Below are 277,261 nucleotides of genomic sequence, written 5' to 3'. Positions count from 1 at the left end.
CACCCATTCATAATTAGTCACACCCATATCCATGTCCCAACCACACCCATTTAGCACTGCTGATCACTCTGTTTTATATACAATAATTATAAACCAAAAAAAATATGGCCACACAGTGCCCCATACTGTATAATGGCCACACATGATGCTTCATACTGTATAATGACCCCACATGATGCTCCATACTGTAAAATGGCCACACACACAGTGCTCCATACTGTATAATGGCCACACATGATGCTCAATACTGTATAATGGCCACACAGTGCTCCATACTGTATAATGGCCACACAGTGCTCCATACTGTATAATGGCCACACATGATGCTCAATACTGTATAATGGCCACACATGATGCTCAATACTGTATAATGGCTACACATGATGCTCAATACTGTATAATGGCCACACATGATGCTCCATAGTGTATAATGGCCACACATGATGCTCCATACTGTATAATGGCCCCACATGATGCTCCATACTGTAAAATGGCCACACACAGTGCTCCATACTGTATAATGGCCACACACAGTGCTCTATACTGTATAATGGACACACAGTGCTCCATACTGTATAATGGCCACACATGATGCTCAATACTGTATAATGGCCACACATGATGCTCCATACTGTATAATGGCCACACATGATGCTCAATACTGTATAATGGCCACACATGATGCTCCATACTGTATAATGACCACACATGATGCTCCATACTGTATAATGGCCATTGGCCACACATGAGGCTCCATACTGTATAACGGCTGTTATGATCCTTAGTGGCTGAGGATCACAGAATGAACTAGCTAAGTTACTGAACATAGAACGAGCTCTAGGGAGGTGGTAACTGGTCTGACCGTAAAACCTGATCCTAACAAACACACTAAAGGTAGCCGGTGAACATGCCTAAATTCCTGGACGTCTCGACGCAGCCTGAGAAACTTGCTACCCCTATAGAGAAAGTAAGACCTCACTTGCCTCAGAGAAATGACCCCAAAGATATAGGAAGCCCCCAACAAATAATAACGGTGAGGTAAGGGGAAAATACAAAACGTAGAAATGAAAACAGATTCAGCAAATGAGGCCCACTAATACTAGATAGCAGAAGACAGGCAGGGAACTGTGCGGTCAGTAAAAAACCCTATACAAAATATCCACGCTGAGAATACAAGAACCCCCACACCAACTAACGGTGTGAGGGGAGAAACTCAGCCCCCTAGAGCTACCAGCAAGCAAGGAAATCACATATTAGCAAGCTGGACAAGGACAAATAAATAACCAAGAAACATATTGAACACTGATGAGCAAAAAATAACCAAACAGAAACTTAGCTTCTCTTGGCGAGACTGATAACGAAGGGATTCAGGAGAGATCAAAATAGCACTGAATACATCGCCAGCAGGCAACCACTGAAAGTCCAGGTGAGCTAAATAGGAAACAGCTAACAGATAACGAGACAGCTGAACCAGCCTCAGACCTGCAGAATGACATAAAGAGCCACCAGAGGGAGCCCAAAGACAGCACTCACACAGTACCACTTGTGACCACAAGAGGGAGCCCAAAAACAGAGTTCACAACAGTACCCCCCCCTTGAGGAGGGGTCACCGAACCCTCATCAAAACCCCCAGGGCGATCAGGATGAGCCACATGGAAGGCACAAACCAAATCGGCCGCATGAACATCAGAGGCGACAACCCAGGAATTATCCTCCTGACCATAGCCCTTCCACTTAACCAAATACTGAAGCCTCCGTCTAGAAACACGAGAATCCAAGATCTTCTCCACCACGTACTCCAATTCGCCCTCAACCAGCACCGGGGCAGGAGGCTCAACAGAAGGAACCACAGGCACCACATACCTCCGCAACAAAGACCTATGGAACACGTTATGAATGGCAAACGACGCTGGGAGGTCCAAACGAAATGACACCGGGTTAAGGATTTCCAAAATCTTATAAGGACCGATGAAGCGAGGCTTGAATTTAGGAGAGGAGACCTTCATAGGAACATACCGAGAAGACAGCCATACCAAATCCCCAACACGAAGTCGGGGACCCACACCGCGACGGCGGTTGGCAAAGCGCTGAGCCTTCTCCTGTGACAACTTCAAATTGTCCACCACATGGTTCCAAATCTGCTGCAACCTATCCACCACAGAATCCACTCCAGGACAGTCAGAAGGCTCGACCTGACCCGAGGAGAAACGAGGATGAAAACCAGAATTGCAGAAAAAAGGTGAAACCAAAGTAGCAGAACTAGCCCGATTATTAAGGGCAAACTCGGCCAATGGCAAAAAAGTCACCCAATCATCCTGATCAGCAGAAACAAAACATCTTAAATAAGTTTCCAAGGTCTGATTAGTTCGCTCGGTTTGGCCATTCGTCTGAGGATGGAAGGCCGACGAAAAAGACAAATCAATGCCCATCTTAGCACAAAAAATCCGCCAAAATCTGGACACAAACTGGGATCCTCTGTCAGACACAATATTTTCAGGGATGCCATGCAAGCGAACCACATTCTGAAAAAATAGAGGAACCAAATCGGAGGAGGAAGGCAACTTAGGCAAGGGCACCAAATGGACCATTTTGGAAAAACGATCACACACCACCCAGATGACAGACATTCTCTGAGAGACTGGAAGATCCGAAATAAAATCCATGGAAATGTGCGTCCAAGGCCTCTTCGGGACAGGCAAAGGCAAAAGCAAACCGCTGCCATGAGAACAGCAAGGCTTAGCCCGAGCACAAATCCCACAGGACTGCACAAAGGAACGCACATCCCGCGACAAGGAAGGCCACCAGAAGGACCTAGCCACCAAATCTCTGGTACCAAAAATCCCAGGATGGCCTGCCAACACCGAAGAATGAACCTCGGAAATAACTCTGCTGGTCCATCTATCTGGGACAAACAGTCTCTCTGGTGGGCAACGGTCAGGTCTATCCGCCTGAAATTTCTGCAGCACTCGTCGCAAATCTGGGGAAATGGCAGACAAAATCACTCCCTCTCTGAGGATACCAGCCGGCTCTGAAACTCCCGGAGAGTCAGGCACAAAACTCCTAGAAAGAGCATCAGCCTTCACGTTCTTCGAACCAGACAGGTACGAGACCACGAAATCGAAACGGGAGAAAAACAACGACCAACGAGCCTGTCTAGGATTCAGCCGCTTGGCAGACTCGAGATAAATCAGATTCTTGTGATCAGTCAAGACCACCACACGATGCTTAGCTCCCTCGAGCCAATGTCGCCACTCCTCAAATGCCCACTTCATAGCCAACAACTCCCGATTACCAACATCATAATTCCGCTCGGCAGGCGAAAACTTTCTTGAAAAGAAAGCACAAGGTTTCATCACAGAGCAATCAGAGCTTCTCTGCGACAAAACAGCCCCTGCTCCAATCTCAGAAGCATCAACCTCGACCTGAAAAGGAAGAGAGACATCAGGCTGACACAAAACTGGAGCCGAAGAAAACCGGCGCTTCAGCTCCCGAAAGGCTTCCACGGCCACAGGAGACCAATTAGTCACATCAGAACCCTTCTTGGTCAAATCCGTCAAGGGTTTAACCACGCCAGAAAAATTAGCAATAAAGCGACGGTAAAAATTAGCAAAACCCAAGAACTTCTGAAGACTCTTAACAGATGTAGGCTGAGTCCAGTCATGAATAGCCTGGACCTTGACTGGGTCCATCTCAATAGTAGAAGGAGAAAAAATAAAACCCAAAAAGGAAACCTTCTGTACTCCGAAGAGACATTTTGAGCCCTTCACAAATAAGGCATTAGCACGCAGGACCTGAAATACCATCCTGACCTGCTTCACATGGGACTCCCAGTCCTCAGAAAAGACCAAAATGTCATCCAGATACACAATCATAAATTTATCCAGATATTCTCGGAAGATGTCATGCATGAAGGACTGGAACACAGAAGGAGCATTAGAGAGTCCAAAAGGCATCATCAAGTACTCAAAATGGCCTTCGGGCGTATTAAATGCTGTTTTCCATTCATCCCCCTGCTTAATACGCACAAGGTTATATGCACCACGAAGATCTATCTTGGTGAACCAACTGGACCCCTTAATCTGAGCAAACAGATCAGATAATAATGGCAAAGGATACTGAAATTTGACCGTGATTTTATTTAGAAGACGATAATCTATACAAGGTCTCAGAGAACCATCCTTCTTGGCCACAAAAAAGAATCCTGCACCAGGGGAGGAGGACGGGCGAATATGTCCCTTCTCTAAAGACTCCTTTATATAACTCCGCATCGCGGCATGTTCTGGTACAGACAAATTAAAAAGTCGTCCCTTAGGGAACTTACTACCAGGAATCAAATTTATAGCACAATCACAATCCCTGTGAGGAGGCAGGGCACCGGATCTGGGCTCATCAAATACATCCTGGTAGTCCGACAAAAACTCAGGGACCTCAGAAGGAGTGGAAGAAGCAATTGACACCAAAGGAGCATCGCCATGAATCCCCTGGCAACCCCAACTTGAAACAGACATAGCTTTCCAATCCAAAACTGGATTATGAGCCTGCAGCCATGGCAGACCCAAAACCACAACATCATGCAAATTATGCAGCACAAGAAAGCGAATCACCTCCTGATGTACAGGAGTCATGCACATGGTCACTTGAGTCCAATACTGAGGTACTGAGGCTTATTCTCAGCCAATGGTGTAGCATCAATTCCCCTCAGTGGAATAGGGAATTCCAAAGGCTCCAGGACCAAACCACAGCGCCTGGCAAATGACAAATCCATCAGGTTCAGGGCAGCACCTGAATCCACAAAAGCCATAACCGAATAGGAAGACAAAGAACAAATTAAAGTAACAGACAAAATGAATTTAGGCTGTATAGTACCAACGGTGACAGATTTAGCAATTTTTTTTACGCGCTTAGAGCATGCTGAGATAACATGAGTTGAATCACCACAGTAAAAGCACAACCCATTTTGACGTCTATGATCTTGCCGCTCAATTCTGGTCAGAATTCGGTCACATTGCATAGACTCAGGTCTCTGTTCAGAAAACACCGCCAGATGGTGCGCAGATTTGCGCTCCCGCAAACGCCGATCAATCTGAATGGCCAAAGCCATTGAGTCATTCAGACTTGCAGGCGTGGGGAACCCCACCATAACATTCTTAATGGCTTCAGAAAGACCTTCTCTGAAATTTGCAGCCAGGGCACACTCATTCCATTGAGTAAGCACCGACCATTTCCCAAATTTTTGACAATACACCTCAGCTTCATCCTGGCCCTGAGAGAGAGCCAGCAAGGCCTTTTCTGCCTGGTTCTCAAGATTAGGTTCCTCATAAAGCAATCCAAGCGCCAGAAAAAACGCATCCACATTCAGCAATGCAGGATCTCCTGGCGCCAGGGAGAAAGCCCAATCCTGAGGGTCGCCACGTAACAGGGAGATAACAATTCTAACTTGCTGAGCGGAATCACCAGAGGAACGAGGTCTCAAAGAAAGAAATAATTTACAATTATTCTTAAAATTCAGAAACCTTGATCTATCTCCAGAAAACAACTCAGGAATAGGTACTTTCGGCTCAGACATAGGACTGTGAACAACAAAATCCTGAATGCTTTGCACCCTTGCAGCAAGATGATCCACACTAGAAGTCAGACTCTGAATATCCATGTCTGCAGCTGAACTCAAAGCCACCCAGAGATTAAGGGGATGAGAGAAGCTGGACAGACTGCAGCAAAGGGAGAGGAAAAAAAAAAAAATTGTACTCAGGACTTCTCTTATCCCCCTTCTGCGATGCATTAAACACTTTTTTTTTTTAGGCCTGCTGTACTGTTATGATCCTTAGTGGCTGAGGATCACAGAATGAACTAGCTAAGTTACTGAACATAGAACGAGCTCTAGGGAGGTTGTAACTGGTCTGACCGCAAAACCTGATCCTAACAAACACACTAAAGGTAGCCGGTGAACGTGCCTAAATTCCTGGACGTCTCGACGCAGCCTGAGAAACTTGCTACCTCTATAGAGAAAGTAAGACCTCACTTGCCTCAGAGAAATGACCCCAAAGATATAGGAAGCCCCCAACAAATAATAACAGTGAGGTAAGGGGAAAATATAAAACGTAGAAATGAAAACAGATTCAGCAAATGAGGCCCACTAATACTAGATAGCAGAAGACAGGCAGGGAACTGTGCGGTCAGTAAAAAACCCTATACAAAATATCCACGCTGAGAATACAAGAACCCCCACACCAACTAACGGTGTGAGGGGAGAAACTCAGCCCCCTAGAGCTACCAGCAAGCAAGGAAATCACATATTAGCAAGCTGGACAAGGACAAATAAATAACCAAGAAACATATTGAACACTGATGAGCAAAAAATAACCAAACAGAAACTTAGCTTCTCTTGGCGAGACTGATAACGAAGGGATTCAGGAGAGATCAAAATAGCACTGAATACATCGACAGCAGGCAACCACTGAAAGTCCAGGTGAGCTAAATAGGAAACAGCTAACAGATAACGAGACAGCTGAACCAGCCTCAGACCTGCAGAATGACACAAAGAGCCACCAGAGGGAGCCCAAAGACAGCACTCACACAGTACCACTTGTGACCACAAGAGGGAGCCCAAAAACAGAGTTCACAACAAACGGCCACACATGATGCTCCATACTGTATAACGACCACACATGATGCTCAATACTGTATAATGGCCACACAGTTCTCTATACTGTATAATGATCCCACATGATGCTCAATACTGTATAATGACCCCCCTCACTCCTGTATGCATGGCTCATATTCCCCCCCTGTATGCATGGCTCATCTCCCTCCCATCCCATATACATGGCTCATATCCCCCCCTCCTGTATGCATGGCTCATATTCCCCCTCCTGTATGCATGGCTCATATCCCCCCCTGTATGCATGGCACATATTCCCCCTCCTGTATGCATGGCTCATATTCCCCCCCGTATGCATGGCTCATATTCCCCCTCCTGTATGCATGGCTCATATTCCCCCCCTCCTGAATGCATGGCTCATATTCCCCCCCTGAATGCATGGCTCATATTCCCCCCCCCTGAATGCATGGCTCATATTCCCCCCCCCCCCGAATGCATGGCTCATATTCCCCCCCAAATGCATGGCTCATATTCTCCCCCCGAATGCATGGCTCATATTCCCCCCTGTTGTGGATTCTGTTTGTGGGCTCCCTCTGGTGGTTACTGCTGGTACTGGGTGACTTTGGTGGGTTGCGGCCTTTGGTTTCCACCTGTCCATCAGTGGCTGGGTGTTTCCTATTTTACCTGGCCTTTCTGTCATTTCCCTTGCCGGCTATCAATGTATTCAGATGTGCTCTGTTTGGTTCCTGCCTACCTGCTCCCAGATCTTTCAGGATAAGCTAAGTGCTGATTTTCAGTTGTTTGGTTTTTTTGTCCAGCTTGCTTATTATGTCTCTATGCTAGCTGGTAGCTCTAGTGGACTGAGGTTCTCCCCATGTGCCATGAGTTGGCACATGGGTTCTTGTAATCTCAGGATGGTTTTTTTGATTAGGGTTTTTTGCTGACCGCTCAGTCCCCTTTTGTATCGTTCTGCTTTCTAGTTTACAGCGGGCCTCAATTTGCTAAAACTATATATATCATCTCTATGTGTGTGCCTTCCTCTCATTTCACCGTCAATACATGTGGGGGGCAACTATATCTTTTGGGGTTCATTCCGCTGGAGGCAAGTGAGGTCTTTATTTTCTCTGCAGTGCTAGTTAGCTCTTAGGCTGGTGCGTGGCGTCTAGAACCAACGTAGGCACGCTCCCTGGCTATCTCTAGTTGCGTTTGTCAGGCGTAGGGCAGCGGTCAGCCCAGGTTCCATCACCCTAGAGCTCGTCCGTAATATATTTGTACTTTGCTTGTCCTGTGCTATCCCTAGCCATTGGGATTCATGACAGTATAGCCGGCCCACAAAGTGTTAATTGTTTGGGCTGAAGCAGGAGAAAGAGAAGTGTTTAAGGGAATTTTTTTTTTTTTTTTTTTCCCCTTCAGAGTTTTGCTGCCTAGCCCTTAATTGCTGTCTAGCTGCTCTTAACCCTTGAATGGCTCTGATCTTAGCTGTTTAACATGGATGTCCAGAGTTTGGCTTCCAGCCTGAGTAATCTCGCGGCAAAAGTTCAAAACATACAGGATTTTGTTGTTCACACTCCCATGTCTGAACCTAGAATTCCTATTCCAGAGTTCTTTTCTGGAGATAGATCTACCTTCCTGAATTTCAGGAACAATTGTAAATTGTTTCTTTCTTTAAAATCTCGCTCCTCTGGAGACCCTGCTCAACAGGTCAAGATTGTAATATCTTTCCTGCGGGGCGACCCTCAGAATTGGGCATTTGCATTGGCACCAGGGGATCCTGCATTGCTCAGTGTGGATGCGTTTTTTCTGGCATTGGGATTGCTCTATGAGGAACCTAACCTGGAGATTCAGGCTGAAAAGGCTTTATTAGCCCTCTCTCAGGGGCATGATGAAGCGGAAATATATTGTCAGAAGTTTCGGAAATGGTCGGTGCTTACTCAGTGGAATGAGTGCGCCCTGGCTGCAAACTTCAGAAATGGTCTTTCTGAGGCCATTAAGGATATTATGGTGGGGTTCCCTACGCCTACAGGTCTGAATGAGTCTATGGCTATGGCCATTCAGATTGATCGGCGTTTACGGGAGCGCAAACCCGTGCACCAGTTGGCGGTGTCTTCTGAACAGGCACCTGAGACTATGCAATGTGATAGAATTCAGTCCAGAAGTGAACGGCAAAATTATAGGCGGAAAAATGGATTGTGTTTCTATTGTGGTGATTCAGCTCATGTTATATCAGCATGCTCTAAACGCACAAAAAGGGTTGATAAATCTTTTGCCATTGGTACTCTGCAGCCTAAGTTCATTTTGTCTGTGACTCTGATTTTTTCACTGTCTTCCATTTCCGTCGATGCCTATGTGGATTCGGGCGCTGCCCTGAGTCTTATGGATTGGTCATTTGCTAAACGCTGCGGTTTTAGTCTGGAACCTCTGGAAGTTCCTATTCCTCTGAAGGGAATTGACTCTACACCATTGGCTATGAATAAACCGCAGTATTGGACACAAGTGACCATGCGCATGACTCCCGTTCATCAGGAGGTGATTCGCTTCCTTGTACTTTATAATTTACATGATGTACTAGTGCTTGGTCTGCCATGGTTACAAACTCATAATCCTGTCCTGGACTGGAAAACAATGTCTGTGTTAAGCTGGGGATGTCAGGGGGTTCATGATGATGCACCTCCGATTTCAATCGCTTCATCTACTCCTTCTGAGATCCCTGCATTTTTGTCTGACTATAGGGATGTTTTTGAGGAGCCTAAGCTCAATTCGCTCCCTCCGCATAGAGATTGTGACTGTGCTATAGAATTGATTCCTGGCAGTAAGTTCCCTAAGGGTCGTTTATTTAATCTGTCACTGCCAGAGCATACTGCTATGCGGAATTATATTAAGGAGTCCTTGGAAAAGGGACATATTCGTCCATCTTCGTCCCCTCTGGGAGCAGGTTTTTTTTTTGTGGCAAAAAAAGATGGTTCCCTGAGGCCTTGTATAGATTATCGCCTTCTGAATAAGATTACAGTCAAGTATCAGTATCCATTGCCATTATTGACTGATTTGTTTGCTCGCATTAAGGGGGCTAGGTGGTTCACTAAGATAGATCTTCGCGGTGCGTATAATCTGGTGCGGATAAAACAGGGTGATGAGTGGAAAACCGCATTTAATAAGCCTGAGGGCCATTTTGAGTATTTGATAATGCCTTTTGGACTCTCCAATGCTCCGTCAGTCTTTCAGTCCTTTATGCACAATATTTTCCGTGAATATCTGGATAAGTTTATGATTGTGTATTTGGATGATATTTTGGTGTTTTCTGATGACTGGGAGTCTCATGTTCTACAGGTCAGGAAGGTGTTTCAGGTTCTGCGGGCCAATTCTCTGTTTGTGAAGGGCTCAAAGTGTCTCTTCGGAGTCCAGAAGATTTCTTTTTTGGGGTACATTTTTTCTCCTTCTACTATTGAGATGGATCCCGTCAAGGTTCAGGCGATTTGTGACTGGACACAACCTACATCTGTTAAGAGCCTTCAGAAGTTCTTGGGGTTTGCTAATTTTTATCGTCGGTTCATTGCTAATTTTTCCAGTATTGTTAAACCTTTGACTGATTTGACTAAAAAGGGTGCTGATGTTGCTGATTGGTCTCCTGCGGCCGTGGAGGCCTTTCAGGAACTTAAGCGCCGGTTTTCTTCTGCTCCTGTGTTGTGTCAACCAGATGTTTCACTTCCTTTTCAGGTTGAGGTTGATGCTTCCGAGATTGGAGCGGGGGCGGTTTTGTCACAGAGAAGTTCTAATGGCTCGGTGATGAAGCCATGTGCATTCTTCTCTAGAAAATTCTCGCCCGCCGAGCGCAATTATGATGTGGGTAATCGGGAGCTTTTGGCCATGAAGTGGGCATTTGAGGAGTGGCGTCATTGGCTTGAGGGTGCTAAACATCGTGTGGTGGTCTTGACTGATCACAAGAATCTCATTTACCTTGAGTCTGCCAGGCGTTTGAATCCTAGACAGGCTCGTTGGTCGTTGTTTTTTTCTCGTTTCAATTTCGTGGTTTCATACCTGCCAGGTTCAAAGAATGTGAAGGCAGATGCTCTTTCCAGGAGTTTTGTGCCTGACTCTCCTGGAGACTCTGGGCCTACTGGTATCCTTAGGGATGGGGTAATATTGTCCGCCGTATCCCCAGACTTGCGACGTGCATTGCAGGAGTTTCAGGTGGATAAACCGGATCGTTGTCCACCAGAAAGACTGTTTGTTCCGGATGATTGGACCAGTAGAGTCATCTCCGAGGTCCATTCTTCTGTGTTGGCTGGTCATCCTGGAATATTTGGTACTAGAGACTTGGTGGCCAGGTCTTTTTGGTGGCCTTCCTTGTCTAGGGATGTGCGTACCTTTGTGCAGTCTTGTGAAGTATGTGCTCGAGCTAAGCCTTGCTGTTTTCGGGCCAGTGGGTTGTTGTTATCCTTGCCCATCCCGAAGAGGCCTTGGACGCACATTTCCATGGATTTTATTTCTGATCTCCCGGTTTCACAGAAAATGTCCGTTATCTGGGTTGTGTGTGACCGCTTTTCTAAGATGGTTCATTTGGTGCCCTTGCCTAAGTTGCCTTCCTCCTCTGAGTTGGTCCCTTTATTTTTTCAGAACGTGGTTCGTTTGCATGGGATTCCGGAGAATATCGTTTCTGACAGGGGATCCCAGTTTGTGTCTAGATTTTGGCGGACGTTTTGTGCCAAGATGGGCATTGATTTGTCTTTCTCGTCTGCATTCCATCCTCAGACGAATGGCTAGACGGAGCGAACTAATCAGACCTTGGAAACTTATTTGAGGTGTTTTGTTTCTGCTGATCAAGATGACTGGGTTGCTTTTTTGCCACTGGCCGAATTTGCTCTTAATAATCGGGCTAGTTCGGCCACGTTGGTCTCTCCTTTTTTTTGTAATTCGGGGTTTCATCCTCGTTTTTCCTCTGGTCAGGTGGAGCCTTCGGATTGTCCTGGAGTGGACGTGGTGGTGGACAGGCTACATCAGATTTGGAATCAGGTGGTGGACAATTTGAAGTTATCTCAGGAGAAGACTCAGCAGTTTGCTAATCGCCGTCGCCGCGTGGGTCCCCGACTTCTTGTTGGGGATTTGGTGTGGTTGTCTTCTCGTTTTGTCCCTATGAAGGTCTCTTCTCCTAAGTTCAAGCCTCGGTTCATCGGTCCTTATAGGATCTCGGAGATTCTTAACCCTGTATCTTTTCGTTTGGATCTCCCAGCATCGTTTGCTATTCATAATGTGTTCCATCGGTCGTTGTTGCGGAGGTATGAGGTGCCCGTTGTTCCTTCGGTTGAGCTTCCTGCTCCGGTGCTGGTGGAGGGAGAATTGGAGTATGTTGTTGAGAAGATCTTGGATTCTCGTGTTTCCAGACGCAAACTCCAGTATTTGGTTAAGTGGAAGGGTTATGGTCAGGAGGATAATTCCTGGGTGGTCGCCTCCGATGTTCATGCGACTGATTTGGTCCGCGCCTTCCATAGAGCTCACCCTGATCGCCCTGGGGGTTCTCGTGAGGGTTCGGTGACCCCTCCTCAAGGGGGGGGTACTGTTGTGGATTCTGTTTGTGGGCTCCCTCTGGTGGTTACTGCTGGTACTGGGTGACTTTGGTGGGTTGCGGCCTTTGGTTTCCACCTGTCCATCAGTGGCTGGGTGTTTCCTATTTTACCTGGCCTTTCTGTCATTTCCCTTGCCGGCTATCAATGTATTCAGATGTGCTCTGTTTGGTTCCTGCCTACCTGCTCCCAGATCTTTCAGGATAAGCTAAGTGCTGATTTTCAGTTGTTTGGTTTTTTTGTCCAGCTTGCTTATTATGTCTCTATGCTAGCTGGTAGCTCTAGTGCAGTGTTTTTCAACCAGTGTGCCGCGGCACACTAGTGTGCCGCGACACATGGTCGGGTGTGCCGCGGGGAACGGGAGTCAGCTGTTCTCTGTGCCGACTGTCAAGCTGACAGCCGGCACAGAGAAGCTGCAGCGCGCCGGCTCCCGGAGATCAATTGTACTCGCAGACATCTACCAGCTGCGAGTACAATTGAGGCTCTGACTGCCGGGTCAGAGCGACGCCAGCAGCGTGATCAAGTCATGTGATCACGCTGCTGACGTCACTATCCGGCGCGCAGGAGAAAGAAGAGACTTGGTGGTGCTCCTGTGCTGTGGAGCTGAAGACACCGAAGATTCAGCGTGGGGTGGGTTTATGGGGAGTATGTGGGGGGATTTATTAAGTGTGTGGGGGGATTTATTCAGTGTGTGGGGGGATTTATTCAGTGTGTGGGGGGATTTATTCAGTGTGTACGTGGGGGGGGGGCTGGAATTTATTTAGCATGTGTGGGGCAGGGTGCATTTATTCTGTGGAAGGGGATGGATTTATTCTATCGGAAGGGCAGTGGATATATTCTGTGGGGGTGAGTGGGGAGATGGGGGTGGACACAGTAGCGAGGGGAAAAATGTGTGCTGACAGTACTGGGAGCAACGGTGATGGGATGTGTGAGGACAGTATGGGGAGTCGGGGGAATGTGTGAGGGGGGAATGTGTGAGGAGGAAATATGGAGAGAGCAAAGGGGTATGTTAGCAGGGGGGGGGATGTACAGGAGGAGGCTATTAGAAATGTGTGCAGACAGTATGGGGGCATGAAAGTGTGAGTGGACACATAATAGATACTGAGTAGTGTGAGGGTAACAGCCAGGAGGAGACAGTATGCCAAGTAGGAGGAGTGTAATGAAGGGGCACAGTAGAGAGACTGGGCTCTCTATGAGGGACACCGTATGAGAAGGCAGTGTGAAGTATGGAAAAGAGAGAGAGGGTAGTGTGGATGGCATGTACCATAAGAGGGACAGTGAGGGTCATATTATGTGCTGGGAATAAAGTGAGGGGCAATTATTTACTCAGAGGCTCAGCCTAGGGCAGATATTGTTATTCCGGAGCATTATAATAACACTGCTATCTTTAAGGGTGTTGTGTCGGGATGTGCTGCAGAAGACAGGAGAAGATGGAATTCTGCAGAAGCGAGCTCTGCCGGTGGATGAGAAGAGTCATCATGGCATCTGGACAAGGTGAAGATGAAAAGAAAGAGGCGACTCCACAAACAACGTCATCTATCAGGTACCTGGATGTAAATGTGTTTTTTTTGTGATACTAATTCTCATTTTTATTTGTTAGGAACATTAAAGGGGATGTCCAAGGTTGTGATGAGTCTGCAGTCATACTATGTGACTGCAGACTTCTGAATTCTCACAGTGCACACTGCTATCATAATTCTCTGATGTTGGTGATTTACATACATGCGGTCACGTGCTGACTAGACATGTGTGGCCTCATTCAATGAAAATGAATTGACTGAGGCCGGACACGTCTAGTTAGAATGTGACCAGAAGTATCCAAATCACATACTTGTGCTGTCATGACCGTCCACTCTGGCCACCGGCAAGGGAGAATCCTGAAAGTGTGCAGTGCTTGCGCTGTGAGAATTCAAAAGCCTGCAGTCACATAGAATGACTGCAGACTTTCATCTCAAACCTGGACGCACCATTTTGTGCCATTTTGGTTGGTGGTGTGCCTCGGGATTTTTTAAGTATAAAAAATGTGCCGCGGCTCAAAAAAGGTTGAAAATCACTGCTCTAGTGGACTGAGGTTCTCCCCATGTGCCATGAGTTGGCACATGGGTTCTTGTAATCTCAGGATGGTTTTTTTGATTAGGGTTTTTTGCTGACCGCTCAGTCCCCTTTTGTATCGTTCTGCTTTCTAGTTTACAGCGGGCCTCAATTTGCTAAAACTATATATATCATCTCTATGTGTGTGCCTTCCTCTCATTTCACCGTCAATACATGTGGGGGGCAACTATATCTTTTGGGGTTCATTCCGCTGGAGGCAAGTGAGGTCTTTATTTTCTCTGCAGTGCTAGTTAGCTCTTAGGCTGGTGTGTGGCGTCTAGAACCAACGTAGGCACGCTCCCTGGCTATCTCTAGTTGCGTTTGTCAGGCGTAGGGCAGCAGTCAGCCCAGGTTCCATCACCCTAGAGCTCGTCCGTAATATATTTGTACTTTGCTTGTCCTGTGCTATCCCTAGCCATTGGGATTCATGACACCCCCCCCCCCCCCGTATGCATGGCTCATATTCCCCCCCCTGAATGCATGGCTCATATTCTCCCTCCTGTATGCATGGCTCATATTCCCCCCCCTGTATGCATGGCTCATATTCCCCCCCCCCTTGTATGCATGGCTCATATTCACCCCCTGTATGCATGGCTCATATTCCCCCCCCGAATGCATGGCTCATATTCCCCTCCCCCCAAATGCATGGCTCATATTCCCCCCCCCTGTATGCATGGCTCATATTCCCCCCCCCCCCCGAATGCATGGCTCATATTCCCCCCCGAATGCATGGCTCATATTCCCCCCCGAATGCATGGCTCATATTCCCCCCCCCCGAATGCATGGCTCATATTCTCCCCCTGTATGCATAGCTCATATTCCCCCCCCCCTAATGCATGGCTCATATTCCTCCACGAATGCATGGCTCATATTCCCCCTCGAATGCATGGCTCATATTCCCCCCCCCCTGTATGCATGGCTCATATTCCCTCCCCCCCCGAACGCATGGCTCATATTCCTCCCCCGAATGCATGGCTCATATTCCCCCCTGAATGCATGGCTCATATTTCCCCCCCCCCTGTATGCATGGCTCATATTCCCCCCCCTGAATGCATGGCTCATATTCTCCCCCCTGTATGCATGGCTCATATTCCCCCCCTGTATGCATGGCTCATATTCCCCCGCGAATGCATGGCTCATATTCCCCCCCCCCCGAATGCATGGCTCATATTCCCCCTCCCGAATGCATGGCTCATATTCCCCCCCTGTATGCATGGCTCATATTTCCCCCCCCCCTGAATGCAAGGCTCATATTCTCCCATATGTATGCATGGCTCATATTCCCCCCTGAATGCATGGCTTATCTCTCCACCCCCCGCTCCCACTCCTGCTCCCATCTTGCATGGCGCGCTGGCTTATGTCCGCCTTCATCCCCCCGTCCCCCGTCCCTCATACTCACCTGTCCCTCATACTCACCTGTCTCACATCGCGCGGCCGTGCCGACATCCCCCTCGCTCTGTCCCGACTCCCGGCACAGCACCTTCTTCCTGCGTGAGCGGTCACGTGATACCGCTCATTAAGGTCATGAATATGCGCATATGAGCGGTACCACGTGACCGCTCATTCAGGACGAGCTGTGTACGCCGAGACCAGGCATCGCTGGAGCAAGGTGAGGTGAATATCGTCTTCAAGGAGGGCGGGCGGGGGGGCGTGTCGGTTGCTTCTCCTGCTGTCTGCGGGATCAGAGCGTCCCGTGCTAGACAGCGGGGCGAAGCAACAAAACCGGGACAGTCCCGCACAATGAGGGACGGTTGGGAGCTATGTGTAAACTGTCAAATTACAAATTACACTGCCATACATCTGCGACATGGTCTCCTGGTACTTACCTACACGCAACCTTCGATCCTCATAAGATCTCCTTCTCTACTCCCCCTATTATCTCCTCTTCCCACAATCGCACCCAAGACTTCTCCCATGCTTCCCCCATACTCTGGAACTCTCTACTCCAACACATCAGACCACTAAGACCAGGGGTGGATTAAGGGTAGCCAGGGCCTCGGGCTGTTCAGACTCTGTTGCCCCCTCCCCCCAAGAGGCAATATTTTCAGGGCCCCCTTGAGACTTTGCCCAGGCTCCACCCCAGCCCCGCCTCCACGCTCCACCCTTAAACTGTCCACAGTCCCACTGCTCTCTCTAGGAAAAACTCCACTTCTTACCTATCGCACATTAACAGTTCCCATCACCAGATCACACATATAGCTGGCAGCTTTTGTTTTGGCCAAAAGATTTTTTAAGCCGCCACCATAACACGGTTGACACTTTTGGCCGGGCCCTACTCTACTGTAACCTATTAAATATTTGTTAAAATATGCAATACAATTTAGGTATATTTTTGTTTATATTTCAATTTTTAAAATGACCAATAATAGCACATACAAGGGACAAATACCACCGCACCATGACCAGACCACATATTACCACCACTTGGTGACCAAATAGCACATACAAGGGACAAATACCGCAACACCATGTCCAGACCACATATTACCACCACATAGTGACTGAATACTACAATACTGCTCAGTAATAAAAAAAAACACAATACTAATATCACCATCAGTGCCATTATACACAGGGGATCTGTACTTAGTATGCAGAGTCAGTATACAGGTAATACAGTGATCACTGGTGACATTATACACAGGACCTCTGTATATAGTGTCAGTGTACAGGTAATACAGTGATCACTGGTGACATTGTACACAGGAGCTCTGTATATAGTATACAGTGTATAGTGTCAGTGTATAGGTAACACACTGACTCGCCAGTGACTTCTCTAGGTGAAGTCCTTCATCTTTGTTTTTCATCTTTCATCCAGCACAGACCACCATCACTTCTTCCAGCCAGGGCTCGTCTCTGCAGGAAATAACACAGTTATCTCGAGCTCCGCTTGCAGAACACATTGCTTCATTTTTCTCAACTTCTACATTACACCACATGAAGAAAAAAAGGCGACATAGTATCACTCTACACAGTAACAGGACCGACCCCCCATTTAAAACCGTATACTCAAAAAAATAAATAAATACATCACTGCAGTAATAATATCCCTTAATTAGCCCCTATGTTAATAATATTCCCCATCCTAGCCCCCTTGTGTCTCATTCCTGGCTCCAGCCATATGTTCTCCCATCCTGCCTTCATGAGTATCCATTCTGTACCATATGATCTCCCCATCCTGCCCCATCTGTCTCCATCGTATCCATCCTGCCCCATCTGTCTCCAATTCTGCCCCCAGTGTCTCCAATCATGCCCCCATGTCTTTCATCCTGCTCCGTGTCTCCAATCATGCCCCGTATCTCCATTCTGCCCCATGTCTCCAATCATGCCCGTATCTCCATTCTGCCCCTATGTCTCCAATCATGCCCCCATATTTGCAATCCTGCCCCGTGTCTCCATTCTGCCCCCAATGTCTCCATTCTGCCCCCAGTGTCTCCAGTCATGCCCATTGTGTCTCTAATCATGCCCCGTATCTCCATTCTGCCCCCTGTGTCTCGCATTCTGTCCCCCGTGTCCAGCATTCTGCCCCCCCCCGTGTCCAGCATTCTGCCCCCCCGTGTCCAGCATTCTGCCCCCCCCTGTATCCAGCATTCTGCCCCCCCGTGTCCAGCATTCTGCCCCCCGTATCCAGCATTCTGCCCCCCGTGTCCAGCATTCTGCCCCCGTATCTCAGTCTGCCCCGGGCCCCCCGGATCGCCACTCTCAATAAAAAACAAACAAACAAAACCTGGCCGCGCTCCTGCGGCGAAGCTCCCTCCACGCAGCTGAAGCGCGCACTCACCGGCGACTGACAATGACGTCAGATGCCGGCAATGTGCTCACTGGGGATGACATCAGCTGCCAGCCTCCGATTGGCTGGTGGCTTTTAACTATTGACGTGCGGGCCCGCACCCGTACGTCAATAGCGTTAAACTGCCGCAGCACTGCTAAGTGCCCTGTTTGGGCTGACGGTAGCGACCCGGTGAGCAGATGAGACCCCCTCTGCCCACCGGGCCCCATATGCCAGTCAGGGCAGTAAAGCCCTCCCACACTACTGGGCCCTGGGCTACCACCCAGATTGACTTCATTATAATCCGCCACTGCATCAGACTCTCGCCTACCATAGAAACCTTAAAAAAGAACCTGAAGACTCACTTCTTCCGACAAGCCTACAGCCTGCAGTGATCCTCAACCTACTGAACCACCGCACAACCAGCTCTACCGTCACCTAGTGTATCCTCACCCATCCCTTCCAGACTGTGAGCCCTCGTGGGCAGGGTCCTCCCTCCTTCTGTACCTGTTAGTACCTTGTTTTTTGCTCATGTTTATTGTATTTGTCTATATTTGCCCCCTTTTCACATGTAAAGCGCCATGGAATAAATGGCGCTATAAAAATGTATAATAATAATAATAATAATAATTATAGCATATACAATCATGGGCGTACCCACCCTGGGGCAGGGGGGGCAACTGCCCCCCCACAAAAGCAGGGGCGCGCAGCCGCCGGCCCTTTAAATCTTCGGGCACGGTGGCTTTACAGGTGTGCGCATCAGTGAGTCAGTGGCCCAGGTGCCCTGCATAGAGGGGTTAAGAACGCCTGACGTTGAACGTCAGGATGTTCTTTATGGGCGGAGAGAGAGTGCTCTGCTCTCCCAGTCTCCCGCCCCTGGCTGCAGCGCGCCGCTGAACGTATCAGGATCAGGTCTCAGGCATCCGGAGGAGCTCCTAGTACCCGTGAGCTCCTGAGGCAATCGCTACAGGTGCTGAGCTGGGGCCTGGGGCTGGGCTGATGTATATACAAGGGATGGGGGCTGGCTGTGGCTGGGCTGATGTATGTATATACAGGGGCTGGGAGCTGGCTGGGCTGATGTATATACAGGGGCTGGCTGTGGCTGGGCTGATGTGTATATACAGGGGCTGGCTGGTCTGATGTATATACAGGTGCTGGGGGCTTGGGCTGCTGTATACACAGGGGCTGGGGGCTGGCTATGTGTTGCTTTGGCCGCGCCCACCGACCACCAATGGAATAACGGACATCGCTGCTATTTTCACCCCCCCGTGCAGGATTGGGGACGTTGGACATGCGCACACCACTACGCCACCAACGGAAAACTACGCAATATCTGGGGGAAGAAGCCACGCCCATCCGACCTGACCAGCCTGATTGACAGGCGAAAATTACTACTTTGGTAACGTATTTCGGCAGCATAGGTGGGGAATCGGGGTCCACAAACTACACTATTGTAATGCACAGCTCAGGCCCTATTTAATAGTATTTTTATCTCATACCGAAAAAAACGGGGTGATAGGTTCCCTTTAACAAACAAGAAGTTTCATCAGATGAAGCAACTAAATGTAAGTTGTTCATTTAACCCTCTAGGGGTTACTGTGTCCATTCTAAAAATCCACTGGGATTCTTTCTGTAGTAGTAATCTCTCCCAATCGCCCTGTCTGCCATTTGGTCTAACCACCTCCAAAACACAGAACCTCAGAGTGTCAGCAAGACCTTGATGGTGATCCCACATATGTCTGGCTACAGGGGTGTCCCTCCTATTTCTCACATCACCCTGATGCTCGCCTATCCGTTTCCTAAATTCTCTTTTGGTCTTCCCTATATAGTTCAAGGGGCAGGAGCATGTTACCATGTAAATAACTCCCATGCTTTCACAGTTAGCAAATTCATTTAGGAAATATCTCCGATTAGTCGACGCACTCACAAAGCTTTTGCCTGGTAAGATGACTCTACAGAAGGAGCAGCTGCCACATTTAAACATGCCACAGATCCTTCTATCCAACCAGGTGCCTTCAGGTCTCTGTCTAACATAATGACTGTGCACCAAGCGGTCCTTGAGGGATCTCCCTCTACGAAAGGTAATCTGTGGCCGGGAAGGAATAAAATCCCCTAGAGTCTGGTCTGCCTGTAGGATTTGCCAGTGTTTTTTCAAGATCCTGTATATATTATCTGATTGGGAATCAAATGTCCCAATCACTCTGCACACATTCTCCTCCCCTTGTTGTTCACGGGGCTGGAGAAGTGTACCTCTTTCTCTCTCTAATGGTACCTTCACACGAAACGACTTTGTAACGATATCGCTAGCGATCCGTCACGTTGCAGCGTCCTCGCTAGCGATATCGTTTAGTTTGACACGCAGCAGCGATCAGGATCCTGCTGTGATGTCGCTGGTCGCTGAATAAAGTCCAGAACTTTATTTGGTCGTCCGATTGCCGTGTATCGTTGTGTTTGAAAGCAAAAGCAACGATACCAGCGATGTTTTACACTGGTAACCAGGGTAAACATCGGGTTACCAAGCGCAGGGCCGCGCTTAGTAACCCGATGTTTACCCTGGTTACCAGCGTAAAAGTAAAAAAAAACAAACAGTACATACTCACCTGCGCGTCCCCCAGCGTCTGCTTCCTGACACTTACTGAGCGCCGGCCCTAAAGTGAAAGTGAAAGCACAGCGGTGACGTCACCGCTGTGCTGTTAGGGCCGGAGCTCAGTCAGTGTCAGGAAGCAGACGCTGGGGGACGCGCAGGTGAGCATGTACTGTTTGTTTTTTTTACTTTTACGCTGGTAACCAGGGTAAACATCGGGTTACTAAGCGCGGCCCTGCGCTTAGCAACCCGATGTTTACCCTGGTTACCCGGGGACCTCGGCATCGTTGGTCGCTGTGTGACAGCTCCCCAGCGATCAAACAGCGACGCTGCAGCGATCAGCATCGTTGTCGCTATCGCTGCAGCGTCGCTTCGTGTGAAGGTACCTTAAGGCATTTCTGAATGCTGGATTTAGCACATCGTCTGGATAACCGCGTTCCCTAAACCGATTCCTCAGATCGAACGCTTGTGCCCTGAATGTTTCGACCCGGGAACAATTTCTCCTTAGACGCAGATACTGTCCACGGGGAATGCCCTTCTTGAGGGGGACAGGATGGTGGCTGTCCCACCTCAGAAGGGCATTTGTGGCCGTTGGTTTATGATATACCTTGGTATGCAGACATCCGAACTCATTTTTGCTGATCATCACATCCAAAAAGGCCAAATCGTTATGATGACATTCAGAGGTGAAGTGGAGACCAATATCATTAATGTTAAGTTCCCGTATGAGGTTCTCAAATTCCCCCTCTGTACCCCTCCAAAAGACGAGCACGTCGTCTATATAGCGGTACCATGCCACAATTTTCTCAGCCCACCAGACATCCACATCAGGAAAAATGGTCATTTCCTCCCACCAGCCCAGGAGGAGATTTGCGTACGAGGGTGCACAGGAGCACCCCATCGCAGTCCCCCTGCGCTGGTGGAAGTACTTGCCATCAAAAAGAAAAAAATTATGAGTTATGAATGATGTATTCCATTAGTGACAGTGTAAACTCATTGTGTCTATTAAAATAGACTGCCCTGGTTCTAAGATAGAATTCCATAGCTCTCAGGCCAAACTGATGTGGAATGCTGCTATATAGAGCTTCGACGTCTATGGAGCAGAGTAGTGTACCTCTATCTATACAAATGCCATCAATTTTGCTCAGTAAATCCGACGTGTCTTTCACGTACGAGGGGAGAGAGGTTACAAAGGGGCGAAGGATACGATCTACATATATCCCAGCGTTTTGACTCAAGGAACCCACTCCCGATACAATGGGACGTCCCTTAAGGGGAGTGAGTCCCTTGTGGATTTTGGGTATGGCATAGAAAGTGGGGATAGTGGGGTTCCGAGGTGCCAAAAATTTATGCTCAGTAGCCGAAATGAGTTTATCCTCCAGACCTCTATCCAATATTGTCATGAGCACCCTCGTGAATTCCACAGTGGGGTTGGAATCGAGTGGCCTATATGTTTCTCTATCATCAAGGATGAGTTTACACATTTTTACATATGCTGTATGATCTAGAATAACTAAATTCCCCCCCTTATCCGAGGGTTTTATGATGATGTCTTTATTTCTTTCTAGCACATACAGGGCATCCGATTCCTCAGAGCTCAAATTGGATGAGGTTTGATAGTTATGGCCTCCCAACCGTTTCAAATCATCCTCCACTACTTTTAGAAATATGTCAATGTTGGCGTAATCACCGATCGGGGGCATCCTGTTACTCTTTAATTTGAGATCTGTACATGGGCCCAAACCCCTCTCCTGTTCACTCTCCTCCAAGAGGTGCACTAGAGTATTCATATCACTTAAATCCTCTTCTACAATACCGAGTTCATGACATCTATCTTGATCATTTAGTTTGAAGAACTTCTTCCACTTTAACTTGCGGCAGAACAAATTAATGTCCTTGACCCAGGTAAATGTATCAAATCGTGTTGTCGGAACAAATGTTAACCCCTTTCTCAATACTTCTAGTTGAACTGCCGAGAGATTGTACTGGCGCAGATTAATCATTTGATTATCTGTCTGTACCTGAGTTAGGGACGCTTTCTGAGATCGTAACCTATCGGTGCTCTCTGGTCTAAAAAAGCAGCTGAGGATGATGAAGAGGCTGAGGATGCTCCTGATAAGGTTACTGGGGGTCTTAGAAAGTTGGAGGATTGGCCCATCGATGTATTGCCTTGGGTACCCTGATTGCGGCCTCTTCCCCCATAGAACCTTCCTGAGTTTCCCCTCTGATTCCTCCATCTCCCCCCTTGTTGAGATGTATTGCCCCTCCCTTTACGTCTCCAATTAGTTATTCCAGGGGCCCTCTTTGTATCAGATGTTTCTGCTTCTGACGACGAAATCTCGGAGCCAGTAATTTCTACACACTCGAAATCGTATGCTATATTATCTTTAAACTCAGCAGAGTCCCTCAGAAACTGGGAGTGTTTGCGATTCTTTATTTGAGTTTGATATCTCTCAATCGACACTAGCAATTCACTCTCTTTCCTGTTGAAGTTTGGGTCTGATTTAAATTTCAGAGTTTTTTCTATCAACTCGTTTAATTTCTTGGAGGAGGATTCTAGAATGATTTTCTCCTCCTCTAATAGAAGTTTCATAAGTCTGTGATCCAGTCTGTGATCCAGGGCTATCTGACACGTACATTTAATGAGGTACTCTCTCACAGAATTGGTCTGGTGATTAGATACGGTTTATATCTTTAAAATGTGTCAGTGCGCATGCGCCGAGCTGAGTGCCGCTTAGTACATTATAGCCCGCTGTGATGGCACGCAGGCGCAACTGTGGACGGGACTATTCTTGTGCTCCTCCTCCCGGCGGTATAATCAAGATGTTTTGAGTCTTGACGCGGAAGGAGGACCGGCGCATGCGCTATCTATGCTATCAGTATGGCACAGATGCAAACAGCACTTTATGTGCGCCTGCGTGTGTCCATACACAGGGTAGGCACTGCGCATGTCAGTACAGCAGTTCTCGCGATATGTGAGCGCTAGCAAGTGAGGAAGAGAATGTACCTCTAGTGTCGGTAATGTGCGGGGCATGCGCCGCTCGGATATGAAGACCAGGTAACAGTTTCTTATTTGACCAGATGCTTCTCCTTGCACCCTTTGCATAACAAGTGGGCGGTTCTGCAAATCCCGCATGTTACTTAACCCCAGTTATTGAACCGCACCGCACACCTGCAACCAGGATGTCATTACTGCCGAATGCTGCATCTTGAGACATCGGTATATCCATTAGCCTGCTGACGAACTGTCATCATGGAAGGGAAACGCGTTGAGGCGTCTGCTGTTCATATGGAGTCCAGATAAGAGCATTTTGTTTACATGTGGCTTTGTTTACATGCCGGGTATAGTGCAATAGGGGTGATTAATTTGGGTGTCAGTTGACACAATTGATAGAAGGGTTGCCCAGTGGTGTTGTCTATTATATTATTTGAGCAGATAAACTCTGTTGGCACATTATCAGCATTTATTCAGGTGACATAAGAATATCCGTACCAATCAACTAAAGGTCTGTTCCCTTCTTGGTCCGACTACATTAGTTTAACAACCAGTTTTGGTGGCACTTTAACTATCTTGTACCTACCTATGTGTAAAACATTTTTTCTACATTTATAGTTGGGCTATTTTTCTTCTCCCCGGTTCACCCGGTAACTGTTTTTCAATCTGTTATACTGTCCTTGGCACTCCTGTCAAATCCCCTCCCCTTGCACATATCCATTTATGCCATTTCTCCATTGCTTCTATATCTATCAGAGAGAGGCTGGAGGGTATACATATAGGGTGAGAAAGGGGTAGTCGACGGGAGCGGGGGCGCCACTGGCGTGTATTTATTAGGGGTGCCAACCTCCGCAGTCAGGCAGGGACAGTACATTAGGGTGCTAGAAGGGTCAGCTAGCGTAGGCTTTCCCACATTGTCTTCACCCTTTGGTCATAGCCACATATCTGCACTCCTATTTTTAGTCAATATATATGTTTCCAAAGGCTCCTTGGTTATGAGGCAAGTTATATTATCTTGCTTTCAACAGTGTTTGTATACTCCACTGCATCACCCCCTATTTCCATTTCCTCACTGTGCGGCATGCTGTTGTTGGAACCGGTTATTTTCTCATGGACTGTTACACAGTCATGTTATATTAGGGCTCAATAGAATTTACTAGGGTGAGCCGCCGGTGAGTGGGGGCGCCACATTGCGAATAAGCTAGGGTGCCAACCTCCGCTGTTAGGAAGGGTACACTAGGGAGTGATAGGGTAATCTAGGAGTTTTCGGGTGATTTCATGTTTGTGGGTTTGCGACAATTGTCCAAAAAGTTTTTACAGCTGTTCACCTTCCACCAGCTCGGTGTGATAGGTCTGTACCATGATTTACCAGTTACTTTTATAATGATACCATCTGCGTGCATGTCTCGCTTTAGGGGACATGGGCGAACTGATTTTAGGTATGCTTTACTTTATTTACGGTAATGAAAGTCCTCGCCTGTTGCGGGGGCAAGGAGTCATTGCTTATATGTTAAAGATACCGTAGTCATTCTTGAGGGTTTACTCCCTCTAATTTTTTTTTTTTTTTCTCTCTTTTTTGTAAGATTTATGCAAGGTTTGTGAATGAGTGTTTTTTTGTGTTACTCTTCTCGAATTGTATATTATAAGAAAAAGTACTTTGATCATTGACATAGTTTTCAACTACTGTTTTTCTTGTAAAATTCTCTTCTCTTTAATAAAAATATATTTAACCACAAAAAGTTTTTACTAGTTGGTACTAATAAAGAATTAGTTTTAAGGTATTAGTTTATTTTTGAGTTCTGCAGTATATGGGGCTCATTATACTGTATGGAGCAATATATGGGGCATGTTATTCTGTATGGAGCACTCTGCAGTGCCCACAATACTGTATGGAGGACTATGTGGTGCCTATAATACTAGATGGAGCAATATATGGGGCTCATTATACTGTATGGAGCAATATATGGGGCATGTTATTCTGTATGGAGCGCTATGTGGTGCCCACAATACTGTATGGAGGACTATGTGGTGCCCATAATACTATATGGAGCAATATATGGGGCTCATTATACTGTATGGAGCAATATATTGGGGTCGTTATTCTGTATGGAGCACTATGCGGTGCCCAGAATACTGTATGGAGGACTATACCTATGACCTATTGTAGAATGTACAATAGCTATCACTCATGTAATGTATGGGGGAATGTATATGAAATGGGAGCCCTATGGGGGGGGCTGTATATGTTAGGGCTAGCGGAACGCGCCAAATAATTAGAGAAAAGGAATAAGGTGCGTTCGCAGCCCAGGGTCCACCGTGCAGAGATGGAACCTGCTGCTAAGCAGTGATGGACTATATGGCGGTACAGTGAGGATACACACACGGGTTGACATAGTTATGAGCTCCTCCAGTGTGGCGGGAATCTCCCTGGTTGCCAAAGCGTCCTTCACATGGTCAGCCAGCCCTCTCCAAAATACCGGGATAAGGGCTTTATCCGACCATTCCAGCTCAGACGCTAATGTCCGGAAGTGGACGGCAAAATGGCTCACCATGGACGAACCCTGAGTCAATGCCAGCAGTTGGAGCACCGTATCATGGGTGACTTGGGGTCCTAAAAAGACCTGTTTCAGAGTGCTCAAAAACCGAGGAGCACTCTGCACCACATGATCGTCGCGCTTCCACAGCGGCGTAGCCCACTCCAATACCCTGTCCGACAGCAGAGAAATTATGAATCCCACCTTTGCCCGCTCTGTGGGAAAACGTGCAGCCAGGAGCTCGAGGTGTATACTGCACTGGCTCACGAAACCCCTACAGGATTTACTGTTACCAGAGTATTTCTCTGGCAGCGGGAGGTGAGATAAGGTCGGAACAGAGATGGCAGTGGGTAAAGCTGCCGCAGCCACGTTAGCAGCCTGAACAGCTATTACGGTAACATCCACCGCTGAGGTTGCATGCTTGAGAGCCGCCAACCTGCCCTCCAGCAGCTGGATGTACCCCTGCAATCGCTGTTCGTCTGTCATTACTTAGCCAGACCCTGGCGCTAGTATAATGTTAGGGCTAACGGAACACACCAAATAATTAGAGAAAAGGAATAAGGTGCGTTTGCAGCAGAGATGGAACCTGCTGCTAAGCAATGAGGGACTATATGGCGGTACAATGAGGATACACACACGGGTTAGCTTCACCCTGTGTGAAAGAAGCAAACCCTGTTGCGTCACAGGGCTGCAGTACCGCACGTAACAGAAATAATAAAGTAGCACGAGAGTGCATGCGGTGCCGCACTGGCGGACGTCACTAACCACCCAGACTTGGGTTTGGTAAGCGCGGTGATAGCGCACGGCACTGCACTGGCGGTCACAGCAATAGACGCTGTTTGTGTACTTGTGTAGGTAACAAGTCGGGCGCTAGATTACAATCATCCTCCTTTCACGCGCATTCAAACACAAGGGAGGGGATGATTAAAGAGTGACTTTCACTCACGACACACACACATAAACAAGTGTATACTAGCACATGGCCGTGCGACCATGCAAACCTTTTATAGCTGCAGAAAGTTCAGGACCTTCCTAGAGGACCAATGAGAACTGCTACAGTAACTGAGCAACTTCAGGACCTTCCTAGAGGACCAATGAGAACTGCTACAGTAACTGAGCAACTTCAGGACCTTCCTAGAGGACCAATAGGAGCTACTGCAGTACCTGAGCATGTGACCCCAGACCTCCACTGAGAGGTCTTCCTTTGGGCATGCTCAGAAGGGGAAAAGCAGGACTTTGTCCCAGAGACGTCTGCTCGCCGCTGATCAGTACAGGCTACAACGGCAGAGCCTGGAAAGGCAGCAGCAACCCTTTGCACAGAATCAGACCGAGCAAGACGCTGGGACCGACGTCTCCGCTGAGCAGGCTCCACTGCGGCTGATGCAGAATGAGAGACCGCAGCAAACATGGTTCAAGATTCCCCCTGTGCAGCGGCGGGAACTCGACTCCTAACAGTATATGTGTTTGTGGGGGGGTGCCGTTTTGAAGTTCTCCTCAGGCAGCAGTGTAGCTAGGTTCACCCCTGCCTATAAGTAAAATAAAAAAAATATTATTATTCTTCCTGCGCTTTATACTTACCTTGCAGCGTTCCCCGGTGACCACCGGTGTCTTCTGATCCCCCGCCTGGGCCACAGCGAGCTCTAGGACCCAGAAGCACCATGTGACCGGTGACATCGCCCCTGGTCAAATGGTGCTGTTTAAGGTCCTGAGCCAGGTCCTACGGTGCTGGGATGAGGAGCAATCACCGTGGGAACCCGGCGAGCGAAGTGAGTAAAAAGCACGACCATGGCTTGCCCCCCCCCTAGATTGGATCCTGGGTATGCCCACGTATACAATGTACACAGGCATTATATCCTGAGGGCTGCTCACCGGACCCCCGCTCCAATGATTGAGGGGTCGTCAACTACCAAACCAAAAAAATTAAACATTTTTATAAATGGGCCATTGCATCAATGTAAAGGGATCTTTTGAAACTGTCCACCCCGCTGATGCAGTTTTAACACAATGAACTGTTCCTTACTGACCCTTCTCAAGTCCAGAGAATTTTTCACCACAATCTGCTGTGAACTCACTGAGCTTGAACTGCGGTGACCTTATCACTGACTTTTTCCCACGGTGCTGAAGTCACCACAGTTCAGCCCTGCTGGGAACACAGCCTCACTGACCGGCGGTAACCACGATGATGTCGCCGCCGGTCAATGATGCTGCGCTCGCAACAGTTCATGGGACAGAACGACTGACAGGTATGATATATTGTTGTTTTTAGTTTTATTACAGAAGACAAGGGATTCAATGGAATTATGCGTTAGGAGAGTATAACTGTATTTGTTATTTTTAAATGAAAAACTAAAACCGTGTTTAGTCTTATTTCTAATAAAAGACTTTATTCTGCCTGTGTCTTTATTTACCATATAACTATAGGATTAGTAATGGCTAGGTGTCTTATAGACACCTCTCCATTACTAAGCCGTGGGCTTGATGTCACCTGACAATACAAAGGTGACATCAACCCCACAAATATGAACCCCTCTTTCTACTGCTATAGGGCAAGTGGGAAATGCTAGGCAATGTGCCAGAATTGGCGCATCTAATACATAGCGGGCTGTTAGTTTTAGGCTGGAGGTGCCTATATCAATGGCTCCTTACCAGCCTGAGAATATCAGCCCCCAGCTGTCAGCTTTAGCAAGGCTGGTTGTCAAAAATGGGGGGACCCATGCCGTTTTTTAATATATTTAAATAATTAAATTCTTGATAACCAGCTAAGCTGACAGCTGAGAGTTGCAGCCCCAGCTGTGAATTTTGCCTGGCTGGTTATAGAAAATAGAGGGGAAACCACGCCACTTTTAAAAAAAAAAATTATTTACTTACAGCGCAGGAGCTGGCTGATGAATACTCCCTCAGCCGCTCCTGCTGTCACTGTTATTAGCGGCAGCACGTGTAGGCTGATAGGAGTACTAGTCCATCAGCTGCCGCCTGCTGTCATTGATATCACTTGAATATAAGGGTATGTGCTCACGTTGCGGATTCTGCTGCGGATATTTCCGCAGCGGATTTGGAAAATCCGCAGTGCAAAACCACTGCGGTTTTCAGTGCGGATTTTCTTGCGGTTTCTTCTGCGGATTCCTCTGCCCGTTTTTTCAACTGCACTTTCCTATTGGTGCTGGTTGAAAACCGCTGCGGAATCCGCACAAAGAATTGACATGCTGCGGAAAATAATCCGCTGCGTTTCTGCGAGGATTTTTCCGCAGCATGTGCACAGCGGGTTTTTTTTCCCATAGGTTTACATGGTACTGTAAACTTTGGGAAAACTGCTGCGGATCCGCAGCGTCAAATCCGCTGTGGATCCGCAGCAAAATCCGCAGCGTGTGCACATACCCTAACTCTATTCATTCTCTCCTGCTTGCGCTGTTCACCAGCAGAGCAGGGGAGAATAAGGAGAGCCGTCTTCAGCACCCGGCGCCGGGGAACAGTGCTTACTGTAGCGCTTCTTCCCTGGCACCGATGCGTGTCACACGGATGACATTCATGTGTCTTCTCCGTGTGCGGGACGTTTTGTGGCCCGTGCTGACCGTAATAAATGGACATGTCAGCGTGTTTTGCCCACGGACACACGGTCCGTGGAAACACACTGACATGTGCACAGACACATTCACTTGATTGGGTCTACGTATGTCAGTGTCTTCGGTACGTGTGAAAACTGTCACCACACGTACCGGAGACACGGACGTGTGAAAGAGCCCTTAATGTGGGATAGTGAAGCCTCTGATGTGTGGATTATGAAGTTCTTCAGCAGCTGAAGTTTGTTATATGATGTTCTATAAAGCCAGTGGCAGACCACAAGGTCTTTATGTGCCTGTGAATCGGGGGACTTGGTAACAGCACTCTCACCGTCCGTCCCCCCCTTCTCTCCAGGCACCACATATTCCTCTATGCAGATACAGTTGAAAGCAATGATACAACTCAGAGCCATCAGTCCCAGCGCCAACATTCTGACATCTCAGCGCAACGGGCGCGATGACCTCACTACAACACATCCACTGTGGAGAGATTCAGACCACACACTGCAGAGACCGGAGCAACGTGGCAATGTGGAGAGGTTTAGCTTTTTTTTTTTTTTTTTTTTTAATAAATCAATGAGTACATTATGAAGGCCATTATACTGTTTGGAGGGCGAACCCTTACAGGCAGATGCTGACTCTATGGTCGGGGTCACACGAGCGTATGTTCTCTCTTGCGAGAAAATCGGGGGACAATTGTGTGAAATTGTGTGCAATTTGACTGTTTTCTGTTTTTTTGTGCTATTCCAATACACACAAAGGTAATAAACATGTGTATAACAAAACGTGTGTATCTGCAATAATTTTCTGGGAGAAATACTTCATTTTCTGGAACAATTTCAAGGGTGCAAACACTTTCGGCCAGGACTGTATAACTATAGGATTATGTACTGTAATTCTTTTTCTCAGGCATAGTTTTCTTCTTTTTTTTTTTTAAAGGTCCCCATACATCTTGGACTACAGTCAGCCAGACCCGCCATTACCTTTGAAAAGTAGCTCACATGAGTAAATTTTCAAGAAAATGTAAATGTACCTTCAGTTTGTTATTGCTTTGCATAAAACAGCATAAGCAATGCTCTAACATATTACACAACTTTCACCCAAATTACTACATCTTCAAGTAGCAGGGATTGTATAACAGAGCAGGATAGCTGCATAGAATTTATAGAGTACCTTTCAGTTCACATAAAACCTGTAAAAAAGAATTGTCTTGCTGTCCTCGTACTTATAGTATGTTACATGGGCTTTTAGTGCAGATAACAGTGTAATATGTGCAGAAATCATCTTCATTCCTATGTGAGGTAATTTGTCATTCAACTCTTTTGGAGTGGCTTCTTCCTTTTCTTGGACATTCTTTTATGGCTATAGGTGTTGGAGTTCCTTTTTCGCACATCTATCATTGTCCAATAACGTGTCTGCCCTGAACTGCCATGTTGTTATACCTGAATGCAGTTTGGCATACAGGAGAGCAGGAGCAGACTGACTACACTTTATAATAGATATTGGGCAGCTGTTACACAACTGTCCCGGGTATCGTGGGCTCTGCTCCCTTCACCTCAGTCTGCTGCCTTCTGTTGTGCTCCACGTCAGGTTTTGCAGGTTACACAGCGTGAGGCATCATCTCCCTAGAACTTTAAAGGCCCATTAGGAAACACACCTGTGCCTTTGGACTGTGATGTAAGACTCTAGTGTTTAGAGTTTGGTGCTCCATAATTTGTACTCCTATGCCATGATTCTGCCTCCATCCTTGCTCTGTTTCACTAGAACTGTACTGCTGGTTCTGAGTTTCCTGCATGTGCCACATCTTTGCTCCCCATGTGCCAAACTGCCGGCTGCACCAATGCCCAGGGCCCATGTAGCCACCCGGACCTGGGGCTTAGTGGGTCCACCTCACAAAGTGAGTAAAGCAGCAACTTGGACAGAAAGGAGACATCCAATGACCTGCATTTTGGAGTGCATTTTTTAATGGGTAAGATTATTGTAAAATTGTGTAATCTGGAGAATTCCTATTTACCACTTCCTCTGCAAAATGAGATGAAATTGACTACCAATCCTTGAGTAGGACCGTCTACTTGATTGCGAAGTCTAAAATGATCTGGGATTTCAGTAATGAATAATATACTAAATCTTTACCCACAAGTCTACTGTATATATCAATCTGTTCACTTTCTCCTGCTCTATATTAATCTGACAGGTTCCCTTTAATAAATACATTTCCAACTAGCATTAGCTACTACCATTTTTTGTAGAGCTTTTTCAAAACTGTCCAATAAGACAAAAAATTATTGAATAAAGTCTCCCAATGTCATGAGAAGACAAAGGACTAGTGTTGAGCGATACCTTCCGATATTCAAAAGTATCGGTATCGGATTGGATCGGCCTACATCCAAAAAATGTCGGATATCGCCGATACCGATACCCGATACCAATGCAAGTCAATGGGACACAAATATCGGAACTTAAATAAGCTCTTTCTGTCCTTCTATATGCTGTGCCGGAGGGGGGAAGAGTGTGGGCGGTGCGTGGGCGGACACTGAGTGTCTGTGTGTGTGGGCGGGGTCTGTGCGGGCCTGCCAGGGATCTGCACGTGCCTCCCGGGGCTGTATGCGGCATGCAGGGGATCTATGCGGCGTGGGAGGTCTCTGTGCGGCGTGGGGGGGTGTCTCTGTGCGGCGTGGGGGGTCTCTGTGCGGCATGGGGGGGTCTCTGTGTGGCATGGGGGGGTCTCTGTGCGGCATGGGGGGGTCTCTGTGCGGCGTGGGGGGGTCTCTGCGTGTGTGCAGGCATTGTCCGATGGGACTACAAGTCCCATCGGACGATGCCTGCTACACTGACAGTGATTGACACATTAGCCAATGATGGGACAGTAGTAGTCCCATGATCCGGCTAATGTGTTGAATGAAAAAAAAAAATACTCCATACATGCTACATACATACTACATACATGCTACATACATAAATGCTACATACATGCTACATACATGCTACATACATGCTACATACATACTACATATATACTACATACATGCTACATACATACTACATACATGCTACATACATACATACATGCTACATACATACATGCTACATACTACATACATACATGCTACATACTACATACATACTACATACAGTGGGGCAAAAAAGTATTTAGTCATTCAGCAATAGTGCAAGTTCCACCACTTAAAAAGATGAGAGGCGTCTGTAATTTACATCATAGTTAGACCTCAACTATGGGAGACAAACTGAGAAAAAAAAATCCAGAAAATCACATTGTCTGTTTTTTTTATCATTTTATTTGCATATTATGGTGGAAAATAAGTATTTGGTCAGAAACAAACAATCACGATTTCTGGCTCTCACAGACCTGTGACTTCTTCTTTAAGAGTCTCCTCTTTCCTCCAGTCATTACCTGTAGTAATGGCACCTGTTTAAACTTGTTATCAGTATAAAAAGACACCTGTGCACACCCTCAAACAGTCTGACTCCAAACTCCACTATGGTGAAGACCAAAGAGCTGTCAAATGACACCAGAAACAAAATTGTAGCCCTGCACCAGGCTGGGAAGACTGAATCTGCAATAGCCAACCAGCTTGGAGTGAAGAAATCAACAGTGGGAGCAATAATTAGAAAATGGAAGACATTCAAGACCACTGATAATCTCCCTCGATCTGGGGCTCCACGCAAAATCCCACCCCGTGGGGTCAGAATGATCACAAGAACGGTGAGCAAAAATCCCAGAACCACGCGGGGGGACCTAGTGAATGAACTGCAGAGAGCTGGGACCAATGTAACAAGGCCTACCATAAGTAACACACTACGCCACCATGGACTCAGATCCTGCAGTGCCAGACGTGTCCCACTGCTTAAGCCAGTACATGTCCGGGCCCGTCTGAAGTTTGCTAGAGAGCATTTGGATGATCCAGAGGAGTTTTGGGAGAATGTCCTATGGTCTGATGAAACCAAACTGGAACTGTTTGGTAGAAACACAACTTGTCGTGTTTGGAGGAAAAAGAATACTGAGTTGCATCCATCAAACACCATACCTACTGTAAAGCATGGTGGTGGAAACATCATGCTTTGGGGCTGTTTCTCTGCAAAGGGGCCAGGACGACTGATCCGGGTACATGAAAGAATGAATGGGGCCATGTATCGTGAGATTTTGAGTGCAAACCTCCTTCCATCAGCAAGGGCATTGAAGATGAAACGTGGCTGGGTCTTTCAACATGACAATGATCCAAAGCACACCGCCAGGGCAACGAAGGAGTGGCTTCGTAAGAAGCTTTTCAAGGTCCTGGAGTGGCCTAGCCAGTCTCCAGATCTCAACCCTATAGAAAACCTTTGGAGGGAGTTGAAAGTCCGTGTTGCCAAACGAAAAGCCAAAAACATCACTGCTCTAGAGGAGATCTGCATGGAGGAATGGGCCAACATACCAACAACAGTGTGTGGCAACCTTGTGAAGACTTACAGAAAACGTTTGACCTCTGTCATTGCCAACAAAGGATATATTACAAAGTATTGAGATGAAATTTTGTTTCTGACCAACTACTTATTTTCCACCATAATATGCAAATAAAATGATAAAAAAACAGACAATGTGATTTTCTGGATTTTTTTTTCTCAGTTTGTCTCCCATAGTTGAGGTCTACCTATGATGTAAATTACAGACGCCTCTCATCTTTTTAAGTGGTGGAACTTGCACTATTGCTGAATGACTAAATACTTTTTTGCCCCACTGTACATACATACTGCATACATGCTACATACATGCTACATACATACTACATACATGCCACATACATGCTACATACATACATGCTACATACATGCTACATACATACTGCATACATACATACATACATACAGTACATTCATACATTACATACATGACATACATATAGACATACAGTACATTAAACATAGATTACAGACTCACCATTACTTGTCACTTTGTTCCCCGAAGCCAGTGTCATCTGTAAAAAATATTAAAAAAACAAACAACCAATATACTCCCTGTCCGCAGAAATCCACGAGTGTCCCACGACGATCTCCCGTGGAGAACGTCAGCAACAGCTGTTGCAACCGCTCTCTAGGGGCTCCAGAAACACAATGACGGAGGAAGGTATTCCTCCGCCGCTGTAAAAAAAAAAGTCCCTATTCTCACTTTATGGCATTGCTATATGAGAAATTTTCCCAGGCAGCAATTGCCATAAAATGACACTTTGAACTCAGGTAACCTCAGTGATGCACTGCAGGAGCCATTGTCTCCTGTCAGTGTGTCACTGAGGGTCCTATAGAGCAGTGACATCACCCGACGTCACTGTTCTATAGGGGAGATCGTCGTGGGACACTCGTTATTAATTGGACTACGGCGGACAGGTAGTATGCGGTTTATTATTTTATGTTTTTTGCAGGCGCTGAAGTATGGTAAGTATGGTGAAATGAAGAATATTAAAATACTTTTTCCTAATGTGTGCGTGTTTTATTAACCCTTTCTTACTATTGGATTAATAACGGATAGGCATCTTATTGATGCCTCTCCGTTATTAACCCGGCTTAATGTCACCTTACAATAGCAAGGTGACATTAACTCCTTATTACCCCATATCCCACTGCTACACGGGAGTGGGAAGAGAGGGGCTAAGTGCCGGAATTGACGCATCTTACAGATGTGCCATTTCCGGGGCGGAAGTCCTTCATGCCAGATCCTCGCATCCTCCACATGTGGTCAATGCTGTTCCTACAGGACAATTTTTACGCATCAGAAGAATCTGTTCAGATATATCGGATTTTGAGGCTAGAGCAAAGGAGATGAAGGCACGGTTTTTGGAGAGAGGCTATAGCAAAAGATCTATTAAAAAAGCATATAACAGAGCTAGGAATACGGATCGGCATCTATTACTTTACTCATCAGGCAGAAAAGAACCGACTAACCAGGTAAGATTGGTTACCACGTATAACTCCCATTGGAATAAGCTGCATGGAATTATGAAAAAACATTGGCCCATACTTTTGGCTGATCCTATACTGAGACATTATTTGACGCCTCAACCATCATTAACAGCTAGAAGATCTCCGAACCTGGGAGATATGTTGGTTAGGAGCTATTATACACCCAAAACTCCTTCTCCCACTTTCTGTACTGGTCAACATAGATCACAGCCAGTGTGGGGATGTAAGCCATGTGGAAAATGCATAGCATGCCCTAACATTGTGACAGCAAAGGACTTCACTTCATCAGATGGACGTATATTCAAAATAACGCATACTATTACATGTTCAACCACAGCCAGGGCCGTATTTGCCACTAGGCACTCGAGGGCACGTGCCTAGGGCGGCGACATTGCGGGGGGCGGCACCTGAGCAAGGTTTTTTTTTTTTTTTTTTAGTCCCAGGTCACAAGCGACCGACCGCCCCGCCCCGCCCCCCCACCTCCCGCCCCCCGCCCTCCTTGAAAACAATACTCACAACTCACACCGGGCAGGTAGGAGGGGGGCGCGGAGAGCAGGTGCACTATCCAGCCAGTAAGTGTCTTCTCGCGCCGCAGCTTGGAGCAGTCGCGGGCGGCCGTCTCCCCCTAAGGTGGAAGCCGACGCTCGCATCTTCATGGACGAGTTCAACGGCTCCTCTGCCCCGAGGCTGACGCCGGAGAAATCGTATGACAGTCAGCCGGACCGGGACCCGCACGACCTGAAGGTGAGTGCTGCGCAGATATAGCAGAGCCGAGCGGGTCCCGGTCCGGCTGGCTGGCAAACTCCCCGCACGCCATCCAAGTCCTGCTCTGCCACCCCTGTGTATGCCAGGGCACGGTATATACCTGGTCCTACGGGGGAATATATGAGCCATATGCATGACTCATATTCCACCCCCCCTGTATGCATGGCTGATGGGCCATCAGCCATGCATACAGGGGGGGTGGAATATGAGCCATGCATACAGAGGGAGGGGTAGAGAGATGACCCATGCATACAGGGGGGGGGTGTATATGAGCCATGCATACGGGGGGGGGGGTGTATATGAGCCATGCATACAGGGGGGGGTGTATATGAGCCATGCATACAGGGGGGGGTGTATATGAGCCATGCATACAGGGGGGGGTGTATATGAGCCATGCATACAGGGGGGGGGGGGTGAATATGAGCCATGCATACAGGGGGGGTGAATATGAGCCATGCATACGGGGGGGGGGGTGAATATGAGCCATGCATACGGGGGGGGGTGAATATGAGCCATGCATACGGGGGGGGGGGGGGTGAATATGAGCCATGCATACGGGGGGGGGTGAATATGAGCCATGCATACGGGGGGGTGTATATGAGCCATGCATACAGGGGGGGTGTATATGAGCCATGCATACAGGGGAGGGGTGGAGAGATGACCCATGCATACAGGGGGGGGGGTGTATATGAGCCATGCATACAGGGGGGGGGTGTATATGAGCCATGCATACAGGGGGGGGTATATGAGCCATGCATACGGGGGGGGTGTATATGAGCCATGCATACAGGGGGGGGTGAATATGAGCCATGCATACAGGGGGGGTGAATATGAGCCATGCATACAGGGGGGTGAATATGAGCCATGCATACGGGGGGGGGGTGAATATGAGCCATGCATACGGGGGGGGGGGGGGTGAATATGAGCCATGCATACGGGGGGGGGTGAATATGAGCCATGCATACAGGGGGGGGTGAATATGAGCCATGCATACAGGGGGGGGTGTATATGAGCCATGCATACGGGGGGGGGGTGTATATGAGCCATGCATACGGGGGGGTGTATATGAGCCATGCATACGGGGGGGTGAATATGAGCCATGCATACAGGGGGGGTGAATATGAGCCATGCATACGGGGGGGGGGGTGAATATGAGCCATGCATACGGGGGGAGGGGTGTATATGAGCCATGCATACGGGGGGGGTGTATATGAGCCATGCATACGGGGGGGGGGTGAATATGAGCCATGCATACAGGGGGGGTGAATATGAGCCATGCATACGGGGGGGGGTGAATATGAGCCATGCATACGGGGGGGGGTGAATATGAGCCATGCATACGGGGGGGGGTGAATATGAGCCATGCATACGGGGGGGGGGGGTGAATATGAGCCATGCATACGGGGGGTGTGAATATGAGCCATGCATACAGGGGGGGTGAATATGAGCCATGCATACGGGGGGGGGGTGAATATGAGCCATGCATACAGGGGGGGTGAATGAGCCATGCATACGGGGGGGGTGTATATGAGCCATGCATACGGGGGGGGTGAATATGAGCCATGCATACAGGGGGGGTGAATATGAGCCATGCATACGGGGGGGGTGAATATGAGCCATGCATACGGGGGGGGGGTGAATATGAGCCATGCATACGGGGGGAGGGGTGTATATGAGCCATGCATACGGGGGGGGTGTATATGAGCCATGCATACGGGGGGGGGTGAATATGAGCCATGCATACAGGGGGGGTGAATATGAGCCATGCATACGGGGGGGTGAATATGAGCCATGCATACGGGGGGGGGGTGAATATGAGCCATGCATACGGGGGGGGTGAATATGAGCCATGCATACGGGGGGGGGGTGAATATGAGCCATGCATACGGGGTGTGTGAATATGAGCCATGCATACAGGGGGGGGTGAATATGAGCCATGCATACGGGGGGGGGGGGGTGAATATGAGCCATGCATACAGGGGGGGTGAATGAGCCATGCATACGGGGGGGGGGGGGGGTGAATATGAGCCATGCATACAGGGGGGGGTGAATATGAGCCATGCATACAGAGGGGGGGGGGTGAATATGAGCCGTGCATACAGAGGGGGGGGGTGAATATGACCCATGCATACAGGGGGGGGTGAATATGACCCATGCATACAGGGGGGGTGTATATGAGCCATGCACACGGGGGGATGAATATGAGCCATGCATACAGGGGGGGGTGAATATGAGCCATGCATACAGAGGGGGGTGTATATGAGCCATGCACACGGGGGGATGAATATGAGCCATGCATACAGGGGGGGGTGAATATGAGCCATGCATACAGAGGGGGGGTGTATATGAGCCATGCATACAGGGGGGTGAATATGAGCCATGTATACGGGGGGGGTGAATATGAGCCATGCACACGGGGGTGGGGGTGGGGAGTGTGAGCCATGCATACAGGGGGGGGAGTGTGAGCCATGCATACAGGGGGGGAATATGAGCCATGCATACAGGAGGGGGGGTCATTATACAGTATCATGGAGAACTGTGTGTGGCCGTTGTACAGTATTGAGCATCATGTGTGGCCATTATACAATATGGAGCATCATGTGGTCATTATACAGTATGGAGCATCATGTGTGGCCATTATACAGTATGGAGCATCATGTGTGGTGGCTGTTATACAGTATTGAGCATCATGTGGGGTCATTATACAGTATGGAGCACTGTGGCCATATTTTTTCGTTTATAATTATTGTATATAAAACAGTGTGATCAGCAGTGCTAAATGGCTGTGGTTGGGACGTGGATATGGGTGTGACTAGTTGTGAAATGGGTGTGGTCAGATGCGTGGCCTAAAATTTGCTGCGGCACGCGTAGCGAGCCGCACACTTTGTACCTCCTTCCCTTCTTCAAAAGTTGGGAGGTATGGTACCGCATTTGCCAGATCATGGCAAGTGCCACAAATCCCATAGGGAATGAATGAGGCCGAACACAGTGTTGCCGTAAGTGATCCATTACGCCGCAGATGCAGAAAAACTTCCCAATCTGCTGCAAAAGGCGACTTTCACATCAGCGATTCTTGCTAAAGTCACTGCCGATAGTGTCATACTCACCAATGGTGGGGGGAGGGGGGGCCGCACTAAAAGTGCCTAGGGCAGCGGAAACTCTAAATACGGCCCTGACCACAGCTGTGATTTATTATGCGTTTTGTTCATGTACTAAGATCTATATTGGGTTAACAACGAGAGCCCTTAAGGTCAGAGTTAGGGAACATGTAAGAGATATATTGGCTGCCAAGGAGGAAGACAATATTGAGGTTTTGAAAAGTATACCGAGGCACTTTAAACAACACCATGCATGTGATCCCACTGATCTTCAGGTAAAGGGGATTGATTGTGTCCATTTGAATCTTCGGGGTGGTAATGTTGGGCGGTTATTAGCCCAGAAGGAGGCCCGCTGGATTTGGGAATTACGTACAATACATCCGTATGGCCTGAATGAAATGATAAGCTATGCCCCTTTCCTCTGAATTCTTTGTCATCAAATTTTTATATGGCCTCGTCATGGGTCTTTTATTCTTTTTCTTGTATTTAATTGGTTTTTAGATTTTTTAATTAATTATTGTCTCTTATTATTTTTTCTTAGTTTATCAACTAGTAGGATCTATATATGATGGCTGCAGCCCTTTTGTGAACACTCGGGTTATTTGTTTATGAAGAGGACCTTGCACGAATACCGTGAATTTCTGATTGATGGACTATAGAACCTTTACATCACACATATTGCACTTTTTAAGCATTGCTAGTCTCTTTTTTGCAAATATATTATGTGTTAAATAAGTTTTATATATATTGTCTGTATAATGATAATAATAATTGATACACTTGAGTTTATATATATTGCACCGCAGCACATGTTAGCACTTTATATGTTCACGTTAATTATGATTATTATAATTATGTTTTTATACATATTAATATTTATATATAAATATTTTGATAATTGCTGTTTTTCGCTATATGCACTATGCAGTTTTATATATGTAATTGTTCTGCTGCTGTTACTTGTATAGATTGCGGTTTTCTGAATCCTCCATCTGGCCAGAGCGCATGCCTGTTGTGACGGGTTGCCTAGCATCGCTGACGGCGTCTCTATCGCAAGTAACATCTAGTGCGGGCAAGGACCTGCCCACGTGATGTGGGCGGTTTCCTTGTCGGATCACATGGCGATGACGCACTCGGTGATGCAGACGCCTCTCTTCCCGACTGGGCATGAGCCGGTATACGGCTGGTACTAATCCTCTTTATTAAGGCATAATCCTATTGGGTGGCCCTCTATACTTATACTGCAATAAGACCTCACGACGCCACTCCCCCGGAAGAAGGCACGCACGCCGAAATGCGCGTAGGGGTGGTGGTGCCGCAGGTCTGAGGTAAATATGTTTCACAAGTTTTCATCTTTTCCCTAATGTCTATTTTTGGTGGTGTTGCTGGATGCTCTCTACCAGCTCAGTGTATCTAGTTCTATTTTACATGAACTCACTGTGCACACCTATTACTATCCATTGGGGATAATAGTACTAATATCTGCATGTTTATAGCCTCTGACCTGTGGCCCCTTTGTAGTTGTCACCATTCAGAGTTTCCAATTTATTGTTAGGTGTACTTTTTATGTGTTTTGGTTAATAAAAATAATTATTTTTGGTTATTGATCCCGTTTCTGTGCAATGTTTTCTATGTAGGATATAACTTATGTGTTTGCATGGGATTTGGTTACATACTGATCCCCTACATGGGCACAGGTGTGTTTTTCTGTATGACACACTGTGTATTGTATTTCAGCTTCGGTATACTGTACATGCTACATGCATGCTACATGCAGTACATTAAACATAGATTACAGACTCACCATTACTTGTCACTTTGTTCCCCGAAGCCAGTGTCATCTGTAAAAAATATGAAAAAAACAAACAACCAATATACTTCCTGTCTGCAGAAATCCACGAGTGTCCCACCACGATCTCCCGTGGAGAACGGCAGCAACAGCTGTTGCAACCGCTCTCTAGGGGCTCCAGAAACACAATGACGGAGGAAGGTATTCCTCCGCCGCTGTAAAAAAAAAAAAGTCCCTATTCTCACTTTATGGCATTGCTGTATGAGAAATTTTCCCAGGCAGCAATTGCCATAAAGTGAGACTTTGAACTCAGGTAACCTCAGTGATACACTGCAGGAGCCATTGTCTCCTGTCAGTGTGTCACTGAGGGTCCTATAGAGCAGTGACATCACCCGATGTCACTGTTCTATAGGGGAGATCGTCGTGGGACACTCGTTATTAATTGGACTACGGCGGACAGGTAGTATGCGGTTTATTATTTTACGTTTTTGGCAGGCGCTGAAGTATGGTAAGTATGGTGAAATGAAGAATATTAAAATACCTTTCCTAATGTGTGCGTGTTTTATTAACCCTTTCTTACTATTGGATTAATAACGGATAGGCGTCTTATTGATGCCTCTCCGTTATTAACCCGGCTTAATGTCACCTTACAATAGCAAGGTGACATTAACCCCTTATTACCCCATATCCCACCGCTACACGGGAGTGGGAAGAGAAGGGCTAAGTGCCGGAATGGCGCATCTTACAGATGTGCCATTTCCGGGGCAGCTGCGGACTGGTATTTGTAGCCAGGGGGGGGGGCCAATATCCATGGCCCCTCTCTAGGCTATGAATATCAGCCCGCAGCTGTCTGCGTAGCCTTTCTGGCTATAAAATATAGGGGGACCCCACGTCATTTTTTTGGGGGGTCCCCCTATTTTAATAGCCAGTAAAGGCTACGCAGACAGCTGCGGGCTGATATTCATAGCAGGCTACAAATATTTGCCCCCGGCCATCGGCTTTCCCCCTCTGGCGCAGATAATTGCGCGGGAGCCCACTGTTATGATCTGGTGGCCCAGGAGTAGCATTGGACGTACTCTGGAGAAGGTGGTATCTATACTGACAGCGGACCCTGAACTTAACACCGCAACTAGAAGTAGCCGCGGGATGTACCTACTGATCCTAGACACCTCAACACAGCCGGAGGACTAATTAACCCTATAGATAGAAAAGGGAAAACTATCTCGCCTCAGAGAAAATTCCCAAAGGATAGGCAGCCCCCCACAAATATTGACTGTGAGAGGAGAGGAAAAAACATACACAGGCTGAAAACAGGATTTAGCAAAGGAGGCCAATCTAGCTAAATAGGAAAGATAGGACAGAGAACTATGTGGTCAGCATTAAAATACTAGGAAATATCCACCACAGAAAATACAAAAAACTCCACATCTAACTAAAGATATGGAGGGTATATCTGCCTCTCCAAAGATTCCAGCTTGACTGCATAAATCTTTACACAGATTAAGCTGGACAAGAAAAAACATGAAATGCACTGAACAATGAGGCACACAACATGTGGGCTGCAAAACAAGCAGAACTTATCTTGGTGAAAAGACCAGGAAGCAGGAGAAACCATGAAGGGATGTGAATCCTCCAGAATACAATGGACAACTAGCACTGACTAAAGGGTGAGGCCAGACTAAATAGCCCAGTCCAGAGTGGACACACCTGATAACTGCTGTGAAGGACAGACAGCAGCGCTACCACTTATAACCACCGGAGGGAGCCCAAGAACAGCATTCACAACAGCCCACGCCGTTTTTTTCCATTTTTTTGTGTTTTTTTAAATTCAACGCTCATAAAGGCCTGTTTCACACTTGCGTCGGTACGGTGTAACAGGCCAGATTAACCCCCCCGCCCAGAATATTCCCGGGGTTAAAGTGGCCTAGGCCAGATTATACCCCGGGTATATTCTGGCCTAGCCCAAACTATACCCTGGGGTACAAATTGGACTAGTCCAGTTTATACCCCTCTGGGCCAGATTATACCCGGGTATATTCTGGCCTAGCCCAAACTATACCGTGGGTGATATAATCAATAACGGAGCTCCAAGCAGCGCACAGGGCCCCAGGCAGCACACAGGGGCCCCAGGCAGCGCACGGAGCCCCAAACAGCGCACGGTGCCCCAGACAGTGCACAGGACCCCAGGCAGCCCAGAGGGGCCCCAGGCAGCCCACAGGGCTCCAGGCAGCCCACAGGGCCTCAGGAAGAGCAGAGAGGGGCCCCAGGAAGAGCACAGAGGGGCCCCAGGCAGCACAGAGGGGCCCCAGGAAAAGCAAAGGGCCCCAGGAAGTGCACAGGGGCCCAAGGCAGCAAACAGGGCTCCAGGCAGCAAAGAGGGGCCCCAAGAAGAGCATAGGGGCCCCAAGCAGCACACAGGGCAACAGGCAGCACAGAGGTGCCCCAGGCAGCACAGAGGGGCTCCAGGCAGCACAGAGGGGCCCCAGGAAGAGCACAGGGGCCCCAGGAAGAGCACAGGGGCCCCAGGCAGTGCACAGGGGCCCCAGGCAGTGCACAGGACCCCAGGCAGCCCACGGGGCCCCAGGCAGCCCACAGGGCTCCAGGCAGCGCACAGGGGCCTCAGGCAGCACACGGAGCCCCTGGCAAAACACAGGGCCCCAGGCAGCACATAGGGGCCCCAGGCAGCACAGAGGGGCCCCAGGAAGAGCACAGGAGCCCCAGGCAGTGCACAGGGGCCCCAGGCAGTGTACGGAGCCCCAAACAGCGCACGGTGCCCCAGGCAGTGCACAGGACCCCAGGCAAACCATGGGGCCCCAGGCAGCCCACAGGGCTCCAGGCAGCGCACAGGGGCCTCAGGCAGCGCCCAGGGGCCTCAGGCAGCACACAGGGCCCCAGGCAGCACAGAGAGGCCCCAGGAAGAGCACAGGGGCCCCAGGCAGCACACAGGGCAACAGGCAGCACAGAGGGGCCCCAGGCAGCACAGAGGGGACACAGGAAGAGCACAGGGGCCACAGGAAGTGCACGGGGCCCCAAAGAGTGTGCGGGGCACCAGGCAGCGCACAGGACCCCAGACAGCCCACAGGGACCCCAGGCAGCCCATGGGGCCCCAGGCAGCCCATGGGGCCCCAGGCAGTGCACAGGACCCCAGACAGCCCACAGGGACCCCAGGCAGCTCACAGGGCTCCAGTCAGCCCACAGGAGCCCCAGGCAGCCCACAGGAGGTCCCAGATAGCGCAGAGACAGTGTGCAAGGGGGTAAGAGATAGTGCGCAAGGGGGAAATAGACAGAGCGCATGTCCTCTGTGTATACTCAAAAACGGGGCCACAGACATCACACAGGGGGTCCCAAACAGCGCACATGGGATACCAGACAGCACTGTCTCTTCCCCCCTTGCACACTGTCACTTCCCCCTCCCTTGTGCACTGTCTCTGCCCCCCTGTGTGCTGCTTAGGGCCCTGTGTGCTGCCTGGGTCCCAGTTCACTGTCTCTTCCCCCCTTGCACGCTGTCTCTTCCCCCTCCCTTGTGCACTGTCTCTGCCCCCCTGTGCGCTGCTTGGGGCCCTGTGTGATGCCTGGGTCCCAGTTCACTGTCTCTTCCCCCCTTGTGCACTGTCTCTGCCACTCCGTGTGCTGCCTGGGGCCCCGTGTTCTGCCTGGGGCCCCTGTGTGCTGCCTTGGATCTCGTGTGCTGCCTGGGGCCCCGTGTGCTGCCTGGGGCCCTGTGCGCTGCCTGGGGCCCCTGTGCGCTGTCTGGGCCCCCGTGCTCTGCCTAGGGCTCCTGTGTGCTTCCTGGGGCTCCGTGCGCTTCCTGGGGCCCCTGTGTGCTACCTGGGGCCCCTGTGTGCTGCCTGGGGCCCTGGGTGCTGCCTGGAGCCCCGTTATTAAGAATGTCACTCAATGGTTCTCAAAAGCCTGAAACATCTGATCTACAGTAGCTGGGGTGTATTCTGACCTGGAGGGGTATAAACTGGACTAGTCCAATTTGTACTCCAGGGTATAGTTTGGGCTAGGCCAGAATATACCCGGGGTATAATCTGGCCCATAGGGGTATAAACTGGACTAGTCCAAATTATACCCGGGGTATAGTTTGGGCTAGGCCAGAATATACCCGGGGTATATTCTGGCCTAGGCCACTTTAACCCCGGGTATATTCTGGGCGGGGGTTAATCTGGCCTGTTACAACGGGTCCGTCGCTATGCGTCGGGCCGACGTACCGACACACGTTGTGAAATTTGTGCTGAAAAACTGCATCCGCTGCCCACATCGGGCACAAATTTCACAACATGCGTTGGTACGTCGGCCCGACGCATAGCAACGGATCCGTACCGACGCAAGTGTGAAAGAGGCCTTTATGAGCGTTGAATTAAAAAAAAAAAAAAATCGGAAAAAAACGGCGTGGGCTCCCGCTCAATTTTCTGCGCCAGAGGGGGAAAGCCGACGGCCGGGGGCCAATATTTGTAGCCTGCTATGAATATCAGCCCGCAGCTGTCTGTGTAGCCTTTACTGGCTATTAAAATAGGGGGACCCCCAAAAAAAATGACGTGGGGTCCCCGTATATTTTATAGCCAGAAAGGCCACGCAGACAGCAGGCTGATATTCATAGCCTAGAGAGGGGCCATGGATATTGCCCTCCCTTCCCCCCAGCTACAAATACCAGTCCGCAGCCGCCCTAGAAATGGCACATCTGTAAGATGCGTCAATTCCTGCACTTAGCCCCTCTCTTCCCACTCCCGTGTAGCGGTGGGATGTGGGGTAATAAGGAGTTAATGTCACCTTGCTATTGTAAGGTGACATTAAGCCGGGATAATAACGGAGAGGCATCAATAAGACGCCTATCCATTATTAATCCAATAGTAAGAAAGGGTTAATAAAACACGCACACATTAGGAAAAAGTATTTTAATATTCTTCATTTCACCATACTTACCATACTTCAGCGCCTGCAAAAAAACGTAAAATAGCAAACCATATACTACCTGTCCGCCGTAGTCCAATTAATAACGAGTGTCCCACGACGATCTCCCCTATAGAACAGTGACATCGGGTGATGTCACTGCTCTATAGGACCCTCAGTGACACACTGACAGGAGACAATGGCTCCTGCAGTGCATCACTGAGAGGTTACCTTAGGACAAAGTCTTACTTTATGGCAACTGCTGTCTGGGAACATTTCTCAGCCAGCATTGCCATAAAGTGAGAATAGGGACTTTTTTTTTTACAGCGGTGGAGGAATACCTTCCTCCGTCATTGTGTTTCTGGGGCCCCTGGAGAGCGGTTGCAATAGCTGTTGCTGCCGTTCTCCACGGGAGATCGTCGTGGGACACTCGTGGATTTCTGCGGACAGGGAGTATATTGGTTGTTTGTTTTTTTCATATTTTTTACAGATGACACTGGCTTCGGGGATCAAAATGACAAGTAATGGTGAGTGTTATGACCCCAATGGCAGAGGGTCTAAGGAATAAATACCAAGTCTGCAAACACAAAAAACCAGCTCATAGGGCAGTGGTAACTGGGCTGACCATATATCTAATCCTAGCACCACAAATAGAAGTAGCCGGGGAACGTGCCTACGTTGGTTCTAGACGTCTCGCGCCAGCCGGAGAACTAACTAACCCTAGAAGGGAAAAGAAAGACCTTTCTTGCCTCCAGAGAAAAGACCCCAAAAGTTGGATACAAGCCCCCAACAAATAATAACGGTGAGGCAAGAGGAAAAGACAAACATAAGAATGAGCTAGGTATTTAGCAAAGAGAGGCCCACTAGCTAATAGCAGAATATAGTAAGATGACTTATATGGTCAGCAAAAACCCTATTAAAATATCCACGCTGGATATTCAAGAACCCCCGAACCGTCTAACGGCCGGGGGGAGAACACCAGCCCCCTAGAGCTTCCAGCAAGGTCAGAAATCACATTTAGTACAAGCTGGACAAAAATAGTAGCAAAGCAAGTAACTCAAAAAACAAAGAAGCAAGACTTAGCTTAATTTTGCAAGAGCCAGGACCAGCAGACAGGAGCAACAGAAGGATCTGATTACAACGATGCCAGGCACTGGACTAAGGATCCAGGAAGTTAATATAGCGACACCCCTGGACTAACGACCCAGGTGAGTGCCAAACAGAAAAAAGACAATCCCAGAGTCATACCACTAGTGACCACAAGAGGGAGCCAAAAAGTCTAATTCACAACAGTACCCCCCCCTTAAGGAGGGGTCACCGAACCCTCACCAAGACCACCAGGGCGATCAGGATGAGCAGCGTGAAAGGCACGAACTAAATCGGCCGCATGCACATCAGAGGCAACCACCCAGGAATTATCCTCCTGACCATAGCCCTTCCACTTGACCAGATACTGAAGCCTCCGCCTGGAGAGACGAGAATCCAAGATCTTCTCCACCACGTACTCCAACTCGCCCTCAACCAACACCGGAGCAGGAGGCTCAACAGAAGGAACCACAGGTACAACGTACCGCCGCAACAAAGACCTATGGAACACGTTGTGAATGGCAAACGACACAGGAAGATCCAAGCGAAAGGACACAGGATTAAGGATTTCCAATATCTTGTAAGGACCGATGAAGCGAGGCTTAAATTTAGGAGAGGAGACCTTCATAGGAACAAATCGAGAAGACAGCCATACCAAATCCCCAACACGAAGTCGGGGACCCACACCGCGGCGGTGGTTGGCAAAACGCTGAGCCTTCTCTTGTGACAACTTTAAGTTGTCCACCACATGATTCCAGATCTGCTGCAACCTATCCACCACAGAATCTACCCCAGGACAGTCAGAAGGCTCCACATGTCCCGAGGAAAAACGAGGATGGAAACCAGAGTTGCAGAAAAATGGCGAAACCAATGTAGCGGAACTAGCCCGATTATTAAGGGCAAACTCAGCCAACGGCAAGAAGGTCACCCAATCATCCTGATCCGCAGAAACAAAACACCTCAAATAAGCCTCCAGAGTCTGATTAGTTCGCTCCGTTTGTCCATTAGTCTGAGGATGAAAGGCAGACGAAAACGACAACTCAATGCCCATCCTAGCACAAAAGGATCGCCAGAACCTGGAAACAAACTGGGATCCTCTGTCAGACACAATATTCTCAGGAATGCCGTGTAAACGAACCACATTCTGACGAACACAGGAACCAGATCGGAAGAGGAAGGCAGCTTAGGCAAAGGTACCAAATGGACCATCTTAGAAAAGCGATCACATACCACCCAGATGACAGACATGCCCTGAGACACCGGGAGATCTGAAATGAAATCCATGGAAATGTGTGTCCAAGGCCTCTTCGGGACAGGCAAGGGCAAGAGCAACCCGCTGGCACGCGAACAGCAAAGCTTAGCTCGAGCACAAGTCCCACAGGACTGCACAAACGACTGCACATCCCGTGACAAGGAAGGCCACCAAAAGGACCTAGCCACCAGATCTCTGGTGCCAAAAATTCCCGGATGCCCTGCCAACACCGAGGAATGAACCTCGGAAATGACTCTGCTGGTCCACTTATCAGGAACAAACAGTCTGTCAGGTGGACAAGAGTCAGGTCTACCAGCCTGAAATCTCTGCAACACACGTCGCAAATCCGGAGAAATGGCTGACAAGATTACTCCCTCTTTAAGAATACCAACTGGTTCTGCGACTCCCGGAGAGTCAGGCACAAAGCTCCTTGAAAGAGCATCAGCCTTCACATTCTTTGAACCTGGTAAATACGAGACCACAAAGTCAAAACGGGAGAAAAACAATGACCAGCGGGCCTGTCCAGGATTCAGGCGTTTAGCAGACTCGAGATACATCAAATTTTTGTGATCAGTCAAGATCACCACACGATGCTTAGCACCCTCGAGCCAATGACGCCACTCCTCAAATGCCAACTTCATGGCCAACAACTCCCGATTGCCAACATCATAATTCCGCTCAGCAGGCGAAAACTTCCTCGAGAAAAAGGCACAAGGTCTCATCACAGAGCAACCAGGGACTCTCTGCGACAAAACGGCCCCTGCCCCAATCTCAGAAGCATCCACTTCAACCTGAAAGGGAAGTGAGACATCAGGCTGGCACAAAACAGGCGCCGAAGTAAACCGGCGCTTCAACTCCTAGAAAGCCTCCACGGCTGCAGGAGCCCAGTTAGCAACATCAGAACCTTTCTTGGTCATATCCGTCAAAGGTTTAGCAATGCTAGAAAAATTAGCAATAAAACGACGGTAGAAGTTAGCAAAACCCAAGAACTTCTGAAGACTCTTAACTGACGTGGGTTGAGTCCAATCATGAATAGCACGGACCTTGACTGGGTCCATCTCCACCGCAGAAGGGGAAAAAATAAACCCCAAAAAGGGAACCTTCTGTACTCCAAAGAGACACTTTGAGCCCTTAACAAATAAAGCATTCTCACGCAAAACCTGAAACACCATCCTGACCTGCTCTACATGCAAATCCCAGTCATCAGAAAAAAACAGAATATCATCCAGATAAACGATCATAAATTTATCCAGATACTTCCGGAAAATATCATGCATAAAGGACTGAAACACTGAAGGAGCATTAGAGAGCCCAAAAGGCATCACCAAGTACTCAAAATGACCTTCGGGCGTATTAAACGCGGTTTTCCATTCATCTCCTCGCTTAATGCGCACAAGGTTGTACGCACCACGAAGATCTATCTTGGTGAACCACTTGGCACCTTTAATTCGGGCAAACAAGTCTGACAACAGAGGCAAAGGATACTGAAATTTAACAGTGATTTTATTCAAAAGCCGATAGTCAATACAAGGTCTCAAAGATCCGTCCTTCTTGGCCACAAAAAAGAATCCCGCACCAAGAGGGGAAGAGGAAGGACGGATATGCCCCTTCTCCAGAGATTCCTTGATATACGAACGCATTGCGGTATGCTCAGGTACAGACAGATTAAATAGTCTTCCCTTAGGAAATTTGCTACCTGGAATCAAATCTATGGCACAGTCACAGTCCCTATGAGGAGGCAGAACACTGGACCTGGACTCGCTGAACACATCCTGATAATCAGACAAATACTCAGGAACTTCTGAAGGAGTAGAGGAAGCAATAGACACCGGCGGGGAATCACCATGAATACCCTGACAGCCCCAACTTGACACAGACATTGCCTTCCAATCCAAGACTGGATTATGAGTCTGTAACCATGGCAACCCCAAAACGACCAAATCATGCATTTTATGCAGAACAAGAAAACGAATCACCTCCCGATGTCCAGGAGTCATGCACATGGTTACCTGTGTCCAAAACTGCGGTTTATTTTCCGCCAATGGCGTAGCATCAATACCCCTCAGAGGGATAGAATTAACCAACGGCTCAAGAACAAAACCACAGCGCTTGGCAAATGACAGATCCATAAGACTCAGGGCAGCACCTGAATCCACAAACGCCATAACAGGGTAAGAGGACAATGAGCAAATTAAAGTCACAGACAAAATAAATTTAGGTTGCAAATTACCAATAGCGACAGGACTAACAACCCTTGTTAGGCGTTTAGAGCATGCTGATATAACATGTGTAGAATCACCACAGTAAAAACACAACCCATTCTGACGTCTATGATTTTTCCGCTCATTTCTGGTCTGAATTCTATCACATTGCATCAAATCAGGTGTTTGTTTAGACAACACCACCAGAGGATTAGCGGTTTTGCGCTCCCGCAAACGCCGGTCAATTTGAATAGCCAGCGCCATGGAATCATTCAGACTTGTAGGAATGGAGAAACCCACCATCACATTCTTAATGGCTTCAGAAAAGCCATTTCTGAAGTTTGCGGCCAGAGCACACTCATTCCACTGAGTAAGCACGGACCATTTCCGAAATTTTTGGCAATACACTTCAGCTTCATCCTGGCCCTGAGAAATAGCCAGCAAGGCTTTTTCTGCCTGAACCTCAAGATTGGGTTCCTCGTAAAGCAATCCGAGCGCCAGAAAAAAAGCATCAATATTTGCCAATGCCGGATCTCCTGGCGCTAGCGAGAAGGCCCAATCCTGAGGGTCGCCCCGTAAAAAAGAGATAACAATTTTAACTTGCTGAACTGAGTCTCCAGATGAACGGGGTCTCAGAGATAGAAACAATTTACAATTATCCCTGAAATTCCTAAACTTAAATCGGTCTCCAGAAAACAGTTCAGGAATAGGTATTTTAGGTTCAGACATAGGACTACTGGTAACAAAATCTTGTATGCTTTGCACACGAGCAGCAAGCTGGTCCACACTTGTAATCAAGGTCTGGACATTCATGTCTGCAGCAAGCTCAAGCCACTCAGAGGTAAAGGGGAGGAAGAGAGGAAAAAAAAAAAAAAATTCAGAATTTCCTTTCTTATATCCCACTTCTGCAATGCATTAAACATTCAATGTTGGCCTGGCATACTGTTATGACCCCAATGGCAGAGGGTCTCAGGAATAAATACCAAGTCTGCAAACACAAAAAACCAGCTCATAGGGCAGTGGTAACTGGGCTGACCATATATCTAATCCTAGCACCACAAATAGAAGTAGCCGGGGAACGTGCCTACGTTGGTTCTAGACGTCTCGCGCCAGCCGGAGAACTAACTAACCCTAGAAGGGAAAAGAAAGACCTTTCTTGCCTCCAGAGAAAAGACCCCAAAAGTTGGATACAAGCCCCCAACAAATAATAACGGTGAGGCAAGAGGAAAAGACAAACATAAGAATGAGCTAGGTATTTAGCAAAGAGAGGCCCACTAGCTAATAGCAGAATATAGTAAGATGACTTATATGGTCAGCAAAAACCCTATTAAAATATCCACGCTGGATATTCAAGAACCCCCGAACCGTCTAACGGCCGGGGGGAGAACACCAGCCCCCTAGAGCTTCCAGCAAGGTCAGAAATCACATTTAGTACAAGCTGGACAAAAATAGTAGCAAAGCAAGTAACTCAAAAAACAAAGAAGCAAGACTTAGCTTAATTTTGCAAGAGCCAGGACCCGCAGACAGGAGCAACAGAAGGATCTGATTACAACGATGCCAGGCACTGGACTAAGGATCCAGGAAGTTAATATAGCGACACCCCTGGACTAACGACCCAGGTGAGTGCCAAACAGAAAAAAGACAATCCCAGAGTCATACCACTAGTGACCACAAGAGGGAGCCAAAAAGTCTAATTCACAACAGGTGAGTATGTAATCTATGTTTAATGTACTGTATGTCTATATGTATGACATGTATGAATGTACTGTATGTAGTATGTATGTAGTATGTATGTAGCATGTATGTAGTATGTATGGATGTATGTAGTATGTATGGATGTATGTATGTAGTTTGTATGTATGTAGCATGTATGTAGCATGTATGTATGTAGTATGTATGTATGTATGTATGTAGTATGTATGTAGCATGTATGTAGTATGTATATGTAGTATGTATGTATGTATGTATGTAGTATTTATTTTATTTATTTTTTTTCATCATTCAACACATTAGCCGGATGATGGGACTACTACTGTCCCATCATTGGCTAATGTGTCAATCACTGTCAGTGTAGCAGGCATCGTCCGATGGGACCTGTAGTCCCATCAGACGATGCCCGCACAGAGACACGCCGCACAGACACCCCGCACGCCGCACAGACACCCCGCACGCCGCACAGAGACACCCCGCACGCCGCACAGAGACACCCCGCACAGACACCCCGCACGCTGCACAGAGACACCCCGCACGCCGCACAGAGACATCCCGCACGCCGCACAGAGACACGCCGCACAGACACCCCGCACAGAGACCCGGCACACACGCAGAGAGCCCCACGGTCACGCACAGACACCGCCCGCACACGCGCACACGCAGTCTCCGCCCACACTTCATTTTACTGCATAATTTCACTATAGGAACTTCCGATTCCGATTTCCGATATCGCAAAAATATCGGAACTCGGTATCGGAATTCCGATACAGCGAATATCGGCCGATACCCGATATTTGCAGTATCGGAATGCTCAACACTACAAAGGACTGAAGTTTAAAAGCTGTAACTGGAATTTATACATAACAGAAATGAATGACTGCTGTTTTTTCCATTTATTTCATAGTACAATATATTCAGAGGAGGAAGTAAAATACATTGCAGATGCAAGTAGTATTATTTCAAGGTTTTAAAGAGCAACTCCAGCAAAAGTAGAACCGTTCCAACCAACATTGCCTGCATTTATGTCAATGAAAGTGATGTAAACCCTGAAAGAGACAATAGAAAAATATATATGAGCTATACATGTACAGGTGAAAATATTGCTAGAAAACAGGGTAAGGAAAAGCTAGCATAGCACTAAGGTCTTTAGACATATGGATCATTCGGACATGTGAAAATCAGTTGGGTCGGTAATGCTTTAGCATTGTGCTGGAGTGTCAGGGGCTTCAACAGGTTAGAATGCTAGTTTTGTTATTTTCAAGTATTACCTGCCCATGATCCATTTTTTTTTAACATACACCCCTTTACATGTAGTAGGTGGAGGCTATAATAAGATAACTACCATATCTCCAGTGAGACATGGCAGCTATCATTTCTATCTTGTTAACCACGGCTTACCATATGTGCAATTCCTGTGATTGTGCAGAATCAACAATGGCAATGAGACATTCTTATCACAATCACAAGAACTTAACTTTGTAACAGACCATTAATACAAGGATCCCTGTTTGATATAACTAAGCAAGGTTTTGAGTTTACAATCAGCATAGCCTATTCTGATTGAAATTTACGAAAAATAAAACCGATAGATATTTTGATCTCCTTCCAATATAATCCAATGAAGAGGTTCAAAGAGAAAATCCATTGTTAGAAGTAATTTATTTTGAATTTGACTTATATTGCACCATTAATTCCACAGCGCTTACTGACATTTATTGACACTGTGCCCATTGGTGCTCACTATCTAGATTCCCTTATCAGTATGGTTTTGGAGTGTGGGACATTGTCTTTGGTGGGATTTGAACCCAGGGCTGCAGTGCTAACCACTGAGCCATCGTGCTGCCCAGTAAATGGGATATAACAGAAATCTACCCATTATTGTCAGAGATAGGCAGTAGGAAACTAATTGTTTCATTTCAAAGATTGAAAAATGTGAAAGCCATGGGAATAATTCACATATACAAAACAAAAGTTGACATATGACCGGGACACATGGGCCAGATCTAACCCCAGGCGATATGTCATGTAGCAAAATGTTCAAGAGGGCACGATAAGACACAGTGGTCCCGATTCATCCAAACTTTCTTGGCAGAAAACTGGTGTAAAACACTTAGAAAGGTGGAAGTTGCGCAAACATTTTGAGACTTTTGGCATTTTCACGCCAGTTAAAGTGAGCTGAGCTGAGCTGGACAGGAGCCTGGGCAGGACAGGATGGGGCTACTCCTGCCCACCAAATTCAGGAAAGGTGCCAGTCTTAATGAATGTGCCCCACACTACTGCTGAGGAAAGAAGCTGAAATCATTTCACTATTGAAAGCTTTTGGTCATGTAGGTCTAAATTACTGTAATCAACAGTCTTTTTCTAAAAGTATAATTGTCGACCATAAGTATGTCTAGGTCTAATTTCATAATTTTGGAGGTTTAAAGACATTTTAACATACTATTGTCTTCTGTGTTTTATATGTAATTAAAGCTGGATAGTCTCTGCAACAGAAATGGACATTCTGCGGCTCGTATGCCAGCGCCTTGGGTGAATTTACACTGCGTCAATTAGAAGCACAGTGGGTATGGGATTTCTATAAATTTAATCCATGTGCTTGTATCATAGAATACAGTGGTTTGGACGCAGAGCAGGTGCGATGTGTCCACAACTCTGCTGATCGTGGGCACATACAGTAATAGCTGTAAAGCAAGTCCATTCCTATGTGATCCACCTCTTAGCCAATATCAATAAAAAAGACACATAATACATGCATGCTTTTGACTTGCCTTTCAGGAGGTATTTGCAGCTGTTTGTTAAGAAATTCGCACAGCACCTTGGAGTATTTTTCATTACGTATGCCACCAGTCTTCGCAATGCTTTGCAGACTGCACAGGCCACAGGGATCTTTAGTTCCACCAAAAGACATTTGTTGATCTGAGTGAATGATCACCGCAAAGAACTAGAAGACAGAAACAAAATAATGTGTTCGTGTAGCACCATGCCACGAAAGCTGGCCACACAACCCAGCGAAGAGCATTTCTACAACATGCTCATATGCAAATATTTTCATTTACGTTTCATTATTTTAATTTTTAAACAGTGATTTTTATTGAAAGTTTTAAGTACATTACAAATGTTGCCCAGTACAAAATGTGATTGTATAAGCAAGTATTGAGACAAAAAAACTCTAGTGGAAACACACACGGTATGGTGAGGTGGAGGGAAAGGGGGGTGGGGTAGGGGATTGAGTGGAGCCTGGGAAGGGGACCAAATGGTTCTTCTGGGAGGTATTATTTAATGAAGAGTCAGGGGTGGAAGAAGCTTTAAAACATAGTACTGTAGACGTGCGCACATTTTATCAAATCTATGAATTTTGGCCAGAGGCATATATGTGGGGGGAGGGGGGTTAGGTGGGGCATCTGGCCCGGTCACAGCCAGCAGGGGGGCACCGTCGAGCCACCTAATGCGTCGGTTCGAGGTGTCTCCTCTTATCTTGGAGGATTGGAAACTGGATAATACCGTCCACATTAAATAGATGATGAAATTGCAGCGCCCCCACTGCCGCAGGGCCGAGGGGTACCCGGTACCGGGCCTCTGAGTCTCTGCTCCGGGGTTGTCACGGTGGCTGGACCCGGTCCGTGACCCTGCTGAGGGGCGCCCAATAATAGGTGTGGGTGGTGGTAGTAGTGCGGTGCAGGAAATAACGAGGACACCAGGTTGCAGTCTCTTTACCTCTTTACTGAAGGCTTCAGGGTCCTCAATCCGGAATACGGTTAACCGGGCTGCGCAAGCCTGACCGGTCCGATGGCACCTCCAGAGTTCCCTTTGCAGGTGGAAATCTGTGCCTACCTTCTAGCGCTTGTGTGTTGTGGTTCTCCCCTGCTGTGCTTACGGGATAGTCCCCACAACTGTTGTGTCTGTTTCTCGTGTTCCCTCACAACTCGATTCTGATGTTCTTCCACGTCCCCCAGATCTTATGGTTAGGACGCACCCGTATGACGGGGAGGCTCTGAGCTCTTCCGGGACTCTAGCGTCGCCCCACTCCTGTTGTTACCCCCCTGTGTCTTCCTAGGTCAATTGGGTGAGACAGCCCGCCTATAACTGACTGTCCTGCCGTAGGTTTGAAGTTTGGCTTGGAGCTCTATACTTCCTCGGCGTTCCGGCCACCGGTTATGCGCCTCAATAGGATGTTGCCTCGTCTTACAGCACGACTCCTACTGGTATTCTCCTTGTTGCGTTGATCTCGTTTCTCACTCAGCACAATAAACCTCGCTTCTTGTCCTTTCTTGGGGTACCGCCGCTATATCGTGCAGGCGCGATCCCGTAACGTTCTCTCTGGTTGCTAGGCCTCTGTCAGGATCCCACCCCTGACAGGGACCCCTCCGAATCTTCCCCTACAACACCCTCTGCCACAAGGTGTTGCCTGGTTCCAACCCAGTCAGCTTTCTCTCCTAACTTCCTGTCTAACCCCCAGTTTTACCAGATTGTGAGGAGTGGCCTAATACATAGAACCCTTAGCTCCCCCTGGAGGCCAGACTGTGAAATGTATTGGTGTCTGTGATACCTGGTCAGATGAACTCCTTCAGTGCCATCAGACGTACCATAGCCCCCCTTAGCGGCGGAGCATCAGCACTGCAACGACCAGGAATCTGGGGCGCTGCAGAGTCTAGAGATACCGGCTGCGATCCATGAACAAAAGGATAGAAGGGACTCCGTACCCAGGGGAAAATTGAGAGTTAACCCACAAGGGGGAAACAAGGGCAGAGGAGTATTTTAAAGAATCACAGATTTTAAGCGAATGTGATATGATGGGAATAGTGATATGTTGTCATTGGTCAGGCAGTAGCCCTAATAGTGTATCGAGGGTCAGTGGATGGCATTCTGGAGCTTCCAGAGAAAAGCCAGAGAGGTGGTTCAGTGGAGGTATGGTATGTTGTTAGTTGGGCTAGCTGAGCTGCTTGGTAATATTTGACCAAATTGGAAACACCTATACCTCCTTTCAGACAATGGCGATATAGCTTGACTCGGTTAACTTGGGAGGAGACCACCCTTCCAGAGAAAAGTATTAATTAGGCATTGAGATATTTTAACCCCTTCACCCTCAGGCCAATTTCTGTTCTTTTTTTGTTCCCTTTCTTCCCAGAGCCACGACTTTTTTATTTTTATGTCAATATGGCCGTATGATAGTTTGTTTTTTGCAAGAAGAGTTAATAATAATATAATAATAATTTTATTTATATAGCGCCAACATATTCCGCAGCGCTTTACAAATTATAGAAGGGACTTGTACAGACAATAGACATTACAGCATAACAGAAATCACAGTTCAAAATAGATACCAGGAGGAATGAGGGCCCTGCTCGCAAGCTTACAAACTATGAGGAAAAGGGGAGACACGAGAGGTGGATAGTAACAATTGCTTTAGTTATTTGGACCAGTCATAGTGTAAGGCTCGGGTGTTCATGTAAAGCTGCATGAACCAGTTAACTGCCTAAGTATGTAACAGTACAGACACAGAGGGCTATTAACTGCATAAAGTATATGAGAACATGATACGAGGAACCTCATTATGGGTTGGTTTTTTTTTTATGATAGGCCATACAGGGATCGTTAGGTTAATGCGTTGAGGCGGTAGGCCAATCTGAACAAATTAGTTTTTAGGGCACGCTTAAAACTGTGGGGATTGGGGATTAATCGTATTAACCTAGGTAGTACATTCCAAAGAATCGGCGCAGCACGTGTAAAGTCTTGGAGACGGGAGTGGGAGGTTCTGATTATTGAGGATGCCAACCTGAGGTCATTAGCAGAGCGGAGGGCACGGGTAGGGTGGTAGACTGAGACCAGAGAGGAGATGTAGGGTGGTGCTGAGCCATGGAGTGCTTTCTGGATGAGGGTTGTAGTTTTGTACTGGATTCTGGAGTGGATGGGTAGCCAGTGTAATGACTGGCACAAGGTAGAGGCATCGGTGTAACGGTTGGTGAGGAATATGATCCTGGCTGCAGCATTCAGGACAGATTGGAGCGGGGAGAGTTTGGTAAGAGGGAGGCCGATTAGTAGAGAGTTACAATAGTCCAGACGGGAATGAATAAGTGAAACAGTAAGAGTTTTTGCAGAGTCGAAAGTAAGAAAAGGGCGAATTCTAGAAATGTTTTTGAGATGCAGATAAGAAGAGCGAGCCAGTGATCGGATGTGGGGGGTGAATGAAAGCTCGGAATCAAGGATGACCCCAAGGCAGCGGGCATGTTGCTTTGGAGTAATGGTGGAACCGCACACAGAGATGGCAATGTCAGGCAAAGGTAGGCTAGTAGAGGGAGAGAACACGAGGAGTTCAGTTTTTGACAGGTTCAGTTTCAGTTAGAGGGAGGACATGATGTTAGAGACAGCGGTAAGACAATCACTGGTGTTTTCTAAAAAGGTCGGCGTGATAACAGGAGAAGAGGTGTATAATTGTGTGTCGTCAGCATAGAGATGGTACTGGAAACCAAATCTACTGATTGTTTGCCCAATAGGGGCAGTATACAAAGAGAAGAGGAGGGGGCCTAGGACTGATCCTTGAGGAACCCCAACAGTAAGGGGAAGGTGAGAGGAGGAGGAACCAGCAAAACATACAGTGAAGGATCGTTCAGAGAGATAGGAGGAGAACCAGGAGAGAACGGTGTCCTTGAGGCCGATGGAGCGGAGCATATTGAGGAGGAGCTGATGATCCACAGTATCGAATGCTGCGGAGAGATCCAAGAGAATTAGCATGGAGTAGTGACCATTAGATTTAGCTGTTAGTAGGTCATTAGAGACTTTAGTGAGGGCAGTTTCAGTAGAGTGTAAAGAGCGGAAACCAGATTGAAGAGGGTCGAGAAGAGAGTTATCTGAGAGATAGCGGGTAAGACGGGAGTGGACCAGGCGTTCGAGGAGTTTAGAGATGAAGGGAAGATTAGAGACAGGTCTATAATTAGCGGCACAGTTTTGGTCGAGGGATGGTTTTTTAACTAATGGATGTATGATGGCATGCTTAAATGAGGAGGGAAAAATACCGGAAGTGAGAGAAAGGTTGAATATTTTTGTTAGGTGAGAGGTGACAGCCGGGGAAAGGGATTGGAAGAGATGTGACAGAATGGGGTCACTGGTGCAAGTGGTCGGGGGAGAAGATGCAAGGAGCCTGACTACTTCTTCTTCTGTAACTGGCTCAAAGTCAGAGAGTGAACTAGATGCAGTGGGGGAGAGAGGACAGTGCATGGTATGAAGAGATTGGGAGATGATTTCCTGTCGAATGTGGTCAATTTTTTCTTTGAAGTAATTGGCCAGATCGTCAGCGCGGAGATCCGTGGTTGGGGCCTGCTCTCTTGGGTTGAGTAGGGACTGGAAAGTGTCAAAGAGACGTTTAGGGTTATTTGACAGTGAGGTGATCAGGGTGTTGAAATAGGTTTGTTTGGAGAGGTGAAGGGCAGAGTTGTATGTTTTTAGCATGAACTTATAATGGATGAAATCTTCGGGTAGATTAGATTATCGCCACAGACGTTCGGCCAACCTGGAACACCGCTGCAGGAAACGAGTTTGCAGCGTGTGCCACGGTTGTCGCCATCTGTGCTGAGTTGTTCTATGTATAGGAGGTGCAGCTTCATCCAGGGCACTTTGCAGGGTTTCATTGTAATGCTTCAGAGCAGAATCAGGACATGAGATGGAGGAGATTGGGGCCAATGAGGACTGCAAGTTCTTCATAAGTTTCTGGGTGTTAATGACCTGTATGTTTCTATAAGTGTGGAAAGTGGGGGTGACCTGAGCGGGATGGCAGTTCTTGATAGAGAATGAAAGAAGGTTGTGGTCAGTTGTACCTTTGAACAACACCATTGATTTTGCCATATAATGTACTGGAAAACGGAAAACAATTCCAAGTGCGATGAATTTGCATTGCATAAAACGTGCATTTCCACAATTGTTTTTTTTTTCTTATCTTGTTCACTAAATGCTAAAATTGACCTGCCATTATGAGTCTCCAGGTCATTATGAGTTACCAAACCTGTCTAGGTTTTTTTTTTTATTTAAGTGGTGAAAAAAAAATCCAAAGTTTGTTAGATAAAAAAAAAATGGCATTTTCTGAGACTTGTAGCATCTCAATTTTTCAGGATCTGAGGCTGGGTGAGGGCTTATTTTTTCTGCGCCCAGCTGACGTTTTTATTGATACAATTTTGGGGTAGATACAAACTCTTAATCACATGCTATTGTAATGTTGTGGTGCCCAAAAAATGTAATTCTGGCGGTTTTGAATTTTTTGTCTCAATACGCCGTTTATCAATAAGATTAATTTACTTTATATTTTAATAGATCGGGCATTTCTGAACTCGCAATACCAAATATGTGTTTTTTTATTGTTTTATTTTGAACGGGGCAAATTGAGGTGATTTGTACTTTTTTTTAATTTTTAATTTTTTTTATTTTTTACACTTACTTCAATAGTCTCCTTAGGATATTTGAAACTGAAATCTTCTTCTGATCGCTTGTGCTACACATGAGGAAGGCATCGTTAATGCATGGGTTGTACGGGATGTGTTGTTATAAAGTAGTTTCAGGTGTTGCTGAAACCAAAAGGGAATCCGTTGCGGGTTAGACATTATACCAGTCTCGGTGTGAAGCCATACAAGGGGGCACAGTGTGGAGAGGCATTTTAGACGTTGAGCAAGACTGGAATTGCTTTTATTGTTAAGTGCATAGAAGTGTTGTTGGGACCAGCGTAAGGCACAATCATCGTTCTCAAAAAGGCAAAACTCTAATTCGGTGCGTGCATGTCTGAGGTCACGATATATCGCTGGGATGGGTTTGCTCTTCATCTGGAACTCTAAGGCTGACACCCTGATTTCAAGATCAGTAGTTCTAGCGAGTCTTTTTTTTCTTGTGTGCAGCTTCTTGAATGCAGAAGCTCCTGAGGACAGCTGTATGGGCTTCCCAAAGTGAAATTGGTGAAGCCGCTGACAGTTGATTCAAAGTGAAATAATCATCAAGGTGATTGCTTAGTCTTTGAGAAATTTCTGGGTAGGAAACCAGGGAGTCAGAGACCAGTTGAATAACCATAGGAGTGGACATAGGTAGCAACAGGTCAACTGAATTGGAGAGTGGTCAGTACAGGGAGTAATGATATGGATAGAAATATTTGTTATGTTGGGTATTAAGGCTGGATGGACTAATATGTGGTCTAATCTGGTGAAAACTGAATGCATGGAGAAAAATAGGCATAATCTTTGACTGTTGGGTGCACTTCCCTCCATTAGTCAAACCAGTAGTTGAGAGAAAGATGTTTACGGAAAGAGATCATGTCTAGTGAAAGCAGAGATGATGGGAAACTCGACAGTTGGGGGTCACTAGACTTCTCAAGCTTGGGATTCAGTATACAAATTGAGTCAGCGTGGTGCCTTGGGTATGTTCTATTACTAAGTAAAGTAGGTGGGAGAAAAAGGCAGATTGGTGGGTGTTTGGGGCATAGAAAAGACAAAAGTCACCAGTTTGTTTGAGATGGTGCTTGCTGTCATTAAAGGGAACCTATCACCCCGTTTTTTAAAGATTAGATAAAAATAGTGTGAAATAGGGGCAGAGCTGGGCTTTACATTAGTGCCTTTTTGGTGCCTTTACACCCCCGTTAGGCTGCCGAAATACCTTTGTGAAGTGGCCGTTTTGTCCTGTCACTCAAGTTGGTCAGGTCGGATGGGCGTGGTCACAGCGCTGTTTCTCCCCCAGATCAGGCTCATCATTACGTTGGTGGCGTAGTGGTGTGCGCATGTCCAAAGAGAACATCCACTGCCCAGGAGATTCAAAACAGCGCGGTCTACGCTATTCGCCGTTTACCGGTGGGCGCGGCCATCTTTCCTGGAAAGATGGCCGCGCGTGCGCAGATGGAGCGCTCTGCTGCCCGGGGCTTCAGGAAAATGGCCGCGGGATTCCGCGCGTGCGCAGATGGAGATCGCGGCGGCCATTTTCCTGAAGCCCCGGGCAGCAGAGCGCTCCATCTGCGCACGCGCGGCCACAGGAAAGATGGCCGCGCCCACCGGTAAACGGCGAATAGCGTAGACCGCGCTGTTTTGAATCTCCTGGGCAGTGGATCTTCTCTTTGGACATGCGCACACCACTACGCCACCAACGTAATGATGAGCCTGATCTGGGGGAGAAACAGCGCTGTGACCACGCCCATCCGACCTGACCAACTTGAGTGACAGGACAAAACGGCCACTTCACAAAGGTATTTCGGCAGCCTAACGGGGGTGTAAAGGCACCAAAAAGGCACTAATGTAAAGCCCAGCTCTGCCCCTATTTCACACTATTTTTATCTAATTTTTAAAAAACGGGGTGATAGGTTCCCTTTAAGTAGTGGTGTTCATTATCTGAAACTTGCGATTTGAAGAGAAAAGGGCAGATTTTATAAAGCAAGTGGCTAAACCTTTGGTTTTGCTTGAAGTGTTGGAAGTATAAAAAAGTGGGTAGGAGGGGGATAAGAATTTTGGTTATGATGTTTTAGAAAAATGTGTCTTTTGCAGGCAAATCACATCTGCCTGTAGGGATCTATAATAACAAAACGCTTTATTATGTTTGCGTGGGGAATTGAGGCTTCGAACATTGTGCGACACGATGGTTAACGCAAGGTAATGGAGGCAGTTGAGTCGTATAGTAAGGCCGGAGTCACACTAAACGTATGAAAAATCGGTCGGAGTCTTCCTGCCGAGAGTCACATGAGTGTTCTCCATATGGTAATCTGTGTGTAATGTGTTTTAAATGCGATGATACGATTTTCTCCCACCCATGTGTTCATATAGCATCCGTATGACATCTGTATGGCTTTACATTTCAAACTTTTTTTAAATAAAGATTGTAATAGAAAAATCTTACTAAAAGTTTTTCAACAATACATGTAACACAAAAAGACAAAAATAGGAGAAAAAGGAGCAAACTGATTACATCCGGTAAAAATAGTCATATAACTTTATTAATTCGTAGAAAAGATAAAATATCTCAACAGTACATAAAGAGCCATAAACAATGCAGATTGCTATATACCCCACCCCCCACCTATCACCACCTCACATTGCACATGAGTCCCTGAAAAAATAACATAAAGGTCCAAAGACCATAACCCTGAGGGAGCAGTGCATCCAAAAGTGAACACCTGGAGGTCAGCACTCAGCATGCATCAATAAAGTGACTAAGGATAAAGTAACACCTGTCTATCTTTCATATAAAGTGCGGAAGTAACTAGCAAACGGTGCAATGCTTACCGGCAGCAGATGAGTGGGAACAAGGGGGGTCGGATGGAGGGTATATGGGATTTCTGTTGCATATAACACAAAAAGCTGATTTAAGCAATAGGTAATTTTCTGCTAATAGTTTCCCTTTTATAGGGTTACTAGATGGTGGTCCGATTCTAACGCATTGGATATTCTAGAATGCACAGCCACGTAGTATATAACACAGCCCACGCAGTATATAACACAGCCCACGCAGTATATATCACACCCACGTAGTATATTGCACAGCCCACGTAGTATATAGCACAGCCCACGCAGTATAAAACACAGCCACGTAGTATATTACACAGCCCACGTAGTATATAACACAGCCCACGCAGTATATAACACAGCCCACGCTATATATAACACAGGCCACGTAGTATATAGCAATGTGGGCACCATATCCCTGTTAAAAAAAACTATTAAAATAAAAAAGTTATATACTCACCTTCTGTCGGCCCCCGGATCCAGCCGAGGCCTTTACCGATGGTCCTCGTGATGCTCCGTTCCCAGTAATGCCTAGCGGCAATAACCTGCGATCATGATCTCGGGGCATTGCCGCAATGCATTCTTGGGACCGGAGCGCGAGGAGCGGGAAAGGCTGTGGCGGACTTCGGAAGGTGAGAATATAATGTTTTTTGTTTTTTTTAATTATTTTTTGCATTCTATGTTTTTACTATTGATGCTGCATAGGCAGCGTGTTTAATCCCGCCCCAATATCGCTGATTGGTCGCGGCCTACTGGCCGCGACCAATCAGCGACCCAGGATTTCCGTTACAGACAGACGGAAGTTAGAAACAGACGGAAGTACCCCTTAGGCAATTATATATATAGATACTTATACCAGAGCATCATGCACACAGTCTGCTCGGCATCGCGCTCCGGCGTACTGATTTGCCCTGTTGACGGCAGAGCAAAGTTCTGCAGTGCGCAGGTGCTGGGCTTATCTGACCTTTCCTGGCGCCTGCGCACTGCAGTACTTTGCTCTGCCCTCAACAGGGCAGATCAGTACGCCTGCGCAAGAGTGCGATACGAAGCAAGCAGAAGGACAGCATCACATGAAGATGGGAGGCGCTGGACCAAGAAGAGCGACACCCCTCAAATCAGACTTCCCAGTTCTTCTAGGTTGGGTTGGGGGCAGATATACAGCATTATAGAATGCTGTATATCAGCAGTGAAAGGCGATGGCTGCATCTCATATCTCCCAAACCTCGTGACAGGTTCCCTTTAAGTTCTCACCCATAGATACCTAAAAAGGAAATGGCTAATCTTAAAATAGTTTTCTGGTACATCATAGGTTTGGGTATAATGAGGAAACGTAAGATGCCGTTCTCCTGTTTTTGATCCCTAGTTCTTCACATAGCTTGTGTCCAAGAGACTTACATTGTAGTTGATAACATTCAGAGGCTTTGAAAACAGGGAGTGCAGTGGGGTGGGCACACCACACATACCTTGTATTCCAAATGGGGGTCTATTTTGTTGCATACGGCTGTATTATGAGCGCCGTGTGATCCGGAAGGGTGTTATGTTTTCGTTGATTGCTTTATTGACTCAATACCATGTGTCATTCTTGGGGTGTATGTTCCTACTCCTGTCTCCATCAAGCGCCTATTTTATAGCTCAATATATAAATGCTGTATGATTCTACACCCTGTTTTAGATAGATTTTGAGCTCCCGGGCATATGATAGAAGAACGCCCTAGGATAATTACTCTTCAAATATTCTCCATAGAATTGGGCTGGATTGGTAAATGGCACCAGTAATATCCTAATGAAGAATGGTATCTAAACTTCTACAAATGATCTAGGAGCAGTTTGGTGATAAACAATGCTATTTTCAGCATGATGGAACACTATATCACAAAGTAGTTAGTGATAGCTAAGTGTCTAGGTGAACAAAAAAATTGAAATTTTGGGTCCATAGAAAAACCTATTGTCAATCCTCAAAAAGAAGGTGACAAAGCAAAAACACAAAATTGCAAGAAACTCCAAGCACTGATTAGGCAAGACTGGGTTGCCATGAGTCAGAATTTGACCCAGAAGCTGATATCCAGAATGCCCAGATGAATTGCAGAAGCTTTAAAAAATAAGGCAAAACATTGGAAATATTGAGTCTTTGCATAAATTTGATGTATTTACCAATTAAAGTGTAAAAACGTATGAAAACCTTATAAACGAACCATAGAGTCCATGCTAAAATGTGCGTCATGGAAGATTGCTTTAAACATTGATGGCCTATCCTTACAATATGTCATAAATATTTTATTGTTTTTTGGATTTCTGGGGACTTTGCCAATCAGCATGTGAAAGAGCCACATAATTGTTTACACAAGGATAGGCGTTCCTCTGTACGGTGCGCTGTCCCTAGAATCGTAGCTTGTCATATTCACTTCATTGTAATCTATTTTCAATGCCCTCCATTTTATTAGCCAATTAGGACACATTATAAATTACTTTTTTCATATCTCGCTTCATAGGAGGCACAAGATCTTGAAGTGCGCTTACTCCATCACTTTCTTTGTGCGTTCAGCATCATTCACTTGTAATTGAGCTGCAGTTGGCACAACTTTGTAAACCGTGAAGGAGCTTATTTATTATGCCATCCAATATTACTATGCCCTCCTATAGGCTAATACGTTGCATATTTGCAGCAGATTTTGTTGGGAAAAATTTGCAACTGTCCCATTCATCTGAAACAACCCTAGCCATCTAGTCGAACCAGTTCAATACATTGCTGATTTTCAAAGACCATGTAAAGTAAACCATTAAATATGTATCTACATTTTTTTTGGTACAGTCTTTGCACTCATTGTGATCGTCTTCTAATCCCACATCTTACCTTAGCTGGTACATCCATTGCTTGTTCAAGTAGCTGGCTCAGGTCGGACATCAGGGTCTGCGGTATTGCGCTGTGGCAAATATTAGTGTGCAGGGTAACTATAGGCATGATGATATGAGGATAATAAAATCTCCGGGATGAAGAAGACCAGCCAACTAGTGTGACTCCTCTCCGTCTTGGAGGCAACTTGTCACTAAAGGAATCCTTAAAGTTCAGCTTTTATGTACATCCTGGTCACCGCACCCAACTGTTACTTATTCACTCACATGATTTCACTCAAATCTGTTCTCACAGTATCAATTTGAAGCGGCAAGCTGGCAGCAACTTAAAAAATATACTTGTGAAGAGTAATATTCCAGATATGAAATATGACAGTATTTGTACATTCATATAGCGCTATATTGTATCAGAAAAATGTGAACCTGTCCAGAAAATTTGCACCAGGAATCTGAGACTGATTATTCCGCCTCTCTTGCAGATTTGTAGTTTGATATACCACAGATCCGCTGTCAGATTAATCTCATTCAATTGGGCCAAGCTCAGTGTGACAAGTCAACATGATTTTCAGCTGAAATTTTGCATGTTGAAAACAATTGGGGATGTTTGAGGATAGTTTTCATCTGGATCTCAAAATTGAATACTTGCTAAAATCCACATTAAATTATGAGGGAGTAGCAGTGCTTATTATCTCAGTATCTATTATCACTGCACTATGGCATCATTGTGTCTGTAATCCTTATACTTCAACTTGATAAACTTATAATGCCTGTATTGTGACATCACTAGATTTATTATCACTATAGTGTAACATCATTTCGTCTACCTACCTTGCACTGTATGTTCACAAAACATATGTTACTGTATTGTGACATCACTGGAGCCAGGGGCATACATAGAAATTTTGGAACCCTATAGCAAAAATCCTACTTGCCTCTCCCCCCACAAAAAAAAAGAATCAGGTGGGTCACAGAAAGCATAGTCCACAACTTTACAGCTCCTACAAAGTAATTATGTCCCTATTGGTGCCAACACTAAGATACCCCTTTCATGGCCTCCATAAAACATGATGCCAATAAAATTGGCCTCAAACACAGTAAGATACTCCCACAGTGAATTCGTCCACGCGAACAGAATGATGACCCTACACTACCCCCACAAAGTATGACACCCCTACAGTGACTCAAACACAGTTTGATGGTCCACATAGTCCCACACAAACAGTATGATGACCCAACACACCCCTCTACACAATATGGTGGCCGACACACAGCAATCTATACAGTATATTGTCCCTCTATTCGGTGCAGTGGCCCCCACACAATCCTTCACACTGTATAATGATCTACACACAGTAAAATGGCCCCCACTAGCCATCCAAACAATATAATGGCTCTCCACATAGCCCTCCAAGCATTGTAATGGTCCCTATACAAACCGCCACACAGTATAATGCCCCCCCGCACAGCCTTCCACACAGTATAATGGACCCCACACAGCCCTGCACACAGTATAGTGGACCCCACATAACCCTGAACATAGTATATTTGGCCCCCATATAACCCTCCAAACACTATAATTGGCCTCCACACAGCTCTCCAACAGTGTAATGTTCATCACACAGCCCTCCAAACAGTATAATTTGGTCCCACATAGGCCTCTAAACAGTACAGTGGCTTCCCACATAGTCCTCCTAATAGTATGATGGCCCCCAAATTGCTCTTAAAATAGTATGATGCCCTCCAATAGTATGATGACCCCCACATAGCACTCTAAATAGTACAGTAGCCCCCCAAGTAGCATGATGGCCACCATATAGCACTCCAAATAGTATGATGTTCTCCACATAATACTCCAAATTCTATGATGGGCAACAAATAGCCCTCCGAATAGTATGATCCCCCCAAATAGTATGATGACCCCCACATAGCACTGTAAATAGTATTGAGGTGTCCCCATAGCCCTCCAAATAGTTTGATGCCCCAAAATAGTATGATGACCCCCAAACAACACTCCAAATAGTATGATGTCCCCCAAATAGCCCTAGAAATAGTATGATGTCCTCCAAATAGCCCTAGAAATAGTATGATAGCCCCATCAGTAGCCCTCCAAATATTATGATGGCCATAAAAATAGGCCTTCAAATAGTATAATGGCTCCACAAATAGCCTTTCAAATAGTATGATGGCCTCCCAAGTAGCATGATGGCCTCCACATAGCACTCCAAATAGTATGATAGCCCCACAAATAATATTATGGCCCCCAAAAGTATTGATAAAAAAAACGAAACCTACTCACCTCTCCCTGTTCCCCTGCTGCTCTGGTCTCTGCAGTGTGTTTTCTGCACTGCCTGGAACAGTGGTCGAGATGAAATCTTCGTAATGTAATGATGACATCATTACGCACCCTGCGCGGAGACATCAGATGAGCAGGGAAAATAATGGAGGAGGGGGCGTCAGCTGATGCTCCCTCCTCTATCATTACTTTCAACTGTATCGGCAGATCCAGGATGTGGATACATTTGAAAGTCGGGTCCGGGGGTGAAGCAGTCGCTGGAACCAGGCCTGCAGATGCACAGACCCCATATCGGCCGTGTGATCTGCTGCTATTAGTAGTACACCGCTGACTGGAGATTTTATTCTTATGGTGTCACATCATTGTGTCTCTCTTCCTTTTACTATGACATCATTGCGTCTATCTTGCTTGAACTGTGGCTTCAGTATTTCTTATCAATGTGCTTTGGAATCATGGTCTCCTTGTGTGAACTATTTAGGTTCTTAAATATAACTGTAATAATTACATTCCTGTGTGCAATTTAGAAGTCCAAGGACTGGTGCAAGATGGGACCCCGTGGTTCCTGTGTCATATAAGCGGATAATAGTTTTATAAACTGACTTTTCCTCATCAAAATTTGCCTTCTACACTAGAAGTGTCTCTGTGGCATGAAATTATGTATTTGGGTCAATTCTACTTTTTTTGTTGGTCTTCCTTATGACTTAATGTAGAAATAAACTTGTGATTAATTAAAGGAGCCTTTGATGGAATTCAATAAATTCCGTTAAGAGCTGTTTAGGTATGCATTCTGCGCATCTTTCTCTTTTATTGTTACTATTTTTCCATCTTAATATATTGGTGACCTATCCATAATTTAGACTGTCAAATGATCTGATATAGGATAGGTTATCAATATCAGATCAGAAAGAGTAGGATGGGGGGGAGCGTCTCCCTGGCATTTAGCGAATTGTAGCTCAGCCACCGGACAGATATAAACTGGAACGGAGCTAGAATTGAAAAGATCTGTCGAAAATGTGAAGTGTCCACTGCAGTTAAGACATTAATCTCTTAACCCTAGATACCCTGTTTAAACTGTAATCAAGCCAGGACAAATCTGTCATCTAACAGATACCCACAGCAACCAACAGAACCTATTGCTTGTTAATGGTCTTTCATGCTGAAAAAAGTGTGGCATCATTCTGTGCTATTTTTCTTGTATTTTTAATGTAATCTGCCATGAAAGTTTCTAAAGGAACCACTATCATAGATGTGGGCTTAAGGTACTGGTCGATGAGCAATATCTGCAGTTCATGAAATTTGGATCATGTGAAAATTATTTATTAATGCCTTGTTAAAACAACAGATTGTTGGATAGGTTTGCAAAAGATGGCCTTAAAAATAGGAAAATTTTGTATTTATTAAGGTAAATCATTCGCAATTACTGACCTGTAATCTGTCAATGAAGGCAGCATCTAGAGCAGGGGTGGGGAACGTTTTTCCAGCCAGGGGCTATTTGGATATTTATACCATCATTTGGGGGCTGTACAAAATTATCAACTTGAAATTTATTCTTTTATATTTGGCCAAACATTTAATTAACTCATCCCTAATGTAATGACTGGAGCTGCTTCTTTGGTGAGATGTGTAATGTTATCTGGTATTGATGATACTACTCAAAACTGCTTTTCACATTTGCATTAGACGGAAGCACAGTTGACTCTTTGTGATTAATTTTGAAAGGAACTCACAGCAATAAGTACTGAACACAGATGTATATTACACTGTATGTCTCCTCACAGTGGGAAATTCCGCTGCTCACGTTACATTTATAAAACTAAAGCAGTTAGAAGTCTGCTATACACATTACATAGGAGACAGTGTGACTAGAGATGGGCGAACTTGAACAGTAAAATTTGGTGTCTTTACTGAACAACTACTGTGTGGTCATGGATACTGAAAACAGACTTCACCAGGAAGTCCGTGTGACTGTTCGGGTTGGCCCCCAGAACACCGGGTGTTTGTCACGCTGTCATGTGCATGACAGCACAGCAAACACTACTTCTGATCGGCAGGGAAATCATTACCGCCAGTCAAAGAGCTGTGGTTCCCACGCTGTCAAATGACAGCAAAAACCAGCATAGGCTGATGGGACTACTGCTCCCCAGGGCCTGTTTTAGACAAAGTGGGGAACTTGGCAAAAGTTCAAAGTGGGGCCCCAACTGCTCACACATTGCACCATCACACAGAAACATTTTGGTTATATTTACATGCGCTGAATTCAGGCTGTTAAATGAGCATGAACAACAATATTGAAGTCTTTCACTTGTTCTCGAGTTTCTTTCCATCAGCTGAGGAAGAATGAGGAGGACAGATAGTTCGTGAAACAGTATAATCCAGGTCCCATATAGTACATATAGTATAATGCACTCCCTATGGTCCTTGATAAAGTATACTGCAGTCCCCCTCATAGAGTATAATATAGTCTCCTCACAGAGTATAATGCAGCCACACACACACAGACAGTATAATGTAGCCCCCTCATATAGTATAATGCAGACCCCCTTCACAGAGTATAATGCAACCCTTTCAGAGTATAATCCAGCCCTCTCACACTCAGTATAATGTAGCCCCCTCAGAGTATATTGCAGCCCCCTCAGATTATAATGCAACCCTTTCAGAGTATAATGCAGCACCCCACACTCAGTATAATGTAGCCCCCTCCTAGAGTATAATGCAGCCTCCCAAACACCGTATAGTGCAGCCCCCCCACACAGTATAATGCAGCCCACACATAGTATATTGCATACAAGTATATACACATAAATACACACACAGTATAATGCATACACATATATAATGCATACATATATACACATATACAATCCTCACTTCTCATTCCCCGCGCTGCTCCAGGCTTTGCTCTAGTCTCATCAGCTCCACTGCTAGCACAGCGTGGTGAACGTTGAAGTGATGTCATCATGTGCCCGCTGAATCCCAAGCAGACGGGGGAATGAGGAGAGGGGGAGCGTCATCTGACACTCTCTCCTCTATCACTGCTTTCAACTGTATAGGCATTTATAGTTGAATGTGGGGGGGAGGGGGCAGTGCTGAGCCCCTCTTACTCACGGGCCCACTAGAGGCCGCATGATGTGCCACTAAAAGCGGCATGCCCCTGAAGGAGCGGGGGCCCTAGGCAGCTGCCTCATCTGCCTGCCCCTAACGCCGGCCATTCTGCTCCCATCAGCCTACGCCTGCTGCTGCTAATAACAGCGAGCAGCAGGCATAGGAGGCAACATCCATACGAAATGCACGTTGGGGTACGTGAACGCAGTCCAGGCAGGATCTTTCATCTAATGGGTAATTAACCTTTTATTTAATGCTAGCTGTACTACCCAGCTTCGCCCGGGTTAATAACTACTGTTAGCAAAATAGAATGCGTTAACAAAAATTTATTCTGCACACAAAAACCACAAAACCTTTCCACCAACACACCCTAACTGACATGCTATTACCTCACGCAAGCTTTGTTATACTGAGAATGTCCTTTGTTGCCTATATTAACCAATCAGAGCTCAGATTAATTAACTGTAGCAAAATAGAAGCTGAGCTGTGATTGGTTGCTATTGGCAGCCTGATAAATCCCCAGCCAACAGTAAGCCCTCCCCCCTGGCAGTATATATTAGCTCACATATACACATAATAGACAGGTCATGTGACTGACAGCTGCCATATTTCCTATATGGTACATTTGTTGCTCTTGTAGTTTGTCTGCTTATTAATCAGATTTTTATTTTTGAAGGATAATACCAGACTTGTGTGTGTTTTAGGGCGACTTTCATGTGTCAAGTTGCGTGTGGCGACATGCATGTAGCGACATTTGTGAGATGAGTTTTGTGTGGGGACATGCGTGTAGCAACTTTTTGTGTCGAGTTGCATGTGACAGGTTAGTGTAGCAAGTTGTGTGCAGCAAGTTTTGCGCATGGTGAGTTTTGCGCGTGGCGAGTTTTATGTGTGGTGCGTTTTGAGTATGTGCAAGTTTTGTATGAGGCAACTTTTGCATGTGTTGCAACTTTTGTACATGTGGCAATTTTTCCGCGTGTGCAAGTTTTGCATGTGGCGAGTTTTCCGTGAGGTGAGTTTTGCACGTGTGAATTTTGTGCGTGGCGAGTTTTGAGTGGCGACTTTTGTGTTTCGACTTTTATGTGGCGATGTTGGTGTATGTGTGGTGAAATGTGTGGTGAGGGTGGTATATGTGTTCAAACACGTGGTAGTGTGTGGTGCATTTTGTGTGTGTGTTCATATCCCCGTATGTGGCGAGTATCCCATGTCGGGGCCCCACCTTAGCAACTGTACGGTATATACTCTTTGGCGCCATCGCTCTCATTCTTTAAGTCCTTGTTCACATCTGGCAGCTGTCAATTTGCCTCCAACATTTTTCCTTTCACTTTTTCCCCATTATGTAGATAGGGGCAAAACTGTTTGGTGAATTGGAACGCGCTGGGTTAAAATTTTGCCTCACAACATAGCCTATGACGCTCTCGGGGTCCAGACGTGTGACTGCAAAATTTTGTGGCTGTAGCTGCAGATGCCAATCCCAGACACACACATACACACACACACACACCTTTATATATTAGATTATTGTATCACATGTATAGCATGCACCAGATACGTACAATACAGACCAAAAATTTGTACACACCTTCTCATTTAAAGATTTTTCTGTATTTTCATGACTATGAAAATTGTACAGTCACACTGAAGGCATCAAATATATGAATTAACACATGTGGAATTATATACTAAAACTAAAAAGTGTGAAACAACTGAAATTATGCCTTATATTCTAGGTTCTTCAAACTAGCCACCTTTTGCTTTGATGACTGCTTTGCACACTCTTGGCATTCTCTTGATGAGCTTCAAGAGGTAGTCACCGGGAATGGTCTTCTAACAATCTTGAAGGAGTTCCCAGAGATGCTTAGCACTTGTTGGCCCTTTTGCCTTCACTCTGCGGTCCAGCTCACCCCAAACTATCTCGATTGGGTTCAGGTCTGGTGACTGTGGGGGCCAGGTAATCTGGCATAGCACCCCATCACACTCCTTCTTGGTCAAATAGCCCTTACACAGCCTATGGATATTGGCCCCCGCAGCCACCCAGAAAAGGCACATCAATGAGATGCGCCAATTCTGGCGCTTTGCCCGGATCTTCCCACATGCCCTGTAGCGGTGGCAAGTAGGGTTCATATTTGTTGGGTTGATGTAACCTGCAGCTACATCACTAGGTTTGTACAATATTCACATTTCATTTTGCAGATAATGTACCTTAGAATTCAGTACATAATAGTGGTTTATATATGTATAGAGTGATGTACTTTTTATGTTCTGCTATCAGTAGGTTAAGAGTTAATAAAGCAGCCCTGCTTTCCATATATGGCCATAAAGTCACATGGTTAGATGACATGACCAGGTCCTGGGTTTAAAACAGAGAGAAGGAGACATTTTGTTTGCACCAGTGTGTTGCTCAGGAAAAGTGAAAAAGCAGGTAGGAAACAGGCAGAACTCCTGTAAAAGAGAAATCACAGCCTCAGCTCTAATAGCTGTGCGATCAGGACTGCGCATATAAGTAAAAGTTGGGCTTAGAAATCACTGCACCATTGTTATATCTGCATGACTATATTGGAAAGTAACCGTGATTGCTGCATTGGAATTGAATCTCTGTTACTCCATTGTTTATCTGGATATACCTATGTATTCATGCAATAAGTAATGTTTATCAATAGCCTCTCTGGCCTCCCTGTTTTCTGGACTAATTGGAGAGCACCACATTACATCATACTGCCAGGAAACAGAGGTTAAGTGCACCCTGGGGTCATGAATTTCGTTTTCTTTTATTTTTGTCCCTGCCATAGTGAATTGATACCATCCACACATCACATGGTGTGTGACCTGTGGCATAGTAGTGCATCACAGCAGTACACCTTCATGCTTGAAAGCCTGAGACTGCTTCCATGCATTTTTATCATGTTTTTGACCCTGCTCTTTTTGGCATCTCATGCTGTAAATAAGGCTGTTTTTTTTTATAATTCCTCGTATTTGGCTTTGACAAATCTTTATTGACATTCTTTTAAGTGCAGGATAGATGCATTTTTGATGCGTCTCTGCCGTAGAAATGCACATGCATTTTTTACTTGTGGATTTTCTGTATCTAATGCGCACAGAAAACTCAACATACCCACAAGAGAAATTGACACCCTGCGGCTTGGAAACAAACTGCAGGTCAGTTCACGCTGAGCAAAGTAAAATCACAGTGCGCATTAGAGTTCTATACAGTGGGTACGGAAAGTATTCAGACCCCTTTACATTTTTCATTCTTTGTTTCATTGCAGCCATTTGGTAAATTCAAAAAAGTTCATTTTTTTCTCATTAAAGTACACTCTGCACCCCATCTTGACTGGGAAAAAAACAAGAAATGTAGAATTTTTGCAAACTTATTAAAAAAGAAAAACTGAAATATCACATGGTCATAAGTATTCAGACCCTTTGTTCAGACACTCATATTTAAGTCACATGCGGTCCATTTCCTTGTGATCCTCCTTGAGATGGTTCTACTCCTTCATTGGAGTCCATAATCCTTAAATGGAAGAAGTTTAGGACCACCAGAAGTCTTCCTAGACCTGGCCGTCCAGCCAAACTGAGCAATTGTGGAGAAGAGCCTTGGTGAGAAACATAAAGAAGAACCCCAAGATCACGATTGCTGAGCTCCAGAGATGCAGTAGGGAGATGGGAGAAAGTTTCACAAAGTCGACTATCACTGCAGCCCTCCACCAGTTGGGCCTTTATAGCAGAACTAGATGGTGGCCCGATTCTAACGCATCGGGTATTCTAGAATATGCATGTCCACGTAGTATATTGCCCAGCCACGTAGTATATTGCCCAGCCACGTAGTATATTACCCAGCCACGTAGTATAATGCCCAGTCACGTAGTATATTGCTGTTGTGAATTTGCTTTTTGCTCCCTCTAGTGGTTACTAGTTTTTTGACTCTGGTTTTTCTGTCTTTCCTTTTATCCGCACCTGGGTCGTTAGTTAGGGGTGTTGCTATATAAGCTCCCTGGACCTTCAGTTCAATGCCTGGCAACGTAGTTATCAGAGCTAGTCTGCTGTGCTCTTGTCTACTGATCCTGGTTCCAGTTATATCAGCTAAGTCTGCCTTTTGCTTTTTGCTATTTGTCTTGGTTTTGTATTTTTGTCCAGCTTGTTCCAAATCTATATCCTGACCTTTGCTGGAAGCTCTAGGGGGCTGGTGTTCTCCCCCCGGACCGTTAGACGGTTCGGGGGTTCTTGAATTTCCAGTGTGGATTTTGATAGGGTTTTTGTTGACCATATAAGTTACCTTTCTTTATTCTGCTATCAGTAAGCGGGCCTCTCTGTGCTAAACCTGGTTCATTTCTGTGTTTGTCATTTCCTCTTACCTCACCGTCATTATTTGTGGGGGGCTTCTATCCAGCTTTGGGGTCCCCTTCTCTGGAGGCAAGAAAGGTCTTTGTTTTCCTCTACTAGGGGTAGCTAGATTCTCCGGCTGGCGCGTGTCATCTAGAATCAACGTAGGAATGATCCCCGGCTACTTCTAGTGTTGGCGTTAGGAGTAGATATATGGTCAACCCAGTTACCACTGCCCTATGAGCTGGATTTTTGTATTCTGCAGACTTCCACGTTCCTCTGAGACCCTCGCCATTGGGGTCATAACATATTGCACAGCCACGTAGTATATTGCCCAGTCACGTAGTATATTGACCAGTCACGTACGTAGTATATTGCCCAGCCACGTACGTAGTATATTGCCCAGCCACGTAGTATATAGCACAGCGACGGAGTATACAGCACAGAGCCAAGTAGTATACAGAGTTAAAATAAAAAATAAACATATTCTCATCTTCCGAAGGCCCGTTAAAGTCCTGGCCCTGTGCGCGGTGCAGGGTGTGATGACCGTGACGTCATGGCAGGTCCTTCTTGAGCAGGCGTGCAGGACCTGTGATGACGTCGCGGTCACATGACCGTGACGACCGCAGGCGGCAGATTCCGGTCCCAGGATGGTATGCCAGGAGGACCTTCCATGACGTCACGGTCATGTGACCGCGACATGATCACAGGCCCTGCGAGAAGGACCTTCCATGACGTCACGGTCAGTAGGGAGTAGGGGAGGGACTAATCGGACTGTGCCCGTCGCTGATTGGTCGCAGCAGCCATGACAGGCAGCTGCCGAGACCAATCAGCGACTTGGATTCCATGACAGACAGAGGCCGTGACCAATGAATATCCGTGACAGAAAGAAAGACAGACAGAAGGACAGACAGACGGAAGTGACCCTTAGACAATTATATAGTAGATGGCCCGACAGAAGCCTCTCCTCAGTGCAAGACATAGGAAAGCCCACATAACGCATCGGGTATTCTGGAATATGCATGTCCCCGTAGTATATGGACAATGATGATTCCAGAATTCGCGGCAGACTGTGCCCGTCGCTGAATGGTCGAGGCAACCTTAATGCATCATCGTCGCCATGGCAACCATTATGACATCTACGTCGATACTGTGCCCGTCGCTGATTGGTCGAGGCGAATTCGCGGCAGACTGTGCCCGTCGCTGATTGGTCGAGGCAACCTTTATGACATCATCTTCGCCATGCTGTGCCTGTCTCTGATTGGTCGAGGCCCAGGCGGCCTCGACCAATCAGAGACGCGGGATTTCCAGGACAGACAGACAGACAGACGGAAACACCCTTAGACAATTATATATATAGATGGCCCGACAGAAGCCTCTCCTCAGTGCAAGACATAGGAAAGCCCACATAGAGTTAGCTGAAAAAGACATGAAGGACTCCCAGACTATGAGAAATAAGATTCTCTGGTCTGATGAGACAAAGATAGACCTTTAGGGATTATAATTCTAATCGGTATGTGTGGAGAAAACCAGGCACTGCTCATCACCTGCCCAATATAATCCCAACAGTGAAACATGGTGGTGGCAGCATCATGCTATGGGGGTGTTTTTCAGCTGCAGGGACAGGACGACTGGTTGCCATTGAAGGAAATATCAATGCGGCCAAGTACAGAGATATCTTGGATGAAAACCTCTTTCAGAGTGCTCTGGACCTCAGACTTGGCGGAAGGGTTCACCTTCCAACAAGACAATGACCCTAAGCATACAGCTAAAATAACAAAGCAGTGGCTTCAGAACAACTCTGTGACCATTCTTGATTGGCCCAGCCAGAGCCCTGACCTAAACCCAATTGAGCATCTCTGGAGAGACATGAAAACGGTTGTCCACAAACGTTCACCGTCCAACCTGACGGAACTGGAGAAGATCTGCAAGGAAGAATGGCAGAGGATCCCCAAATCCAGGTATGAAAAACTTGTTGCATCATGGCTGTACTAGCTCAAAAGGGTGCTTCTACTCAATACTGAGCAAAGGGTCTGAATACTTATGACCTTTTTTAATAAACTTGCAAAACTTTCTACAATTCAGTTTTTTTTAGTCAAGATGGGGTGCAGAGTGTACATTAATGAGAAAAAGATGAACTTTTTGGAACTTACCAAATGGCTTCAATGAAACAAAAAGTGAAAAATTTAAAGGGGTCTGAATACTTTCCGTACCCACTGTTAATCTCATCCACTTTGCTGGAACATTTAGGCTGGTTTCACACTTGCGTTTTGATCTGCAGCGTTTGTACAGAAAAATACGCATGCGTTTTTTTTCCCTATGTTTAACATTAAAAACGCATGCGTTCTGTCGCAGAAATGCAACATGTAGTAATTTCTAGAGGCTTTTTTTGCCGCAAAAAAACGCATGAGTTCTTTTGCGGCAAAAAACGTATTGTTGTCTATGTAAACGCATGCGTTTTTAAGCACATGCGTTTGCTTGCGTTACAAACGCATGCGTTTTTATAGAAAAAAAACAAGAATACACCCTGATAAGCCACCCCCCACCATCAAGGTGATAAAGGGATCCTAACCCTAACCCTACCCCTAACCCTAACAATATGACAGTGAATACTCTACGAGTTAATATTTTTAGTACTCTATAGCAATACCGTATATCTTGGGGTGTCCACATTGGACAAAGCTTTTTATTAGAAGAATGTCCTGATCACCAGGTCAACATCCCTATGGATCCCTAGGGTTAGGGTTAGGGGTAGGGTTTGGATCCCTTTATCACCTTGATGGTGGGTGTGGCTTATCAGTGACCTGGCGACCAGGACATTCTTCTAATAAAAATCTACCCTTAACCCTAACCCAAACCCTAGGGATCCAAACCCTAACCCTAACACTAACCCTAACCCTACCCCTAACCCTAGGGATCCAAACCCTAACCCTATCCCTAACCCACTATATTTCTATTTATAGTGGGTTTTCTAGTTGATTTTGATGATTGGCAGCTGTCACACACTTCTTGGCATGCATTTCAAAAACGCAAACGCATGAAAAAACGCATGTAAACGCGTCAAAACGCCGCGTTTTTTTTACCGCATGCAAAAACGCATGCGTCTAAAAAATGCAGCGTTTACATGCGTTTTTTCACCACCTGCGTTTTTTTTTTTTTTTTTAACGCTGCGTTTTTAAACGCAAATGTGAAACCAGCCTAAGATGCTACATTTTTGATGCAGTTAAAATACGCAGAATCAAGAACGCACCAAAAGCTCATTGTGGGAATGTAGCCTTATACTGATAAAAAGCCCAATATGTTTTCATACATGGGAGACCTGATCTCTTGCAATACTATTATGGTGTATAGCATAGGCATACTATTTAAAGGGAACCTGTCATGTAAAATAACGCAACTGCATTTCCTCCCACCGGCACTAAAAGCCCTGCTGCTGGGAGGAAATGCACTTTATTCCACCCAGCATCCTCGCTCTATCAGTCATAGGAGTGTGGCCGACGCGGCTTCAGTGGCCATTCAGTGCATAGAGATCGGTGGATGTAACGGATAGAATCGGCATTAGAGTTGGCAGCCATATCTGCAGGTTAAGTGTTTTTTTTAAATGACAGTTTTCTCTTAAGGCTACTGCTTTCCAGTAGCATCAGAAAAATAACTATGAATTACCCTTTCCCTATTTGTTTTACAGCATCCATGCAATAAAGTATTGACACAGACAACTACAGTAGATAAAGAGTAGGTGAAGTGTTGAACAGCCATTATGTGCAATTTCAAACAATAGAGAAGCTGTCATATCTATATATATAATTGTCTAAGGGGTACTTCCGTCTGTTTGTCTGTCTGTAACGGAAATCCTAAAAAGTTGGTCACACAGGGTTAATAGCAGCATTGACAGACTGCGTTACACCACGGAATAACGCAGTGTAACGCAGTCTGTCAACGCTATTAACCCTGTGTGACCAACTTTTTGCCTATGCAGCATCAATAGTAAAAAGATCTAATGTTAAAAATAATAAGAAAAATAAAAAATCATTATATTCTCACCTTCCGTCGCCTTTCCCGCTCCTCGCGATGCTCCGGTCCCAAGAATGCATTGCAGCAAGGACTAGAGATGACGTGTTATTGCTGCAATGCATTATTGGGACCGGAGTGTTGCGAGGAGCATCGCTAAATGCCTGGGCTGGATCCTGGGGCCGCCGGAAGGTGAGTATATAACAATTTTTTATTTTAATTCTTTTTTTTTTTTAACAGGGATATGATGCCCACATTGCTAAATACTACGGGGGCTGTGCTATATATTACGTGGGCTGTGTTATATACTGCATAGCCTGTTATATACTACGTCTCTGTGCTATATACTACGTGGGCTGTGCTATATACTATGTGGGCTGTGTTATATACTACGTGGCTGTGCTATATACTGCGTGGCTGTGCTATATGCTACGTCTCTGTGCTATATACTACGTGGGCTGTGCTATATACTATGTGGGCTGTGTTATATACTACGTGGCTGTGCTATATACTGCGTGGCTGTGCTATATACTACGTGGCTGTGCTATATACTACGTAGCTGTGTTATATACTAAGTGGCCTGTGTTATATACTACGTGGGCTGTGCTATATACTACTATACATATTCTAGAATACCCAATGTGTTAGAATTGGGCCACCATCTAGTAGTAAATAAAGCACTAAGCGCCCTCTGTCACTTTTTTCATATGGTTGACACTGCCCTACTGCTTAACACCTCAACCTGAGTTTATTCTGCCTTTTCAATTTACAGCTACATACAGCTCACAACGTGCAAAGAAAAAAGAAAAAGTTGTACTCTGTCTGGTCTTAGTGGAAAAGAGGAATCAAAGGTATAATTTAGAGCAGGGGTCTCAAACACTCAGGTGCATGTGGCACCTCAGGCTGCTTTATGCGGCCTGCAGGCACGTGAGCTCCTGTCGTGCCAGCACTTCCTATCAATTGAAATGTATCACGGCACAGACAGCTGGTTTCTGCACCACAATACAGCTGATGTCGGCATGCTGGCATGGGCAGTGTATGATATCACTGCCATGTGCTGCTCTGGCTGTGATGAAGAGGACGCTGTTTGCTGCGTGGAGGACAGGTGAGAAGGATTTTTTTGAATATATATGTGAACAGCGGCACAAAGGGGACCGTTACTGCAATATGAGGTCCAGGCTGGGGGACCATTACTGCAATATGGAGGACTAGGCTGGGGGACCATTACTGCAATATGAGGACTAGGCTGGGGGACCATTACTGCAATATGAGGACCAGGCTGGTGGACCATTACTGCAATATGAGGTCCAGGCTGGGGGACCATTACTGCAATGAGGACCAGGCTGGGGGACCATTACTGCAATATGAGGACTAGGCTGGGGGACCATTACTGCAATATGAGGACCAGGCTGGGGGACCATTACTGCAATATGAGGACTAGGCTGGGGGACCATTACTGCAATATGAGGACTAGGCTGGGGGACCATTACTGCAATATGAGGACCAGGCTGGTGGACCATTACTGCAATATGAGGTCCAGGCTGGGAGACTATTACTGCAATATGAGGACTAGGCTGGGGGACCATTACTGCAATATGAGGTCCAGGCTGGGAGACTATTACTGCAATATGAGGACCAGGCTGAGGACCGTTACTGCAATATGAGGACTAGGCTGGGGACCATTACTACAATACGAGGACTAAGCTGGTGGACCATTACTGCAATATGAGGACCAGGCTGGGGGACTATTACTGCAATATGAGGACTAGGCTGGGGACCATTACTGCAATATGAGGACTAGTCTGGGGGACCACTACTGCAATATGAGGACTAGGCTGGGGACCATTACTGCAATATGAGGACCAGGCTGGGGGACCACTACTGCAATATGAGGACCAGGCTGGGGACCATTACTGCAATATGAGGACCAGGATGGGGGACTATTACTGCAATATGAGAACCAAGCTAGTGGATCATTGGTGCAATATGAGGACTAGGCTGGTGGACCATTACTGCAATATGAGGACCAGGCTGGGGGACTATTACTGCAATATGAGGACTAGTCTGGGGGACCATTACTGCAATGAGGACCAGGCTGGGGGACCACTACTACAATATGAGTACCATTACTGCAATATGAGGACCAGGCTGGTGGACCATTACTGCAATTTGAGGACTAGGCTGGTGGACCATTACTGCAATATGAGGACCAGGATGGGGGACTATTACTGCAATATGAGAACGAAGCTAGTGGATCATTGGTGCAATATGAGGACTAGGCTGGTGGACCATTACTGCAATATGAGGACCAGGCTGGGGGACTATTACTGCAATATGAGGACTAGGCTGGGGACCATTACTGCAATATGAGGACTAGTCTGGGGGACCATTACTGCAATGAGGACCAGGCTGGGGGACCACTACTGCAATATGAGGACCAGGCTGGTGGACCATTACTGCAATTTGAGGACTAGGCTGGTGGACTATTACTGCAATTTGAGGACTAGGCTGGTGGACCATTACTGCAATATGAGGACCAGGATGGGGGACTATTACTGCAATATGAGAACCAAGCTAGTGGATCATTGGTGCAATATGAGGACTAGGCTGGTGGACCATTACTGCAATATGAGGACCAGGCTGGGGGACTATTACTGCAATATGAGGACTAGTCTGGGGGACCATTACTGCAATGAGGACCAGGCTGGGGGACCACTACTACAATATGAGTACCATTACTGCAATATGAGGACCAGGCTGGTGGACCATTACTGCAATTTGAGGACTAGGCTGGTGGACCATTACTGCAATATGAGGACCAGGATGGGGGACTATTACTGCAATATGAGAACGAAGCTAGTGGATCATTGGTGCAATATGAGGACTAGGCTGGTGGACCATTACTGCAATATGAGGACCAGGCTGGGGGACTATTACTGCAATATGAGGACTAGGCTGGGGACCATTACTGCAATATGAGGACTAGTCTGGGGGACCATTACTGCAATGAGGACCAGGCTGGGGGACCACTACTGCAATATGAGGACCAGGCTGGGGACCATTACTGCAATATGAGGACCAAGCTGGTGGACCATTACTGCAATTTGAGGACTAGGCTGGTGGACCATTACTGCAATTTGAGGACTAGGCTGGTGGACCATTACTGCAATATGAGGACCAGGATGGGGGACTATTACTGCAATATGAGAACCAAGCTAGTGGATCATTGGTGCAATATGAGGACTAGGCTGGTGGACCATTACTGCAATATGAGGACCAGGCTGGGGGACTATTACTGCAATATGAGGACTAGTCTGGGGGACCATTACTGCAATGAGGACCAGGCTGGGGGACCACTACTACAATATGAGTACCATTACTGCAATATGAGGACCAGGCTGGTGGACCATTACTGCAATTTGAGGACTAGGCTGGTGGACCATTACTGCAATATGAGGACCAGGATGGGGGACTATTACTGCAATATGAGAACGAAGCTAGTGGATCATTGGTGCAATATGAGGACTAGGCTGGTGGACCATTACTGCAATATGAGGACCAGGCTGGGGGACTATTACTGCAATATGAGGACTAGGCTGGGGACCATTACTGCAATATGAGGACTAGTCTGGGGGACCATTACTGCAATGAGGACCAGGCTGGGGGACCACTACTGCAATATGAGGACCAGGCTGGGGACCATTACTGCAATATGAGGACCAGGCTGGTGGACCATTACTGCAATATGAGGACCAGGCTGGTGGACCATTACTGCAATTTGAGGACTAGGCTCGTGGACCATTACTGCAATTTGAGGACTAGGCTGGTGGACCATTACTGCAATATGAGGACCAGGATGGGGGACTATTACTGCAATATGAGAACCAAGCTAGTGGATCATTGGTGCAATATGAGGACTAGGCTGGTGGACCATTACTGCAATATGAGGACCAGGCTGGGGGACTATTACTGCAATATGAGGACTAGTCTGGGGGACCATTACTGCAATGAGGACCAGGCTGGGGGACCACTACTACAATATGAGTACCATTACTGCAATATGAGGACCAGGCTGGTGGACCATTACTGCAATTTGAGGACTAGGCTGGTGGACCATTACTGCAATATGAGGACCAGGATGGGGGACTATTACTGCAATATGAGAACGAAGCTAGTGGATCATTGGTGCAATATGAGGACTAGGCTGGTGGACCATTACTGCAATATGAGGACCAGGCTGGGGGACTATTACTGCAATATGAGGACTAGGCTGGGGACCATTACTGCAATATGAGGACTAGTCTGGGGGACCATTACTGCAATGAGGACCAGGCTGGGGGACCACTACTGCAATATGAGGACCAGGCTGGGGACCATTACTGCAATATGAGGACCAGGCTGGTGGACCATTACTGCAATTTGAGGACTAGGCTGGTGGACCATTACTGCAATTTGAGGACTAGGCTGGTGGACCATTACTGCAATATGAGGACCAGGATGGGGGACTATTACTGCAATATGAGAACCAAGCTAGTGGATCATTGGTGCAATATGAGGACTAGGCTGGTGGACCATTACTGCAATATGAGGACCAGGCTGGTGGACCACTACTGCAATATGACGACCAAGCTAGTGGACCATTACTACAATATAAGGACCAGGTTGGTGGACCATTACTGCAATATGAGGTCCACACTGGTGGATGGGGACCAGGATGGGGGGAAATTAGTACAAGATGTTGGCCAGAATTACTATATGGTGTTAGTTGTAAGACAATATTACTGTATGAGGCAAATTGATGGACAATTATAGCCCCATGCGTAATAACCCAAGCTATAAAACTGTACTATAATCCATACGATTGTCATTTTTAAAAAATTAAATAACATGCCAAAAAAAAATTAAAAAAATATATCAGACACTGTTTAGAATAAAATGGTATCACTAAAAAATATCATCTCATCCTGCAAAGAATGTAGCCCCTCAAATTCAAATTTTTTTTATGTGCGGCCTATTTACCCAGCCGAGTTTGAGACCCCTGATCTAGAGGGACGAAAGGAGGCATGTTATTTTGTAAGAAGCAAAGTGGTGGCATTATTATGTTGGATACTAAGAAGATCAGTAATAGGGACACATACGGCATCAGCGGTTCAGTACTGGGGTGACAGCAGGATAATGAGTTTGTGCAGGTTGAGAATAGATATGGACAGTGCTGAAAATATAAGAATGGAAATATGTCTTTGTTGTAATCTCTGCAGACGAGTCCTGGTTGGAAGAAGTTGTTATATCGGCCTGGACCAGATGGAAAAAGAGGGAAAAGTGAATGATTCCATCAGAAAGGACGTCAGCGGTAAGTTACTATATATAACTGTACTGTAATCTCTTATATGTTCTGCAGCACTGGCATATACCACTATATAGTAACCATATGACAGTAATATCAGTATTGATCTTTCAATAGAAATTTTCAGGAACAGCACAGTCATCTGCTGAGGTTCCCCTATATCCATTATCGTGGTAATCCCTTCCAAGAAGAGCTAATTTGGGTTGAGATGCAAATGATCTCCATTCTGCCATTATTGGTTCAAATTAAATAAATATGATGCATTGGAGATAAGAAAATAACACACAGCCAGTGTTTGTCAGTGTCAAATTCTTGCTTGTTCTCAGATCCCAAGCAACAAGTATTTTATTACACCCCCAGAAGAAATGTAATGGCTAAGTACATTACCTAAGAAAGAAAGTATTTTAATTCGGAATAACAAGTTCGCAAATGATGGATTCTGTATAACTCTGTAGGGGTGTGCAGGTGCCTGCTTGTGTCCTGCATTCCTGTGCATGCCTGCCTAATGAAACCGGGTACGTGTTAAAGGGAACCTGCCACCCCCAAAATCGAAGGTGAGCTAAGGCCACCGGCATCAGGGGCTTATCTACAGCATTCTATAATGCTGTAGATAAGCCCCCAATGTATCCTGAAAGATGAGAAAAAGAGGTTAGATTATACTCACCCAGGGGCGGTCCCGGTTCTGTTCTGGTCCGATTGGCGTCGCGGTCTGATCCGGGGCCTCCCATCTTCTTACGATGACGTCCTCTTCTTGTCTTCAGGCTGGGGCTCCGTCGCAGGCGTATTTTATCTGCCCTGTTGAGGGCAGAGCAAAGTACTGCAGTGTGCAGGCGCTGGGCCTCTCTGACCTTTCCCGCTGCCTGCGCCGGAGTGTGAATACAAGAAGAGGACGTCATCGTAAGAAGATGGGGGGCCCCGGATCGGACCACGACGCCCATCGGACCAGAACAGAACCGGGACCGCCCATGGGTGAGTATAATCTAACCTCTTTTTCTCATCTTTCAGGATACATCGGGGGCTTATCTACAGCATTACAGAATGCTGTAGATAAGCCCCTGATGCCGGTGGCCTTAGCTCACCTTCGATTTTGGGGGTGACAGGCTCCCTTTAAGTGTTTATGATGTATAATATGAGAATAGCGGACAATGTCCTGATGTGAACTGATGTACCTGTTTATATCTGTATATGTTAGGGATAGTCAGTGTTAGGGTATGTCCACACGTCAGGATTTCTTGCAGAAATTTCCTGAAGAAAACCGGAAATTTTCTGCAAGAAATCCACTTTTTTTTTCGGTTTTTTTTTAGCATTTTGCAAGCGAAATTAGCTTGCAGAATGCTAAAGTTTTCCAAGCGATCTGTAGCATCGCTTGGAAAACTGACTGACAGGTTGGTCACACTTGTCAAACATAGTGTTTGACAAGTGTGACCAACTTTTTACTATAGATGCTGCCTATGCAGCATCAATAGTAAAAGATAGAAGGTTTAAAAATAATTAAAAAAATGGTTATTCTCACCTGCAGACAGCCGATCTCCTCAGCGGTGTCCGTTCCTATAGATGGTGTGTGTGTGTGCAGGACCTTCGATGACGTCGCGGTCACGTGAGCTGTCACGCGACCAATCACAAGACCGCGATGTCATCGCAGGTCCTTCACACACACCATCTATAGGAACGGAAGCGGCAGCATGCACCGCTGAGAGGCGGGAAGACTCCGGGGCCATCGAAGGTGAGTATTATCACTATTTTTTATTTTAATTCTTTTTTTTTTTTACCAATTATATGGTGCCCAGTCCGTGGAGGAGAGTCTCCTCTCCTCCACCCTGGGTACCAACCGCACATGATCTGCTTACTTCCCGCATGGTGTGCACAGCCACATGCGGAAAGTAAGTAGATCAATGCATTCCTAGGTGTGCGGAATCCCCGCAATTCCGCAAATTTAATGAACATGTTGCTTTTTTTTCCTCGATGCGATTTTTTTCGCGGAAAAAAATGCAACATTTGCACAAGAAATGCGGAATACACTGTAAATAATAGGAGGCATATGTTAGCGTTTTTTTCGCGTTTTTAATCACGTTTTTATAGCGAAAAAAACGCGAAAAATACTGAACGTGTGCACATGGCCTTACAGTTAGGTCAGCATAGGTAGAGGCTATGACAGTGACAGTGTAGTGTCGGGTTAGTGTCAAGGGGGCACTTTAGAGTTAGATGTAGATGTCAGATTAAGATAAGGATTAGTTTGAGCCAGAGCAGTAACAGTTAAATGTTTGAACCAATGGAAAGCTAGCTTGTGGGAGGAGTCTAGAGAGAGTTTCTAGAAGCAGAGGGTTTTAGGCAGTAGTTGTGAGAAGCTGTGGGACAAGGTTGTGGGAAGATTGTGACTAGTGATGAGCGAATATACTCTTTTGCTCGGGTTTTCTCGAGCACGCTCGGGTGATCTCCGAGTATTTATTACTGCTCGGAGATTTAGTTTTCCTTGCCTCAGCTAGATGATTTATGGCTGTTAGCCAGCCTGAGTACATGTGGGGGTTGCCTGGTTGCTAGGGAATCCCCACATGTAATCAAGCTGTCTAGTAGCCGCAAATCATCTAGCTGCAGCAAGGGAAACTAAGTCTCCGAGCAGTCATAAATACTCGGAGACCACCCTGGTCGGGAAAATCCGAGCAACGAGTATACTCACTCATCACTAATTGTGACACATCCGTCTTCGGGACTCGTGTGATCTGGGCAGTTGGAGGGGTCAGCAGGTGAACATTAGGGTAACTCCCGTGACATCCGGGACCTACAGTCCGTCAAGGATTAGAAGTGTAATCCTGTAATTTCGCCCAAGGAAGGGGAAAGTTGGACGGGGAGCACCGGGGACCAGCTAGACCGGCAATCCTGGAAAACTGCAGAAATGGAGACCACGGTACCAGATGATATGTTAGTACAGAAGTTCAGGGACAGCTTAGAAAGTGGAACATCTGTGACATGTGAGGACTGTTGGATGGTGTCTAATGAAGCTAAAGGAATTAAGTAAAGTTCTGTTGAAAATTAGTCTGGACTTTGAGAGTAATTGCGTGTTGCTGAGACAAATCGGGACTTTGCAGTCTGAGGAGAATGCTGACCCACAGGTGTGTGAAATACATTGCAAACACAGTACACAGCAATAAGAATCTAATGTTTCTGTAGTGGAGCGTCAGGGTGCTTCAGAACAGCCCCTCACCAGGACTGCCACCATGGCCCCCATTACATTTGGCGTAGTTGGCAGGATCATAAAGAATTTCTACAAAAAGATTTCAGCGCAGCAAAGATGGCGGCTGTGAGTAATGCTAAAATGGCGGATAGGCTGGCAATAGCTCCGCCCATCGTGGGCGTCTTACGAAGTGGTGCAAAAATCCGTCTGACAGGGAGGGTGCATTGTGCCTAGGCCCCATCCCCTTGTGAGCGGTGCCTGCGGCAAAAAAAGAAGAAAAGTTACCTCCTGTACCGGATTCTTGAAGAAAAGGAGGAGTCTGATGCTGAAGGGGAGGAGCAGCCGGAGCCGATGCCGTCCTGGCCCGGGAGGGGCCAGGAAGAAGAAGAAATCCATGTGTCTGGCTGGACAGCACCATTACGGGAGACGGCGGCGGTGGAAGCAATGGCGCACTCCTGTGTCCAGGCTTGCGGTGGAGTTGGGAGAATTGAGTGGGAGTGTAGCAAGTCCCAAGAACGTGCTTACTCCGGACGGCTGTGGGGAGTGTCTGAGTACGGTAGGGCCCACGATTTGCACCGGTTCCCACTGGATGACGGAGCTGAGTTCTGGCAGCTGCCGGAGGCTGAAGCCCAGACCCAAGAGGAGCAAGATGGCATCCAAGAGGTCGAGGCTGACCTGGAAGAGGGTGCTAGCAGCTGGATGGCACGGGAAGATGGGTTGGAGGACTCGGAACTGCGAGGCCTGGATTGGGCAGATGTGGATGGCGAAGACCGCACGTCACCGGCGATGGACCCAGAGGCCATGACGGAGGAGCCCACGATGAGCCCATCTGACGGGAAGGGGTCGCAGCAGTGGAGAATACCGACAGCAGAGGAGCGGTTGCGGCAGAGCTGCCGGTGCGTGTCCCCCAGCCTCCAGAGACCAGGCCCACTGTCAGGGACATGCCTGCCCTCAATCCTTTGCACGAGACAGATGTCCGACCCCGGGATTCACAACCCTCAGCCCCACCCGTACCCCCACCTAGGCTGATCCCACGACCCGTGATCTCTCGCCACAACATTGGGGGGGTGAATGGACAGTCAGTGTTAGAGATAGGTCAGAATTGGTAGAGGCTATGACAGTGGGTTAGTGTCAAGGGGGCACTTTAGAATTAGGCCCCTTTCACACATCAATTTTTTGCCATCAGTCGCAACCCGTCGAATTTTGAAAAAAAATGGATCTGGCGACTGATGCCGCTGGATCGTTTTTTTTCTCAGACTTGAATTAGCGACGTTTTTTTTACGGATGGCCTCACGTTTCATCCGTCGAAAACAATGGACAAAGTAACGTTTTTTGTGTACATCGAAAAAACGGACAGCGATGGATCCTGCTCCGTCCGTCGTTTGCTAGTCGGATCTGTCCAAAAAACGGATCCGTTGCATCAGTTTTTCACAATCTGCGATGGATTCTTCGAGCCAACGGATTGTGACTGACGGCAAAAAAATGATGTGTGAAAGGGGCCTTAGATGTCAGATTAAGATAAGGATTAGTTTTAGCCAGAGCAGTAACAGTTAAATGTTTGAACGAATGGAAAGCTAGCTTGTGGGAGTAATCTAGAGAGAGTTTCTAGAAGTAGAGGGTTTTAGGCAGGTAAAACGCAGGCCATTTTAAGTGCGGATTCTGCAGAATCCACGCGGAAAATCAGCAACATGTGCACATACCCTTATAATCACACAAAAAACTAGGTAATAAAGACTGACACAAAAATTACCTTTGTATTACTTTAATCAGTAGGGAATGTATTACACTGGCAAACACGTATTATACTGCTGTGGTTGTCATTTCATCTTCTGGCAATGGAGCTCCGGCGCCTAGTTATGCAAATGTAGATCTGTTCCAGCCCACGTTACTTGGATTCAAGTCCACAAAATTGATATAAACCCTGTAAATGGAGAAACTGTTAGTGTCACATACACAAGGCAAAGTACCTACCACAATACCCACCCATAGAACTTTGTGGATGTTGGGATTAAAGGGAATATGTCAGCAGGTTTTTGCCATGTAATCTGAGAGCAGCATGGGGTAGAAGCGGAGACCCCGATTCCAGAGATGCATCACTTACTGGTCTGTGAGATTCCGTTTTAATAAACTCAGTGTTTGATCAGCAGGAGTACATCACTATTCGACTAGCTGCCTCGTGCTTGCTGGTCCAACCATGCCCCTATCACTGATTTTCAGCTGTCAAACATTGTACACAAGCAGCCAACCAGTGATGTGGGTGGGGTTATAAAGGGCTCAGCATTGAAGCTCTGCTAAATCTGCAGCAGAGAAAATGGTGTCAACACTGCTGCACCCAGTAAACCAAGTGCTATATTGTTGGAATCAGGGTCTCCGCTCCTACATCATGGTGCTGTGAGATTAAATTGCAAAAACCTGCTGACAGATTCCCTTTAACTGTAACAGCAGCACAAACAATAACTTTATAGAAGATATTCAAGAACCATTATAGAGAGCAAGAGCGTAGGTTATATGGAAAGATGGTGGAGGTGAGTTTTCATTCTGGACACGAACGTAATGAATAAGAAGAGTATTTTTCTACCGCAATAAACCATTGTTCAATCTCTCAGCAAACTTTCTCCTATTTTATATTTGCAATCACTCCATAGCAGAAAAATTAAAGTGGCACTACTCAATTCAAATACCCCTTCAGTGGGTGCTGGAATTTGCTGCTCCGGGGAATAGGTGAACGTGCATTTTCTATGTATTGGACTGGGAATGGGTAGATGTCACTAGACAATGTTAGTGGTACTGAAGAAAACAGTCACATAAAGCATCTGGTAGGATGAAAAAGGCATTTTATAAGTTCTACTGTTAGCCATAGAGACCTTGTCAGTTTGAAACATCTCAGAAATGTAACGTATAGGTTTAGCTGTTTTTAGATTCAAATAAAGAAGATATTTTAATCTTACCAAGTGCTGAAAATACTTTGTGAGCAGTGTGCGAATATGCTGAGATAAGGTGTTATCCCAGCATGCTCATGTGCTAACCGAGTGTCTTGGGTGTGCTCGAAAAATATGTCAGTCCCCACGGCTGCATGTATTTTTTTGGACTATAAGACGCAGTTGTTTCCTTCAAAAATTTGTAGGAAAATGGGGGGTGCGTCTTATATTCCAGATGTACTTGCTGTGGATGGGGTGGTGGGGAAGCAGCAGCAAGTCACAGGAGGCAGAGGCTAACACTGTACCTGCTGTTAAAGAGACATGAATATTCACTTCTCCTCACGGCCATGGGAGTGGAGAGCAGTTATTCTTTAGAAGTGGGCACCCGTGATCGCCCAGCCGCTAAAGGAAGCCGGCGGCTGCAGTTATGGCTACCAGTGTGCCTGCTATTAAAGAGACATGAATATTCACTGCTCCCCACACCCATAGCTCCACCCACCTCTTTGCACTGAAGTCTGTGCAGAGAGGTTGGAGGGACTATGGGTGTGAGGTGCAGTGAATATTCATGTCTCTTTAATAGCAGGCACACTGGTAGTCATAACTGCAGCTGCCGGCTTCCTTTAGTGAATATTCATATCTCTTTAATAGCGGGCACAGTAGCCGCAGGCTTCCTGCAGCAGCTGGGCGATCACATGTGCTCGCTATTAAAGAGAATGAATATTCACTGTTTTTTTCTGATGGGGGCCATGCATACCAGGATAGGGATGAGGGGGACCATGCATACCAGGATAGGGATGAGGGGAACCATGCATACCAGGATAGGGATGAGGGGAACCATGCATACCAGGATAGGGATGAGGGGAACCATGCATACCAGGATAGGGATGAGGGGAACCATGCATACCAGGATAGGGATGAGGGGAACCATGCATACCAAGATAGGGATGAGGGGGAACCATGCATACCAGGATAGGGATGAGGGGGCCATGTATACCTGGATTGGGGAGAGATATAGATATATATATATATATATATATATATATATATATATATATATATATATATATATATATATATATATATACACACACCAGGATAGGGGTTATTATTACTGAATTGACTACAGTTTTTGCTTCAATTTTTTTTCCTATTTTCCTCCTCTAAAACCTAGGATCGTCTTATGGTTAGATGAGTCTTATAGTCCAAAAAATACTGTATTTATTTGTTCTGAATTCTATATAATAAACAAGGTGCTTACCTGTTGGCGGGAATATGCAATTCCTTAGTCAAAATGTCACTCAGTAAAGTAGTGTACTGTTTGTTCTGTGGACCTCCAATCTTGCCAATGCTCTTCAAGTTGCACAGGGCACAAGGTTCCGTTGTGCCCCCAAAGCTCATCATCTGATCAGGCAGGATGTGCACAGCAATGTACTAGAAAAACAACTGTATTTTAGTGAAAAGAAAAACAAATTACCAACCAAAAGGAATGCGAGTCAGAAGACCAAGCACAGATAGGAATAATCTGTTGCAAAAATGATTGTATTGGACAAAAGTTGGATAAACAGCGACACAGCCGCTTTTTCACTTTTTTTTGCCACTTTGATTATAGGGCCGTATGAATACATTAATTATGCAGTGGGTGCACTGCAGGCTCTCTAATGATTTGCTACAACTAGGGATGATTGAATAGCTTTGGATAACTCCTTATCCGAATAGCTGCATCGGTACCCGGATCCCTGGAGCGCTCCCGATGGGTCGCGGCTGTGTGACAGGCACAATAGATGCAGCGACTGCCTGTGTGGTGGGCTCTCCATACATGTGTCGTGCCTGTCACACAGCCGCGACCCATGCAGCTATTCGGATAAGCTCTTATCCAAAGCTATTCCGCACCCCTAGTTACATTGTATCAGTAGCAGTGCAGGCCCTTCCCCTCATTGTGTGGATTGGATACAACTGTATCTATATTATTAGACCAAACGGTCAGAGTTAACCCTTTAGATGCGGGCTAGAAGTGATTTACTACACGGAACGTCATGGTGGCTGCTTTATTACACGGAATGGAGGTTTAGCACAAGCAACCTAATATAGAGGTAGACATGGCAGCAACAGCAGGCGCTGGCACCGCCGGGCATTCTCTGCAGCCGCTCTGCAAGCAGTAGGGCCTGCCAGTTCTGATGGGCATCTGCCGCCTCTCTACATGGCACCACCACCCGCCCCTTTCACCCACTCCACAGTTACCACGCACATCTGCCGGCTTGCCAGTCGCCTTAGCTAGTTTCTCCGTCAGGCTGCACAGGAGGTTTTCAGGAATGGCATCCCGGGCCACGTTAGTGAATAGCTCGAAGGTGGGCATGATGTGTCTGTATAGACGGCGGCGGGTGACGAGAGCACGTGTGCCCGGAACACTGGAGAAACGGCCAATCCGAGGCCACGCCTCCCCCTGCTGGTCGTGCGGAGAATAGCAGCAGCGCCTGTTGTGTCTGATGGCTCAAAGCAGGCCCCTGTCATGTTGTGTGTAATGTCCGGTATCCGGCTGTATCTCAGTGTTATCTGTCTGGTCACGTCTGATAGACTGTATCTCAGTGTTATGTGTCTGGTTATATCAGTATTATCTGTCTCGTTATGTCCTGTAGTCAGGCTGAATCTTGGGTTATGTCCTGTAGTCAGGCTGTATAGCAGTGTTATCTCTCTGGTCATGTTGTATCTCATGTCCTGAAGTCAGGCTGTATCTCAGGTTATGTCCAGTTGTCGGGCTGTATATCAGTGTTTTCTGTCTCGTTATGTCCTGTAGTCAGGCTGCATCTAGGTTATGTCCAGTTGTCAGGCTGTATATCAGTGTTTTCTGTCTCGTTATGTCCTGTAGTCAGGCTGCATCTAGGTTATGTCCAGTTGTCAGGCTGTATATCAGTGTTTTCTGTCTCGTTATGTCCTGTAGTCAGGCTGTATCTCAGGTTATGTCCAGTTGTCGGGCTGTATATCAGTGTTTTCTGTCTCGTTATGTCCTGTAGTCAGGCTGCATCTAGGTTATGTCCAGTTGTCAGGCTGTATATCAGTGTTTTCTGTCTCGTTATGTCCTGTAGTCAGGCTGCATCTAGGTTATGTCCAGTTGTCGGGCTGTATATCAGTGTTTTCTGTCTCGTTATGTCCTGTAGTCAGGCTGCATCTAGGTTATGTCCAGTTGTCAGGCTGTATATCAGTGTTTTCTGTCTCGTTATGTCCTGTAGTCAGGCTGCATCTAGGTTATGTCCAGTTGTCAGGCTGTATATCAGTGTTTTCTGTCTCGTTATGTCCTGTAGTCAGGCTGCATCTAGGTTATGTCCAGTTGTCAGGCTGTATATCAGTGTTTTCTGTCTCGTTATGTCCTGTAGTCAGGCTGCATCTAGGTTATGTCCAGTTGTCAGGCTGTATATCAGTGTTTTCTGTCTCGTTATGTCCTGTAGTCAGGCTGTATCTCAGGTTATGTCCAGTTGTCGGGCTGTATATCAGTGTTTTCTGTCTCGTTATGTCCTGTAGTCAGGCTGCATCTAGGTTATGTCCAGTTGTCAGGCTGTATATCAGTGTTTTCTGTCTCGTTATGTCCTGTAGTCAGGCTGCATCTAGGTTATGTCCAGTTGTCAGGCTGTATATCAGTGTTTTCTGTCTCGTTATGTCCTGTAGTCAGGCTGCATCTAGGTTATGTCCAGTTGTCAGGCTGTATATCAGTGTTTTCTGTCTCGTTATGTCCTGTAGTCAGGCTGCATCTCAGGTTATGTCCAGTTGTCGGGCTGTAGCTCAAGTTATGTAACCCATATAGAGAAATGATTGCACATAAAAGAACAAGGTAATATTAAAAGAATATACTTTATCCAAGGATTAATAAGAACATAACTGTAACAATAAGGGATATTCTGATAGTGAGAACTACCAAAGGTGGAACTACTGGTCAGAGGCAAATAAATACATAATAAATACCATATAACCACTCCAAACATCAATCTTGTATATATATCCAGCGTGGGCAATAGAACAATATAGAAATCAGTAGGACCATAAGTAAATGGCACTACAAAGTGTGGATGAGATGGAGGAGTAGAAACAAAATACTAGTATTTAATATTACCTCAGACCTGAGGTGCCACAGCCCCCTACACCGCAGGTCTGAGGTAATATATTACTACCAGTATTTTTTATCTACTCCATCTCATCCACACTTTTAAGTGCCAGTTACTTATGGTCCTATTGTTGTCGAGGCTGGACTCTGACAGGAAAAGCAGGCCTGGGACACATATCAGACCAGCACACATACTATAACCCCCACACACGTCAAGAAAAAATTTTGCTTTATTTTGTCATATTCCACAGCATCTTCATTAAAAAGATTGTCTAGGTTTAATTTTCATTTGCCCATAAACTTGCAGGCACAGAAAACAACAGAAACGCCAATACTGACCTTCCACGCAGCCAGTGCCGCCTCTCAATTGCTATTCCCCATTTTATTTGGCAGGCTGCAGTAGTGATCATCAAGACTACAGCATGTGACCACTGCTGCTAATCGCTAGGATCAGTGTTCATGAACAGGTAAGGCCCCCCATACACATTAGATAGCTGTCGGACGAACACTTTGTTTCTGTTTAATGCGGAGTTGACAGAGATATTCTGCTTGGCCAAGTGCTCCTGTGTTCTCTGTGAGACCTGCAGCCAGACTTCTCCAGACTCTTCTGACCTCTTCTGGCAGCAGCCTATCTCTCAGGGATAAAAAGGATCCGACATTGGAAATCCAACTGGCCAGCTCTTTGGCCGGCGTCAAAGTAGAGAGGAATACGGACGAGCGAGAGGCGCAAAAACAACGCATTACACACGGACCAATGTTTCTCTATGGGGCAGCTTCCATCAGCCGTATATTTCTCAGCCGTGTTTTACGGGCTGAGAAAATCGCAGCATGCTGCGTTTGTCAGCGCATTGCGCAAAAAATCCTCCAATGAAAGTCTATGAGTGCGAGAAAAATACGGATTACACACAGACCATGCGTGTGACTTGCGAGAAATACGCATACGCAAGACTTTTCCAGGTGACAGGAAATGTGCCAAGCCTTAAATCAGGAAGCTTAGACATGCTAATTAGCTTAAAAAGCCAGACAGACATCCAGGAAGTACGCCGCACGCCTCCACGGAGTTTCCTGCAGCATGGCTTCACTAATTAATGTCGAAATGCTGCTGGTCCTGGTGCAAGAAAGGCCAGAAATCTGGGATCAGCGAGATGCCCATTATTCTAACCGTGCAAGAAAAGAGGCGGCATGGAGGAGCATATGTGGCCTCCTTTTCAGGATTTTGGACAGCGGCCACGTGAGGGACAGCAGCAACTAAGTAAGTTCACTCATGTTTTTCCAATAATATTCTAAACTGCAGTAAGTCTACGTTCACATTAGCGTTCGGCGCCGCAGCGTCGCCGCATGCGTCATGCGCCCCTATATTTAACATAGGGGCACATGGATATGCGTTGTGCTGCGTTTTGCGACGCATGCTTTTTTTGGCCGCAAGCGTTGGGCGCAGAGAACGCAGCAAGTTGCATTTTTTTTGCGTCCAACTTTCGGCGAAAAAGGACGCATGCGTCGCAAAACGCAGCGTTTTAGCGTGCGTTTTGTTGCGTTTTTGTTTGCGTTGTGCGTTGCGTCGCCGACGCAGCGGCGCACAACACAAATGTGAACATAGCCTAACTAACATGTTTTCACACTATCCCTTTAAATCCTATTCTGATGTTTGTAATCAAATTATTAGTAATGAAGATAATTTTTTTAAAATCCATCTTACTAGGCCACATTACTATGTAAAATCTCTGTAAACTCATTGTACCACTGTGCACAATGGCCTTATACATTATTTTCTTCTCTGTCATTGCAGTGGAAGATGTTATGAGACGATGGCACAGCATAAGGGACCAGTACAGGAGGGAAAGACAGCATCGGGCCAGGAGTGGTTTTTCCGCACCTACAAAGCGGAAATACATCTATTACGACCGGCTGTCATTTCTTGATCCCAGTATGGATCTGAGACCGTAAGTTCAAACCTCACACCACATTACACATATGTATTTTATGCTCATATATTAAATTTTATTTTATTGTCATACTTTCATAACAGAACTCAGTCCAACCTCACTGAGAGGGAGACAGAGTCCGACTCAGAGGCTGTCATTGATCCAGTCGGGGAAGGTGAAGAGGTGGCTGGCCCATCTTCTGATCCTTCCAGGTGCATCCCTCCAGGTCCATCTTCCGCAGCACAAGAAGCTCCGCCAACAACAAGCCCAGATGCTGCACCAGCACCCACAGCTGCACTAGCTCCAGTCAGCCAGGAAGATCCTGGGAAAAGCAGCAGCCCTACTGTCCCGCTGGAGGCCTCCCAACAGCCTGCTGTTATATCTCGCCATGGCCGCAGAAGAAGAGAGCTTCAGGAAACAAGGAGGCATGTGGATACAGGGGTTCTAAACTATCCAGGGCTGCCCAGGAAGAAGGTGAGGAGGCATATTCCTGCAGCCTGGCCCGGTACCTTTCATCCCCTACCCTGTGAGGTGAGGCTAAGTGTGAGAGGGTGCTTTCAGATCCTTCTTGATGCATGCACCCCCCCCCCCCAATAGCCCATATGAGTTTGAATACTTGGAGAGGTGGCAGCTGCCACCCCATAACCTCATGCGTTTTCAACCAACCCCACAAGTGCATGCTCAAGAGGGATCTGATGCACCTCTTCCACGTATGCCTACACCTCAACCCTTTCCCCCCCAAGACCAACTGTTGCCACGAGATATCCAAATGCCATCCTACCAGCAACCTTCCCAATATGGCCACTTGTACAGACCCAGTGTTGGAGGCTGGTCCCAACCTGGGTTTGGATAACATGGCCATATTGGGGGGTATGAGTCACGTGGCTTATATAATCCTCACGAGGCCCACACTCAAAATCCCTATGGGCACTCGGCAAGTGGACAATATGAGCATGGCCAATATTTCCAGCATGGGCAAGAGTTAGTACCCACACAGGGTCAAGGACAATTGGGGCAACAAAGGCAGCAAGATCAAGAAACCGGACTGCCGCCATCACCTCCTCCAACTTTCCAAAACCTTTAAGTTTGTTTTTGTTAAATATTTTGTTCCTGCAAAATTATTGTTTTTTCTGCTGTGATAGCTGAATAATATGTTGGATATATGTTAGGCCAAATTTAAATGGCCACAAAAGCCATATGAGGTCAATATGGTTTTTGATAACACTGATCAACGCAATTTTTCTGGCAAAAGGTTTTAAAACATTTTAAAGTCAATTGTGGCTGCTGATTACGAATATGAACTCCGTTTTTGGCTATCACATCAGGATTTCGAGATATTTTCAATTTTTGATGAGAATTACTCCTAATGTTTTATGATAAAAACACATGATTTTCCGTACTACATTTTGTATATTTTTAATGAAGGAATAACAAAGATTACAAAGTCTATGTACAGCAAATCAAATATACTTACAGAATCAAACTACAAAATATAAAAACACATATATATGGCACACAGACGAATGACAAATGGCAGTTATTTGAACTTTCTTTTCTTGGCTGATCTGTGATGTACAGCTTCTGGGTTGTCTCTCATCAAGCTCCAGCAATAGTCAGCCATCATATGTGAGTCCCACCGGCCTTGATACCGTTCTTCCATTGTTTTAATGTCCTGATGAAAACACTCCTTTTGTTCCTTGCTCACTTCCCCAAGGTTCTCTGGGAAAAAGTCCAAATGGCTGTGTAAATAGTGAATCTTGATACTCATTCTACATCCAAGATTTCGCAGACTCATTAGTAGCTCTTCCACAATCTCTTCATAGTTGGCTGCTTATTCCCTAGAAAATTCTGCACCACATTACAAAATGCATTCCAAGCTCTTTCTTCTGTCTCATTCATTGATGTGATAAAATTTGGGTCTCTCATAAGTGTTCTTATTTGAGGTCCATCAAATACTCCATCCTTTTTCTTCTCTTCACTAAGACCAGGAAAAGTTGAACATATATAGTTAAAGCATTCTCCACTGTGATTGAGAGCTTTGACGAACTGCTTCATCAATCCAAATTTTATGTGTAAGGGAGGAAAGACAATGTCCTTCCTATCCACTAGAGCAGTGATTTTCAACCTTTTTTGAGCCGCGGCACACTTTTTATACTTAAAAAATCCCGAGGCACACCACCAACCAAAATGGCACAAAATGGTGCGTCCAGGTTTGAGATGAAAGTCTGCAGTCATTCTATGTGACTGCAGGCTTCTGAATTCTCACAGCGCAAGCACTGCACACTTTCAGGATTCTCCCTTGCCGGTGGCCAGAGTGGACGGTCATGACAGCACAAGTATGTGATTTGGATACTTCTGGTCACATTCTAACTAGACGTGTCCGGCCTCAGTCAATTCATTTTCATTGAATGAGGCCACACATGTCTAGTCAGCACGTGACCGCATGTATGTAAATCACCAACATCAGAGAATTATGATAGCAGTGTGCACTGTGAGAATTCAGAAGTCTGCAGTCACATAGTATGACTGCAGACTCATCACAACCTTGGACATCCCCTTTAATGTTCCTAACAAATAAAAATGAGAATTAGTATCACAAAAAAAACACATTTACATCCAGGTACCTGATAGATGACGTTGTTTGTGGAGTCGCCTCTTTCTTTTCATCTTCACCTTGTCCAGATGCCATGATGACTCTTCTCATCCACCGGCAGAGCTCGTTTCTGCAGACTTCCATCTTCTCCTGTCTTCTGCAGCACATCCCGACACAACACCCTTAAAGATAGCAGTGTTATTATAATGCTCCGGAATAACAATATCTGCCCTAGGCTGCGCCTCTGAGTAAATAATTGCCCCTCACTTTATTCCCAGCACATAATATGACCCTCACTGTCCCTCTTATGGTACATGCCATCCACACTACCCTCTCTCTCTTTTCCATACTTCACACTGCCTTCTCATACGGTGTCCCTCATAGAGAGCCCAGTCTCTCTACTGTGCCCCTTCATTACACTCCTCCTACTTGGCATACTGTCTCCTCCTGGCTGTTACCCTCACACTACTCAGTATCTATTATGTGTCCACTCACACTTTCATCCCCCCATACTGTCTGCACACATTTCTAATAGCCTCCTCCTGTACATCCCCCCCCCTGCTAACATACCCCTTTGCTCTCTCCATATTTCCTCCTCACACATTCCCCCCTCACACATTCCCCCGACTCCCCATACTGTCCTCACACATCCCATCACTGTTGCTCCCAGTACTGTCTGCACACATTTCTAATAGCCTCCTCCTGTACATCCCCCCCCCTGCTAACATACCCCTTTGCTCTCTCCATATTTCCTCCTCACACATTCCCCCCTCACACATTCCCCCGACTCCCCATACTGTCCTCACACATCCCATCACCGTTGCTCCCAGTACTGTCAGCACACATTTTTCCCCTCGCTACTGTGTCCACCCCCATCTCCCCACTCACCCCCACAGAATATATCCACTGCCCTTCCGATAGAATAAATCCATCCCCTTCCACAGAATAAATGCACCCTGCCCCACACATGCTAAATAAATTCCAGCCCCCCCCACGTACACACTGAATAAATCCCCCACACACACTGAATAAATCCCCCCACACACTGAATAAATCCCCCCACACACTGAATAAATCCCCCCCCACACTGAATAAATCCCCCCCCACACTGAATAAATCCCCCCACACACTTAATAAATCCCCCCACATACTCCCCATAAACCCACCCCACGCTGAATCTTCGGTGTCTTCAGCTCCACAGCACAGGAGCACTTACCACCAAGTCTCTTCTTTCTCCTGCGCGCCGGATAGTGACGTCAGCAGCGTGATCACATGACTTGATCACGCTGCTGGCGTCGCTCTGACCCGGCAGTCAGAGCCTCAATTGTACTCGCAGCTGGTAGATGTCTGCGAGTACAATTGATCTCCGGGAGCCGGCGCGCTGCAGCTTCTCTGTGCCGGCTGTCAGCTTGACAGTCGGCACAGAGAACAGCTGACTCCCGTTCCCCGCGGCACACCCGACCATGTGTCGCGGCACACTAGTGTGCCGCGGCACACTGGTTGAAAAACACTGCACTAGAGGATCATGGATGACATTCTTATCGCCAGATGCCAAACTCTGTCGCTGAGGCCATTCAGTTTTCACCCAATGCTCTGCTGTAGCTCTACTGTCCCAGTAGCACAGAAAACAAGGGTGTTATCATAACAAATGGGAATTATGCATGTTCAAAGAAAACAAAGATATTCTCACATTTATAGGGAGACTAAATGTAAACTAAATTTACCTTAGTGAACCGTATAAACCGGCACTTTTCATACACTACTTATATTTATCATGGAATTCATGAAAATGGGCTATATACCTATAGCGCAAAAACGTGATGTGATAGAGAAATTATAAGATCAGATTTGAATTCAGCACCCTCAAATTAGTCTAAAACTGTTCTTAAAGTCCATGCCAGAATTTTTTTTTTGTAGACCAGTATAATAAGTATATGGCTTTTGGCTATATAAAAAAACCTTTCAAAAGCCAATTTATGTTTGTTGGAACAATCATTAATACACCATACGTAATTATTAGATTCAAAACCATCTCTTAAATAAGTAAATTTAACACACACAGTAACTTAACATAACAAATTTGTTATGTATATATATATATATATATATATACTAGCTATTGAACCCGTTCTACGCCCGGGTGGCGAGCATTTATATTGGAATATGGTCTCCATCCTGGTATGTGCTGCTCCTATCCTGTCATATGCTGCTCCATCCTGCGCCCCCATCTTGTCATGTGCTGCTCCACCGTGTCATGTGCTGCTCCATCCTGCGCCCCCATCCTGTCATGTGCTGCTCCACCGTGTCATGTGCTGCTCCATCCTGCATCCCCATCCTGTCATGTGCTGCTCCACCGTGTCATGTGCTGCTCCATCCTGCGCCCCCATCCTGTCATGTGCTGCTCCACCGTGTCATGTGCTGCTCCATCCTCATCCCCATCCTGTCATGTGCTCCCATCCTGCGCCCCCATCCTATCACGTGCTGCTCCATCCTGCGCCCCCATCAGTGCGGGAGGCTGTGCTGAGTGCGGGCGGCTGTGCTGAGTGCGGGCGGCTGTATGTGGCTGTGCTGAGTGCGGGCGGCTGTATGTGACGTGGCTGTGCTGGGTGCGGGCGGCTGTGCTGGGTGCGGTGGCTGTGCTGGGTGCGGTGGCTGTGCTGGGTGCAGCGGCTGTGCTGGGTGCAGCGGCTGTGCGTGGCTGTAGGCGGCTGTGGGAGGCTGTGCTAGGTGCGGCGGCTGTGCGTGGCTGTGGGCGGCTGTGCTGGGTGCGGCGGCTGTGCTGGGTGCGGTGGCTGTGCTGGGTGCGGCGGCTGTCCGTGGCTGTAGGCGGCTGTGCGTGGCTGTGCTGGGTGCGGAGGCTGTGCATGGCTGTGGCGGCTGTGCGTGGCTGTGCTGGGTGCGGCGGCTGTGCTGGGTGCGGCGGATGTGCTGGGTGCGGCGGCTGTGGGTGGCTGTGCTGGGTGCAGCGGTTGCGCGTGGCTGTGGGCGGCTGTGCTGGGTGCGGCGGCTGTGGGCGGCTGTGCGTGGCTGTGCTGGGTGCGGCGGCTGTGCGCGGCTGTGCGTGGCTGTGGGCGGCTGTGCTGGGTGCGGCGGCTGTGCTGGGTGCGGCGGCTGTCCGTGGCTGTGGGCGGCTGTGCGTGGCTGTGGGAGGCTGTGCGTGGCTGTAGGCGGCTGTGCGTGGCTGTGGCGGCTGTGCATGGCTGTGCTGGGTGCGGCGGATGTGCTGGGTGCGGCGGCTGTGCTGGGTGCGGCGGCTGTGGGTGGCTGTGCTGGGTGCGGCGGCTGTGCGTGGCTGTGGGCTGTGCGTGGCTGTGGGCGGCTGTGCTGGGTGCGGCGGCTGTGCTGGGTGCGGCGGCTGTCCGTGGCTGTAGGCGGCTGTGCGTGGCTGTGTTGGGTGCGGAGGCTGTGCATGGCTGTGGCGGCTGTGCGTGGCTGTGCTGGGTGCGGCGGCTGTGCTGGGTGCGGCGGATGTGCTGGGTGCGGCGGCTGTGCTGGGTGCGGCGGCTATGGGTGGCTGTGCTGGGTGCAGCGGTTGTGCGTGGCTGTGGGCGGCTGTGCTGGGTGCGGCGGCTGTGCGTGGCTGTGCTGGGTGCGGCGGCTGTGCGTGGCTGTGGGCGGCTGTGCGTGGCTGTGGGCGGCTGTGCTGGGTGCGGCGGCTGTCCGTGGCTGTGGGCGGCTGTGCGTGGCTGTGGGAGGCTGTGCGTGGCTGTAGGCGGCTGTGCGTGGCTGTGGCGGCTGTGCATGGCTGTGCTGGGTGCGGCGGATGTGCTGGGTGCGGCGGCTGTGCTGGGTGCGGCGGCTGTGGGTGGCTGTGCTGGGTGCGGCGGCTGTGCGTGGCTGTGGGCTGTGCGTGGCTGTGGGCGGCTGTGCTGGGTGCGGCGGCTGTGCTGGGTGCGGCGGCTGTGCGTGGCTATGGGTGGCTGTGGGCGGCTGTGCTGGGTGCGGCGGCTGTGCGTGGCTGTGGTCGGCTGTGCTGGGTGTGGCGGCTGTGGTCGGCTGTGCTGGGTGCGGCGGCTGTGCGTGGCTGTGGGCGGCTGTGCTGGGTGCGGCGGCTGTGCGTGGCTGTGGTCGGCTGTGCTGGGTGCGGCGGCTGTGCGTGGCTATGGGTGGCTGTGCGCGGCTGTGCTGGGTGCGGCGGCTGTCCGTGGCTGTGGGCGGCTGTGCGTGGCTGTAGGCGGCTGTGCGTGGCTGTGGCGGCTGTGCATGGCTGTGCTGGGTGCGGCGGCTGTGCTGGGTGCGGCGGCTGTGGGTGGCTGTGCTGGGTGCGGCGGCTGTGCGTGGCTGTGGGCGGCTGTGCTGGGTGCGGCGGCTGTGCGTGGCTGTGGGCGGCTGTGCTGGGTGCGGCGGCTGTGGTCGGCTGTGCTGGGTGCGGCGGCTGTGCGTGGCTGTGGGCGGCTGTGCTGGGTGCGGCGGCTGTGCTGGGTGCGGCGGCTGTCCGTGGCTGTGGGCGGCTGTGGGCGGCTGTGCGTGGCTGTAGGCGGCTGTGGCGGCTGTGCATGGCTGTGCTGGGTGCGGCGGATGTGCTGGGTGCGGCGGCTGTGCTGGGTGCGGCGGCTGTGGGTGGCTGTGCTGGGTGCGGCGGCTGCGTGGCTGTGGGCGGCTGTGCTGGGTGCGGCGGCTGTGCTGGGTGCGGCGGCTGTGCGTTGCTATGGGTGGCTGTACGTGGCTGTGGGCGGCTGTGCGTGGCTGTGGTCGGCTGTGCTGGGTGCGGCTGTGGGCGGCTGTGCGTGGCTGTGGGCGGCTGTGCTGGGTGCGGCGGCTGTGGTCGGCTGTGCTGGGTGCGGCGGCTGTGCGTGGCTGTGGGCGGCTGTGCTGGGTGCGGCTGTGCGTGGCTGTGGGCGGCTGTGCTGGGTGCGGTGGCTGTGGTCGGCTGTGCTGGGTGCGGCGGCTGTGCGTGGCTGTGGGCGGCTGTGCTGGGTGCGGCGGCTGTGCTGGGTGCGGCGGCTGTGCGTGGCTATGGGTGGCTGTGGTCGGCTGTGCTGGGTGCGGCGGCTGTGCGTGGCTGTGGTCGGCTGTGCTGGGTGCGGCTGTGCGTGGCTGTGGGCGGCTGTGCTGGGTGCGGCGGCTGTGGTCGGCTGTGCTGGGTGCGGCGGCTGTGCGTGGCTGTGGGCGGCTGTGCTGGGTGCGGCGGCTGTGCATGGCTGTGGTCGGCTGTGCTGGGTGCGGCGGCTGTGCGTGGCTATGGGTGGCTGTGCGCGGCTGTGCTGGGTGCGGCGGCTGTGCGTGGCTGTGGGCGGCTGTGCGAGGCTGTGCGTGGCTGTAGGCGGCTGTGCGTGGCTGTGGCGGCTGTGCATGGCTGTGCTGGGTGCGGCGGCTGTGCTGGGTGCGGCGGCTGTGCGTGGCTGTGGGCGGCTGTGCTGGGTGCGGCGGCTGTGCGTGGCTGTGGGCGGCTGTGCTGGGTGCGGCGGCTGTGGGCGGCTGTGCTGGGTGCGGCGGCTGTGCGTGGCTGTGGGCGGCTGTGCTGGGTGCGGCGGCTGTGCTGGGTGCGGCGGCTGTCCGTGGCTGTGGGCGGCTGTGCGTGGCTGTGGCGGCTGTGCATGGCTGTGCTGGGTGCGGCGGATGTGCTGGGTGCGGCGGCTGTGCTGGGTGCGGCGGCTGTGGGTGGCTGTGCTGGGTGCGGCGGCTGCGTGGCTGTGGGCGGCTGTGGGCGGCTGTGCTGGGTGCGGCGGCTGTGGTCGGCTGTGCTGGGTGCGGCGGCTGTGGTCGGCTGTGCTGGGTGCGGCGGCTGTGCGTGGCTGTGGGCGGCTGTGCTGGGTGCGGCGGCTGTGCTGGGTGCGGCGGCTGTCCGTGGCTGTGGGCGGCTGTGCGTGGCTGTGGCGGCTGTGCATGGCTGTGCTGGGTGCGGCGGATGTGCTGGGTGCGGCGGCTGTGCTGGGTGCGGCGGCTGTGGGTGGCTGTGCTGGGTGCGGCGGCTGCGTGGCTGTGGGCGGCTGTGCTGGGTGCGGCGGCTGTGCTGGGTGCGGCGGCTGTGCGTGGCTATGGGTGGCTGTACGTGGCTGTGGGCGGCTGTGCTGGGTGCGGCGGCTGTGCGTGGCTGTGGTCGGCTGTGCTGGGTGCGGCTGTGCGTGGCTGTGGGCGGCTGTGGGCGGCTGTGCTGGGTGCGGCGGCTGTGGTCGGCTGTGCTGGGTGCGGCGGCTGTGCGTGGCTGTGGTCGGCTGTGCTGGGTGCGGCGGCTGTGCTGGGTGCGGCGGCTGTGCTGGGTGCGGCGGCTGTGGGTGGCTGTGCTGGGTGCGGCGGCTGCGTGGCTGTGGGCGGCTGTGCTGGGTGCGGCGGCTGTGCTGGGTGCGGCGGCTGTGCGTGGCTATGGGTGGCTGTACGTGGCTGTGGGCGGCTGTGCGTGGCTGTGGTCGGCTGTGCTGGGTGCGGCTGTGGGCGGCTGTGCGTGGCTGTGGGCGGCTGTGCTGGGTGCGGCGGCTGTGGTCGGCTGTGCTGGGTGCGGCGGCTGTGCGTGGCTGTGGGCGGCTGTGCTGGGTGCGGCTGTGCGTGGCTGTGGGCGGCTGTGCTGGGTGCGGTGGCTGTGGTCGGCTGTGCTGGGTGCGGCGGCTGTGCGTGGCTGTGGGCGGCTGTGCTGGGTGCGGCGGCTGTGCTGGGTGCGGCGGCTGTGCGTGGCTATGGGTGGCTGTGGTCGGCTGTGCTGGGTGCGGCGGCTGTGCGTGGCTGTGGTCGGCTGTGCTGGGTGCGGCTGTGCGTGGCTGTGGGCGGCTGTGCTGGGTGCGGCGGCTGTGGTCGGCTGTGCTGGGTGCGGCGGCTGTGCGTGGCTGTGGGCGGCTGTGCTGGGTGCGGCGGCTGTGCATGGCTGTGGTCGGCTGTGCTGGGTGCGGCGGCTGTGCGTGGCTATGGGTGGCTGTGCGCGGCTGTGCTGGGTGCGGCGGCTGTGCGTGGCTGTGGGCGGCTGTGCGAGGCTGTGCGTGGCTGTAGGCGGCTGTGCGTGGCTGTGGCGGCTGTGCATGGCTGTGCTGGGTGCGGCGGCTGTGCTGGGTGCGGCGGCTGTGCGTGGCTGTGGGCGGCTGTGCTGGGTGCGGCGGCTGTGCGTGGCTGTGGGCGGCTGTGCTGGGTGCGGCGGCTGTGGGCGGCTGTGCTGGGTGCGGCGGCTGTGCGTGGCTGTGGGCGGCTGTGCTGGGTGCGGCGGCTGTGCTGGGTGCGGCGGCTGTCCGTGGCTGTGGGCGGCTGTGCGTGGCTGTGGCGGCTGTGCATGGCTGTGCTGGGTGCGGCGGATGTGCTGGGTGCGGCGGCTGTGCTGGGTGCGGCGGCTGTGGGTGGCTGTGCTGGGTGCGGCGGCTGCGTGGCTGTGGGCGGCTGTGGGCGGCTGTGCTGGGTGCGGCGGCTGTGGTCGGCTGTGCTGGGTGCGGCGGCTGTGGTCGGCTGTGCTGGGTGCGGCGGCTGTGCGTGGCTGTGGGCGGCTGTGCTGGGTGCGGCGGCTGTGCTGGGTGCGGCGGCTGTCCGTGGCTGTGGGCGGCTGTGCGTGGCTGTGGCGGCTGTGCATGGCTGTGCTGGGTGCGGCGGATGTGCTGGGTGCGGCGGCTGTGCTGGGTGCGGCGGCTGTGGGTGGCTGTGCTGGGTGCGGCGGCTGCGTGGCTGTGGGCGGCTGTGCTGGGTGCGGCGGCTGTGCTGGGTGCGGCGGCTGTGCGTGGCTATGGGTGGCTGTACGTGGCTGTGGGCGGCTGTGGGCGGCTGTGCTGGGTGCGGCGGCTGTGGTCGGCTGTGCTGGGTGCGGCGGCTGTGCGTGGCTGTGGTCGGCTGTGCTGGGTGCGGCGGCTGTGCGTGGCTGTGGGCGGCTGTGCTGGGTGCGGCGGCTGTGCGTGGCTATGGGTGGCTGTGCGTGGCTGTGGGCGCCTGTGCGTGGCTGTGGGCGGCTATGGTCGGCTGTGCTGGGTGCGGCGGCTGTGCTGGGTGCGGCCATTTTCTTGGTCCTGCTCCCGGAGTCGGCGCCTGCGCAGTCCGCGCTTTCCGGCGCCATTTTCTTGAAGACAGTGCAATGTGTCTTCAAGAAAATGGCGCCGGAAAGCGCGGACTGCGCAGGCGCCGATTCCGGGAGCAGGGGGACAGTCACGGCCCGGAAGCGCGTCGGTGGAACGGGTCAGGTAAGTATACTCACCCTCCGCCTCCTGGCTCGTCCCTGCTTGTCCGGTGGAGATCGCGGTGTGCGTTCAGCGCTTACGCATACCGCGATCTCCTGGGAGCGTCGCTCTGTGCGGTCCAGACTGCGCCGGCGCTTGCGCTTGCGCAGTCTATAGAGGCTTCGGACAGAGTGACGCTCCCAGCGTTATATTATAGATATATATATATATATATACACTGTGTATATATATATATATGCCGTATGTCCTTGTGGCAGATGAGGCCTTCCAGTTAACCAGACATGTAATGAGGCCATATCCCCGTCAAAACCTGGACCACCGGCGGCGAATATTTAACTTACGTTTATCACGGGCATGGCGACTGGTGGAGTGCGCCTTTGGCATTCTTTGTGCCAAATGATGGGTCCTCCAGTCTGCAATTCAGCTGAGTGAAGCCAACGTCAACGAAGTTATAAAAGCTTGTGTAATATTACATAATTTCACCAGACTACATGAGTGCTCCTCAGCTGATGGTGCTGAAGGTGTGTTGGCCATTGTGGGTAGGCCTACACCACATGTCATCCCTCAGCATCGTCCACTTTCAGGACTAAAAGTCCGTGATATCTTTACAAATTATTTTCTCTTTCACCTCAGGGTGCTACTCCCTGGAAAGATAATGCTGTCTATATGTTATAATTTGAATATCTATATATATTATTGTCTAGGGGGTACTTCCGTCTTTCTGTCGGCAACTTCCGTCACGGATATTCATTCGCTGATTGGTCGCGGCAGCCATGACAGGCAGCTGGCGAGACCAATCAGCAACGGGCACAGTCCGATTAGTCCCTCCCTACTCCCCTGCAGTCAGTGCTCGGCGCCCGCTCCATACTCCCCGCAGTCACGGCTCACACAGGGTTAATGCCAGCGGTAACGGACCGCGTTATGCCGCGGGTAACTCACTCCGTTACCACCACTAATAACCCTGTGTGACTAAGTTTTTACTATTGAGGCTGCCTATGCAGCCTTAATAGTAAAAACATCTAATGTTAAAAAAAGAAATCATTATATACTCACCTTCCGCTGCCTTTCCGACGCTCCGGTGACCGGTCTGTCATGAATCCCCAATGGCTAGGGATAGCACAGGACAAGCAAAGTACAAATAGACAACGGACGAGCTCTAGGGTGATGGAACCTGGGCTGACCGCTGCCCTACGCCTGACAAACGCAACTAGAGATAGCCAGGGAGCGTGCCTACGTTGGTTCTAGACGCCACGCACCAGCCTAAGAGCTAACTAGTACTGCAGAGAAAATAAAGACCTCACTTGCCTCCAGAGGAATGAACCCCAAAAGATATAGTTGCCCCCTCACATGTATTGACGGTGAAATGAGAGGAAGGCACACACATAGAGATGATATATATAGTTTTAGCAAATTGAGGCCCGCTGTAAACTAGAAAGCAGAACGATACAAAAGGGGACTGAGCGGTCAGCAAAAAACCCTAATCAAAAAAAACATCCTGAGATTACAAGAACCCATGTGCCAACTCATGGCACAAGGGGAGAACCTCAGTCCACTAGAGCTACCAGCTAGCATAGAGACATAATAAGCAAGCTGGACAAAAAAACAAACAACTGAAAATCAGCACTTAGCTTATCCTGAAAGATCTGGGAGCAGGTAGGCAGGAACCAAACAGAGCACATCTGAATACATTGATAGCCGGCAAGGGAAATGACAGAAAGGCCAGGTAAAATAGGAAACACCCAGCCTCTGATGGACAGGTGGAAACCAAAGGCCGCAACCCACCAAAGTCACCCAGTACCAGCAGTAACCACCAGAGGGAGCCCACAAACAGAATCCACAACACCGGTCCATGCAAGCGGCAGGTTCCGGTGCTAAGGTTGGTGTGCGACAAGGACCTGCCATGACGTCATGGTCATGTGACCGCGACGTCATCACAGGCCCTGCGCGCCTGCGCGAGAAGGACCTGCCGTCACATCACGGTCATGTGACCGCGACGTCATCACACCCTCGGACCGGAAGCTGCCGCCTGAACCGAACACAGGTGACAGAACTACAAGGGGCCCCTCGGAAGGTGAGTATATGTTTATTTTTGATTTTTAACCTGTGACATACGTGGCTCTGTGCTGTATACTACGTCGCTGTGCAATATACTACGTGGCTCTGTGCTGTACTACGTCACTGGGCAATATACTACATGGCTGGGCAATATACTACGTCACTGGGAAATATACTACGTAACTGGGCAATATACTATGTGGCTCTGTGCTGTATACTACGTCGCTGTGCAATATACTACGTGGCTCTGTGCTGTATACTACGTAACTGGGCAATATACTACGTGGCTCTGTGCTGTATACTACGTCGCTGTGCAATATACTACGTGGCTGTGCAATATACTACGTAACTGGGCAATATACTACGTGGCTGTGCAATATACTACGTAACTGGGCAATATACTACCTCACTGGTCAATATACTACGTCACTGGGCAATATACTACGTGGACATGCATATTCTAGAATACCCGATGCGTTAGAATCGGGCCACCATCTAGTGTATGTATATATAAATGTATATATATATACATACATATATATATATATATATTATATACTGGCTATGTGAATTTAACATTAACTACATATTCTAAGTAAGATTTTAGTTTATTTTTAGCATATCATATTAATAAATTTACTTCAGATGCTAAGCAAAACTAAATAACACATTTATATTAGAAAAACATCATCAACAAAGAGTATGTGAGGATGGGGAATACATACCGTAACGTAAGGAGAAGACGCTCCTCTGAGGATATACATTTCCGCATCCTGGTGTTCTGAAATGTTATTACAGGTCGCACTGTCTCCAACAAAATATCAACGGTCACAATACTCATGCGACAGTACTGGAAAAATTTGTCTGGATGTGTCCGGAGAGATGCATATAGCCGGTGAAAATGGTCTTTAGTGAGGTGTTCCCTCAAAAGCGGATGGACCCACATTCTTCTCCTCCTCCTCGGATCCACTATCACTGGGTATGGCTGGCCAAAGCGACGTGACAACACCCAGTTATGTAACACACGCTCAGTTGGGGTGAAATTCAGTAGGTCAGACATGTTGCCAAAGAACCACCAACACACCAACAGAAGGACAGCAACAAAATGGCCAGATTGGAGGCTGCCACCTGTTGTAGAGGCAATAAATAGGGTTGCTGATGATGATTTAAATTAATTTCAGACCTCAAAATCGTTAAATGTCCATTTTGGAAGGTTGCGTGAAAAAACGCACTACGGATGCCATACGGATTACATACGGAGGATGGCATGCGCAAAATACGCTGCCACACCTTGCCAACAGATTACATACGGAACACTGATCAGGGAACTTTTCTGCGTATCTCGGCTGTAAAAAATGGACCGTATTTTCCTACGCTAGGTCTGACGCCGGCCTTTTCCTGCATCAAACGTCATCTGTTGAGAGTTGGCAGGCCCCAAACACATTAGACTGTTGGACCATCCTGACGACGTTCGAGTAATGGTTGTGGGCACCAGTAGACAGCATGAGACCTTTGCGCCCAGTGATAGGTCACTGAGACACCACCACTTTAGTCTAAAACGAAACTGGATCAACTATGGAGAGCCGGCATTGGAGCTAGGATGTGGGGGATATAGCTATGGTCTTTATTTTTGCTTATGCATCAAAAAACATTTAAACCTGGAAAACCCATTTAATCAAACAACTGTCTGCAGCATATTTGCTGCAAAAAAACATCATGAAAAACATGGTGTTTTTTAGGTGGCTTTTATGTCCCCAACACTTAAGTTGAGACTGCACAACCACTCAGGCTTTGACCGACGTGTCAAGTCCAAATATCACTTTATGCGGCTTCTCATTGTACTATAACGTAAGTTGCTATAATGCAGGTTGTATGAAATCCGTGTATTGTGTTCTTGCAACCATATTTGACACTAACATTACGAAGTGCTATGACATCAGTTTAATGTCATCTTTGACCATGTAGCCCCTGGCAATCTTATATACATCTTTGGAATGCAATTCATATACAGCATTTTACTATGAGTTCATACAGTCATCCCGCAATTCCAACACAGAACTCTTAGGGTACTGTCACACAGTGCCATTTTGATCGCTACGACGGCACGATCCGTGACGTCGCAGCGATCGTATGATTATCGCTCCAGCGTCGTAGACTGCGGTCACACGTTGCAATCACGGCGCTGGAGCGATGCCGAAGTCCCCGGGTAACCAGGGTAAACATCGGGTTACTAAGCGCAGGGCCGCGCTTAGTAACCCGATGTTTACCGTGGTTACCAGCGTAAACGTAAAAAAAAAAACCAGTACATACTCACATTCCGGTGTCTGTCCCCCGGCGCTGTGCTTCTCTGCACTGTGTAAGCACAGCGGCCGGAAAGCAGAGCGGTGACGTCAGACGTCACCGCTGTGCTCGCTTTCTGGCTGGCCGGCGCTCACAGTGCAGAGAAGCTGAGACGCCGGAGGACAGACACCGGAATGTGAGTATGTACTGTTTGTTTTTTTTACGTTTACGCTGGTAACCACGGTAAACATCGGGTTACTAAGCGCGGCCCTGCGCTTAGTTACCCGATGTTTACCCTGGTTACAAGCGAACGGATCGCTGTCACACACAACGATCCAGAGATGTCAGCGGGAGATCAAGCGACGAAAGAAAGTTCCAAACGATCTGCTACGACGTACGATTCTCAGCAGGGTCCCTGATCGCTGCTGCGTGTCAGACACTGCGATATCGTATGGATATCGCTAGAACGTCACGAATCGTACCGTCGTAGCGATCAAAATTGCACTGTGTGACAGTACCCTTACACTGAGCTAGAATCCATCATCCAGATCCTGTCCTGTGGGTTTTAGATTAGAGAGATTAAAGGGAGTTTGGGAGCATTTTTTTTTTCTTGCTGCTGTTCATTTAAAGAAAAAAAAGCCTTGCTTTACTCACCCTTCCCGGGTCCGAGTTTCCACTGCTCCCAGCATTTGCCATTGTCGCATGCGCCGCTTCCACACAGCAATCAGTGGCCTGGTCAACTGATGTACACGTGACTGGGATTTCTGGGCTAAAAGGTCCTGTAGGTGAATGAATGAGCACCTCCCCTTGAGAAAGCATGCGGTAGAGCAGCAAAACGCGCGTCGGGGCTGCACACTTTCGTTTTTGTGGAATCCAGTAATGGGTAAGAGGACCTTGCTCTATTACCTTTAATTTACATGGTAGGAGCGGACACAATTTGGCATGGTTGATACAGGACCTTAGGGGAAATATTCCCTCCCTTGAAAGCCTTATCCTCTGTGGTTGATAATAGGTACAATGGGTTACACAGTGATTGCTAATAGAGAGGGTTATGGCTTGAAAGTGGGGGTACATAGAAATTAGGGCTTCCTCTTCCCTTACTGTTGACACTTGATTTTTTTGATTGATATTGTACTGGATTCCATTTTATGGTGTTCTTAATCTGTATTTTATAGGTATGTGTTTTTCTAAGTAATTATGTGGTGTTTAATAAAGTTTTGTGTATTGATTTTTAAAAAAACTCCTATTGTCCTTTTGAAATACCTGCCATTGTCTGCAATGCTGATGTCACATCGACAACACTGTGAGCTCATTGGCTGCAGTGATGTTGACTGTAAGCAGCAAAGACTTAACATCGCACCTGGGGAGGGTGAATGAAGAACTGATGTTTCGCTTCTGAGGCAGCTGCGGGCAAATATTTTTAGGCTGGGAAGGGCCCCGTAACCAGGGACCTTCCCAGCCTAGAAATATCAGCCCACAGCTGTCTGCTTTACTTTGGCTGGTTATCAATTATAGGGGGGACATCACATTGTTTTTTTATTATTTATTTAATAGATCAAATAAGGATTAACACCCTTTAGTGTCACATGAAAGGCACTAAAGTGTGCAAGTTTGTTATATGTAGTGGGCTTATGAAATTATATGTCTACAGGATATCTATCTCTTTATATAAGATTGCTTTATTAGTTTGAAAACTAGTTGTAAATTGCATATATAATTACAGTATGTAAAAGATGATGTTAAATATACATTTTATACAGATTAACTTAATATGGATGTCATACGGATGCTAGATGACAAAAATCACATTGTACTCGCATCCTACTTTTCTGGGTCAACATTGGACCGTTTTTTTTTGTTTTTTTTTTATACACGCTCGTGTGATTCCAGCCTAAAAGACAAACTGCAGCCAGGGGATCAGGGATTTTCTGATCCAGAAAACCAATTTAATGGTGAAAATATAAAGGTGCAGCTCATACAGTAGCTAAGAAACCCAGTGATTAATCGCTTAGCACACCGCTTTGGTGTTAAGAATGCAACAAATGCTTACTTTTTGGTGTCATATTCCGCCTTACTTGACAGAATTTTTTTTTGTCAAATAAGAATTTCCAATTAAAGGAACGGTTACCACAATGGAAGCAAACGCACCTAATAGGGGCAGATTGGCGCCTTTGGCAACCAGTGTGCAAAAGATCTGCTGTTTAACCCCTTAACGACCGCCAGTACGCCTTTTAACGGCGGCAGTTAAGGGTACTTAAACCACAGCGCCGTTAATTAACGGCGCTGTGGAAAAAGTGTATAGCGCCCCCCAGAGTCGGATTTTCTCTGAGGTCTCGGTTGCCGGGGGTAGCTGAGACCCCAGAGAACATGATTCGGGGGGTTTTTACCGACCCCCGGGTTGCGATCGCCGGTAAATAACCGTTTACCGGCGGCCGCAAAAAAACCCCGCGATTTGCCATTTAATTTCTCTGTCCTGCGATGTGATCGCACATTAGAGGACAGAGAAATGTGGTCCCCGATAGCCCCCCGATACTCACCCGTCTCCCCCGATGCTCCTCGTGGCTCCCAATGGGCGCCACCATCTTTTTCCGGGAAAAAATGGCGGGCGCATGCGCAGTGTGCCCGCCGGCCGGCACCCGGCAGATCTTTGGGGTCTCGGCTGCCGGGGTAGCCGAGACCCCAAAGAACATGATCTGGGTCGGTTTTTACCGACCCCTATTTTGTGATAGCTGGTAATTAACCGTTTACCGGCGAACGCAAAAAGAAAAAAAAAAGCGGCGTGTCATTCTCTGTCCTCTGATGTGATCGCACATCAGAGGACAGAGAAATAGGGGGATTTGGGGATCCTATCATACTTACCGGTGTCCCTGGGTCCTCATGCGCCAGTTCCTGGCCGCCGGCTTCTTCCTCTGGGAAGAAAATGGCGGGCGCATGCGCAGTGCGCCCGCCGTGATGTGCCGGCCGGCAGATGAAGATTCTTCCTCTTGTTTTATTTTGGTCACTGTGAGATCCTATCACAGTGATCAAAATAAAAAAAGTAGTAAATAACTGTTAGGGCTGGCGGTACGCACCGAGTAAATATAGAGATGTTATTTGGTGCGTTCGCAGCCCGGGGTCCACCGTGCAGGAAAAGAACCTGCTGCTGGCAAACGGCGGCACTATATGGTGGTAGAAGCGATCTCTGTTGCTTCACAGAGTCGCTATAAAGAAAGGACTGTGTCCTGTTAAACTCCACAGGAATACACAGTAACTGCTGAGCAGATAGCAGCTTGTGGTCACGCAGTCAAGGAGGCAAACATACAATCTCCTCACCGGAGGAGCCGGTATTCTAGGTGGCTTATTTCAGCCGGGGCCCTGAAACCATACACACAATCTCCTCACCGGAGGTGCCGGTATTCTAAGTGGCTTATTTCAGCCGGGTGTTGTGAATTTGGATTCTGGGCTCCCCCGGTGGCTACTGGTGGAATTGAACTGGTGTTGTCATCTTCTTTGTTCACCTGTTCCCATCAAGATGTGGGAGTCGCTATATAACCTTGCTGCTCTGTTAGTTGCTTGCCGGTCAACAATGTTATCAGAAGCCTCTCTGTGCTTGTTCCTGCTCCTAGACAACTACTAGATAAGTTGGACTCTTGTCCATGTTTGTTTTTGCATTTTTGTTCCAGTTCACAGCTGAAGTTTCGTTACTGTGTCTGGAAAGCTCTTGTGAACAGGAATTGCCACTCTGGTGTTATGAGTTAATGCCAGAGTTTTAAAGTAATTTCTGGATGGTGTTTTGTTAGGGTTTTCAGCTGACCATGAAAGTGTCCTTTCTGTCTTCTGCTATGTAGTAAGTGGACCTCAAATTTGCTAAACCTATTTTCATACTACGTTTGTTATTTCATCTTAATTCACCGCCAATACATGTGGGGGGCCTCTGTCTCCTTTCGGGGTATTTCTCTAGAGGTGAGCTAGGACTAATATTTCCCTCTGCTAGCATTATTTAGTCCTCCGGCTGGTGCTGGGCATCTAGAATCAACGTAGGCATGCTACCCGGCCACTGCTAGTTGTGCGTTAGGTTTAGTTCATGGTCAGCTCAGTTCCCATCTTCCAAGAGCTAGTTCCTATATATGCTGATGCTATGTTCTCTTGCCATTGAGAACATGACAGTTTGACCGGCCACTAAAGGGTTAAAATCCTTGGCTGAGAAAGGAGAGAAATAAGAAGTCTGCTGAGAATTTTTTTTTTTTTTTTTTTTCTCCTTCTAATCTTTGAATGGCTCTGTGTCCACCTGTTTGTAATGGATCTTCAGAGTGTAACTGCAGGTTTGAATAATCTCGCCACGAAGGTACAAAATTTGCAAGACTTTGTTTGTCATGCACCTGTATCTGAGCCGAGAATTCCTTTGCCGGAATTTTTCTCGGGGAATAGATCTGGGTTTCAGAATTTTCGAAATAATTGCAAATTATTTTTGTCCCTGAAATTTCGCTCTGCCGGAGACCCTGCACAGCAGGTCAGGATTGTGATTTCCTTGCTCCGGGGCGACCCTCAAGACTGGGCTTTTTCATTGACACCAAGGGATCCTGCGTTGCTCAATGTGGATGCGTTTTTTCTGGCCTTGGGGTTGCTTTATGACGAACCTCATTTGGAGCTTCAGGCAGAAAAAACTTTGATGTCCCTATCTCAGGGGCAAGATGAAGCGGAAATTTACTGTCAAAGATTCCGTAAATGGTCTGTGCTTACTCAGTGGAATGAGTGCGCCCTGGCGGCGACTTTCAGAGAGGGTCTCTCTGATGCCATTAAGGATGTTATGGTGGGGTTCCCTGTGCCTGCGGGTCTGAGTGAGTCCATGACAATGGCTATTCAGATCGATAGGCGTTTGCGGGAGCGCAAACCAGTGCACCATCTGGCGGTGTCCACTGAGAAGTCGCCAGAGAGTATGCAGTGTGATAGAATTCTGTCCCGAAGCGAGCGGCAGAATTTTAGACGGAAAAATGGGTTGTGTTTCTATTGTGGTGATTCTACTCATGTTATATCCGCATGCTCTAAGCGCACTAAAAAACTTGATAAATCTGTTTCCATTTGCACCTTACCGTCTAAGTTTATTCTATCTGTGACCCTGATTTGCTCTTTGTCATCTATTACCACGGACGCCTATGTCGACTCTGGCGCCGCTTTGAGTCTTATGGATTGGTCCTTTGCCAAACGCTGTGGGTATGATTTAGAGCCTTTGGAGACTCTTATTCCTCTGAAGGGGATTGACTCCACCCCATTGGCTAATAATAAACCACAATACTGGACACAAGTAACTATGCGTATTAATCCGGATCACCAGGAGATTATTCGCTTTCTGGTGCTGCATAATCTACATGATGATTTGGTGCTAGGATTGCCTTGGCTGCAATCTCACAACCCAGTCCTCGACTGGAAAGCTATGTCTGTGTTGAGCTGGGGATGTAAGGGGGCTCATGGGGATGTACCTGTGGTTTCCATTTCATCATCTATTCCCTCTGAAATTCCTGAGTTCCTGTCTGACTATCGTGACGTCTTTGAAGAATCCAAGCTTGGTTCATTACCTCCGCACCGAGAGTGCGATTGTGCCATAGATTTAATCCCGGGTAGTAAATACCCAAAGGGTCGTTTATTTAATCTGTCTGTGCCTGAACATGCTGCTATGCGAGAATATATAAAGGAGTCCTTGGAAAAGGGACATATTCGTCCATCGTCATCTCCCTTAGGAGCCGGTTTTTTCTTTGTGTCAAAAAAAGACGGCTCTTTGAGACCATGTATCGATTATCGGCTTTTGAATAAAATCACTGTAAAATATCAATACCCATTGCCGTTGCTGACTGATTTGTTTGCTCGCATAAAGGGGGCCAAGTGGTTCTCTAAGATTGACCTTCATGGGGCGTATAATTTGGTGCGAATCAGGCAGGGGGATGAGTGGAAAACCGCATTTAATACGCCCGAGGGCCACTTTGAGTATTTAGTGATGCCTTTTGGTCTTTCAAATGCTCCGTCAGTTTTCCAGTCCTTTATGCATGATATTTTTCGCGATTATTTGGATAAATTTATGATTGTGTATCTGGATGATATTCTGATTTTTTCGGATGACTGGGACTCTCATGTCCAGCAAGTCAGGAGGGTTTTCCAGGTTTTGCGGTCTAATTCTTTGTGTGTGAAGGGTTCTAAGTGTGTTTTTGGGGTACAGAGGATTTCCTTTTTGGGATATATTTTTTCTCCCTCTTCCATTGAAATGGATCCTGTCAAGGTTCAAGCTATTTGTGATTGGACGCAGCCCTCTTCTCTTAAGAGTCTTCAGAAATTTTTGGGCTTTGCTAACTTTTATCGTCGATTTATTGCTGGTTTTTCGGATATTGCTAAGCCATTGACCGATTTGACTAAGAAGGGTGCTGATGTTGCTGATTGGTCCCCTGACGCTGTGGAGGCCTTTCGGGAGCTTAAGCGCCGTTTTTCCTCTGCCCCTGTGTTGCGTCAGCCTAATGTTGCTCTACCTTTTCAGGTTGAGGTCGACGCTTCTGAGATCGGAGCTGGGGCAGTGTTGTCGCAGAAAAGTTCTGACTGCTCCGTGATGAGGCCTTGTGCCTTCTTTTCCCGTAAATTTTCGCCCGCTGAGCGGAATTATGATGTTGGGAATCGGGAGCTTTTGGCCATGAAGTGGGCTTTTGAGGAGTGGCGCCATTGGCTTGAGGGGGCCAGACATCAGGTGGTGGTATTGACTGACCACAAAAACTTGATTTATCTTGAGACCGCCAGGCGCCTGAATCCTAGACAGGCGCGCTGGTCATTATTTTTCTCTCGGTTTAATTTTGTGGTGTCATACCTACCGGGTTCTAAGAATGTTAAGGCGGATGCCCTTTCTAGGAGTTTTGAGCCTGACTCGCCTGGTAACTCTGAGCCCACAGGTATCCTTAAGGATGGAGTGGTAGTGTCAGCCGTTTCTCCAGACCTGCGGCGGGCCTTGCAGGAGTTTCAGGCGGATAGACCGGATCGTTGCCCACCTGATAAACTGTTTGTTCCTGATGATTGGACCAGTAGAGTCATCTCTGAGGTTCATTCTTCTGCGTTGGCAGGTCATCCTGGCATTTTTGGTACCAGGGATTTGGTGGCAAGGTCCTTCTGGTGGCCTTCCCTGTCACGAGATGTGCGAGGCTTTGTGCAGTCTTGTGATGTTTGTGCTCGGGCCAAGCCTTGTTGCTCTCGGGCTAGTGGATTATTGTTGCCCTTGCCTATTCCTAAGAGGCCTTGGACGCACATCTCGATGGATTTTATTTCAGATCTGCCTGTTTCTCAGAAGATGTCTGTCATCTGGGTGGTGTGCGACCGTTTCTCTAAGATGGTCCATTTGGTTCCTCTGCCCAAGTTGCCTTCTTCTTCCGAGTTGGTTCCTCTGTTTTTTCAAAATGTTGTTCGTTTGCATGGTATTCCTGAGAATATCATTTCTGACAGAGGGACCCAATTCGTGTCTAGATTTTGGCGGGCATTCTGTGCTAGGATGGGCATAGATTTATCTTTTTCGTCCGCTTTCCATCCTCAGACGAATGGCCAGACCGAGCGGACTAATCAGACCCTGGAGACATATCTGAGGTGTTTTGTGTCTGCTGACCAGGATGATTGGGTTGCTTTTTTGCCATTGGCGGAGTTCGCTCTCAATAATCGGGCCAGCTCTGCCACTTTGGTGTCCCCGTTTTTCTGTAATTCGGGGTTTCATCCTCGATTTTCCTCTGGTCAGGTGGAAACTTCGGATTGTCCTGGAGTGGATGCTGTGGTGGAGAGATTGCATCAGATCTGGGGGCAGGTGGTGGACAATTTGAGGTTGTCCCAGGAGAAGACTCAGCTTTTTGCCAACCGCCACCGTCGTGTTGGTCCTCGGCTTTGTGTTGGGGATTTGGTGTGGTTGTCTTCTCGTTTTGTCCCTATGAGGGTCTCTTCTCCTAAGTTTAAGCCTCGGTTCATCGGCCCGTATAAGATATTGGAGATTCTTAACCCTGTTTCCTTCCGTTTGGACCTCCCTGCATCCTTTTCTATTCATAACGTTTTTCATCGGTCGTTATTGCGCAGGTATGAGGTACCGGTTGTGCCTTCCGTTGAGCCTCCTGCTCCGGTGTTGGTTGAGGGTGAGTTGGAGTACGTTGTGGAGAAAATCTTAGACTCTCGTGTTTCCAGACGGAGACTCCAGTATCTGGTCAAGTGGAAGGGATACGGCCAGGAGGATAATTCTTGGGTGAATGCATCTGATGTTCATGCCTCTGATCTGGTTCGTGCCTTTCATAGGGCCCATCCTGATCGCCCTGGTGGTTCTGGTGAGGGTTCGGTGCCCCCTCCTTGAGGGGGGGGTACTGTTGTGAATTTGGATTCTGGGCTCCCCCGGTGGCTACTGGTGGAATTGAACTGGTGTTGTCATCTTCTTTGTTCACCTGTTCCCATCAAGATGTGGGAGTCGCTATATAACCTTGCTGCTCTGTTAGTTGCTTGCCGGTCAACAATGTTATCAGAAGCCTCTCTGTGCTTGTTCCTGCTCCTAGACAACTACTAGATAAGTTGGACTCTTGTCCATGTTTGTTTTTGCATTTTTGTTCCAGTTCACAGCTGAAGTTTCGTTACTGTGTCTGGAAAGCTCTTGTGAACAGGAATTGCCACTCTGGTGTTATGAGTTAATGCCAGAGTTTTAAAGTAATTTCTGGATGGTGTTTTGTTAGGGTTTTCAGCTGACCATGAAAGTGTCCTTTCTGTCTTCTGCTATGTAGTAAGTGGACCTCAAATTTGCTAAACCTATTTTCATACTACGTTTGTTATTTCATCTTAATTCACCGCCAATACATGTGGGGGGCCTCTGTCTCCTTTCGGGGTATTTCTCTAGAGGTGAGCTAGGACTAATATTTCCCTCTGCTAGCATTATTTAGTCCTCCGGCTGGTGCTGGGCATCTAGAATCAACGTAGGCATGCTACCCGGCCACTGCTAGTTGTGCGTTAGAATAACAACTTATATGACTCATCACCATGGTAACTCATAATATAACAGAAATCTGTACCATATGTGAACAAGGACCAACAAGACCTATCATCACGATAAGGATTAAACTTAAAAAGAAAAAAAGCGATGACAAATGGTCACACACAATACATGGAGATACTATAAACTTTATTGGTAATATATAACAACATTAAGAACAGGTGAAAGGAGGGAAGGTAGTAGCAGCACAGAAACCACTGTTAAAGAGTTAACAGGAAGGGCGCCACCAGAAATAACAGTCCTCCAGGCTTATATATTATCAGAGTAGAAAAAATAAGCAAAAGTAGGAAAACCAAAATAGTAAAAAACTGAATAAACCACAAAATAATAATAACTGGATCCTACTGCAGGCAGGAATACCGAGCAAATAGCAACCGTTCACAGCATATGAGATAGGTAAATACAAGGGCCGCTGTATTGCTATCCTAATTATAGTCCCATGGCCTATCAAACAAACATAATAAATACTATTAAAGCAGGGTACCCACCGCACGGAGGACTGTAGTACTGGAGGCGCGCTTCCACCCCAACGCGCGTTTCGGCGATCACACCTTCATCAGGGAGCAAAGACAGTGAGTGCACATGGGTTTAAAAAGCACCCGGACAGGAAATGAGCGGGTGCGACGACCAAAGAAGTCCGTGCGGCAACTAGGGAATGAGAGACAATGACCGCATATGCAGGAAGTAGAGGGGCGTGGCTACTAAAGTGATCGCGCCGTACCGCGGAAACCATAACGCAGCAGCGTCCAAAACGAGACGCACCAACATGGAAACCATAACGCTGCAGCGTCACAAACAGCATAACATTATGGAACCACAACGCCAGCAGCGTCCAAAACAGGCCTAAGTGGTCGCGCAATTACATAAAAATCATAACGCAGGCAGCGTCCAAGAAAGACCATAGTGGGCCGAGGACCACTGGGGCCCCAAGTGATCCGCGGCGTCCAAAGGCCATCATAGGAACGCGCCAGCGCATAGAGATCACGCTGAAAAGATTGCACAACCACTGCAGCGAAAAACAATATCTATAAGTAATATATTGGACCTCAAGGCATACAAGTTGTAATAATTAATAAGAAGGGGGGTCGCTATACTTAGATCTACCACCCAAAGCAATTACCACAAATAGCCCCAAAGAAGATGCATAAATTTAAACAGAAAACAAAAAACATCAAATGACATATTCGATGGGGGACAAATTCCAAGAAAATATATAATCGAGACATAGGCCAAGCATAGCTTAATCGCATAAGGGGCTAGAGAACTAATAATACAAAGAACTTATCTTATAGTCTATGCATAAAAAACGCAATAGCAATTGATAATAATAACAATGGCATATATAAATATATACACAACTGCTAATATAAATGCGAACTTGATCATAATGGCCACAGTCCATTACTCATTTGTGCCTTCTGAGTCCTTTTATTTCTTTCAGATTGTTGCGGAGATGTCCTCTTTCTGGAATAAAAATCTGGGATATGCCGCTAGGTGCCACCAGGTCGTCATGTGATTTTGTCAGATTGTAGCGGAGATGTCCTCTTCCTGGAATAAACATCTGGAATATGCCGCGAAGTACTACCAGGTCGACATGTGCTAAAAACGATAAGGTGAGTTAAAAACAAAGTTAAAAACAAAGAACTAACAGCGTAAAAGTGCGGATACTACAAGCAGGACCGACACCATATGTACACTTGGGAGAGGAGCAGTTTTATATAACATATAGTATTAATACTAAAGTTACAAGAAGGGGGCATAGCTGATATTGTCATTAAGGCCAGTCGGCTGCACCGTGCCCAGAGTCCATATCCATCTTGACTCAACACGGGCTAGCCTCTGAAAGGTACCACCCCCACGGATCCCTACTTCAAGTAAATCAATCCCTCTAGCCCTGAGGAGGCCAGGATCGCAGTCATGAAAGATCTTAAAATGACGTGGTATTGTTTTGAGGGTGGATGTGTCTTCCACAGTAGCCGCTGCGCCGATGCCCAGAACATGTTCACGGATGCGTGTTTTGAGTTGGCGAGTAGTCATTCCAACATACATTTTGTCACATGGACATGTGACGACATAGATCACATTAGTGCTGGTACAAGTGATTTTTTTCTTGATTTTAAATTCACGTGATCTATCCCAGTTGGAAAATACGCCAATATGCTCGATGCTTGGGCATGCGACGCAGCGGCCACACGGAACACACCCCACCCGAACCGGCATGCTGTCCAAAAAAGTGGTCAGCCTCTCACCAGTATAATGACTATGTACCAGGACATCCCTAAGATTCCTGGACCGTCTGACTGCCATCCCAGCCCTCTCAGGGAGATATCGTGCAATAACAGGGTCAGCCCTCAATACATGCCATGATTTTTGTAAGATCTTTCTCATCATCGGAAATTGGGAGTGGTACCTAGTAACAAACCTGACAATATCATGCTCTTGTTTAACATTACTCTTGTATAGCAGTGAATCCCTCGAAGAGTATTTCGCTCTATTAAAAGCTTTTTTGATGCTGCGTTTGCTGTGGCCTCTGGACAATAATCTGTTTTTAAGATCTTCGGCCTGCTCGCAGAAATCCGTCTCTGTAGAACAAAGTCTACGTAGACGGAGGAACTGTCCCGTGGGAACTGATTGGATGACATGATCAGGATGTGAGGAGGAGGCGTGCAACAAGAGATTGGTGGAAGTTGGTTTCCTATAAATAACCGTCTGCAGGTCACCACGTACATCCCGTTTTACCATGACATCTAAGAACTCGATGGCATTGTCATCGAATTTATATGTCAATTTAATATTACTGGTGTTGTTATTAAGGGATGTCATGAAGTCCTGCAGACTAGTAGAAGAACCCCGCCAGATCATCAAAATGTCATCAATGTACCGTGTCCACAGAAGGACACGGCACATTGACTCCGGATGATCTGGCAGGGAGAGGCCCCTCTCCCACAGCCCCAAGAACAGGTTGGCGTATGCAGGGGCAAAGGGAGCACCCATTGCTGTTCCTTGGAGCTGCAGGAAGAAGGACCCCTTAAAAACAAAAAAATTATGAGTTAAAGAAAATTCTAAGAGATCACAAATAAGCTTTTTGATTTCAATTGAAGAGTTGGATGCATCTAAGAAGAACTGGACTGCTCTAAGGCCATCAGAATGTCGAATGCTGGTGTATAAAGATTCGACGTCAGCTGTGACTAGTAATTCATCATCCCCGAGACAGATCCCATCCATAAGTCTCAGGAATTCACCCGTATCTTTAAGATACGACGGGAGACTTACAACCAATGGTTGCAGCTTAGAGTCGATCCATTGATTTACCTTCTCGAGGTAATTACCTCTACCAGATATTATAGGGCGCCCAGGGGGCGTCCTCGTGTCCTTGTGTATCTTGGGGAGAAGATAAAATGTCGGAATTGTAGGATCACTTGTCAGCAATGCTGATGCTAATTCATTAGTGATCGTACCAGCATCCCTAGCCTGTTTAACAATGTCAACAAGTTTCTTAGAAAAGGCGGACAAGGGGTTAAACGTGAGTTTTTTATAACAAACTTTGTTGTTCAACTGGCGATAGGCCTCCTTCTCATACATTGAGTTGGGCCAAACCACCACGTTACCCCCCTTGTCCGCCGGCTTAAACACAACATCCCCAAGATTCTGAAGGACACGAAGACGTCCCCTCTCCTCATGTGTTAAATTGTCCTTATAGATATGTTTGGGGATTTCCTGAAAATCTTTGGTGACCATTTGTACAAATAAATCTACGTTTGGGCATGAAGACAAGGGAGGAAATTTTTTGGATCTAGAACGAATGGAGGTTGGGATCATACCTCCTTCAGGGGTGTCATGTTCCATGGCCAATTCTTCCAAAGTACGAAGGGCTATCTGTTCTTCCTCTGTGGGGAAGAGTGCAGCCAGATTACCATCAAAAAAATATTTTTTGAAAATCAATGATCTGGCAAATAAGTGAAGATCTTTTACAGCCTCAAACACATCAAAGGGTGCTGCAGGTGAAAAAGATAAACCCTTCTCTAATAATTCTAAATCAGTGTCAGTGAAATCATGTGAGCTAAGGTTAATTACCTTGTTGTTATGTTTGCGAGGTTCAGCGGAGAAATCATCTCGTCTGTAAGGATGAAATGTGAAGTCTCTCTGGTTCCGTGTAGTCATCCTTGACCGTGTGGTCACTGAAGATGCAGATCGTTCCGAAGTATCACTTACAGAAGAGATGGACGACTGAGACTGGGTCCGTCTCATCTGTCCATCACCCTGTCTACTTTTTCTCCATAGGTACACCCTCTTGCACTCATAATCATGACGATCTCTGCCAATTTTAGATGACTGAGTGTCTTGGATTTTTTTCACAACATTTTCCAGGGACTTCTCAATCTGTTTATTACATAAATCGAGTTGCTCCGCAGTCCCACATAATTTCAATTCCTCCTCTGCTACTTTAATAGACGCATCCAACTGCTCAATGATTCCTTTATTGTAATCTCCCAATAACTTCATGAGTTGACCAGAACAATTATTGCACGCCTCCTCCCAACCAGAAATAAAGGCCGCATCCTCCACAGGGAAGGTAGGAATGACCCGAACCCTCAGGCCACGTGGGATCATCTTTCTATTTTGATACCCTTCCAAAAAAGTGCAGTTCCACCAGAGTTTTGTCCGTTTTACCACCATATTTTGCAGCTCAATAACTTGCTCCTCCCATCTGCGGTCGGTGGCCTGCTGTATGATGGAAACATCCCCTCCAAACACCTGATCAATATGTGAACGCCAAGCTATTTCCTTGGCTCTGAAGTCCATGTCTACAAGCAAACCTGTGCAGAACACAGCAAGAAATGAATAACAACTTATATGACTCATCACCATGGTAACTCATAATATAACAGAAATCTGTACCATATGTGAACAAGGACCAACAAGACCTATCATCACGATAAGGATTAAACTTAAAAAGAAAAAAAGCGATGACAAATGGTCACACACAATACATGGAGATACTATAAACTTTATTGGTAATATATAACAACATTAAGAACAGGTGAAAGGAGGGAAGGTAGTAGCAGCATTTATTTATAGGAAACCAACTTCCACCAATCTCTTGTTGCACGCCTCCTCCTCACATCCTGATCATGTCATCCAATCAGTTCCCACGGGACAGTTCCTCCGTCTACGTAGACTTTGTTCTACAGAGACGGATTTCTGCGAGCAGGCCGAAGATCTTAAAAACAGATTATTGTCCAGAGGCCACAGCAAACGCAGCATCAAAAAAGCTTTTAATAGAGCGAAATACTCTTCGAGGGATTCACTGCTATACAAGAGTAATGTTAAACAAGAGCATGATATTGTCAGGTTTGTTACTAGGTACCACTCCCAATTTCCGATGATGAGAAAGATCTTACAAAAATCATGGCATGTATTGAGGGCTGACCCTGTTATTGCACGATATCTCCCTGAGAGGGCTGGGATGGCAGTCAGACGGTCCAGGAATCTTAGGGATGTCCTGGTACATAGTCATTATACTGGTGAGAGGCTGACCACTTTTTTGGACAGCATGCCGGTTCGGGTGGGGTGTGTTCCGTGTGGCCGCTGCGTCGCATGCCCAAGCATCGAGCATATTGGCGTATTTTCCAACTGGGATAGATCACGTGAATTTAAAATCAAGAAAAAAATCACTTGTACCAGCACTAATGTGATCTATGTCGTCACATGTCCATGTGACAAAATGTATGTTGGAATGACTACTCGCCAACTCAAAACACGCATCCGTGAACATGTTCTGGGAATCGGCGCAGCGGCTACTGTGGAAGACACATCCACCCTCAAAACAATACCACGTCATTTTAAGATCTTTCATGACTGCGATCCTGGCCTCCTCAGGGCTAGAGGGATTGATTTACTTGAAGTAGGGATCCGTGGGGGTGGTACCTTTCAGAGGCTAGCCCGTGTTGAGTCAAGATGGATATGGACTCTGGGCACGGTGCAGCCGACTGGCCTTAATGACAATATCAGCTATGCCCCCTTCTTGTAACTTTAGTATTAATACTATATGTTATATAAAACTGCTCCTCTCCCAAGTGTACATATGGTGTCGGTCCTGCTTGTAGTATCCGCACTTTTACGCTGTTAGTTCTTTGTTTTTAACTTTGTTTTTAACTCACCTTATCGTTTTTAGCACATGTCGACCTGGTAGTACTTCGCGGCATATTCCAGATGTTTATTCCAGGAAGAGGACATCTCCGCTACAATCTGACAAAATCACATGACGACCTGGTGGCACCTAGCGGCATATCCCAGATTTTTATTCCAGAAAGAGGACATCTCCGCAACAATCTGAAAGAAATAAAAGGACTCAGAAGGCACAAATGAGTAATGGACTGTGGCCATTATGATCAAGTTCGCATTTATATTAGCAGTTGTGTATATATTTATATATGCCATTGTTATTATTATCAATTGCTATTGCGTTTTTTATGCATAGACTATAAGATAAGTTCTTTGTATTATTAGTTCTCTAGCCCCTTATGCGATTAAGCTATGCTTGGCCTATGTCTCGATTATATATTTTCTTGGAATTTGTCCCCCATCGAATATGTCATTTGATGTTTTTTGTTTTCTGTTTAAATTTATGCATCTTCTTTGGGGCTATTTGTGGTAATTGCTTTGGGTGGTAGATCTAAGTATAGCGACCCCCCTTCTTATTAATTATTACAACTTGTATGCCTTGAGGTCCAATATATTACTTATAGATATTGTTTTTCGCTGCAGTGGTTGTGCAATCTTTTCAGCGTGATCTCTATGCGCTGGCGCGTTCCTATGATGGCCTTTGGACGCCGCGGATCACTTGGGGCCCCAGTGGTCCTCGGCCCACTATGGTCTTTCTTGGACGCTGCCTGCGTTATGATTTTTATGTAATTGCGCGACCACTTAGGCCTGTTTTGGACGCTGCTGGCGTTGTGGTTCCATAATGTTATGCTGTTTGTGACGCTGCAGCGTTATGGTTTCCATGTTGGTGCGTCTCGTTTTGGACGCTGCTGCTTTATGGTTTCCATGCTGGTGCGTCTCATTTTGGACGCTGCTGCGTTATGGTTTCCGCGGTACGGCGCGATCACTTTAGTAGCCACGCCCCTCTACTTCCTGCATATGCGGTCATTGTCTCTCATTCCCTAGTTGCCGCACGGACTTCTTTGGTCGTCGCACCCGCTCATTTCCTGTCCGGGTGCTTTTTAAACCCATGTGCACTCACTGTCTTTGCTCCCTGATGAAGGTGTGATCGCCGAAACGCGCGTTGGGGTGGAAGCGCGCCTCCAGTACTACAGTCCTCCGTGCGGTGGGTACCCTGCTTTAATAGTATTTATTATGTTTGTTTGATAGGCCATGGGACTATAATTAGGATAGCAATACAGCGGCCCTTGTATTTACCTATCTCATATGCTGTGAACGGTTGCTATTTGCTCGGTATTCCTGCCTGCAGTAGGATCCAGTTATTATTATTTTGTGGTTTATTCAGTTTTTTACTATTTTGGTTTTCCTACTTTTGCTTATTTTTTCTACTCTGATAAAATATAAGCCTGGAGGACTGTTATTTCTGGTGGCGCCCTTCCTGTTAACTCTTTAACAGTGGTTTCTGTGCTGCTACTACCTTCCCTCCTTTCACCTGTTCTTAATGTTGTTATATATTACCAATAAAGTTTATAGTATCTCCATGTATTGTGTGTGACCATTTGTCATCGCTTTTTTTCTTTTTTAGTTGTGCGTTAGGTTTAGTTCATGGTCAGCTCAGTTCCCATCTTCCAAGAGCTAGTTCCTATATATGCTGATGCTATGTTCTCTTGCCATTGAGAACATGACAGCCGGGTCCCTGAATCCGCACAAGCGTGACCACATTGGCGCAAAACTCATAGCATGCATTGATACTAGCGCATGGCCGTGCGGCCATGCAAACCTTATATAGCTGCAGCAAGTACAAGACCTTCCTAGAAGGACCAATGAGAGACTGCCACAGAGCCTGAGCACCTTCAGGACCTTCCTGGAGAACCAATGGGCTTTGCTGCAGTATCCAAGCATGTGACCCTCGATCTCCAATGAGAGATCTTACAAGCAAGGGGGAGGAAATGAATCCAAAGATAACCTTATGTCTTTTTAATAAAATTGCTTTATTAGTGGTGAACGGCAAACGGGCAATGATGACAACACAGACGTCCAATAAAAATATATAAAAACAACTAGTGCAAACAGAACACCGGGAGATACATCTGCGGACCCATATCAGAAAATTCTTATCAAAAACTATCAGTGTCTTGGGTCACAGATTATAAGGCCAAAATAGGGGGATTCAAACTAAAGGGATCTCATGTAGAGGATCGCTCTATCCCATTCATAGTAATGTAATACTGCATATAGCCTAACATAATATACCGCAGCAGAAGGAAGTGATGATTACAATGTTCGGCAAGTGCAAAGTCCCATGGAAAATAGTACCATATTCCATGTACAGCTTAGTGCAGTTTAGTGCAGCAAAAGAGAGCGATAACAAAAATTAATACATCACCTGAAATTAAGGTATTCAGCAGATGTAGAGTCCCGGTGTCCGCCCCAACGCGCGTTTCGGCACACCTTCGTCAGGGGGCGCATTTTTCTTTTTCAATGAGAGATCTTACCCTGGGCATGCTCAGAAGGAGAAAAGCAGGACTTAGTCCCAAAAGCGTCTGCTCGCCGCTGCCCAGCACTGGCTTCAATGGCAGAAGCTGGAAAAGCAGCAGGAACCCTTTGCACAGAGTCAGACTGAGCGAGACGCTGGGACCGACGTCTCCGCTGAGCAGGCTCCACTGCGGCAGGAGAAGAATGGGAGACCGCAGCGGAGATGGCCCGAGATTCCCCCTGTGCAGAGGCAGGAGCTCGACCCCTAACAATAACTCCCCTTTCTCACCCCCTTAGTTAGGAAAAAATGAGAAAATAAAAAAATGTATGTATTTCTATTTTCCGGCTAGGGTTAGGGTTGGGGCTAAAGTTAGGGTTGGGGCTAAAGTTAGGGTTAGGGTTGGGGCTAAAGTTAGGGTTAGGGCTGGGGCTAGGGTTAGGGTTGGGGCTAAAGTTAGGGTTAGGGCTGGGGCTAAAGTTATGGTTGGGGCTAAATTTAGGGTTAAGGTTGGGGCTAAAGTTAGGGTTAGGGCTGAGGCTAGGGTTAGGGTTGGGGCTAAAGTTGAGGCTAGGGTTGGGGCTAAAGTTAGGGTTGGGGCTAAATTTAGGGTTAAGGTTGGGGCTAAAGTTAGGGTTAGAGTTGGGATTAGGGTTTGGATTAGGGTTGGTATTAGGGTTAAGGTTGGCATTAGGGTTATGTTTGAGATTAGGATTAGGTTTGGGATTAGGGTTAAGGTTGGGGTTGGGGTTGGGGTTAGGTTTGAGGTTAGGGTTGAGATTATGATTAGGGGTGTGTTGGCTTAAGGATTTGATTAGGATTAGGGTTAGGGGTGTTTTGGCGTTAGGGTTGTGATTAGGGTTATGGTTAGGGTTGGGATTAGGGTTAGGGGTGTTTTGGGGTTAGGGTTTTGATTAGGGTTATGGATTGGGTTGGGATTAGTGTTAGGGGTGTGTTGGGGTTACGGTTGGAGTTAGAATTGGGGGGTTTCCACTGTTTAGGTACATCAGGGGGTCTCCAAACGCGACAGCCAATTTTGCATTCAAAAAGTCAATTGGTGCTCCCTCCCTTCTGAGCTCTGTCGTGCGCCCAAACAGTGGTTTTGTTAGCCGGAGTATTACCACAGCAGCGCGTGTTACTTCATATAAGCAGCAGAATCCAACGTAAGGCAAACTGTGTTTAATATATGCAGCTTGAACTGGAACAAAATAAGAAAGCTTTGACAGTAACTACCGATATAATCTAGTCCATGTAACACATGTCTCTCTGTGAAGGAAACAGCAGCAGACTGATGCAATCAGTGAGTGTCCTCTGACCTTTTTTTTTTTTTTTACAAACTTTAACAATCACAGCATAGCTGACAAATGAACACTCATAGACATTCAATGCAGACTACAACAGGAATGGAGTTGTTGCATTTAAACTTATTCCAACACCCCCACTCAACAACTGCTTATCCTGTTAGTCCCATTGCAGTTCTGAATTCTTCAAACTTGGCTCTTGACAATGGCTTTGTCAAAACATCTGCTAACATCTTGTCAGATTCACAGTAAACAAACTTTAGAACTTCACGCTCTACTAAGTCACGCAAGTGATGATGTTTAACATCAATGTGCTTTGTTCTTGCACTTATCCTTTCACTGCTGGCGAGCTTGATACATCCTTGGTTGTCCTCATAGATAACAGTTGGTTCAGCTAGTGGTTTGCCGAATTCTTCCAAAAGTTGCTTCAACCAAATTAACTCTTGACTTGCATGAGCAGCTGATGTATATTCTGCTTCTGTAGAAGACAATGCAACTGACACTTGTTTTCTACTCGACCATGAGATTGAAGTGTGTCCTAACTTGAACAAGTAACCACTTGTTGATCTTCGATCACTTGAGTCTCCAGCCCAATCTGCATCTACATATCCTCTGAGAATTAGATCTCCTGATGCAGAAATCTTTAGACTTAACTCTTGGGTTGCCTTAAGATACTGAAGAAGTCTCTTAATTGCATTCCAATCTCTTTGGCGTGGCTTGCTTACACGTCGGCAGAGAATTCCCACTGTGGCTGAGATATCTGGACGGGTTGTGGTTGCTATGTATAGAAGTGCCCCCACTGCTTGTCTGTAACTGTCATTTGTGGGTAGCAGATCTTCTTCTCCTTCCAATTTTAGGTAAGATGGATCCATTGGAGTTGATATGCCTTTGGCTTCTGACATTCCAAACTGGTTTAGAACTGTGGAGATTTTAGAATTTTGATTAAGAAGAAAACTTCCATCTTCCTCTCTCTGGATTTGGATTCCCAAATAGTATGTCACATCTCCAAGATCCTTGGTCTCGAAATGCTTGTTCAGAATTTGACCTAGTTTTGAAATTTCTCTCTCTTCTTGATGCGCTATTATTACATCATCCACATATAGAATAACATACATCCAATCTTGTGATACACCTTTTGTATACAAACATGGATCCGCTTGAGACCTTTTAAATCCTTCGTCGATTAACACTTTGTTCATCTTAGTGTTCCATGCTCTTGCTGATTGCTTAAGGCCATAGAGAGATTTTTGCATTCTGCAAACAAGGTTCTCTTTACCCCTTTTAACATAGCCTTCTGGTTGAGTCATGTACAGCTCTTCTTCAATGTCTCCATGTAGAAAGGCTGTTTTGATGTCAAAATGTCTTACTTTCATCTGCTGAACAGCAGCTATGGATAATAAAGTTCTGAATGTAGTTTGCTTGGCAACTGGAGCAAAAGTAGCATCATAATCTTCACCATATTTTTGTGAATATCCTTTTGCGACCAATCTTGCTTTAAAACGGTGAATATTACCTTCGGAGTCATATTTGTTCTTAAAGACCCACTTACATCCAATTGCTTTCTTGCCTTGAGGTAGCTCTGTGAGCTCCCATGTTTTGAGCTTATGAAGGGATTCCATTTCTTCATCAGCAGCTTTTATCCATTTTTGCTTCTTATGAATAGGCAGTTTTTGCATTTCCTGCCATGACTGTGGCTCTTCTTCTGGAATTGATCTGACCATATAAGAAAGGCGTTTAGCTGGAATTCCTTTATTTGATCTTTCTGATCTTCTGATCTCCTGAGGTTGGCTTGGTTCTTCTGTTTCTTTTTCAGTACTTTCAGAGCATATCCAGACTTCAGTATTTTCTTTGAGATTCTCTTCAATGTCTGGAATCACTGACTGAAATTCTTGTTCCTTAGGTTGAATTATTTGCGTAACCTCATGAAATTTGAGCGATACTGAGTTTTCATCAATCACTACATCTCTGCTGATTGTTACTGTGTTGGTCTGTGGATGCAGGATTCTGTATCCTTTCTGAGTTTCACTGTACCCCACAAGAACTCCTTCCTTTGCATGAGATTCCCACTTAGAACGTTTTTCTTTGGGAACATGCACAAAAGTTTTGCTTCCGAATATCCTGAGATGCTTCAGGTTGGGCTTCTCACAGTTCCATAGCTCATATGGAGTTTTACTTGTAGCTTTACTTGGCAGTCGATTTTGAAGATAGGTAGCAGTCATGATGGCTTCTCCCCAATATGTTGTAGGTAGGTTTCCATCAAATAGCATACTTCTTCCACTTTCACAAAGAGTTCGGTTCTTTCTCTCTGCTGTGCCATTCTGCTCTGGGTTGTATGGAACGGTTGTCTGGAACACGATTCCATTCTTTTTCAGGATGGTTTGCACTTTACCACTTGTATATTCAGTTCCATTATCTGCTCGCAGTACCTTTGGTATTCTTCCAAATTTGTTAAGAACTGCAGCAAGATATTCTTCAAGTTTCTGTGGAACTTCATCTTTACTTTGAAGTAGGTAAGTAACAGTATATCTGGAATAATCATCAATGAATGTGAGAAAATATCTCTTCTTGCTGGGAGTAAGAACACTCATTGGACCACACACATCTGTATGTATCAAATCCAGTATCTGTGCAGATTTAGTAGTGCTTACTTTAGGAAACGATTTTCTGGACATTTTCCCTTTTAGGCAACTTGTGCACTTCATTGTTTGATTACACTGGTTGATTGCAATACCATTTGCAAGTTGAGCTAGTTTCTTTACTGCTTCTGGATCTCTGTGGCCTAGGCGTCTGTGCCACACATGAATACAGTCCTTATGAAAATCTTGTCTAGCACTGTAAACAGTTTCATTGCATTTCAGCTGATAAAGTTCATCTTTGATTTTTCCTTCGGCAAGGGTATGACCCTTCTTTGAAATGATGCATCTGTCATCCTTAAATGTAACTATATTTCCTTGTTGTGCAAGCTTCTTTACAGATAAAAGGTTACTTTCAAGTTTGGGAACATACAGCACGTCTTTAACTGGGATTTTTCTGACTTGTGCTGAGGATTGAACTTGACAATGGAAATAACCATCTCCTATTCCTTCTGATGTCATATAGTGACCATTAGCTAAAATTACCTTTTCAGACTTGCTTTCATCTAGATTAATGAAGAAATCCTTATCACGTGTCATGTGAGCAGTCGCTCCAGAGTCAATACACCAAACATGGTTTGCATATGGGCTTGTGCTGACCCCAAATGCAGTCGCAATACATGCATCTTCCTTCTTTACAGCTGTTTTAACCTTTTGATGACTGCCCAGCTTTTTAAACTGATTCATTCTTGCTTTCCACACTCTGCAGTCTGCTTTAAGGTGACCAGGCTTTTTACAGACAAAACATTCACGAGTTTCCTTTAAATGACTCTGAGCTTTAGAAAAGTACTGTGTCTTTAATGCTGTTTCTGCTTTGCATATATTATTGCTAATAGTCTCTGACTTTCTCTTGTATTCATCTGCAAGTTTCCCTTTCACATATTCTAGTGTGAGTTCATCATCTGGTCTGGCATCTAATGCAGTCACAAGCGTGTCATAACTTTCTGGAAGACCACTTAATAGTAATGCAGCAACATGAAAATCTTTAATTTCTTCACCAATACCCCTTAGGCGCTCCACAATCTCTAGGGTGTTTCTGATATAGTCCTGCATATGCTGGCCATCACTTAATTTAGACTGATACAGCTTTCTCATAAGATATAGCTTATTGCTGAGATTTGACCTTTCATGCACTTTCTGTAATTCTTCCCACATTTTCTTTGCAGTATCACATTTGCATACATGTACAATCTGGTTATCATCTATGCTGAGGGAAATAGTGCTTTGTGCTTTCTGATCAGTCTCTAGCCAATCACCCGGTACTGGGTCAGGCACAGGCTGTTCAATACATTTCCATGTACCCTCTCTTATAAGTAACATCTTTACCTTGAATTTCCAGGAGCTGTAATTGTGATTTGTGAGACTTGGCACTGTGTACTTCACTGCATTCCTTTCTGTAGACATTCTTGTCTCTTGTACCTCTTTTTTTTTGTTTGTTACTGGCCCTTTAAGCTGCGCTGTCCGGTGCTCTGTACACTGCGGTACCTTTGCGTTCCGGTGTCCTTGTATTCCGGGGGTTCCTCTGTGCTGTCTGCGCTTGGCTCGCTGCTTATTCCGGTGACTGGGCTTTTTACCATTTACTTTCCGGTGGCTGGGCCCATAACCTGTTAGCCGGAGTATTACCACAGCAGCGCGTGTTACTTCATATAAGCAGCAGAATCCAACGTAAGGCAAACTGTGTTTAATATATGCAGCTTGAACTGGAACAAAATAAGAAAGCTTTGACAGTAACTACCGATATAATCTAGTCCATGTAACACATGTCTCTCTGTGAAGGAAACAGCAGCAGACTGATGCAATCAGTGAGTGTCCTCTGACCTTTTTTTTTTTTTTTACAAACTTTAACAATCACAGCATAGCTGACAAATGAACACTCATAGACATTCAATGCAGACTACAACAGGAATGGAGTTGTTGCATTTAAACTTATTCCAACAGGTTTACCCCCACATATAGGGTATCAGCGTACTCAGGACTGATTGGACAACAACCTTTGGAATACAGTTTCTCCTGTTACTCTTGCGAAAATAAAAAAAATTGGGAGCTAAAAAATCATTTTTGTGGGGAAAAAAATTATTTTTTATTTTTATGGCTCTGCGTCAAACTTCTGTGAAGCACTTGGGCATTCAAAATGCTTAACACATATCTAGATAAGGTCCTTGGGGGGTCTAGTTTCCAAAATAGGGTCACTTGTGGGGGGTTTCTACTGTTTAGGTACATCAGGGGCTCTGAAAATGCAACATGACACCCGCAGACCATTCCATCAAAGTCTGCATTTTAAAACATCACTACTTCCCTTCCGAGCCCTGATGTGTGCCGAAACAGTGGTCCCCCCCACATATTGGCTATTGGCGTACTCATAACAAATTGGACAACAAATTTTGGCATCCAATTTCTCCTGTTACCCTTGGGAAAATAAAAAATTGCGGGCTAAAAAAATCATTTTTGCAAAAAAAAATATATATATATTTTCACGACTCTGCATTATAAACTTCTGTGAAGCATTTGGGTGTTCAAAGTGCTCACCACACATCTAGATAAGTTCCTTGGGGGGTCTAGTTTCCAAATTGGGGTCACTTGTGGGGGGTTTCTACTGTTTAGGTACATCAGGGGCTCTGCAAACGCAACATAACGGCCGCAGACCATTCTATCAAAGTCTGCATTCCAAACCGGCGCACCTTCCCTTCCGAGCTCTGCCATGCGCCCAAACAGTGGTCTCTCCCACGTATGAGGTATCAGCGTACTCAAGATAAATTGCACAATACATTTTGGGGTCCAATTTCTCCTGTTACCCTTGTGAAAGTAAAAATCTGGGGGTGAAAAGATAATTTTTGTGGAAAAAAATATGATTTTTTTATTTTCATGGCTCTACATTAGAAATTTCTGTGAAGCAGTTGGTGTTTCATAGTGCTCACCACACATCTAGATAAGCTCTTTGGGGGGTTTAGTTTCCAAAATGGGGTCACTTGTGGGGGGTCTCTACTGTTTAGGTACATCAGGAGCTCTGCAAATGCAACATGACACCCGCAGACCATTCCATCTACGTCTGCATTTTAAAACATCACTACTTCCCCTCCGAGCCCCGATGTATGCCCAAACAGTGGTCCCCCCCACGTTTGGGGTATCAGCGTACTCAGGACAAACTGGACAACAAATTTTGGGGTCCAATTTCTCCCTGTTGTTACACTGGAGAAAATAAAAAATTGCGAGCTTAAAAAATCATTTTTGAGGAAAAAAAAAGGATTTTTTATTTTCACGGCTCTATGTTATAAATTTCTGTGAAGCACTTGGGGGTTCAAAGTGCTCACCACACATCTAGACAAGTTCCTGAAGGGGTCTAGTTTCCAAAATGGTGTCACTTGTGGGGGGGTTTCCACTGTTTAGGCACATCAGGGGCTCTCCAAACGCGACATGGCATCCGATCTCAATTCCAGCCAATTCTGCATTGAAAAAGTCAAACGGTGCTCCTTCACTTCCAAGCCCTGCCGTGCGCCCAAACAGGGGTTTACCCCCACATATGGGGTATTGGCGTATTCAAGAGAAATTGCACAACAAATTTTGTGGTTCATTTTCTCTTTTTACCCTTGTGAAAATAAAAAAAATTGGTTCTGAAGTAAAATATTTGCAAAAAAAAGTTAAATGTTCATTTTTTTCCTTCCACATTGTTTCAGTTGCTGTGAAGCACGTCAAGGGTTAATAAACTTCTTGAATGTGGTTTTGAGCACCTTGAGGGGTGTAGTTTTTAGAATGCTGTCAAGTTTGGGTATTTTCTGTCATGTACACCCCTCAAAGTGACTTTAAATGTTAGATGGTCCCTAAAAAAATGGTTTTGTAAATTTTGTTGTAAAAATGAGAAATCGCTGGTCAACTTTTAACCCTTATAACTTCCTAACAAAAAAAAATTTGTTTCCAAAATTGTGCTGATGTAAAGTAGACATGTGGGAAATGTTATTTATTAACTATTTTGTGTGACATACAGTACAGACCAAAAGTTTGGACACACCTTCTCATTTACTGATTATTCAGTATTTTCATGACTATGAAAATTGTACATTCACTCTGAAGGCATCAAAACTATGAATTAACACATGTGGAATTATATACTTAACAAAAAAGTGTGAAACAAAACAACTGAAATTATATCTTATATTCTAGGTTCTTCAATGTAGCCACCTTTTGCTTTGATGACTGCATTGCATACTCTTGGGATTCTCTTGATGAGCTTCAAGAGGTAGTCACCGGGAATGGTCTTCCAACATTCTTGAAGGAGTTCCCAGAGATGCTTAGCACTTGTTGGCCCTTTTGCCTTCACTCTGCGGTCCAGCTCACCCCAAACCATCTCGATTAGGTTCAGGTCTGGTGACTGTGGAGGCCAGGTCATCTGGCGTAGCACCCCATCACTCTCCTTCTTGGTCAAATAGCCCTTACACAGCCTGGAGGTGTGTTTGGGGTCATTTTCCTGTTGAAAAATAAATGATGGTCCAACTAAACGCAAACCGGGTGGAATAGCATGCCGCTGCAAGATGCTGTGGTAGCCATGCTGGTTCATTATGCCTTCAATTTTGAATAAAGTCCCAACAGTGTCACCAGCAAAGCACCCCCACACCATCACACCTCCTCCTCCATGCTTCACGGTGGGAACCAAGCATGTAGAGCCCATCCGTTCACCTTTTCTGCATCACACAAAGACACGGCGGTTGGAACCAAAGATCTCAAATTTGGACTCAAAGCACAGATTTCCACTGGTCTAATGTCCATTCCTTGTGTTCTTTAGCCCAAACAAGTCTCTTCTGCTTGTTGCCTGTCCTTAGCAGTGGTTTCCTAGCAGCTATTTTACCATGAAGGCCTGCTGCACAAAGTCTCCTCTTAACAGTTGTTGTAGAGATGCGTCTGCTGCTGGAACTCTGTGTGGCATTGACCTGGTCTCTAATCTGAGCTGCTGTTAACCTGTGATTTCTGAGGCTGGTGACTCGGATAAACTTATCCTCAGAAGCAGAGGTGACTCTTGGTCTTCCTTTCCTGGGGCGGTTCTCATGTGAGCCAGTTTCTTTATAGTGCTTGATGGTTTTTGCCACTGCACTTGGGGACACTTTTGAAGTTTGCCCAATTTTCCGGACTGACTGACCTTCATTTCTTAAAGTAATGATGGACACTCGTTTTTCTTTACTTAGCTGCTTTTTCTTGCCATAATACAAATTCTAAAAGTCTATTCAGTAAGACTATCAGCTGTGTATCCACCAGACTTCTGCACAACACAACTGATGGTCCCAACACCATTTATAAGGCAAGAAATCCCACTTATTAAACCGGTCAGGGCACACCTGTGAATTGAAAACCATTCCTGGTGACTACCTCTTGAAGCTCATCAAGAGAATGCCAAGAGTGTGCAAAGCAGTCATCAAAGCAAAAGGTGGCTACTTTGAGGAACCTAGAATATAAGACATATTTTCAGTTGTTTCACACTTTTTTGTTAAGTATATGATTCCACATGTGTTAATTCATAGTTTTGATGCCTTCAGTGTGAATTACAATTTTCATAGTCATGAAAATACAGAAAAATCTTTAAATGAAAAGGTGTGTCCAAACTTTTGGTCTGTACTGTATATCTCTGAATTAAGGTCATAAAAATTCAAAAGTTGAAAAATGCAAAATTTTAAACATTTTCGCCATATTTCCGTTTTTTTCATAAATAATCGCAAGTAATATCGAAGAAATGTTACCACTATCATGAAGTACAATATGTCACGAAAAAACAATCTCACAATCAGCAGGATCCGTTAAAGCGTTCCAGAGTTATAACCTCATAAATTGACAGTGGTCAGAATTGTAAAAATTGGCTCGGTCATTAAGTACCAAATTGGCTCTGTCACTAAAGGGTTAATCAATTTGTTTTTTTTTTATGCTTCTGTAATAAAACGTAAAAGGGAAGGCCGATGGCCACTTCCACCATTGATATCAAACCTGCAGACTATTCAACAACACTTTTAGCTTTTAATAATTTTTGAAGGGGCAGAACTTAACCCACCCACTCCCCAAAAAAGTAACCAAGTGCCATTAGCTCTTCAGTCATGTTATTAGAGATGCACACAGTATAAAGCGGTCCAAGAATTAACAGTTGCATCTTTATGTAAAAACAACTTTCTGTGTCGATGTTCAGGCTTCTGAACATCTTTTAACCATTTCAGGTTTCTAAAAAAGCCAAAAAGTGAGCATTCTTTTGGCATTTTGTGCTCAGAAGATGCGCTATACTATACAAGTTGATGGGAAATCTCAAAAGTCGCCAAGATGTCCTTTGGAGCATTTTGCCATCATTTTTTTTTTTTTAAACCACTAGCAGTTTCTTCATCTTTCAATGTTCGCTCTGCCTGTAGGGGAATTCAGATGTATGCCCCAAAGGGGACACAACGCAATGTGAAAGCACCCTAAAAAAAACTTTCTGGAAATAACTGATGAAAACAATAGAAAATGTGCTGCAGGAAAAAAAAAACGCTGGAGTTTCCTGAAACATCTTCTGCTTGAAAAACTTCTAAATGTTCTGATACCTTCTTCTCCCCAGGTTTTAAAGTGAACCTGTCAGCAGGATTGTGCACAGTAACCTATGGACAGTGTCAGGTTGGCACCGTTATACTGATTAAAATGATACCTTGGTTGATGAAATCCATCTTGTGGTTGTTGTTTAATCTTTATTTTACTTAGGCAGTTAACTGGTTCATGCAACTTTACATGAACACCCGAGCCTTACACTATGGCTGGTCCAAATAACTAAAGCAATTGTTACCATCCACCTCTCGTGTCTCCCCTTTTCCTCATAGTTTGTAAGCTTGCGAGCAGGGCCCTCATTCCTCCTGGTATCTATTTTGAACTGTGATTTCTGTTATGCTGTAATGTCTATTGTCTGTACAAGTCCCCTCTATAAGTTGTAAAGCGCTGCGGAATATGTTGGCGCTATATAAATAAAAATTATTATTATTATTATAGTTTATAGTTAATGATATGCTTGTGCTCCGAAGCGGCCTGTGGGGGTTCTTCATGTGGTGTTCTGCTTACATTTTCATCTATATGGCTTATGACAGGTCACTGATCCCTCACTGAAAAATAACAGTCATCAAAATGCCGCCGTCGCCTGCACTGTTGCAAGATACATATAATATATGCATTTACGGTTTAGTCGTTTAGTAATGTGGAGGAAAAAAAATTATCTTCATTTATATGCCATTTTGCTCAGGGGGAAGCGACATCGATGCGAAACGCATGTTGGAGAACCTGGCCACACTTGCGGCAGGACTGACAAATACAATGGGTAAATACTAGTGTTGAGCATTCCGATACCGCAAGTATCGGGTATCGGCCGATACTTGCGGGTATCGGAATTCCGATACCGAGATCCGATACTTTTGTGGTATCGGGTATCGGTATCGAAACAACATTAATGTAAAAATGTGTAAAAGAGAGAATTAAAATAAAAAATATTGCTATACTCACCTCTCCGACGCAGCCTGCACCTTACCGAGGGAAGCGGCAGCGTTCTTTGTTTAAAATTCGCGCTTTTCTTTCCTTACGTGAAGTCCCGGCTTGTGATTGGTCGCATGCCGCCCATGTGGCGGCGACGCAACCAATCACAGCAAGCCGTCACGTAATTTCAGGTCATTCAGTATTTTAAAATTACGCTCCGGCTTTGTGATTGGTTGCGTCGCAGTCACATGGGCGACGCAACCAATCACAGCAAGCCGTGACGTAATTTCAGGTCCTTAAGGATTTTAAAATTACATCCCGGCTTGTGATTGGTTGCGGCGCGGTCAACCAATCACAAGCCGGGAGGCTGGACACGCGCGCATTTTAAAATGGGCGCGTGTCCAGCCTCCCGTGACGTCCCGGCTTGTGATTGGTTGCGGCGCGGTCAACCAATCACAAGCCGGGAGGCTGGACACGCGCGCATTTTAAAATGCGCGCGTGTCCAGCCTCCCGGCTTGTGATTGGTTGACCGCGCCGCAACCAATCACAAGCCGGGACGTAATTTTAAAATCCTTAAGGACCTGAAATTACGTCACGGCTTGCTGTGATTGGTTGCGTCGCCCATGTGACTGCGACGCAACCAATCACAAAGCCGGAGCGTAATTTTAAAATACTGAATGACCTGAAATTACGTCACGGTTTGCTGTTATTGGTTGCGTCGCCGCCACATGGGCGGCATGCGACCAATCACAAGCCGGGACTTCACGTAAGGAAAGAAAAGCGCGAATTTTAAACAAAGAACGCTGCCGCTTCCCTCGGTGAGGTCCAGGCTGCGTCGGAGAGGTGAGTATAGCAATATTTTTTATTTTAATTCTTTCTTTTACACATTAATATGGATCCCAGGGCCTGAAGGAGAGTTTCCTCTCCTTCAGACCCTGAGAACCATCAGGAATACCGTCCGATACTTGAGTCCCATTGACTTGTATTGGTATCGGGTATCGGTATCGGATTGGATCCGATACTTTGCCGGTATCGGCCGATACTTTCCGATACCGATACTTTCAAGTATCGGACGGTATAGCTCAACACTAGTAAATACTCCTCTTACTTGTTAAGCTCATAATATGTATTGCGCCCAACATAAGCCTTCTGGTATTTTTTGGCAGATACTGGACTACTGCCCCCGTATTGGACTATTGTCCTACTATTGCTTAGTAGAGTGTAAGGTCAGTTTAGGGGCAACAGTTTATCTACATGTCTCTCATGAAAACTCTTAGTTGTTCGCATTCAATTTCCATGTCCTGACCTATTCTCCGGCCTCTTTTTTTACCCAAGGACCAAATTACAGCTGTACTCGTAATCATATATTGTTTAGTTCTATTTGTAATTTTGTGTATTAATAAAATGTTGACATTTTTAGCATATTTTGACTCCAATTCTCCTTGTTAAGTATATTATGATGAGTGGCTAATAGTGATGAGCGAGTATACTCGTTGCTCGGGTGGTCTCTGGGTATTTGTTAGTGCTCGGAGATTTAGTTTTCGTTGCCGCTGCTGCATGATTTACGGCTGCTGGACAGGCTGAATAGATGTGAGGAATGCCTGTTTCTTAGGGAATTCCCATATGTATTCAGGCTGTCCAGCAACCATAAATCATGCAGCTGAGTCGACGAATACTAAATCTCCGAACACTAACAAATACTCGGAGATCACCCGAGCGTGCTCAGGGAGACCTGAGCAACAATGCTATTCGCTCATCACTAGTGGCTAAGTATATGGGTATATTACGGCTGCTGGACAGGCTGAATAGATGTGAGGAATGCCTGTTTCTTAGGGAATTCCCACATGTATTCAGGCTGTCCAGCAACCATAAATCATGCAGCTGAGTCGACGAATACTAAATCTCTGAACACTAACAAATACTCGGAGATCACCCGAGCATGCTCAGGGAGACCTGAGCAACAATGCTATTCGCTCATCACTAGTGGCTAAGTATATGGGTATATTAGTTCTGTGGAACTGGTATCTTTGTATATTGGTAAGAAGCTGTCCGCTGAATAAATAAGTGAAAGATAAAGGCATCGAACTGTTCAGTACATAAATGTATATTGACTCTAACATAAATTATTAGATATTAGCACATAATATATCATATGACAAAGGTAGCGTAGCTTCTCGGGATGTAGTAACTGAGTATTCATGAAGGGACCTCATCAGACATTCAGTTTTCTTGGTGTGTGTGCTCAGACATGAAAGGATTCACACTCCTTGTCAGCTGCTTCCATAAGACATATATTATTAAGTGTGCTTCCTTTTCAAGGCAAGCTTGAAGCAAATCCAGAACAGTCTTGTGACCTGGGTGAACGTCCCGAAGATCAGAATCTGGTCGATGTAAAGTTGGCACTCGGTTGGTCTTCTATACAGTGCTGCTTTGAGAAATTGTACTTGTCAAAATCCTCTCTTATCTGCAGCCAAGATTTCCCTTTTGTTTCAGGCAGGTAGAAGTAGAGAAATGCCCCACAGATGGCAGTGATGATGAGGAAAATGAGGAAACAGAATTGCTCCATAGTAGCCTGGAGAGAGAAATAGAAGAGGTAAACTGTTGGGAAAAATAGATAGATTTTGTCTAGTTTTGTGTTTTGCACCTTTTTTTGTCCCCAATTCATTATTCTATTGGTGCTTTTTTTTAAAGCCTAATTCAGTAATTGCAAATTTTTGCACAACTGCACTCCTATCCCCCATGGTGTACTATTGAGTGTGCCAACATTTTGGTGGTTTTTTTTTTTCACTTTTGGTGCTACGGTGATCCTTTTGGCAGCAAAAGTTGCAAAAATAGTTCAAGACAGGAAGAATGGCAATTTTAGACAAATTCATGAATTACGTGCGCAATTTTTATGAATTTGGAGTAAATAATACCACAAAACAAAAAAGGAAAGTGACAAAAAAGCAAATGATTAATCGGGACTTATAGCTCCCGGATAGGGTTGAGCGACTTTGACTTTTTTAGGGTCGAGTCGTGTTTCGCGAAACCCGACTATCTGAAAAGTCGAGTCGGGCGAAATCGGCCGATTACTGCAAAAAGTCGGGGATCGGCCGGAACACGAAACCCAATGCACGTCAATGGGGAAAAAAATCTCTCTCTCTCTCTCTCTCTCCCCTCCGTCCCAGCACAGAAAATCTCATGTTACACATTGCAAATCCCTACTGCGCACAAGCGATAAAATGACGATAGGCGTGCACGCCCCTAACCCCTATGTCATCACTCTGCCCACGCTCCTTCATTGGCTGAAAAAATGGCGCTAAACGCGTCATACAAAACGCGACTTTGGCGCCAAGATCGCGTTCCGCATGGCCGATCCCACACTGGGATCGGGTCAGGTTTCATGAAACCCGACTTAGCCAAAAGTCGGCGACTTTTGAATTTGTCCGATCCGTTTCGCTCAACCCTACTCCCGGAGCTTCACACATCTTGGTCACTGGCACAAATAGTATATATTCTCTGCCTTCGAAACTAATTTGGGCCTTTAGGACAAAGTCATTCTTGTTTTTCTTGTTTTTTATTTAATTGTCACATTATAAGAGCCATACAATTTAGATTTTTCTTTGCTGTAGCTCTATGAGGGCTAATGTTTTGCAGGATGTTTGTATTTGTCAGTGAAAACATTTTGGCCTAAATATATCTTACTAACTCTGCTTACATTTTTATGGTGAAAAATAAAAACTCCCAGCAATTATATGTTATTTTTTTGCTTCACATTTCATACTATTCACCTTGTTACATAAATACATTTTAAAGGACTTTTCCAATACTTTTATATAGCTGACCTAACCTAACCTTAGGTTATAAGATCTGTGGGGGCCCAACAACTGGCACCGCTAACAATCAGCTGTTATCATCTCCATGGGCATATACAGGGTGGGCCATTTATATGGATACACCTAAATAAAATGGGAATGGTTGGTGATATCAACTTCCTGTTTGTGGCATATTAGTATATGAGAGGTGGGAAACTGTTCAAGATGGGTGGTGACCATGGTGGCCATTTTGAAGTCGGCCATTTAGGATCCAACTTTATTTTTTCCAATGGGAAGAGGGTCATGTGACACATCAAACTTATTGAGAATTTCTCAAGAAAAACAATGGTGTGCTTGGTTTTAACATAACTTTATTCTTTCATGAGTTATTTACAAGTTTATGACCAATTATAAAATGTGTTCAAACTGCTGCCCATTGTGTTGAGTTGTCAATGCAACTCTCTTCTCCCACTCTTAACACACTGATAGCAACACTGCAGAAGAAAATGCTAGCACAGGCTTCCAGTATTCATTGTTTCAGATGCTGGGGTCATCTGAAGGCAATTGTCTATGCTGTGAAGATACGAGATGTGCAGGACCTAAAACAACGGATACTGGAAGCCTGTGCTGACATTTCTTCTGCGGTGTTGTGCCAGCACCCCAGGGTGGGGAGTACGTAGAATGGCTAGTAAGAGCCAGGTAGCAAAACCATGTTTCATCTCAAAGCATAGCAGGGGCCAGGCTGGATCCAATGGTGCCAAAACTGCCTCTCTTGGACCATCCATTAAGGTGCTATTATCCATCTTGGAGTTTTTAGCTGCTAGATGCAAGGGGAGGGGATTTAGTGACCCCAAGTACTTAAATGCTCGTGTAAAGCATGCCCTATTGCTTTTTCTTTGGGGAGGTCATGACGACTTATCGTGTGGGGAGAAGTCAAGGAACAGAGGAGACCACTAGCCTCTCTTGTGGCAGCCCCTCCACCGCTAGCCAGGCCTTTCATCTGACTGGTAACTGTCTGTTTATATTATGCATTATTTGTCCTACCGCTGTTGTACTTGCATATCTCACCATTGTATATGTATAACCATTGTATATATAGTGTTTTGTTTAATGTGCCCTTAAAGTGGTTAAATATATACAGTGGGTATGGAAAGTATTCGTACTCCTTTTTTTCATTGCAGCCATTTGGTAAATTAAAAAAAGTTCATTTTTTTCTCATTAATGTACACTCTGCACCCCATCTTGACTGAAAAAAACAGAAATGTAGGAATTTTTGCAAATTTGTTAAAAAAGAAAAAATGAAATATCACATGGTCATAAGTACTCAGACCCTTTGCTCATTATTGAGTAGAAGCACCTTTTGAGCTAATACAGCCATGAGTCTTCTTGGCAATGATGCAACAAGTCTTCCACACCTGGATTTGTGGATCCTCTTCCATTCTTCATTGCAGATCCTCTCCAGTTCCATCAGTTGGATGGTGAGCGTTGGTGGACAGGCATTTTTAGGTCTCTCCAGAGATGCTCAATTGGGTTTAAGTCAGGGCTCTGGCTGGGCCAGTCAAGAATGGTCACAGAATTGTTCTGAAGCCACTCCTTTGTTATTTTAACTGTGTGCTTAGGGTCATTGTCTTGTTGGAAGGTGAACCTTCGGCCAAGTCTGAGGTCCAGAGCACTCTGGAGGAGGTTTTCATCCAGGATATCTGTGTACTTGGCCGCATTCATGTTTCCTTCAATGGCAACCAGTCGTCCTGATGCTGCAGCTAAAAAACACCCCATAGCATGATGCTGCCACCACCATGTTTCACTGTTGGGATTGTATTGGCAGGTGATGAGCAGTGCCTGGTTTTCTCCACACATACCGCTTAGAATTATCACCAAAAAGGTCTATCTTGGTCTCATCAGACCAGAGAATCTTATTTCTCATAGTCTGGGAGTCCTTCATGTGTTTTTTAACAAACTCTATGCAGGCTTTGATATGTCATGCACTGAGGAGAGGCTTCCGTCGAGCCACTCAGCCATAAAGGCCCGACTGGTGGAGGGCTGCAGTGATAGTTGACTTTGTGGAACTTTCTCCCATCTCGCCACTGCATCTCTGGAGCTCAGCCATAGTGATCTTGGGGTTCTTCTTTACCTCTCTCACCAAGGCTCTTCTACAATTGCTCAGTTTGGCTAGACGGCCAGGTCTAGGAAGACTTCTGGTGGTCCCAAACGTCTTCCATTTAAGGATTATGAAGGCCACTGTGCTCTTAGGAACCTTGAGTACTGCAGAAATTATTTTGTAACCTTGGCCAGATCTGTGCCTTGCCACAATTCTGTCTCTGAGCTCCTTGGCCAGTTCCTTTGACCTCATGATTCTCATTTGGTCTCACATGCACTGTGAGCTGTAGGGTCTTATATAGACAGGTGTGTGCCTTTCCAAATCAAGTCCTATCAGTTTAATTAAGCACAGCTGGACTCCAATGAAGGAGTAGAACCATCTCAAGGAGGATCACAAGGAAATGGACAGCATGTAACTTAAATATGAGTGTCTGGACAAAGGGTCTGAATACTTATGACCATGTGATATTTCAGTTTTTCTTTTTTAATTTTCAAAAATTCCTATATTTCAGTTTTTTTTCCAGTCAAGATGGGGTGCAGAGTGTACATTAATGAGAAAAAATGAACTTTTTTGAATTTACCAAATGGCTGCAATTAAACAAAGAGTGAAAAATTTAAAGGAGTCTGAATGCTTCCCGTACCCACTGTAATTAAACCTTGGGCTTCTCTTTTACCTCAATCCACGAATCCACAAGTCTCTGTTCTCAGCTAAGCTTTCCATGCTACCAGGGCTGGTTTCTGGCCCGATATAATCCTGTTAACGGACCGGGCTTGCATCTAATGGGGAACTGGTGGCAGTCCTTCTGACTAGGCACTGTTTCACTGGTGCTAGTGAAAGGGGCCTCTCAGCCTGTCAGAGTTCTGAGAGAGTGTGGTGCCACGTCAGTGACTGCGTGGGCCACATCCTCTCCCTGTGCATCATTGGGCCTGTGTGCACAGGGGTTGTCTGTGTAAAACTGACCTTACGTGTCCCCAGAGGGTGCGGAACGCGTAATGACATCAGGCGTGGTGGCGAGGTGTGGGTTCTTCACATGTGGTGATAGTGTGTGGGATTCTACGTCATCTCACAGCTGGGGAACACACTAAGGGGCTTCAATAGGGATATGGATATATGTTAGAACTTATTTTAACCCCTTTACCCCCAAGGGTGCTTTGCATGTTAATGACCAGGCCAATTTTTACAGTTCTGACCACTGTCCCTTTATGAAGTTATAACTTTGGAACGCTTCAATGGATCCCAGTGATTCTGACATTTTTTTCTCGTGACATACTGTACTTCATGGGAGTGGTAAAATTTCTTTGATATGACTTGCGTTTATTTGTGAAAAAAAAAAGGAAATTTGGCAAACACTTCGAAAATTTAGCAATTTTCCAACTTTGAATTTTCATGCCCTTAAATCACAGAGATACAGTATGTCACACAAAATACTTAATAAGTAACATTTCCCACATGTCTACTTTACATCGCCACAATTTTGGAACCAAAATTTTTTTTGTTAGGAAGTTATAAGGGTTAAAAGTTAACCAGCGATTTCTCATTTTTGCAACACCATTTTTTTTAGGTACTACATCACATTTGAAGTCACTTTGAGGGTTCTATATGATAGAAAATACCAAAAAGTGACACCATTCTAAAAACTGCACCCCTCAAGGTGCTCAAAATCACATTCAATAAGTTTATTAACCCTTCAGGTGCTTTACAGCAATTTTTGGAATGTTTAAAAAAAAATGAACATTTAACTTTCACAAAAAATGTACTTCAGATCCAATTTGTTTTATTTTACCAAGGGTAACAGGAGAAATTGGACCACAAGAGTTGGTGTGCAATTTGTCCTGAGTACGCTCATACCCCATATGTCGGGATAAACCACTGTTTGGGTGCATGGCAGAGCTCGGAAGGGAAGAGCGCCATTTGACTTTTCAATGCAAAATTGGCTGGAATTGAGATCGGACGCCATGTCGCATTTGGAGAGCCCCTGATGTTCCCAAACAGTGGAAACCCCTCAATTCTAACTCCAACCCTAACCCCAACACACCCCTAACCCTAATCCTAACCATAACCCTAACCACACCCCTAACCTGAACACAACCCTAACCCTAATCCCAACCCTAACCACACCCCTAACCCCAACCCACCCCTAACCCTAATTCCAACCCTAACCACACCCCTAACCCTGACACACCCCTCATATTTTTATGTTTTGAAACTTTTATACAATAAAAACTATTTTATATAACAAAAAAAATTATTGTATGGCTGTATTCTGAGAGCCATAACTTTTTTATTTTTCCGGTGATGGAGCTATATGGCAGCTTGTTTTTTTGTGGGACAAAATGACGTTTTCAGCGGTACAATGTTTATTTATATTCATCTTTTTGATCACGTGTTATTCCACTTATTATTATTCCACTATTTGTTCGGCAGTATGATGATAAAGCATTTTTTTTTTTTTTTTTTAATGGTGTTCACCAAAGGGGTTAACTAGTGGGACAGTTTTATTGGGCGGGTTGTTACAGACGCAGTGATAGTAAATATGTGTACTTTTATTGTTTAGATTTTTTTTATTCAAATATTTATTGATGGAATAAATATATTTTTTTTTAATTATTATTTTTTATTAATTTTTAAATGTTTGTACAATTATTATTTTTTTTTTAAAATTCATTCTAACTTTTACACTGTGTCCCACTATGGGACCCTCATTTTGTGCAGGCTGATCGCTTCTATAGCATGCAGATCTGGGGCGGCAGGTTAAGGTCCTGACAGCGACACAAGCAGCGTGCACAGAGATATCCAGGTAATTGTCGCCTTTGGTATATAAAATCCTATCCACAAATCTTACTAGCCACTTATATTTTCCAGCTACTATGGCACAATCTGGATTGTTTAATGTATAGACATGTATATATCTTGATAAGAAATCGCCCCTTATAATATTTATACAGCCTGATTATTATTGTTTGAAGATTGCCATTTAGGATTATTATATGAGACGCTGATGCAGTTGTGTTCGATTTTTCTTGGCAGCAAACAGATTTTAAACTCATGAACGTACTTTTTCTGTTTTTTTTTATGCGATATCACCATCTAGTGGCTAATCTTAATAGTGGTGGCATGAATTGACAAATGCACTTTAGATAATATATCTGCAAATGATCTTTCTGCACTAAGCACTTTACCTATCATTCAATTTGCCATTCACATATTGGCTGTTATTTGTTGTCATTAATAATTGCTATATTTAACATTACCTGCCATATGTCAGCGGTGATCCTTTATCAGCCCCCATTTTTCCAGTATCTGTATGTTCCTGAACATTTTAAATCATGTTTTGTATAAATTAATAAAAACTATTATAGTTTTAAAAGATATTCTGTGTCCACTTCTAAAAAAAATTTTTTTGCACCTCATTAATTGAATATGGTGCATGGAAAATAAGGTTGTAATGCTATAGAAGCTGTCAGCGCTGCAGCTTCTGTACACTGACCTTAAAGACTTCTTGACATGCACTGCTCATGTTTGATCGCTGTGTTATGGGGGTTAAAGTGCTGGGAGCGGTCTGTGACTGTTCCTGGCACTTAGTGCCGGGTGTCAGCTGTGAGAATCAGCTGACACCTGGCCACGATCAGCCGCGCTTCCCCTCAGGAGCCCGGGTGATCGCATTGGACGTACTTTTCCGTCCATGGGTAGTAAGTCCCAGGTCACATGGACAGAATAGTACGTCCAATGCCAGAAAGGGGCGTTACCAATGTGACATGTAGATCAAGAGAGCAAACGGTCCGTCATTACATGTCTACAACTTGTATCACCTACATTCAAGTAAAATAAGCACTAGAGGCAGATTCTCAGGGAGATCTGTGTCTGGACCATAGATCTTAAAGTACCACTTCAGCGTTTTATTGCAGTGCTGGAGTGGTGCTACAAAACTACGTTTTCTGCCACCCTGTCTTATACTTACAAGCCCCGTATTGATCTGATCTCGACGACGCTCTGGTCAGTCTCCAGCAGTTTGTGACCTGCTGGATTGCTCCAGTGTTTGCTGGGTGATCCACAAATCACAACTCAATGTAAATCTATGAGAACCAGAAAAAAAGCCAGAACGAGGCTCTCATAGAGTTGCATTGAAAGCTTGTGACTGTTTCCTCTGAATTCCGGTCAATTAGAAGTTGTGGTCAGAAGATGGCGGCGCGGGACCAGAGGGGCGCCGGGAACAGATGAAAACAGAGGCTGGTAACTTTGAACCTAGGGTCAGGGAACTTAGTTTAATAGCACCTCTCCAGTGCTGCAATAATAAAAAGGCGCTGGAGTAGTGCTTTAACAGCTCTTTACTTATTAAGAAACATTGCATTACAGATATCAAAGTATCCCTTTAATTAGCTTCCTATGACCAACATGCCCATATTCAGCAGGTCAGCATGATTATGTAGATATCAGATTCATATAGGTTTTTTTGTCATTTTGTAAAATAAATATACTGTTTGAGAAAAAAAAAGTTTTTCTATTGCTACAAAATTGAGCTATATGAAGTCTTCAAACATTTTTTGTACATATGATTTTTTGTTCATTTATTTTACTTTTTTGGAAACAAAGCAAAACAAAAAAACAGCAATTCTAGGTTGTTGTTTCTTTGTTTTGTTTTAACATGTTAATATTATACTGTGGGTCAATACAATTAGAGATGAGCAGATCGCTCCAGGATGACAGTCTTGGCTTATGATTATCCAGGCTGGTGTGGCATCCCTTGTGCACATAGATGACAAGCCGGCGAATCAAATGGAGGGACAGAGCGCATAGTCGACCTTCGCTCCACTCAGGATCAGTGTGGACCACGGCGGTCAGAGCACCAGCAATCGTAAAAGTATCCCATGAATAGGAGATAACTTTCAATATATACTTTAATATAGTTCACCCAATGTGCCTGAATTTTGATCTAGGGTTCATCATTTTAGCTTAGCTGACAATGTGCCCAAAATGTAAAATTTCAAAGTAAAAATGATAAACTAGTCAATACTTTAGACCTCACAATGTTCAATGTTTTCTCTTACCACCACAAAGGGGAAGACCATGCCAATGATCGTCAGACCGAGCCAATTTATTACTCCTACAATCACCATTGCAGCTGCCCGAGCTTCTTGAGAAAAGATTTCCAGATTGATAGTCACAGTAGTCCCACCTGAAAGAAGAAAGTTTATTGTGAGTTAATCTTGTGTATATAACAAAGGGCTACTGAGAAGCATATCAATAGGTAAATGAAAGGGGATATCCAATCTCAGAGTAAAGGTACCTTCACATTAAGCGACGCTGCAGCGATAGCGACAACGATGCCGATCGCTGCAGCGTCGCTGTTTGATCGCTGGAGAGCTGTCACACAGACAGCTCTCCAGCGACCAACGATGTAGAGGTCTCTGGGTAACCAGGGTAAACATCGGGTTACTAAGCGCAGGGCCGCACTTAGTAACCCGATGTTTACTCTGGTTACCAGCGTAAAATGTAAAAAATACAAACACTACATACTCATCTTCGCGTCCCCCGGCGTCCGCTTCCTGCACTGACTGAGCCCGGCCCTAACAGCAGAGCGGTGACGTCACCGCTGTGCTGTACTTTCACTTTCACTTTACGGCGCTCAGTCAGTGTGGGAAGCGGACGCCGGGGGACGCGAAGGTGAGCATGTACTGTTTGTTTTTTTTACATTTTACACTGGTAACCAGGGTAAACATCGGGTTACTAAGCGCGGCCCTGCGCTTAGTAACCCGATGTTTACCCTGGTTACCAGTGTAAAACATCGCTGGTATCGTTGCTTTTGGTGTCAAACACGACGATACACGCCGGTCTGACGACCAAATAAAGTTCTGAACTTTATTCAACGACCAGCGATATCACAGCAGGATCCTGATCGCTGCTGCGTGTCAAACTAAACGATATCGCTAGCCAGGACGCTGCAACGTCACGGATCGCTAGCGATATCGTTTAGTGTGAAGGTACCTTAAAGAATCTACCCACACAAGTATGAATTAGAAGCAGGCAAATTATTAAAACTTTATTTACTTTTTAAGTAATGTGATAATATGCTTAGTAACATGCTTTGATTTTGTATGTGTGGTATGCAGTATATCAACTAACATATACGTTGCCTGTAAAGAAGGACATTACAGTTTCTCTACTGACTGCTCCCACCGGTTTCATCTGAATACACAATCTAAAGCTGGCCATGTAACTTGAACATCTAATTCTACCAAACTGCCATGCTTGCTTGGGCCGAACAGGCATAGCCTCTTAAAGCGTACTCGTCACATCCGCAAACTCAGATATAGAGGTAATCTGCAAGTAAGTAGCCAGCGTACTGGAAGAAAATATAGTTATATTCTCCCTGCTGCCGCTTGCTTCCATTTGCAGTGCTGCTCAACCTATGACTAAGGGCGCTATTGTCGCGCCTGAAAAGCGTCAGGTTTTTTTTAACAATTTTAGCATGGCTCGACATCCTAATATAGTTTTGGATTTTAGTTACAAGTTGAGGTGCCGACTATATCCCTCCCCTTCTTTCTAAGTGGCTGTGGTTCTCAGCGGGACCGACACTCACCTGTTACACATTGGACCCGGCCCTATTTGGATTGGATTGCTACGGCGTGCAGCTCCCTGACCCCCTCTTGCCTCCTTGCTCACCATTATTGGCACCCCTTTATTTCTTTCATAAACTGTACAATATCTTCAGAAATAAATGGAAATGTACCATAGTTATATCTTCAGGATTTTTTAATTAGTGGTCCAAAGTAATATAACAATAAAACATTGTTTTTCAACTTACATGTTGCAATTTCAAAGAAGAAACAGAATAAACAGCATGTGCAGTAATAAAGGCACCCCTAATTAATACTTGGTTGCACACCCTTTGGCATTGATGACATCCTCCAAACATTTATTGTAGCTATCTATAAGCTTCCTGCACTTCTCAGCTGGTATTTTTCTCCCACTCTTCCTTAGCAGTTCAAGCTCTTGAATATGTGCAGGGTTCTTTTCCCAATGGCAGATTTCAGCTCACCCCAATGATTTTCAATGGGATTAAGGTCAGGACTCATCGCTGGCCATTTTAAAACAGTCCACTTTTTCTTTTGCAACCATTCCTGTGTACTTTTGGATGTGTGCTTTGGGTCATTGTCTTGCTGGAGGATCCATGATCTTCGACTCAAACCAAGTTTTCTTACACTGGGTAAGGCTACGTTCACATTTGCGTTGTGCGCCGCAGCGTCGGCGCCGCAGCGCACAACGCAAACAAAAACGCAGCAAAACGCATGCACAACGCTGCGTTTTGCGCCGCATGCGTCGTTTTTTTCATTGAATTTGGACGCAGCAAAAATGCAACTTGCTGCGTCCTCTGCGCCCCGACGCGGGCGCCGCAGCGACGCATGCGGCGCAAAACGCAAGTGCGCCGCATGTCCATGCGCCCCCATGTTAAATATAGGGGCGCATGACGCATGCGGCGCCGCTGCGGCGCCCGACGCTGCGGCGCTGGCCGCAAATGTGAACGTAGCCTAAGACATTTCGCAGTGAAATCTCATAATAATCTGATTTCATAATTCCTGGATACGGTCAAGGTCTCCAGTACCAGATGCAGCAAAGCAACCCCACAGCACTGTGGAGCCTCCACCATGCTTAAGTGTTGGTAGAGTGTTCTTTTCCTTATAAGCTTCATTGTTTACAGACGGTGCAAACTGTGGATTTGCATTGCCAAAAAACTCTATTTTTGTTTCATCTGTCTACAGAACATTTTCCCAGAAGGATTGTGGTTTGTCAAGATACTCTTTGGCAAGGTTTAGTCGTTCCTTTTTATGTCTTTTCTTCAGCAATGTTTTCTTCCTTGGCCTTTGCCCATAAAGCTCTGCTTGGTTTAGTGTGTACACATCACAAAAAATCCCCTCAACTAGTCACGGCACATATAACTGGCTAAGTTTGAAATCACACAAGAGAAATACAGTATACTGTGCTATATTTAAAAGAGATACCTTTATTAAACATAACTACAAAACCATGAACAGTTAATGTAGCAAAATAAAAAAATCACATTTATATTGAACACCAACAGATATATTTATAAAGGTCACTACTTGATCTATGTGGAAAATGCATCAACACCTCTCTGATCTACTATCCATATGTAAAGTGCACAGTGCGATTCTAAACTTTAAACCCCCAGGTAGTGTCCCACCAAAATAGACACTTATACCACTGCGGGATCAGGTAAACACATGCTGTAATCTAACACTTACATTAGGAGGTGATCTGCTAGAGACTCCCCGACCCCCACAATTTGCCACTGTGTCTTCATAGGTATTTAGGTCGGGCAGCCAACTTGGAATTGACTGTCCTGCCGGTCTCTGAAGTAAAGCATAAAGTCAATTACTCCCTCGGTGTTCCGGCCACCGGCTACGCGCCTCAGAAGGAGGCAGCCTTTACAGGGCAGAACTCCTCCCGGTGTTTTCTCCTTGTGCTGTGACTTCGTTTCTCACTCTCTACAACACAATTCCTTTCTTGTCCTTTCTTAGGATGCTGCCGCACGTGGGGCAGGCGCAGCTCCGTGTCTTTCTGTCTCGTGCTAGGCCTCTGCCAGGATCCCACCCCTGACAGGGACCCTCTGTCTGCAGCTCATATGTTCCTCCTTTCCCCCTGTCTGCCAGACAGGTGTTGCCTGGGCCGAGCCCAGTCAGCTTCTTCCTGACTAGATGTTACCTGGGCGAAGCCCAGTCTGCTTCTCTCTCACTTCCTATCCAACCCACCAGTTTTACCCTTCTGTGAGGAGTGCCCTACTAGATAGGAGCATAGCTCCCCCTGGTGGTCTGGAGTGTGAAGTGTGTTGTGATGCTGTGATACTTGGAAAGATGAGCTCCTTTATTACCTTCAGACGTAATATCACTCCCCCTGATGGAAGAATAATATTACTGCAGCAACCAGGACTCTGGGGCGCTGCACTAGCTTCTGCCAAACACTACTGGTGGTGTCAAGAAAAAGGTAAAAGCCAGCCTACATCTGCAGTCATGGGAGAATTGAGACACCCCATACACTTAGGCGGGCTGCTAGTTCTGCTGGAAGCAGTGGGTTCTGTCTACATTCATTGAATGTGTATGGAATGGTTTTACTCTGCGTATCACTACTGGTTTTGACATATGAATACTGATGAGAATACTGCCCAAAATACTGGTGCATGAAAGTGCCAGGGGTGGCTGTACACTATAGTGCTTGCTTGTTCAGCCAACAGTTTTTCATTCAAATTCCCCCATTTCCTCCATACACATACATGCTCAGCTTGGCAGAGCAAGCATGTGTTCTGAATGGGGAGAGTGGAGAATAACTCTCTAAGATACCTTTGGTGTTCAGCTTATCACCCATAAGCAAAAAAAAATAGACATTTAGAATTCCAGCAGCCCAATCCTTTTTCTCTGCTGTTATGAGATTTGAGCCATCATTTATCTAATGTGTATGGCCAGCTCTGAGGTTTAATTACATGAACGTATGAACCATATATTTTATAACAAAAACAAAAGGTAAAAAACCCATCCAATCTCTTTTTTTATGTAAAATATATGGCATTCTCTAAGATGTCTAACATAGTCATGTGAATAAAGCCTAAGCATATATTCACAAGCAGCAGATTTGTTGCATAGATCTGAGAAACTGAATATCAGTTCCAACCATGTGAATGAGATTTATTTCTGCTTGTTACCTTTAGACTGATGGTGCAACAGCAGGAATTACTGCCTTGTGTGACTTTACTCTTAGAAGGGTGATCACTTACCGGCTCCTGTACCAAATGATAGCGTGTAAAGGAATAGAAGGATTACACTGCAGTACGGCATCCAGGAGAAAGTGCCCTGAGTATTAATAATGAGAAATGGTCACATATGTGTGATAATGATATTAGCGCCCACTTTATTACTTTCAAATAGACAACTACAGCTTTATAATAGCATCTAAAATTCAGACATTCACATCACAGACTACAAATATTTGCATCACTAGCCCTTTCCAACGTGATCTGCTGACATCCATGGGAATACACATAACGGTAAGTTCACATGAACATAATTTTGGTTTTAGTTCTCTGCATGTAAAAAAGGACCTCATATGGACAATACCAATATTCTAGTACACACGCTATACTTTTCACACGGACCTCATGTCTGTGAAAAAATGTCAGTATTGGCTTGTTCTGATGGATGTATTAAACATCCATGTACTGTCTGTATGCAAAACATATAGCATACAGACGGAAACTGACCAATACAAGTCAATGTAATAGTTCACACAAATATTTTTGCACACAGACGGATGGTCAATGTGTAATAAAATGCAGTATACAGTACTTTGATCCACACTCTGAATCAGATTCGCCTGTTATAAGTCAATAGGTGCTTAAAAACGGATCAGGAAAGGGTTACATTACTATTATAAAGATAGAAAACTGTATTTGACTTTTACCAATTCTTAAATTGTTTCTGTTAAAACGGATCCCATACAGTTGTTCAAAACAAACATAAGGATTGCATGCAGATGTGAAAAATAGATGCACAAGTGACGTAAGAATGAAAATAAGGATGAACTATGGTCAACTCAGTGCTGCACTGTGAGACTTTTGCTCACTGTGCTAGCGGTGATCTCACTGAGTTCACCGCAGTTGAGGGGCCTGGCTGGGAACGGCAGCCTCAGTGACCTGCGGTAACCTCGATAACGTCACCGCTAGTCACTGACGCTGCACTCGCAGCAGTTCATTCCTCAGTGGTTCTGAACATGGACCGTCGCATCTTGGCACCGTCCAGGTTGAAAACTATTTATCACCAGACATGTATTACGGCATGGGACAGAACGACGGACAGGTGAGGGATATACACACGTGCTCAAAATTGTTGGTACCCCTCGTTTAATGACAGAAAAACCCACAATGGTCACAGAAATAACTTGAATGTGACAAAAGTAATAATAAATAAAAAATCTATGAAAATGAACAAATGAAAGTCATACAAATTGCTTTTCAACCATGCTTCCACAGAATTAAAAAAAAATAAAACTCATGAAGTAGGCCTGGACAGAAATGGTGGTACCCTTAACTTAATAATTTGTTGCACAACCTTTTGAGGCAATCACTGCAATCAAACGATTCTTGTAACTGTCAATGAGACTTCTGCACCTCTCGACAGGTATTTTGGCCCACTCCTCAAGAGCAAACTGCTGCAGTTGTCTCGTGTTTGAAGGCTGCCTTTTCCAGACGGCATGTTTCAGCTCCTTCCAAAGATGCTCAATAGGATTTAGGTCAGGGCTCATAAAAGGTCAAATCAGAATAGTCCAATGTTTTCCTCAGCCATTCTTGGGTGTTTTAGCTGTGTGTTTTGGGTCACTATCCTGTTGCAAGACCCATGACCTGCAACTGAGACCAAGCTTTCTGACACTGGGCAGCACATTTCTCTCTTGAATCCCTTAACCCTCCGTCAGGGGCAACTGATCTGACAGGCGCAGCTCACTTAGTTTCATTTCTCTATTTTCAGTGGTTTGTCTGGGAAACACCATCCTCCCAGTACCTTCCTAACTTTAAAGGCTGTGTGAAACCTGAGAAGCCTCTTGTGCTGCAGAGCTGCAGGAGATCAGATATCAGTGTTTTGGCTTCTCAGGCTCATTGCCCCTGAACGCGTCACACATTTGACGATTAGAATTTGCTGTTTTTATTCATCCCAATTGTTTTTTTAGCTTGTTTTATGAATAGCTAGTGCTAAATTTGTGGATTTGTCATAAAAGGTTTTGTTAGAAATAAGATTGTGCTTCTCAGGCACATTGCACCCTAACACATATTCTCTCTCTTGCTTCAGCTTTTCTTCTGAAATGGCGAGGAGAATATTTGACTTGTCCAATGCCCTTCATGTTGAGCAAGTGCAAAATATACTGATTGATGATGAGACAGACCCCTTACAGCTAGAAGATTTAGGGGAAGAAAGTGACATTGCTTCAGAAGATGATGTGGAAGAATGTCCAGATGTGTCTGATACAGGTCAAGATGGAGAGAGTGAGGAGGATGCTCAAGACATAGAAACATATTACTTTTCTGGTTATTAAACATTTTTTTTTACACCTGATTATATGTATTCTCATTTATTACATTCCTATTAAGGTAACTGATCACTTTTAGAGCATTGAAATTTTTAAAAAAGGAAAATATAGCCAATTTTCTAGCCTGTGCCGGACAGGCGCAATGCCCCTGAACTCGTTATGAAACATATTGCCCCTGACGGAGGGTTAATAGTCTTCAGATTTCATTGTACCCTGCACAGATTCTAGACACCCTGTGCCAGTTGCAGCATATCAGCCCCAGAACATAACAGAGCCTCCTCCATGTTTTACAGTAGGGACAGTGTTCTTTTCTTGATATGCTTCATTTTTCCATCTGTGAACATAGAGCTGATATGACTTGCCAAAAAGTTCCATTTTTGTCTCATCTGTCCATAGGACATTATCCCAGAAGCTTTGTGGTTTGTCAACATGTAGTTTGGCAAATTCCAGTCTGGCTTTTTTATGATTTTTTTGTCAACAATGGTGAAGTCCACTTTGGCTCATACAACGATGGATGGTGCGATCTGACACTGATATTCCTTGAGCTTGAAATTTGCCTTTAATCAGTTTAGAAGTTTTTCTGTACTCTTTTGTTACCATTCGTATTATCCGTCATTTTGATTTGTCATCAATTTTCCTCCTGTGGCCAGGTCCAGGGAGGTTGGCTACAGTCCCATCAATCTTAAATTTGTGAATAATATGTGCAACTGTAGTCACAGGACCATCAAGCTGCTTGGAGATAGTCTTATAACTTTTATCTTTAACATGTTTGTCTATAATTTTCTTTCTAATCTCCTGAAACAACTCTTTCCTTTGCTTCCTGTGGTCCATGTTGAGTGTGATACAAACCATGTCACCAAACAGCACGGTGAGCGTCTGTAGCCCTATATACAGGCCCACTCACTGATTCCAAGATTGTAGACACTTGTGATGCTAGTTAGTGAACACACCTTGATTTAATATATCCCTTTTGTCACATTATTTTCAGGTGTACCATCATTTCTGTCCAGGCCTATTTCATGAGTTTTATTTATTTTAATTCTGTGGAAGCATGGTTGAAAAGCAATGTCTTACTTTTATTTGTTCATTTTTATAGATCTTATTTATTATTACGTTTGTCAGATTCAAGTTATTTCTGTGACCATTATGATTTTTCCATCATTAAACAAGGGGTACCAACAATTTTGACCGTGTGTTGTGGTTTTTTATTTTACGTTTTTTACAGGAGACAAGGGCTTCAGTGCAATGGGCGTTCGGTGAGTATAACTGTGTTTGTTATTTTTAAATAAAAAAGTAAAAGTTTTTTTATTTTAAAATAAAGGACTTTATTCTTGTTTTGTGTTTATTTATAATATAACTATTACTATTGGAGAGGCATCTTATAAACACCTCTCCATTACTAAGCCGTGCACTTGATGTCATCAGACAATACAAATGTGACATCAACCCCACAAATATGAACCCCTCTTGGTACCGCCATAGGGCAAAGCACCAGAATTGGTGAATCTAAAAGATGCGCCTTTTCTGGGGCGACTACATGGTCCTATTTTTAGGCTGGGAGGGGGCACTATCCATGGTCCCTTACCAGCCTGAGAATAGCAGCCTCCATCTGTCTGCTTTAGCTTGGCTGGTTGTTAAAAATGAGGGGGACCCCATGCTGTTTTTTTTTTTAATTATTATTTATTTAAATAATTTAAAAAAATGGCATGGGGACCCTTGTATTCTTGATAACCAGCCTTGCTAACTCTCCATCCCGCAGCTGTTTTTTGTTTTCAAAAATACAGGACAATCCACGTCTTTTTAAAAAAAAATTATTTAGAGCGCAGATGCCAGCTGATAAATACTCCAATTAGCAGCGTCTGCTCTCGCTTTTATTAGCAGCAGCAGGCAAATGCTGATTGAAGTAGTAGTCCCATCAGCTGATGCCAGTGACTGGAGGTAAACTTTCTCTATCCCCATGATGGCACCACGGAGAGAGGGGTCCGCCCCCAGGGACAGGAAACCTACAGATGAAAAAGGGCGTACCTCTCTCCCACATCAGTTGGTTTCCTGTCCCTGACGGGGAACCTACAGCGACGTACCTGAAGGATTCTTCGTGGGATTCCAGGGAGCTGGCCGGTCGGTTCCTGACAGGGGGCGCCCTGTCACGGCTGTGCCCAGCCGGTTTTCTCCCCCCTTTTATCCGACCCTGATGCACCACCACGGGGGTCGGCGGGCCCTACGGGTGAGTGTTGCAGGGGAAGGCAGCGAAGAGGATTCGAGCCTGCCTTCCCCAAAAAAGAAAAAAAAAAAAAAAAAAAAAAAGGGGGAGGAAAGAGGCAGGTGACGGCGGTCACCGATATAGCCTCTGCACCGCTAAAAGGTGCGTGGGGGTAGCGGCGGCTACGCTACCACTATCAGGCAAAGCGCCGCAGGCACCGCTGAACCGCCGCCCAAACCGGAAGTACGGGCCAGGCGGAACGCTAAATCGCGCGCACAGGCGTCCCCATTAATATCCTCCCTATAGGACGCCGGTGCCGCGAACCGGAAGTGACGCGCGCGCATGCGCAGGTGACCACTTTTCCCGGCGGCAAGTTTAAAAACAGCGTCCTCGATAGAGGAAACGTGGCAAACCCTCTCTACTTTGAGAAACACCACTATGAGCGATAAAGAGCAACAAGAGGCACAGGAGTGTGCACAATCTTCACCTGAGGAAGTACTACGTCCGCGCTCACAACATCAGCGCAAGGGGAACGCTTCATCCCAGCAGCGCAGCAGCAGTGGACGCTCAGGGTCACAACGCAGCCGAGTCTCTGGGGGAAATACACGGCCGGTGACGAACCCAGCGGATATAGTCCCGAGGCCAGAGACGGTACCTCTTAAACCGTAAGGGGTGAGTGATCTGCGTGAAAGTAATATTGTAATATGAGATTACTTTTTTATTTTTCCCTAGGGAAGAAAATGTACAGGCAAATCAAAGCACAAAGTGTGTGCGATATGTTCAGAAGAATTACCTCCCTCGTGGGAAAAAAAGCTATGCGGGTCCTGCATAGAAAAAACCATCCAGGAGGAATCTCCGGCATTCGCGTCAGACCTGAAAACCCTAATAAAAAATCAAGTAGAAAGTGCCCTCAAAGGCATTAAGATTCCGAGGAAAAAACATAGATCAGGTCATAAGTCTCCCGAGTCCAGTATAGACAAATCAGAAAGCGAGACATCTGACTCTGGTGATTCATCAACATCCGACACTTCCTCACTATCTTCGGAGGGAGGGCGCAGTTGCTTCCCCATCGAAGAGACAGACGCATTGGTAAAGGCCATCAGAACAACGATGGGTCTGGTAGACGAACGCCCTAAAAGAACAGCACAGGACATAATGTTCAGCGGATTAGAACAAAAGAAAAGAAGAGTATTTCCAATAAATGAAAAAATCCATTCTTTAATCAAAAAAGAATGGAAGAAACCGGACAAAAAAGTTCTCTTGGTCCCCAAGAGAAAATATCCGTTCGATGACCCAGCCTGCTCATCCTGGGGCAAGGCACCCAAACTGGACGTGGCTATAGCAAAAGCCTCTAAAAAGTTCGCTCTGCCCTTCGAGGACATGGGTACTCTGAAGGATCCAATGGATAAGAAGGCGGACACCTTCTTGAAAAACTCCTGGGAAGCGGCAGGAGGAGGCCTAAAGCCAGCCATCGCAGCCACCTGCACGGCGCGTGCTCTAATGGTGTGGCTTGAGCATCTGGATTCGCAACTAAAAGAGAAAGTCCCACGAGAAACAATACAAAAGTCAGTGTCCATGATGAAAGGGGCAGCAGCTTTTTTGGCGGACGCTTCGGTGGACTCAGCAAGATTGTCAGCCAGGTCGGCATCCTTCTCAAACGCCGCAAGACGCGCCCTGTGGCTAAAATGCTGGCCGGGGGACCTGCAAACAAAGACCAAGCTTTGCTCAATACCTTGCGAAGGCGAGTTCCTGTTCGGATCAACGTTGGACGACATCCTTGACAAAGCGGGAGATAAAAAGAAATCTTTTCCCGGGTTCCCCAACCAGTCATATAGGCGCTCCTTTCGGAACAGAAAGTTCATGCGCAGAAGACCTCCAAAAGGAAATAAAGACGGATGGGAAGACAGAAGAAACAAAAACAGGGGCTTCTTGCTCAACAAACCCCCCCCTCCAGATAATAAAAAATCCCAATGAAGGTACTTCCCGGGTCGGGGGGAGACTGGCAGAGTTCCTTCCAGCCTGGGAAAAAATCTCAAACAGCCCTTGGATCCTGGGTATTATACGAGAAGGCCTCAAATTCAAATTTCGCGTCCCTCCCGGCAACTCCTTCATGGTAACGCCTCAAAAACAGTCACTCGAACAGTCAGCTCTCCAGAAGGAGATCCTGACCCTAATCCAGAAAGATGTATTGCAAGAAGTTCCATACCAGGAAAGGGGCACGGGGTTCTATTCTCCCCTCTTTCTCCGGAAAAAACCGGATGGATCGTACAGAACGATCATAAATCTCAAAAAACTAAACAGTTTCCTGGAGATACAACATTTCAAAATGGAAACAATAAAATCTTGCGTGAGAATACTCTTTCCCCGGTGTTTCATGACTGTTTTAGATTTACGAGACGCGTACTACCATGTGCCCATACACAGAGATTACCAAAAATATCTCAGACTGGCAGTGAATATCCAGGGGGAGATCAAACACTTCCAGTTCCGAGCACTCCCCTTCGGGATAGCTATCGCCCCTCGAGTATTCACGAAAGTAATGTCAGAGGTAATGGCCCACATACGGGAACAGAACATCCTAATAGTTCCCTATCTAGACGACCTACTAGTGGTAGGGAACTCATTTCAACACTGCGAACAACAGTTGAATCTGGTCATTGCTTCTCTGTCGAATCTGGGGTGGCTACTAAACATACCCAAGTCCAAAATGGTGCCATCTCGGGTACAGGAATACCTGGGGATAGTCCTAGACTCAAACACGCAGATATGTTATCTTCCCCAGGAGAAAATACAGAAAATGACACAAGCCGTATCACAGCTGACGGCATCCCCAGTGACCACCCCGAGGAGAGCAATGTCACTCCTGGGTTCTATGACGGCCTGTATGCCGGCAGTTCAATGGGCACAACTACATTCCCGGGATCTACAATGGGAGACCTTAAATTTAGGCATATCTCTGCACGGAAATTTAGACGGGCGGTTAACTATTTCTCCAAATACAATACTCTCCCTAGCGTGGTGGGCAGACCCAGGGAATCTAGCCAAAGGGGTTCCTTGGGAGCTACCGACGGAAAAGATTCTAACAACAGATGCAAGTCCCTGGGGCTGGGGAGCACATATAGGCGATCAAGTGGCACAGGGAAGTTGGAACAAAAGTCAGGAGTCAGACTCTTCCAACATGAAAGAGCTGCTAGCGGTAAAACTGGCCCTAACACACTTCCTATATCTCCTGCACGGTCACCACGTAAAAGTGTTTTCGGACAACCAAGTTGTTGTGGCATATCTAAACCACCAAGGGGGCACCAGGTGTCGAGCTCTGATGGAGGTAACCCAATCTATCTTCCACATAGCGGAACACAGTCTAAAGTCCTTGACAGCTCTCCACTTAAAAGGCTCCGAAAACCAAACTGCAGACTTCCTGAGCAGAACATGCTTAAAACAGGGAGAGTGGGAACTAAACCAATCGGTCTTCGATCAGATCGTGAGTCTCTGGGGCCTACCAGTAATAGACCTATTCGCGAACAGCCAAAACCGCAAGGTAGAAACATTCTGCTCAATCGATCCCCGGGGGAACCCTGTAGCTCTAGACGCTTTGACAATTCCTTGGAACTATCACCTTGCCTACGCGTTCCCTCCAATGTCACTCATCCCCTTAGTGTTGAGGAAAATTCGGGAGGAGAGGTCTACAGTGATACTAATAGCGCCATTCTGGCCCCGCAGAATATGGTTTTCTTGGCTAAGAAAAATGTCCATATCAAGTCCATGGGTTCTACCAGACACTCCGAAACTTCTGTCCCAGGGCCCAGTGTTTCACCCCAACGTGAAAAATCTACACATGACAGCGTGGCTTTTGAAAGGAGGTTACTAAGAGACAAAGGGTTCTCTCCCAACTTAGTGTCCACCCTGTTACAAAGTAGAAAACCCGTAACCACTAGAATATACGGGAAAGTGTGGAAAAAATTCATATCGGTATCAGGGGCAGACCCATCCGGGGAAATTCCTATTGGGAAAGTCCTTGAATTTTTACAGAAAGGCCTGGAAAGAGGCTTGGCTACAAGTACTTTAAAGGTGCAGGTAGCAGCCTTAGCAGCTCTGTATAATTACGATTTGGCCAGAAATCGTTGGGTCATGCGTTTTATTAAAGCCTCATCTAGGTCTAGACCCATTCCCCTCCACAACTCTCCCCCATGGGACCTAAACCTCGTACTAAACGCTCTAACCAAACCTCCCTTTGAGCCCCTAACAGAAGTCTCTTTAAAAATTCTGTCTCTGAAAACCACACTCCTAGTGGCTCTAACCTCAGCCCGCCGTGTCAGCGATATACAGGCGTTATCTTCATGCCCGCCCTTTACCCAGATACTTGATGACAGAGTCATCCTAAAAACCGACCCAGCTTATCTCCCTAAAATAGCGTCACAGTTTCACAGAACGCAGGAAATTTCGTTACCCTCCTTTTGTCCCAAACCAAAAAATGAGGGGGAGAAAACACTGCATACCCTAGACGTAAGAAGGTGTCTAGTTAGGTATCTATCAGCCACTAGGGAGTGCAGAAAGGATAGGGCTCTGTTTGTCTGCTTCCAGGGTCCACGCAAAGGACAAAAAGCGTCGAAAGCAACATTAGCAAGATGGATAAGAGATGCCATCGCCCTATCCTACTCATCCTGTGGGACAGCCATCCCAGAGAACATAAAGGCTCATTCAACCAGAGCAGTGGCATCATCCTGGGCAGAGAGAGCTGGCGCATCAATACAGCAGATATGTAGAGCGGCCACTTGGTCTTCCCAATCTACATTTTTCAAGCATTACCGCTTAGACTTGACCTCCTCTGATCCTACCTTTGGGCGAAGGGTTCTAGAGGCAGTGGTCCCTCCCTAATAGCTCTATCTATTCAAATCTCTCCGTGGTGCCATCATGGGGATAGAGAAAATGGTAGTTACCTGCCGATAACGGTATTTCTCTGATCCCATGATGGCACCCGTATATTCCCTCCCTTTTTTTTTCACACACAGGTGTGCACATTATAAAGTATTGGTCATTAGCTTAGTCACGGTGCCTCTGTTAAGTTTAATAGGTTAAGTTTAAATTGTGTAAATATTGAGTTGCAGCTGAAGTTCTGTATAAGGCTCTGTAATCCAACTGATGTGGGAGAGAGGTACGCCCTTTTTCATCTGTAGGTTTCCTGTCCCTGGGGGCGGACCCCTCTCTCCGTGGTGCCATCATGGGATCAGAGAAATACCGTTATCGGCAGGTAACTACCATTTTTTACCTCCTGTCACAGCTGCGGGCTCACACGGCTCTCTGACCAGTGGTAATCTTGCCGCAGATCAGAGCCGCACGTGTTTCTCGAGCTGTCATGACACCACGAGAAACACCCGGGGTTCGGGGTGTCGAATCTGAACAGTAACATGGATTTACCGTTCAGGTTCGCCCATCTCTATTAATAATCTCATTGATAGCAGCCAAGGTGTGTAAGTGCATATATTTCTGCACGCAGCACTCATACGTAATACTGAATAAATTGAGATGTTTTGTAAATTTTGTTTACATTTTTCATCATTAACATATCATTAACATGTTTATAGATCCCATGATTTTCATAATTCCATAACTAGTCCTTCTTGATGTTGCAATTTTAATGTTGAGGAATGTATGAAGTGATATATTTAATTATTTCTTTCAGCCACAAGTTCTGCTTTTACCTCTTTTCTTTGTGCACTTGTGAAATATGCAACGTTGCGAAAGTGAATTTGACCATATCACTTACATTTGACCAATAGAGTTATTAGAGCATTCAGGGATTTTAATGAATGGTAGAAACCTACTCGTGCTTATGATGGCATAAAATCACTTTGTGGGGCTATAGAATGGTAGGATGAAGAGCAACAAATAGCAATACCTTATATCTGACGGACTGAGCTGAGTCTTGTCTGATGTGCATAACTATGGCTATTTTTGATGACTATAGTGTCAATGCAAAAAGTATGAAGCCAACGAAGTTCAAGTCCTGTTCAAAAACGGTGTTAGATTAAGGTAATGTCTAATTTGGTAACCATTTGAAACCCAAGTGAAAAGGAAGTGACTGGTGAGAGCTCATTTTCATGTCCTCCCTAGAGAAAGAGACATGCTCTTAGTAGCCTCTCTTTCTCTTTAGTTTGGCTAATAGGAGGAAAAACTAAGCTATAAAGCCCCCCTATTGTATCCTATTCAGTAAATTGCCTAGATAGAACAACTGATTCACACTTTGCTATTCTTGCATGTTGTTTATCTACATAAGGTCACCGTTGTTAAAATAAATTGTTTTAATTTCAATAATAGATTACCTGAAGTGAAATAGTCAGTGTCAGAAGTCCCAAGGAGAGAATCATGGATGCATATCCAGCCAGCAAAATAAGTCTTCTGCCAAAATGATCAACTACTAGACTCTGAAAATGAATTTTACCAAAAAAAGCTCAAGATATGGTACAATAATTATACAAACACAAACTTAATTGCATGCATGGATCGATTGTTCCCCATGGATATTGGCTACCAATATCGCCTGTCACTTTATAAAAGTGCACATCAGTATCCCACGATAGGTTTTGCAAAGGGCCCAGGAGATTCAATAATAGCCAATGTCTATTACGGAATCACTCCACTACCAAGCAGGCCTGTTTTGATGGCATAGTCCATACAGAGTATCACGCCTGCAGGTGGCGCATGTGGTTCGTGGACCCACTGTGCCACAGGGCAAAACCTGCCTAGGAAGAGGCGTAGCTAAACAGCTACCTGGTGTTCGCTGGAGCGCTTGATTGTGGAGACAGACTAGGCTGCAGGTAACTGCCAGGCACCACTCCTAGGCAGGCACTGGTACTGCAGCTGCCGATCCCAGGGGTCGGGTTCACTGACGTGGGGAGTCATGACAGAAGTCACTGATTAGCCGGAACCGGACGTTCATGGACTGTATGGACAACGTGGATGTAGGAGGTAGATTCTTGATCAGATCCGTAGATATCAGGAGCAGTTCTGGAGCTAGCCGCACTGGAAATGGGAACAATGGACACAGGACTGGCCGCACCGGGACCAAGGTTCGGGTATAGGTACCGCAGACGCGGTTTCAGGAACTAGAACATGGGCAAACCATACTGGACATAGGATATGGGAATAACTTTTAAAATATACTAGGGACGGGGGACCTGGCAACATACCAACACCACTAATGCTAACTATAGGGGTTGCTCAGGCACCTCCTTATTGGGGAGGGTGCGTTTTATACAAGTTGCCTCCCAGCTATTGGCTGGGAGACATCTAGCAGTGTTCACATTAACTAAATGCCTCCCAGCTGTCAGCTGGGGGCATTTTACCATGTGCACACGCTGCTCCTTTAAAAGCAGGTGAGCATGCTTGTAATAGGCGCTGCCGGGAACACACAGACCAGGAAGCAGGAGCATGCCAAGGACCATCCCGGAGCAGTGAGTAAGCCAGTGTCCCCGCATAGTGGGAAGAGGGGAACCATGCGGAGGCATTGGCAGACGCCACACAGAGTAAAAGTTATGTTTCACAAATAACTAGCCCAATAGGGACAAAGCATAGGAAAATACCAAACCGATAGGAAATATGCAGGGCCAATTCCATAAGAATACAGCAACAAAACATCTAAGACTGCTAAAAGCTGTTCACAAAAAAAGAAGAAAAAATAATTGGTCAATCTGGTATTAAAGCGACACTGTCAGCACAGAATAACTGTTCAAACCAAGTACAGGCGCTCGGTGCTTCATGGAGGGGTCAATCATTTATATACACCATCACACCTGCTTGCTTTTTCTGTGTCAAAGGTGTCCATAGCCTTTTGTAATATAATGTGCTTTCCCTATAGATATTTTAACCTGAACACATAGTTCACTGACTTTTAAGGCCGAGTTAAATTTTATCAGACAGAAGCGTTTAAAATGCAACAAAAAGGGAAATAAGTAACCAAACTTAGTAAGATGTGATGGGTATTGTCACTACTTTATGCACATTTACATAATCTATGAGTTGTCTAGAAATTCTACATATCTGTTTTCTACAGAAATGTAAGAAAATGTTGCTGCACTTACACACAGGATCACCGATGTGGTCTCACATATTCCAACACCAACTGTTAAGTATGGGATTTGCTTCTCTGAAAACCCAGCAGCTTTAAATACTTCAGCAGCATAAAAATATACCTAAAAGTCATTGGGTATGTAAAAGATTGCCGAGTTATGTTGGTAAGATGATAAGATATGTGCTGATTACATATTCTACAATCATGTTGGTAAGCATAAAAATAGAATTGTTAACATTTTACTAGATTTGTAGAAAGTAAGTAAGGTTGCTTTGATCCATTCTTGACCCTCTGATTGCTCCCCAACCTTAAGTACCCAAAGCATGAATCTACGCTTGAGGGTTGCCAATTTAGCGCTACACAAATTTGTATGGTGCACTTTTGTCTATCACCTCTACTTTACAATACATTCATTTGCATGTATTTTAGCTACTAAAGGTGCAAATTGCCTCTTCAGAGCGGAAGAGGACTTGAACTCTATAGCGCCACCTGTGGTAAGCAGCAATCCTACAAATCACTATCGATTCTTAGGATAAAAGCCTAATCAGAAGCTCAATTTGCAGACACAGTGTTTCGGGCTACTGCCCCCAGTACTACAGGTTGGTATTTTCATCACTTTCTCATCAGTGAATGGTTGACTGTTGGGAATCCCATGATCTTTGGAGTCTTTGCTAATCTTTCATGTGCAATCCTAATTCCTGCCATCCAAACTCATTGCTACCCTATTCACTTAAATAGATCTGGGTTGTAGTTGACTACGCAGCAAGGGCCATGAGCACAACTGTGCAGGAGGCATGCTGAAGAGACCTTTGCCAATTAGTTCTCGTGATCAGCAAAGGACAGAGATGAAACCTACTGATCAGTACGCTGAGACCATTTCTAGTGAGGTTTTAACTTTAGATAGGTATATTTCCAGGATCTAGAAGAGTGGACTATTTCTTTAAAGGGGATGCCAAATTTCAAAATACTACTTTTTATTCATAACAGGAATTTTAAGCCAGCTCCCTTCTGTCTCGAGTTATGCATTGATAGTGAGGGGACTGGCTGAACTATTGAAATGAACAGTCAGTCCCATTCAAACACATCACTTATAACATGCTGATTCAGAAAGGACTGGAAGTGGAGCTACTGAAACGGGCCAAAATGGAATCTGGAGATCAATGCACCTTTGAAAGTAAAAGCATATTAGTAAAAAAAATGTAATCCTATTAAAAACAGTAAGAGCAATATAGTTTGCAAGTTGAAACCTATCAAATTCATACGCCACTTTAGATGCTTTTTAATTACTTCTAAGCACAATTGGATGATATTAGATACTGTGAAAAATCGCTTCTATGATGTCTAACCTGAGATTGATATAGATATCCAGAACTACGAGTTCTATAAAGCTCTTAAAATCCTTTTCATAATTTTGAAAAATTTCTGTTTCCCTCTGGAAATTAGTGTTTGGTTTTGGATGAACATGATTTTCTCAGATGACAATATGACAGTCTCTCTGGAGTTTCCTTTTAATTATTCATTAACTTTCTATAGATATAATTTTATTATAAAATCTACATCTATATTTATTTATAAAGCAGAAAAGATAAAATGCTTACCGCATTGATCCCACATAGCTGCAGAGCTATGGTTAAGGCAACTAGCATATACAGCTGCCAGCGCAGTGAAGGTTCTCTCAGCAATTCTCGGACGGTCAGACTACGACCACTTTTCCGAGAAGCTTGTTCCTGTAACATTTCATCAATCTCTTTCTGATGGTCTCGATCTCCCCACAGTTGTTTTATTGCTAGGTGGGAAAAGCAAAATAATAATAAGACAATAGAATGAGATAACTCTGAAGTGTTTGATGCAACTTATAAGGAGCTGTAAGCTTTGAAGAATGCACTTCTATTCTACAACATCGCATATGCCAATGACGTAGGGCTAATCCAGCATGGCGACATTTCCCTGGACTAGTCCTGCCTCAGATCTAATCATGCACCCCTGAACGTGATTTACAGCCAACATAATGGTTGCACCATAAACACACAGTCTGTTAATAAGAGCCAGGGGGCGTGATCTGAGGCAGGACTAGTCTGAGGGAAAAGTTTCTCCATTGGACTAGTCCCGCTTTGTTTGCATATGCAACATTGCAGTCTAAAATAACATTTTTAAATGATTTCATTCTTTTAAACACCTTGTTAGAATAATGAAATATGCATATAAGCAGGTATAGTATAGACAGTCATTAGACCTGATTGGTCTCTTTGAAGCAGGAAATATGTTTTATGCTATTGCTTACCTTTTATACAACCATCTTTGTCTCCTTTTTCCATTAAGAGGTATGGTGGGGACTCTGGAAAGAGTGGCAAGGTGACCATCTGAGCAAGTGCCCAGAACCCACTGAAAGCTAAGAGAAGAGGCCACTGAGACTCAATCCCTAGGATCTCCCTGAGGTAAGGACAAAATATAAACAGGTCAGACTTTCTATTAGGCATTTCAATATCAAGAGTGCTATGAAAATGATAAAGATAATTAAAATGTAAGAGTTGAATGTTAACATAATGTTAGAACAATATTGTTCACTGTTTTTAAAAAAAAGAAAAGAATGTCCAGCTTCACCGAATCCGTAAAAAAGAGTTTTCTTTATTCACATACTATTAAGCATAGAGGATACAGACTTCAGCACAAGCCATATGGGTAAGAATCTCAACTCGTTTCTGGAGACTAAGCTCCCTTAATCATGATTAATAGGGTCATGATTAAGGGAGCTTAAGGCCCCGTCTCACATAGCGAGATCGCTAGCGAGATCGCTGCTGAGTCACAAGTTTTGTGACACAACAGCGACCTCCATAGCGATCTCGCTATGTGTGACACGTACCAGCGATCAGGCCCCTGCTGCGAGATCGCTGGTCGTGTCGGAATGGCCTGGACCTTTTTTTGGTCGTTGAGGCCCCGCTGACATCGCTGAATCGGTGTGTGTGACACCGATCCAGCGATGTCTTCACTGGTAACCAGGGTAAACATCGGGTTACTAAGCGCAGGGCCGCGCTTAGTAACCCGATGTTTACCCTGGTTACCAAAAAAAACAAACAGTACATACTCGCCTTTCGGTGTCCAGGTCCCTTGCCGTCTGCTTCCTGCTCTGACTGAGCCGCCGTACAGTGAGAAGTGAGAGCACAGCGGTGACGTCACTGCTGCTCTCACTTCTCACTGTACGGCCGGCAGTCAGTGAGAGCAGGAAGCAGACGGCAAGGGACCTGGACACCGAAAGGCGAGTATGTACTGTTTGTTTTTTTTGGTAACCAGGGTAAACATCGGGTTACTAAGCGCGGCCCTGCGCTTAGTAACCCGATGTTTACCCTGGTTACCCGGGTGCTGCAGGGGGACTTCGGCATCGTTGAAGACAGTTTCAACGATGCCGAAGTCGTTCCCCTGATCGTTGGTCGCTGGAGAGAGCTGTCTGTGTGACAGCTCCCCAGCGACCACACAGCGACAAAACAGCGACGCTGCAGCGATCAGCATCGTTGTCTGTATCGCTGCAGCGTCGCTGTGTGAGACGGGGCCTTTAGTCTCCAGAAACGCGTTGAGATTCTTACCCATATGGCTTGTGCTGAAGTCTGTATCCTCTATGCTTAATAGTATGTGAATAAAGAAAACTCTTTTTTACGGATTCGGTGAAGCTGGACATTCTTTCTTTTTTGGACTCTATACGCCTGAACACAGCGGGTCCATGCTCCCGAAGATTGGTTTATGCATCACGGGTGAGCTGGTATATATTCCTTCTTTCACTGTTTTTTTAGACAAGCAAGATGTTGACAAATGATCAGTCTAATACTCACCTGAGCCCTAAAATTTGCCCAGTTAATTTGCCAGTTGTCACAAATATGGATATAGTGGTGTTAGTAAATCCGCGCATTTTCTTGTCTGCAATCTCTCCTGCATACTGAGAGTGGATGTTGAGTCCAAATCCTGAAGTAGTTGGAAACATATATTTATCATTGATACATTACATTTATCTAGGTGTAGATCAAGGTACCAGCACATAGTTTTATGTTATGATCTGGTGGTAGGATCTCAAAACTGACCTGATACATATAACCAGAATGTTAGGACAAGTTCTGGGGATGTGGAAGCTATACTGACCGCAATCCTGATCCTATCCAACACACTAAAGGCAGCCGTGGAGCGTTACCTAAAAACCTAGACGCCTCTTCACAGCCTGAGAAACTGACTGCCCCTAGAGAGAAAGCAAAGACCTCACTTGCCTCAGAGAAATAACCCCAAAGTTATAGACAGCCCCCCACAAATAATAACGGTGAGTTAAGAGGAAAATACAAACGTAGAAATGAAACAGATTTAGCAAATGAGGCCCGCTAACACTAGATAGACAGAAAATAGATAGGAGTCTGTGCGGTCAGTACAAAAACTATCAAAAATAAACCACGCAGAGAATACAAGAACCCCCACACCAACTCACGATGTGAGGGGCGCACTCTGCACCCCAGAACTAACCAGCAAGCAAAAAATCACATAAAAGCAAGCTGGACTGAACTCATCATATACTGAGAAACGTTTTCAAGGAAATAATGAGCAAAATGAACAAGCAAACTTAGCTTCTCCAGCAGGAGACTGGTCACAAGGAATCTTCAGGAGAGCTCAGAATCAGGACTGAATACACCGACAGCAGGCAACAAATGAAGGTCCAGGTGAGTTAAATAGGCCCAGCATAGAAGGAAATGAAGCAGCTGAGCCCAGCCATATCGCTAAAGGCCACAAGAGGGAGCCCAAGAACAAACTCACACAGTACCACTCATGACCACAGGAGGGAGCCCGAGAACGGAATTCACAACAGTACCCCCCCCCCTTGAGGAGGGGTCACCGAACCCTCACCAGAGCTCCCAGGCCGATCAGGACGAGCCGAATGAAAGGCACGAACCAAATCGGCCGCATGGACATCGGAGGCGACAACCCAGGAATTATCCTCCTGACCATAGCCCTTCCATTTAACTAAGTACTGAAGCTTCCGTCTCGAAATACGAGAATCCAAGATCTTCTCCACCACATACTCCAACTCCCCCTCGACCAAGACAGGAGCAGGAGGATCCACAGAAGGGACCACAGGCACCACATATCTCCGCAACAATGACCTATGGAACACATTATGAATGGCAAACGATGTTGGGAGGTCCAAACGAAATGACACAGGATTGAGGATTTCCAAAATCTTATAAGGACCGATGAAACGAGGCTTGAACTTAGGAGAGGAAACCTTCATCGGGACATAACGAGAAGACAACCACACCAAATCCCCCACAAGAAGTCGGGGACCCACACAGCGACGGCGGTTAGCAAAGCGCTGAGCCTTCTCCTGGGACAACGTCAAATTGTCCACCACATGGTTCCAAATCTGCTGCAACCTATCCACCACAGAATCCACCCCAGGACAGTCAGAGGGCTCAACCTGACCCGAGGAAAAACGAGGATGAAAACCAGAATAGCAAAAGAAAGGTGAAACCAAAGTAGCAGAACTAGCCCGATTATTGAGGGCGAACTCAGCCAATGGCAAAAAAGTCACCCAATCATCCTGATCAGCAGAAACAAAACATCTCAAATAAGTTTCCAAGGTCTGATTAGTTCGTTCGGTTTGGCCATTCGTCTGAGGATGGAAGGCTGACGAAAAAGACAATTCAATGCCCATCTTAGCACAAAAGGACCGCCAAAATCTGGACACAAACTGGGATCCTCTGTCAGACACAATGTTCTCCGGAATACCATGTAAACGAACCACATTCTGAAAAAACAGTGGCACCAAATTGGAGGAGGAAGGCAGCTTAGGCAAAGGTACCAAATGGACCATTTTAGAAAAACGATCACAAACCACCCAGATGACAGACATCCTCTGAGAGACAGGAAGATCCGAAATAAAATCCATGGAAATATGCGTCCAAGGCCTCTTCGGGACAGGCAAAGGCAAAAGCAATCCACTGGCACGAGAACAGCAAGGCTTGGCCCGAGCACAAATCCCACAAGACTGCACAAAGGAACGCACATCCCGCGACAAGGAAGGTCACCAAAAGGACCTCGCCACCAAATCCCTGGTACCAAAAATCCCAGGATGACCCGCCAACACCGAAGAATGAACCTTGGAAATAACTCTACTGGTCCATCTGTCCGGGACAAACAGTCTCTCCGGTGGACAACAGTCAGGTTTATTGGCCTGAAACTCCTGCAACACCCGTCACAGATCAGGAGAGATGGCAGACAAAATCACCCCCTCTTTGAGGACACCAGTCGGTTCAGAAACTTCCGGGGAGTCAGGTACAAAACTCCTAGAACGGGCATCAGCCTTTACGTTTTTCGAACCCGGAAGATATGAAACCACGAAATTGAAACGAGAGAAAAACAGCGACCATCGAGCCTGTCTCGGATTCAACCGTTTGGCAGACTCGAGATAAGTCAAATTCTTGTGATCCGTCAAGACCACCACACGATGCTTGGCTCCCTCAAGCCAATGTCGCCACTCCTCAAATGCCCACTTCATTGCCAACAACTCACGATTACCAACATCATAATTCCGCTCGGCAGGTGAAAACTTTCTTGAAAAGAAAGCACATGGTCTCATCACAGAGCCATCAGAGCTTCTCTGCGACAAGACAGCTCCTGCTCCAATCTCAGAAGCATCAACCTCGACCTGAAAGGGAAGAGAGACATCGGGCTAGTGCAAGACAGGAGCCGAAGAAAATCGACGTTTCAGCTCCTGAAAGGCCTCCACGGCCGCAGGAGACCAATTCGTCACATCAGAACCCTTCTTGGTCAAATCCGTCAAAGGCTTAACCACACTAGAAAAATTAGTGATGAAGCGACGGTAAAAATTAGCAAAACCCAAGAACTTCTGAAGACTCTTCACTGATGTAGGTTGAGTCCAGTCATGAATAGCCTGGAGCTTGACTGGATCCATCTCAATAGTAGAAGGAGAAAAAATAAAGCCCAAAAAGGAAACCTTCTGGACTCCGAAGAGACATTTAGAGCCCTTCACAAACAAGGCATTGGCACGCAGGACCTGAAATACCATCCTGACCTGCTTCACATGAGACTCCCAATCATCAGAAAAGACCAAAATATCATCCAGGTACACAATCATAAATCTATCCAGATACTCTCGGAAGATGTCATGCATGAAGGACTGAAACACAGAGGGGGCATTAGAAAGCCCAAAAGGCATCACCAAGTACTCAAAATGGCCTTCGGGCGTATTAAATGCTGTTTTCCATTCATCGCCCTGCTTTATGCGCACAAGATTATACGCTCCTCGAAGATCTATCTTGGTGAACCAACTGGCCCCCCTAATCCGGGCAAACAGATCGGACAACAGTGGCAAGGGGTACTGAAATTTGACCGTGATGTTATTTAGAAGGCGATAATCTATACAGGGTCTCAGAGAACCATCCTTCTTGGCCACAAAAAAGAACCCCGCACCCAAAGGGGACGAGGACGGGCGAATATGCCCCTTCTCCAAGGACTCCTTTATATAACTCCGCATAGCAGCATGTTCTGGTACAGATAAATTAAAAAGCCGTCCCTTAGGGAACTTACTACCAGGAATCAGATTTATAGCACAATCACAATCCCTATGAGGAGGTAGGGCACTGGATTTGGGCTCATCAAATACATCCTGGTAGTCCGACAAAAATTCAGGGACTTCAGAAGGAGTAGAAGAAGCAATTGACACCAAAGGAGCATCGCCATGAAATCCCTGGCAACCCCAACTTGACACAGACATTGCTTTCCAATCCAGGACTGGATTATGAGCCTGCAGCCATGGCAGACCCAACACGACAACATCATGCAAATTATGTAGCACAAGAAAGCGAATCACCTCCTGATGTGCAGGAGCCATGCACATGGTCACCTGGGTCCAGTACTGAGGTTTATTCTTGGCCAATGGCGTAGCATCAATTCCCATTAGTGGGATAGGGAATTGTAAAGGCTCCAAGATAAAACCACAGCGCCTGGAAATGACAAATCCATCAAATTCAGGGCAGCACCTGAATCCACAAAAGTCATAACTGAGTAGGATGACAGAGAGCAAATCAAAGTAACAGACAAAATGAATTTAGGTTGTACAGTACCAATGGTGACAGACTTGGCGAACCTTTTTGTGCGCTTAGAACACTCTGAAATAACATGAGTAGAATCACCACAGTAAAAGCACAACCCATTCTGACGTCTGTGGTTTTGCCGTTCAACTCTGGTCAGAATCCTGTCGCATTGCATAGGCTCAGGTCTCTGCTCAGAAAATACCGCCAGATGGTGCACATGTTTGCTCTCCCGCAAACGCCGATCAATCTGAATGGCCAAAGACATTGACTCATTCAGACCCGCAGGCGTGGGGAACCCCACCATAACATCTTTAAGGGCTTCAGAAAGACCCTTTCTGAAAATCGCCGCCAGGGCGCATTCATTCCATTGAGTGATAAAACAAATTGCAAAGAAAAAAGTTCACGTATAAGAATCTGTAAATTACCAATAAAATTACTAATAAAATACTATCCGTGAATGTGGACCAATATAAAAATACGTGGATAGTCGTGGAAACACCACGGAGAAAACAACAAAGAAAAAAACGACCATAAATCCACTAAAATCAATTTTATTGATTATAATTGTAAGATTTTAAAAGTCATGATAAAGAGAAAATTGCAGGTTTCAAACATGTAAGACGCTGTCAAAAACAAATAATTTACATAGCACTGAAGAGTAAATATACTTTAAAAGACATGTACAGAAAAATGCCCCAAAAAGTGAAAAAATAATAATGTGCAATATCACAGAAATATTATGAATAAAAAAAAGGGGGCTATAAATATTTTATAATAATACACTAGTGAATATAAGTTAAAAAAAAAACAAAAAACGTGCAAGTATGCAAAAAGGAGGGGGCATATAAAATGTACTGACATATATCCAAATCGGTATTATAACCGTCAGTGCCAAGTAGTGTGCGCTGGGTATACACAATAATAGTGGTACAAATGTTCGTAAGAAGTAGTTGAACTTACTAGATAAAGTATGTGGCCCAGGGCTCCAAAACAGCGTCTACCCCAACGCGCGTTTCGGCGCTATTGCCTTCGTCAGGAGGTGACGTAAGGAGGATCAGTGGGGTTTTTTATGCGGGGAGCGACCAATGAGAATTGAAAGTGAAACTGAAAACCAATGAATGGAGCGGGCGGGGTATCAATGCTTATTGCAGGACATGTTGCGGTAAACATACTGGTCACGTGGGTAACCCCGTGACTCAGTAGGTGGAGTTTAAAAATTGACATACCAAGTGTGGAAGCAAGTATGGAAAGGCGCGTGCGCGGCAGGACGCCGACGGGTAACCATGGACGCCGCGTCATGCCGAAGGAGGTGCGAAAATATTTCACAACCTCCGTTGGCATAGCGACGCGACCAGAGATTAAGGGGAGGAGAGAGGCAAGACACAGTGCAGAGGAAAAAAAAAAAATGACTTCAGGATTTCTCTTCTCCCTCTTCTGCTGCATTAACACTTTGTGGCCTGCTGTACTGTTATGATCCGGTGGTAGGATCTCAAAACTGACCTGATACATATAACCAGAATGTTAGGACAAGTTCTGGGGATGTGGAAGCTATACTGACCGCAATCCTGATCCTATCCAACACACTAAAGGCAGCCGTGGAGCGTTACCTAAAAACCTAGATGCCTCTTCACAGCCTGAGAAACTGACTGCCCCTAGAGAGAAAGCAAAGACCTCACTTGCCTCAGAGAAATAACCCCAAAGTTATAGACAGCCCCCCACAAATAATAACGGTGAGTTAAGGGGAAAATACAAACGTAGAAATGAAACAGGTTTAGCAAATGAGGCCCGCTAACACTAGATAGACAGAAAATAGATAGGAGTCTGTGCGGTCAGTACAAAAACTATCAAAAATAAACCACGCAGAGAATACAAGAACCCCCACACCAACTCACGATGTGAGGGGCGCACTCTGCACCCCAGAACTAACCAGCAAGCAAAAAATCACATAAAAGCAAGCTGGACTGAACTCATCATATACTGAGAAACGTTTTCAAGGAAATAATGAGCAAAATGAACAAGCAAACTTAGCTTCTCCAGCAGGAGACTGGTCACAAGGAATCTTCAGGAGAGCTCAGAATCAGGACTGAATACACCGACAGCAGGCAACAAATGAAGGTCCAGGTGAGTTAAATAGGCCCAGCATAGAAGGAAATGAAGCAGCTGAGCCCAGCCATATCGCTAAAGGCCACAAGAGGGAGCCCAAGAACAAACTCACACAGTACCACTCATGACCACAGGAGGGAGCCCGAGAACGGAATTCACAACAGTTTTAGCAAAAAAAATCATACCTGCATTAATGCCATACAGAAAGCGGGCGATCAGAATCATCTCAAAAGACCTGACGGTGGCACTAAGCCCCATCAATAGTGCTGCAGTTATGGGGATCACATTGCTGCACAGCTGGCATCTTTTCCTGTAATAAGTAAGGTATGGATATTTATGTAGTTTAGTAAAGCCTTTTTTTTAGCCCAGATTGTCTGTGTACAGTGATGTCTGCAGCCAATCCTCTGAGACCACTGATGCCAGTGATTGGCTGCAGATGTATTGTGCCGTATATGAGCCTTGATATCCGCAGCCACTGTCAATGGTATACCAGTGAGGATCTTAATTATCTTGGATGACCCATTTACATTGGCCAGTAATTGACTACATTCCCAATTCTTTCTGATTATTGAGAGATCTAAGCATGGCAGCAATCTATCAATGAAAGAGTAAAACATTTGCTCTTCAACATACCACAAATTTTATGAGGCCTAAAAGAACATTTTTGTCTTCGCCACATGTAAACAGGAGATATGGTGCCAAGAATATGCAAACTGCAGAGGGCCAAATGATCTTTCGAACAATAATTTGCCCCCATAGAGTTTGCAGTGACCCATGAAAAAGGGTCTTTAAAGAAGCTCTAATGTGTGCTTGGTATGGGTAGTAATCTCATTTTTCCCTTTGCTTTGGCAAAGTGAGTAAAGAAGAGTGAGATGTGATTTTGATGTCATCATTACCGCAAATGTAATCTGAAATAGATACTTACTTCCCATATTTAGAAGCTAAATATCCAGATCCCAGAGAGCCCAACAGTCCTCCAATGCAGTAACTTGATACAATAAAAGACCAAAGCAATCTCAAACTGTTGTCAGTAATTGGTAGGTGGTAGCGATGCATCCACGTGTCATTGATAAACCTCTTTACAAACTGGAAGAGAATTACTGAGTAATCATTAAAATGTACATGCACTTGGCTTACTTACAAGATTTTTTAGATCACTAATCTTAGACACTGGTAATGTTACTGTTGTGTATCAAAATTCATTGTAGATCCTTCATTGGTGTATTGAAAGATGATTTTCCTAGTATTTTAATTTCTAACTGGCCAATACTGTCTTACTGACTGCTATACGACATATGAATGTCCCTATTAAAAATGTAGTACTGTTATTCACAATTCAAGTATGTACAGTCATGTACAAAAGTTTTGAGAATGTCATAATTTTGGCCTTCACAAAACTTGCTGCTTTATATTTTATAGTGGCAACTTGCATTAACTCTCTAATAATCAGATGAATTGGCAAAAAATATTGCAAAGAAATCTAAATGTGGGGAACAGAGCGCATAATTGGGTGATACCCTATGGAGGAAGAGTAGGTACGTGCTTGGTTAACACTCACCTGGTGAAGCTGTGCCAGTACACAACTCCTATGTAGAAAAGCCGCGGAGACACCATCACGTGTTTCTCAATGCAAGCAATGAATAGCCAGGTGTTTCACCGGGAAGGAACAACCACGGGAAGGGCAGCATCCAATAAAGGAAAACCACCTATGCCAAAACATGGTATCCATCCACAGACAGCTGTTTCGGGGTTTTGGCATAGGTGGTTTTCCTTTATTGGATGCTGCCCTTCCCGTGGTTGTTCCTTCCCGGTGAAAGACCTGGCTATTCATTGCTTGCGTTGAGAAACACGTGATGGTGTTTCTGCGGCTTTTCTACATGCATTTGCATATTTCCCATCAGGGATGGGGGCAGTGTTCTGGATCACTGTGTTGAGAAACACGTGATGGTGTCTCCGCGGTGTTGGATGTTTTGATCTCCCCGAGGTCATTCACCCTTATGTTTATAGTCTTTTCACTAGGCACTGCTCCTAATAGCCAGTTTCCTACTCCACACTGATGAGGGGCAAATACCCCGAAACAGCTGTCTGTGGATGGATACCATGTTTTGGCATAGGCGTTGAGAAACACGTTATGGTGTCTCCGCGGTGTTGGATGTTTTGATCTCCCCGAGGTCATTCACCCTTATGTTTACAACTCCTATGTAGGCATGAAGAAAAACAGCTGCTGCCCGTGGCAGGTGGATAAATCCTCCAAGAGATATTGGATCCAGTTGGATGAAACGTTAGGTGACCTGTGCTGCTGGATTAAATTGATACTTCAACAATAATGATAACATTTTTTTTATTCTCAATGCATTTCAACACCATACAAGTGTTTTTATCAAGTGAAAAGCCAAATGTATTTCTGTTTTTTTTTTTCCAATTGTTAAATATGGCATTTAAACACGTTGTCAATAAAAAATGTTTTATTATCATTGTTGAAGAATTTATTTACTCCAGCAGTATAGTACACGTAATATATTTCATCCCACTGGATCCAAAAAAATTGCAAAGTCATTCCATGGCATGAAAATTAACTTAAATAATACACATTGGCTCAGTATAAGAAGTAGAATAAAAAGTGAGCATTGCTATGAGCCCTGTGTGTGGGATTGCGTTTTGTGCAGGAAGTGGGCTGACTTGCAATTTTGCCTAAGAACACTTCCATGAATTAGGAATGGTATCTAAACGCCCTGCAAGAGCAATTTCTCCCAAAGAGCCAAGAGCAATTTGGTCATGAACAATGTTTTTTTTCAGTATGATGGAGACCATGTCACAATGGACAAGTGATAATAATAACTAAATAGCTCAGTGAACAAAACATTGACATTTTAAGTCCACGGCAAGGTAACTTCAGGATCTTAATCCTCAAAAAAGCGGGTTGACAAATAAAAATACAGAAATTGTGATAATAATTTTTATTTATATAGCGCCAAAATATTTCTCAGCACTTTACAATTAAGAGGAAATATGTACAGACAATAAAAACGATATAATTTAACACATTTCAACAGTTATAGAAGGAGTGAGGACCCTGTTGGCAACTTATAATCTATGAGATAAACTCCAAGCACTGATTAGAAAGGAATGAGTTATCATCAGTTAGGATTAGGCCCAGAAGCTGATATCCAGCATGTCAGGGCTAATTGCCGAAGTATTGAAGAATTAGGATGGACACTGCAAATATTCTCTTCTCGTTGCATAAACTTGATTTATTTGTCAATATAAGTAAAAAAAACAACTTATAACATGTTTATAATTGTACTTCAGTAACCATACAACCTTCTGACTAAAAGAACTAAAAACACTGAAGCAGCAAAATTTTGTGAGAAATAAAATTTGTTGTGATCTCAAAGCTTTTAGCCAGGTGTACAGTGGGGAAGAAAAGTATTTAGTCAGCCACCAATTGTGCAAGTTCTCCCACTTAAAAAGATGAGAGAGGCCTGCAATTGACATCATAGGTAGACCACAAATATGAGAGTCAAAATTGAGAAAGCAAATCCAGAAAATCACCTTGTCTGATTTGGCGAGATTTATTTTTCAAATTATGGTGTAAAATAAGTATTTGGTCACCAAAAAACATGCACGATTTCTGGCCCTCACAGACCTGTAACTTCATCTTTCAGAGGCTCCTCTGTCCTCCACTCATTACCTGTAGTAATGGCACCTGTTTGAACTTGTCATCAGTATAAAAGACACCTGTCCACAACTTCAAACAGTCACACTCCAAACTCCACTATGGTGAAGACAAAAAAGAGCTGTCGAAGGACACCAGAAACAAAATTGTAGTCCTGAGCCAGGCTGGGAAGACTGAATCTGCAATAGGCAAATAGTTTGGTATGACGAAATCAACTGTGGGAGCAATAATAAAAAAAATGGAAGACATAAAAGACCACTGATAATCTCCCTCGATCTGGGGCTCCATGCAAGATCTCACCCCGTGGGGTCAAAATCACAAGAATGGTGAGCAACAATCCCAGAACCACACGGGGGGACCTAGTAAATGACCTGCATAGAGCTGGGACCACCATAATAAAGTCTACCATCAGTAACACACTACGCCGCCAGGGACTCAGATCCTGCAGTGCCAGACGTGTCCCCCTGCTTAAGCCAGTACATGTCCAAGCCCATCTGAAGTTTGCTAGAGAGCATTTGGATTATCCAGAAGAGTATTGGGAGAATGCCATATGGTCTGATGAAACCAAAGTAGAACTGTTTGGTAGAAAGAAAACTAGTCGTGTTTGGAGGAGACAGAATGCTGAGTTGCATCCAAAGAACACCATACCTACTGGGAAACATGGGGGTGGCAACATCATGTTTTGGGGCTGCTTCTCTGCAAAGGGACCAGGACGACTGATCCGTGTACATGAAAGAATGAATGGGGCCATGTATTGTGAGATTTTGAGTGCAAACCTTCTTCCATCAGCAAGGGCATTGAAAATGAAACTTGGATGGGTCTTTCAGCATGATAATGATCCCAAGCACACCACCAGGGCGATGAAGGAGTGGCTTCATAAGAAGCATACGAAGGTCTTGAAGTGGCCTAGCCAGTCTCTAGATCTCAACCCCATAGAAAACCTTTGGAGGGAGTTGAAAGTCCGTGTTGCCCAGCAACAGGCCCAAAACATCACTGCTCTAGAGCAGATCTGCATGGAGGAATGGGCCAACATACCACCAACAGTGTGTGCCAACCTTGTGAAGACTTACAGAAAACGTTTAACCTCTGTCATTGCTAACAAAGGATATATAACAAAATATTGAGATTAACTTTTGTTAATGACCAAATACTTATTTTCCACCATAATTTGAAAAATATATCTTGCCAAATCAGACAAGGTGATTTTCTGGATTTGTTTTTTCTATTTTGACTCTCATAGTTGTGGTCTACCTATGATGTCAATTTCAGGCCCTTCTCATCTTTTTAAGTGGGAGAACTTGCACAATTTGTGGCTGACTAAATACTTTTTTTCCCCACTGTATGTGTGTATATGCCCACCGGTGGAATCTTAATTTTTGTGGTTTATTCAAATCATCATTGAATCAATATAAAATTGTTGGTACCCTTCTGTTTAAGTAAGAAAAGCCTACATTGGTCACTTAAATAACTTGAAACTGACAAAAGTAATTATCAATTTAAATTTACTGAATATCAACTAATGAAAATCAGACATTGCTTTTCAATTGTAGTTCAACAGATAATTAAAAAAATATATATTTGACCATAGGGACTATTTAAACTAAGGTGTGTCCTGTCATTAGCAGAGATTGTCAAACCCAAACAATAAACTTCAGCGTCTAGTTTTCGGACACTGAACACGGACTTCACCAGGAAGTCCATGTTACTGTTTGGGTCCGGCGGCCCAAACACCGGGTGTTTGTTGCAATGTCATATGCATGACAGTGTTGCAAACATTGTTTCTGATTGACGGTAAAATGATCACAGCCGGGCAGACAGACGCGGTTCCCACGCTGTCAAAAGACAGCCTGATCGCGCAGCTGTGATTAGAGGTATAAAGTTTACTTCCGGTCACTGCTGTCGGCTAAGATGACATCAACGCCACAAATATGAACCCCACTTGACACCACTCCAGGGCAAGTGGGAAGAGCTGGGCGCATCCATTTGATCCACCTTTTCTGGACAAGTGCGGGCTGCTATTTTTTGGCTGGTGGGGGCCAATATCGATGGCCACTTACCAGACTGAGAATCAGGGTGGATTGATTTAAATCACGCCGATTTAAATCATGATTTAAATCACGATTTAAATCAAAAGATTTTTTTCTATTTAAATCGGATCGATTTAAATCATGATTTTAATCATGATTTAAATCACTGATTTAAATCAAAAGGTTTTTTTTAATATAAATCACGATTAAAATGAGAAGTGAGAGCAGTGCGCATGTGCGCCCATAGTTACACGGACGAAACTAGGGGCAACGATCTAACGCCAGGGTGAGGGGGGGACCCCAAAGTAAGTAAAAATCTTTTTTGTTTTACTATATGGCAATAGGTAGGTGTTTAAAAGCAGCATGTCTTAATTGTATAAACTATTAATAGCCTCCACATTTTGTTCATACTGCCCCTTTAATTCCACACTTCTAGCTTGGTTTCACTTTTGGTTTAGTTTCTTTTTCCATTCAGTTGACATGCCCAAACTTGTTGGATAGTCAGCATCCTACAGAAACCTCTGGAAGAGCATGGCATTGTGAATGTTACACATATACAGCCTTTATTCTACTGAGTTAAACAACTCAGCTTTATCTCATGATGGAAGAACCTTTGGATGGTAAAATATTTTCCTCAAAAAGCAGTTTATTGAAAAAAATCCGATTTAAATCAAAAAAATCCGATTTTTTTGATTTTTTTTTAAAAAACATTGATTTTTATCCACCCTGCTGAGAATACCAGTCCCCAGCTGTCTGCTTTAGTTTGGCTGGTTGTCAAAAATTGGGGGATCCCACGTCATTTTGTTAAAATGATTTAATGAAATAATTTAAAAAAAACGGAGTGGGGACCCCTCTATTCTTGATAACCAGCCTTGCTAACGCTAACATCTGAGTGTTGCAGTAGTCCCATCAGCTGACACCAGTGACCGAGATAAACTTTACACCTCCGATCAAAGTTGCACGCTCACGCTGTCTTTTGACAGCATGGGAACCGTGGCTGTCTGACCGGAGGTTATGATTTTACAGCCGATCAGAAGCAGTGCTTGCCGCGCTGTCATGTCACAAGGTGTTTCGGAGGGCTGAACCCAAACAGTAACGCGGACTTCCTGGTGAAGTCCGTGTTCGGTGTCCGTGCCCGAACAGTCGATGTTCGGTACGGACACCAAACTTTACTGTTCGGGTTCGTCCATCTCCAGTTGGGCATAATGATCCAAAGCACACTGCTAAAAACATCCAAGAACAGCTAAGAGCAAAAGATTGTGCAACAAAATATTAAGTAAAGGGTAGCATCATTTTTGTCCAGGTCATTTTCCTTATTTTTCTTTTTTTATAGAACCACAATTCATAAGTAATGTCTAATTTTTATTAGTTGATATTCAGTAAATTTACATTGAAAATTACTTTTATCAGTTTTCATTGTGAGCTTTTCTTACTTTATCAGAAGGGTGCCAACAGTTTTTTCTCCATGTGTGTATGTGTAAGGGTATGTTTCCACGTTCAGGAAACGCTGCGTTTTTGACGCTGCGTTTTTCCGCAGCGTCAAAAACGCAGCGTCCAGATGTTACAGCATAGTGGAGGGGATTTCATGAAATCCCGACTCCACTATGCGTTAAAAAACGCATGCGTTTTTGCCGCGAAAACGCATGCGCGGTGCGTTTTTTCAAGACGCAGCATGTTGCTACAATGAGCAAAACACGCAGGCACACCGCAGGTGACCTGCCAGTGACCTCAGGTGCAGTTTTGGTCAGGATTTTACCTGCATAAAATCCTGACCAAAGCCTGAAGCAAACCTGAACGTGGACACATACCCTAAGACTCTCAGTGATAGAATTGTAGCCAGAGCAGATGACAAATATTACAAATATCTTCAAAGTGACAAATGTTGCAACTATTAAATAACAATCAATGCAATATCCAATTTGATGGTAGAATTTATGCTAGGAGCACCATGTCATATACATTTGGAAATAAAAAGTTAAGTTTATGTCTCCCATTTCATAACAGATGTACAAAATTCCATAATGTCCCAATGGGAAATATACCAATTGAGATAAATATCTCCACCTATTGATTGTCACGATTCCACCCCTCGGTGTGTCTGGGATGCAGTTACTGACGGGTCAGCCGTTCAATCTGGGACTGGACTGTGCTGGCTATTTCCAGGTGTTCATTGTCCCAGGTGATTACCAGGCTAATTAACTGGGCTGTTAGTCCCAGACGTTTACATTCAGATTTTGTGTGGTTTGTATCTCTATACCTTGCGTTCTGTTGGTTGATCTTTTGTTACCTGACTGTGACGCTAGTCACTTCTCACGGCTAAGCCGTGAGTCAGAGTGATCAGGGAGTCCAAGGTCAGAAGCCAGGAGGGTATGTCATAAACAGAAGGAAGAGACAAAAGCGTAGTCAGGTAACTTTTCCGTGGTCAGAGTACCAGGAGTATAACGAATCAGAACTGAAGGGGTTAAACAGGCGGATGGTCAGAACGAAGTCCAAACTCAAGCAACAGATCAAGCATATAGAACTCAAGGCACAGGGAGCACAAAGAACAAACCTCACAAGATGAATGTACGTCTGGCAGTGGTCTGGGAGAAGCTTCTCAATTAAGTAGGCAATGCCATTACACCAGATAGTGAGCACCTGAGACAGCTGACGCCTCCCAGTCACAGATTGGCTAGTTAAGCTGTCAATAAAAAAGGTAAGAAAAAGAAGCTATGCAAATGAAGCGCACACCCAAAATACAATTAAGTTTACAAAATTACAAAATTTTATTGGAATGAAGACAGAGAACACAAATAAAACCATATTAAAATGCAACTAACACACCACTGGTCCCATAATAAATAGAGATGTAAGAACGACACAAGGTACAATAATGTATGACGGAGGGCATACTAATACCACTCATATGTTGTTGAATCTGTAGAAAACAGTATATACAGACGAAAAAAGTCAACCTTCACAGATACTGCACACAAAAGGGTAAAATATAGCTCAATTCATATATAGACAAACCATAGCATACCAATATATAAACATACAAGTGAGCTCCGGGCGTCCCCAAAGAACCACGTAAGAAAAAGAGTGCCCCTATATGAATAAGGAGGCTGATACTAACTGTGGGGCCCCATTAGGCCTATACCAGAGTAGTAAGGGTTGAGTATAATTCTCCCAAAGAGAGCATATATCAAAAAGAGGGGCGCCTACTAATAGAAAGGAGCGCTACCAGAGCAAAAAAAGGAGATTTGTAAATATGAATATTGTTAGAGCCTTTTTGAAGATTTTCTACAGGGCAGCACACAATTTCTTATAATTGGGCGTTAACATAATGAAAACTGTACGTAGTCTTTCTCATTGACAGTAGTTCACGCTTTTTTATTTTTAATGTGTCCTTCTGTTTTTCTTGGTCAGCGGTCTAGGCTTTATCGGTGTGCAGTGAGGGACTTTGGCTATCACCGTTATACATGGATTTGGAAACCCGAGAGGCTTCTTGGCAGGCCCGTTCTTCTAATATCTTTCAAGTTCAGGAAACTCCAGGTGCTGGCTCTGACTTTTCTAAATTGACATATGATCTAACTGCAACACATAAATCGGGCATCCGCCTTTGGTGGAATATACGGAGCCTTGAAGAATACACCAGAACAGCTATTATTCCACGGGGCCTTAGGGTACCGTCTCACAAAACGATTTACCAACGATCACGACCAGTGATACGACCTGGCCGTGATCGTTGGTAAGTCGTTGTGTGGTCGCTGGGGAGCTGTCACACAGACAGCTCTCCAGCGACCAACGATGCCGAGGTCCCGGGTAACCAGGGTAAACATCGGGTTACTAAGCGCAGGGCCGCGCTTAGTAATCCGATGTTTACCCTGGTTACCGTCGTAAATGTAAAAAAACCCAAACAGTACATACTCACATTCCGGTGTCCGTCAGGTCCCTTGCCGTCTGCTTACCGCACTGACTGACTGCCGGCCGTAAAATGTGAAAGCACAGCACAGCGGTGACGTCACCGCTGTGATCTGCTTTCACTTTCTGGCCGGCAGTCAGTCAGTGCGGGAAGCAGACGGCAAGGGACCTGACGGACACCGGAATGTGAGTATGTACTGTTTTTTTTTTTTTACATTTACGACGGTAACCAGGGTAAACATCGGGTTACTAAGCGCGGCCCTGCGCTTAGTAACCCGATGTTTACCCTGGTTACAAGCGAACGCATCGTTGGATCGGTGTCACACACACCGATCCAACGATGACAGCGGGAGATCCAGCGACGAAAGAAAGTTCCAAACGAGCTGCTATGACGTACGATTCTCAGCAGGGTCCCTGATCGCTGCCGCGTGTCAGACACAGCGATATCGTATGGATATCGCTGGAACGTCACGGATCGTGCCGTCGTAGCGACAAAAGTGCCACTGTGAGACAGTACCCTTAGAGTTTCTATATTCCCTGCTTGGGAACCCTCGTCATCCTTTAAAGCTGTATGGGAACAGGGACTAACCCGATGCTCTAATATTTTGATCTCTCTATTTCTTGAGCATGACAAAGAGCTCCTCGTCTCCACAAAAATGCAGATTCGGGAGCTAGAAACTAAACTCTCCACATTTGACACTACTCAAGTCGCTGAGTACAAACTAAGGCTGAAGGATACTCTTGTAGCGCCCCCATTGCCGCAGGGCCGAGGGGCACCCGGTACCGGGCCTCTGAGTCTCTGCTTCTGGGGTTGTCACGGCGGCTAGGCCCCGGTCCGTGACCCTGCCGTGGGGCGCACAGTGAATGATAGGTGTGGATGTTGGTGGTGCAGTTGTGGGGTGCAGGTCGCGGTAAATAACGAGGACACCAGGTTGCAGTCTCTTTACCTCTTTACTGGAGATCTCTGAGTCCTCAGTCCAGAATATGGTTCACCAGGCTGCGCAAGTCCGGCCGGTCCAATGGCACCTCCAGAGTTCACTTCACAGGTGGAAATCGGTGCCTTCCTTCTTAGCGCTATGTGTTGTAGTCCTTCCCTGCTATGCTTACGGAAAGTACCCCACAACTGTTGTGTCTGTTTCTCGTGTTCCCTCACAACTCGATTAACTGATCTTCTGCTAATCTTCCGTCCCTTCCTGATGTTACAGTTAGAACGGCACCCGTTTGTCGGGTAGGCCTGGAGTTCTTCCGGGACCCTAGAGACGCCCCTCTCCCGCAATTGCCTCCCAAGACTTCATAGGTGATTTAGGTGAGACAGCCCGCCTGAGACTGACTGTCCTGCCGCTGTTTAGAGTATTGCTTGAAGCTGTCTAATGAAATACTCCCTCTGCGTTCCGGCCACCGGTAGTGCGCCTCAGTAGGGTGTTGCTCCGGTCTTACAGCACGACCCCTACTGGTATTCTCCTATTGCTTGATCTCGTTTCTCACTCAGCACAATCTATCTCGCTTCTAGTCCTTTCTTGGGTCCCGCCGCTTCCCGGAGCTGGCGCGGACCCATTACGTTCTTTTTCAATGCCAAGCCTCTGTCAGGATCCCACCCCTGACAGAGACCCTACTGTCTCTTCCTCCACAACACCCCCTGCCACCAGGTGTTGCTTCGTTCAATCCAGTCAGCTTTCTGATCTAACTTCCTGCCTGACCCCCAGTTTACCCACTATGGTGGGGAGTGGCCTAATGAATAGAACCCTTAGCTCCCCCCGGAGGCCCAGCTGTGAAATCTATTGGTGTCTGTGATACCTGATCAGATGAACTCCTTCAGTGCCATCGGACGCACCGTAGCTCCCCATAGTGGCGGAGCCACAGTACTGCAACGACCAGGACTCTGGGGCGCTGCACTCCCCCCTGGTTAAACACAGTACTCCGGGACTGGGAAGAAAACAACAATACAAGTTAGCAAAAAGACATACAGTTTCGTTGAGTGTAATAACAATAAGTATACTTGAACAGGCTTCCCTTTATGGGAGGTGAGAACACTTAAACGTTACAAACATGGTTAACATTATAAATTACAGGCTATAAATAACTCCTGTTACCCAACCGGGTATTCTACTAAGTGCAAAATTGTTGAACAATAATTTAACATTGCCTTTAAGGACTCACACTCTAAGCCCACTAATGACCTTCCTATAATCACATTATAAGGCACTTTAACTTTCTCATTCTCCTACTTTGGATCTGCAGGACCGCCTGTCCTATCGGCACCAGACCTACTGCCTCTCCTTTCTATTACAGGACCGCCCCGTTCAGCCAGGGCCTATTGCATTTTCAACTACTATACACAGTATAGAACATAACAGTACTTTCAGTTTAAGAGCACTGAGTCATCTCTACATGACTCCTATGAGGACTCAGGGTTTACCTTCTATCCTAACTTTCTATCAGCATTATCAAAACATTTTCTATCGCACATTAAGCCTTCTCATTATCTTTCTTTCTATCATGCATGCTGGACACCACGTCTATCCCTACGGGTCCACTGCATCCTTCTTCTATCTTTCACCTTTTTCTTCTCAAATAACATCATTAACATTTCTTCACAATTAACCAATTGAACACATATAACTTTTCTCATATAAACATTATCATCATTTCCTTTGATCAAGACATTATTGCTTCCTGTCTTAAAGCAATATCACAGTTTAAGCGTAACAAATGAACATCCCCTTTAAGAGGGGACCAAGTCTCTATGAGGTAGCGTATCTTCTCAAGCTACCAGTCCATACTCAGCAAAGGTTCCAGTGCGGTATCTTCGCAAAGAGTCTTTCTTTAAGTAAAACCAGTAGGGAGCGCCTTTAATAAGGTGCAAACTATATACAAAAAGTTCGGATCATGCACTGTTCATGATTTCACAGTTTTTGAAGAACATAGAAGAAAAATAGAAAATAACCAAAAACAATAGGGATCCCAGGTCCATAGAAGGATCCCCTTAAAAGTTAACCCTAAACGGGTTTTGGCAACATAAAAGCAATAAAACAGTAACTATTTACAAGTAAGAAAGAACAGTGAAATCTTACTGTGGTGGTCTCCGATCTGGCCTCACCAGGCCAACGGATCGCACTGGTGAGCCAGGAAGTGGTTCCGGTCCAAGCAGTGATAAGATCCCTCGCCGGGAGGCCCTTCTCGTTGGCAGGTGCACACGTTCCTCCGGAGCACGGCGAGGCCGGGTTTCTCGAGGTTCCGCGGGGCCGGGCTCTGCTGCTTTCCCCATGGGATCACCTTCTTCCGGTGTTTCGGCAGCAGCCTGGAGGGCAATGCATCGCTGCACGCCTCGCGCCATCCAGCCAGCCTCTCCCGTAGCCCTCCTCCATCTGGTGTAAGTCACCGCATCACCTGGCTCCAGGTCGCGGGGAAATCTTCCGCTGCAGGGCTCCACCTCCTCCCGATCCACGTGGATTTGTAGCGGCTCCCCGATTTCTTGGATAACCCCGCGTCCATATCGGGGGTTGAAGGAGACCACTACACCCCAGTGGGACGGCGGGATCTCCGGAGCTCTGACCAAGTCAATCGATGCTGCAGGCTGGGGCCGGCTCCGCCACGCTGCCATCAGACGCCGTAGATGTTCGGCGTCCGGCAAGATCTTCAGGTCCGGCGTCTGTAGCGTACCTCCAGCCGCGGCCAGGCGGGAGGGAACAGAGGACACTGGGGATAAACGGATCTCCGTAGGCTGGCCTAGCCAAGTAAGCACGCGGGCATCAGCCTCCAGCCGGCGGGCTAGCTGTCGGGCCTCGGCTGCAGCCACACACTCCTCAGACAGCGGCAAAGGGGGTCGGCCCACCGGTGGTTCCGTAAGGGTCAGACCCCGCAGCGTCGGCGCTTCTGGGGCTGTATCGGGTTGTGCAGCCTCAGGCCGGATCGGGTCAGTCCCACGCGGGGTTCCTGGTGTCGCCATCTTTGCCTTCTCTCCAATGTCCTCTTCCCGCGGTCTCTTTCGTGGGCGGCCCCGTCCCCATGGTCTCCACCCTCCAACCAGGATCAGGAGGCGGACCTCGGCTGTTGACGGGCACGTCCTCAGGACACAGAAATACTTAGACTGGGCGGCCATCGCTGTTCGCGCTCTCCAGCTTGTCTACGCCTACTTCACGCCCCTTCTCTCCTCAGCGCTGCAATGGCGGCGGATTTTGGCGGTAAATGGCGCAACACAGTCTTTGCAATAAAGTACAGTCCAAGCACAACAAATCACAGTTCCAAGGCACACATGACCTGATTCTTCAGGCTTAAGTAGATCCTGTTCGTGACGCCAAGTTGTAGCGCCCCCACTGCCGCAGGGCCGAGGGGCACCCGGTACCGGGCCTCTGAGTCTCTGCTTCTGGGGTTGTCACGGCGGCTAGGCCCCGGTCCGTGACCCTGCCGTGGGGCGCACAGTGAATGATAGGTGTGGATGTTGGTGGTGCAGTTGTGGGGTGCAGGTCGCGGTAAATAACGAGGACACCAGGTTGCAGTCTCTTTACCTCTTTACTGGAGATCTCTGAGTCCTCAGTCCAGAATATGGTTCACCAGGCTGCGCAAGTCCGGCCGGTCCAATGGCACCTCCAGAGTTCACTTCACAGGTGGAAATCGGTGCCTTCCTTCTTAGCGCTATGTGTTGTAGTCCTTCCCTGCTATGCTTACGGAAAGTACCCCACAACTGTTGTGTCTGTTTCTCGTGTTCCCTCACAACTCGATTAACTGATCTTCTGCTAATCTTCCGTCCCTTCCTGATGTTACAGTTAGAACGGCACCCGTTTGTCGGGTAGGCCTGGAGTTCTTCCGGGACCCTAGAGACGCCCCTCTCCCGCAATTGCCTCCCAAGACTTCATAGGTGATTTAGGTGAGACAGCCCGCCTGAGACTGACTGTCCTGCCGCTGTTTAGAGTATTGCTTGAAGCTGTCTAATGAAATACTCCCTCGGCGTTCCGGCCACCGGTAGTGCGCCTCAGTAGGGTGTTGCTCCGGTCTTACAGCACAACCCCTACTGGTATTCTCCTATTGCTTGATCTCGCTTCTCACTCAGCACAATCTATCTCGCTTCTAGTCCTTTCTTGGGTCCCGCCGCTTCCCGGAGCTGGCGCGGACCCGTTATGTTCTTTTTCAATGCCAAGCCTCTGTCAGGATCCCACCCCTGACAGAGACCCTACTGTCTCTTCCTCCACAACACCCCCTGCCACCAGGTGTTGCTTCGTTCAATCCAGTCAGCTTTCTGATCTAACTTCCTGCCTGACCCCCAGTTTACCCACTATGGTGGGGAGTGGCCTAATGAATAGAACCCTTAGCTCCCCCCGGAGGCCCAGCTGTGAAATCTATTGGTGTCTGTGATACCTGATCAGATGAACTCCTTCAGTGCCATCGGACGCACCGTAGCTCCCCATAGTGGCGGAGCCACAGTACTGCAACGACCAGGACTCTGGGGCGCTGCACTCTTGACAAATTTGAGGCTGAGGTGATCGCCAAAAAACGTAAAAAATTCCAGAGAGACGGTCTTGACTTTGATAATAACACCGTATTCAAGTGGAAACATTTTGATAATAGACGGCAGGTTGATCGGTTAGCCCCGAACCAGGCTGTCGGCACTACTGACCCTTCTTTAGGGGCTACGAGTTCGAGTGATTTTTTATCCTCAGGGGGAAGTGATCTGGACGCAGGACACGGCGAGGGGGCAAACACAAGGGTTCTAAGAAAAAGGACCAACATCTTCAGGGGACCCAAATCTCCCTTTCGTCAGCCCTACAGACATCGACGCAAATGAACGCTTCCCCTTCACCTCCCAAGGACCTGGCTCCTGTGACTATGCCCGAACATTTACAGGTAATTAATCTTTCTGATTATTCTTTGTCTAGGGCAGAAATTTCTGTTCTGCAGAAGGGCCTCACGTTTTCACCCACTAAAGCCCTTGATAAATTTGTCTTGGTGAAAGACTTATTTTTATTCTGTTGCAAACTAGTTCTGCAGGTTATCCACCAGAAACTGGAAATGGCAAATAATTTGGACATCGCGGAAGAGCAGGCTCTCCGGGATCTCCTGGATCTTCCACATGAAAATGAGGGTGGACCAGGTAGGAGGATCTTTCCTTACAGAAACAAATCTGTATTTTCTCCTTCATTCTCCTTGGTCCCAGCCATTAAGATTTTCTTTGAGCTTGCCAAAAAAGATATTATGCTTCTATCTCACTCTTCGGGGGTTCCCAGTAACCTCACCCCTAGTGAAAAAAGAGCACTTGTCTCTCTTAAAAATAACAAAGATTTTGTCATCAAGGAGGCGGATAAGGGCGGGAACGTTGTTCTCTGGCCCATCCATCTCTATACAACAGAAGTTTATAGACAGCTGAACAACAACAAATTTTACACCAAGCTCCCTCCTGACCCTACGAAGACATTTTCGGCCAAATACCAGTCTTTGGTTGGCCATGCCTCTGACTACGGCATTAGCAATAAAAATACAAAACAATATCTTCAGGTCGAGTTTCCGGTCATCCCTACATTTTATTTACTCCCGAAAGTGCACAAATGTCTAACTGCACCCCCCGGACGCCCTATAGTGTCCAGCATAGGGAGCTTGTGTGAAAAAGCCAATGTCTATGTAGACTTTTTCTTACAACTGTTGGCCGCTTCCCTACCATCTTACATCAGGGACTCAGCTCACTTTATCAGTACGTGTCATGATATTGTTTGCCCGGAACGAACACTTCTGGTGACTTGCGATGTCGAATCGCTCTACTCAAATATTAACCATCATGATGGTCTACAGGCATTAAGTTTCTTTCTTAACAAACAGAGCAATTCTGATCGTTTTCATGACTCTTTTGATTGATTTACTCAATTTCATTCTACACCATAATTATTTTTTATTCGATCATACTTTTTTTCGGCAGGTATTGGGTGTGGCCATGGGGCGCGATGTGCGCCGGCCTACGCCAATATCTTTTTAGGCTGGTGGGAGGAAACCATCGTGTACTGCTCTGATTCCTTCAAAAGACACGTCCAACATTGGCATCGCTTCATTGATGATGTTTTCTTTTTATGGACAGGTACAGAGCAGGAGTGCCTTGACTTTCTTAATGAATTGAACTGTAGTAGTTTAAACATTATCCTCACTCACTCTTTCTCCCATGATTCAGCGACTTTTTTGGACTTAAAAATCTCCATCCGGGACAAAGACCTAGTCACGGATCTTTACTGCAAAGCTACTGCGACGAACAGCCTACTCAGGTATGACAGCTTTCAACCCCTACATACTAGAAGGGGTATTCCAACTGGCCAATTTTTAAGGGTCCGCCGTAACTGTACTTTGGATGAGGATTTTTTTATTCAATCTAGGGCCCTCACTTCAAGATTCAGGCAGCGGGGTTACCCGAAAAAAACTCTCTCTCGGGCTTTTCAAAGGGCCAAGGAACTAAACCAGGACCTACTAATTTGCCCTAGTGATCGTCATCAAGACGGGAGTGTCCGATTCATCACGGACTTCAATGACCAATGAATCGGGTAAGGGACATTCTAGCTTCCCACTGGGACATCCTCACAACAGATACACAAACCTCCCCCTTGGTCACCCCCCGCCCTGCTCTGATGGCTAAAAGGGCTCCCAATCTTGGTGTCATCTTAACTAGGAGCCACTTCTCACGTCCTCTTACTTATTTAAATCGTGGTATATGGTTGAGGGGGTCATTCCCTTGTGGGGGATGTAGTGTATGTCAATATGTCCTTGTTACCAAAGACTTTTTTACGAACCCTCTCGATTCCAAGTCATACCGATTAAGCTCTTACATTAATTGTAAGACAGCTAATGTGATCTATGCTGTCATCTGCCCCTGCAACAAGGTGTATGTGGGTCAGACCTCTCAGGAGTTTAGGAAGAGGGCACAGAAACATCTGTCCACAATACACCTGGCAGCATCGGATATAAAAAAGGGCAGGACGGTGTCTCCAATCGCTCTACATTTTCTAACTGACCATGGTGGCTCTTCTGCTCACATTTCGTTTTTTGGTTTACAGAAAATATATCCCAGTGCCAGAGGTGGAAGCCACAGGAAGCGGCTGCTTCAAATTGAATCCCGGTGGATCTTTAACTTACGGAGTCTGTCCCCCACCGGGCTGAATGAAGAGCTTCTTTTCAACAGCTTTTTGGGATGACCCTATCGGATTTATATGCGCACAACTGAGGAACACAGAAAGAGGATTAAGGGACATTGTTTCCTTGGGACTCTTGTAGCTACATTCTTCATTTTTTTATGGACGTTTTGTATCTTATATACTTACCTTCTGTGTGTTCTGGTTTCATTTATTACCCGTTTGCTTATTATGCTGACAATAATAATAATATTAATATATCTCTTCAATCACTTGATCATTAAATTATCGGTTATAGTATGTCATTTGATTCCACTTTTTCTATTCCTTTTTTCTTTCTGGGGTTTATATCCCTTATCCCCACTGGATCCTTCCCTGTATGGGGCTGATTGGTTAACTTGCGCCTGTGCTGTGCCATATTCATTGTGGGGGCCGACTTGGCTTTATATTCGTCATATTTGCATTGTGCCTTGGTGGGTATACTGCCCATAGCATTTAAATAGTCCTCTCGCACCTGTATCACATTATGGCGCTGTTAGCACCTGTTCCTCCTGCTGGCTGATCCAGCCCTAAACCCACATCACCTGCACTATCCCGGTACGTAGGTGGATGCGTGCTGCGCTTGCGCACATTTCTATTATCTGCACTTTCTAAGCGTTTAAGAAGACGCGCTTTGCGCATCGCATGCGCAAGCTTTCACTTTCTCTTCTGGGCCTGCGCAGTTGAGGACTTGTTCTACCTCAAACATTTATCACCTAGGCTCTGCGCATGCGCCTATTGGCATTCCTCAGTGATACGGTATGTACCCAGGCGCATTTTGCCCACCAGTTTCTGATTTATTGCCTGACCGCTATTTAAGATTCCCTGACCTCTCTCCAGCTACTTCCCCTGATGAAGCTGCTTTTAGCAGCGATACGCGTGGGGCTTTCCCCACACCTCTAAGGTCCCGGGACTATTTTCTCCATCTGTCGACCTCCTGACGGCTGATGTCTGACGCCACTCACTGGACAACCTAACTGGGTGATTTATCTCTAGCCCTTTGGCTTATCCCTGTGCCATGGGCTTCTACCTCACTGGCACACATGGGTGTATACACCCTTAAGGGTATCCATATTGCTCAATAGGCTCTAACAATATTCATATTTACAAATCTCCTTTTTTTGCTCTGGTAGCGCTCCTTTCTGTTAGTAGGCGCCCCTCTTTTTGATATATGCTCTCTTTGGGAGAATTATACTCAACCCTTACTACTCTGGTATAGGCTTATTGGGGCCCCACAGTTAGTATCAGCCTCCTTATTCATATAGGGACACTCTTTTTCTTACGTGGTTCTTTGGGGACGCCCGGAGCTCACTTGTATGTTTATATATTGGTATGCTATGGTTTGTCTATATATGAATTGAGCTATGTTTTACCCTTTTGTGTGCAGTATCTGTGAAGGTTGACTTTTTTCGTCTGTATATACTGTTTTCTACAGATTCAACAACATATGAATGGTATTAGTATGCCCTCCGTCATACATTATTGCACCTTGTGTCGTTCTTACATCTCTATTTATTATGGGACCAGTGGTGTGTTAGATGCATTTTAATATGGTTTTATTTGTGTTCTCTGTCTTCATTCCAATAAAATTTTGTAATTTTGTAAACTTAATTGTATTTTGGGTGTTCGCTTCATTTGCATAGCTTCTTTTTCTTACCTTTTTCATATGTTTTTCTGCTATGCATTAAGTGGCACCCCTGCCTATATTTGTTGTGCTTGAATAAGCCTTTTTGCCTGGCTGTAGTGCTCCCTGACCTAAACCCTCCCCGAGCTGTCAATAAACACACCAACAGCTCAGCATGCCCCTGAACCAGACTGGAGGGTCATGCTGTCAATTAAAGTACTGACAGCTTCAGCACGCCCCTGTACCAGTTTGGATGGCTGAGCTGTCAGTAATTGCATCCCTGACACCCTTAGGGGTGGAACTGTGACACTGACCTTGAATCTCGTTCTAACCATCCATCTGTTTAACCCCTTTGCTCTGATCTGGTATTTTTACCTCGGACCATTACTTGACTGCATCATTGTCTCTCCTTTCTGTTTATTATGTACCCTCATGGCTTTAGACCTTGGACTCATTGACTATGCCATCTTATGGCTTGTTCTTGATAAGTGACTCAGTGTCACAGTTAGTAGGAAGAGCTTGCTCCCATAATTGTGACATTTTGTACATAGGTATCATATGTTCTCAGTGATGAGCCTTCTATGGTGAGAATGGACCTAAAATGCATTAAATTAAAGCAGTGAAATAGCCTCTGTGGGTTTGGAGTACAAGGTAATACTTGTCGAAAGACTGGTTAAAATAGATAGTATGTATCTGGTAGAGTTGTAGACACTGCACACCAACCATGTGAATCATAAAATAGGTGTGTCATGATCCGGTCCGGGTTTTGAGTCCTGTCTACCCTTTTCCCGGGCTGATCATGTCATGTCAGGGCTGTGATTTCTCTCCTTGCCCGTGTCTATTCCTCCTTCTCTGTCTGTCTTGTCTTAGTGTTTCCTGATTGCTTTTGGATTTTTGTGTTTGACTCGCCTTTGACTCTGACTCGACTTTGCCTCTGGTCCCTGGTACTTCTGCCTCTTGTCTGGTATTTGACCCTTTGGCTCTCCCCTGACTCTGTTATTGTTTTTTCCCTTTATACCGCGTGTTTGACTATTCTGCTGCCACCTTGCAGACTTGTTACTTTCCTTCCACTCTGTTGCCATCTGGTGGAAGTTGCAGTTACCTGCATAGCTGCAGCGTGACAGGGTGCATCTTTTCCATGCAATGCGTAAAATTGAAATTCAATATCTGTATCAAAATTTGCAACTGGAACAATTCACATGATATGAATAAGTTTTTTTACATTAACTTTGAAATTACAACATAGCTAAAAGAGTAAATATATTTTTATTACTTCATGGGATTCTTTCTACAGGTAGAGTGTTTTGCATTTTCACTGTTCACCTCTAGGTGAAAATCCAGGTGAATCCACAGCTGAAGTGATTCAGTTACTCTCAGTAATGAAGCGGAGTTACATACTGACCTCAGAAGGAGAGTTCATGATGGATATTTGAAATCCATATTGAAAAGTTCCTCCAATTCCCAATACAAAGATCAGCATGAATAGCCCGCGATATTGTACCTGAAAAAACACAATGAAAGCGTAAAATATGATTATTATTTTGATGTGGTTCATTTAGGAAAAAGGATTTATTTATATAATTGCCTTGTAATGTTTTCATTTCCTGTTCTGTCCAGATGTCACCGTATCCCAGAATTCCAAGCGGAGGAAATTCACCGACCGCCATATTGAGACACCCAAGTGATGGGTGTCTCAATATGGAAACTGGTGCAGGTACCAACCTATTGCGCGTACCACCAGCAGAACACCGACGCACCACACACACTCACACACTCACTCACTCATACTCTCACATTCACACTCTTACACACATTCACACTCTCATACTCACATTCACACTCACACTCACACACTCACGCAGCCTCTTGCACGGTACCACCAGCAGAACACCGTCGCGAACACTCCGCCGCCGGGATCAGCCGAATGATTCACTGATTGCCACCATCTTTGTACAGGAGGAGCGCATGCGCAGTTTTAATGTGACCGCCACTGTCTGTCTGCACAAAGATGGCGGCGGTCTGATTTACTGCGCCTGTGCGAATTACACACAGGTGCAGTGAATCATTCAGCTGATCCCGGCGGCAGATGCGCAACGTGTCTACGGGCAGAGGAAGCCGGTCACATTAAAGGGGTTTTCCCATTGTGGAAAGTTCATTTTAAAAATTGACTGTGTCTGAGCGTGTACGGAGCATACCACATCTACTGGGCACGGGAGGAAGCAAATGATAATACTGACATTGCAGCAGGGGATCACAGAGGATTCATTTTGTGAGGTAAAATATTTCACTGACTGGTTTTAAAAAATATTTTACCTCACAAAATGTATCCTCTGCGATCTCCTGCTGTAATGTCAGTATTGTCTTTTGCTTCCTCCCCTGCCCAAGAGCTGTGGTATGTTCGGTACACGGTCAGACACAGACAATTTTTAAAATTAACTTTTGTTCTTGGGAAAACCCCTTTAAAAAGCAAATATCAACACCAACATGGCTCCTCCTAAAAAGTATGTCTATGACAATGAAAGGAAAGCACCAAAGGCACAACGTCGAAGGCAACAAAGGGCAAATGAAACTCTTGATGTGCAACAGCATCGCTGGGACAAAAACAATGCATATAAGCGTAGGCGTCAATCACATGAGTCCCCTAATGCAAAAGGCCTTAGATTATCACAGGATTAGGCAACAACAGCGCCACATGCCAGCCCCCATTGTGACATTACCACCCTCCCAATGCGATAGCATCGGGCCTCCATCTAGTAAATATATACACTGCTCAAAAAAATAAAGGGAACACTAAAATCCCACATCTTAGATATCACTGAATGAAATATTCCAGTTGCAAATCTTTATTCATTACACAGTGGAATGTGTAGAGAACAATAAAACCTAAAAATGATGAATGTAAATCACAGCTAATATCACCCCTCATAGAATATAAATGTAATACAGCCCCCCATAGAATATAATGTAGTCCCGAATAGAATAGAATACAGCACATCTCCCCATAGAATATAATGTAGCCCCATCAAAGAGTATGATGCAATCATCCCTCATAAAATCTAATACAGCCCACCATAGAATATAATGTAGCCCACCATAGAATATAATACAGCCTACCTCCCCACAGCATATAATGTAGCCCCCTCATAGAATATAATGCAGCCCCCCATAGTATATAACACAGCCTCCCCCATAGAATATAATGTACCCCCCATAGTATATAACACAGCCACATAGTATATAACACAGCCTCCCCCATATAATACAATATACCCCCCTAATAGTATATAACACAGCCACATAGTATATAACACAGCCTCCCCATAGAATATAATATACCCCCATAGTATATAACACAGCCACATATTACATAACAGCCTCCCCATAGAATATAATGTACCCCCATCTATATATATAATTGTCTAAGGGTCACTTCCGTCTGTCTGTCCTTCTGTCTGTCTGTCTGTCTGTCACAGATATTCATTGGTCGCGGCCTCTGTCTGTCATGGAATCCAAGTCACTGATTGGTCGTGCCAGCTGCCTGTCATTGCTGCCGCGACCAATCAGCGACGGCCACAGTCTGATTAGTCCCTCCCTACTCCCCTGCAGTCAGTGCCCGGCGCCCGGCCCCGCTCCATACTCCCCGCAGTCACGGCTCACACAGTGTTAATGCCAGCGGTAACGGACCGCGTTATGCCGCAGGTAACTCACTCCGTTACCGCCGCTATTAACCCTGTGTGACCAAGTTTTTACTATTGACGCAGCCTATGCAGCGTCAATAGTAAAAACATCTAATGTTAAAAATAATAATAAAAAAAAAAATCATTATATACTCACCTTCCGCCGCCTTTCCCGCTCCTCGCGATGCTCCGGTGACCGGTCCATGCAAGCGGCACGTTCCGGTGGCAAGGATGGTATGGGAGAAAGACCTTCCATGACGTCACGGTCATGTGACTGTGACGTCATCACAAGTCCTGCGCGAGAAGGATCTGCCATGACGTCACGGTCACGTGACCGCGACGTCATCACACCCTGGGACTGGAAGCTGCCGCCTGCACCCCACACAGGCGACAGAACTACAACGCGCCTGCGGAAGGTGAATATATGTTTATTTTTTTATTTTTTTAACCTGTGACATACATGACTGGGCAATATACTACGTAGCTGGGCAATATACTACGTGACTGCCCAATATACTACGTGGCTGGGCAATATACTACGTGGCTCTGTGCTGTATACTACGTCGCTGTGCAATATACTACGTGGCTCTGTGCTGTATACTACATCGCTGTGCAATATACTACATGGCTCTGTGCTGTATACTACGTCACTGGGCAATATACTGCGTCACTGGGCAATATACTACGTGGCTGGGCAATATACTACATAACTGGGCAATATACTATGTCACTGGGCAATATACTACGTGGCTGGGCAATATACTATGTGGCTGGGCAATATACTACGTAACTGGGCAATATACTACGTAGCTGGGCAATATACTACGTAACTGGGCAATATACTACGTGGACATACATACACTGTGTTACAAGTTATTATGCAAATTGGACTTAAGTGTCAAAACGATTTAATTGTTTTTTAAATAAACTCGTGGATGGTATTGTGTCTCAGGACTCAATGGATCACTGAAATCAATCTTAAACACATGTGATAATTAGATTTCCAGGTGATTCTAATTAAAGGAAAACTACTTAAAAATGATGTTCCACATTATTAAGCAGGCCACAGTTTTCAAGTAACATGGGAAAGAAAAAGGATCTCTCTGCTGCCGAAAAGCATCAAATAGTGCAACGCCTTGGTCAAGGGATGAAAACATTAGATATTTCTTGAAAATTTAAGAGTGATCATCATAGGCTATGTGCACACGTCAGGATTTTGTCAGGATTTTGTCAGGATTTTTCCTCAGGATTTGTAGCCAAAACCAGGAGTGCAACAATTAGAGGAAAAGTATAATAGAAACATATGCACCACTTATGCATTTATCACCCACTCCTGGTTTTGGCTACAAAACCTGATGAAAAAGCCTGACAAAATCCTGACAAAATCCTGACAAAATCCTGACGTGTGCACATAGCCTTACTGTTAAGAGATTTGTGGCTGAATCTGAGCATAGTCGTGTTCGTATTGATAAAGGCATAATGAGGAAGGTTTCTGCTAGGCAAGTTCATCAGATAAAGAGAGCAGCTGCTAAAAAGCCATTAGAAACCAACAAACAGATATTTGAAGCCGCTGATGCCTCTGGAGTCCCTCGAACCTCAAGGTGTAGGATCCTTCAAAGGCTTGCTTTGGTTCATAAACCTACTATTTGGCGACCCCTAAACAGTGTTCACAAGCAGAAATGGTTGTAGTGGGCCCAGACATACATGAAGACTAATTTTCAAACAGTCTTGTTTACTGATGAGTGTCGAGCAACCCTGGATGGTGCAGATGGATGGGGTAGTGGATGATTGGTGGATGGCCACCATGCCCCAACAAGGGTGCAACGTCAGCAAGGATGTGGAGGAGTTATGTTTTGGGACGGAATCATGGGGAAACAGCTGGTAGGGCCCTTTAAAGTTCCTGAAGATGTGAAAATGATCTCTGCAAAGTATATAGAGTTTCTGACTAACAACTTTCTTCCATGGTATAAAAGTCAGAAAATTGCCTTGAGGAGCAAAATCATCTTCATGCATGACAATGCACCATCTCATGCTGCAAAGAATCCCTCTGAGTCATTGGCTGCTATGGGCATAAAAGGAGATAAACTCATGGTGTGGCCACCATCTTCCCCTGTCCTCGACCCTATAGAGAACCTTTGGAGTATCATCAAGCAAAAGATCTATGAGGGTGGGAGGCAGTTCACATGAAAACAGCAGCTCTGGGAGGCTATTCTGACTTCTTGCAAAGAAATACAAGCAGAAACTCTCCAAAAACTCACAAGTTCAATGGATGCAAGAATTGTGAAGGTGATATCAAAGAAAGGTTCCTATGTTAACATGTAACTTGGCCTGTTAGGATGTTTTGGAGTTAAATAGCTTTTTTGTTCAGTGAATGTGACCTCTTAATGCTGCAAATTCCACAAATGAGCATTTTCAGTTCTTTAAAACATATCAAATGTCTAGAAATTCTACTGTGCCTAATAATTTGGAACAGTGCATTTTGAGGTTTTATTCATTTTGGAGATTATACTGATATCATTGGGAGGTTTCTTCAATAAAATTCGATGTATACTCTAAAGGGTGATGACTTTTATTAGACTGACTGTCATTTGGACCGACCATTTAGGAAAATCAGAGAAAAATATCATTTGCATAATAATTTGGAACATAGTGTATTCTAGAATACCCGATGCGTTAGAATCGGGCCACCATCTAGTAATATATAACACAGCCTCCCTCATAGAATATAATGTATAATGTACCCCCCAAATATATAATACAGAAACATAGTATATAACACAGCCTCCCCATAGAATATAATATACCCCCTAGTATATAACACAGCCACATAGTATATAACACAGCTTCCCCCATAGAATATAATATACCCCTCATAGAATATAACACATCCTCCCCCATAGAATATAATATACCCCCAATAGTATATAACACAGCTACATAGTATATAACACAGCCTCCCCCATAGAATATAATATACCCCCCATAGTATATAACACAGCCTCCCCCCATAGAATATAATATACACCCCAATAGTATATAACACAGCCACATAGTATCTAACACAGCCTCCCCTATAGAATATAATATACCCCCATAGTATATAGCACAGCCCGCATAGTATATAGCACAGCCTGCATAGTATATAGCACAGCCCGCATCTATATATATAATTGTCTAAGGGTTTTTCTGTCTGTCTGTCTGTCTGTCCTGGAAATCCCGCATCTCTGATTGGTCGAGGCCGCCAGGCCTCGACCAATCAGCGACGGGTGTTATGACCTGGTGGGTAAGAGGCCACACTGATATGACCTGGTGGCTAAAACGCAACATGGGACGAGCTCTGAGGAGGTGGTATCTCTACTGACCGCAATCCCTAATCCTAACAACAACACTAGTAATAGCCGTGGGATGTTCCTGACTCTCCCTAGACACCTCTTCACAGCCTAAGAATTAACTACCCCTAAAGAACTAAATAGAAAGCTATCTTGCCTCAGAGAAAACTCCCAAAGGAAAGATAGCCCCCCACAAATATTGACTGTGAGTGAAGAGGGAAATGACATACACAGAAATGAAATCAGTTTTCAGCAAAGGAGGCCAATACTAAACTTGATAGACAGAGAGAAAAGGATACTGTGCGGTCAGTATTAAAAACTACAAAAATCCACGCAGAGTTTACAAAAATGAACTCCACACCGACTCACGGTGTGGAGGGGCAAATCTGCTTTCCAGAGCTTCCAGCTAGCCTGAATATGACATAGTGACAAGCTGGACAAAAAGAGACATATTTGCAAAACAATAAGTCCAAAGCAAATGGACAAAAAAGAACTAGCAGAAACTTATCTTTTGCTGACAAGGACAGGCCATATGAGAAATCCAAGGAGAGAACAAAATCCAACCTAAGACATTGACAGCTGGCATGAACTAAAGCCCAGAGCAGGTTTAAATAACAAATCCAGGCAAGGCGATCAGTGATGGCAGCTGCTACAGCTACCTAAAGGAGCAGCAGTTCCACTCGAAACCACCAGAGGGAGCCCAAGAGCAGAACTCACAAAAATACCATTAGCAACCACAGGAGGGAGCTCCAGAACGGAATTCACAACAGACGGGCACAGCATGGCGACGATGATGTCATAAAGGTTGCCTCGACCAATCAGCGATGGGCACAGTCTGCCGCGAATTCGCCTCGACCAATCAGCGACAGGCACAGTATCGACGTAGATGTCATAATGGTTGCCATGGCAACGATGATGTCATAAAGGTTGCCTTGACCAATCAGCGACGGGCACAGTCTGCCGTGAATTCTGGAATCATCATTGTCCATATACTACGGGGACATGCATATTCTAGAATACCCGATGCGTTAGAATCGGACCACAATCTAGTAGTATATAACAGAGCCCGCATAGTATATAGCAGAGCCTGCATAATATATAGCACAGCCCGCATAATATATAGCGCAGCCCGCATAGTATATAACACAGCCCACATAGTATATAACACAGCCCGCGTAGTATATAACACAGCCTACATAGTATATAGCACAGCCACGTAGTATATAACACAGCCACATAGTATAGCACAGCCCACATAGTATATAACACAGCCTCGTAGTATATAACACAGCCACATAGCATATAACACAGCCACGTAGTATATAACACAGCCACGTAGTATATAGCACAGCCACATAGTATATAACACAGCCACATAGTTTATAATACAGCCCACATAGTATATAGCACAGCCACGTGGTATATAACACAGCCACATAGTTTATAATACAGCCCACATAGTATACAGCACAGCCACGTAGTATAGCACAGCCACATAGTATGACACAGCCCACATAGTATATAGCACAGCCACGTAGCATATAACACAGCCCTCGTAATATATAGCACAGCCCACGTAGTATATAGCACAGCCACATAGTATACAGCACAGCCCACGTAGTATATAACACAGCTCGCATCTCTCCCCCCTAGAATGGCCCCACAGTCCAGTAAGAAAAACAAAAAAAACCCACACTCCTAACCTCTCCTCGTGCCTGCGCTGCTCCCTGCTTCTGTCTCAGCGGCTGCACTGCCGGATGGCACACAATGAGTGTGCGCGCACCCGCAGTGTGTCAGAGGCAGAGCGGGGAATGATGGGAGAGGGATGGGTCTGTGGTGCAAAGTGACATTGGTGGATGGTGCAAGACATGATGTCCCAGATGTGTTCAATTGGGTTCAGGTCTGGGGAATGGGCGGGCCAGTCCATAGCTTCAATGCCTTCATCTTCCAGGAACTACTGACACACTCCAGCCACATGAGGTCTGGCATTGTCCTGCATTAGGAGGAACCCAGGGCCAACCGCACCAGCATATGGTCTCACAAGGGGTCTGAGGATCTCATCTCGGTACCTAATGGCAGTCAGGCTACCTCTGGCAAGCACATGGAGGGCTGTGGGGCCCTTCAGAGAAATGCCACCCTACACCATTACTGACCCACTGCCAAACCGGTCATGCTGAAGGATGTTGCAGGCAGCAGATCGCTCTCCACGGCATCTCCAGACTATGTCATGTCTGTCACATGTGCTCAGTGTGAACCTGCTTTCATCTGTGAAGAGCACAGGGTGCCAGTGGTGAATTTGCCAATCCTGGTGTTCTGTAGCAAATGCCAAGCGTCCTGCACGGTGTTGTGCTGTGAGCACAACCCCCATCTGTGGAAGTCGGGCACTCAGACCATCCTCATGGAGGCAGTTTCTAACCGTTTGTGCAGACACATGCATGTTTGTGGCCTGCTGGAGGTCATTTTGCAGGGCTCTGGCAGTGCTCCTCCTGTTTCTCCTTGTACAAAGGCTGAGGTAGCGGTCCTGCTGCTGGGTTGCTGCCCTCCTATGGCCCCCTCCACATCTCCTGGTGTACTGGCCTATCTCCTGGTAGCGCCTCCAACCTCTGGACGCTATGCTGACAGACACAGCAAACCTTTTTGCCACAGCTCGCATTGAATGTGCCATCCTGGATGAGCTGCACTACCTGAGCCACTTGTGTGGCTTGTAGAGTCCTTCTCATGCTACCACAAGTGTGAAAGCACAACCAACATTTGGGAGGTCATCATACATATTAGATGGAGTGCTAGTCTCACTAAAAATAGCATGTTTGGTTGATTTTTTATTAATGTACATTGTGACTATTAGGGCTCGTTCACACGATACTCGCCAATTCTAGTCTATGGGTGTATAAAAAAAAGTCAGATGCCATATGGATCATCCATCCATATTGCTTTCGACTTTTTCCACCTTTTTTGGATAAAAATCGGATGATTTTTCATACGCTCGTTACTGGCATGAGTAAATCGTATGCTGTATCTGCAGAAGACAATGGCCACCTTTTCCTTAAGTTCTGACCAGATTTAGGTGAGGATATGAATAATCCTCCAATTTTCACCCAGACAAAAAAGGTGATTATAATCTGTGTGCCATCCTGAACAGCCCTATTGAATAACATTGGTTTGCTGTCTATGTGCTATCAAATTATAACACTGACAGTACACGTCCATATGATATGCTGGAGTGAATGAGTCCTAAAGCTGAAACCTGAATGGTTATGTTGGCAAATGCTTCACTCTTGCTTTTAATCCAGTCTTGGTAAATCTTTCCCATCATCTACGGTAATAACGATGGCACCTGCCTAGTCTCTTAATTAATAAATTAAGTTTTGCCAACAGTCACGCTTTACATCAGTTCTAATGAGAATTAATACTTACCAGTTCCTTCATCCATGATGACATTTTGGAAGGATTGTGGGAAGTCTATTCCTTCTCTTGTCTCTGAGTACTGCAGGGTTTATAAGAAGTTGCTGGTCAAGGAGTTGAATGAAGTTAAATTTTTACATACCATGGGTTATTGTGACCTTTGGATTAGATATTTCAGTCTAAGATTTGGGACGTGATTTGTTGTTTTTTTTTTTCATGACTTGCAGTTTCATCATGTGCTGCATATTTTTAATGTATGCAAGCTAACGTAGGACTGTCAGACACGTACATGCTATTTTTTTTATTTGAGACCTGCTATGTTTTTGTCTAAGATGTATTTCTCTGATAGTTCTGCTTGTGTGAACAATTGGAAGCTTAATACATTTATTTTTTTATTTTAAAATATTATTTTGTTCTGAGTTAGTAATTTAGTTAAATGGCTATTTCCAACATTAATCCCTTCACCCGCAAGCCTGTTTTCACCTTTCTGACCAATCCAATTTTTTCAATTCTGACCCTTCTGTCACTTTATGTGGTAATAACTCTGGAATGCTTCAACATATCACATTGCATCTGAGACTGTTTTTTGTGACATGTTGTACTTCATGTTAGTGGTAAATTTTGGTCAATATAATTTGCGTTTATTTATGAAAATATGTTAAATTTGCAAAAAAAAATATTTTGCAATTTTAAAACTTTTAATTGTTATGCCATTAAACCAGATAATTATACCACACAAAATACTGAATAAATAACATTTACCAAATCTATTCTTTACATCAGCATTATTTTTTATTACGAAGTTAGAAGGGTTAAAAGCAATTTTTCATTTTTCCAACAAAATTTACAAAACCAAGTTGTTTAGGGACCACATCCCATTTAATGTGACTTTGAGGAGCTTATGCGGCAGAAAATACCCAAAAGTGACAGCATTTTAAAAACTACACCCCTCAAAGTGCTCAAAACCATATATAAGAAGTTTAATTCATGTGAAACACCCTAAAAGGTTAATAAAGCAATGTAGAAGGAAAGAAATGAAAATGTTGCTTTTTTCCACAAAAATATTGCTTTAGCCCCAAATTTTGCATTTCCAAAAGGGCAACAGGAGAAAATGAAGCATACAATTTCTTAGGAAATTTCTTATGAGTACACTGATACTCCTTATGTGGTGGAAAACTACTGTTTGAGAGCATGGCAGGGCTCAGAAGGGAAGAAGCACTATTTGAATTTTGTAGCACAAAATTAGCTGAAATAGATAGTGGATGCCATGTCACATTTGTAAAGCCCTTGATGTGAGTAAACAGTGGAAACCCCCCATTTTGGAAACTAAACCCTTCAAGGAATTTATCTCTAGATGTGGTGAGCACCTTGAACCCGCAGGTGCTTCACAGAATTTTAAAAAGTCACATTTTTCATTTTTACAAGGGTAATAGGAGAAAATGGAACATAGAATTTGTTGTGCAATTTCTCATGAGTACAACGATACCCCATATGTAGTGGAAAACTACTGTTTGGGCACACGGCAGGGCTTGGAGGGGAAGGAGCGCCAATTGAACTCTGGAGTGCACCTTTGACTGGAATAAATTGCAGATGCCATATCACATTTGAAGAGGCCCTAATATGCCAAAACAGCAGACACCCCCAAAAGTTGACCCATTTTGGAAGCTACACCTTTTGAGGACTTCATCCTAGTAGTGTAGTGAGCATTTTTAACCCACTCACAGAATTGTATAACATTGGGCTCAGTCAATGGAAAATTACTATTTTCCAATGTTGCTTTGGCCCCAAGTTTTCAATTTTCAAAAGTGATAATAGGAGAAAATGAATAGTATCATTTGTTAAGGAATTTCTCCTGGGTACACTAATACCCCCCAAATGTGGTAAAAAACTACTTTTGAGGCACAGTGCAAAGCTCAGAAGGGAAGGAGCGCCATATTATGGTGCAGATTTGTTGTTATGGTTTGCAGGTGCCATGTCACATTGGCAGAGCCCCTGCGGTGCAAGAAACAGCAGAACTCCTTCATAAGTGGCCCTATTTTACAAAATACACCTCTCAATGAATTCATCTAGGGGTGCAGTGATCATATTGACACCACAGATATCTTACAGAATTTTATACCATTGGGCAAGGAAGAAAACTTACTGTAATCACATTTTTACCACAAAAAAATTAGTTTTAGCCACAGATTTAATATTTTCACATGGGTTAAAAGGATCAAAATGGCACCAAAAGTTCTGCTGAACATCGCCATACCCTGCATGTGGATGTACAGTACTGCTTAGGCACAGGGCAAGACTAGGGAGGGACGAAGTGCTATGTGACTCTCGGAGAACAAATTATCATAGATTAATTTGCGGACTCCATATACAGAGCCCCTAACTTCCAGAAGAGCAGAATACTCCCTCAAGTAACCCCCTCTGGGAATTTATCTACAGGTATAGTGACGATTTTGACTCCATGGGTGTTTTCCAAAAGCAAGCAGCAGTGGATGTTGCTGAGGGAAAATTGCAAATCTGCCATTGTAGTGTCCATACATTGTAGTGCCCATACATTGTGCCCATCTCGTGCTTCTGGAGACATGGACTTTGTAAATTAAGCGTGCTGTCATTGCTTACAGAAATACCAAACATGTGGACACTAAATGGGGTTTAGGCACTCTGGGGTTCAGAAGGTAGAGGAGCATTTGCATTTGGGAGCATAGACTTTACTGGATTTCTTTGAGGATGAGGGGGGCAAGGAGCCATAGCACTTTTCCAGAGCCTTTGTGCTACCAGTAACGTGAAAGCCCCCTATATTTCCATTGACAGATGATGGACCTGAGTGGGGGCTTTTTCTGTGGATCGAGTTGAAGCTTTTATTTGGAACATTTTACATAACAATTTGGATCACATTTATCCTGTGGTCTACCCTGAGCACAGGGTTTCCATCTAAATCTCTGAATGATGTGATTCAGATGAAACCCTTAAAGGATTAATTCACTATAATGAGGACTCCATTTGGCCACTGTTCAGGGGTGTACGTTTCAGAGGTGCAAGACACTGTGGCCGACCGCACTTTTATGCATTCTTAAAAAAAAGAGGGACACCGCCAGATCATAGGCCAGACAGCATCCATAGTGTCTCCATCTGCCTCATTATAAGGAATTTTCCACTGGGGGTTCCATCTGAATCATATATTTCAGAGATTTACATAGAAAACCTCAGTGTAAGTGGAGCGCCCCCAGTCACAGGGCCACCGAGTCCTAAGTACCGGGTCTCCCTTCGGGCTCTGGCGATGTCACGGTGGCTAGACCCCGGCCTGTGACCCTGTTAAGGGGGATCCAATAAAGGAATAACAGTTCGATGTGTGGGTGGTGGTGATGATGTGGTGCAGTGCCGGTTGCAGTAATTAACGAGGACACAAGGTTGCAGTCTCTTTACCTCTTTACTGAAGGCTCAGGCTTCTCAGTCTGGAATACGGCTAACCGGGCTGTGGGAGTCCGGCTGGTCCGATGGCACCTCCAGAGTTCCCTTTGCAGGTGGAAATCTGTGCCTACCTTCTAGCGCTTGTGTGTCATGGTCCTCCCCTGCTGTGCTTACGGGATAGTCCCCACAACTGTTGTGTCTGTTTCTGAAGTTCCCTCACAACTCGATTATGATGTTCTGCTTCGTCCCCCAGATCATATGGCTAGGACGCACCCGTATGACGGGTAGGCTCGGAGCTCTTCTGGGACCCTAGTGTCGCCCCTCTCCAGTTGTTTCCCCCTATGTCTTCTTAGGTGATTTGTGTGAGACAGCCCGCCTATAACTGACTGTCCTGCCGTAGGTTTGAAGTAAGGCCTGGAGCTCTATACTTCCTCGGCGTTCCGGCCACCGGCTACGCGCCTCAGTAGGATGTTGCCTCGTCTTACAGCACGACTCCTACTGGTGTTTCTCCTTGTTGCGTTGATCTCGTTTCTCACTCAGCACAATAAACCTCGCTTCTTGTCCTTTCTTGGGGTACCGCCGCAAGGAAGTGCAGGCGCGGTCCCTTTACGTTCTCTCTGGTTCGCTAGGTCTCTGCCAGGATCCCACTCCTGACAAGGACCCCCCTGAGTCTCTCCCCGCAACACCCTCTGCCACAGGATGTTGCCTGTTCGATTCCCAGTCAGCTTCTTACTAACTTCCTATCTAACCCCCAGTTTTACCAGACTGTGAGGAGTGGCCTAATACATAGTGCCCTTAGCTCCCCCTGGAGGCCAGACTGTGAAGTGCATTGGTGTCTGTGATACCTGGTCAGGTGAACTCCTTCAGTGCCATCAGACGTACCATAGCCCCCCTTAGCGGCGGAGCATCAGTACTGCAACGACCAGGACTCTGGGGCGCTGCACTCCCCCCCGGTTAAATCCAGTACTCCTGGACTGGGAAGAAAACAACAATACAGGTCAGCAAAAAGACATACAATTTTGAAATGCAATAACAATAAGCAAGTTTGAACAGGACTTCCCTTTATGGGAGGTGAGGACACTTGAACGTTACAAACATGGTTAAATATTTTAAATAACAGACTATAAATAACTTCTCTTACCCAACCGGGTATTCTACTAAGTGCAAATTTTTGAACAATAATTTAACATTGCCTTTAAGGACGTACACACTGAATCCACTAAAGACCTTCTTATAAAACACTATAAGGCTAATCAACTTTTCCTTCATTTTCCATCCTTACATCTGCAGGACCGCCTGTCTATTTGCCCCAGGCCTGCTGCCTCTCGCTCTGTTGCAGGACCGCCCCTTTCCACCCGGGCCTACTGCCTTTCTGCTACTATACACAGTATAGAACGTATCATCCATCTCTCAGTTCAGGATCACCGAGCCATCTCTGTATGGCTCCTAGGAGGACTCACCGACTAACCCCGTACGGGTTCACTTCCTGTCCTCATTCTCTAACACATTATTAAACATTCTTTACAGTTAACTAGCTAACTACATATAACTGCTACATGTCAGCATTATTACTTCTTCTGTTAAAGTATCATCATTCTCTAAGTGCTATCGATGAACGTCCCCTTTAAGAAGGGACCAAGTCTCTATGAGGTAGTGCAACTTCTCACGCTGCAAGTCCGTATGCAGTAAGGACTCCGGTGCTGTTTCCAGGAACAGTTTCTTCGCAAAGAGTCCTTTCTGTTGTAAAACCAGTAGAGGGCACCTTTAAGAAGGTGCAAACTATTTACAGTGAGTTTGTAATCATGCAGTGTTCATGATCCAGCAGTTCTTTTCAACAATGATAAAACGAGAAACAAAACAAAAGCAGCAGAAGGGATCCCGGGTAAACAAAGGGATCCCTTTAAGAGTTAACCCTAGATGGGTATCATCAGCAAAAACACATAAAACGGACAGTTAACTATTTACATTCTATAAGGCATCTAGAGCTTCATAGTAAGTTGCAAGACATCAGCCGATAGTGGACACCTCGAACCGTTCAAGCTTCGGCCCCTGGTCTGCGGCTGATGTAGTGTCAGTGTCAATGGTTAGGTGAACTCCTTCAGTGCCATCAGACGTACCATAGCCCCCCTTAGCGGTGGAGCATCAGTACTGCAACGACCAGGACTCGGGCGCTGCATAAGCACTCAGTGAGCCGAGCCTTACTGCGATCTTTGGGAGGCGCAGAATGAACAAATCAACAGCAGGTCAAGATTTTGTTCTATTTATTTTTTATACTATTCCTCATGTACTGTAGTATGAGTGAGTAGACCATTTTATTCTTCGGGTCGGTGTGATTACAGTGATACCAAATTTATATTTTTTTATGTTTGGCTGCTATAACACACTAAACACCCAAAAAAAGTTTTTGCATTGCCATATTTTTAGAGCTATAATTTTCCTATATATCTGTTGACAGGCTCATGTGAGGGCTTGATTTTTGCATGACGAGTTGACGTTTTTAATGGTACCATTTTTGTGCACATAACATTTTTTGATCGCTTTCTATTCCAACTTTTGGCAGTTCACTCCCACCAGCCGGGTCTTACAAGTGGCCCATGGCCACAGATCTCCTTTAAAAACCCTGCAGCAAAGGTTGGGTGTGTCAGTGTTGGTCTGCAAGCTGAAGAGCAGGTGGCTATGCAACATCTGGCTTGTGTGAAGTGACCATAGAGCCAAGGTAAGCAAGACGCCTGGCACCCCTCAGTGTGACACGGTGGTGCAGTTACCCACTGCAACCGGTCTCTGATACAGACTGTTTGACACCCCGGCTGCAATCCGGTGGACACCATTTGCTTTTCACTTGTGAGTTGTTTTGGACATTAAAGACATTTGCTTTGAACTTTACTGGGTCACTGCCTCATTACCACAAGGTGTGGACACTGCCGCACTACAGAAGGCACACTTCTACTTTGTAATATGGAATCTTTATAAAGGGTAAAACAAATAATGTCAAAATGTAGCATTTAAAGAGAATGTCCACCTTTTGCTACTATGTTGTTTATTGATCCAACAAGTGTACAGATAAATTTAATACATTTGTAAAGTTTGATCATGCTGATTATTCATGTGTATGGGGGAGTCAAAAGTGATACCTGATTGCGAACTGAGAGTTCTGCAGTGTGCTCCCTACAGGAATATTTTTTATAACAATTTTTGGATGGTATGATGTAGCCAAAAGAGTTGAGTTTGTAGGAAACTCTTAGGGTATGTGCACACGTTGCGGAATGGTGTGCAGATTTTTCCGCACTGTTTTTGGTAAATCCACAGGTAAACCGCAGTGCAGATTTACAGCGGCATTACCGCGGTTTTTCCGAGGTTTTTGTGTGGATTTACACCTGCGGATTTCTATTGTAGAGCAGGGAGTATGATGTCATAGTCTCAGGGGTGGCAACACCCCACCCCTGCTTCTGAACAGCAAATTGCAGCATTTTGATCGGTGCTGTAAGAGCTGCGATCTATCGCTGGAGCCTAGCAATGCCGGTATCACCAGAACCAGTTCTGATTGGTGTGATCAATGATGAGGTTGATGAGTCGCCCTGCCTGAGCCGTGGGGTACTCGGTACTGGGTCCTGTGTTCACAGGGGGGTGTCACGGTTGCGACCCGGTTCGTGGCCTTGGTCGCCCATGTAAAAGGGGAAAGTCTTTAAAGGGAATAAAGTTTATGTTCGGGACCCTAGTGTCGCCCCTCTCCAGTTGTTGCCCCCTATGTCTTCTTAGGTGATTTGAGTGAGACAGCCCGCCTATAACTGACTGTCCTGCCGTAGGTTTGAAGTAAGGCCTGGAGCTCTATACTTCCTCGGCGTTCCGGCCACCGGCTACGCGCCTCAGTAGGATGTTGCCTCGTCTTACAGCACGACTCATACTGGTGTTTCTCCTTGTTGCGTTGATCTCGTTTCTCACTCAGCACAATAAACCTCGCTTCTTGTCCTTTTTTGGGGTACCGCCGCAAGGAAGTGCAGGCGCAGTCCCTTTACGTTCTCTCTGGTTCGCTAGGTCTCTGCCAGGATCCCACTCCTGACAAGGACCCCCCTGAGTCTCTCCCCACAACACCCTCTGCCACAGGATGTTGCCTGTTCGATTCCCAGTCAGCTTCTTACTAACTTCCTATCTAACCCCCAGTTTTACCAGACTGTGAGGAGTGGCCTAATACATAGTGCCCTTAGCTCCCCCTGGAGGCCAGACTGTGAAGTGCATTGGTGTCTGTGATACCTGGTCAGGTGAACTCCTTCAGTGCCATCAGACGTACCATAGCCCCCCTTAGCGGCGGAGCATCAGTACTGCAACGACCAGGACTCTGGGGCGCTGCACTCCCCCCGGTTAAATCCAGTACTCCTGGACTGGGAAGAAAACAAAAATACAGGTCAGCAAAAAGACATACAATTTTGAAATGCAATAACAAGTAAACTTTAACAAGGCTTCCCTTTATGGGAGGTGAGGACACTTGAACGTTACAAACATGGTTAAATATTTTAAATAACATACTATAAATAACTTCTCTTACCCAACCGGGTATTCTACTTAGTGCAATTTCTGAACAATAATTTAACGTTGCCTTTAAGGACGTACACACTGAATCCACTAAAGACCTTCTTATAAAACACTATAAGGCTAATCAACTTTTCTTCATTTTCCACCTTTACATCTGCAGGACTGCCTGTCTATCTGCCCCAAGCCTACTGTCTCTCGCTCTGTTGCAGGACCGCCCCATCTCTCATCCGGGCCTACTGCCTTTCTGCTACTATACACAGTATAGAACTTATCATCCTTCTCTTAGTTCAAGATCGCTGAGCCATCTCTGTATGGCTCCTAGGAGGACTCACCGACTAACCCCATACGGGTTCACTTCCTGTCCTCATTCTCTAACACATTATTAAGCATTTCTTACAATTAACTAGCTATCTACATATAACTTTGACATGTAAGCATTATTCGACTTTAAGTGCTATTTGTGAATGTCCCCTTTAAGAAGGGACCAAGTCTCTCGGAGGTAGTGCAACTTCTCAAGCTGCAAGTTCGTATACAGCAAGGACTCCGGTGCTGTTTCCAAGAACAGTTTCTTCGCAAAGAGTCCTTTTCTTTGTAAAACCAGTAGAGGGCACCTTTAAGAAGGTGCAAACTATTTACAATAAGTTTGTAATCATGCAGTGTTCATGATCCAGCAGTTCTTTTCAACAATGATGAACGAGAAACAAAAGCAAAAAGGCAAAAGTAGGGATCCCGGGTAAACTAAGGGATCCCTTTAAGAGTTAACCCTAATCGGGTTGCAGCAGCAAGAAGACACATAAAAGACGGACAGTTAACTATGTACAGTTTGCAAAGCACTTTAAAGCTTCATAGTAAATTGCAAGACATCAGCCGGTAGTGGACATCTCCTGACCGTGGCGGCTTCGGTCCCTGGTCTCCGGCTGATGCGATGTCGGTATCGGTGGTTGGTTTCTCGGGTGCAGTCAGGTCACCCGGTGTCTGGATTCGAAGGCTAACCCTGGCTGCAAGCTCGGTAGCTGCAACAAGGCGTACGGTGGCGATAGTAGCAAGATCTGTCAAGTCTGGTTCAATCATGGTCGAGGCAACAGGTGACACCCCGTCAGGCCCACATCATTGGACGTTCCGAGCGCACCATCCTTGTGCACTCTGGTGGCGGGTGTAGGTCACCTGATCCCCCCTTTGCAATAGTGGGTCACCATATCGGTTGCGGAAAGGAGTCTTCACGTTGCAACTGGTAACGAAGACGTCAGTCGGTAGTCCCGGTTCCTGTATGGAGCCCCAACTCCGCTTTGGGTGAAAGGCCAGCACAGTTCCCCGCTTTACCACATCTTTCCTGCCGTGCGCAGGCTTTGGGTGTTTCATTTTTGGCGCGTCAGTTTGTTCTGTCTCTTTTCGGTTTTTCCAGTGTAAGATCAGGCATTGTTTATATTGTTCCCAAGTGAGCACAGCAAGGGTGAGGCCCTCCTCCTGAGCTCCATCTGGCCCGATCCAGGGGGTGTCCCACTGGAGGATCACCCCTTCTGAGCTCACGTCTATGGGTTCTCCCATCTTGGTCGGTAGTGGAGGTACCAGCCTCCCCATCGTGTCGGGGGTGAGGATCACCCGCTCCACCGAGATGAAACAGTTATTGTTGGGGTGAGGAGCGGGATCGGTCAGGAGAGCAGGATCAGTTGCGGGAGCGGTATCGGTCAGGAGGGCAGGATCGGTCGGGGGAGCAGAATCGGCCGGGGGAGTAGGGGCGCCTTCCATACCTGCACCTGATGTGATTACACCGATGTCGATCCGTTCCGCTGACAAGGACACTGGAATCGGCTGCAGCCCGGACCGCGGCTCCTCCAAGGTGGCCTCTCGATGTGGCTCCGCTCTCCATGGCTCCACACCTGCTGGCTCCGTGGTCAGGATAGGTAGGCTCGGCTCCTCCGCCGGCGGCTCCAAGGAGTTCAGATCCTTCAGCTGCGGTGGATGCGGGTCCGCCTCTGGTGGGTGAGGGCAAGCCGGGATCAGTTCGCCATCGCTCGGGCACACGCTGATCATCTTCGCTGACTTGAGATCGGCAGCCGTGCATGCACCTGACTCCGCCATTTCTCCGAGGTCGAGCTCCCTCTTCACCTCGTTCCCGCCGTTGCAAATCAGGGGGCGGTTCTCCTCTGCTGCTGGACAGGTCGTCATCTCGCAGCAGAAGTCGGAGGGGGCGGTCGCTGCTTTTGGCGCTGCTTTGGTAGTCTCCTCCGATGACACGCCCTTCTTCTTCCTCTTCGCTCTCCTTAGCGCTGTAATGGCAGCAGTTCTTGGCGGGAACTTTTGGCGGCAAGTGGCAATACACAGTCTTTGCAATAAGTCACAGTCCAAGTATAATAAATCACAGTTCCAAGGCACACATGACCTGATTCTTCAGGCTTAAGTAGATCCTGTTCGTGACGCCGAGTTGGAGCGCCCCCACTGCCGCAGGGCCGAGGGGTACCCCGTACCGGGCCTCTCTGTCTCAGTTCTGGGGTTGTCATGGTGGCTAGACCCGGCCCGTGACCCTGCTGAGGGGCGTCCAATGAAGGTGGAGAGTGATGCTGTTGTGGTGTGGTGCCGGTCGCAGTAAATAACAAGGACACTGGTTGCAGTCTCTTTACCTCTTTACTGAAGGCTTCCGGATCCTCAGTCCGGAATACGGTTAACCGGGCTGTCATGGTTCTCAATGGCAAGAGACCGTAGTAAAGCATACAAAAGGACTAGCTCTTGGAAGATGGGAACTCGAACTGACTGTGAGCTAAACCTACCGCACAACTAACAGTGGCCGGGTAGCGTGCCTACGTTTTATCCCTAGACGCCCAGCGCCAGCCAGAGGACTGACTGACCCTAGCAGAGGAAAATACAGACCTGGCTTACCTCTAGAGAAATTTTCCCCAAAAGGCAGACAGTAGCCCCCACATATATTGTCGGTGATTTTAGAGGAAAATGACATACGAAGTATGAAGATAGGTTTAGCAAATTGAGGTCCGCTTACTAGATAGTAGGAAGACAGAAAAGGGAACTTCACAGTCAGCTGAAAACCCTTTCAAACACCATCCTGAAATTACTTTAAGACTCTAATATCAACTCATGACACCAGAGTGGCAATTTCAGCTCACAAGAGCTTCCAGCCTCAGAAATATTCAAAAACAGAGAACTGGAACAAAAATGCAAAACAATCTTAGGACTACAAGTCCAACTTAGCTGATAGTAGTCTAGGAGCAGGAACATGCAACAGAAAGGCTTCTGGTAACATTGTTGGCTGGCATAGAAATGACTGAGGAGCAAGGCTAAATAGAAACTCCCACATCCTGATGGAAACAGGTGAACAGAGGAGATGAAGCACACAAGTTCAGTACCACCAATAACCACCGGGGGAGCCCAGAAACCAAATACACAACAGTACCCCCCCCTCAAGGAGGGGGCACCGAACCCTCACCAGAACCACCAGGGCGATCAGGATGAGCCCTATGAAAGGCACGGACCAAATCGGAGGCATGAACATCAGAGGCTGTCACCCAAGAATTATCCTCCTGACCGTAGCCCTTCCACTTGACCAAATACTGAAGTCTCCGTCTGGAAACACGGGAGTCCAAGATCTTCTCGACAACGTACTCCAACTCACCCTCAACCAACACCGGAGCAGGAGGCTCAACGGAAGGCACAACCGGTACCTCATACCTGCGCAACAATGACCGATGGAAGACATTATGAATAGAAAAAGATGCAGGGAGGTCCAAACGAAAGGACACAGGGTTAAGAATCTCCAATATCTTGTACGGGCCGATGAACCGAGGCTTAAACTTAGGAGAAGAAACCTTCATAGGGACAAAACGAGAAGACAACCACACCAAGTCCCCAACACAAAGACGAGGACCAGCACGACGACGGCGGTTGGCAAACTGCTGAGTCTTCTCCTGGGACAACTTCAAATTGTCCACCACATGCCCCCAAATCTGATGCAACCTCTCCACCACAGCATCCACTCCAGGACAATCCGAAGACTCCACCTGACCGGAAGAGAAACGAGGATGAAACCCCGAATTACAGAAGAAAGGAGAAACCAAGGTGGCAGAACTAGCCCGATTATTGAGGGCAAACTCCGCCAAGGGCAAAAAGGCAACCCAATTATCCTGATCCGCAGACACAAAACACCTCAAATAAGTCTCCAAGGTCTGATTAGTTCGCTCGGTCTGGCCATTAGTCTGAGGATGGAAAGCAGACGAAAAAGACAAATCAATGCCCATCCTAGCACAGAACGCTCGCCAAAATCTAGACACGAATTGGGTTCCCCTGTCAGAAACGATATTCTCCGGAATACCATGCAAGCGAACCACATTTTGAAAAAACAGAGGAACCAGCTCGGATGAGGAAGGCAATTTAGGCAAGGGAACCAAATGGACCATCTTAGAGAAACGGTCACACACCACCCAGATGACAGACATCTTCTGAGAAACGGAGATCAGAAATAAAATCCATGGAGATGTGAGTCCAAGGCCTCTTCGGAATAGGCAAAGATAACAACAATCCACTAGCCCGAGAACAACAAGGCTTGGCCCGAGCACAAACATCACAAGACTGCACAAAACCTCGCACATCTCGCGACAGGGAAGGCCACCAGAAGGACCTAGCCACCAAATCCCTGGTACCAAAGATTCCAGGATGACCAGCTAACGCAGAAGAATGGACCTCCGAGATGACTCTACTGGTCCAATCATCCGGAACAAACAGTCTACCAGGCGGGCAACGATCAGGTCTATCCGCCTGAAACTCCTGCAAGACCCGTCGCAAGTCTGGGGAAACAGCAGATAATATCACTCCATCCTTAAGGATACCTGTAGGTTCAGAATTACCAGGGGAATCAGGCTCAAAACTCCTAGAAAGGGCATCCGCCTTCACATTGCATAATCTCTGGCGCCTTCTCAGTAGACACCGCCAAATGGTGCACAGGTTTGCGCTCCCGCAAACGCCGATCAATCTGAATAGCCATTGTCATGGACTCATTCAGACCTGTAGGCACAGGGAACCCCACCATAACATCTTTAATGGCATCAGAGAGACCCTCTCTGAAATTCGCCGCCAGGGCGCACTCATTCCACTGAGTAAGCACAGACCACTTACGAAATTTTTGGCAGTATATTTCAACCTCATCTTGCCCTTGAGACAGGGCCATCAAGGCTTTTTCAGCCTGAATCTCTAAATGAGGTTCCTCATAAAGCAACCCCAAAGCCAGGAAAAACGCATCCACATTGAGCAACGCAGGATCCCCTGGTGCCAAAGCAAATGCCCAATCCTGAGGGTCGCCCCGGAGCAAGGAAATTACAATCCTGACCTGCTGTGCAGGATCTCCAGCGGAGCGAGATCTCAGAGACAAAAATAATTTACAATTATGTTTGAAATTCTGGAAGCGAGATCTATCCCCGGAGAAAAATTCAGGTAAAGGAATTCTAGGTTCAGATATAGGAGCATGAATTACAAAATCCTGTAAACTTTGAACCTTCATAGCGAGATTATCCAAACCAATAGCTAAACTCTGAGGATCCATTTTAATCAGGTGAAATCAGAACCATTCAAGGATTAGAAGGAGAGAGAGACGAAGGCTGCAGTAAGCAGAGATGCAAGTGAATCAACTAATGAGCAAACTCAGAAAAAAAAAAAAAAAATTCTCTGCAGACTTCTTTTCTCTCCTTTCTTCTGCCAATTATTTTAACTCTTGGCCGGCCAAACTGTCATGGTTCTCAATGGCAAGAGACCGTAGTAAAGCATACAAAAGGACTAGCTCTTGGAAGATGGGAACTCGAGCTGACTGTGAGCTAAACCTACCGCACAACTAACAGTGGCCGGGTAGCGTGCCTACGTTTTATCCCTAGACGCCCAGCGCCAGCCGGAGGACTGACTGACCCTAGCAGAGGAAAATACAGACCTGGCTTACCTCTAGAGAAATTTTCCCCAAAAGGCAGACAGTAGCCCCCACATATATTGTCGGTGATTTTAGAGGAAAATGACATACGAAGTATGAAGATAGGTTTAGCAAATTGAGGTCCGCTTACTAGATAGTAGGAAGACAGAAAAGGGAACTTCACAGTCAGCTGAAAACCCTTTCAAACACCATCCTGAAATTACTTTAAGACTCTAATATCAACTCATGACACCAGAGTGGCAATTTCAGCTCACAAGAGCTTCCAGCCTCAGAAATATTCAAAAACAGAGAACTGGAACAAAAATGCAAAACAATCTTAGGACTACAAGTCCAACTTAGCTGATAGTAGTCTAGGAGCAGGAACATGCAACAGAAAGGCTTCTGGTAACATTGTTGGCCGGCATAGAAATGACTGAGGAGCAAGGCTAAATAGAAACTCCCACATCCTGATGGAAACAGGTGAACAGAGGAGATGAAGCACACAAGTTCAGTACCACCAATAACCACCGGGGAGCCCAGAAACCAAATTCACAACACCGGGCTGCGTGAGTCCAGCCGGTCCGATGGCACCTCCAGAGTTCCCTTTGCAGGTGGAAATCTGTGCCTACCTTCTAGCGCTTGTGTGTTGTAGTCCTTCCCTGCTGTGCTTACGGGATAGTCCTCACAACTGTTGTGTCTGTTTCTGAAGTTCCCTCACAACTCGATTATGATGTTCTGTTTTGTCCCCCAGATGATATGGCTAGGACGCACCCGTATGACGGGTAGGCTCGGAGGTCTTCCGGGACCCTAGAGTCGCCCCTCTCCAGATGTTGCCCCCTGTGTCTGCTTAGTTGTTGTTGGGTGAGACAGCCCGCCTATAACTGACTGTCCTGCCGTAGGTTTGAAGTAAGGCCTGGAGCTCAATACTTCCTCGGCGTTCTGGCCACCGGCTACGCGCCTCAGTAGGATGTTGCCTCGTCTTACAGCACGACTCCTACTGGTGTTTCTCCTTGTTGCGTTGATCTCGTTTCTCACTCAGGACAATAAACCTCGCTTCTTGTCCTTTCTTGGGGTACCGCCGCGATGAAGTGCAGGCGCGGTCCCGTAACGTTCTTTCTGGTCGCTAGGCCTCTGTCAGGATCCCACCCCTGACAGGGACCCCCCTGAATCTTCCCCTGCAACACCCTCTGCCACAGGATGTTGCCTGGTTCCAACCCAGTCAGCTTCTGTCTAACTTCCTATCTAACCCCCAGTTTTACCAGATTGTGAGGAGTGGCCTAATACATAGCACCCTTAGCTCCCCCTGGAGGTCAGACTGTGAAGTGTATTGGTGTCTGTGATACCTGGTCAGGTGAACTCCTTCAGTGCCATCAGATGTACCATAGCCCCCCTTAGCGGCGGAGCATCAGTACTGCAACGACCAGGACTCTGGGGTGCTGCACATGCACACAGGGTGAGAGGATAGAGGAGCCATGCACGCAGGGGAGAAGGAAGGGGGAGCCATGCACGCAGGGTGGGAGGATAGGGGAGCCATGCACGCAGGGGAGGAGGATGGGGGAGCCAAGCATGCAGGGAAGGAGGATGGGGGAGCCATGCACGCAGGGGAGGAGGATGGGGGAGCCATGCACGCAGGGTAGAAGGATGGGGGAGCCATGCACGCAGGGTGAGAGGATAGAGGAGCCATGCACACAGGGGAGGAGGATGGGGGAGCCATGCACGCAGGGTGGGAGGATAGGGGAGCCATGCACGCAGGGGAGAAGTATGGGGGAGCCATGCACGCAAGGTGGGAGGATAGGGGAGCCATGCACACAGGGGAGGAGGATGGGGAGCCATGCACGCAGGGTGAGAGGAAAGAGGAGCCATGGGCGCAGGGTGGGAGGATGGGGGAGCCATGCACGCAGGGTGGGAAGATGGGGGAGCCATGAACGCAGGGTGGGAAGATGGGGGAGCCATGCACACAGGGTGGGAAGATGGCGGAGCCATGCACACAGGGTGGGAGGATGGAGTATAAATATGGAGTATAAATACTGGGCCCTATAGGGGGGACACAGTGTGAGAGGACAGTGTGAAGAGAGGGGCCGGTATAGAAAGGAGAGGTCAGTGTGAAGAGTATGTACCATAAGAGGGACAGTGTGGGGGTCATATTTTGTGCAGACAATATAGTGAGGGGCAATTTTTTATTCAGGAGCATTATAATGACACTTGTATCCTTAAGGGCATCATGTGGAGATTTTCTGCAAAAGAGCGGAGAAGATGGAGGTCTGCAGAGACGAGCTGTGGATGAGAAAACTCATCATGTGGTCTGGACAAGATGAAGAAAAGAAGAACGGCTCCAGAGGCAACGTCATCTATAAGGTACCTGGATGTAAATGTTATTTGTTATACTAACTAACTCTCGTGTTTTTATTTATGTTAGGAGCATTAAAGGGGATGTCCAGGTTTGAGATGAGTCTGCAGTCATTCTTTGTGACTGCAGACTTCTGAATTCTCACAGTGCGCACTGCACGCTGTCAGGATTCTCTCATGCTGGGGATTTAAATTAATGCGGTCACATGCTGGCTAGACATGTGTGGCCTCCGTCAATGAAAATGAATTAAACGAGGCCGGGCACATCTAGTCGGAATGTGGTCAGAAGTATACAAATCGCATGCTTGTGCTGACATGACCGTCCACCGGCAAGGGAGAATCCTAAAAGTGTGCAGTGCATGAGTTGTGAGAATTCAGAAGCTGCGATGTCAGGATTCAGCTCTGCAGGTTCCAGTAGTCGTCAGATGGACACTTCACTCATATGTGATTTTCATACTCATGGTCCTGTGACAACGAGCTTCTCTTCCCGCTTCTCTCAGTTTTTCACTGAACATTGAGAGCCTTAGGGAGAGCAGCTCGTGGGCACATGACTGAGTTTGCAAATCGCATATGTCCTTGGAGGAGGGGGGGGCACCAAAATGAATTCTTGCCCCGGGTGCCAGAAACCCTAGATACACCTCTGCTGGTATGCTACTGCGAGCGGCGATTACCGGGTCCGGTGGAGGGAGGTCTCTGCACTGTGCAGCACAGGCAGTGACTGAGGGTGTGCACAGAGAGAATGGAGACCCGGAGACTGCCCGTCCCAGTCTACTCCGTAGCCTGGAGCCCTCATTATCATAGGAATATGTCAGTTAATAAATTCTTTTTCTAAAGCTTTATAGTGTAGTTTTAGGTCAGAGGGATGGTTGGGATGAGCTAGGAAGGTGCAGGGACAGGTAGTGATGGCTACTTGCGGACAGGTGCGGCAATTGCGGTTTTGCACTTGTAGTGATACAAAAAACACTGCTAGCAGTGTTTTTTTCCATTGCTGCAAGTACCCCATTTGCCGGATCGCGGCAAAACCGCAAGTGCCGCACATGTCTGCAAGTCCCATAGGGAATGAATGAGGCTGAAAGCAGTGTTGCCGTAAGTGATCCATTACACGGCAGATGCGGAAAAACTGCCGGATCTGCTGCAAAAGGCTACTTTCACATCAGTGATTTATGGCAAAGTCACTGCCGATAGTGTCATACTCACCAATGGGGGAGGCAGCACTAAAAGTGCCTAGGGCAGCAGAAACTCTAAATACGGCCCTGCCCACAGTACAGTCGACACAATACTGGGAAAACCAAACGAGGAACGGGAGAAATCGACCATAGATGGGTAGTTCCATACAACCCCTATTTATTACTCAAGTACAATTGCCATATCAATGTTGAGATATGTGCTTCAATAAAAAGTGTTAAATATCTTATCAAACATGTATACAAAGGACATGACTGTGCCAATATCAAGTTTGATACATTAAACTGGAATGAACCAGCCATGTATCTAGATTCTCAGTATATAAGTGCCCCTGAGGGCATGTGGAGAATCAGAAAAAATAAAATGCATGATGCTTCACATACCATTAAAAGGCTTGCTGTTCACCTTGAAAACATGCAGCAAGTGTTTTTCGAAGATGGTAATGTGGATATGGTTATTTCGGACTCAAAAGCCTCTACTCTGCAGGCTTATTTTGAGCTAAACAGAGTTGATGCTTCCCCCCGTCAGTATTTGTACAGTGAAATCCCTGAAAACTGTGTCTGGGATAGAAAAGCTGTACCAGAAGGATGGAAAAACCGACGGGCTCAATTTGGGAAAACAATTGCCCAAATGTATGCAACAGGAAAGATATATATCTTGGTACCGTGTTAGCCAGTAGATAGAAAAATATTTAGAATTGATATCAACCACTGAGGACTCTCAATTCTAAATATTTTTCGAATGTATGCAGTCTCTTTAACAGATGGTGTTACTTAAAGGGCACCTGTCACCTCGTTTTTTCAGTATGAGATAAAAATACTGTTAAATAGGGCCTGAGCTCTGTGCATTACAACAGTGTATTGACCAGCCTGATTGACAGGCGAAAACGGCTACTTTGGTAACGTATTTTGGCAGCATAGGTGGGGAATCGTAGTCCACAAAATGCACTGTTGTAATGCACAGCTCAGGCCCTATTTAACAGTATTTTTACCTCATACTGAAAAAACGAGGTGACAGGTGCCCTTTAAGACTCCTTTTACTTCACGAAAGAGGAGCAAAGTCTTATGCTGACTTAAGGACTGTCAATGGAGTCGTACATGACACGTATAAAAATGCATGCATTGACCTTCATCTTTTGGAAGACGATTCCCAATGGGAAGACAGTATAACAGATGCAATCACTTTCCAAATGCCCTACCAACTTCGCAAATTATTTGCTATAATTTGTGTATATGGGGAACCAGCTAAACCATTGGCATTATGGCAAAAATATAAAACCGAATTTATGGAGGATTATAACAGGCGGTATACTCCAGAAATTGCTAAGCAACTGGCTCTTCGTGATATTAATGAAGTCCTCTTAAGCAATAAAAAGTCCTGTGCTGACTACGGATTGCCAACTCCAGTAAATATTCCAGATGAAATACTGGACCAACTGAATTATGCTGTAATAAAGCAGGTGGCTGAGCAATTGAAAGCTATGCTTAATGAAGCTCAGAAATCAGCTTTCGATGCAATTATGCAAGCAGTCAATGCTGCATCACAGCCAGACAACACTAGTTCACACTGTTTTTTTTTCTGGATGGCCCAGGAGGCAGTGGGAAGACATTTTTGTACAACTGCTTGCACAAGACACTACAAGCAGAAAAGAAGTCTATTTGCTCAGTAGCCTCCACTGAATTGGCTGCTACATTACTACAAAACGGTAGCACCTAGCATTCCAAGTTTTGCCTTGGAATTACAGCAAATGAGACCACAGTGTCAAAAATTAAGCCAACCTCACTTCAAGCAAAGGAGCTTAGGGAGTCATCTGTCGTTATTTGGGACGAAGTAACAATGACTCCATGTTTTAATATGAACGCTGTCGATAATTTGTTCCAAGACATATGTGGAAAAAAAGACCATTTGGTGGAAAAGTTTTCATTAACGGTGGTGACATTCGTCAAACCCTACCAATAGTGGAAGGTGGAAAAAGAGCCCAAATTGTACAGTGCACCATTAAATACTCAAAATCCTGGAATTAGTTTTCACTGTTCCAGTTACAACAGAATATGAGAATGTCTCAGGATGAAGTTGAGTATAACTCATGGTTACTGAAACTTGGCAATGGAGAGTTGTCAAATGTATATGGTCTACCAGAAGACACATCTAATCTATCTCCCCTCTCTCAGTCCAGCATTCAACCTCTGTCCTATGCTGTAATGGGAGCATAAATCACACACCGACCCAGGCCACACACCCACTCATACACGCTGCCACCACTCACCGAATACACGGGGATAAGTCCCGGAACTAAGAATACTAATAAAATATGTCTATCACTCATAAGGCTCACACACCTTAGGCTATAGATTCTTTTAGGACATTCAAGGTTCAATGCTTACAATAAGAAAAAGGTATAAAAATATAATAAAAAGACATACAACTTATGCAAAACAGTATAAAATAAAGAGGAGAAGCATACAGAAATTATCTAACTGGTAGTTGCTTCTGCTCCCTGGGGTAGGACGAATGTAGATTGGATCACATCAGCTTCTCAGGCTGCCCCCATCATGTGAACACAATTCTCTGTCTGCAGCCTAAATTTATAACTTTGGTCTGGAGGTCAGGTTTCTAGACCGGCCGCTAAGGTTAATATCATAATTGCTGGCTTGTTGATTGGCCACGGCCGCTCTACTAATGAATATATATTATTTTCCTCTTGAGACACTTGTGACCAGGTTCCCAGGAATAGATCCCCTCAGGCCACAATTAGCATCTCCCCTCCAAGAGCTAGGAGGTGCCAAATGTTACCTTCTTTTTGGCTCTAGCTAGACCTGCTGGTGAGATATGGGGACACAATGTCTACTAGTCCCAAGGAAGTACCTATTAACACCTAGGTGCAACTTGCCTTCAGGACAGATGTTACATTATCACTAGTCACACATATAACTCTAGACATATGTCACTACACACATATAGATATATATACACATATTTCACCACACCTCCCTCCTTATGAACGTGCATGGGGGTTGACTTACAGGTCAGCTCCCGAGCACGTATCTGGTTCTGCCCCGTCTTGGCGAGAAAGGCCATCAGCATTGCCATGATCAACTCCCTTCTTGTGCTTGATTGTGAAATCATATTGCTGAAGTATCAAACTCCATCTAAGCAATTTCCCATTGTCCCCAACTACTCTGTTGAGCCAACTCAATGGGTTATGATCTGTGATCACGGTGAAGTTGCGCCATAGAGGTATGGTTGCAGCTTCTGCAGAGCCCACATAATTGCCAAACATTCTTTTCCAATGGTGGCATAAGCCACTTCTCTGGGCAGGAGTTTCCTGCTTAGGTACAGACCTCCACTTAGGTCCATGATGGTGAGGTACGATGCTTTAGCTAGCTGCTCTATCAGCTCATCTATCCTCGGCAGGTGGTAGACTGTCATGGATCCCAATGGCTGGGGATCGCACTGGACAAGCAAAATAACATAAATAACGGACGAGCTCTAGGGTGATGGAACCTGGGCTGACCGCTGCCCTACTCCTGACAAACACAACTAGAAATAGCCAGGGAGCGTGCCTACGTTGATTCTAGACGCCACGCGCCAGCCTAAGAGCTAACTAGCACTGCAGAGGAAATAAAGACCTAGCTTGCCTCCAGAGGAATGAACCCCAAAAGGTATAGTTGCCCCCCACATGTATTGACGGTGAAATGAGAGGAAGGCACGCACATAGAGATGAAAATAGATTTAGCAAAATGAGGCCCGCTATAACTAGAAAGCAGAATGATACAAAAGGGGTCTGAGCGGTCAGCAAAAAACCCTAATCAAAAACCATCCTGAGATTACAAGAACCCATGTGCCAACTCATGGCACATGGGGAGAACCTCAGCCCACTAGAGCTACCAGCTAGCATAGAGTCATAATTAGCAAGCTGGACAAAAAACCAAACAACTAAAAAACAGAACTTAGCTTATCCTGAGAGATCTGGGAGCAGGTAGTCAGGAACCAAACTGAGCACATCTGAGTACATTGATAGCCGGCAAGGGAATGACAGAAAAGCCAGGTTAAATAGGAAACACCCAGCCTCTGATGGACAGGTGGAAAGCAGAGACCGCAACCCACCAAAGTCACCCAGTACCAGCCGTAACCACCAGAGGGAGCCCAAAAACAGAATCCACAACAGTACCCCCCCCCTTGAGGAGGGGTCACCGAACCCTCACGAGAACCCCCAGGGCGATCAGGATGAGCTCTATGGAAGGCGCGGACCAAATCAGTCGCATGAACATCAGAGGCGACCACCCAGGAATTATCCTCCTGACCATAACCCTTCCACTTAACCAAATACTGGAGTTTACGTCTGGAAACACGAGAATCCAAGATCTTCTCAACAACATACTCCAATTCTCCCTCCACCAGCACTGGAGCAGGAGGCTCAACCGAAGGAACAACGGGCACCTCATACCTCCGCAATAACGACCGATGGAACACATTATGAATAGCAAACGATGCTGGGAGATCCAAACGAAAAGATACAGGGTTAAGAATCTCCAAGATCTTATAAGGACCGATGAACCGAGGCTTGAACTTAGGAGAAGAGACCTTCATAGGGACAAAACGAGAAGACAACCACACCAAGTCCCCAACAAGAAGTCGGGGACCCACGCGGCGACGGCGATTGGCAAACTGCTGAGTCTTCTCCTGAGACAACTTCAAATTGTCCACGACCTGATTCCAAATCTGATGTAGCCTGTCCACCACCACGTCCACTCCAGGACAATCCGAAGGCTCCACCTGACCAGAGGAAAAACGAGGATGAAACCCCAAATTACAAAAGAAAGGAGAGACCAAAGTAGCAGAACTAGCCCGATTATTAAGGGCAAATTCGGCCAGTGGCAAAAAGGCAACCCAGTCATCTTGATCAGCAGAAACAAAACACCTTAAATAAGTTTCCAAGGTCTGATTAGTTCGCTCCGTCTGGCCATTCGTCTGAGGATGGAATGCAGACGAGAAAGACAAATCAATGCCCATCTTAGCACAAAACGTCCGCCAAAATCTAGACACAAACTGGGATCCCCTGTCAGAAACGATATTCTCCGGAATCCCATGCAAACGAACCACGTTCTGAAAAAATAAAGGGACCAACTCAGAAGAGGAAGGCAACTTAGGCAAGGGTACCAAATGAACCATCTTAGAAAAGCGGTCACACACAACCCAGATAACGGACATTTTCTGTGAGACAGGGAGATCTGAAATAAAATCCATGGAAATGTGCGTCCAAGGCCTCTTCGGGATAGGCAAGGATAACAACAACCCACTGGCCCGAGAACAGCAAGGCTTAGCCCGAGCACACACTTCACAAGACTGCACAAAGGTGCGCACATCCCTTGACAAGGAAGGCCACCAAAAAGACCTGGCCACCAAGTCTCTAGTACCAGATATTCCAGGATGACCAGCCAACACAGAAGAATGGACCTCGGAGATGACTCTACTGGTCCAATCATCCGGAACAAACAGTCTTTCTGGTGGACAACGATCAGGTTTATCCGCCTGAAACTCCTGCAATGCACGTCGCAAGTCTGGGGAGACGGCGGACAATATTACCCCATCCCTAAGGATACCAGTAGGCCCAGAGTCTCCAGGAGAGTCAGGCACAAAACTCCTGGAAAGAGCATCTGCCTTCACATTCTTTGAACCTGGCAGGTATGAAACCACAAAATTGAAACGAGAAAAAAACAACGACCAACGAGCCTGTCTAGGATTCAGACGCCTGGCAGACTCAAGGTAAATCAGATTTTTGTGATCAGTCAAGACCACCACACGATGTCTAGCACCCTCAAGCCAATGACGCCACTCCTCAAATGCCCACTTCATGGCCAAAAGCTCCCGATTACCCACATCATAATTGCGCTCGGCGGGCGAGAATTTTCTAGAAAAGAACGCACATGGCTTCATCACCGAGCCATTGGAACTTCTCTGTGACAAAACCGCCCCCGCTCCAATCTCGGAAGCATCAACCTCAACCTGAAAAGGAAGTGAAACATCTGGTTGACATAACACAGGAGCAGAAGAAAACCGGTGCTTAAGTTCCTGAAAGGCCTCCACAGCCGTAGGAGACCAATTAGCAACATCAGCACCCTTTTTAGTCAAATCAGTCAAAGGTTTAACAACACTGGAAAAATTAGTAATGAACCGACGATAAAAATTAGCAAAACCCAAGAACTTCTGAAGACTCTTAACAGATGTAGGTTGTGTCCAGTCACAAATCGCCTGAACCTTGACGGGATCCATCTCAATAGTAGAAGGAGAAAAAATGTACCCCAAAAAAGAAATTTTCTGGACTCCGAAGAGACATTTTGAGCCCTTCACAAACAGAGAATTGGCCCGCAGGACTTGAAACACCTTCCTGACCTGTAGAACATGAGACTCCCAGTCATCAGAAAACACCAAAATATCATCCAAATACACAATCATAAACTTATCCAGATATTCACGGAAAATATTGTGCATAAAGGACTGAAAGACTGAAGGAGCATTAGAAAGTCCAAAAGGCATTACCAAATACTCAAAATGGCCCTCAGGCGTATTAAATGCGGTTTTCCACTCATCACCCTGTTTTATCCGCACAAGATTATACGCACCGCGAAGATCTATCTTAGTGAACCACCTAGCCCCCTTAATGCGAGCAAACAAATCAGTCAATAATGGCAATGGATACTGATATTTGACTGTAATCTTATTCAGAAGGCGATAATCTATACAAGGCCTCAGGGAACCATCTTTTTTTGCCACAAAAAAAAAAACCTGCTCCCAGAGGGGACGAAGATGGACGAATATGTCCCTTTTCCAAGGACTCCTTAATATAATTCCGCATAGCAGTATGCTCTGGCACTGACAGATTAAATAAACGACCCTTAGGGAACTTACTGCCAGGAATTAATTCTATAGCACAGTCACAATCCCTATGAGGAGGGAGCGAATTGAGCTTAGGCTCCTCAAAAACATCCCGATAGTCAGACAAAAACACAGGGACCTCAGAAGGAGTAGATAAAGCGATTGAAATCAGAGGTGCATCATCATGAACCCCCTGACATCCCCAGCTTAACACAGACATTGTTTTCCAATCCAGGACAGGATTATGAGTTTGTAACCATGGCAGACCAAGCACTAGTACATCATGTAAATTATACAGTACAAGGAAGCGAATCACCTCCTGATGAACGGGAGTCATGCGCATGGTCCCTTGTGTCCAGTACTGCGGTTTATTCATAGCCAATGGTGTAGAGTCAATTCCCTTCAAAGGAATAGGAACTTCCAGAGGCTCCAGACTAAAACCGCAGCGTTTGGCAAATGACCAATCCATAAGACTCAGGGCAGCGCCCGAATCCACATAGGCATCGACGGAAATGGATGACAGTGAACAAATCAGAGTTACAGACAAAATGAACTTAGACTGCAGAGTACTAATGGCAAAAGATTTATCAACCTTTTTTGTGCGTTTAGAGCATGCTGATATAACATGAGCTGAATCACCACAATAAAAACACAATCCATTTTTCCGCCTATAATTTTGCCGTTCACTTCTGGACTGAATTCTATCACATTGCATAGTCTCAGGTGCCTGTTCAGAAGACACCGCCAACTGGTGCACAGGTTTGCGCTCCCGTAAACGCCGATCAATCTGAATGGCCATAGTCATAGACTCATTCAGACCTGTAGGCGCAGGGAACCCCACCATAATATCCTTAATGGCCTCAGAAAGACCATCTCTGAAGTTTGAAGCCAGGGCGCACTCATTCCACTGAGTAAGCACCGACCATTTCCGAAATTTTTGACAATATACTTCCGCTTCATCATGCCCCTGAGAGAGGGCTAATAAAGCCTTTTCAGCCTGAATCTCCAGGTTAGGTTCCTCATAGAGCAATCCCAGTGCCAGAAAAAACGCATCCACACTGAGCAATGCAGGATCCCCTGGTGCCAATGCAAATGCCCAATTCTGAGGGTCGCCCCGCAGGAAAGATATTACAATCTTAACCTGCTGAGCAGGGTCTCCAGAGGAGCGAGATTTCAAAGAAAGAAACAATTTGCAATTGTTCCTGAAATTCAGGAAGGTAGATCTATCTCCAGAAAAAAACTCTGGAATAGGAATTCTAGGTTCAGACATGGGAGTGTGAACAACAAAATCCTGTATGTTTTGAACTTTTGCAGCAAGATTACTCAGGCTGGAAGCCAAACTCTGGACATCCATGTTAAACAGCTAAGGTCAGAGCCATTCAAGGGTTAAGAGGAGGTAAGAAGCAGCTAGACAGCAATTAAGGGCTAGGCAGCAAAACTCTGAGGGAAAAAAAAAAAAAAAATTTCCCTTAAACACTTCTTTTTCTCCTGCTTCAGCCCAAACAATTAACACTTTGTAGGCCGGCTATACTGTCATGGATCCCAATGGCTGGGGATCGCACTGGACAAGCAAAATAACATAAATAACGGACGAGCTCTAGGGTGATGGAACCTGGGCTGACCGCTGCCCTACTCCTGACAAACACAACTAGAAATAGCCAGGGAGCGTGCCTACGTTGATTCTAGACGCCACGCGCCAGCCTAAGAGCTAACTAGCACTGCAGAGGAAATAAAGACCTAGCTTGCCTCCAGAGGAATGAACCCCAAAAGGTATAGTTGCCCCCCACATGTATTGACGGTGAAATGAGAGGAAGGCACGCACATAGAGATGAAAATAGATTTAGCAAAATGAGGCCCGCTATAACTAGAAAGCAGAATGATACAAAAGGGGTCTGAGCGGTCAGCAAAAAACCCTAATCAAAAACCATCCTGAGATTACAAGAACCCATGTGCCAACTCATGGCACATGGGGAGAACCTCAGCCCACTAGAGCTACCAGCTAGCATAGAGTAATAATTAGCAAGCTGGACAAAAAACCAAACAACTAAAAAACAGAACTTAGCTTATCCTGAGAGATCTGGGAGCAGGTAGTCAGGAACCAAACTGAGCACATCTGAGTACATTGATAGCCGGCAAGGGAATGACAGAAAAGCCAGGTTAAATAGGAAACACCCAGCCTCTGATAGACAGGTGGAAAGCAGAGACCGCAACCCACCAAAGTCACCCAGTACCAGCCGTAACCACCAGAGGGAGCCCAAAAACAGAATCCACAACAGTAGACCTCACATGTAGTCAGTACATTTAATTTCCTGTAGTCTACACAGAACCGTGTAGTACGGTCCTTTTTTGAGACAAGAACCACAGGCGAGGCCCAGGCACTCTGGGATTTTTTTATCACCTTGAGTTTCAGCATCTCCTCTACCTGTTCCCTCATGTGTGCCTTCACCTCTGCTGACACACGATATGCAGACTGCCGTACTGGGGGATTAGTACCAGTGTCCACATGGTGAACTGCTAAGTGTGTCCTCCCAGACTCCCCTGTGAAGACGACTTCGGTGAACTCACTGAGCGCCCCCATCAGCTCAGACCTCTGACTGTGGGATAGCTCAGGGTTAAACTCTGCTGACTTCAGGGACTCCATGTACTGAGTCCCGGCCCCCACATCCAGTATCAGATCAGCCTCCCCCTCTTTAGGCAGGCTACAGGCAGGTAAGACACAGGTCTCCCTGGCATGATGATCCTTCAACATATTTACATGAAACACTTTCTGACGCTTTGCATGCTCATCTAGTGTCACCACATAATTAACATCATTCAGCCGCTTATGTACAGTATATGGTCCCTCCCATGCAGCTTGCAATTTATTCTGTAACATAGGGACCAACACCCAAACCTTCTGCCCTTCCTTGTAGGCCCTCAGTCTGGCATTACGGTTGTACCAGACCTTCTGGTTGATTTGGGCCTGGGTCACGTTCTCATGGGCCAGGTTGCTCAGTTTTTGCATTCTCTCTCTGAGCCGCAGTACATATTCGACCACTGAGACTCCAGTAGTTCTGGGGTCGTCCTCCCAACAGTCCTTAATCAAATCAAGTGGCCCCCTGACCTTCCTCCCATAAACCAGTTCAAAGGGGGAGAATCCAGTAGAAGCCTGGGGTACCTCTCTGTAGGCAAACAACAGATGGGGGAGGTACCGCTCCCAGTCTCTCCCTTCAGTCTCCACCAGCATTTTGAGCATTTGCTTTAATGTTCCATTAAAACGCTCGCAGAGTCCGTTGGTTTGGGGATGATATGCGCTGGCCACAAAATGCTGTACTTGTATTCTTTCACAGAGGCTTTCCAGCAGATCAGACATGAACTGGGTTCCCTGATCGGTCAACATTTCCCTGGGGAAACTCACACGAGAGAACACAGTCAGTAAAGCATCCGCCACTTTGTCTGCTCGGATGGAGGACAGTGCCACAGCTTGCGGGTATCGTGTAGCATAGTCCACCACTGTGAGGATGTACTTTTTGCCAGAGCTGCTAGGGATTGCAAGTGGCCCTATGATATCCACAGCCACTCGCTGGAAAGGTTCATCAATCACAGGCAGTGGTATCAATGGAGCTTTCTGTATATTCCCGGACTTTCCAACTCTCTGACAAACTACACATGATCGGCAGTAATTGGCAATATCTGTCCCCATCTTGGGCCAAGAGAAGTTATGTGTCAGGCGAGCTTTAGTCTTTTGTATTCCAAGGTGTCCGGCCAAAGGAATTTCATGGGCAATCCTCAATAATTGTTCCCTAAATGGATAAGGGACGATCAGCCGCCTTTCATAGTCCCAAGATTCTGTAGTATCCATGGGGATAGTCTCTGTATACAGTCTACTCTGGTTCCGGTATACTCTCTCTTTGTCAGAAACAGCAGGGGGTCGGTCTGCAAGACATCTGAGCTCCTCCAGACTGACATCTGTCTGCAGGGCCTCCTGGAAGCTCTGACTGTCACCCTGCAGGCCCTGGCCTAGTGTGACTGCCAGGTCCTAGTCTGAAGCTGAGTTTTCAGTGTCTGTTATCAGGGACCTTTATGGGTCTGCCATGTATGGAGGCTCCAGGACCACAGTATGGGCCTCCTGTCCTGTCAATTCTGTCTGAGACTCATCCTCTAATCTCTGGGCCTGAGTCTGAGCCGCAGCCTGACTCCGGTTCACAGCTGCCACATAATTACAGTCCTGTGCATTGGGACATTTTCCCTCCTCGCACGGGATCTCAGGTGGGTCACTTTCTTCCACCTTCTCTGCATCACTTACTTGCAAGGGAGGAACATAGTGGGACACCATCCTCCCCAGGTCCGTGCCTAGCAACACATTGGTGGGAATAGCCTCTGATACTCCCACTTCCCTCAGTCCCTTCCCTGCTCCCCAGTCCGTATACACAGGCCATGGGCATGGCAGGGCTGACCCCTCCAATCCCGGTTATAGACATAGTCTTTCCTGGTATCATATCGGCAGGGGTTATCATGGCTGGGCGCACCAGGGTCACCTCTGCCCCAGTGTCTCTGAGACCAATGGTGACATTATTGCCAACAGTGACAGATTGACAGTTCTCATTAGCCCTTGCAACAGAGCCGGCTACAAGAGGACAGACGGTGGGGGCACAGATGGCTTTGTGGTGGTAGTTGGGTGCTTCTCCTTATCAGGGCAGACAGCGCTAACATGTCCCACTTTGTTGCAGGAGAAGCACCAGCGTGCATCGCCTAGAGAATGTCTATTCCCCGGGGCCCCATAGAAGGTGGGCTTGGACAGCACTGGTGATCGGCCGACAGAGGGATAAGGGTCCCCGTTTGGCTTTCCTCCCCTCCAGCTGAATCCCGATGGCTTCCGCACCTCAGGCATCCTGTTAGCCACATAGCAGTCCGCAATCCTTGCAGCCTGATCCGCAGTTTGTGGCTCCCGATCACACACATCGTACATCCGTGAGGCACATGTGAAGAAATTGATCCTTGACCATAAGATCCGTTAAGTCCTCAAAACTGTTAACAGAAAGTCCCCTAATCCATTGGTGGAACATGGTCCTCAAGATGCTCACAACATCCGCATAGCTGTCTGTTGATCCACGTTGTAGGTTCTGGAACTTTCTACGATACACTTCTGGTGTCAGGTTGTATTTCCTGATCAGGGCCTCTTTTATGGCCTCATAGTTCGCATCTAGCTCTGGTGGGAGGCCAGCAAAAACTTCCAGGGCTTTGCCTTTGAACCCTGGGGTTAGATACTGTGCCCACTGCTCACGGGGTAGATGGTATTGCCTGCAAGTTTTTTCAAATCCCCGCAGGAAAGTATCTAAGTCCGTATCCTTCTCCATCACAGGGAAGTTTTCTAGACGTGGTCTCCTTAGATTTATGTCCTGGGAGGGGGTTATCTGAGGACTGATACCCCTCTCTATTTGAGCCATCTGAAGCTGGAACACTCTGTCCTCCCGGCGTTCTGCAGCCTCTCTCTCAGCCCAGTCACGGCGTTCTGCAGCAGCAGCCTGGCGTTCTGCAGCCTCTCTCTCAGCCTGGCGTTCTGCAGCCTGTCGGTACTGTAGAATAAGCTGCATGCGCAGATTGGGATCACTTGTTCCCAGCCGTTGTAAGTCCATTTGTAATGTGCAGTCCATAGGCTCCTCAGCACTGGCATTTCCAGCAGGTATCTCCAGTGCGAGAGCTGGCATTGCTGGGTCTCTCTGAGGTGGACTCTCTCCTTGGCCAGATGCTTCAGCACTTTGCTCCATGTCATGCTCAATCAAGGAACATATCACCCGGTCCCTGTATCTGTCGGCTGTCTCTATTCCGCTCTGCTAACAGAGGCTGGTCAGAGCCTCTTTGCTCAGCTACTTGTACTGGGCTGCCATATCGATGAACAGCCTTTGCCAAATAAAAGATAGAAAAGAAAAACGGGGAGGGGAAACTGTTTGCAAGTATGTCTAAGTAAGCACTGAGTTGAACCTTGAAGAACTGGTGCACTCCTTGCAAGGATACCAATTCTTTAGTATAGGGAATAATTGCTTAAACCATGCACTAATGCTCTAATAGAAATAATTCTATCCCACCGCTCTGCCACCAACTGTCACGGATCCCTTCTCCGTGGTGTCACTAAATCGTCACGTGTCCGCTCTCACACGTTACTTGGGGTTGCGCCAGCAAGGGTTAATCTATCTCCCCTCTCCCGGTCCAGCATTCAACCTCTGTCCTATGCTGTAATGGGAGCATAAATCACACACCGACCCAGGCCACACACCCGCTCATACACGCCACCACTCACCGAATACACGGGGATAAGTCCCGGAACTAAGAATACTAATAAAATATGTCTATCACTCATAAGGCTCACACACCTTAGGCTATGGATTCTTTTAGAATATTCAAGGTTCAACTTGTTAAAGTTTTATACTTTAATAACAAAAGGTTCAATGCTTACAATAAGAAAAAGGTATAAAAATATAATAAAAAGACATACAACTTATGCAAAACAGTATAAAATAAAGAGGAGAAACATACAGAAATTATCTAACTGGTAGTTGCTTCTGCTCCCTGGGGTAGGACGAATGTAGATTGGATCACATCAGCTTCTCAAGCTGCCCCCATCATGTGAACACAATTCTCTGTCTGCAGCCTAAATTTATAACTTTGGTCTGGAGGTCAGGTTTCTAGACCGGCTCCTGAGGTTAATATCATAATTGCTGGCTTGTTGATTGGCCACGGCCGCTCTACTAATGAATATATATTATTTTCCTCTTGAGACACTTGTGACCAGGTTCCCAGGAATAGATCCCCTCAGGCCACAATTAGCATCTCCCCTCCAAGCGCTAGGAGGCGCCAAATGTTACCTTCTTCTTGGCCTTAGCTAGACCTCCTGGTGAGATATGGGGACACAATGTCTACTAGTCCCAAGGAAGTACCTATTAACACCTAGGTGCGACTTGCCTTCAGGACAGATGTTACATTATCACCAGTCACACATATAACCCTAGACATATGTCACTACACACATATAGATATATATACACATATTTCACCACAAAGAGGGTGATTTAATTACAGCTATTTTTGGCCACTCAATTGAGATTACCGATAGAAGCAATTGCCAATAAAGCAATTCTTACGCCATTGAATGATGACATTCACGCCTTGAACGACAAAATTCTTAGTCAAGTTCAAGGTGAACACTCAAAATATTGCTCCGTCGACACAATTGCGGAAGAGGAGGGTGTGATTCTCACAGATTACCCTGTAGAGTTTCTTAACTCTTGAATCCCACTCAGATGCCGCCTCATGAACTAAACCTGAAACCAGGAGCTGTAATTATGCTCCTGCGTAATCTTAACAGAAAGCGTGGCCTTTGTAATGGCACAAGGCTTTATGTGAAAAGCTTGAAAGCAAACGTTATTCATGCCTTTGCTTTAAATGGAAAAGCAAAGGGTCAGACAGTTCTTATTCCAAGAATTGACCTGATTTCCAAAGATAAAAACTTGCCAGTCCAGATGCGATGGCGTCAGTTTCCTGTCATGTGGGCTTTTGCAATGACCATCAATAAATCTCAGGGACAGTCCTTGGATATTGTAGGAATTTATTTGCCTCTCCTAGTGTTTTTGCAGCGCCCAGAGTCCTGGTTGCTGCTGTAGTATTGTTCCTCCACCACCAGGGGGAGCAATATTACATCTAGAGGCAATAAAGGAGATCTCCTGTCCAGGTATCACAGACACACCACACACTTCACACTCCAGCCACCAGGGGGAGCAAAGGTTCTATCTATTAGGGCACTCCTCACAGGTAAAACTGGTAGTTGGAGGGAAAGTGAGTCAGAGAGTTCCTGGCTGGAGACGGAGAGAGAAAGGTCTCCAGGCCGAGCTGTCTGGAGTGATCTCCAGCAGATCCAGACTTCAGTCTGAGGAGGACGAGGGTACACGGAGCTGTGCCTGCACCCCATGCGGCAGCATCCAAAGGAAGAGACATTAAAAGGAAGCGTGTTCTAGTGAGTGAGAAACGAAGGCATAGCAACAAGTGGATACCAGAGAGGATAGTAGACGTGAGAAGCTGCATCCTTCTTGTGCACGTTCCGGTAGCCAGGATACCGAGGGAGTAAAGTGCTCTACGCCATTGCTTCAGAGACTGGCAGGACAGTCAATTCCAAGTTGGCTGCCCAACCAAAAATACCTAAGAAGACAGGTGGCAACTTGCGGGGGTCGGGGCGTCTCTAGGGTCCCTATAAACAAGCCTCAGGCCATCAGTTATACGGGTTTTGTTCTATCCGACCACGGGGAACAGAGAGAAGAGTAATAACAGTGAGGACTTCATTAGAGCTTAAAGCAAGTGAGGACCTTTTGTGTTACTGTGCGCATAGGAAGGCTATTGCATTCCACCTGGATAAGGGGACTCTGGATTTGCCTTCAGACCGGCCGGACTCTGCCTACCCCGTGATCCGGTGCCCAGGACTGTGGACACTGAAGCCTTCAGTAAAAGGTAAAGAGACTGCAACCTTGTGTCCTCGTTATTCACCGCGCCTTACACCATCACCATCAACACTTCTGGGAAGCCCTGGGGATACACTTCACCTGTGGGAAGGTATACCACCTAGCTGCCATAACATCACCCCAGCGGACCCCTAAGCAGCGTCGGTCACCCTGACCGAATACCACAGGTGGCGTCACGAACATTCATTCTATAAACTCTTGTCCTGTCATTACTGGACGCCCCTCAAAGGGCCACGGGCCGGGTCGGGCCACCGTGACATCTCCAGAACTGAGAAGGACCCGGTACCGAGTACCCCATTGTCCTTAACGTGGGGGCGATCCATCTTGGCGTCACGAACAGGATGTACTTAAGCCTGAAGAATCGGGTCATGTGTGCCTAAGAACTGTGTTGGAACCGTGATTTGCTTAAGGACTGTGTATCGCCATTACCGCAGAGATTCCCGCCAAAACCGCCGCCATTACAGCACCATGTGGCGTGCAGGAGGAGTGGGGCGTGTCATCGTGGGAGTAGCCTGGAAGAACGGCGCGAAAGTAGAGCCAGCCCCTCACAGATACTACGTCAGAAAAATTTGCCCATCAACCAAAGGAATCCACCTCCTAGTCTGGGATGGTGGAGGAAGAAGGAACCGACCTCCAGAAGAGGAGGAGGTGGAGAATACCTGCAGTGCTGTTCGTCAATTGGAAGCTGAAGAGGCCCCGCCGCCATGTATGAACCCGGAGATCCTCGGCGCGGAAGTCGAGGAGCTGTGCCGCCAACTCCGGAAATCCTGGTACCGCGCAGCTGCCAGCGTCCAGGAGCAGCAGCGCAGCCAGCCAACGGAGCCGCCGCCTGCAGTGGAGGAGACCGGCACCGGAGACACCACGGCGGCAGGTAAGCAATCCGAACCTGCCCCGGCTACCGACGAGTCCCTCCTAGTGCCCATCGACTCCCTGCCATCGCCACCTAGAAACTCGGAGCCGTTGTATCCAGAGGCTCCACATTGCCCAACATCGCCCTCATCTGGCCAGGTGAGAGAAACAACAACCGCCGCCATTCCTGAAAGAGCACCTGTTGTTCTGTGCTCCAGATGTGCTGGTGCCCTGGTGGAGCAAGGAACTGTGAGTACGCAGACCCCTATCCGGGGTGCAGATGCACTCTACGTGGTACCTAGTGGTAACCGAAACCCAGCCGGGCTGCCCCCATCGGTACCACCCACAGAACACTAATAAACCTCGAAACCCTGAAGAAGGAATGTAAATAGTTCTCTTTAAAAACTGTTCTTTGCTTTGCTGCTTAAACCCGTCTAGGGTTAACTCTTAAAGGGATCCCTTTGTTTACCCAGGATCCCTGTTGTTCCAAGTTTTGCACAAGTTTATTTTACCAAAGAACTACTGAACCATGGACGGTGAATGATTCACAAACTGTCCCTGTATATAGTTTGCACCTTCTTAAAGGTGCTCTCTACTGGTTTTACAAAGAAAGAGCTTTTTGAAGAGACTATTCCTGATGACAGCGTGAAAGTTCTTGCTGCTTCACTGTTAATAACTGACTTGCAAATTGATTGTTTGCAATACCTCAGAAAAGACTTGGTTTCCACTTAAAGGGAATGTTAGTTGTTGCACCTTACTAAAGAGTAATAATGTGCCTTAAATAGATAGATAGTGATAATGTTTATACATAGCTGATAGTATGTGTCTAAGAATAGAAAATGTTTGATAATGTTGAGAATAGGAAATGTTAATGATGTACTTTCAATAAAATTGAAATTAAAGTAAATGTTAGGTTTTGCCAGTCCTACTCTAACATGAAAAACAGCAGAGATGCTTACCTGTCTAAATGGGCCTCAATACAAATGCACAAGCAGGGTGCAGCGGACCCAAATAAAATAGCAAATGCACAGGTGCAATACCTAATGAAACAGCCAGCTGTTGTGAATTAGACTTTTTGGCTCCCTCTTGTGGTCACTAGTGATATGACTCTGGGATTGTCTTTCCTCAGTTTGGCACCCACCTGGGTCGTTAGTCCAGGGGTGTTGCTTTATAAACTTCCTGGATCCTCAGTCCAGTGCCTGGCATCGTTGTAATCAGATCCTTTCTGTTTGCTCCTGTCTGCTGGTCCGGGTTCTTGCAAAACTAAGCTAAGTCCTGCTTCCTTGTTTTTTGGTTATCTGTATTGCTCTTATTTTCTGTCCAGCTTGTACTAAATGTGATTCCTGATTTTGCTGGAAGCTCTAGGGGGCTGGTATTCTCCCCCCGGGCCGTTAGACGGTTCGGGGGTTCTTGAATATCCAGCGTGGAAATTTTGATAGGGTTTTTGCTTACCGTATAAGTCATCTTACTATATTCTGCTATTAGTCAGTGGGCCTCTCTTTGCTAAATATCTAGTTCATTCTTACGTTTGTCTTTTCTTCTTACCTCACCGTTATTATTTGTGGGGGGCTTGTATCCAACTTTTGGGGTCTTTTCTCTGGAGGCAAGAAAGGTCTATCTTTTCCCTTCTAGGGTTAGTTAGTTCTCCGGCTGGCGCGAGACGTCTAGAACCAACGTAGGCACGTTCCCCGGCTGCTGCTATTTGTGGTGCTAGGATTAGATATACGGTTAGCCCAGTTACCACTGCCCTATGAGCTGGTTTTTTATGTTTGCAGACTTGGTATGTACTTTTGAGACCCTCTGCCATTCTCAGAAAGAACTGATTACAACGATACCAGGCACCAGACTAAGAATTCAGGAAGTTCATATAGCAACACCCCTGGACTAACGACCCAGGTGGTGCCAAACTGAGGAAAGAAAATCCCAGAGTCATATCACTAGTGACCACAAGAGGGAGCCAAAAAAGTCTAATTCACAACAGGGTAGACAGATAGTCCTGCATATGAAGAGAGAGTGAAGATGTTAATTTACACTTTGAAGTTTTATAGTACACCCTTAGAGGGTATTTAAAGGAAGATACTGTTTTGTAATTGCACTTAGTAGATAGCATACCCGTATGGGTAATGGTCATTCATAGTTAGTTAGTTAATAATTGTTATTTAAAGTCGCGCGCGCGTGCACAATGTAAATATTTTCTTAAATGTTTGCAACGTTCAAGTGTTCTCACCTCCCATAAAGGGAAGCACTGTTAAATTAATTTGTTTTATAGCATTTCAAAAATTTTGTATGTCTTTTTGCTAATGTATTGATGTTTTCTTTTCCCAGCCCTGGAGTGCTGGATTTAATGGGGGGGGTTAGTGCAGCGCCCCAGAGTCCTGGTTGCTGCAGTAGTATTGTTCCTCCACCACCAGGGGGAGCAATATTACGTCTGGAGGCAATAAAGGAGATCTCCTGTCCAGGTATCACAGACACACCACACACTTCACACTCCAGCCACCAGGGGGAGCAAAGGTTCTATCTATTAGGCCACTCCTCACAGTTAGGTAAAACTGGTAGATGGAGGGAAAGTGAGTCAGAGAGTTCCTGGCTGGAGACCGAGAGAGAAAGGTCTCCAGGCCGAGCTGTCTGGAGTGATCTCCAGCAGATCCAGACTTCAGTCTGAGGAGGACGAGGGTACACGGAGCTGTGCCTGCACCCCATGCGGCAGCATCCAAAGGAAGAGACAGTAAAAGGAAGCGTGTTCTAGTGAGTGAGAAACGAAGGCATAGCAACAGGTGGATACCAGAGAGGATAGTAGACGTGAGAAGCTGCATCCTTCTTGTGCACGTTCCAGTAGCCAGGATACCGAGGGGGAAAAGTGCTCTACGCCACTGCTTCAGAGACTGGCAGGACAGTCAATTCCAAGTTGGCTGCCCAACCAAAAATACCTAAGAAGACAGGTGCCAACTTGTGGGGGTCGGGGCGTCTCTAGGGTCCCTATAAACAAGCCTCAGGCCATCAGTCATACGGGTTTTGTTCTATCCGACCACGGGGAACAGAGAGAAGAGTAATAACAGTGAGGACTTCATTAGAGCTTAAAGCAAGTGAGGACCTATTGTGTTACTGTGCGCATAGGAAGGCTATTGCATTCCACCTGGATAAGGGGACTCTGGATTTGCCTTCAGACCGGCCGGACTCTGCCTACCCCGTGATCCGGTGCCCAGGACTGTGGACACTGAAGCCTTCAGTAAAAGGTAAAGAGACTGCAACCTTGTGTCCTCGTTATTCACCGCGCCTTACACCATCACCATCTACACTTCTGGGAAGCCCTGGGGATACACTTCACCTGTGGGAAGGTATACCATCTAGCTGCCATAACATCACCCCAGCGGACCCCTAAGCAGCGTCGGTCACCCTGACCGAATACCACAGGTGGCGTCACGAACATTCATTCTATAAACTCTTGTCCTGTCATTACTGGACGCCCCTCAAAGGGCCACGGGCCGGGTCGGGCCACCGTGACATCTCCAGAACTGAGAAGGACCTGGTTTCGAGTACCCCATTGCCCTTAACGTGGGGGCGATCCATTTTCACAAGGGCAGTTATATGTGGTTTTCTCCAGGGGAAGGAGAAGCCAACAAATAAGGGTCAAAATATTTGAGACACAGAAGCAAGGTAAACTTATTCCTAACGTTGACAAATTGTTTACTGTCAACTGTGTGTACAAAGAAGTATTTTATTAAGCTTTCTAGCAATTGTAAAAGCCAAAAAATTTTGCACACAAAAGCGGGACTAAGTACTAGCCGTGGTCTACGGACCAAACATTGGGCATGGGCAGGGCCTTGGAGGCAGATCCCAAATGCGCGTTACCATGTGAAATAGCTTATGCTCAGGAACATTGAGGAATATCGTATAGCTCTACCTGTTCATTTCCTTTAGGAATAGGGCTATGGAATAGCTCTACCCGTTCACTTTCTTCATGGATAGCGCTATCGAATATCTCTACCCAAACAGTATTAACTACAGAGCTTTTTCATACACAAGGTAGGAGTGGCAGGAGACATACAATAGGTATTTATGTTTGCTATTAGTCTGCACATACGCCAGTCTGGTGCGTGGGTACACCCCATTGCGAGGTCAGTCTGCTGCGTGGTTACACCCCATTGGGCGGTCCGTAATCACAGCACACGCCCGAAGGGCGCGCAATCACTCGTAAACAATTTATTATTATAAAGTTAATAAAGACTTTGGAATAAATGTCTGCAGTCACTTTATGTGACTGCAGACTGCCAAATCATGACAGGGAGCGCCTGCTGCATGACCCCCCAATATCACTGGTGTTATCAGGCGGTCATGCGACCATGTTTGCTATGTGCATGTGTTCACTAGAAAGGTTTGGCAGGCACGGTACCACATAGGGAATGTGCCTCGGACTGTGGAGCCCCTCAGGGAAAAAAGCTAATAGGAAGCAGTGTTGTGCCTATTCCCCCCTCCCACTAGTCCCCCAGGTGATGCGATAATTGGGACACCCAGATGACCAACGGGAAGAGGGAGGAAGGGGCGTCCGGCCACACCCACAGGGGTTAAATCCAGGTGCTGGGGTCAACTCTTTCCTCTTTCTCCCCGGCTGACCCTCTGGAAGCAATTTGTCCCTACACCAGAGAGCTGCACAGGAAGGTGAGCAATGGTTGCGATCTGTTATTTCTGGCCTGGGTGCTCACCTTCCTGTGCCCTCTCCTCACCCCCTAGCCTCCCTGTCCTCCCCCAGCTCCCTCCCCTGCCCGCGGTCTCGCCTCCGTCCACTGCAGATGCCGCGGTCAATTCATCTATTCCCGCTCCACCAGGGCTCCTGTTCTCAGCCGCCGGCGCAGCGGTGCTGCCTGGTAGGCGCTCGGGGCGTTCATCCCGTCCTCCCAAGCGCCTATGCGTCGGCGGGGAGCCAGCGTTTCCATGTCGCCGTGGTCCTTCCTCTGCCCCACCCTTGGCTCCGGGGGGCATGGCTGGCATCGCGGCGTCATTATCAGGCGCCGGTGCCAGCCGCAGGGCGCCAGTACATCAGGCCCGCCAGCACCAGGCTCCATACGCTGCGTGCGCGCAGTCCCCGGTCATCTCCGGTCCCTGGTTAGCAGACCGGGGCCCAGCACGTGTGGAGGAAGCCCCGCAACTCCCACAATTCAGGCCCGCGCTGTCGCACAGAGCACAGGTCGAGCCTGGAGAGCGCCACCCACTTCCTCCCTGCAGGCCCCGGGCGCTGTGCAAGCGGGCGGTGAACCGCTCACCGCCCCAGCTATCTATGCGGTGCGCAAGCCGCTCAATAAGTCCTACGTAGCCATTGCCCACGCCGGAGCCCAGGTGCGGCGCTTTCAGCCAGCCAAGCTGCCCCGTGGGTACCCCGCTGAGTCGGGAGCCCCCCTCCCCGAGGTCGGTCCAGCCCCATCACGCACTACCCACTTTTGCCCCTGCACTCACGGCGAGCACAGCATTAGCCTGTGGGCCCCAGTCCACCAAATCGCCCGGAGGGGCGCCTCACATGCAGCGCTCACTAACCCCCCAGCCAGGTCCCGCCCATCCACCTGCCACCCCAGCACAGACCATTGGCCAACCTCGGCCTGGCCCACAACGTCCTTCCGGCAGACATAGCTGCAATGCCTGCATGGGGGGCCGTGGGGTAAGGCCTTTCTCCCAACAACGCGGTAGGAGAGCGTACTGATCGGTCTGTCTCGACCGACCAGCGTGCTCCGCGACCATTACAGTATAACACAAGCACTGTTGCACGCAACACGTACACACCACTAATAATCGGTGCGCCGCTGACACCCCCAGTCACCCAGACGCAGATTGACCTGTTTAGTACGACCTCCCCGGTATTTTCCAGCACACCCCTTGCGTCTAATGTCGCCTCTCTATCGCCAATGCTGTCACCATTACCCACATCCCCAGTCATGACACACAGCCAGCGCAATCCCCCCTTTAGTCCAGAAATAACCGCCTCCGTCACATTCCCTAACTACGATGGACGCAGTCGTATACGCCGCAGGCCGTCCCCATCCTCCTCCAAGGAGTCTCAACACCACCGTCCCTCTAATTCTCACTATTCCCCTTACCGGCGCAGATGCAGTGCACATACGTACCACCACAGGTCCCGGACCTCTAGATGGTGCTCACCATCCACTTTGGGATGGTCCAACAGTTCCGAGGGCTGCGATAGGCGGTACCATAGAAGACGGTGGTCACCCAGAGGATCCATCATCAGGGCTGGAGCGACAACATCGGCAGTAACCGCTCAGGCACAAGACGAGCCATCGCCGTCACGTGCCCCAGCCTCGGCTACCGGCAGGGGATACCCACTCTCATCTCCCCGGGCTACCGGTCAACATCAACGAGGCACCTCCACATTGGAAGACGGGAGAGTCACACTCGCCCCGGCAAACGGATGCTTACAACCACGTGCGGCAGCACCGGCCACCTGCCAGGGAACCCCATCTCCACCTCCCTGGGCTTCCGGCCAATAAGTCATCGCTACGACGGGAGTCGGAGTCCCTCCACCATCGGGAGACACTCGGCCTGCGTCAGACAGCGGTAAGTGTTCCGAACTCAGCGAACACCACGCCATACACATCAAAAAGCCAAAAAATTTTGCACACAAAAGCGGGACTAAGTACTAGCCGTGGTCTACGGACCAAACATTGGGCATGGGCAGGGCCTTGGAGGCAGATCCCAAGTGCGCGTTACCATGTGAAATAGCTTATGCTCAGGAACATTGAGGAATATCGTATAGCTCTACCTGTTCATTTCCTTTAGGAATAGGGCTATGGAATAGCTCTACCCGTTCACTTTCTTCATGGATAGCGCTATCGAATATCTCTACCCAAACAGTATTAACTACAGAGCTTTTTCATACACAAGGTAGGAGTGGCAGGAGACATACAATAGGTATTTATGTTTGCTATTAGTCTGCACATACGCCAGTCTGGTGCGTGGGTACACCCCATTGCGAGGTCAGTCTGCTGCGTGGTTACACCCCATTGGGCGGTCCGTAATCACAGCACACGCCCGAAGGGCGCGCAATCACTCGTAAACAATTTATTATTATAAAGTTAATAAAGACTTTGGAATAAATGTCTGCAGTCACTTTATGTGACTGCAGACTGCCAAATCATGACAGGGAGCGCCTGCTGCATGACCCCCCAATATCACTGGTGTTATCAGGCGGTCATGCGACCATGTTTGCTATGTGCATGTGTTCACTAGAAAGGTTTGGCAGGCACGGTACCACATAGGGAATGTGCCTCGGACTGTGGAGCCCCTCAGGGAAAAAAGCTAATAGGAAGCAGTGTTGTGCCTATTCCCCCCTCCCACTAGTCCCCCAGGTGATGCGATAATTGGGACACCCAGATGACCAACGGGAAGAGGGAGGAAGGGGCGTCCGGCCACACCCACAGGGGTTAAATCCAGGTGCCGGGGTCAACTCTTTCCTCTTTCTCCCCGGCTGACCCTCTGGAAGCAATTTGTCCCTACACCAGAGAGCTGCACAGGAAGGTGAGCAATGGTTGCGATCTGTTATTTCTGGCCTGGGTGCTCACCTTCCTGTGCCCTCTCCTCACCCCCTAGCCTCCCTGTCCTCCCCCAGGGCCTCGTCCTCTACTAGACTGTCCCCTGGGGCCTCATCCTCTTCTACTGCCCTAGGGCTACCAAAGCTCCCTCCCCTGCCCGCGGTCTCGCCTCCGTCCACTGCAGATGCCGCGGTCAATTCATCTATTCCCGCTCCACCAGGGCTCCTGTTCTCAGCCGCCGGCGCAGCGGTGCTGCCTGGTAGGCGCTCGGGGCGTTCATCCCGTCCTCCCAAGCGCCTATGCGTCGGCGGGGAGCCAGCGTTTCCATGTCGCCGTGGTCCTTCCTCTGCCCCACCCTTGGCTCCGGGGGGCATGGCTGGCATCGCGGCGTCATTATCAGGCGCCGGTGCCAGCCGCAGGGCGCCAGTACATCAGGCCCGCCAGCACCAGGCTCCATACGCTGCGTGCGCGCAGTCCCCGGTCATCTCCGGTCCCTGGTTAGCAGACCGGGGCCCAGCACGTGTGGAGGAAGCCCCGCAACTCCCACAATTCAGGCCCGCGCTGTCGCACAGAGCACAGGCAGTAACCGCTCAGGCACAAGACGAGCCATCGCCGTCACGTGCCCCAGCCTCGGCTACCGGCAGGGGATACCCACTCTCATCTCCCCGGGCTACCGGTCAACATCAACGAGGCACCTCCACATTGGAAGACGGGAGAGTCACACTCGCCCCGGCAAACGGATGCTTACAACCACGTGCGGCAGCACCGGCCACCTGCCAGGGAACCCCATCTCCACCTCCCTGGGCTTCCGGCCAATAAGTCATCGCTACGACGGGAGTCGGAGTCCCTCCACCATCGGGAGACACTCGGCCTGCGTCAGACAGCGGTAAGTGTTCCGAACTCAGCGAACACCACGCCATACACATCACAGGAGAAGGAGAATTAGCATCCACTATCAGGGCGCTAATCCATCAGTTGACACGCCCTGCCGGAGCAGCTGACGCAAGGACAAACCAATCAGCTAGCCTTCACAAAGACGCATTTTTCTGCGGGATCAGTCCCCTAGGTACACATGTAGATCCTGAGATAAAACAGAAAATATGGGACAATGATTATGTGGATATATGGTCCCTATTATCATCAAACCAACAATCCGTAGATAAGGAGCGGAGTACAGGTTACGAAACAAGCAGACCAAAAATTGCACAAACCATGAACAACTGGCTTCAGGCCTTCGGAGTCCTAGGCTGCATTATGGGTCAAAAACACCCGGAGAGCTGTTCCGAGCTCTTCATATACCAGGACCTAGTATATAACTCGTATAAGTCTCACGGCGGGTCAGCGTGGAGGCACTACGACGAAGAGTTTTGCAGGCGGCTTGCCATGCAACCCGACCTAGGCTGGGGCGTTAAAGCGACGGATGTTTGATTGCGTCTTATGCTATCCCAAAAACAACCCCCCTTTTCGTTGTCGGCCACTAATTACCCAGCCACCGCAGGCCAAAATTCAGTGGTCGTATGGAGATCAGGGGCCTGCTTACTGTATAACGAGGGGTACTGCTGCTTCCACGGGGCCTGTAGATATAAACACGACTGCTCCACCTGCGGAGGCGGACATCCTGCAGCAAGATGTACCCGCCAAGCACCTGCTAGGCATAACCCAGTGATCATAACCGCAATGGGGCCCTGGCTAAGCCTCTACCCCAATAAAGAGGCGGCACAGCGCCTCGACCACGGTTTCAAATTCGGTTTCTTTATCCCCTTTAATTATAGTCGCGCTCCAACATCGGCGAATAATCTTAAGTCCGCTCGCAAATTTCCCGAGATCTTACTGCAAGAAATCCAAAAAGAGGTAGAACTAGGCAGGACGGCGGGCCCATTTACATCGCTGCCATTCAGGAACTTCAGAATCTCACCCCTAGGAATCGTCCTAAAAAAGAACCCGGAAAATATCGGTTAATACATCACCTCTCATACCCTAAAGGCAACTCAGTCAATGATGCAATACTCCCAGAAGAAGCGTCAGTAACCTACACTTCATTCGACAGGGCGGTCGAACTCGTGCGGTCAGCCGGGCCCGATGCCCTGCTGGCAAAACCGGACATAGAGTCAGCATACCGCCGATTACCCATTCACCCCGAGTGCTTCCACCTGTTAGTTTGCAAGGTGGACAAGCTCTTCTACTTTGACATGTGCCTGCCAATGGGCTGCTCCATCTCCTGTTACTATTTCAAGCTTTTCAGCACTTTCCTTGACTGGGTGGTGCGCTATGAAACCGGCAGCAATTCGACGGTCTATTACCTCGATGATTTCTTCTTCGTCGGGCCAAAAGACTCCAAGCTTTGCTACTTCCTTCTCCAAAAATTAACATTTCTAACCAGTCATTTCGGCGTACCGCTCTCAACAGAAAAAACAGTCGGCCCGTGTAATGTGCTGCCTTTCCTTGGCATAGAAATAGATACCAATGCAATGGTTTTTAGATTTCCAGAGGATAAATTGCAAAAAACTCTGCAAATGGTAGTAGATTTTTGCAGGGTTAAAAAAGTCACACTCCAACAGATGCAGTCCCTGCTAGGTTTGCTTAATTCCGCTTGCCGCGTAATGCCGGTGGGCAGAACCTTTTCACACCGATTATCGCTGGTGACGAAGGGCATCTCCCAGCCAGGCCATAGAATGAGGCTCACTTGCACACTGAAGAAAGACTTGCTAGACTGGAAACCATTCCTAAATTCCTACAACAGCCATACTTGTCTCATGTCTCAAGAAACGCTAAGCAAAGATTTAGGACTAGCAGCGGGAGGAAATCTCAGAGATGGGTTTGTGGCAATCTACCAAGATCAGTGGTGCAAAGGGAGCTGGCCTGCATTATGGACCCCAGCTGGCTTGGGCCGCGACCCAGCCCTGCTAGAAGTCTTTGTGATTGTAGCCGCAGTCGAGCTCTGGGGTACACAACTAATGAACAGAAGCATAAGATTCTCAACCAAACACCCCGGCACAGCAAAAGAGTTTGAACAGCATGCCCTCTGCATCCCCACCTTTACTCGCCCTCCTGCGCCGCCTAGCATTGCTATGCTTAAAACACATCTGGTGTCGTGCCACAGTGACGTCGATTGATGATAACCTTGTTAACGCTCTGTTATTTTCCCATTGACAGGCCTTCAAAGCTCTTCTCCCGAACGCGCAACCATCGGGTGCCCAGTGTCCAACACTCCTTTTGGACACGGAAGCCAATCAATGATGCCACTGATCCACGCATCAGCGACACCGGCTACCTGGCAGGTTTACGGTAAGGCGTGAGACGAGTGGTGCTCATTACTTCATGGAAGACTGGTCGATAGGTGCGATCGAGCGAGATGTGAGGTGCTGGTTGATCTTTTTAATTTGCTCAGGCAAAGAGTCGCGTCAGGAACTTCGGCGCAGCGTCATCTTTCGGGAATAGCCTTTTTCTTCCAGTTAATGGGGTGGGCAGACGTGACAAAATATTTTTTCATCATACAAGCCGTTAAAGGCTGGAAAAGGCTTCAACCTAGTCAGGAGTATCGTCCCATTTCCTTGAGGCTACTGCAGGATATTATCACAATTTCCACGTCTGTATGCAATTCCCAATACGAGTCTATCCTATTATCGGCGGCGTTCGCCATTGCTTTTTTTGGAGCTCTTCGGATTAGCGAGCTGGTACCGTGTTCAAAAACCTCATTGGAGGGCGGCCTACTCAATGAAGACCTCGTCATATGCAACGACACACTGCGCCTTAGGGTGCGTAAATCCAAATGCAACCCTGCCGGTAGAGGGACGTGGGTCCTCGTTAAATCTTCGGATGGTCCCGTATGCCCACTTAACATAGTAAAACGATACACGGCAATGAAACGCGTGAGTAGATTCTTCCTGTCTCACGCAGACGGCTCCCCCCTTACTAAATACCAGTTCCAAGCAATTTTTAAATCAGTGTCTCGAAGCGGTTAGCGTTGATCCGTCGGAATACGGGACACATTCTTTCCGTATAGGGGCCGCTACCGAGGCGGCTAAGGCTGGGATCCCAGAGGCCGAAGTGCAGCGATTGGGTCGATGGAAATCCGCATGCTTTGCAGATACATAAGACCCGACCTTCTTAAGTAACATATCTTGTCTTTTCCAGGCGCCCAAAAACCCGCAGTTTGGTTTGTCGGACATTCGTTCATCTACTGGGCAAAGAAAAGGGCCATACATCGGCCCGGTGGTGCGAATTTAGGCTTCAGGAATCTAGAGGTCAACTGGAGAGGGATAAGAGGCCTGCAATGGCAAAAGATCTTCCCAGAAGTTGTTGACATCGCTAAGAGGGCCAAAGGGCTGGTGATACTAGTCTTGCACGCCGGTGGCAACGATCTGGGAAAACGGAGGTGTATCGAGCTCAGTTCAACGATGACAGCCGATATCGAGTGTTTCTTCTATCTTTTACCGGAGATGGGTTTGGTATGGTCGGATATGGTGCCACGAGCTGTCTGACACGGAGCTAAGGACCCAAGAGCCATAGAACGGTCAAGGAAAAAGGTCAACCTAGGAGTGGCGAGATCTGTAAAAGAAAAATTTGGCATCGTAGTTTGCCACTACCAGCTGGAAGGTGACAAATCAGGGTTACTGAGACCCGACGGTATCCATCTCACGGACATTGGGCTCGATATATTTCTGTCAGGTCTGCAAGATGGAATTGAACAGACCCTTAAGCTGGTGGGTGGGGGTCGGAGTCACGTGTAGGTAGTACACATGATCCTCCATGGCGGAAGTAGAGCGAGGGGCGGACCTTCGTAGCCGCTCATTGGCTAGCCGCCCGTCGGTCGCAGACTGGGCCCACGGCTGTGAGCCCGCTTGCGTAAGGTAATTGCCCCTCCCTGCTTATCAAATTAATAAACTGTGACCGACTTGTTCAACCCACCTAGGCCTGTTTTGCATTGTCTTTTCGGGATTGGTGGGAAGGGGGCAGGCTCGGACTGGCCCACCGGGGAATCGGTGGATCCCCCGGTGGGCCCAGGCACTGACACCTGCTGGCCTGGCCCCCACTGCTCCAGGGGCCCCCACTGCTCCGGGGGCCCCCCTGGCCGCCCCCCACCCACCCTCCTTGAAGACGATACTCACCCTGCTCCAGCGATGGTCTCGGCGTCTGCTCTGCACTGCATCTTCTTCCTGCTTGTGCGGTCACGTGGTACCGCTTCATTAAGGCCATGAATATGCGCATATTCATGACTTTAATCAGTATCACATGACCGCACAAGCACAAGCAGGAAGAAGATGCAGTGCAGAGCAGACGCCGAGACCATCGCTGGAGCAGGCAGCAGGGTGAGTATCGTCTTCAAGGAGGGTGGGAGGGTGGCGGCCGGGGGGCCCCCAGAGCGGCCCCCGGAGCGGCGGGTGCCCCTGGAGCAGTGGGGGACACTGGAGGGGGGGGGGCAGAATGCTGGACACCCACTGGGGGCAGATTGCTGGAGACACACTGGGACAGAACGCTGGACAGACTGGGGGCAGAACGCTGGACAGACTGGGGGCAGAACGCTGGACAGACTGGGGGCAGAACGCTGGACAGACTGGGGGCAGAACCCTGGACAGACTGGGGGCAGAACGCTGGACAGACTGGGGGCAGAACGCTGGACAGACTGGGGGCAGAACCCTGGACAGACTGGGGGCAGAACGCTGGACAGACTGGGGGCAGAACGCTGGACAGACTGGGGGCAGAACCCTGGACAGACTGGGGGCAGAACGCTGGACAGACTGGGGGCAGAACGCTGGACAGACTGGGGGCAGAACGCTGGACAGACTGGGGGCAGATTGTTGGACACACGGGGGTAATATGCTGGACACACTGGGGCAGATTGCCGGACACACTGGGGCAGATTGCCGGACACACTGGGGCAGATTGCCAGACATACTGGGGCAGATTCCTGGACACACTGTCTGGGGGCAATGCTGGACATACTGGGACAGATTGCTGGACACTGGGGCAGATTGCCGGACATACTGGGGCAGATTGCTGGATACACTGTCTGGAGGCAATGCTGGACACACTGGGGCAGATTGCTGGACACTGGGGCAATATGCTGGACATACTGGGGCAGGTTGCTGGACACACTGGGGGTAATATGCTGGACACACTGGGGTAGATTGCTGGACACACTGAGGGCAGGACTGGAGGCATGGGCAGAATGTAGATACAGGGCATGATTGGAGACACGGGGCAGAATGAAAGACATGGGGCAGGATTGGATCATGGGGCAGGATGGATACGATGGAGACAGATGGGGCAGGATGGGGAGATCATATGGGGTAGAATGGATACTCATGAGGGCAGGATGCGAGAACATATGGCTGGAGCCAGGAATGAGATAAACGGGGCCAGGGTGGGGAATATTATTACCATAGGGGCTAATTAAGGGATATTATTACTGCAGTGATGTATTTATTTTATTTTTTGAGTATACTGTTTTAATTGGGGGGGCGGTCCTGTTACTGTGTAGAGTGACACTATGTCGCCTCTTTTTCTTCATGTGGTGTAATGCAGAAGTTGTGAAAAATTAAGTAATGTGTTCTGCAAGTGGAGCTCGAGATAACTGTGTTATTTCCTGCAGAAATGAGTCCTGGCTGGAAGAAATGATGGCGGTCTGTGCTGGATGAAAGATGAAGGACTTCACCTAGAGACGTCACTGGTGAGTCAGTGTTACCTATACACTGACACTATACACTGTATACTATATACAGAGCTCCTGTGTATAATGTCACCAGTGATCACTGTATTACCTATACACTATATACAGAGCTCCTGTGTATAATACCACCAGTGATCTCTGTATTACCTCTACACAGACACTGCATACTAAGTACAGATCTCCTGTGTATAATGTCACTTAGGCTGCCGTCACACATTCAGTATTTGGTCAGTATTTTACATCAGTATTTGTAATCACACGTAATTGCTCTATGTTTTTACAAAGACAAATCCCTTCAAAACGAAGGGTATATGTACCACCCAGCAAAACTTCCACATATAGTGGGATCTATGCAATAAAGCGATCTCCACTATGGTACTAATATAAAATAAATTTTATTGAACATAATGTTAAAAACACAAATAGGATAAAATTACTACATGTAAGAAAGGTACACAATCCAATAAAAGGGACTATACTGCCATGGGAGATTGCAAGATGGCTCAGGCTGAATGCAGTATATATACAATGAGAAATACCTATGCTATGATATGAGAGTCCATGGATGGAAAGCTGCCTCTATCAACGATACCTAGCTTAATAATATGGTGTCCTAAATCAGACCCCTCAAAAATACATGGCATATGCTAGAGGGACGCCGGGGTCATTGCAGCAGGCGAACAGTAAGGTAATATCCTTTTACTACCTCTAGCATATGCCATGTATTTTTGAGGGGTCTGATTTAGGACACCATATTATTAAGCTAGGTATCGTTGATAGAGGCAGCTTTCCATCCATGGACTCTCATATCATAGCATAGGTATTTCTCATTGTATATATACTGCATTCAGCCTGAGCCATCTTGCAATCTCCCATGGCAGTATAGTCCCTTTTATTGGATTGTGTACCTTTCTTACATGTAGTAATTTTATCCTATTTGTGTTTTTAACATTATGTTCAATAAAATTTATTTTATATTAGTACCATAGTGGAGATCGCTTTATTGCATAGATCCCACTATATGTGGAAATCAGTATTTGTAAGCCAAAACCAGGAGTGGGTGATAAATGCAGAAGTGGTGCACATATTTCTATTATACTTTTCCTCAAATTGTTCCACTCCTGGTTTTGGCTTACAAATACTGATGTAAAATACTGACCAAATACTGCTAGTGTGACAGCAGCCTTATGGTGATAGTATTGTGTTTTTTTTTGTTTTTTTTATTTCTGATCAGTATTGTAGTATTCAGTCACTATGTGGTGGTAATATGTGGTCTGGAAATGGTGTTGTGGTATTTGTCCCTTGTATGTGCTATTTGGTCACCAAGTGGTGGTAATATGTGGTGTTGACACGGTGCGGTGGTATTTGTCCCTTGTATGTAGTATTATTCGGTCACTATGTGGTCTGGTCATGGTGTGGTGGTATTTCTTCCTGTATGTGGTATTATTGGTCTTGGTATAGTGGATTGTGTTGTGTATGGCGGTCATTTGTTCTCTCTGATATTAATTAGGAGAAGATTCTTTATTTCCATTAGAGTTTTAATGCTTTGTACACAGCGGCGGAGATGCACTTACAGGGGTTTCCTGTGGAAAAAAGTAATCACCTCTCCACAGGATAAGTGATAACATATTGATTGGTGGGGGTCTGACTGCTTGGACCCACTCAGCAAAATGTGGAACTTTTCATCCCCATTAGACTGGAGTGGCATGTCCGACTAGATCACTGATCCATTCATTCCCTCAGTGGCTGCACTTGTTTTTTTCTGGAAGCCCCAAAGAGAATGAATGGAGCTGCGGTCAGAAATCCCACCTGCCGCTGCATTTTAAAATAGCGATAAAAGTGTCCTGTCAGGGATAAAACTTCCCCAGTTTCTAATGGTCGGATCTAAGCGATCACCTATCCTGTGGAGCCCATGGATCAGTGATAACTTGTTTTACCTAGAACCACATTAATGTAAACTACCGTAATTATACATCCCAGTTATTGGGGCACACGGTAGATGTGCAGCAGCCGCCGGTGTTTTACAGCCGATGCTCCACTATAATGACAGATATTTGCATATAGCTGTAGGGTGGGCCCCTAGAGTCCATTCCTCTGGTGGGCCCCAGACACCCCAGTCTGACGCTGGAAGGGGGGAAGGCACTGTTTATGACACACGGGTCTCCGCAGTCTGGTTTCTCTCAATAGAAGAGAATTGAGAGAAGCTGAAAGTCATCACATGACCGTCTGCTGACATCAGCGATGCTGGGGCCATGTTACTGTACATGGGGGGACTCAGGAGACATTATTAAATGCTAAGTGGGCATTTAAACATTATTGTTATAGGGGCACTCAGAGTATTGTCACCATCAAAGTTGCATATGGGGTATTATTACTTTTTAGGGACAAAATGTGGAGGGCACTATCACAGGGCATTAATATTTACTAGGGGGGAATTTTACTATTTAGAGAGCACAAAGGTGGCATTTCTACTATGTAAGGGGCACAGTGGTGGCGGTATTATGTGGGGCGGTAATAGGAGCCGTTATTGTACCACACAGCTTGTGCTGTAGGACACATATGGCAGCAGCGGCTCAGTATTGGGGTATCAGGTTCTGCAGGACACATACGGCAGCAGCAGCTCAGTATTGGGGTATCAGATGCTGTAGGACACATGGTAGCAGCGGCTCAGTATTGGGGTATCAGATGCTGTAGGACACATGGTAGCAGCGGCTCAGTATTGGGGTATCAGATGCTGTAGGACACATGGTAGCAGCGGCTCAGTATTGGGGTATCAGGTGCTGTAGGACACATATGGCAGGAGCGGCTCAGTATTTGGGTATCAGGTGCTGTAGGACACATATGGCAGCAGCGGCTCAGTATTGGGGTATCAGGTGCTGTTGGACACATGGCAGCAGCTCAGTATTGGGGTATCAGGTGCTGTAGGACACATACAGCAGCAGCTCAGCATTGGGGTATCAGATGCTGTAGGACACATGGTAGCAGCGGCTCAGCATTGGGGTATCAGGTGCTATAGGACACATACGGTAGCAGCGGCTCAGTATTGGGGAATCAGGTGCTGTTGGACACATATGGCAGCAGCGGGTCAGTATTGGGGTATCAGGTGCTGTAGGACACATACAGCAGCAGCGGCTCAATATTGGGTTATCGGGTGCTGTAGGACACATGGCAGCAGCGGCTCAGTATTGGGGTATCAGGTGCTGTAGGACACATATGGCAGCAGCGGCTCAGTATTGGGGTTTCAAGTGCTGTAGGACACATACGGCAGCAGCAGCTCAGTATTGGGGTATCAGATGCTGTAGGACACATATTGCAGCAGCTCAGTATTGGGGTATCAGGTGCTGTAGGACACATATGGCAGCAGCTCAGTATTGGGGTATCAGATGCTGTAGGACACATGGTAGCAGCGGCTCAGTATTGGGGTATCAGATGCTATAGGACACATACGGCATCAGCGGCTCAATATTGGGGTATCGGGTGCTGTAGGACACATGGCAGCAGCGGCTCAGTATTGGGGTATCAGATGCTGTAGGACACATATTGCAGCAGCTCAGTATTGGGGTATCAGGTGCTGTAGGACACATATGGCAGCGGCTCAGTATTGGGGAATCAGGTGCTGTTGGACACATATGGCAGCAGCGGGTCAGTATTGGGGTATCATGTGCTGTAGGACACATACGGCAGCAGCGGCTCAATATTGGGGTATCGGGTGCTGTAGGACACATGGCAGCAGCGGCTCAGTATTGGGGTATCAGATGCTGTAGGACACATGGTAGCAGTGGCTTAGTATTGGGGTATCAGGTGCTGTAGGACACATACGGCATCAGCGGTTCAGTATTGGGGAATCAGGTGCTGTTGGACACATATGGCAGCAGCGGGTCAGTATTGGGGTATCAGGTGCTGTAGGACACATACGGCAGCAGCGGCTCAATATTGGGGTATCGGGTGCTGTAAGACACATGGCAGCAGCGGCTCAGTATTGGGGTATCAGGTGCTGTAGGACACATATGGCAGCAGAGGCTCAGTATTGGGGTATCAGGTGCTGTAGGACACATATGGCAGCAGCGGCTCAGTATTGGGGTATCAGGTGCTGTTGGACACATGGCAGCAGCGGCTCAGTATTGGGGTATCAGGTGCTGTAGGACACACATGGCAGCAGCGGCTCAGTATTGGGGTATCAGGTGTTGTAGGACACATGGCAGCAGCGGCTCAGTATTGGGGTATCAGGTGCTGTAGGACACATGCAGCAGCAGCTCAGTATTGGAGTATCAGGTGCTATAGGACACATGGCAGCAGAAACTCAGTATTGGGGTGTCAGGTGCTGTAGGACACATGGCAGTAGCGGCTCAGTATTGGGGTATCAGGTGCTGTAGGACACATATGGCAGCAGCGGGTCAGTATTGGGGTGTAACAGGGTCTACCAAGCTGGGGTACCTCTTTCAGTACCACCCCGTGTTTCAGGAGGTCCACTTTGCTTTGGCTGGAGTCTGAATGAAGGAAGCTGGCTGGAATTCCTTGATTACATGAGAGCATATAAAAGCTGACTGCTTCTCCATGTATTTCCAGTCTCACCACACTTTATTCACAGAACACAGAATATATATCACAACAGATACAGAGGGCAGGCCCATTCAAAAGCGGCAGGCCAGACATACATTACAATAGCCGCAGGTGGCCGGAGCCTGCTGTGCTGATATTTACTGTGGGAATTACAAAGGTGGGGGAGGTTAGAATGGGGATATCTTGTCTCCTCTGCCCACGGGCGCAGCCTGTGGGCTGATTCATTAGGGACATATATCTCACATGGAACCTATTATATATACAAATAACTGCATAACATATTCTGGGTGCTGGGGGGATCTGTAAGACGGCTCCCCCTTTCAGCGACGCGATCGGCATACACAGTCTGATCCTTAATGGATCGGTTTGGGGATGACCGAAGTTTATGGGGTTGGTACAAGTTACGTTTGTCGACTTAGTTCATCGGCGTTACCGTTTTGTTTGCCGGGTCTGTAGTGGATGGTGAAGTCCAGAGGTTGTAGGGCTAAACTCCACCATAGTAATCTGGCGTTGTCTCCGGAGACCCGATTAAGCCAGACTAGGGGATTATGGTCCGTTAGGAGGGAAAACTGTCGTCCATACAAATATGGTTGTAACTTTTTGAGTGCCCATACTACTGCCAGGCACTCCTTCTCGATGGCCGCATAGCTTACTTCACGGGGCAGTAGTTTCCGACTCAGGTAAGCTACTGGGTGTTCTTGGCCGTCCGGCCCGACTTGACTCAGTACTGCCCCAATCCAAACATAGAAGCATCTGTGTGAACAAGGAAACATTTAGTTGGATTGGGTGCGGCCAATACAGGGGTATTGGTGAGGGCGTCCTTTAGCTGGCGGAAGGCTTCCTCACACTCTGGGGTCCTGGTTTCCTGGCAGGGTTGGTTCTTACGGGTCAGATCAGTGAGGGGCTTGGCTACACTGCTTTAATTGGGGACGAATTTCCTGTAATACCCCACTGTCCCTAGAAACGGCATGACCTGGGTTTTAGTGCGTGGGGTGGGCCATTTGGCTATGGCCTCAATCTTGGCTGGTTCTGGTCGCTGTTTCCCACTTTCCACCCAATGTCCTAAATACTGAACCTCCGCTTTGCCCACGTGACAGTTGTTTGGGTTCAGGGTGATTCCGGCCTTGTGGATCCTGTCTAATACTGTCTCTAGGTGATTTAGATGCTCTTCCCATGTCGCGCTGTAGATGGCGATGTCATCCAGATAGGCACACACATAGTCCTGGAGACCATCCAGAAGCCGGTCAGCCAGCCTCTGGAAGGTCACAGGGGTATTCTTCATCCCGAATGGCATAACTCGAAACTGGAATAAGCCGAACGGGGTGACAAATGCAGACTTGGGAATAGCGTCAGGACTAAGGGGAATCTGCCAGTAACCTTTGCATAGATCGATGGTGGTCAAATACTTTGCCCCCGCCAGCCGGTCTAACAGCTCATCCACGCGCGGCATGGGATACGCATCCGTCACCGTTTTCTCATTGAGCCTGCGATAGTCTACACAAAACCGTGTAGTCCCATCCTTCTTGGACACTAACACTACGGGGGATGCCCAGGGACTATCTGATTCTTCAATGACCCCTAAACGCAACATCTCCCTCGTATCTCTTGTCGCATCCCTTCTCGTACAGACTCAGGGACACAGAAGGGGGTTGTCTCAGGGGGGTCTGATCCTGGGTCTCAACCTTGTGTTGTGCCAGGTGGGTGTACCCCGGTCTCCCTGAAAACATCCTCTGTCGCTGCCTCAACAACGCCTCTGCCTGCTGTCTCTCCCAGAGACCTTGGTCTTCACCCCAGTGTACCTGGTCCCATGTTTTAGACTGAGTCCTCTCCCCTAAGACATCAGGCAAGGGGAGTCTGGCTACATCCTCTGCTTCAGGTGCACAGATGGGCACTACCTCTTCAGGGCGCTCCCGGTAGGGCTTCAGCATGTTTACGTGGAACATGCGGATAACCCTGGGGTCGTCACAATCGGCGACATTATAGGTGGTGTCGGCTATTTTCCCCACTACCTTGTAGGGCCCCTGCCATGCAGCTTGGAACTTGTTCTGCCTAGTGGGTTCTAACACCAGGACCTTCTGTCCTATCTCAAAGGTGCGTTCTCTGGCCCTCCGATTGTACCATACGCGCTGGTGCCGTTGGGCCACCTGCAGGTTCCCAAGTACAGCCTGGGTCAGCTCCTGTAGGCGGTCCCGGAATTCCAGCACATAGGGTACAATAGGTACCCCTTCTTTGGTGCCCTCCCCTTCCCAGTGTTCTAGCACTAAGTCTAGGGGTCCCCTTACCCGTCTCCCATATACCAGTTCGAACGGGGAGAACCCTGTGGATTCTTGGGGCACCTCCCGATAGGCAAACAGGAGGTGAGGCAAGAATTTCTCCCAGTCCCTGTAGGTCCTGGTAAAAGTCCCAATGAGTTGTTTTAACGTCCCGTTGAAGCGTTCACACAACCCATTGGTTTGCGGGTGGTACGGGGCGCTTCTAATGGACTTTACGCTGCACAGCTTCCACAGTTGGTTGGTCACCTCTGCTGTAAACTGGGTACCCTGGTCCGAGATAATCTCCCGGGGAAATCCAACCCGTGAGAAAACCTGGAGCAGGGCAGCCGCCACCGTCTCTGCCAGTATGTTAGGTAACACAACCACCTCTGGATACCGTGTGGCATAATCTACCACTGTCAATATATACCTTTTCCCTGACGGACTGGGTTTGTTGTGAAATTGGATTTTGGGCTCCCCCGGTGGCCACTGGTGGAATTGAACTGGTGTGCATCATCCCCTCTGTTCACCTGTTTCCATCAGGATGTGGGAGTCGCTATTTAACCTTGCTCCTCTGTCACTTCCATGCCGGTCAACATTGTAATCAGAAGCCTTTCTGTGCATGTTCCTGCTGCTAGACAACTCCCAGCTAAGTTGGACTTTAGTCCTCGTTTGTTTTTGCATTTTGTTCCAGTTCACAGCTGTAGTTTCGTTTCTGTGTCTGGAAAGCTCTTGTGATCTGAAATTGCCACTCTGATGTTATGAGTTAATACTAGAGTCTTAAAGTAATTTCAGGATGGTATTTTGATAGGGTTTTCAGCTGACCATGAAAGTGCCCTTTCTGTCTTCCTGCTATCTAGTAAGCGGACCTCAATTTTGCTAAACCTATTTTCATACTACGTTTGTCATTTCATCTAAAATCACCGCCAATATATGTGGGGGCCTCTGTCTGCCTATCGGGGAAATTTCTCTAGAGGTGAGCCAGGACTATATTTTCCTCTGCCAGGATTAGTTAGTCCTCCGGCCGGCGCTGGGCGTCTAGGGATAAAAACGTAGGCAACGCTACCCGGCTACTGTTAGTTGTGCGGCAGGTTTAGTTCATGGTCAGTTTAGTTTCCATCCTTCCAAGAGCTAGTACTTATGTTTGCTGGACTATGTTCTCTTGCCATTGAGAACCATAACAGTTTGACCGGCCCAAAAAGGGTTAAATTAATTGACAGAGAAAGGAGAGAAAAGAGAAGTCTGCTGAAGATTTTTTTTTTTTCCCTTCCCTTCAGTTCTGAGTGTGCTTGTAATTGAATCTCTTGCAAGTCTGCCTATATTGCAGCCTTTCTCTCTCTCTCTCTCCTTCTAATCCTGGAATGGCTCTGTGTTCACCTGTTTAAAATGGATATTCAGAGTTTAGCTGCAGGTTTGAATAATCTCACCACGAAAGTTCAAAATTTACAAGATTTTGTTGTTCATGTTCCTATATCTGAACCTAGAATTCCTTTGCCTGAATTTTTCTCGGGGAATAGATCTTGCTTTCAAAATTTCAAAAATAATTGCAAGTTGTTTTTGTCCCTGAAATCTCGCTCTGCTGGAGATCCTGCTCAGCAGGTCAGGATTGTGATTTCCTTGCTCCGGGGCGACCCTCAGGATTGGGCTTTTGCATTGGCTCCAGGGGATCCTGCGTTGCTCAATGTGGATGCGTTTTTTCTGGCCTTGGGGTTGCTTTATGAGGAACCTCAGTTAGAGCTTCAGGCGGAAAAGGCCTTGATGTCCCTATCTCAGGGGCAAGACGAAGCTGAAATATACTGCCAGAAATTCCGTAAATGGGCTGTGCTTACTCAGTGGAATGAGTGCGCCCTGGCGGCGAATTTCAGAGAGGGTCTCTCTGATGCCATTAAGGATGTTATGGTGGGGTTCCCTGTGCCTGCGGGTCTGAATGAGTCCATGACAATGGCTATCCAGATCGATAGGCGTCTGCGGGAGCGCAAACCTGTGCACCATTTGGCGGTGTCTACTGAGAAGACGCCAGAGAATATGCAATGTGATAGAATTCTGTCCAGAAGTGAACGGCAGAATTTAAGACGAAAAAATGGGTTGTGCTTCTATTGCGGTGATTCAACTCATGTTATATCAGCATGCTCTAAGCGTACTAAGAAGCTTGATAAGTCTGTTTCAATTGGCACTTTACAGTCTAAGTTTATTCTATCTGTGACCCTGATTTGTTCTTTATCATCTATTACCGCGGATGCCTATGTCGACTCTGGCGCCGCCAGTCTTATGGATTGGTCCTTTGCCAAACGCTGTGGGTATGATTTGGAGCCTCTTGAAACTCCTATACCCCTGAAGGGGATTGACTCCACCCCATTGGCTAGTAATAAACCACAATACTGGACACAAGTAACTATGCGGATTAATCCGGATCATCAGGAGATTATTCGCTTTCTTGTGCTGTATAACCTACATGATGTGTTGGTGCTTGGATTGCCATGGCTGCAATCTCATAACCCAGTCCTTGACTGGAAAGCTATGTCTGTGTTAAGCTGGGGATGTAAGGGGACGCATGGGGACGTACCTGTGGTTTCCATTTCATCATCTATTCCCTCTGAGATTCCTGAATTCTTGACTGAATATCGTGACGTTTTTGAAGAACCTAAGCTTGGTTCATTACCTCCGCACCGGGAGTGCGATTGTGCCATAGATTTGATTCCGGGTAGTAAATACCCTAAGGGTCGTTTATTTAATCTGTCTGTGCCTGAACATGCTGCTATGCGAGAATATATAAAGGAGTCCTTGGAAAAGGGACATATTCGTCCTTCGTCATCTCCCTTAGGAGCCGGTTTTTTCTTTGTGGCTAAGAAAGATGGCTCTTTGAGACCGTGTATTGATTATCGGCTTTTGAATAAAATCACGGTTAAATATCAATATCCGTTGCCACTGCTGACTGATTTGTTTGCTCGCATAAAGGGGGCCAAGTGGTTCACTAAGATAGATCTCCGTGGGGCGTATAATTTGGTGCGAATTAAGCAGGGGGATGAGTGGAAGACCGCATTTAATACGCCCGAGGGCCACTTTGAGTATTTGGTGATGCCTTTTGGTCTTTCAAATGCCCCTTCAGTCTTTCAGTCCTTTATGCATGACATTTTCCGTGATTATTTGGATAAATTTATGATTGTGTATCTGGATGATATTTTGATTTTTTCGGATGACTGGGACTCTCATGTCCAGCAGGTCAGGAGGGTTTTTCAGGTTTTGCGGTCTAATTCCTTGTGTGTGAAGGGTTCTAAGTGCGTTTTTGGGGTTCAAAAGATTTCCTTTTTGGGATATATTTTTTCCCCCTCTTCCATCGAGATGGATCCTGTCAAGGTTCAGACTATTTGTGATTGGACGCAACCCTCTTCTCTTAAGAGTCTTCAGAAGTTTTTGGGCTTTGCTAACTTTTATCGTCGATTTATTGCTGGTTTTTCTGATGTTGTTAAACCATTGACTGATTTGACTAAGAAGGGTGCTGATGTTGCTGATTGGTCCCCTGCTGCTGTGGAGGCCTTTCGGGAGCTTAAGCGCCGCTTTTCTTCCGCCCCTGTGTTGCGTCAGCCTGATGTTGCTCTTCCTTTTCAGGTTGAGGTCGACGCTTCTGAAATCGGAGCTGGGGCAGTTTTGTCGCAGAGAAGTTCCGATTGTTCCGTGATGAGACCTTGTGCCTTTTTCTCGCGTAAATTTTCGCCCGCCGAGCGGAATTATGATGTTGGGAATCGGGAGCTTTTGGCCATGAAGTGGGCTTTTGAGGAGTGGCGTCATTGGCTTGAGGGGGCTAGACATCAGGTGGTGGTATTGACTGACCACAAAAATCTAATTTATCTTGAGTCCGCCAGACGCCTGAATCCTAGACAGGCGCGCTGGTCGTTGTTTTTCTCTCGGTTTAATTTTGTGGTGTCCTACCTGCCGGGTTCTAAGAATGTTAAGGCGGATGCCCTTTCTAGGAGTTTTGAGCCTGACTCCCCTGGTAACTCTGAACCTACAGGTATCCTTAAGGATGGAGTGATATTGTCTGCCGTTTCTCCAGACCTGCGGCGGGCCTTGCAGGAGTTTCAGGCGGATAGACCTGATCGTTGCCCACCTGGTAGACTGTTTGTTCCTGATGATTGGACCAGTAAAGTCATTTCTGAGGTTCATTCTTCTGCGTTGACAGGTCATCCTGGAATCTTTGGTACCAGGGATTTGGTGGCAAGGTCCTTCTGGTGGCCTTCCCTGTCTCGAGATGTGCGAGGCTTTGTGCAGTCTTGTGACGTTTGTGCTCGGGCCAAGCCTTGTTGTTCTCGGGCTAGTGGATTGTTGTTGCCCTTGCCTATCCCGAAGAGGCCCTGGACGCACATCTCGATGGATTTTATTTCGGATCTTCCTGTTTCTCAGAAGATGTCTGTCATCTGGGTGGTGTGTGACCGTTTCTCTAAGATGGTCCATTTGGTTCCCCTGCCTAAGTTGCCTTCTTCTTCCGAGTTGGTTCCTCTGTTTTTTCAAAATGTGGTCCGTTTGCATGGTATTCCGGAGAATATCGTTTCTGACAGAGGAACCCAATTCGTGTCTAGATTTTGGCGAGCATTCTGTGCTAGGATGGGCATAGATTTGTCTTTCTCGTCTGCTTTCCATCCTCAGACAAATGGCCAGACCGAGCGGACGAATCAGACCTTGGAGACATATTTGAGGTGTTTTGTGTCTGCAGATCAGGATGATTGGGTTGCTTTTTTGCCTTTAGCGGAGTTTGCCCTCAATAATCGGGCCAGCTCTGCCACCTTGGTGTCTCCTTTTTTCTGTAATTCGGGGTTTCATCCTCGATTTTCTTCTGGTCAGGTGGAATCTTCGGATTGTCCTGGAGTGGATGCTGTGGTGGAGAGGTTGCATCAGATATGGGGGCAGGTAGTGGACAATTTGAAGTTGTCCCAGGAGAAGACTCAGCTTTTTGCCAACCGCCGGCGTCGGGTTGGTCCTCGGCTTTGTGTTGGGGACTTGGTGTGGTTGTCTTCTCGTTTTGTCCCTATGAGGGTTTCTTCTCCTAAGTTTAAGCCTCGGTTCATCGGCCCATACAAGATATTGGAGATTCTTAACCCTGTGTCCTTCCGTTTGGACCTCCCTGCATCTTTCTCTATTCATAATGTTTTTCATCGGTCATTGTTGCGCAGGTATGAGGTACCGGTTGTGCCTTCCGTTGAGCCTCCTGCTCCGGTGTTGGTTGAGGGCGAGTTGGAGTACGTTGTGGAAAAAATCTTGGACTCCCGTGTTTCCAGACGGAAACTCCAGTATCTGGTCAAATGGAAGGGATACGGTCAGGAGGATAATTCTTGGGTGACTGCCTCTGATGTTCATGCCTCCGATCTGGTCCGTGCCTTTCATAGGGCTCATCCTGATCGCCCTGGTGGTTCTGGTGAGGGTTCGGTGCCCCCTCCTTGAGGGGGGGGGTACTGTTGTGAAATTGAGAACCATAACAGGGTTTGGCTAACAGCCCTATCAGATCGACCGCTACTCGGCTAAATGGTTGCTCCACAATGGGGAGGGGGCGTAATTTGGCCTTGCATCGATCTCCCCTCTTGCCAATGCGCTGGCAACTGTCACAGGTCTGGCAGTACTGTCGAACATCATAGATTACCCCCGGCCAAAAGAAGTTTTGTGTCAGACGATGCCTGGTGCGACTGACGCCGAAGTGCCCAGCCAAGGGTATGTCATGAGAGATTCGCAGTAACTCTGGCCTATACTTCTTGGGAACTACCAGCTGTCGTTTTATAGTGGGGCTCGTCCCTGTGTGGTGCTGCTCTGTGATTCGGTAGAGGAGTCCCTGCTTCCATATAAACTGTTCCCCTTCCAGTACCCCTCTCCCCTCCTGTGACTTCCCACGATATCCCTCCAATGAAGGATCCTCAAGTAACTCCCTCTTAAATTCATCTGGGGTGGCCCAAGAAATGTGTCTGGCTATGGGAATACGTGTAGGGCTGGGATGTCTTACCTGGGCCTCCTCTGAGTGTGATTCCGCCTCAGCCAGAGGGGCAACCGAGAAGGCAGACAACATGGGCCCCAAGTCATTTCCCAGCAAGACGTCTGCAGGCAAATCCTCTATCAAGCCGACCTCAACAAGGCCATCCCCGACTCCCCAGTTCAGGTGAATCCTGGCAGTGGGCAGTCAATGTATGGCTCCCCCTGCTACACAGACTGCCACTGTCCGGTCCGTCTTCTCTTGGTCCCGGACGAGATGAAGCTTCACAAGGGTCAAAGTTGCTCCGGAATCTCTTAGTCCCTGCATGCGTTTCCCATTAACCCACATGACCTGTCCATGCTGTTGTCGATTATCTGCCCGGGCTGCCTGCACGGGGTCTACTTCATGCAGCACTTCCTCCATTTCTTCCACCCCTTGGTTAGTTGTAGCCCCCAATGCCAGGTCAGCTTCGCCTTGGTAGCAGTGTACAGCGGCCTGGCTGAAGGTAGCTGTTCCCGCCTTTGGCCATTGGGTATGCTGAGTCCGGTTGGGACATTGTCATTGTCTTTGCAGGTGGCCCAGCTGACGGCAGGTGTGGCATCGCGCCCCAGGGGAACTGTGGTAGGCCAGGTTTCTAGCTGGTCCCCCTACAATCTTCGGTGGTTTGGGGCCCTCCAGGTCCATGGGCGGACCCTTAGTGATCATCTTTGATCCAGACAACTGAGGCCTCCTGGCGTCATGATGTTCATCGGCCAGACGAGCAGCTTCCTCAAGAGTCATTGGCCGCCTGTCTCGAAGCCATTCCTGTGTCTCGGGGGTTAGTCCATTAAAGAATCGTTCTAACAAGAAGACAAGAAGAGCTGGAGGACGTCCTCCTTAGTGGTTGCTTGGCTCCCTTGTACCCACTGTAGCAGTGACCGCCGTAATTTACAGGCCCATTCAGCATGGGTATCGGTTACTCATTTTATAAGTCCGCGGAACTTTTGGCGGTATGCCTCTGGTGTCAGCGCATACTGGGCCAAGATCACTTCTTTGATCCGCTCATAGTCCATACAGTCCTCATCAGGTACCGTGCGATAGGCGTCCGCTGCCCGTCCGGTCAGCTTGCTGGCCAGAATCTGAACCCGTTCCTCCAGCTTCACTTGATGAAGGGCACACTGCCGCTTAAAGTCCTGCAGAAAGCCATCAATGTCTTCCTCTGCCTCCCCCAACTGTCGGAAGACATTTTACTGGATCTTTTTGTGGCTTACTGTTGAAGGTACCTGGTCGGAGGCCAGAGCTCCCCCTGCTCGCTGACTCTCCTCTCTCCACTCTGCCATCTCCATCTTGGCCAGCTCCACTTTGGTCCGCTCTGCCATCTCCATCTTGGTTAGCTCTATTCTGGTCCGCTCGGCCATCTTTTCCTTCAGATCAGTACGCACATCAGCCATCACCTCTCGTATGATCTCTACTGCAGGGTTTGGGCAATAGAACGCCAGTCTGTTCTTTACCTCCCTCTGGAATTCAGTCTCCTCCACGTTCACATTGGGGGGTGCTGCACCGTCGTGTTCCGTGATGGCTGCTATCAAATCCGCTTTTGTTTTGTTGCTGGCGATTAACCCTCGGGCTTCCACCAGATCTTTTAATGTAGTCCTCTTTAACTTCTGGTAGTTGTTTTCCATTCATTCCTTTCCTCCTGTAGAAGGGGTATCAGATCCCGCTGTCTGCCACCAGTGTAACGGGGTCTACCAAGCTGGGGTACCTCTTTCAGTACCACCCCGTGTTTCAGGAGGTCCACTTTGCTTTGGCTGGAGTCTGAATGAAGGACGCTGGCTGGAATTCCTTGATTACATGAGAGCATATAAAAACTGACTGCTTCTCCATGTATTTCCAGTCTCACCACACTTTATTTACAGAACACAGAATATATATTACACCAGATACAGAGGGCAGGCCCATTCAAAAGCAGCAGGCCAGACATACATTACAATAGCCGCAGGTGGCCGGAGCCTGCTGATATTTACTGTGGGAATTACAAAGGTGGGGGAGGTTAGAAGGGGGATGTCTTGTCTCCTCTGCCCAGGGGCGCAGCCTGTGGGCTGATGCATTAGGGACATATATCTCACATGGAACCTATTATATATACAAATAACTGCATAACATATTCTGGGTGCTGGGGGGTTCTGTAACACGGGGCATCAGGTGCCGTAGGACACATACGGCAGCAGCGGCTCAATATTGGGGTATCAGGTGCTGTAGGACACATGGCAGCAGCGGCTCAGTATTGGGGTATCAGGTGCTGTAGGACACATATGGCAGCAGCGGCTCAGTATTGGGGTATCAGGTGATGTAGGACACATATGGCAGCAGCGGCTCAGTATTGGGGTATCAGGTGCTGTTGGACACATGGCAGCAGCGGCTCAGTATTGGGGTATCAGGTGCTGTAGGACACACATGGCAGCAGCGGCTCAGTATTGGGGTATCAGGTGCTTTAGGACACATATGGCAGCTGCGGCTCAGTATTGGGGTATCAGGTGCTGTAGGACACATATGGCAGCAGCATGGTTAGGGGCCCTCTCAGATTTTTCACCCCCCCTAGCTGAAACCCTAGCTACGCCTCTGCCTCCCACTATGGGCCAGTCCTAAGCTTTAAGTGCATCCCTACAGTATGTAGCTGGGCAGATCTCCATTACAAATGCTAAGTATTACATGTACATAAATTACACATATTATACCCAGGCTTGGACTAGCCCACAGGAGAACAGGAGAATCCACCGGTGGGTCCCTTCTGCAAGAGTGGGCCACCACTCTCTTATATGAGCAGTACTTTGGCATAATATACATTATTCACTATATATAGACAGAGGCAGCCTCTTAATCATGTAGTAATCTACCCAGTTAATTGTTATATACATTTATGATTGAGGACAATGTCAAATATGCACGTAGCTGTAAAAGTGGGGCCCTTGAGTTGGTTACTGGTGGGCCCTTGGCACCCCAATACTACACTGCTGTATCTTGACCTCCTGACGAAGCCACTGGCATGGTGAAACGCACGTCGAGGTGTTCATTCTAGGGCCATCATGACCACAGGTATTATGCGATTGCTATTTTAGTTTGATCATACTATGGGCCTATTATGTGATGTCAGGCCAATGGGTTTAGTGCAATAAATTAGGTAGTGACTTTTTCAGTAATTTTGTAAGGATTTATATATTGTGTCATTACCTTATTATGTGCTTTACGTGACTTGTTTATTTGGGCTCATTCTTGCTTAGCATCCTGTGTTATTTTGATTAGATTCTTTGGTCCTGGTGTTGTGTTCTCGTAGATTCTTTTCTTTTTCTGCCGACACTAGCTTACAGATGGTAGTACCATCTGATGTGTACTCTTCCTTTTGAATTATTTTTGCATATATGTATTTTGTACTTTGATAATTTTGATTAATAAATATTGTTATATTGGGAATCGCTCCTCCAGTCGTTTCTCTATTGGTTTATGTGCTTATGTGGAAGTTTTTATCCCCCCTTTTCTTTTTGGTTGTTCTATTAGTATATGAGGTGTTCTCTTTAAGTACATACTGCTGTATCTTGTATCTGTATCTTGTATCTTGTATTCTGCAGCTCTATGTCCCTGTCTTCAGTCTTCTGTTGGGTAATTTGTTGTGACAGGAGTTGACATTATACCACAATAGGTGGAGATTACACAGCTCTAGCAAAAATTAAGAGACCACCACCTCAAAACCCTGTCATGGGCAGCCCAATCTCCAGACCTGAACCCCATTGAAAACCTCTGGAATGTAATCAAGAGGATGATGGATAGCCATAAGCCATCAAACAAAAAAGAACTGCTTAAATTTTTGCGCCAGGAGCAGTGTGAAAGACTGGTGGAAAGCATGCCAAGACGCATGAAAGCTCTGATTAAAAATCATGGCTATTCCACAAAATCTTGATTCCTGAACTCTTCCTGAGTTAAAACATTAATATTGTTGTTTCTAAATGATTGTGAACTTGTTTTCTTTGCATTATTTGAGGTCTGAAAGCACTGAGGGTTTTTTTTAAAATTTTGGCCATTTCTCCTTTTCAGAAAAAAAACAACAAAATGTATTGCTTGGAAATTCGGAGACATGTCAGTTTATAGAATAAAAGAACAAATTACATTTTACTCCAAAATATACCTATAAAGAAAAAAATCAGACAAACTGAACATTTTGCAGAGGTCTCTTAATTTTTGCCAGAGCTATATGTGGTCTGCCTTCTGTAAATGGTGCCTCCATAATTCCTGGTTCAACTTGTAGTGTACTGAGGGTAGTAATGATCACTCCCATTATTGTAACTGTGTAAAAACAAAGTGAACAGAAAAAAAACTCCCATGACACTTTTATTTTCTTTCTTATTATTTTTTTATTGGAATAGCAATAAGCAACACTGTAATAAAAATATTACTGGAACATTAAGAAATTAAACCATGATCACAATGACTCTCAGGTCAGGCCCTAACAGACCACAGAACTAGCTGTAGGAATTGAGGACCAGCTGAGAGCCACTGGACCGAAAGATCCAGAGGAAGGCGAAGAAACCCCCTGAAGATTTCTGCCTCAGGGGGGAAAAAATTCCTTCCTGACCCCAGTTGTGGCGATCGGATATTTCCCTGGATCATATCTGTCCTGCTGCATATTGCTGTATATCTTGTAGGGATTTCACTCACTCAGGTGCGACGGCTGACACTTAGGAGGCAGGTTCCAACAAAAGTTCAAGGGTTTATTGCTTCATAAACCAGTTTAGCATAAACAGGAAAAACAAATAGCCTTAAACTCAGGCAAAAGAGAAAAACAACTGTCCGTTCCTTCAGGCTCCGTGCCGGAGCCTAACACACTGGAGGCTAGCAGCTCCACACATATCCCCCTGTGTTAAGGATCAGCCTGTCTTATATAAAGCTAACCACACCCAGTAACCCATCACATGATTAGCCATGTGGTCTGACATCACCACAGGTCCTGAACACACATATATACATGGTAATATACAATCAAGAAATACTCCGGGCTACATTACAGCAACAAGGCACTTATGTGGCACATACCTCCCATCGACTACACACCCTTTAGCCATGCTAGAATCTGTATTATAAGCTCCGGAGAGTCGATTTGGAAGGGAAAAGATAAATACATTTTGCTCTTATGAGCTCACAATCTAATATACAATATACACCCTGCTCCTAGGAGCTTACAATCTAATATACAATATACCCTGATCCTAGGAGCTTACAATCTAGTATACAATATACACCCTGCTCCTAGGAGCTTACAATCTAATATATAATATACACCCTGCTCCTAGGGGATTACAATCTAATATACAATATACACCCTGCTCCTAGGAGCTTACAATTTAATATAAAATATACACCCTGCTCCTAGGAGCTTACAATCTAATATACTGTACAATACATCCTGCTCCTATAGTCACGGGAAGCCTAGGTAGGAAAGAGCTAATAACCCAGGCCCCGGCGATTTCCCTCAACTCTGGGAAACCCTGACTGACCCTCTCCCAGAGTTTACACTGATGGTGTGCATGTCTGCGCCTCCACCCTCACCCTGTCTCCTGTTTCAACCCTAGGCTGAAACCTCCACCCACCACCCAGTGAAGAGACCACTAACCAATACCCACAGTTAGCACAGACAAGGATAACGTAAAATATACACCACGCCGCAGTCACTCAGGAATACACAATAAATGCACAGGGCAAAACAAATACAAATATAGGAAGGAGGAAAATATGACAAAGGGAAATATACACCACCAGATACGATACTCCTTTTCCTAGACCACCACTCCAGACCGAGATAACCAAGCACAAGACAGAAGCTATAATCGGCGACGCCCAATGTTTAGAAGAACAATTTAAAGGCAGTGGGCGTGACCCAGCTTCCAATCCTAGCACCAGCTAAATTAACCCCGGACCAGCTAGACAAAATCTAGCCGACGCCACTGAGTGCATAGTGGACAAAAGCTGTCTGTCGAATGCCCTAGTATGAATAGCGTCCGACATGACAGTACCCTGCCTTCTACAAGGGACCCCAGGGCCCTCACGACTTATAGGACCCGGCTTGTCCGGATGGCGGCGATGAAACATACTGACCAGCCGATCCGCATGAATGTCCGAGGCTGGTACCCAAGACCTCTCCTCCGGCCCATAACCACGCCAGTGTACCAGGTACTGTAAAGTGCGGCGCACTACACGAGAGTCAACCACCTTGGAGACTTCAAATTCCAAATTACCATCCACCAAGACTGGAGGAGGCATTGGTGTCGCGTCCACAAGACCCACCATCTTTTTTAGCAATGATCCGTGGAACACGTTGTGTATCTTATACACCGTAGGAAGCTCCAATCGGTAAGCTACTCGGTTAATGACAGCGGTGACCTTAAATGGACCAATAAACCTAGGACCCAATTTAAGGGATGGTATTTTGAGTCTTATGTTTTTTGTGGATAACCACACCCAGTCATCCACACTCAGGTCCGGACCTGGCACACGCCTACTGTCAGCCACACGTTTGTACCTAGCACCCACGCTCAACAAGCGCTGCTTAACTCTCCTCCAGACTGATGACAGTTGTGCTCCTAACTGGTCTTCCTCCAAGACGCCGGAAGAGCCCCCCCTGACTCAAAGCACAAAATTGAGGATGTAGCCTGTAAACACAAGAAAACGGAGACTCCCCAGAAGACTCCTGGTGGTGATTATTGATAGCAAACTCAGCCAAAGGAAGGAACGTCGACCACTCCTCCTGGTTATCATAAACAAAGCAGCGTAAGGACCGCTCAAAAT

At 46.5% G+C, this 277,261-nt stretch overlaps 5 protein-coding genes and 1 long non-coding RNA gene across 7 annotated transcripts; 2 read left to right on the top strand and 4 right to left on the bottom strand.

Moving 5' to 3' along the window:
* Window positions 1–53,307: 53,307 nt before the first annotated feature.
* LOC143793918 (macrophage migration inhibitory factor-like) lies at window positions 53,308–66,751 on the bottom strand. The gene is made up of 3 exons (XM_077280855.1): window positions 66,515–66,751; window positions 55,201–55,373; window positions 53,308–53,478 (listed from the first exon to the last, which is right to left on the bottom strand). Exons 1-3 carry the CDS (start codon window positions 66,620–66,622, stop codon window positions 53,400–53,402), a joined length of 360 nt encoding a protein of 119 aa, XP_077136970.1. The 5' UTR covers window positions 66,623–66,751; the 3' UTR covers window positions 53,308–53,399.
* A 23,741-nt stretch (window positions 66,752–90,492) lies between these two features.
* LOC143814665 (macrophage migration inhibitory factor-like) lies at window positions 90,493–94,098 on the bottom strand. The gene is made up of 3 exons (XM_077293464.1): window positions 93,910–94,098; window positions 92,923–93,095; window positions 90,493–90,667 (listed from the first exon to the last, which is right to left on the bottom strand). The coding sequence occupies exons 1-3, from the start codon at window positions 94,015–94,017 to the stop codon at window positions 90,601–90,603; spliced, it is 348 nt and encodes a 115-aa protein (XP_077149579.1). The 5' UTR covers window positions 94,018–94,098; the 3' UTR covers window positions 90,493–90,600.
* A 759-nt stretch (window positions 94,099–94,857) lies between these two features.
* On the top strand, window positions 94,858–152,780 carry LOC143814627 (uncharacterized). Of its 2 annotated transcripts, XR_013223634.1 has the most exons (9): window positions 94,858–95,484; window positions 96,148–96,221; window positions 141,490–141,564; window positions 144,036–144,122; window positions 144,210–144,309; window positions 146,415–146,517; window positions 150,321–150,405; window positions 152,334–152,466; window positions 152,664–152,780. XR_013223634.1 is itself a non-coding variant. In XM_077293462.1 (4 exons), the coding sequence occupies exons 1-3, from the start codon at window positions 97,552–97,554 to the stop codon at window positions 141,550–141,552; spliced, it is 576 nt and encodes a 191-aa protein (XP_077149577.1). In that variant the 5' UTR covers window positions 97,547–97,551; the 3' UTR covers window positions 141,553–141,564; window positions 144,036–144,124. The 2 variants fall into 2 exon arrangements, 1 of the variants encoding a protein (XP_077149577.1); XM_077293462.1 differs by lacking the exons at window positions 94,858–95,484; window positions 96,148–96,221; window positions 144,210–144,309; ... (2 more) ...; window positions 152,334–152,466; window positions 152,664–152,780 and adding exons at window positions 97,547–97,694; window positions 97,781–98,150 and having other exon boundaries at window positions 144,036–144,124.
* On the bottom strand, window positions 122,019–126,487 carry LOC143793917 (uncharacterized). The gene is made up of 3 exons (XR_013220333.1): window positions 125,767–126,487; window positions 125,514–125,579; window positions 122,019–123,291 (listed from the first exon to the last, which is right to left on the bottom strand). It is a non-coding gene; the product is annotated as an uncharacterized LOC143793917 (long non-coding RNA).
* LOC143814611 (solute carrier family 2, facilitated glucose transporter member 11-like) lies at window positions 144,091–210,438 on the bottom strand. Its single transcript, XM_077293461.1, has 12 exons — window positions 209,930–210,438; window positions 200,912–201,010; window positions 181,070–181,230; window positions 180,330–180,454; window positions 173,782–173,911; window positions 172,242–172,390; window positions 171,559–171,746; window positions 169,971–170,081; window positions 168,213–168,314; window positions 157,393–157,468; window positions 152,654–152,781; window positions 144,091–144,288 (listed from the first exon to the last, which is right to left on the bottom strand). The coding sequence occupies exons 1-12, from the start codon at window positions 209,951–209,953 to the stop codon at window positions 144,091–144,093; spliced, it is 1,491 nt and encodes a 496-aa protein (XP_077149576.1). The 5' UTR covers window positions 209,954–210,438.
* On the top strand, window positions 189,263–198,159 carry LOC143814649 (uncharacterized). The gene is made up of 6 exons (XM_077293463.1): window positions 189,263–189,381; window positions 195,405–195,588; window positions 195,725–195,835; window positions 196,898–196,988; window positions 197,097–197,261; window positions 197,772–198,159. Exons 3-5 carry the CDS (start codon window positions 195,754–195,756, stop codon window positions 197,254–197,256), a joined length of 333 nt encoding a protein of 110 aa, XP_077149578.1. The 5' UTR covers window positions 189,263–189,381; window positions 195,405–195,588; window positions 195,725–195,753; the 3' UTR covers window positions 197,257–197,261; window positions 197,772–198,159.
* Window positions 210,439–277,261: the final 66,823 nt, after the last annotated feature.

Source organism: Ranitomeya variabilis, chromosome 1 (assembly GCF_051348905.1).
Source record: "Ranitomeya variabilis isolate aRanVar5 chromosome 1, aRanVar5.hap1, whole genome shotgun sequence".
NCBI lineage: Eukaryota > Metazoa > Chordata > Amphibia > Anura > Dendrobatidae > Ranitomeya > Ranitomeya variabilis.
The sequence above is the reverse complement of the archived record's forward strand: the minus strand, read 5'-3'. Positions and strand labels throughout refer to the sequence as shown.

Bases quoted from the DNA above. Each gene is read 5' to 3' on its own strand.
- LOC143793918 (XM_077280855.1), bottom strand. From the start codon at position 66,622: ATGCCTATAGTTACCCTGCACACTAATATTTGCCACAGCGCAATACCG. The intron at 55,374-66,514 runs GTAAGATGTGGG...TCTGTCTTCTAG, and splicing joins CAATGGATGTACCAGCTAAG to TTCTTTGCGGTGATCATTCA. The intron at 53,479-55,200 runs GCAAGTCAAAAG...TGTCTCTTTCAG, and splicing joins CTGCAAATACCTCCTGAAAG to GGTTTACATCACTTTCATTG.
- LOC143814665 (XM_077293464.1), bottom strand. From the start codon at position 94,017: ATGCCCACCTTCGAGCTATTCACTAACGTGGCCCGGGATGCCATTCCT. The intron at 93,096-93,909 runs GTGCGTGGTAAC...TTGTTTTTCTAG, and splicing joins CGACTGGCAAGCCGGCAGAT to TACATTGCTGTGCACATCCT. The intron at 90,668-92,922 runs GTAAGCACCTTG...CTCCATTTACAG, and splicing joins TTGCATATTCCCGCCAACAG to GGTTTATATCAATTTTGTGG.
- LOC143814627 (XM_077293462.1), top strand. From the start codon at position 97,552: ATGAGACGATGGCACAGCATAAGGGACCAGTACAGGAGGGAAAGACAG. The intron at 97,695-97,780 runs GTAAGTTCAAAC...CTTTCATAACAG, and splicing joins CCCAGTATGGATCTGAGACC to AACTCAGTCCAACCTCACTG. The intron at 98,151-141,489 runs GTGAGGAGGCAT...CATTTTGCTCAG, and splicing joins CAGGGCTGCCCAGGAAGAAG to GGGGAAGCGACATCGATGCG.
- LOC143814649 (XM_077293463.1), top strand. From the start codon at position 195,754: ATGGCAAATAATTTGGACATCGCGGAAGAGCAGGCTCTCCGGGATCTC. The intron at 195,836-196,897 runs GTAGGAGGATCT...CCCATGATTCAG, and splicing joins TGAAAATGAGGGTGGACCAG to CGACTTTTTTGGACTTAAAA. The intron at 196,989-197,096 runs GTATGACAGCTT...TATTCAATCTAG, and splicing joins GCGACGAACAGCCTACTCAG to GGCCCTCACTTCAAGATTCA.
- LOC143814611 (XM_077293461.1), bottom strand. From the start codon at position 209,953: ATGTCATCATGGATGAAGGAACTG. The intron at 180,455-181,069 runs GTAAGTATCTAT...TACTTATTACAG, and splicing joins TTAGCTTCTAAATATGGGAA to GAAAAGATGCCAGCTGTGCA. The intron at 157,469-168,212 runs GTAATCTATTAT...ATTAATACTCAG, and splicing joins CACTGACTATTTCACTTCAG to GGCACTTTCTCCTGGATGCC.